This window comes from Thunnus albacares, chromosome 4 (assembly GCF_914725855.1).
Source record: "Thunnus albacares chromosome 4, fThuAlb1.1, whole genome shotgun sequence".
Lineage (NCBI taxonomy): Eukaryota > Metazoa > Chordata > Actinopteri > Scombriformes > Scombridae > Thunnus > Thunnus albacares.
Window position 1 is genome coordinate 29386057 of NC_058109.1, and position 282852 is coordinate 29668908.

The window sequence follows — 282852 nt, forward strand, 5'->3', positions numbered from 1 at the left end:
AAACATTTCGCATCCTCAGTTGGGAAACGATGATGGTGTGACTGACTAAACTCATTACAACGTCGAGCATTCCTGTGAAGCGGCGCTCCCTGAGTCTTGCCTTGTGTCCTGCTTAAGGATTTCTTTCCTTAGGCAACATCTGGTAGACCTGCGCCCTTATAAATATAATTTTGCCCACAGCGCACATCCTTCTGTGACTAGAGAAGTTCTGGTCACCACCTGCATACATACCTGAGACTAAAAAAACTCACATTACAGCTTGCAGACAAAATAAATAAGTTATTCTGTGATGGATCGTCTACTACGGAAACAGACTCTTAAATTTTTCCTCCACAATTCAGCACTGAATGTATTGTCAGCTGCTCACCAGCAGGTGATGCTACATACATTTCTCCAATCCCAGTGCATTCATATCATGTTACTTCCACATTCATCACACTGAATAATATAACTGGTATCCATGGAATAATTCATCTTCACTCCTGGTGCAAGGTGTATAATCTGTAGCTGCTGAACAAATAATGAGACGCCTGTGCTTGGTGAGTATTCAGTTTATTCTGTAAAGATTCAGAAGTGTAGAAAGGATGATACAACAGTGCTTTATGATCAGACTATTTCATAAAAGTTTTTTTTTTTTTTAAAGTGATCATAACACCGTAAGTCCAGATTCCATTTATCTCGAACCAAAATAAATTTGTAACATTCGACACAAGTGCATACACTGCTGGTAGGAGATCAACCTCCAATTTCACTTTGGATGGTATAGCACCGTTCTTAGCTATTAGCAGCTTGACAAAGATGCAGCTTAATAGGATTCATGTAGTGACTGTATGTTTATATAAACACAAGAAAATTCAGAGGAGAGCAAAGATCTCCTCATTTGGCTCTCTAGCTAGCACAATATCTCACTCTGTCAGTGTCTAGGGATCAAATTGATAATTTTGCTTTAAACAACATTTTGCCAGTAACAATATTTGATACAATTACAGCTTAAAGTTAAACATCTCCAAGTGTACAGAAAGCAGCACAAGTTTTTTTCACAGATATAGACCAACAGTGACCATCAATGCACTGGCATGTTTTTTTTCTTCTTTTTTAAAATCTTTAGGACAGCACAGTAGCTGGAAAGCAAGGTGATGGACAGACAGGTCATATAAACACATGGACAGAGCTGAGTAAGGCAACGTTAGCGTGACAGGCTTCTCTCTGTTCAGTTTGCAGGGCAGTGTAGTGTATTGATCTTGACAGAGCTGTCAATACCTTTACTGTGGGGCAGTGTGATTTTTAGCATTGCTGTCTTCATTAGTGCATTGTATATAGTCTCTTGCGTGTAGCTGAACTGCAAAGTGATCACCAACATTTATACTGATCTAAATAAAACATGTTTGATTGCATCTGGACTTACAGTGACTACAGAAGAGTAAATAGAATTGAAAAACCAAATAACGGAAAAAGTAAAATTCAAGGCAGTGCTGAAGTACTGGTTGCTAAAAAAGTAAAAAATATCACAAAGCCAACAATAACATTTCCTCGACACATCTTTTGTCTGTCCAGTCAGTACAAACCCTCTTTTATAGTGCAGTTTTCAATCATATATATATATTTCTCCCTCTGACCCAAAAACAATATCTCTCGGCCCTATCCTATCCTATCTTCGCTCATTCAAGTCAGTTTTCCAGTCAGTGTGCGTCTTTTCTCATTCTTTTCTTTGATCCCTCGTACTGACCTCATTGTGCACCCTCCCCACACAACCACAAAGAAGCATGAAAGGCTTAAACATCACAGGACTCAAAGGTGAGAAGTTCTTTCTTTTGACGATGGCAGGAAGTGATGGCAGATGGAAGAGGAGGAGGCGGAGGAGGAGGGGTGGGGGGTATTCACAGTTACAGTCAGAGTCCAACGGTCCAGCTACAATCACATCTGCTGTCATTATGAACACTCTTTTTAGACCACGGCCAGGGAGCAAGCCAGCCTTTTAACATCATGTTCCTCTGGCAAGATTGGGCCTGCTTCGTCACACCTCCAGCAGCTCCATCCTCAGGCGATCCCTAACATCAACACACAAACAGGCAAACACAGCATGCACAAATTGAGAAGATGTGATAAAGTGGTGAAGTTCTTGTTGTATTGTAGGTGAGGCACTTTTTGGGAATGAGCATGGTAAAAAGATGCCCGCGCACGGGTTAACTTGCCTCTTGGAAATCCATCCCACCAAAGACAATTGTCATGATTTATTCACATATATTAGCATGCGCTCTCAATCTATAATTCAACGGGCCAGACTCCTACTTATCTAAAAATAGCTTCTTAAACACAGACCTTTGATTGCCTGAATCAGATACGCAGCATGAGTACCTGTACACAATTCTGCTGCTTCCTTTTTACTGTACATCACGCAGCATTGACTACAAACAACAAGCTGTCATGCTTTCATCACTACACCTGGCTTACAGTGTTTTTGTTTTCTTGATTGAAAAATAGCAAAAAAGTAGCAAAATATCACAAGGCATTGTGAATGAGAAATGCATCTTACTTTAGGAGCTTTTATCACACTTTGTAAATCAAGCATTATGACTGAAGTACCTGGCCTGACTGGCATCAGTCTGTTGTTCAATGAGTGACTGACTGGCCACTGGCTGCTGGTGGTCCTCTGCTCTCTCTGACCAGGGATCCTGCAAGACTTCCGGCTGCGCTGACTCCTCAGCTCTGCCTCGCTCGCCGCTCCCCTCGGACCCAATCAGACCCAGCAGCGGTGAGTATGAATCCTGCCATACGACCCGCTGCCCTGAGTTCAGTCCTGCTTCTCCTTCAAGGTGCTTGTTCATGTCTTGCTCAACAAGTTTCTTTTTGGCTGCTGGAGATTCCTTCAGTGACTCTGCTTCAGCGTCTCCGTGACCCCTCATTTCCTCTGATTCTGCTGGTGGTCGCTGATAGGTCTCCAGCCACTTCAGCTGCCCATTCTTGTGGCTGTACCGGCTGTCGCTGAACCAGCGCACCACCTCTGACTTGGGAAGGCCTGTCTGGACGCTTAACTCCTCGTACTGCTGACTGCTGGGCCAGCGGGTGCTGGAGAAAACCTGTCGGAGGATGTGCAGCTGCTGGGGGTTCTTGTTGCCCCAGGGGGGTGAGAATGATGGCTGACTAGCAGACATCTCAGTTATCTCAGACTTCTGTTCCTGATGTAGAATCTCAGGTGTAGTCTCCCCTTCATTCATCTTCAGCCTTTTGAAGTTGATCTTGATGGGGTCAATTTTCATCTCGGGGCAGCTTCTGTCCCCTGCAAAGGGGTCCTCCTCCTTGATGAGTTGCTGTAAGATTGACATGCCTTTTATGGGAAAGTCCTTGTTGCATTTACCCTCATCTAAAATGGATGAGCTGCTGTTTGTAATGACAGTGGTGCTGGTGCTTACAGTTGGGGATTTGCTGGCATGGTTCAGGTTGGGGACACTGTCATTACAAGTAGTACTGGGGTATTCACTGCTAATACTGCTGTTGTTGGTCTTGTGAATGTAGTTGTTGCGTTCGTCGTCGGCCTTTGCGGCATGGGCCTGCTCTTGTGGACTGATGACGCCGCTGTTATGATTGTTACAGGTGACGTTGGATTTGCTGGTGTTATTGATGATCACTTGACTCTTGGTAATGTTTGAACCTTCCAATCCAATTGATAAACTGTTGTTTTTGACGTTTGACAGTTTGCCGTTGGTGTCAGCAACACAGTGCTCATCATTATTGCTAATGTTGGTAGAGCAAGTGGCGATGCTGTTGATGCGGTTGGTCGGGCTGCTGTTGTTCACCGGTTTCCTGGTGACAGTCTCACCACCATTACTACTGCTGGAATAGCTGCTGATGCTGCTGCTACTACTGCAACTACTGCTGCTACTGCTGCTTCGACTGCTGCTGGTGCTACTGACACAAACGCTGCTTCCAGCCATGTCCAGGCCGTGGCCATTGCTCTTGTCTGGCTCCACAGTGGGCTGAGTATTCTTGGTCAGTACCTGTGTTGTTCTGACTATGGGTTGAAACTTCTGGGGGACAATTGGAGTAGAATACGAGACCCTTGTGACATGGGGATTGGTTGACATGCTGGCCTGTGTGGCTATGACTCCACTGGGCCTAGTTTTTATACTGCCATAGGGAACTTTGGCCATCTGAAAGTTTGGTCCTTTTGAGCCTGGATGGGCTGTGACAGTGTGGTGGGTAACAATGTGATTGACGTGCCGTTGTGTAGCAGGTTGCTTTTGAGGTGCTCCACCTTGGAACACGGTATTGAACATCTTCCTCCTGGCCTCTTCGATCTCTTCAGGAGACCAGCTTATGCCCTGCTTGAGCCTTTGGGCAGTAAACCACAGTTTGATCTGCTCTTCAGGGAACTCTGAGACCACCGTTAGGTAGCAGAGTTCTGCTTTGGTCGGGTAAGGAAACTTGCCAAAGGATGTCTTGAGAAAGCTGCTGGTGTCCATGGCAGCATCGTAGGTGGGGATGCTGCTAAGAGGGATCATCACCTTTGGAAGGTCTTTATTGGAATCAGAAGAGGGGGGAGAGTAAAGGGAGGGAGTGTGCTGGTGAAAGACTTGGTTGGACACTGTCGTCGCAATCACATGAGTGACAGTGGTCCTCGGCATAGCTGGGGCGGCAGAAACACCAAGAGCCCCGTTTTGGAGTTCAGGCACATTTTTCAGCATGCTGGGGTCTACATCCTTTCCAGTGTCTTTCTTCCGTACCTCCACGGTGTGAGAAACCACAATCTTTTTGTGTTCTCCCTTGGCTTTCATTATCTTTGCTATTGGTGTTTTGGTGAGGGAGATCCCAGATTCTCTGTAGTCTTCTCTGCTGTCCGTGAAGAGGCTTTGCTCCACAGTTGTGACTCCGTCCCTCTTGTTGACAGTAAGGGAAGCAGTGACCAGGCCCTCCATTATCTTTGGGTGGGCATTAGCATTATGCAGAGCCAGAGCCTCAAAGCGGACGACTGACACCCCACAGTTCAGGCAGTAGAAGGTGGGCTGGGCTCTGAAGTCTAAGTGGCAGTTGTGCATGTGATCCAAAAAGTAGTTTAGATCTCTGGACTCAAAACGGCATGTTGGACAGCTGTATGTACCTCCTTTCTGCATCTCGCTGCCACATTCAGATTTGGAGGAGCTGTGAGAGAAATGGCCAGACTCTTCTCCAGAGATGCTGAGTATGCTATCTTCTGGGATTGTTGGTAGGAGTTCTGGTAGTGAGCCCAGAATGATTTCCTCACGCACATGTTTGGATTTGGATGGTATCATGCAGGGTACAGTGGATTTCCTCTTGCTGGCCATTGTGCAGCTTTGTGTAGATGGGAGAGTGAGTGATTGGTTGTCCGGTATGATGAGAACAGAGGGCGGGTGGATAGTGGAGAGGGTTGAATGGAGTTTAGTGTCATGGACCAGCCACTATGATATCACAGTGTTGCTTCATGCCTTCTGCCACTGTAGGACTCTTGTCACATGGACAACTTTAACAGCTCCCAGGGAACCTGTGAGGAAAAGAGCACAAAAAAAGAGAGAGATTTGTGACTCTTTCAGCACATATTCAATTTAATAATTACAGAAAAAATAAAACGCAGTATGATACAGTAAATAGATAGAAAAAAGGGGGCAAAACATGAGAAAAGAGAGAAATTATTCATCCAACCTGAACATTGTGCAATCGACATAAAACATTTCATGTGTGAATAGTAGATTTATAGTTTATGCTTAAAAAAAATAAAAAAAACATATGAATTATTTATACATTGCATATTACTGTAAGCAGAAGAGATAATAGCCCTGCGCACGGTAATTAGTGTAGGTGGAAATACAGTGTGATAAGTGTAGGTGGTATTTATCAGCAATTACAGCACAGCACTAAAGTAAAAAGTGTAAGGCTTTTCTTTTCAAAAAAAATTAAGGTTTTTTTAAATTAATGTACTGAAAAAGGTAAAGTGGCATCAGAGTTCATTAACAAAATTATTATTTATCTTTTTAAATTACATTCGGCTGATTGCCAAAACACTGAAAAATATTTTCCTTTAAATATATCGAGGGAATCTACAAAGAAAAGGGGCTTTCAATAATGACAGTAATTCACACACACACACACACACACACACACACACCTTCAATCAGTGCAGCCTGTCAGTGTTCTGGTTATTTACTTGGATTTTCAGACTTCTGTCTAGCTGTCACTTTTTATAAATTAAAAAAAAAAGAGACCATGAAAATCAACATAGCCAGAAATGACAGTCTAATCTCAGATATTTGTTGTTTTCTGTGACTGCTGTCATAGGTTTGGCTCTGCTAATTATTGATGGCATGTGTCCACAGAATTATTTTCAGTAAAGCTTCATCATATTAAAATATGTAATTAAACTGTTGGTTTGCACTGAGACCAAAGCTAAGGTGGATACAATGTAAATATGACTTGCTGGGTTTCAAATCAGACCTGGGGTCTTTGTTGCCAGATGCCACCTGCCTCCCTCAAGGAAAGAGTTATTATCAGTAAATAAATATTGTCCACAGACTACCTCGGGGATTTTGCACCTATTGAGTGGGACGTACTTCACTGCTCCGTATGGATAGCGGCACATGTATCTAACCTTACCAGCTGTTTCACATTGTCTGCAACAACCAAAATATGCAAAATTATGCATACAGGTTTGTGTTTGTCTGCAAAAAATATTTAGTACCAATTAACTGTTTTTTTTTTGGGTGGGGTGTCCCTTTTATGTATTTAATATTAAATTTTTTCACATGCACTGGGTTGTACTGTGCTGTCCTTCTTTGGTTTGATATTGTAAAGCAAAAACATAAATTACTTTGCTGTTGAAAGAGAGAATTTTACTGCCACACTTAGCTGTAAGCCTTATGTTTTACATTTGATGGCATTATGTAGTGACAAGAGGAGAAATCAGGTGACTAGTATGAGTGTGTGTATGTGTGTGTGAGTGTGATTGTCTGAAAAGGTTACAACAAACACATCTGAAGCCATTTACAAGCTGCCGACTCAAACCATCTCATCCTACATCTGTTCAACAACAGCATGGCATCGTATGCATGCATACAAACACAATACACAGATCGCTGAGTGCACAAATCCATTAGCAAACCATATCCGCAGGCATCCCCTTCCTATAACGCTCCAGTCCTAAGGATGGATACAGATTGTCTCTGCAATCCTTAACATTTCTGCCCTTTCTTCCCCTTTCGCTCCGGTCAGTGTTTTGTTAGTGATACAGCTGGTTTTTATAATCATTTTAACACTGGAAAGTACAAAACATGAAAAAAAAAAATCAAATCAGATATCAAAGTGGAGATGTAGTTTTGCACCCTCTGCCCTCTGCATGAACTTGTGACACTAACACACACACACACACACACACACACACGCACAAACACGCAGAGCCTCTTGCACATATCTTCCTCTTTGAGACGGGAGAGGTGTTGATGTGTGACATGCTGCTGAAAACTAGTCTCATTCTATCATCATCTATCCTTATCACTCAGTCTTTACCTCTTCCTGCATGCTTATCATCCTGTAAAGAGAACAAATTCACCCACCATACCACCCAAAAACCTTCTTTCTGTTGAAGTCCAGCCTTGCGCAGCATTTTGTTGGTTACAAAGAAAACAATTTCACATACTTTCAACTAATTTTTTTTGGTTGCCACACTGCATTTGTACACACTGAAAAGCTCTTCCGTAGAGTTTCATTTCACTGCATCCACGTGCATGTTCACCATTGCTGGCTGGATGGTAAATAAAAGATGAACCTGTTCCAGAATTAAAAACCTCAAATGACTGCCCAACAGTACACACTGATCCCAGACAGACTATGACGTCCTCCTTGTAACTACCTTTTTTTTTTTTTTTCATTTCTACTGACGGCTGCTGCTTCCTGACAGAAAGAAAAAAAAACTGAAACAAAACAAAACAAAACAAACAGCAAAAAAACTAGGTCACCAGCATCTTATGCAGTAATCCCGGTTCACTGCATCCAGACGTGGGCATGTGCTGTATGTTTTGCCGCCAGAGAGGTCATGATATCCTCTGACGGCACACTCGATTAACCCCTGGTGAGGACACACCGTTCATTCCGTTTGTTCCACTGAAGGAGGGATTTATAAGTCAGCTTTCACACAGCAGGGGGATGTAGTCATGCACATCCGAAACATCTGTGTGAGAGATGCTACTATGCTATAGAACTTTGTGAAAAAGCAGTGTTGGCTCAGTTTAGCTCTGCTGAAGTGATTCATTTTGTTTGTCAGACAGTGGCACTGTTTGCCAGTGTGTTTCACAAAAACTATCAGATGGAAAATAAAATGATGGAGAAGGTAATTTGGTTACGGTGGTGGGCTGTGACTGGTGTAGCAGCCCCCAGAGGGCATGCCGGTCTGTGACGAGATGGCCTAGTACAGAAGCTTCCCTCCCCGAAAGAAACACTCCACTTCCTGCATGAGAAAACCCAAGACAAGCCAAAAGTTGAGAAAGGTTACATAAAGAATCAGGTCACCTATCAAAAGAATGGGCTGCTTTATCTGGCGAGCGAGACGTGCGATCAGACACAAGACAAGGGCTTCCCAGACAGGGAGCCATTGAATGGTTCTCTCTGAAAAGCCAGGCCTTGTGTTTCAGCGGCGAGGTAGACAACGCTCAGACGATCACTGTCCCCTGTGTGTCGTATGTCCTCGCGCTGGCACTGGCTCCGTAGCACAGGGGGGAGGAAACTCTTTTCATCTCCGCAGACCAGGGGAGTCATATCTGAAGTGAGGGAAAGTGGCAGAGCTCTCAGGCGCGCTTTCCGAACACCCACGCTCAGCGTAAGCATGGGGCCTTGTTCGCTGAACTAAAACCGCGATTGAACCATTCAACTTTTCAAAAACAAGCGTTTCAAAACAAATTGGATTAGGCTAGGTTTAAATTCTGATGGGGTTTATACGTTCCGCCTGATTTAATAGCAGCTTTAAGATTTACAGGAGGGCCTCCCTTATGTGCTCTTACGCTGTCATTTCCATGACAATATTATATTTACATCTCATTAATATTTAATTAAATGCTCTATACTTTTACATGGCTGAGTGTGCTGCTCCCATCTCAGCAAACCAATTGAAAAAAAGCAGCATGTATTCCCTTTCATCACCTCATAAACTGCTGCAGTAATTACAATATTACAACACGAAAAACATGCCCAATCTACAGCGAGCTGCTACCAGCGGAAAGGGAGGCGAGGCTGCAAAGTGGTTGCTAGACATTAAAATTTAATTCAAAACAGTCCAATGATTCAGATACTCCCAGATTGTTGGGTCACCTACAGTTGACATTAACAAACAGAGATTGGTGTTTTTGCTGTGCAGCTTGTCACATGAATGAGAGCGTGAAGGCTGGAGAAGGAGGAGGAGGAGGAGGAGGAGGAAGGACAAAGGAAGACAAAACTCAGACATTTGGGAGTGAAGTGAGAGGATGACTGATGATGATGACAGGCTGCGCTGTTTCAATATTCCTCCCCGCTGACACCTCGTAGGCACACATCTACACACACTCCCTCCTCACCTCTGCAACATTTAGCACCTGCATCACTCTGAAATCTTTCTCTTTGAACTGAATAGCTGGCAAGGAGTCTCTTGATGCGACAGTCGCAGAAGAGCTTTAAAAAAAATAAATAAATAATTTTTTTTTTTTAAAAATCTCTCACTTATGACAATATTTGTTTTGCGTATAATTTGCTTTGACAGTGATCCGCGCCTGTCTTGTGAGCCTGCTTCAAAAAATCTGCCAAAAAAATGACCGGGCGTCCGCTGGGAGTTGGGGCAGAGAGGGGAAATCCTGACAGATACATTTGAATGATCAAAAAATCTGTTTAGCTGGAACATTTTCTGCCAAATGTCCATTAAATAGATTAATGTCATGTGAGTGGATCAGCTGGACACCTAAATATAAGCCAGAGACAGAGAGCAATTACTGTCTTGCACAGAGAAGAGATTGGGAACAATGGCGCCTCATTTATAAGGGAAACGTGATCCAGCGCTGGGAGCCTTTAGACGGCTGACTGTCGAATTGCGATTGTTCTGTTTCCTGCGTGTCTGGGTGTCTCCTGTGTCCATCATGCTGCCAGCGTGGACTAGTGTGTTTTTTTTTTTTTTTTTTTTTTTTACAGTAAGAGTGGACAGATTTCAGTTTGGGGGCATCTTTGTGCGTGTGTGTCACTGTACGCCTGCCAGCATGAATAAGTGTTGGGCTCCAGTGTTACGTGTGCTGAAAAACAATTCAGAGTCATCAGGGTCATTAGCACAGTGCTAATACAGCACACGAGTCCACAGCGTCTTCACAGCCTGGTCAGCTGAAGACCCGCCGTGGCTTCAGAGTGCAGTCTCCGTCTCCACTGCGGGATCTTTTTTTTTTTTTTTTTGTTTCTACATGGGTGTGTTTGTGTGCGTATTAGTGTCTGAATGTCTGAGACGCAGGTGTTGTCAGCCATCTCGTCCTCCTCCTTCTCCTCCTCCTCCTCACTCACACACACACACACACACACACACACACACACACACACACACACACACACACCAAACCCCCCTTACCTCCATGACTGCAGCCTCGTCCACTGGGAGACCGGTCGGTGGTGCCACTCATGTGTTAACATCGCCATGGCAACCCCTCTCTTCCCCTTGCCCACCACGCCACACACACAGCGGAGTCACTCGCCCACACCCACCAACCTCAAGACACACACACGCATACACACCGAATTCCTTGGACTGCATCCGGTGCAGGACAAACTTAATCCACATGCCCTGCCAGCCATCTTTGAAAAGTCCATTCATGGTTCAAGTCTCTTTCAGATAACTTTGGGTGAGGTCCATAGCAACGACTTTGCTTTTTCTTCCTCAAGTCATGTAGTAACAACACAAAAATCCCTGCTCCACTGTTCTTATGTTTATGACAGGCGCTGATGAAAGAAATATTGCTGCAGTACAGGCTGGAAATGACCTCCTGTCAGTGTTATTGTCTTGCTAAATCCGTGCAGAGGCCTGCAGACTGAGGCGCTACAGTACACACCTCCTGCACTCTGCCAGTCTGCGCATCTTTGCTTCATGGTCCTGTTTTGTGTTAGGGTGAGCGCTCACTGTTGAAATCGTACATTGTTCTCCAAACCCTTCTATCTGTGGCCCAGATGAATGACAGACAAATAAACCATGGAGCACAGAGAAAAAAATTCTGAGTCATGCATCCTTTTACATCACTTTTGATGAATAACTTTTTCAGTTCTGTAGCCAAGACTACAGGCATTCATTTGGCAACTTAAGAAGAAAAGGAAGAAAGATGGCGGCGTACTGCACATTGTACTGTCCATCCTAAAATGGCTGACATCACAGCCTCCTTTAACTGCCAAAGCCTGGCAAATACCAGCTCCTGCTGACCAAACCTTTCTTACATGGGACAGAGAAAGTGGCAGGGGCTCTTTCCCCAATAGCCCTGAGGTCCACACCCCCCCCCCCCCCCCCCCTCTCCCTCCGTCAGTGCACAGGCGTTTCTTTTGGTTGGAACTGTGCAAACATGCTGTTTTAGTGGGGCTTTTGAGCGGTCTGGGCTTCGATACGGCATTGGTCCGATGACAAAAGATATACCAAAAAGGCTGAAAGACCCAAATAAAACTAAACCTTTATAAGACGCCGTCCTTTTTGGTGGGAAAAATAGGACTTGGGATTGTGTTTCAGAGAATTTTCTGAGAGGATTGTGAGGTATGCCGCTATCATGAATGCTTGTTTGTATAAAAACGGCTGGAAAATAGATCTGGTTGGCATTAGATAGATGATTTTCTTCTCTGAACTCAAGGAATGTTATACACTCCATGTCAGCTAAATCTGCAAATCATGACCATATGACCTTCCTCGGTATTCTCTGGCAGGGGATTCATTTTGAGCAGTGGGAGGCACACACAAACATAATATCTACAGTAAGCGCTGTTAAGAATTCAGAGAACTGGATCCTGAAAAGTACAGTATTCCAGGTATATGAGGGGTGGCATGTGCAGACGCTGCTTTGTGATAGGGGGGAGTGGGCACTCTTGGCCCACTACATTGTGTCTGTGTGTACAAACACTCCGTTGTGGCCATAACGAAAACTGTGAGCTGTGCCTAATTGCAGGGAGTGAGGGATGAAAGGCAATATGCCTGGCCTCATTAAAGCAGTTCCGAGAAGGGAGATGGAAGACCGTTCCCAGGGATCCACAAAGGGAATTGACATTCCCCCAGTGTAAGCGTCCTGCTGGAGTGAAAACCTCCACACACACTGAACTCACTGGGCCAAGCTGAACCCGGTCTGCCGGAGCTCTCGCAGCGAGAGCTCATTTACCTTTGTTTTGCCGGTCATCACACACGCCTGCAAATTAACTATCGGAGTGCAGAAATGTCCACTGGAGACTGGACTGTACTCTACTTAGACCAAACACCCACTCTTACAGGAAAACCTCAATGGCAGAAGTGTTGCGCAGTCATTTCCATGACCTACATTATATGTAACAAGCTTACATGGTTAAATAATTAAAGTACATTCCAAAAATTGCCAATGAATCATGCTTGTCTAGCTGGCCTGGCTGCTATGATTAATTTGGGGTTTCTCTCTTGCGTTATGGACAGTGCACCCAACATATTACACAGAGGCAACATTAGTCAGCACAGAGGTCCCTCCCCTAAGGCAGAGGGAGACACATGGCATTCAAAGCTGGGTCAATATTTATGTACAGATTGAAAATGTGACTGTACAGGAACTGATATTTTCAACAGAATGCCTCACTGATAATCCACAGTTTGCATAATATGCGCGGGTTCTGGAAATAAGCAGCTCTACTTACTGTACTGTATATGTTTCAATGTGTGTGTGTGTGTGTGTGTGTGAGTGAGAGAGAGAGAGAGAGTAGGGCAGCAGCACATGTTGGTAGGAGGAAGAGGAGGAAATGAAAGAAAACGAGTCCTGTGCATAGAGATACAGGCCTACCTTTCTGCTCTGGCAAGAGGAAGAAATTTGTAGAGAGTGAGAGATCAGTAGATGAAAATTGATACTTGGCGTGCAGTTTGGACATCTATGGACTCTATGGGCTTCTTATATCAGTCAATAAGCTTGCTATAGCACTGTGTTCAGAAGTCTTTCACAACTAAAAGCACTCACTCTCACAGCACAGTGGGGAAATACAGCGCGTTGTGCAATAAAATAAGCAGATACGCCACATTGTATAGCGCGAGAAGGAGCGCAAATTCAGCCAGACGGAGGATCCGTTGTTGTAACTGTAACAAACTGACGAGTTAACCCGTTTCGCTCCATTCACAAGACTGTGGGGCAACACACTGCCTCGGAGCCTACAAGGCGATCTGGCACCCTATATAACCTTATGAATATTCCCAAAAATCCTCCACCCCCTCCTCCACCTACTGTCGCCATTTTATACATTGGCGACTTCATATAAACTGCTTTGACTACAGCACCAGATGAAAATTCAATATTCAATAGCGAGACATAATTCCAGTAAACAACTTTGGAGATCGCACCTCGTCAATAATGAGAGGTATTCGCGTTTCGGAAGAGTAGATGTGTCCTTACCTCAACAGTCGGTGGGAAAAAATGGAATCCGACATTAATATATAAATGAATAATATTGGATTAGCTCCGATCGTTGCGCTTTGAGAAGAAGAGGAGGCGAGCAGGGGGTGGGAGCTCTCCTCAAGTGAACCCGGTGAACTGGCGTGAACCCGTCAGTGACCACGGCAAGGTACATTACATTACATTACCTTTCCACCCCTCAGCCACACTGTATGGAGACGGCAAAACAACTATGGTCGGCGGTGCAGGACGAGGCAGCTCCAAAAAAATTATAGCGAGTGTATTTCCTATGAACACGTGATTCGGAGCGTCATCCAAAATCCAAAAGCCCTTTCATCTAAAATTTTGGAGAGGGGCGGGGATGAGATTGGGGATGTGTGTGTGTGTGTGTGTGTGTGTGTGTGTGTGTGTGTGTGTGTGTGAGAGAGAGAGAGAGAGAGAGAGAGAGTGTGCGTGTGTGTGTGTGAGGGGAGAGGGGGGTGGGGGGGTACGTATACTGAGCCCAGTGCACATTTGGGTATGTCGTTATAGGGGTAGTGCTCTAACAGATTGGGTTATACATAGCTACAATGGCGCCGCGAAGCAGGCTGAACAGATGGATTGTATTGTGTAAATTTGGGATTTAACAGGAGTTCAGTGATCTGCAGTTTCAGTGAGCTTCATCACCCAAAAGGTCTTCTTAATTAGGTCACATATTTTTTCAATAGATGCCCGCCGTCTTTAGAAAAAAAAATCTCTTGATGGGCTACTATGAATATTAACACTTGTGGGAATTGTCATTTTAAGCACAGGCCTATTAGCGTGCCGGCTTAAAATAGACTTTTAACGCACACGCGTAATAGTAGCAGACCAATTTACGCAGATGCACAGCAAATCCAGACTTGTTGTTAACGGCTGTTTTTATAGTTTAACAAAAGAGGACATGTTTATTTGAAATATATAACCAATGCTAGTTATGTCTTGTTGTGTAGGATAGTTTTTATACGACCGTGACCCTCATGACCTTGTTGGCCTTCTGTGCGTAAAAGCGCATTAAGAGCGCAGAAGCCCAAAACTGGAACAGACATGTTTAGAATAAGTGTCTAATAGAAAACAGATTAACGGCAAAATAACTATGGTAAACATTTCAGGATAAGAAAACATATCAATTAATATCAACAAGACAAAGTAGCGTACAAATATAACGTTAAGTATGATAAAGTCGTTATTATCTCGTCTCATTATACTTAAGAATACCGAAGTAAAACAGATTTAGTCAGACAGACGTGTACAGTATGTAATGTGTGACAGGAAGGGGGACTATCGCATGAGGCCTACAACATGCAACATATTAACACGTTAAACGTCCGCTGTGATTTACAAACATATAGGACCAATACTATGGAGCCATCCGGCATTTAGGAAACATGGAGGATTGGATTGGCTCTTCCCTCCCAGTTTGTCCTGACTGAGTTCAGACGTTGCCTGTAGCTGTGGCTGTGTACAGTACAGTCAGTTAAAACAAAGATTATCTATCAGGAAGATGAATCACTCAACAGTAAAACAAAAACCCAGACCCTGGTCCCGGTCTGCAGAAGTGAGACGTGTAGTCGTGCATAAGCTGATATAGAAGATGGGGTTAAAAGACATTTGTTTCAAATGTGACCTAATTTAACTTTTGTTGTTACATACTATGTCTATATATAAAGTGTTCGCACTCTGTGTTATCTATTAGACTGAGGGTGTGGTGAGAGCAGTGAGCTGTTGTTAGGTTCCTTTAGTTTGTGGCCATGTCTTCATGCAGGCCCATGCACAAGATATTATGAATGTGCAGTACAAATATAAAGGTCTCAAAACAATACACAGAGCAGACATTATGTTTTGGTTTTTATTTTCTTCTAAATGAAAAACTCAGTGCTTTAACCATGTTGTTTTTAAGGTTCTGGGTTTACAGATTAGTTTCTCTTCTTCTGATATGTTTTTCTGGCAAACTAGATACTACAAGATGTAATACTGCAACATACTGTCAATACAACATACTTTATTTGAGATGAAACTTCAGGTTTTGGAGCTAATTCTAACGCTGAATTTCATGTGACCATCAGTCACCACAGGGTTCACCAAATCTACTTCAAGTCTAGTTGGCATGTAAGTTTTTAAGCATTTTGAGTTGTATTTTGTGTATGAAAGGTGAGTATATATTTTATTATTATTAACTACCCACTTCCAGAATTAATGTGTAAATAGTCTTCACCGGATATGCCCAGCTAGTCAATAAATTATTCTGCACAAGGTAACCTGATACCGAAGAGGAGTTTATTATTATTTATAGGCCTTTTCAGGAAAACTTGTCATAGGAAAACATATATATTGTCTTCAAATCATAATCTACTTTTCACAGTTTGTCTGTCTGTACTGAGTGTGACTCCTAGTTTGATCGGTGAGTTATCGAGCAGCAGGCAGCATCAATCTGTTGCTATGGTTACAAGGTTAGAACAGTAGTTTGATTGTTGAGCACATCCTTGTTTGAGATGTACTAGTATATGAATTTAATGCATACATTTTCTGTAACTATGGCATAACTGTGAATATCCCCAACAGTCTCGTGGCAGTGTGTGTGATAGGCCTTTAAAAACTTGTGTATTAAATTTATAGATTTAAATGTTTTCATGATACATTTGTACACTGATATGCATTGTGCTTTTCTTGCAATCCATGTTTGTTAGACATCCATGGCTGGAAGCATTTTACAATAAAAATCTGAACAGCGGTCTTTATGCAACACTGTTTTTTAGCACTGTAAACAAACAAGACCGCTGATAAGCTACCGGCTTCATGAATTTAAACAGTGTGAGTCAGTGGCTTAAATTTCGAGGGAAATCTGAAGAGGGGAGTGCTCTTCTTCACTTCAAACTGCCTCAAGATTGGAGTTTCTTGTGGTGAAAGATGGTGAACGAGTGAAAGACAGATGGTTGAAAAAAACACTTTATATGTGTTTATCTTGTTCTCTAGTGATAAAGAAACCCCTGCCAGAAAGCCATTGTCTGTGAAGCAAATGCTGAGTTTGTTTTTAGTAAACACACTCAAGTGCTAGTTTGAAGCTACAAGGAATCACAACACCCGTGATATCCGGGAAAAGCAGCAGAGTGAGAGCTCTCTCCTCTCCGCTGCTCTCTGCGGTGTAACCGGATCAGGGCAGAGCAGAGGGACCAAGAGGGACGGGCAGGAGGCTTGTTTGCCTCCAAATGAGCCAATGAGACCGGCTTTACATTAGACTGACAGCCCGATTCGACGAGCCCGGAGACGCCAATCTGGTTTGACTACTATCCGACAGCCAATACCGATCCACGACCGACAGGAACGGAGGGAAACTACAAAATACGAATTTGTCTTCCTGTAGGTCAAAACGTTACCTGCCACCTGTGGGACGGTGGAGGCTGTTAGAGATGGCCCTGTCTCAGTGTCTAGAGGACTCACCTTTGAGGTTGGGTTCAAAACAAGCCGGGGGCAACGACCTGAACCTGCAGGAGGTGTATAACGAGACCCACCGGCTGGCTTTGGAGGAGCTGCTGTCAGGAGGGGTCGACAGCTTCCAGGACTTCCTCAGGAAAGAGAGGGTCCCCAACTTTCTGTCGGACGATGAGGTCCAACGGATCAGGAGCGCCACCGTGGCCCCGCGGTGCGTGTCCTTCTACGGAGAGGACCAGGTGCTGGAGCAGTCGCAGGACTGCTCCTCCGTCACCTATTTCCCCGAGGTATCGGACGTGGAGCCGCCGCTGCTGGAGATGGGCTGGCCCGCCTTCACCACTGGCTCCTACCGGGGAGTCACACGGGCCGTGGCGTACTTCCAGCCCAGCTACGGGGCGTGCATCTACAGCTGCAAGGAGGCTGCGAGGCGCATGATTAAAAGTGCCAGAGAGGTACGAACCAAGAAAATATGGAAAACACATACTGGTTTACCTAATATTTAACTTTTATTATTCTTTATAATTTGGCAACGCCCTTAACAAATGTTTACCATATTGTGTCAGTGTTTTTGACATTCCTAAATGGACATACTGTAAAATATCTACTTGTTATCTATTTCTAATGTCCCATTATTTCATATTGGAATATAGTTCATATGGTATTTTCTGGGCCTAAAGACAACAGTGGTAACAATGACAGCATGGCTTTGTGTATCATCCTAAAACGGGATTATTAGTTTTGGCTCTTTGTCAAATTCAGAGAGATATTTTATCAAATGGTCCCCAACCACAAATAAGTTAGACTGAGTGTGTATGTATGTCAGTTATTTAAAAATATTGGAGGGAAAACTCAAATGCTCTTTGTATACACGCCACATTGTCCCCATGGAATTTCTTTGATCAGTCTTCATTTTAGAAGCTCAGCTTTTTGAAATCCTGATTTAAAAAAAAAATGACCAAAAAGATAAAACAAAGAAAAACAGATCATGAATATTCATGCTGATGTTCCTGACGGGAGCTGTCAGTCCAGCCTCTGGTTTTGAAAAGAAACATTCCAGCTTGAAAGCAGTCTGCGGCTTCAGCAGCACCTCAGGCCTGTGTAGGGCCTGCGTACCAGATGTGCCTCGACTTGCTCTGCTCCCCTCCATGAAAGTTTGCAAGACCTCTTTCATTAGCGAGCTCTAGTTTAAACATTCTCTAGCTTAGAGCTAAAAGGTGGTGGTATATTAGTGTGCTGGCAAGCGATTGAAACCTTAGAAAAATATTCTCATCCAAGTTTAACCGTAAGATTGTCTGTCCTTTTTGTAATGTAAAACCCCTCACTGCACACAGCCTTTATTGTGCGAGGAGGCGACTGACTGTAACGACACACCGGGCTGGTCAGCCTGGTTTCACTCTATTTTTGCACATTTTCTTAAAAACAAGCATCCACACAGTGTCATCCAAATAAGGTGGGGAACTCTGGACAAAGCTGCATGTGGATAACACCAGTTTGAAGCAATAAATCGGAGATATGTAAACATCCGTGTCTAATCCTCCACACACAACCTTTACAACAGCATGTGAAATTCCATTCCTCCTCACATAAAAACAGAGATCTCAGTGCAAAACAAAGCTCGGGGAAAATGGAGGCCTGCCCTACAGTGCACCTACTTGTCTCCTGTATAAAAGTAATTTGTTTGCTGACCAAGCGTTACTGCGGATTGCCATGGTAACAGACCACAGTCAATAGAAAGCTCATCAGCACACGCATTACAGGCAGTGTGTCTGCGAGAGATTCGCAGCTCTGTTTGAATAAGGCCTTGCATTTGATAATAATGAAAACACAATCATGTGCTACATCTGGGCGAGCACAGCTGCAGCCCTAAAAGGAATTCTATTATATTACCTCTGTAATTTTCCACTGCAGGTGATTGCCATAGTTACAGACTCCCTGACAGACCTGGATATCTTTAAAGATCTTCAGGAGGCATGCTCCAGCCGCAAAGTCCCTGTCTACATCCTGCTGGACCAATCAGGTGCTCCCGCGTTCCTCAAGATGTGCAGAAATGTCGGTGTTTGCTTGGATGACCTTCGGGTATGTGGTTGGTTCAGTAAAGCTGGGTGTGGCTCTGTGTGCACAACACAAACATCAGACAGCATCGAATTAAAATATGCCTTCCAAGATTTGGTGTGACTGGGTGAGTCTGAACTGATCTCTCACTCCTGTGCTTTCTCTTTTTTAATCCTTAAAGCAAATGAGAGTGAGAACCATAACTGGTACAACATATTACATGAGATCAGGAGCACGGATTACTGGCGAGGTTCATGAGAGGTTCATGTTGATTGATGGAACCAGAGTGGCTACAGGTTCCTACAGGTAACAGCCTGCTAAACATTTTACCTCAAGTCAAATAAAACATCATGTGCTTTAGATGGCTAATAAATGTCATGCATGTTGTTTAATCTTGTTCCTGTGTGCAGGTTCAACTGGACCGATGGCAAACTGAACAGCAGCAACCTGATCGAGCTTTCCGGTCAGATAACAGAGAAATTTGACGAGGAGTTCCGGATCCTCTATGCCCAGTCTCTACCTATAAACACTCAGGGACCTCCAAGTGTTCGAAACAGCGGCATCTACGAACACCTGCTCATCAAAAACCCAGTCACCTCCTCCCCTCACCCGGCCAGGGAGAGGCCTGTAGAGCCGGTGTGTCTGACCAGCACGCCCAGCCGTAAGCCCCCAACCTCAGCGGTGGAGCTGCCGGGTGAACCCTCAACTGAAGAGGCGGGTCTTAAAGCCACCCCAGCGTCCGACACGTCCACCATAGGTGAGGACTGGGCGGAGGAGCAGCACTTAAAGGAGGAGATCCTGGCTGGTAGCACCGCTCTGAGCTTCCCTGCAGACAAGGTAGCAGAAAGAGAGCTAATGACCCCCAGCACTGTGTCCTGCCACGTCTCAACTCAGACCAGTTGGTCGGTGGCAGACGGAGACATCCAGACTGACCTTCAGCTCACACAACAACCCAACCTCATCCTATCCGACACCTCCACCACCACCACCCAGAGCCAGAGCCAGAGCCAGAACCAGAGCCAGGACACCTCTTCCTCCTCCGCTTATCCCAAACAGACCTCACCCACCCCGGCAGCTCCAGACGACACCTTGAAGGGCTGCTTCGACAAGCTGTCCAAAGAACGCCAACACTACTACTCAACCATCCGCTTCAAGCTGGAGCACATGGTGACCTCCCTGTCCCAAAGGCGAGAGCTCGCGGACGTCACCAACATGACTCAGTGGCCTGGCACTTCCAGCAGGCAGAAGGTACACAAAGACTGTGGGCAGGGACCGAACCCCAGCCTGCGTGTTGAAAGTGTGGGCACAGGCACGGGCACATGGCCAAGAGCCAGATGTGTATACTAGTTTGTCTCTGGCTTCAGGGATTTCGTTGACAGAGGGTTTTTAGGGAAAGAGCTGTTGCAAAGTTTCTTGTGGGTCTTCTGTTTCAAATAAACGGTTTTAGCTTATGCAGTAGAATTTCAGCTTTATTCTATTTGTTATTATTTTCTGCAGTGCCTGCTTTTGTCCTTTTTAGTTGCTGTGTTCTGTCCATGTCGAAGCAATTTTTGGTGTAATGGTAATGCAGAATTGTAATTGACATTAACATCTTGCAGAAATCATAGACACCGTGCAATAATCACTTTTTGACCATGTCAGTTTAATGAATATCATTTGCTGAGGCGGTTAAGACTGGATAATATCTGCTGTTGTGTGAGTGAAAATGCATCAAAGTGCTCATGTGTTTATGTGATGACTGTTTTGGTTATTTAAATCAAAATTGACTACTGTAACTGCATCTGAGCATCATTCCAAAGAGCTCTCACTGTGCCTTAATAATAAATAAGGTTGTATTTTGCTAGATGAGTGTGTATTTTTTGTCCCTCTGCCTTCGTGTTCACTTTGAGCTCAATTGCAATCAAATTCTTGTGAAGAATAGCTTAAAAAATATTTGCACAGAAGTTCCAGGATACACATGGAAGCGAAACAGGCCAAAGCGACTTCACAAAGAGAATGAGCACCTGCGCCTTATGCACTGCAGTTCCTACATGCAATTAGTTAAGAGACAGCATCTGTGATACTGGCACCTCTGCTGATTACGTTGCCAATCACAGTTGCTGTCCAGGGTGAATTTGGAGAGAAGGAGCTCTGTCATAGATCACAAGCATAGATTAGGATGAATGCTAAATGAACGCTTCTTTACACACACACAGATGGGACTTTACAACTGCTGACTCCTTGCTATTATATTAAGTTTTATATTCATTTTCCACAGATTCTTAAAAGCACTTTTTAAGCAGAAGTGAAGAAGGGGGCTGGAATTTGTGCAAAGCTCCATATTAGCAACAATATACTTAAAGTTTTTCTGAATCTCCACATAATTTAAATTATGGCTTTACATGGGCGCCATGTGCTGCTGAGCCTGGCACGAACAGTGTTTTAATCTTTATATCTTGCACTTAAGCACAAAGGTCCTGCTGTGAATGATCAAAACACGTCTTGGCTCTAGTAGTGAGAAGTGTGTTCAGAGTGTACTGAGTTATAAATGTATTACCTGGAGATTTATGTGACTAATGTTTAACTATATTGAGGAAATGAGGTGTAACTATTCCATATCAAGATGTGCAGATGGTTTTATGGGAGAAAACGACCTGTTGGATCTTTTCAGGACATTGATGGACAGCAAGTACCAGCAGGCGATCAAAAGATTGTGCTTACAGATGAAGAACAAAGAGTGGAAGTGCAGTTCAGTATCTTCAAATGTAGGAAAAAATGTACTGAGTCATGTTTTAATGAAAACATCCTGCTATTTACTGTATAATTGAATGTACTGTAGACAGTGCATTGTAGTTATAAGTAAGTTATACATAGAGACATATAGAAACAGCTATATTGAACAAAAGAATTGCATATGACGATGTAAAAAGGCTGCATTTGAAACATTTTTGCTTTTCTAACAGAGTACAGACAGGAACAGTGAGCTGACAGCTCGGCCAATATTTCGAAATACTGTAGATGAACAACCTGATGATGAAACACTTCTTTGTAAAAACATTACTTATAATATGTACTTTTTTATACTATTACATTTAATATTATTCATATATTGTAGAAATTTAACAAATTTTTATATATATACATATATATATCCAAAGGTTTATATATTATATTTTAATAGAGTTCTTCTCAAAATCAAGGCAGATACAGACATGATTTTTTATGATGGCTTTTGTACTTGAGTACAGTTAAGAGGTGTATTATTCTACTTTCTTCTTCAACTTCACTACATTTAAGAGGCAAATATAGTACTTTTTTTTACTCCACTACATTTATGTGACAATTACAGTTACTTTACAGATTAAAATTATATATACCAAATATGATCTAGATTAGGGGTGCAACTAACATTTTTTTTATTGTCCTTTAATGTGACAATCATTTTCTTAATTAGTAATTGGTTAATTGTATTCAACGTCAGAAAATAGCAAAGAAATACCCATTGAATTTACAAAGAGAGTCCAAAGTGGTGTCTTCAAATGTTTTCTTATGTCCAAACCCCCAAAATATTCACATTACAATGATACAGTAAAGTAAAAGAAGAATACAGTAAAGAAGCAAACTCTCACAGTGGAGAGGTTGCAACCAGAGAATTGTTGGCAATTCTGCTTGAAAAACGAAACAAGTATTTGATTATAAATATAGTTATTTATATAGTGCTTTTTGTCATCAACTAATCATTTCAGTTCTACTATAAACAGAGTTGGGTGACTATACCCGACTGTACATAAAGTAGTTAAATTTAGCTCCACCTTGATCAGCTGCAACATTAAAATGCTACATAATGCATCAGTGACAGTGATCCAATGATATATAACAGCATAATGACATATAACAAAATTTAATTTTAATTTTGATATTTTAATGCATTTAGCTGATATTTATACTGATACTTTTATTTGAATAACATCTTGAATGCAAGACTTTTACTTGTATTTTTACATTGTGTTACATCAACTGAAGTAAAGGATCTGCGTAAAAGTCTTCCGCCACTGATGTTCCTATTGATGGTCACAGACCTGGCTTACCCAATATCAATTAATTAAATTATTGGTTAATTGTAGTTTCATTCATATTGTCTGATACTGTGTGTTGTTTTTGAAAGAAATGTACAAAAATGTTGTATATTGTATTATAATATATATAATATATATAATATTATAATAACCTCTGACTATAAAATATTGCAGTGAACTACAACTTTAGCAATGAATTTAAAAACAGTGTGTTATAAATATTTTTCATTTACAACATGCCACCTTATTGCCACTAAGACCTGATACAGCCTACACTTCACACTATTACATGGCAGTAAGGTGAGAACAGCAGGCCCTCCAGCGGCTCCTCCTGTGGTGTGTGCGTCTCCTACCAGGCAAACACATCAAAAGCCTCTGCATTCATTATGTAAAATGGCGCAGCTGAAGGGGATTGATCTACAAGTAAATACAATGGTGGTAATATGTGAGAGAATGGTATTCGATTTTAATTGGCTGCTGCAAAGCAACCACTGGCTGTAATCAAGGAAGCAGTGGGGTATCCACAACACAACAGTCTGCACCTATTAGGTTCGGTTCACTAGTGAACAGAGAAACTCACATACTCCACTTCGCACATGACAATTAAAAAACCATATCTATGATTTACTTTTTAATTGTTTGTTTTTCTTGACAGAAAGTGCCTTTTTTAAAACACATTTACTGGGATCTCACTGGTGTTGACAGTCAGCGGCAACAGTAGCAGGCCTCAGCCACCAGAGAGAGCCCTGTCCTTATCTAAAACTTGCTTCACTCCTCTCACAGAGAAGTGTTGCAACTCTGGAAACACAAAAGATGTATTTCTAGTAGAAAAACAGCACCATATTCTTAAGTCGTAACCTCAAACACTTAATTGAATTACTGCCGTTTAATCCAAAACCAGATTCCTATCTCCACTAATTAAAGATGAGTTAGCTATAGATGCATCCTGCTGGCTCTCTCGTTCTGTCTTAAACTGCTAAATTTTTAAGTTTGTGTGAACATAGAGACGAAGCCACTGTCTGATGTCCTCTTCAGGTCACTTATGATCCCCAGAGAGCGCTAGTAGCAGAACCTCTCCTGCTGCATGCTGGGTAAAATCCTTGTGGATGTCAGCATGTCTGACAGAAGGTGTAACATTATATCCTACCAAATATGCATTAAGCTCTAATCCAGTTGGCCAGCACGCATTTTGTACTGTATTGTAGACACTCACAAATCACAGCCATGCAGGTGTGAAATAACCTTTTTAATTGCAGGTATGCAGAAGCAAGAACAACAATAGTGAACATTTGTTTTCAGGAAGTTGTAGTACGTGCTGGATGCCGGTGAAACAGTTGCTTGTTAATGTGAGTTTCTTTGCATGAACTGTATTTATTTACAGTATTCCATGTGCATGATTATATTTGTATTTTGTGTTTATTTAAAGACAAGGAGAACTGAGGGAATGACAGCAGTATTTTACGCTAAGAGCACCTCCCTCACCTCCTCATAGCCCCTCAGAGTCCCATAGGACAGAATAGATCAGGATGATGCAGACAGACAGCGCTCGTCATACAATTGATTATTGGATTCTTATACATCACCATGTACATTTATGGAGGCTCCCTTGGTGCCTGGGTGTGAATGCACAGACTGGACCTCTAACTGTAGCGCAATGTATTTGTTATGGCATTTTATTTCCCTCTAACTGAATAATCAATCAAAGAAGTTGAATTTGTATAAAATGTTTAAAACTCTCTGGGTCCTGGAAATACTTAACATCAAGTTGGGCCTCTGACACTGACTGACAAGAGTCCAACGGCTCTCCTGACGCTGAACATAAACCTTTTAATTACTGCAAACATGGCTGATGAGTTTGAAGCTTGATTACTTGGCCTTCATTAGTCAGATTGTGAGCTATAGTGACTCCCAGAGGTGCAATTTGGGATCTCTAAACACTGTCAGCCTCTGTGTTTTGCAATTACATTTACCCTACAGTGTACCCAAACAGGTGTGTGCACCCAAATACACACACACACACACACACACACACGCAAGCAGGCCCACGCATGTATACTCACTCTTTTTATTATCGGCCTGAACAAGCAGGGCTGGATGTAGGCATTTCAGTCCGTTCTTTAATTTGGAGAAAGGACCTGACTAAAAGAAAACATTGATAAAATGTGCTTAGTGTGCTGAGTCCTACTTTGTTGAACTCTGCCTGTCATAGTGATTCGTGTTTGCTGTGCCATCTTGGCTTTGTTTTCCATCAGGGCGGCTGGTGGTTGTCACTACACCGGGCAGGGAGCGTTCTGCCTCGGGCCACGAGACACTGATAATGAATGTTCAGCTCATTGGAAAATAAAGTGTGTCTGAATTATGTGGTCAGGATCAGGTCGTTGTTTGGGTGAGTGAGTCAGACACAGTGACATGCGCGGACGTTCAGTTTGCACAGCAGTCAGTCACTTCCTGCGCTCTAATGCTGATGCCGTGGGCCGCAGTTCGGCTAATGCAGGTGGAAGGTATTGTTGGTAGGCTCTTTGTGCTAAACTGCATGTTGAGCTTTAACACGCTGTCCAGCAGCAGCCTTTGCCGCTATTTTTAGACGGGTACAGCTGCTCCTTAGCAGCCACCCCTTAAACCAGCCATTCACCAGAGATTTATGGCACGAGCACATGAGAAACAGGTGTAGCGTCTTGCCACTTGCTTGTCCAAGTAGTGCAAGCTTAGGTCTATCAAGCATTACATTTATTTTGTTTACGATGATGCCTATTCACAGCAGCTGACACAGTCGCTCTGGTATGAGGAGTAGCTATCAGTGAGTGGGATGCCTCATGCTGTTGGACATTTAAACCACAAGTCCTGAGCGTCCGGTGCTGCAGCGATGAGTCAGCCTCTGGTCACAACGCCACCTAAGTCCAACACAAGTTCAACACTTGTGGTGAGCTGCTCCCCCACAGCACCATGTGTCCCGGCACGTTAGCTCAGCAAACTGTCTTACATCAGATAATAACAAGACAGTTTGCTCCTGATGAAAGTGACTCTGTGTTTGCTCGTATTCATGTTCCTGATGAGGACGGAGTAAGATTTGTCCACAGATTTGTCCTTTTGTTCAATTTCTATTTCTCCTGTTCTCTTGATACTGTATCTACAGTCCTGCTCACCACAACCTCAGTCCCACCAGGATTGTCACATGATTACAGTTGTGTAAATTAGCAGGAAATTGCTGTGAAGTGACAGTAGGCAGAGAAATAGGCCTGCTGGTGGCTGCCTTTATGTGTGCCTGTGTGTGTGTGTGTGTGTGTGTGTGTGTGTTGGGGGTGGGCACTAAATACGCAGCTCCTCCAGTCACACTATAGCAGCTCAGCTTAAGTTTAGCTTATCACTGTCATTTTGTTGTCTGCATTATTCAAAAGGACACCTTATCAGCAGGGCCGACTCGTATTAGCCTTCTCCACTGTGTACTCCACACAATGATGTTCTACGCTGTTCCACATTAACTCCGGTGTCTATTTCAGCAGCTCTCTATCCATTTATTGATGCATGTCTTCCATTGATCCGAGCATTGATTTGCCATGCAATCCATTACCCATCTGTCTGTTTCAGCGGGCTTTTAAATGATCCGTCAGATTGAGCTATTAAGGGGAGTAGTGGTGAAGTCCAAAGGTTGGTGATACGTTCAGGGAGAGAGGGGTGCTCTCTGTGTTTTTGTGTGTATGTGTGTGTGTATTCGGGGGTTGGGTGCAGGTGCTGTCAGGTATTTTGAAGTGTACTACACTGTGATATGATATTTACACATATGCAATCATGTTTATTCTGTTGTACTGATTGTGGACCTCATCAGTATACATGATTAGACTAAATATACTAATTTAGATAGACTAATTTAAGTTTGCTGAATTGTGCTCTTGTTTTCTTTGGCTCTATTGTTCTTTTGTTCTGTATTCTTAAAAAAAAAATAGAATAAACAGGTGATCAAAAAATTTACTACTTACTTCTTGATCTGATGGTTTTCTGATTTAAATCAATTTTATATCCAGGAATACACAAAAATGAGTGAAAAAAGGTTTTCCAAACAGGTCAGTGATAATACAAAAATAGGAGGGGAGTTGTCAAATGTGGATGAAGTGGTTAACATTTAATATACAAATATATATCCACTCAATGGCATGAAGAACTCAAAAAAGGCTCAGATTGGCTGCGTCAAGAATTTTACGCTGATGTGTGTCTAAAAATAGAGAAATATCAGGAAGTTAGGTAATAAATACATCATAACATAAAATCATAAATATATAAAACAATTATTGGATGTTTACAAGTCTTTTTATGCTCTTTATGCCACTGAGTACCTGTGCACGTATTTAGCATTTTAAACAATGATCTGACATTTTGGGAAATACGCTTATTTGCCGTCTTGCTGGGTTTCTTGCTCTGTTTTGTATGTTAAGTATGTAGCTGGAGCCCGGAGGTGATTAGCTAAGCTTAGCATAATGATGAGGGGAAGCGTGGCTAAACAGCTAGCCTGGCTCTGTCCAAAGTTCAAAAATACACCTACCAACAACTCTATGGCTCACAAATGAACACGTTGTAGCTATAAAAAAAACGACTATATGTATTTTTATGGTTAGTTACATGCTGGTAGTATTTCTTGGAAGAGTGCAGTGACTTAGCCACAGCTAAGCTAATTGTCTCCTGACTCTTATACTACATATATAACAGACATATGAAAGTGGTATCAATCTTCTCATCTAATTCTCAGCAAGAGAGAGAATAAGCTTATTTCCAAGATATTGAACTATCATTTTGATTTAAACGGTCCTTTATAGTTTGAAAATTTAAAAGAAATTCTGCAGGCCTCACGCTCACGAAAACCTTACAGAATGCAACTGGATAAACTTAAAAATGCTTCGTCATCAAGCTAAAAACCAGATTGCGTTTCTGATATTTTGGAGGTTTTCACCTGACAACAGCGATATTTAGGAAAAACACATCCTTCACACAGCACTCTCCCTTAAAGTTCTATAAAATTATTTTGCGGTGATTTTTTTTTTCTTCTTTTTTTACACTGAGAAAAGTATGCTGATATTTTTGATGTTTCATACTTTTTTGAATTATGGTCTGGTTTTTCAGGGTAACACTTTAATCTTCCTGTAAGAACACACTTTGAGGAAACAAAGAAAATGCCAGCAGCCAAACATGAATGTGGGGGGCTAAGACGGGGGGTTTTCAGATTGAGATGCAAGATGGATTCATATATATTCATGAATTCAGTCAGAAAAGTCAAACGGAAGCAGTATGATAATCTTGCAGTAATTGCATTTTTCCCTCCAACTGTTTTTGGCAGAGCTGAAAGCCACATCCTGAGACATGCGACGGGGAATGTAGTCTCGAGGAGTGTCACAGAGCAGTGAACAGTGGATACACTCTGACCCTGTACCTAAGGCCAGTCAATCCACAGCAGGGTCAAGTGGTGGTTATGCCAAATCCTTTGGATTCATGGGTAATGGGATGGCTATCATTAGTCCTCGGATGGTCAATTATATGTTTAATTAAGCAAGACAGATATCAGATAATTGAACTATTGACTGGCCTCTCTGAGTCACATTTGTCTTCTGATTCAGGAAGGGCACAGCTGAAGTCATATCACATTTGTTTGTGGCGTATGAGATCCTGATGAAAGTGGAAATAAAATCGGGTCCTTTCATTTACTTGACAGATTCATGTGATGTCCTGACCTCTGACTGAGGAACTTTTTTGTTAAATTTTCTGACTGTGCACTCTTTCTCTTCCAGGCCTCGGGAAATAGCATTACGAGCTTACGCACAAAAAACCCCTGAAACATCCAAAGGGCCGTATTTCAAACTATCAAGCTTTTTTTCATACATGTCAGTCTGCTGGATACATGTCAGCAGCCGTCTGAAAAGTGCTGACATCGCTGCCCTCCTGTCCAGCAGCACGCTCCCTCTGTGTGAACTTGGATTTAGCTCAAGGGTATAGCCACCCTGCTAATGTGATGTAGCTCCAAGAAGGAAACAAATTGGCCTGACGTCTCATACGCTGCCTTGTCTTGATTGTGTGATGGCTTCTACTGCTAATGTGTTACGATGGGTAGACCTGCATGGGGAGGGAGACGGGTGTGTGTGCGTGTGAGAGAGGGAGAGGGAGGGAGAGAGAGAAAGAGAGGGAGGTTGGGGGAAGGGCCTCAGTCTGCAAGATCAGCACAAGTGGAATTGCATTGATTCAGTTAACTGCAGAGTTGGAGCGTGATGTGGAATTCTGTTTATCAAGGGTGGAGTTTACACGATAGACTCCATTTTGATCTTATTTTCTACATCGTATTCATAATCAGTCCCTGCTCTCTTACTTTCAGCAATAAAATACTGCATCAGCTTTACAAATATAGCTTAATCCCACCTGGAGTTTCATATGCTGAATAAAATGAACATATGTGTTTCTTACTAATATAACATTTTGATTTAAATAGCCATGTAATGTTTTTCCTCTGTATCTTTAAACCCAAAAACATGAATAGAAATGCTCCCATCGCTGAGACACAACAATGCTGACAGATGCACATTGTAAACAGCATCATAATCTGTATTAATCTACAAGATCGGATGCAAACAACTGACATCATGTTCTGTAAATCACTAGGAAATATGTCGCACATTTCAAGTAAATACTGACTCATGTTTTTTACTCAAACTGAAGCCATCAGCCCACAAACGACATCTGCTGAATCTTAACAAACTGCAAAATAAATCTCTAACACTCTCATAATTAAAGGGAATAAAGCACAGAATTTTAACTATGTAAAAGGCTGCTTCCTATTAACAAGGAGTGTTTTAGTCTTGAAATACATAAACAATACTGTGTACTATTGTCATAAATGAGAAAAAAATAGATTGTATTTATTATAATGAAAGTACAATATAGAAAGTAAAATCTTATCCCTTATAATAAATCTGTATGAAATCAGATCACGGCTGGTGTTTTATGTGTCTAAAATCCCTCTACACACAGTCCGTCCACATTTTGAGGAGGATACACATATTGTAAATTAATGAGGCTCTCTCTTAAACATGCATTTAAAATGGGAATGGGCGATATATATTTTCTCCTTTTCCTCTCTGCCCCTCTTTTTCCTCTCCTCATTTCTCCGTCTAGCTGTAGGGAATTTGTCTCTAAGGGTTTATCATGACTGCCTCATATTTCCCCCCCTAGTTTGTCATTTTGCTGACCCAGACGCTTTTTCATATTTCAGTATTCTTATCATCCACTGGCAGTAAGATGATCCATTTCACTTATTTCTTAGAAGTGTGACTGTAGCCTAAGTCAATATCTACAGAATGAATTCAGCGAACAGAGGGCTAGCTGAGGAGGGGCAGCTAGTTAGCAGAGGTGGTGGTGGTGGTGGTGGTGGTGGTACTGGTGGCGCAGGACACTTTTTTTATCCAGAGTCAGCAAGGGTAAAATGTCAAGCATTTCTTAGGGAAGCGGCTCCATAGGATTCCATTCGAAGCTTTAATCTTAATTGAGAGCATCGCACATTGATATTCCATAGGCCTCTTTGCCCTTCGCCTCTCAGCTACTTTCATTTAGAGGACAGCCGTACTGCACTAGAGCATGGGGATTGCTTTGTCAGACAGCCAAGAGGCCAAAGGCAAGGTCAACCTCTCTTTGTAATGGTGGCTCACTATGGAGTGAAGGCATCACCTCTTTGATGCTGTCACTGCTTTTGTGAAACATTTCTGAGTCTTCCTAAAGTAAAAGTGAAGGAAATGTCCTGATGCTGCCGTGAAATATTATGTTGGTTTATTATATCATAGGAGTAAAGTTAGATAGTTTCACAGCATCCTGACGTACAGATCTAAACAAGCCACTTCTTTCCCCCCACACCTCGAGGCCAAACAGAATGATGATTTAATGCAGGGTGGAGTAAAAGAAGATATTTGCATATCTAGCAGTCAGGCAGAGTTCACCACAGCAGTCACGGGGATGATTCAATGATTATCTGAAATTATCGTTTGACTCTAAATACGGCCTCTTCAAAGAGGAAGAGATCTGTGCCTCGTCGGTGTCGGAAAGCTGCCGATTTTGTGTCCTGTGGCTCACAATGGGTGCAGTAGCATCCCCTAATCCTCAAACAAAGGGGGAGGGACTAACTGGCCCGGCAGATGCAGCGATAAGGCCCATGTCATCAAGTAAGGTGAGGAGAGGAGGAAGGTGCGGGACGGCAACGCTCTCGCCACTCCTGTGGGAAGACTCGTCATGCCACCTTTCCAGAGGTGATGAAAACAGATGGAAATAAAGACTCACTCACTCACACACACACACACACACACACACAGAGAAAGACACACACACACACACACACACACACACAAAGACACACACACATACACACACACACACACACACACACAGAAACTGTTTACAGCTGACTGCACAGCCCTTATCTGTGGGACTGAGGACCGAGCTCGCCTCCATTTCTCATGCTCCTGCCTCAGCCCGCTGCTGACACAGATATACTGTAAAGAGATAGCAGCACAGATAGGTATGCATGTGCATGTCAAAGTAGCCCTGAGGGTGAGCCGCTCTGAACAGACAAAGACGAAGGGATAACATATGATCCATCTGCCACACTTTTCTCATTAATCTTAAACATTTAGGTGACATTTAAAACTGATTGGGGAAGCACCGCTGCAGATAACAAGTTGAAGTCATCGCAGCAAACACAAGTGCTTTTTCTGCTGATGAAACACTGAATCAGGATTAAAGGATTAGTCCTTTAAAGATTTGTTTTACTGGCACATACTATGAATAACAGGTTCTTATTGAGGGACTGCAGCTTCTGACAGATTTATCAGGTGATCAGGGTTTGATAAAGCTTCAGAGAAGCTGCTCCTATTTCAAAGTCTTGTCGTCCTGGTTCTGTGGGAAAGCCCAATGCTCCTGCTTTCCACTCCTTCCAGCAATCAGCCACAGCAGTTTTTACCAAACACCTCAGCTGCCACTGACAAATCAACAATGTTAAGGCTGAAGATCTACCCAGACAACAAAGCGACTGAACTCCTCAGCAGGACGTTGGGAAAGAATCTTTAAAGGAAGGGTTCACACTATCTTAGGGATCAATAAAATCAATTCTAGCCAGGCAGTGATACCAGACACTTGCCAATAATACATAACCTACTTTGTAACTTATCATGAGACATGAGATCATTGTCCAAAAGACAAATTTTATTTCATTTCAAGGTTGCCGTTTGACAATATTTGCAAATTCAGCAATAGATTGCGTAATCAGAGTCTTAAAATAATTGCTGTCATTAAGTCATAAGGATACTGGCATTTTGGAGTTACTTAACCAGAAGAGCTGTTTCATTTTTTTGTGTGGAAAGAGGATGTGTAGGGCCCACATGAGTCAAGGCTGTCCCTCTCCTAAGGATTTAAATATAGCCCCACATTACTGCTGTCACTCACAGGCACAGTGCCCTTTTGACCTCGCCTGTACAAAAGAGACTTGAAGCTGACATACTCACTCCAAATGTTTTTCACCACCAGTGCAGCTAAACTGAGGCACAGGCACATTTAAGATTGTTTTTTTCTTCACTTTTGATGTTATCAGTCTGTGGTCTGTCACGGTATCATTTTCACTCATTTGTCTGATTTGTCTGAGGTTTCATCTGCGCTCCAGCAAGCAGTGTTTAAACGTCCGGGAGGCAGACAGATAGGAGGTTCCCACAACAATTGGACAGTTGAACGCTCCTCAACATCTGATGTGCAGGCTGAGGTCAGAGTTTGTTGGGTTATGAGTCAGAGGCCACCAACTTGTGTTGTTGTACAGCTCGGCCACGTGTGGGCGGTGTGTTCCTTTATACGCTTCGCTTTCTCTTCTCTGACACCAGAGTGCTGCTACATCTCAACAACTGTTGAATAGATTGCCATGAAATCTGATACAGATATTTGTGGTGCCCTGAGAATCCTAATGACTCTTTGTTTAGTGCGATCATCAAGTCAAAATTTTCACTTATCCAGTAAAATATGTCAACATCTACTAGATGAATTGACACATCATTTTATAAAGGCATTCAAGGTTCCCAGATGACATATCCTAATGACACTGGTTATATGACTTTTTCTCTAACACCAGTATGAGGTTGAAACTGGTGGTTGTGAAATGTCTCAACATCTATTGGATGGATTACCAATACATTTGGCTCACACATTCTTGCTCCCCTCAGGATGAATTATAACCATGTTGGTGATCCTCTGATTTTTCATCTAGTCAGGTCAAAATTGTACTTGGTTTATAAGCAAATATCCACGAAACTAATTACATTCCCATCAATCTCAGCTGTACTTCATATTTAGTACTAATTAGCAATTGCTTGCATGCAAACATGCTAAACTAAAATGGTGAACATTAAACAACTAAACAACACAGACTCTAGTATGGCTATGTATAATATGAAAGGAGCTGCTTGTTGTGATGAACTGACAGAGATCTCCACAGCTCCACAGAGCGTTTTAGCATCTTTAAGCTCATTATTTTGGTTTTCCAGTCTGCAACTTTATTGTCTTGGTTCACTCTCACCGCTCTCATCAACATCATTTCCAAACACTGCAGGCAGCTGTTTTTAGCAAAAAAGCTATAAAATCCCACTGTGCACTACCTTCCCAACACCAAACAGCAGAGAAAGCAGACGAAGTTTGCAGCTAGCTGGTAAACATTGTGTATTGTATGTAGGTCTGTTTAGCAGCTAAAGCGCCACATATTTTCCGAACTGCTTGAGACCAAAAACAGAGCATAAAACAAGAGTTAACATTGGACTTACATTCATGAGGAAGACAAAAATGACTCTGTGCGAGTGGTGTTGTACTGTATTTTCTGGATATGTAAATAAGCAACTGTTTGCTAACAAGTTCCCCATATCAAAAGACGCTAGTATGTCAGTGTTGTGTTTACGGCGTTTCTGCTGCCCCAAAAATCTGTTAATGCAGGTTTAACTTCACAAATCATTTTTATTAAAATAAAGATATAGTGATTATTAGTACGTACTGCATTTGTCGACATGCATTTTTTGCCAGTAACTATGAAAGATGAGAATTTCTGTTTGCAGTGTTCAAAACGCACGAAACAGATTTATGTGACTGTTAGTAGTTTCAAACGATAGCGTCTATCTTAAATTCAGTGGGAACTCTTATCACACCCTCAATAAACTTTGTTATTTACTTGTAACCTTTCATTTTAATTTTTTTGAGAAGTTAGGGTTTCTTTTTTTTTTGTCATTAAATCCCAGAACAAAGTACTTCCTGTATCCTGACCGCAAAAAGAGCAAACAAGTACATGGGTTCACTGTAGTATAAAGATCTGCATCCCCTTAAATAGACTCGTTATAAGCTCTGTGTCGGCCAATTGCAAGCTTCTCTCCCTGACAGTCCAACCACAGCACACAGTTGGTTGTTCCTCAGTTGTTTTAGCGGAGGCTTAACATCGAGCATGATGACAAAGATGGCCAAAGAATCAAAGAATGGGCGTGTGAAGACTGTTCTGCCAAATCCTCCAGCTGCATAGAGGACAGAGATGGATATGCTAAAATCAGCTGAAAGGAAAAAAATAATATGGCTTTGACTTCAGCACAGTGCTTCTGAGAAACATGGAGGAAGAGTTATGACACAACGGAGATGTTAACATGACACATTAGTGAGAGAGTGACACACCCAATTCCAAAGAGGCCTGTTAGACTTTACCAGAACGTATGAGACCACTGCCATATTCTCATGTCAGTGACACCCACACAAACTCATGAAGGGTGTTGAATGGCACAATAGCAGTGACAACTTTAGTTTCAATTTCAAAACCAGTCATCTCTTCATATCTACTTTCAAATTCATTTCATGCAATTCAATCTATATTTTATGTACAATATGTCAAAATCACTCAAATATTACATCTGATTTTTTAAGGATGTTCTTATTAAATCTGATCGAATTGATCTCTGCAGGTACATTTCCACACATACACACACACACACACACACACACACACACACACACACACACACACACACACGCACACACACACACACACACGCACACACAGATTCAAAACCACTAAAGAACATGTTTTCTTCTCTTTTCTCTTACTTTCATTTCCTAACAACAGCCATAACTGTATATTTTCTCATCGGCAGCCATCTTCCCAATACCCTAAAGTCCCCTGTAACTTTTCCCGGATGTGAGTATGTTATATACCAGAGACACAATATAGTCCCCAAGGGCTGGATCTGCTTTCCAGGTTGTGTTGAACTCGTCAGGGTGCACATGCTGGTGTCTGAGCAGGAGCTGACCCTTAATCAGTGAAGCTTTGCCAACAGCAACTGAGAGTCACAATTATCTGCCCTACAGATACTGTAGGTAGGCAGTATACTGGGGGGCCAGGGCTATGGAAAGGGAAGAGGCTGTTAGGGGGGGAAGAGCCTGAGTTAACCTCTATGGCTCGTGTTTCTACTGTGCACTAATGGACGCCTGTCATCATTATGGACAGAAACAGGAGGGCGCCTGCCAGCTGCATGACCCCCATAAAACAGAACAGGAAATCCTAGCAGGGAATGAAAGGGAAAGAGATCTCTTCTCTTCTCTTAAATAATCCTCCCTCCATTTATTTGCCCCCAGATTTGTGCTGGAAAACTGCAGTGTCACACTCATTAAGCAGGAGAATATCCCGTGTATCCATCGTAGGAATGAACAGCAAGGTGTTGAGGGTGCGGTTATACATATATAAAACAATTAGCCACTTTCATATCTGTTGCACATTCCATTTACCCTTGTTGTGTACAGCTGTAAAAACCTCTGTTTTTCACCTCTGTTAAAAGGCTCAGGCTGTGTTTTATAGTGTTTCTGTCACGCTGGAAGGAACTTGTATAATTATTACATACAGTGGTTCACCCTTTGCTCTGTAACCAAAGTCCAGGGTCTATAATGTGACAGGACTTTGTCACACGTCTCCCAGTGGTGTCCACTGAAACGTGACAAGCTCTTTATCAGAGGGCCTTCCTATCAGATCCCCAAGAGTTCATGCACACACACGCTGAACACAACGTCCCCAGGAAGCCAGATTCCTTATTGCAGCCAATAAGATAGTAAGACAAGCTTTATTGTAGTACTGGGGCTACACATTAATCCACTCTGTTGGATCCTGTAGAGCCCATCATGTGATAACTTCAGTCATTACCAGTAGTACAATCATAATTACTGTGGAATCTTTCAGGATGTGGCAACTAGTAAAAAAATGCTGTCATAGTCCATGCAGGAGCTAAAGCAATCAAAAAAGAGAGAGACAGCTCTAAGAAAAAAACTGGCACAATCACATGATTTTATTAAAAATATGTGCTTGCGTGGGGCAGAGCAAGAAATTGCATAAACACATGAATCTGTATTTGCACACGCATGTCTGTGTGTGTGTGTATGTGTGCCATGTCCATGGAGACGTCTGTATGCGTGTGTGATCACTGCATGATTCACAGTGTCACAACTGTGCGCAGAAACGACTGGACATCCTGAGCGGAAACCACAGCCGTCGAAGCTGCGTTTTCCTGCGACATACAACCTAACACTCTCACAAAGAGTCACTTGACTGGACCCTCATATAGGAAGTGAAAGAGGAAGCCCCTCGTCCATCCTGTCCTCCATCCCAATCTCTGCTTTGTGCTTCACGTGAAGCCACTCTCTCACAGACGATCACCAGCGCAGGCTTTTACTGTTGCAAAACAACGGTAAAAGAACTGGCTGGAGCTGGAAATCTCTTGTCATTAGGGGTCAAATGTCTGGTCAGTTGACATTTAGCCACAGAAGATTAGTGACAATCATCATTGTGAACGCAGAATTCACTGATTGATCAGCAGTGTGTGTCTGATACAAAAGAATATTTACTCAGCTGATCAACTAACGCTTATTTGATGGACTATTTTGTATCTAATCTCTGACAGTTTTTGTGACAGTCAGTCAGGAGCTCTTTAACAAGATACTCGGTGTTTAGACAGCCGAGCTGGACCAAACCAACACTGTCCAGGGAAGATGGGTATGATATCACAGATGGAAGTGGTGAGTGATGTTTGACTGTGGGGTCTGTTGGCCCGGCCTTCCCTCATGGTTCGAGGCCTCTGGCTGTGTTCATTGGTGTCAGTGTACGTAGCCTGGCAGCCTGCATTCCTCTGCCTCTCCCCACACAATGGTGACTATCTGCAGCATTCCTCTGTCTGTGTCCGCTGTCTGAGATGCAGCCAGGCCTTGGCAAACCCCAGCACGCAGCCAAGAGGCTGGTACCACGTTCAACTGATTCGGATGGACACGTTTGAGTGTTTTCACTGAAAACCAGCCATCCATCGGCGTTATTTCTTGTGTAAAAATGTGTCATCTCCTCTTACTGGACACTATGTAATAAAAAGGCTTGTGCAGAAGAGATTTTGAAATAATTCATGACATGATGATGCTTCCTCTTTAACCTGCTTCATCATTGCGTTTTTTTTCCGTGTGACCGTTCCTTCTCTCCATCTGTTTTTTAAAAAATGCAAGCATGTCTATTCTAAACCGTTTCCACCGCTCTTTATCCTTCTCCAGCTATTTTGCTCTCTCTCTTGTTCTGATGCCACAGCCGTGCAGACACCTTTCCCTCCTGCTGACTCAGTAGCCAGCCTCAGGCGCTGTGGCTCGGGGTGTTGGTGGCGGGGAGGAGGGGGTGGGGGAAGTGCGAGGCTCCCACATCAGGCCCACCAGCCTATCACATGCGAGGGAAAAGAGCTGGCTAATCGTTTCTACAATGGCACCCTGCACACTGTCACACAGAACCACAAACCGCTCTCCTCGCCAACACTTCTACTGTATTATGCCGCCGTTGCTTATAAATCCACATGTGATGTATGCAAGTGCGCAAACACACAAGCCTGCACAAAGAAAAGCACTGTTTGAAGGAATGCACATGCATCAGTGTATGTAATGTAAAATGTATGTGAGTATGCATGCATACCTTGCACTCAGTTTTTTCAAGTATTGTATGTTCAAATATGCACTTACACTTAAGATAGTTCAATCTAAAATACTGTATGGTTTTGGAAATCTTAATTTAATGTTAAGCACTCTTTTCAACTGATTATGTCATTTACAATCATGACATGTAAAATTATACTGATTTGTGATAAAAAGTAAATTAACAAATTGTTTTAACTAAACTAATTTAATAAAATTTATCAATAAAAATTGATGGTGAATTTTACTTTGTGCACAACAGTCATGTGAGTAGTTTTACTGTTAATGAACATATTTACAAGTACACTCTTAAAATAGAGGAAACCTCATTTTAAAATTAAACTGTGCCTATAAACATAGTCTTATTCTATATATGAGAGCCACTGATTAAATAACATTCAAATACAGAGGAGCGTTATTCATCGTCACTACTTTTCTGCTACATCCTCAATGTTCACAAACACACTCATCTACGTCATATACTCCCAACGTAGTGGGCCGACCAACAGTGGTTCGGCCTGTTTTCAGAAATAAAGTGCTTTTGCACCTGTGGTGTGATTTTAGAGCTGATTTCCCTCAACAGAGGGGTGAGGTCAAATCTGTCAGGGGTCACACATGAAAAGAGAACCTGGTTTTCAGGCTAAAGGGTGGTGCCATTAACCGAGCCACCTGCCCGGCTGAACCCTCGCAAAAGGGAGAACAGTGAGAAAGTCTCCTCTGACAGTGAAAACCTAAAACATTTTCTGCACACATGCCATCACAGAGGTTATAAACTCAATTTACAATGTGACCACTTATCACACATTATCACACTGGCCTTGGGACTATTACAGTCATCCAAATATTATTGTAGTCTTGAACTGAGAATGATCTATGTTCAGGAAATTTGCTTGCAGATTACAAAATGGCACCCGGGCTGAAAAACAAGAAAACATATCAAGTGTAAAAATTCCTCCGGAGCGACGAGCAGTGCGCCGTGGTTGTTGTTTCTCTCTTCCTCTGTCAATGAATGCAGAGGTGATGTGTTTGTCTGAGGAAGAGAGCAGAGGGGAAGCCTGATTTCCACTCCATTTTATCTGTGCCCCACAGCCCCTGCCAGTCAGCCCCCCTGTGCTTTCACATGCCGGGGTCCCACAGGAAGCAGCGCTCCATGAAGGGCAAAGGTCAGGGAAGGAGAGAAAGCCACTCATCCTTTCATTCACCACCAAGCCAACAAATAGGCAGTACTGTGATTGTTACTGTGCTCCTTCATTTGGCTGTTTAATACTTATATTTTAGTTAAGAGCATTGAGCATTATGACTAATAAGAAAACTCTGGTGCTCTAAATACTAAATAACATAAGTCATGTAGATTTCTACAAACTAACACCGGATTTATAGAGTATTTTTACATTTTGTAGGATCATGTTATAATTTTAGATTAGCAATTTACAGTAGAGATAATTTTATGTGCTTGTAATTTTTTCATCTACACTGTAGACAAATAATAATTTCATATTTATGTGTCCTGTACACAAACTGATACACATCAATACTCTAATTTCCCATATTGCATGCTGAAATTGTGTTGGATGTATCTGCTTTTATGCATTTATGAATTTTCAAAACAATGTGTTTCTACTGTGAGTATGTTTACTAAAATGTTTGAACAGCTTCCATATGTATAACAAACTACATAATCACAATGAAACTTACATTAAAAAATTGTGCATGTGAAGTTTTTGTAGGATAGTAAATTATGCCATCAGCAGATGAGACAAGATTTTAAAAAGTCACAATAGGTTTATTGATCCATAGTAAATGAAAAACATGGTAAAGAAAAACAATTTGCATAATTGTATATTATCTTAAGAAGAAAAACAAACAAGGAACACCTCTGTCCAGCAGAATCAGCTTCATAAAAATAATAAAAATGTCATTTCTAGCATCATTCCTTTCAGTATGTTTTCTGTTTTAAAGAAGCATGAACACAAACTATAATTTGAACTACAAAAACTAAGCAAAGCAAAATCACTGATATGAAGATTGAGCAGTAACTGGAGCAGAAAGATTAAAAAGAAGTTGTATATTAATAAAAGGGAATATTCTTTGATTTCAAGTATCTCCTTTCAGACAAAATACATATGCCTGTATAAAATAAAAACATCTCATACATGTCCTGCATGCATGCTTCACTGTAATTTTCCATTCATAACTTGTTGCCTAGTTGTATCTATTACAATTATTTGAGTGAGATCCTTATGTCCATTAATTCAAACGTGATGAATCCTCGGGATTGTTTGTTAAAGAGCAAGGCGAGCTGTCAGCATAAATGGCTCCCTATGGAAAAGAATCAGTTCTGCAGGAAATTAACCAAACTCACAGAGAATACTCGGGTGAGGAAGGGTTATCACTGGTGGACCCGGTTTCGTGGTAACAGTTCGCACCGGACAGTTTTTCACATTTAAGTTTGTATGCGTCCCTCTCCCGTATCAGTCTGTTGAGTTCATGTTTCAGATGCTCGACCTGCGACACCAGGCTGGTCTTTTCGTGCTCCAAAATGTGTTTCTGCTGGACCCGCTTGTAGCGACAGGACTGTGCGTAACCTCTGTTTTTCAGGGTCCGGCGCTTCTGCTTGAGACGCATCACTTCGTCCTTGCTGAGGCCTCTGAGGAGCCGATTGAGCTCCCTGACGGACATGGAAACCAGCTGGTCGTCTGAGAAGTGGGCCTCGGCCGCGGATCTCCTGTCTTGGCGGCTGTGCGGCTGCTGGAGATGGTGGTGCGCACCGATGACCTGCTGGGCCTCCGGCGACTGAGGGGACGCGCTACCCATGTCGTCTTTGAGATAGGGGTCTTGGCAGTGACTGCCTGGGATGCCTTGCATGTCTGGGTGACCCGAGAGCCCCGGGTAGTGCTGGATAGGCTCGCTCAGGTGGCCGTACGCATCATATTCTGCTTGGAAAGGTGGCGGGTGGTGGCCGTGGGGCGCAGATGGGTGCCCCTGCTGTGCTGTGGCGCCGATGAGGGCCTCCACTGCGTCCTCGGGTGTCAGACCAAAAGCTTGAGGGTACATTTGCTGAGGGTAACCTCCGTTGTTGGGTATCCAGAACGGGTCGTTCCCGGGGTTATTTCTTTGCTCGTTTGGATGGAGGTTTGGTGATGAGGGTACCGAGTTGCAAGGTGTGCTGCCAGGGGTGGAGGAGACAGAGTCTGGTCTCTGGAGCTGGCTGCACGGCCCGATGAAGGAGCGGTCTATTCCCTGCATCGTCTCCTTCTTTACGCCGAACTTCATCAAGTCAAAGTCGCTGACGAAATCCATGGAGGTTTTCTGCAGTCCCAAATGTGAATGCGCTTCAGTCATATTAAAAATGGTAAGCTCGTTCTTCAAAGAGCTCCAAAATGTTCACAGCTATTTCATGCAGTCAGTGAAATCGCACTCACAGTAATTCCAAACTTTGATTTCAGCTCAGAGGGAAAAAAAAACCCACATGCGTGCGTGAAAAGCTCCCAGATGATCAAACTCTGAACAGCGAAGTGATTCTGCACCGCGCAGCCTGTTTGGCTTCTGGAGCCACAAACTAAAAGTCCGCTGATGCCAGAGGACTAGACGCACCTCTGCCTGATCAGGAGAAGCGCACTTTCTTCATAAAGCTGCATTGGCATTATGTCACGCCTTCCAGACTACACCTCCACGCTCCTCTCCAATCAAAACACGCTCAAGAGGAAGATTTGCATAAAAGCTGCTACGAGTCCGTTTCCACGAGCTGTTCGTGATGATCATTTGACCAAAACCTATAAATGTCGTACACAACAGCACATATTCCTTTCTGCAATATATATATTTTTTATTGTTTGACTTGTCCTCCATTTTATATTTAGGCCTATTGATCCTACAGGGTGTTTGGCTCTGTCACAGTGTGTATACAGTCCAGTCAAATACCTTCACACCCAGACTTGTCTGGACATTACTTTTATTATTTTCAAGGAGATTCAACATGTGGGATCACTTTTGCCTTCAACAAATTCATATAGATATAACTAAACAACAGTTTCTATCAGTCTTTATTTGGTGAATATTAGTTTATATATATTTATGAATTTGTGGTGGTTTATACATGTGTTGACAGCCTGATTTCACTTACACAACAAAAAGGAGGCTGCTATACAATTCATTTGACACTATTGTGGAGTCTGTGTTCTTTACGAAGTACACAGGTAAATACTGACACCTTGTGGTCATTAGTCCGCACTGCAGGAATCCCAATACAAGATCAATATCCACTCAAAGCTCTCTCATGAGTGCAAGAGGGGGCAATAGTCTTCATTATTGTTGGATCAAGTCAGATGAAAACATTTGTAAACTGTCATCATATCATAGCGCAAACGTGCACACAGACGGTGCTCCCTGGTGAACTCTCGCGTCTTCCATGTTTTATGTTTCATGGTTGCTCTTTGGATTTGATTAGTTTGTATTTGAGACACTTTCTGCTACTATGGATTATTGGATATTCCCCTATGCTTGTTGATTTCACAGTAGGTCAGCTACGAGTCCTGACAAGCTCGTCAGAAATGCTCGTCAAAGTCTGTGAGTGAGTGGGCATTCGGATTGGATCATGGACCCAAAACTGTTTGCAAAAATCTGGATGAAGGCTTTAACTAAGAATACCACCAGTAATCACAACCCCCCAACGGCAGCTCATCGACAGCACTGACACAATAAATACCTCTGGCATGTTCAGGATCCTCTGCCTGATTCAGGCTTGTCACCCCCGTGGTGACATGACTGCACAGGATATTAAAGGGTTTAGGGATGTTCTGCCCTGAGGTGACCCTCTCAGGCAGTGCTTACTCCAAAGATACTGAAAGCTTCACCGACAAGATAGAAGACTTGAGCCAAAACCAATAGAAATTGCTGTCTGAGAACGGCGAGTTATTGTTTAAGTCAGTTTTATTTTCTGGGAAAAGAGGAACAGAGGAGACTGTGTGACTGAGCAAGGCTTTCTCAGGGACACAAATTAAAAATGATGCCAGCAGGGCAGGTGATATAACGTATGCTAATCATAGGATGTTAACAGCATCTTCCTTCCTAAACACATTTGAATTTCTATACACCAATATCATCAATATCACTGGTGTTTATGCATCAGTGTAACATCAATAGCGCAATGAAACGTCTGACATCTGAGAACTCATTAGTTTGATGATTTGTACCGTTCCCTGTAAACGCTCCATCAATCAAGTATAGTTTGTAGGAGGTTAGTTTATAGTTTATAGTTGTAGTTTAGGTCTTCTGGTCCTATTGAAGGAGGCAGAATTTTTATGCAGCCTGAGAGGAGGAGCTGCCTTACAGGTTAAACTCAGGGCAGTATTCCCTCACCAACATAACACACCAGACAACAAATACTGTCACTGACACGTCTTTCTGGTTTTCTGTTGCCATATGACAATCTTTAAAATGTGACTTAATTCAGATTCAACTAATGCTAACAAGCCAAAATATTTGTCTTCTTGGAAGCTTAATATCCAAAGATATCCCCAATAATCCTGAATTCTGTCGTTTCATCTTGAAAATGCTTATGAAGTGCTACCATAAGTGCACAATTCTGCACTAAATAGGTCAGACTTTAAAAAACAACAACACAACATCCTTTAACTGACTGGTCAGCACCAAAAATGTAACAAAGGTTTGCATGTGGATTATAGCCCAACTCAAATCAATATTTGAGAATTTACCAATTAGTATTAATTTACCAATGAGTATGTACTCAACAGGACATTTGCCAGTACTCTTCGATGGACAAACTATGTAACAGTGACACAGTCACAGGCCCACAAGGCTATGTGCTGTCACCACTACACAAATGAAATGACTGTTCACAAGCTGTTCAAATATGCTGATGATATGGCCCTAGTTGGTCTTCTCCTGAAAGACAATACCAAACACGAGGAGGCTGACTTCAGACAGGTCACTGTACTGCAGGACTGGTGTAAGGAAAGTAAACTGGAAAACAAAAGAACTTTTAATACAAACAAAACCAAGTGGAGCCAGGAACATCCTCCCTGTCATATTCAATAACTAGCCTGTAGAAGAAGTAGTACATTTTAAGTATTTTGGCACAATCACTGATGAGAACCTAACTTTTAATGAGAACTCAGAGAGCATTTTTAATAGAGCCAGCCAGTGATTGTTTTTAATCAGGAAGCTGGAGAGCTTTGGCGTTAGCCAACACATACTTGAAACGGCATACAGAAGCCTGGTTGAAAGCGTCTTATCATTTAACATAACAGCTTGGTACGGCAACTTGAGTGTAAAGAGCAAAAACAAGCTCTCGAAAATTGTTAATATTGCAGGGAAGGTATTTGGCACGTCATAGAAACAACTTTTCAACATATTTGACAGTGCTGTACACAGGCAGGCTAAACATATAACTGCAGGCACCACAAACCCACTACACTCAGAGTTTGAGCTGCTCCTGTCTGGCCGTCAATTCATGGCCCCAAGGACCAGCTGAAGGAAACACTTGTTATTTTATAAGATCTGCTTTCTGGTATTATTTATATAACCTACCTGCTAGTACCTGCCCATTTAGCACTATTGTACGTTGTATATTTTGTATGTTTTTAATGGTGTGTTGCGCTATGCGTGTAGTGTATGTATTTGTTATACTTTGGGAGAAGTCAAAGACAAATTTCCACTGAGGTGGAGAATAAAGTCAGTCAACGAATGAATGAACAAATGAATAAATGAATGAATGAATCAATCAATCAATCAGTTTCTAAATTAACTCAAATACATCTTTAGCATTCCTGTACAGCAAATTCTTGTCACTCATCAGTCAGCATATAAGCTGATACCAGTAAATCTGCAATAAGACAGTATTGATATATCAGCCTGTGTCTTCTGTCTCTCTCTGGCATCCTGTCAGAAATGCAACATGTCTTCGCTTCTCTCTCTCTGTATACACAACATCTCTCCCACTTGACAATTGGGTCCTGTGTGTTCCAGTGGCTATTTTGTAAACACAAAGGGCCATATCTAACAGTTAGCTGCACTTACTTTCTAGTTCATAGATAACAAACATGGAGCGAACAAATAGCATTAGGAGAAAAGCCATGGCTAGACAACATAAGGCCGAAGTCATGATTGCTGGAGAACAACTCAGGTACGAAGAGACCAATGGTGTGAAAAATTTTAAGGTAAGATGTGTGCCTAATGTAAAGTGGAGGGCTTATGGCTGATCTGAACTTCACTTCAAGGTTGAGGCTTCATGATGGAAAACTGATCAAGGACCGACGGTACCACCTGCGCACGTATCCCAACTGCTTTGTAGCACAGGAGCTCATAGACTGGCTCGTGAGCCACAAGGAAGCTCCAGATCGGGCAACAGCAGTCTGTCTCATGCAGCACCTCATGGATAATGAGATTGTTCACCATGGTAAGAAGCACCAAAGCAAGCCTCAGCAAGGAGATACTAAAGGCCCCATTGTACCGATGAAAAGATGTTATAGTAGCTTCATTTAGAGACACATTAATTTCAAGACTTATTTGAAACTGTATGTTGCCTTTTCTTAGTCTGTGATAAGAGGCCAGTGTTCAAGGATGCCAAACTGCTGTACCGTTTCCGCAAGGATGACGGCACATTTCCCTTCAATACAGAGGTGAAAATCTTCATGAGAGGACAACGACTGTATGAACAGTAAGAGCTGATGTGTTTGTGCTGAAATGATCTTGGATGAGCAGGGACAGCTGAGATTGAAGTGTACTGTCAATCATAGTCATGATCACATATCAACATGATTACTAGGCTGGGCGCCTGTCAGATATACATTGGTAATTTGTCTCTTTAAATGCTCCTTTTAGCCTTTTTAAGTAATTAGCATGTTATGAGACATTCAGATCTGTGCTTTCGTGTCTGTTTCTTCAGTCTCATTGGCGACAAGAACTCTGTTCTGCAGCTGAGAGAGGAGCATGGTGTTGCATATCAGCGCTCCTTTCCCGGCTGCCAGTTGATTGACTGGCTCCTTCAGAATGGAGAGGCAGAGAGTCGCAGTCGGGGACTGGAGCTGTGCCGCGCGTTGCAGGAGCATGGCATCATTCAGCACGGTGAGGCGAGTCCTCATTTGCCCTTTCATATACGATACTAGAAATGAGCTGGCTGTCAGTGGCTGCTAGCAGTGGAGGGCCAGCTGGGACTTTTGCAATGTAAAGCAACTAGACTCATCAACTCTTTGTGAAAAATCCTTTTAATTCGAAAATATTTCCCATTGTTGTTTTTGCGCTCTTTCTCTCTCTCTCTCTCACTCCCACCAACAGTGGTGAAGAAGCATGATTTCTTTGACAGTGGGCTGCTCTATCAGTTCTGCATCAACTTTCGCCGCCGCCGCCGCCTCTCTGAACTGTTACATGAGAGTGAGCAAGACAATGACGAAGGCCTGGCGGTGTCGACGCAAGAAGACAACCACTCTGATAGTCCATTTGTTCTGCGCAGAAACCCACCCCAGGAAGCCAACAACGGTTTCCCGTCAGGTTGGAAAAATCTTTTTGCACTTTTTCTGTGTGTGCTTATATTTGCATATTACTGCATAGTAGATTTACACATAATCTAATTATAGTAAAGTCAAATAAAGACCTGAAACAAGTTACCAGTGGGCGTCGCGGCAGCTTGAATTCCCTTCAGCTTCACTCTGCTGGATTTCCTCCTCTTGTCCAGCTGTCTTCAGCCTCAGTGCTGAGATGCAATCCTGAATCAGGCAAGTGTGAACACATGTCTTGCTATATATATATATCTTCTATATTGAAGCTGGCTTGTGTTTCTTTAACTAAACCTTGACAGCATATAAACAAATTATTCTAATGATCTTGCAGTACTTAGAAGAAATGTTACATGTGAAGAGTTAATGGCGCCCGGTGCACCTTTCATCAAGAAAGTGTTGACGGTGAGTTACTGTACTGATTCCATTCCATTCCTGTCATTCCAAAGATTTCATAGCATTAATTCAATATAAACCTGATCAATAGTCCTGGAAGGCCTGAAAGTTGGTAATGCCATTCACAAAATGTAACTACACCTCAGAATGGAAACTACTTGGGGTGAGCTTTTGCCTACAGGCCTTGTGATACCAACATATCATCTATCATGAATGAAAAAGAAATGATTAACATATTCAGGCCCCTTCATATTTCACTTTAGAAATAAGAAATCAATGTATTTAGAGCTGCAACGACTAGTTGATTAATTGATTAGTCCATCGACAGAAAATTAATTGACAACTATTATGATAATCGAATAATCATTTTAGTTTTTCAAGCAAAAATGCCCCAAAACTGATTGTTCCTCAAATGTGAAGATTTGCTGTTTTTCTTTTTCATATATTACAGTTAATTGAATATCCTAGCATTTTGGATTGTTAGTCAGACAAAACAAGAAATTTGGAAGACATCACCATGGCCTCTGACAAATTAAATGCTGTTTTTTCACTCTTTTTTAACATTTCATAGTCTAAACGATTTATTAAGAAAATAATAATTAGTTGCAGCTCTAAATGTATTCTTGTTTCATATTCCTGCAGAAATTATATTATGTGAATTAATTAAGTTTTATCTGCCCAAGTCGAAACAATATTATTTCATTTGTAGTGAATGAGCAACTTACTGTATTTCACCATGATCCAAGGTGATAGGAGATGCCCTGGGCTGGGGTTTTGTCGTCAGAGGCATGGCTCCCTGTTATGTGCAGGCTGTTGACCCTGGAAGCCCTGCAGCAGCTGCTGGAGTTAAGGTTAGACATATGTTACACACATGGCACTGAAAGAGAATTTAACATTAGGAGTTGATAAACAGCACATGCAGTATTTGTCCCAGAAACAAAAAATAAGATCTATTTCCGTGGCTTCATCTCCTTTAGGTGCGGCAGTTTGTGTGCCAGGTGAATGGACAGTGCGTTCTCTACCTGGACTACAGGACAGTCTCCAGACTGGTGATGACAGGACCTCGCATTGCTGTACTGGAAATTTTGGAGCCACTGAAATGACCAAAAAAAAAAAAAAAAAAACAGAAAAAAAAAACTGTCTTTAAGTCTTACTTGTTTTGACACAACTACATTTTGCTGGAGCTTAAATATTATACTGTGAATTGTATTTTTCCCCCTCTCAAATTATAGATATTAACAGGGGCAGAGCTCATGTGCTCATTTGTGGGAAATGACAAAATAAATAAATCAATGCAGATGTTGGTCTTGGTTGCAGCAAGAGTAAAGGCCTTTGGTCAACTACTGGGTTGCTGTGCCTGCAGTGTTTTTCATTAACATGAATCCCAGAGCAATACATTTTGAGCTTGTTCTGGCTGAAGATAAAACATTGTATTAATACAGTGAATATACAAACTTTTGGCCATACAGCCATGATCGCCTTTTTCTTTGCATTCCGCAAAAGCCCGCCCTACTCTGCCTCTGATTGGCTAGTACTCGTTGCCTTCGTTGGTTAGATTGGTTAGGTTTGGGCATGAGGAGTGAGATGATTGGGTTAGAGTAAGAATATCAGGGTCAGAGCCAATCAGTGGCAGAAAAGGGGCGGGTGTTCGCAGAATGCGGGTGGGGGGAAAAAATAACGCGCCATGATCCAGCTCCCTGCTACGACTTCCGTCTTTTTGTCGACGCCATTTTGGAGTATATAGATAACAGCTAGCAGGCTGGTTTCACCACCGGTGCAAAATTACGCACAGAGCACTGTGTGGTGCTGGCCTGGCAGTCATCATTTCTGGGGTGTAATACTGCTTTCATGAGGTGTGCATGACGCTGTACTGCCTCTCTTTGCTCCGCCACCTCGCTGCAGCAGGAGAGCAGATGTGACAGCTAACTAGCTCGGTACTAGCCGTGCAGCTGAGCATCAGCACCGGCTCTGAGGAGGGAGAACATCAGCATCAGTCTGCACGTCCCGACCAGCCCAATTCAAGTCTTTGTTAGACATTTCATGCAGTGAGACAGCCTGTGTGAAGCTAGTCTTCACATATAACTACCATAACGTGAGTAAAACGCATGGGTTGGTTTTGCCTGTGAATATGAAGAAATGAATAAACGGGTATGCATAAGCTAGCTTTGATGCTAAGTAGGTTGACCAAGCCGAGCTAATGATGGCTAAACACGTTAATGCTGACTTAGTTAGCCCAGCTAACAACATGTACCTGTTTACTCTGATTTCCGGAAAATCATTGGTGATAGTGGAGCAGGGAAGGTCACAGGCTCTGTGTTTCAGTAAGTTAACTTACGTCTGCTCAAACAAGCTCTCAATCAGTCAGTGAAGGCTGACTTGAAGCATGCCCACCATAACAGCAATGGGCCTCTGAAGAAGCTGGACCCCTGAACATAGATAACCTGCCATCATCAGTAAATGTGTTGTGATTTAATGAATGGAGGCAAGAGTTGGAAGGGCGTGTCCCCTGTTTATGAAGTCAGCCTCCTATGACGATGGTGTTCATTTTTAAAACGAGTATATTGAAGAATATTTGCTTGCCGTGATTTTTCTTCAAACGAAGCCATAGTTTATTTTCTCCTTGTCAGGAGAGATGTATCAACTCCCAGTGAACAACCTTACAAGAATCAGGAGAGCCAGGAAACAAGTGAAAAAAGCGCTTCAAGACATTGGACTGGAGTTCTGCAAGGAGGCAGCAGAGGCGAGTGTATTTTAGTTGCATGTGTTGAGTTGTAGAAACTCTTAATTAAATTGAGAAACCATTAAATGTTTATAATAGAGCTTATGGGTGATTATTATTATTCATGTTTCAAAACACAGTATGAAGGTGCTCATTTTTAATCTCTGTGACATTCCTAAAGGTCTATTAAGAAAAAGTTTTATCTCAAATTTGAAGGAAATGGCAACTTAACTCTATGCCAGCTAATAATTACAAAATATCATATGCTGTCAAACATGCCAGATTGTATGTAAGGAAAAACTTATAGTGATTAACAAATATGCCTAATTCTCAGCAATTATTTCCACAGGAATTCAAAGATTTTTGCCCTGATGATCAATTTGTAGAGGAGACACAATGCCTTGATATCTGTGGATGGGATCCATCATACTCTAAAACACAGGTAAATTTTATTCTGTGTCTTTTCAAATGCATATGCACAAATCACTGTATTTATCTTAATGTTGTTATTTTTGCCCTGATGTCTTTTAGGAATACCGATCAAAGCCATTTTGCTGCACAGAGTGCTGCTTTTCTTCCAAATACTACTCAGGCTACAAGAATCACTTCCGCACAGTACACAGAAAAATCTTTGACAGCAAAATTCTGCTCAACTGTCCGTACTGCACATTCACTGCAAGCAAGAGAACTTTGGAGACGCATGTTAAAATATTCCACATACCGAGTTCAGCACGGCAGAATTATGGGAGCTCACAGGGAGCTGTGCTGCACAAGAAGGCCAAAACGTATTTTGATAGAGCCAGACAGGGAGACGGTGTGGAGAAGGCGATGTACTATTGCAAAAAATGCTCATTCCGGGACACACTCTACAATGTTGTGAGAAGACACATCTACAGGGAACATTTTCAGCATATTGTCTCGCCATATCTTGGTATGATTTCTGAATCATCTGTCAAAAATGGTGCTAATTCTGTCAATGGCAACAACATTCTCTGTAAACGCTGCCAGTTTTCCACTCGTAGCTATGAAGCACTAGTGCAGCATGTAATTGAGTACCACGAGCGCATTGGTGCTCAAGTCACTACCATGATTGGACATGCAAATATTATCGTCTCCAGGTCTCAAACCTTACCAACCGCTTCTCAGAAGGCCCCTGTGATCATTAACAGGGGCCACACAATTACAGCTGAGTCAATAGCACAACCAGTAATTGGCTATTTAAAGCCAGTGCCCCCTATTGTCAAAAATCAGTCCACCATCGCAGCCAGTCAGGTGCGTGTCAAAATTCCTGGCAACAACACTGTGGCTGAAAATAATGCTGCTGGGGTAAACACAGCCCAGACACAGAAATGGAAGATATGTACAGTTTGCAATGAGCTTTTTCCTGAAAACCTCTACAGTGCTCATTTTGAGAGTGCGCACAAGGCAAAGAAAGTTTGGGCTCTGGCCAAATATATCATGAAAATCCACAACTTCACCAGCAAGTGTTTGCTTTGCAACCGATATCTGCCCAGTGATACACTGCTTAACCACATGCTAATCCATGGACTCACCTGTCCACAGTGTCACTCTGCTTTCCATAGTGTTGAGAAAATCATTGAGCATGTGGGCCAGGCTCACCCTGATGACTTTGTTGGACCTCCTGGTGCATCACCTCTAACCTTTGATCTCACCATCAAACAAGATAAGACCAATAATGTACAGCTTGTTGTTCTCACCTTTAACATGAAGGAATCTATCAATGGTAAAGATCAATCTGCACCAGCTCAGAATAGTGTCGCACCTCTGGCCAAGTTAACGGCTCCCAAAATGATAGAGAAGAAGATTGGACCACTTGCAAGGAGTTTCCCTTCACTGCCTTCCAATAGTGAAGTTGGGAAAACTCTGTGTCCACTTTGTTTCACCATCCTCAAAGGTCCCATCTCTGATGCTTTGGCCTTGCATCTGAGGGAGCGACACCAAGTGCTCCAAACAATGCATCCTGTTGAAAAAAAGATGACATACAAGTGCATTCATTGCCTGGGAGTGTATACAAGTAACATGGTGGCTTCCACAATCACGCTGCATCTTGTGCAGTGCAGGGCTGTTGGTAGGAACCAGGCGAGCCAAGGTTTCAAGTCTGCCCTGACTCTCAACTCATCCGGGGCTGGCTTCCTCAAGCGGCAGCTGCCAACACAGACCATGCCCAACCCCAAGAAGTTAAAACTGGGCAAGGACTCAAAGATTTCTACTACCACCATTGGAAATCAGGCAGAATCGGAAGGCCTTGCTCTGGATCCTAGAAGCTTTGAGCACAAGACATATGAAGCCAGGAAAAATTTCCTGACAGCGTACTTCAACCGGCGACCATACCTTTCACCTCAGGAAGAGGAGAAGCTGTCTGCTAGTCTGTGGCTTTGGAAATCTGACATTTCTAGCCACTTTGCAACCAAACGAAGGACATGTGAGAGACATTGTGAGACCACAAAGGTATGTGTGCTGCTCGGCTTTGACATGCACGCTCTCAAGAAAGTTAAACATGACTTGATCTTTCAGGAGAGCAAGTCTGGTGGCACCACAGTGAGGAGACCTGGTGGTCTCAAGTCTGGTACTCCAAACACAGACCAAAACAAGCAATGTGCAACACTAAACTGTACCTTAAAACTCAGTACATGCACTGAGACCATATCCATTGACTCAGACAGTGAACCAGAAACAGAAGATAGACCTACTGAGAATGAAAATGTTGACACGAACCAGCATGAGAATGTAAAATCCCAAGAACCAGCAGACCTGAAAGAAAAAACAGAACCTGTGAACACTGATGATCCCTCTAGAGAAAAGGAGAGTTCTTTGCCAGATGGGAAAGCAAATGCTTGGATGACTTTCTGTTAAGTGTCCCTGATTAGCAGTGTGCCTTGGTTGAGAAACAGTTGAGTTTTTAAAGAGCATTTGAAAGATCCAGATCATTTGCATATGGAATAGCCTCAGAAAGAAAGAAGCTGGTGTATTGAAGTTGCAAATCACAAACATTTAGACTAATGGCATGGTCACAAAAATATTTCAATTCCAGATGTTGATCTCATTACCAGTGTTGGAAAGGAGAAAAAAGTTACATTATAGTATACATGTGTATGACATATGTAAGTGACATTGTATATACTTTATCCATCGTTCTTTGTTAGTTTTCCCATGCAATCTGTATTCACTGGTTAACTCACAAGATTTATGAACTTCCCTACTTCCATAGTTGTTTTTTTTTGTCTCCAAGTGTGACAATAAACTGTATCATATTGTCATTTCACATTTAGAAAGTGTATGATATGGTACTTGCTTATGTACACGTTTTAATAAATACAGTTGTTTAATAAAAACATTGTTTTTTCCCCCCCTACATTAGTAACGCTGTCAAAATGACCTTCTGTAACAGGTTGGTATGAAAACACTAAGCATCTTTCAACTTTTAATAAGCTGTAGTTAGAGGGACAGAAAAATGTATCAAAGGTTTGCAGACACATGATTTTGTGTATGTATGTATGTAAAGTGGATTTTATGATCAGCCAGAGGTTAGTTTACACTTTATATTTACTATTGACTGTCCCAAGTCACTGTAATGTATATATTTTTTTTAAAAATGTATGCATTTAAAAAGAAAAAAACAACATGTATACAATATATGATATTAAAAATAGTGAAAACTATAGGCTGAGGAAGTCCATTAAAGTCTTTAAATTCAAGCTGAATTAATTAAAATATTGAAAGTATTCTCAGCTTTTTTGCTCTTTACACCTTTAATTAAGATAGAGTACATTATTAATCCCAAAGGGAAATTAAAATTACAGCAGCCATTTGACAGAAATCGAGGTAGGTAAAATAAAAATACAATTAAGGGCTAAAATATATACAATAACTAAATTAACTCAAACAAAACTATAAAAATAGAATTGAGACTAGACACATAACTACAATATTCTATTTTCTGAGTACACAATGATTATTAAGGTGCCTTACTGTTACAGTTCATAAATAAACTACATGCTTTTCTCCAAATGTTTTGTTGTCATTCCGTGGGCCCATATTTCCGGTCCCTTTAGATGTTGATTGGTGCAGAAGCAGACAGAGGCGGGACTTCCGGCTTTTACAATAGCACAATTGGCCAACCAACAGCGTGCATCACTGTCCAGGCCGCAGAGTCTGTAGCTGCAAAAATGTCCATATTGTGTTTGCATCCACAACTCCAACCTTTAGTAACTCCATAGCTGCACCCTTCAAAGGGAAAACAACATTTCAGCAGTTGTAAGTATAACTGTCAATGATGATTACCTCATATCTCTCCAATGGATGTAGTTTGTGGTTGTTTTTCACGCGTTTCCCATGGACTGTTTATAAACAGCTAGTTAGCGCATGTAGCTAAAACTGGTGGCATATAACGTTATACTTGACTCGTAGCCAGAGCTGTGATATAGATCCAGCTGTGATCAGGCTGGCATCTAGACACACACATCTGGCTCCATATAACTCGTAATAATTTAATCTTTCCAGATTTCGTAATGCTAAGCTTCCTGGCTGCTGTTTATCTGATGTTAGTTAGCTCACGGTTAACTTGTGTGTGGGGCAGTGCTGCTGCTGCTCAAACTGACGCTAATTAACCCAAACAACATCCACCGTTAAACATGACGTTTAACAGTGAATTACTCATTGAACTGTTTACACTGATGGACCAACTATAAACACAAATTCTTCTATTATCAGACAATTTATATGTGACAGCTGCTAAACTGAGACCAATTTAACATAAATAACTTTCTTCAAGAGCTTGTTGTAAAATATGATAAAAGTTTGAACTAATCACTCACGCTGGTCATTTAAAGGACCACACCAGTGTTTCTGCGATTTTTTTTTGTGTGTGTGTTCCTTCGAGATTAAGTCTGGTAATATTCTGTATCTTTCCGACTGCCAACAAATCACATGAAAAGACCAAAACAACATTGAGATGACCTCACTAACAAGTATTGCACAAGTATTGCAGCTGTGCCACAAACAGCTTCAACGTTCAAAAACGATATAAAACACAGTAATGAGCCACGTGGGCATAATAGTTTATTTTGAGTCAATCCTACATACACTATCCATCTGCTGTAAATACTCACTAGTGCATAAAATCCTCAGCTGAAAATAGTCCCAAACAAATGTATGATTTACTCCTATTTGAGTAGTGTTTGCTACAAACTACAATTCCCAGTAGTTTTGGAAAATCATTATTATGATTATTTAAGGAAATATAAATATTTGTAAGTCGATATTTAAGACTGAAATCTTCATGTTTTTGGGGCTGAGTGCCACAGACATGGTAGGTAAGTTGGAAAGGTACTGACATGGATTATAAGAGTCATCAAGTACATTTTACATTTTCAAATTCATGCTACACAGTTTTGGATTTTTTTATGCATTTTAGTTACCTATCTAGGGATTCATTGGTTTCTATTTATGACAGTACAGTATAAAAACTATTAGCAGCAACTTGAAACTTGCTTTTTTGTAGTGTGGTCCATCACAGTGAACATCAGATATGCATTCATTTTTGCCATTGTGTAGTAATGCAGTCCAGACACTTCAAATCAATCTGCACTTAAAGGGCACCTATCAGTGGGCTGACAGACAGATTTGATGTCCCCTGTGATTGAACACACAACTCAAGCAAGTTTTAAGAGTCTGCTGATAGAGTCTCACACTGTATTGAAATGAGCTAAAACCAGTGGATGCTAAAATACAGCAGCACGGCTTGCAAAATATTTTATGACAGGAGTTCATGTGACTTTTTCTCATCCCTGTATGCTTCAAGGCTGCTGTTGCTAGCTTCAACATAAGGAGAAGAAGCTCTGATGTGACAGCTGCAGGCTGTGAGGATGGCAGCAGAAACGATGGGGTCTGAGTAGACTGGCTGTGTGTTGGAGGTCCACAGTTTGGAAATAATGCCGTACAGTAACAGAGAGCTGGTGGAGTTCTTTATAAGCTACAAGCTGTCTCAGAAGAACTACCCAACCTCTATGCTGAGGCCAGAGGATGCCAGTGGAAGGACTGAGAGAGACAAGGCCACCACAGCTGCCAGTAACGGCTTGCTGGTCACCAGCAGGAACGGCAGTGGGCGGCTGGGGGCGTCGTCATCCCCTTGTGGCGACATAGAGGCCGTGAAGGAAGCACTTCAGAACTCAGCCGACAAGTTTGAACTGCTCTTCTCAGAAGCGTTTAGTGACCTCTCCTCACAAATTGACATCACTCCTGAAACAGCCTACCACAGCTTTAAGAGCGTGATGGACGAGGTGTTCAAGGACGGAGTCAACTGGGGACGTATAGTGGGCCTGTTTACCTTTGGCGGTGCCATTTGTGTGAAATGCGTTGAGAGGGATATGAGCGACCTGGTTTCCCGCATCGTTGACTGGATGACTATTTACCTGGATGAGCACATCAGCCCATGGATCCAGAGCCAAGGAGGTTGGGTGAGTAGGCAGAGGGATGGACTCAAGACACACCTTCATTTATGGTACCTCAAAGAAATAGTTTTTAGTGTCAGATACTCATCATCTGTAGGTTTGAAAGTTGGTCCTGAAAAGTTTGTAGCCTGCTTCTTCATGGAGGACGGCAGCAGCAGTCATCTTAGATTTATAGCAGTTATGATGGATTCCAGTAGGGACCCAGAAACTCAAACTACTCCTGCATCATAATACACTATTCTGCTGTTCTTCTTCAAAACTTCTAAAAGATACAGTTGTAACAGTTTCCAGTACATTGTAGGATTTCTGTGAAGCAAAGGATCAGATTTCTTTATTAATTTTTTTGTCATCTCTTTTGTTTTGTGTCACTGTAAAGCAAAGAATACATACTTTTGATTTCAATGATTTTCTGGAAGAAATGTTGCATTTTTTTTGTGTGTGTGTATAGTGTAAAGATGGCAGTATTTTTAGCCACGACTGTAGATTTTCAGTGGCATATTCCTTTAAAACAGATTAGTTCTGACACAATTAATCCATTCATCATCATTCCAAAGAGAGTTAATCTGCCTCAATTTTGATTTATAGATTAACAGTCATTTATCAAGCAAAAATGCCACATGATTGAATCTTTCTTTTTTCTTTTTCTTTTTTTTTTTTTTTTACTGTTTTTCTGATGAAAGACGTTTAAAGCTGTTACCTTACTGCATATTTGTCTCTATTTTATATTCTACACATAAAATTATGAATCAAAAATATAATTGATGATGGAAAATGCTGCAGGATGTAGAGACACCAAGGCATTATCTAGTAACAAAACTCCTCTCCCTCTTGTCTGAATCTAAATTTCCATTACAGGACTGCTTTGTGGAGCTTTTTGGGCGAGACGCAGCTGCAGCAGCGACAGCGTCTCGGGAGACTCTGAGGAGATGTCTGCTAGTTGGAGTTGCGCTGCTAACGGGAGTGCTGGTCGGCGTGCTCATCGCTAAGAAACAGTGAAGGCGCTGCATCCTGTTCACCGCCGCACACACCCCTCGTGTAATGCTACGCCAACAAAAAACAAAACAAAACTAAATAGTTAATGTTTACAAAAAAGCCCAGTCTGCTTGTGCACTGACAGAATGTGGATTTGGCTGAAGCAGTTTGTGGGAGTGTCCATGATATGTAGCTTGGTGAGCTGTTATACTTCTCACCCCGCTTTGTCCTGTGTCTTTTATTTCACACAGCAGATTTTCAGTTGTTAAAGAGTGTTACTCAAGACTGAAAGTGCTTTAAATGAACCTGATAAGCTAAGAGACAGTGAAACAGATTCAGCTGGTTTGATGAGACTGCTTATTTTTTTTCCCTTTGTGTGTTATCCAAGGACCAATTTTTATCACTTAGAATACCAACTGACAGCTGACAGAGAGTATAAGTTATATTTCCTTTTCCACTGTGTAATGCTCAGCTCCTTTTGTTGGCTGTACTGGAGTTTTAGGCATGCTTCAAAAAAATAAATATATTTATGTTACTCCTGTGTCCTTGATTTGTTTGTTGTATAGATTGTCTGAAAAAGTCTATATCGTCCACATTACAAAAATCTGTAACTGTGCAATATATACTTTATCTCCCAAAGAACTCTTATTTATTAAATGAAGAAAAGTACATTTCAAGCCCAAATTCTCTCTTCATCAGATACAGAGGAATCAGATTTACAACAGGAAGTTTTTACAGGAGCAGACGATCATGTTTGGGAGATATAATGTATTATATAGATTGTTTAAAAAAAAGATCAGTTCAATACCATCATAATGGGCCTCAACAATGTACATGACAGTACGAACTACACACACATGAGTGTTATCTCTAAACTGCAGGGTTCAGGGTTTTACATCCTGTGCACAGTGTCCGTTGGGGAAAATGTTGAGCTGCAGTGTTCTGTTTTTTCCATGAGGGGGTGCATGTGTACCACGTGTTTCAAAAGGAGCATAATACACATCAAGTTATAGTTATGTTAATAATAACAATGTGTTACTAGATGTAACTGTACTGTGCTGACATGCAGTTCAGATAGTCATCCTTTAGAAAATCTGCTGTTAAAAAAAAAAAAACACCATAAAAACACACATTTGCTCAGAGATGAGTGTAATATATCTTATAGAGTCTCCCAGACTGACAGAGAGAAAACATATTATCAAATGACTTGCGCCCATGGTATAAAAGCTTCTACTACAACCAAGGATGTCCTACAACAGTCTGAATGGGAAAAGAGACAAGTGAGCAGGAGAGAGAGAGAAGGCCACTAACGGATGGCCTTGAGAGTGAACTGGAGTAGGCCTGTGGTTGCTAATCTATCCCTGTCATTTGTTGCCATTTCCCCAGAGCATAGCTGGCGGCAGCAGCAGATAAACAGCAGATAGAGACAGTTAAGGAAAAGAGTATAAATTATAGACATGCTTGCCAAATGATTTTTTTTTTTTTTTTTTTTTTTTTACACATTGTTTTACTTTTTTTGCGCTCAATTACGTGTCTCATGAAGGTTCTGGTATCACCTGAGGGGGTAAAAAATTGGATTTTTAAAGGTTTCTCTGCTTAAGCGTGATTTAGAGTAAACATTGAGTAGATGTTGGAAATGGATAATGATAGAAAACCCCAAAAAATCTCACTGTGTGACTTCAAAGGTCATCCTTGTATTAAATTCCCATTATCAAGGTCCTTTGGGAATCAGGGGAGTTAGACATAACATTGGTTGACTGCTAATAAAATTGAAGTGAAGAAATTTTCATCTATTCTTTATTCAGGTATCAGAAAATAATCAGCATTTCTACCTCAGATTTGATCACCAATACTCTCAGTGTGTGTGTGTGTGTGTGTGTGTGTGTGTGTGTGTGTGTGTGTGTGTGTGTATGTGTGTGTGTGTCATGCGGTGTCACGAGTGGGTGGCGTGCCCAGATGTTCACTGGGCTGTGCTCAGCAAGCCGAAACCAAATGCATAAATGAAAGTCTTATTTCTCCCTCAAGTCTGCACTCAAGCATGCACAAATCTATGAGAACAAGCACAGCGATGTATGTGATCGTTTATAGAACTGAAGTGTTCTGCATGTGCCCACAGATTATGAAATCTGAAAAAAGACTGGGTTCAGCTGGCCCAAAGGTGACATACATGACTGATACTGAAACTGAACTCTTTTGAGCAAACAGACGGAAAGAATATAGAGATGTATTGATCTACTGCTTCATATGATACCAATAATACATCTGTTTGTTTGTCTGTCATAACTCTTTTTAGCGTTGTATGTTAAATACTTCAGTGTAAACGGTGCCCCTCGCAGACTAACTGACAGGGAGTGTGAGAGTGGCGATGCCAGCCGCAGGTGGATGGTTTAGGGTCTGTGGCCTCAGTGATAACTTATCAGTCATCCCGCAGTCCTGAGTGAGCAACCCCAGCCCTGCTCCTCAGCATAAAACACACACACACACACACCACTGTACTGTGTTTACAGTGTGGCGTTTTAGATAAAATGCGTCTGCTAATGAAATGGCATTTAGAGGGAGTTTTTCAGTTGATGCAATACTCTGTAAAGCAACCTTTCCCCTAAATAATCTAATCTTGTCTATCAGTTGTGAAGACATGGCCACAAGTTTTGATCAAAATATAACAGTTATCTCTAGTTCATTGAGTGGGATAATACTGTAGTGAGTAATAGTGAGTATAAACAATCACAGTAACCCAACATGACGCAACATGATGATTGCTGATATTTACATAAAACACAGCAAGACGTATTCTGAAAAAGGTCCACTGTGAAGCCACTCTAAACTCTTAGACACTTCAGCTTTTTAGGTTCAACATATCGTCACTTATCATTTCAACATATCGTCACTTATCATTACTAAGCAAGTTCTCGGTAGCTTCTAACATTTGCATTCAAGCATGACATGAGAGTGGAAATTTTATGCTTGAAAAAAAAAATCCCCCTCATGAGCATATAAACAGCACTGAGTAATAAATACAAACATGACCTTGTTTGCATGTGTGTTTGAACAGTCGGTCATTAACCGGCAGAGGTGTACTAAACTTGAAAGCAGTTGCATATAAAAGTGTTGCACTTTAGTTGAATGTTTGTCACTTCTGCGGAATGGTGAATTTGCATAACCCGCTATGTACAATTACACTGTCAAAGTGGAGCGCTGCCTTGCACAAAGAGACTATTATACCTGAGCAGGAGAGTACAATAACTCCACACAGGAGGCTTTGCTGTGGTCAGTTCACTGAACTGAGCAGATGAACTGAGAATTCAAATGACATCAAAGACAACAGCCTTCACAACTCCAACGGAATGAGTCAAACATTTTATTATTTTCCCTGTAGAGCTTCAATTTCATGGTAAATATCAATTCTGGAAATACAAAACAGACCCATACAACACAAAACCAAAATATAATTTCACATTATGAATAATAGAAGAGGGATTAGGACACAGATATGGCAATCAAATCAGGTTTTTTAGTTAATATTTACAGCTGAAACAATTCCTATCAGTGTGTATACATGTGCGGGAACCTCAGTAGAATAATTTCCTCTGAATTAAAACAAGCTCTGGATCAAAATAATATCTACAAACTTGGAGTTTCCCCCTTAAAATACAGTGAAAATAAACAGAAAACTTCATTCACATGACATCCAGTGTAGAAACACATATGTACAAATCCACACAAGTAACTGGCAAGCAAGCAAGCGTGCTGATTTATAATTATATATGCATTGATTGGTAAGAACTGTGTCCCCCTGCAGTAAAGGTTGTCTGGTTCTTTCACACCAGTGTTGGCACCATACCGGTGTTGAGGTGGTGTGTGTAGGGTAAGCTGGCAGAGGGGTGCAGTGGCGACGGTGTTGGGATGAGGTGCGGCGTGTGGCTGTAGGTCAGCAGAGTCCCGGGGCCGAGGGAAAAGGGCCCACAGTTGTCGTCCATGGAGGATGGCTGGTTCACATCCGAGTACGACTCCAACATGGCAGCCTTCTTGCTCTTCTTGTTCTTGTTGGACACTTTTCTGTTGCGTGTTTGAATGCCGTCCTTCTTCATGGTGAGGGGCCGGTTGACCTGTGAGGAAAGAGGAATTGTTTTTTTTTTAATTGTTTACTCCTTAGCATATTTATGTTGGGTAAAATACTCCATATGTCAGACATGGAGCTGTGCAGCAGTTTAGGGATGCTTTCTTTAGCTAACTGACTCACATTGTGCAGTTTAAAGTAGAGCCCACAGGCGTTACACACAGGTTCTCCATTGGCATTGCGTCTCCACAGTGTTGTTGTGCTTGTGTGACAGTTGGCACACAGTGTACCTGCCCGCTTGCTGACAATCTGAAACACAGAGAGGAAATCATCAGGATTTCTTTTTCCAAAAAGTGAAACGGACTGTAGTTTATTGACTGATTTTAAAAAAAAAGCAAATATTTCATTTTCTTCTAATCAGCCACCAAAACAAGTGCAACCTCAGTGTGTCATACCAGTCTCTTCTTGGGCCGGATCAGAGGTCTGTTTTGACCATTCATCTTGTGGTACAGTCCGCAGGCGTTACACAGGTAGTGGCCTGTACCATCCCGGCGCCACAGAGGCGTAGCTGTGGCTCCACAGTTAACACACTCTCTGGCCTCTGTTCAAAATCAAAAGTACACGGTTCTTACTGCACACTTTAGTATATGGAGTACAAGGGTTTATGACAAAATGCCACATACACATTTTAGAGGAAAATACTTTCTGAAAATCAAGGCAATATTTAGAAAAAGAATCTGAAAAAATATCTTACAGTTACTCTCGCTCATGGTCCACTAAACATGAGGCGAATTAATATCTCGTTAGTGGACAAAAATACCACAAGGTCTATTGTTCTAGAGCTTTTGATCAGATCACATGATCCTCCTCAGCAGATGGAGTTTCCCACTTGTCATGCAATTTCTATGACAACTGTTGAAGAAGATCATGTGATACAATTGAAAGCTCCAGAACAGCTTCTCAATGAACCTTGTGGTGAAACTGTTTTGCCTGTTTTCAAGAATCAACTTTCAATTTCAGATGTTTTTTTTATATAAATCGTTGACCCATCTTTCCTGTAATTAAATTACGGACCAAACAACATCCAGTCACAGAATATAACACGTCTCATTGTGTTCTCACCTGGAGTGGATATCCTCATCTTGTTGCGCATTTTAGGTGAGTACGAGGGGCTTATCCAGGCCCCGGGGCCCGAGTAGAGGGCGGCTGAGCTGTACTCCTGAGGCCCGCTCATGTACGAGCTGTAAGGGCTCAGCATGTGGGGGTGGGAGTGGGTTGACGATGTGTACACACTCCCAGCCGCAGGGGTCAGATTCAGAAAACTGCTGCTGGCCCCCGAACCCCCCAGCGGGCTCATGCGCTCAGCCTTGAGGGCCTCTTGAAGCCGGGGGCTCTCCCTGCCGTCTCTGCCCGGAGAAGAGTATCCATCTCTGGAGGTGGTGAAGGAGGAGGTGATGCTGGGGGTGTACAGGGAGGTTGGGGTGTGCGAGTGCAGAGGGGTCTTGGTGAGGGGGCTGCTGCTCCAGGTGGAGGCCGGAGGGTTGTAGGGTGAGCTCAGGGAGTGGCCGCCCGGCGCGTCCAGCAGCTGGAGGTTGCTGATGAGACTTGGTGAGGAGAACACCTGTCGGACTTAGGACCGAGAGACAGAATAGGCAAAGTCATCTACAGCTTTTATCATCATTTTTAAAGCATCATGATTGAGTAGGTGGGTCTGATGGGTGAGAGTGGGTGGGAGCACTGACCCGAGCTATGTCTGTAGGTGGACGGCGCTCGGCCGTGGCTCGGGTTGGAGAAGAAGGAGGGCAGGCTGGTGTAGTCGGAGTCTTGGCCGGAGAAGAAGGGCTCTCCCTCTTCTCCTGGAGGCAGCAGGCTGGGCTCAGAGGAGAAAGCGGCCAGAGGATCTGAGCTGAGCAGAGATGGAGACACCCAGTGGGACTGTTCTGAGGAATCCTCCATGCTGATAACCTGTGGCAGGACAACCAGAAAGTGCACAGACTTGGAGAAATCAACAGTGTATTTGAGATTCGCGTTAAATGCAACATCAGGTTCATTTTTCAAAAACTGAGCACTGAAGTCAGATTGTATGAAGGCACGCAGGAATTAAATGTGTCCAGCATCTCCACTGTGTGATTTACTGTAACTTTGATTGAGGCAGATATTCACCACACTCTTCACCTCACAACAGCCAAGTAAAAATATAAACTATTAATAGTAAAACTATTAATATTACACAGTAAAAATACCGCATTCAAATTTTTACTTGCAGTGAAGAGTGACAGAGAGGAATCATCAGTACAATGTACTTAAATTTACTTAATGTCTGTTTAAGGTGGAGCTTTTAATTCTCACTATTTTATATAAAGCTGGATACTTAATGAATAATAATGCATCATATTTTAATTTTTATATTTTGTGAGTAAAATCTAAATCTGCAACATAACATTTATCTGTCAGGTAAATGTAGTTCCACAATGTTTTCTTCTGAAGTAGAAGTATACAGTTGTTGTAAGTTATTACGGGGTACAATGAGTTAGAATAGTAACAATAGTAATTCAATAATTTTCACATCCAAACATCATAATAAATCTATAGTTCTTTGGGGCCCTTTTCATTGGGGGCCCCAGGCAGTTGCCTAACTTGACTAATAGTAAAGATAAGATAAGATCCTTTATTAATTCCACAGCAGGGAAATTTGCAGTGTTAGCAGCAAAGGGGATAATGCAATAACAAAGAGCATCAGTTAAAAAAAAAAAAAAAAAATCAAAAATAAAGTCCGCCCCTGACAACAACCAGTGTAACTTGAAGTTATCAGAGACAAGATCTCTCGACAGCCGGCTTCTTCAAACTTCCTTTTCTAGGATCCTCATTTGACTGTGGCTGAAAGTAAAAACTAAAAATAAATGGGTCTATAAGTGTGGGGATGTAGCCAGTGACCAAACGGTTACCAGTGGCCTTTCAACTATAGGTGTGCCAGTTAAAAGAATGCAAAAGATATGTCCTCAGGGACGCCCCACAGGGTGGACAAACAGCACAGTGCTCCAACTAAAAAAAACAACTTCAGGTTTTTTTTTTTTTGTCTTAGCAGCAATTTCTGTTCCACTGCTTACAAGATTACGTGAGATTCTCACACCAGTCGTCTACATGTATGTGGTGTGTTTCAATGATACATTTCTTAATCACTGAGATGAAAGACTAGAACATAAAAGGCACATTGTCCTTAAATAATAATATTAAACAAAAACTTAAAGAAAAAGTGACAGTGAAACAAACAAAGCAGTATGTGTGAACTGCGGGGACGGACAAGGCCACATTCGCTTCATATCTTTAGAGGAAAGAGAAGAGGAAAGAGAAGAGGCAGATAGTGTCTGATAAAGTCTGAGAAAATCTGATAGACTGCATTATTATAATGCTAAATATATCCAGCTCCACTGATACAACACCACCATAATCTCATCTGATTAATAGAAATCTGTCAGACTAGAAATGTGACGAATGTAAAAAAGCACAGCGGAGTGAGACGGCACGTTACTGGGAGACGATCAAATGAGATTGCACTGAGGAAACAAGGAATAAAAACTGACGCACATAATCGCATTTAGATGGATTTCATAATTTGGACTGAAACTGCCTCAGATATAAGCTTTACACAGAGATGATTAATCAATCTGGGGCTTAATGGCTGTCCTTATTGAAAGCTTAATGGGCAGTACAGTTATTTATATTAATACGTTTACTTACATACATACAACATTAAGTTAATTGGATATAAATTGATTGAACTAAGTTATCTAAAAGCATACAGTTAGATAAATGCATGGCGATATGTTGGAGAAAAATATAAATCTAAATTAAGAAAGTTAAAAAATATATTAAATGATTAATCTAAATAAAGTTTGAGAGAAACTATCAATGTCATTGAGGGGAAAACAGAATCTCTGTCCTCCTAAAGCAAAGTCCTCACCTCTCATATCTCCACAGGTTACAGTCAATCAAGCAATAAATGTTCTGAAGTGATATTAAATGACCAGCAAAAGTTTCAAATGCATAAATATGCTTTCATAAACCAGTTATTCTTTACCAGATCCATTAAACACCAGTGTCCACTGAAGAATAAGAGCGACAGGAGACAAAGAGCCGAGGGGTCACCTACCTGAGTGGTCTGAGCGAGGTGAGTTTAGGACACAGGGTTAGATTAATGTAGCCAGGTGGATGGTGGCACAGCGCGACTGCCTACCTCAGTATGGACTGATGGCTAGAAGAACAACTTCTCAAACCACCAGCAAAGTTCAGGGCTAAGAGACAGTCTGTGGGAGGGGTTGGGGACAACTTTTTTGAAAGACACACCTCTTTGATCCAGACAGAAAGAGCTTGTATGAGGGCAGATGTAACATGTTTACAGCTCTGACTTTTCAAAATGTGTCTAATTCATCTAGGAATATAAAATAAAAATAGTTTGAATATTGGTCTTAGGAGGGGCTTTTGACATCTGAGGCAAAAGGTGAAGGTGTCAGCTTTAAATCTTGGTCCTCATGGCTGTGTGTGATGGTAATGTAGTAATGATAACATGTTTGTATATTGAATCATTTCCAGAGGAAGCAGCACATGTAAAAAGTGTATCAGCACAAAACCATGGCCATTATCAAACAATTAGATGTAGCTGAACAATATATATATATGTGTGTGTGTGTGTGAGTGTGTGTGTGCGCGTGTGTGTGTGTGAAATATATATATTTCTATGTCTAAGTTTTAATATTTACGCAGATACACACATAAATGAAACATACAGGATGTCATAGAGCTGCTGTCAGCAGTCAGCATGCAGGATGGGTGCTTTTTGTCTGTTGATGAAATGTGCATACAGCCCCTGATAAGACCAGACCCACATGGAAAAGAGTTTGACAGACATTTGAACAAAGCAAATATAAAATGCAAAGACTCAATTTCTTTGTGGTCCAGCAAAGCTTAGAGTGGAACACAGTAATGCAAATTGGCAGTGGAGCTGCAATCATGGAGAGAGATATGGTCAGGACACGGCCTGGCTGTGCACAAGCCCCGCACTGTCCCAGTCATTTGATAGTCAAAGCAGCTCCCCAACTTTCCTCTCTCTTTGTTCATTTACAGTTTTCAGGGAAATCAGGGGAGGAAAACAGTTGGGAAGAATTGAGGCCTTTTTTATTTCAACACTAGGACTTTTTCTACCTTTTAAAAACCGGCGCAGACAATATCTCCTGAAGGTAGTGACGGGCAGATAAACTGCATCCGTTAGGCCAGATGCAAATCAATAAATAGGTCATGGTAACTGTGGCACACATTTGTATTTGAGCCACTCGTTTCCTAAAGGCTTTTCATGCTTTCTACAGTTACTCGGCACGAAATTCTCATCGTCTACCAACAGAAACAAACTGCTGAATATATTATAGTAAAATTCAGCAGGGTCACAGGTTGGTGTCAAGCAAGAACAACTCTCCGCAACCGAAAACATAGAGGTCATGTCCTCAATATGCTTTCTTTACATCTTTGTTTGCATTTTTTTGCTGCATTTTCTTAAAAATAAGGCATTTTAAGATGTGCAAAACAGTATGATTGAAGGGTTAATCATTTTTTCCAACTAAACCAGGTAAGAAAACAACAGCTGTTATCTATAAAAGCCTCAAGAAGGAGCCATGACCTCATGAGTATTTCTAACATCCTTCATCTCCTTTATGGAGACTTCCCAGCGAGGAGGGTTCAGAGCATTTCATTATCTGTGAGGAGAAGGAGACTTGAGCACACAAACCTACTGACTCAGGACCCAAATCCTAGACACCTCTAAATTTGACATTATTTATATGTATTTATATTGTAATCGTTTGTTTTAAATTGTTTAAATGTGTTTAAATTTGCTTTCTTTGTACTTATTTTATGGTTTTATATTTGCATGTTGTGTTCATGTGCTGTGTTACACTGCTGCACAACCAATTGACCCATGGGGGGAAAAATAAATTCTTTGTTTTTTATTTACTGCACGATTGCAAGGAGACTATTGGTAATATCAGTTATTTTTAAAGTATTATTTTGGCTGTTTTCTTGCCATAATTAGGACTGTGACCTTGTGGTTAGGACGGTTGCCTGAGTAAGAAGGCCCTTGGTTCAAAGTTTGAACGTCAGGTGAATTGGAAACCCTAAATTGTTTGTAAGTGTGAATGTGTTTTGAGTCCTGTGCAGAATGTTTCTTACCTCTCTCCCAGTGCATGCTGGGAAGGCTCCAGCTTGCCATGACCCTGAAAACACATAATGAGAAAAGAGAAAGATGGGAGGATAAATGGTCTCTAATGCTAATTTATTGTGTTATGTGTCTACAGCAGGTTTATCTCTTTGTATTTATGCTTCTATCTGCATGGAAACTTTCCTCTGAGGGACAATTATATACAAACTGAACTGAAAAGAGCTGATCTGCTCACAGGAAAGCAGCAGTCTGTGTGAATGAGTAACATTATGACTGAAAGTGTGAGATGAGGTCTGTGTGTGGCAGTGTGGACAGCTGGGCAGGGATGTGGCGGCTGCCGCTGTGTGAGCGGGCTGCTCTGCTCTGATAAGGCGTTATCAAGATGAAAGGAGGAGCCCAGGAATTACAGGCCCGCCGCTCTCTGTCATACAGCACCACAGACGTACACATAGACCTACAGGACATTGCAGCATGTCCGTGGTTGTGCGTGTCCGCTGGAAAAGGGCGCCGTACAACTCTCACACGCAAAGACAGACACACACACACACACACACAGCATGGCCGTTCTGTTGACAGTATCTCAACAGAAGCAGGTTGAGCTGACACTAGAATGTCTTGTTGGACAGTTGGGAGGTTGCAACTGGGAGATGGATGGTGTTGTGTGTCACCAGTGGACTTTGGGGACAGCTTTCTAATTCCCAAGAAGCAGGCTTCTGTGTAGGCGGTGGTCTTATCTCTGCCACACAGGGCCTGCAGCGACAGTGGTATACCCAGGAGAGCTCTCTCTCTCTCTCTCTCTCCCACACACACACACACACATACTCACTCACACACAAATAATAACTAATGTGTGTGTGCTTTTCTTGGCACATGACTGTGATCTGAACATGATGTGCTGTGTAGTAGCAGTGTATTATGAGTGTGCGTCTCTGCAATGAAGTAAGGTGGATGAGTGGCACTTTGCTGCTCATCATTGAGACGTCATAACTTTTATATGGATGATTTTGTGTAATCTCAGTATTCTGCTGGCTACTTCTCCGACAGTCTCAACACAACACACATATGTAGAAGCATCTAAGCATAACTGCATGTATATAATTGTGTTTTTCTCTTTTTTAAACTATCATAATAATGTGTTTTTAGTTTGTTTGTTTTTTTTACTATAGTGCAGCTGCCTGTTTATTATTTTTTGTGGAACGTTAGTGTTTATTGATCATTTTTCATATTCAATTTATCTTTATTTTTTCACCCACCTCATTATTTGTACCTGTTATGAATAATGTACTGTATTATATTACTTTATGTCAATGTCTGTGATTGCCAATAGTAATCTTATTATGTTTTATAGTATTATTCTAACCCTTAACATCAAGTTTTATTATTTATTTCTCCATAAGTAGCTTTAAGGCTTTTAAAATCTTCATATTTCACACTGTCTGACAATATCACATATAATCTGCATCAGTTTGTTGCAGCTCTTAATTGAAAGTATGCAATGTTTACTCTGAGTACAATATTCTGTCCCAATTCTATTTTTTTTTATGGCTGCACCGTTTCTTAAAGTGGAAACATTCACCATAATTGTATACACATTGTCTCATATTCAGCCTGACATATTTAGATCTACACTAGAATTGAAACTAAAGCTCTGTTGATTTGAATAAAGTTGGCCGCACAGCAGCAGTTTGTAATGACTGACCCAGCAGCAGGTCAGTGTTGTATGGTTTTAGGATTTTTTTGTGGCATAATTGTTAATCTGTTAATTTTCATAATATTTTACAGCTTCACTGTGATATTTGCATAGTGTCATACTAAGGATTTAAAAGATCCAAGTAGCTTATTGAATGTAATCAGTTGAAACTTATTTGCTCGCTTCTTACATGTTACTGTGGTTGACAGTTAGAAATGCAAAATGTGAGTGAATATAAGAATCAGAATCTTTAATGTTGTGTAGAAAAAAGTTCACATTTTAAACATTAAATAAGTTGGTTTCACATCCACTTGAACAACAAAATTGTTCAGTGAATCAACAGACATACTGTAGATAAAACCACCTGGTGATGCACCTGAAGTCTCTACTGCCCTCTAGTGGAGAATACAGAAACTATCCAATATGATATAGATTGCAGGTTCATTCTTTTTTAAAATTTGAATTAGTCTCAGGAACTGTTTTACGATGAACTACAGAAGTATATTTATGAATAAAATCTAGAAAGATTTCTAGAAATCAGCTGACCTGGTTTGTGACTCAGGCAGGACAGAGGTCAGAAATGTGCCAATCAGACAAAGCAGCTGTCACATGCTGCCTTCAAATGCTGTTACAACCATAGAGAACATAAACAAAACGCAAAGTAGCACCTGGATAATGTCAGGTAGCTTCGGACACTTTGATTTCTAAAATTAACAATTTTGTTCCTGAGATGAAAGAAAAGCTTCAAAACAGCATTTGACCTTCAAGTTGGGAAAAAAATATTTGAAAAAATATAATTGAAAAGTTGAATAAATAGCATTGATTGCATGAAAAGTCAATGAACCGTTAATATATTTTTTCCATGGACTTTCTTGGTGTCTGGTCAGATGGGTGTGTTGGTGGACTCATGATCTCAGTATCACTAAAATCCTCGGTTACTGTAAAAAAAAAAAAAAAAAAAGAACTTTTGGTGAGTGGCAAAATTCCGAGGAGTACTTGAAGGCAGCTGCAGCTGAAGCTCGGTGGTTGGAAGCAGATTTAAACATGAGCGAAGGAAAAAGCCCAGTTACTCTGAAAATAATCCTCATAGGAAACTCCGGGTAAAGACAACGAGCTTCTTTATCTTAATTATTTTACTTATTGAAAAGTTTTGATTTACTGCTCCGTCGACAGTTCTTTCACTTTCATTTACAGCGCCTGTTTGATTTAGGCTACAAATCAGAGGTGTATCATTTATAATGGACAAAAGTGTAAAAGTTAGCCATTTAACAGCACAGTGAGATAGAGGATGAATGTTAAATGTCATTTGAAGTATGAGATTTGAGTGTGTTATACCTTTATGTGTGTGTGTGTGTGTGTTTACTCAGGGTGGGAAAATCCTCCTTCATGAACAGATATGTGAATCACCGTTTCACCAACATGTACCGGTCCACCATAGGGACTGACTTCCTGTCCAAAACAGTAAACATAGGTGGGGACACAGTCACACTGCAGGTAAGTCACCAAGGACACTGGCACGTGCTCCCTATAACACCTAACCTGGTCTACAGAGCGGATGTAACGTTTGTCTGTTTATGTGTGTCAGATCTGGGACACAGCAGGCACAGAGAGGTTCCAGTCTCTGGGCACACCTCTGTACAGAGGAGCCCACTGCTGCATGCTGGTGTTTGATGTCACATTCAGGACCAGTTTCTCCGCCCTGGAGGAGTGGAGGAAGGAGTTCCTGGTCCAGGGTGAGCCTGAGAACCCATCTGACTTCCCCTTCATCGTACTGGGCAACAAAACTGACCTGAGCAACCGGGAGGTCAGTTAAACACTCAGATCATATGTACTAGTATTCAGTAGGTGTTTTTTTGAAAGCTGATATTAAACCTATAATAGCTTTTTAGATTTTTTTGGCAGTTCATCTCTATGAGCAACTCCTTTCACATCACATACAAGTAGTCATATTAAAATATTGATCATAGCTGCTTTAATAACTATTTCAGACAGAACTATTGTCAGGAAAAATAAAAGGCATTTCTAGTCGGCGCTCCACTGAAATCCAGACTGATAAAACTCTTTAAATCCTCAGTGAACCAGATTTGGCAAATAAATGTGAGTAGAAATGATTTTTCAGGTTTTAGAGGTTTAACATGTAACTGTGACTAACTGACTGTTAATAACACACAGCATGTTTGGCTTCATAACAGCTAAAATAGATAAAATACACATTTGTCTAATTCTGACATAAAGTATAATAATGTGAAACGTTCATGACTCAGTCACACTGGTCATATTATATAATTTAGAAATCAAGGACAGACTGAAGATGTTTTGCTACTGAGTTTGACTCGGTGCTACTTACATGTAGTCATAGCTAGAGCTGAACACAAAGTCAAAAAATGAATTAGCAGCTATTCTGATAATTGATTTAATAAATTCTAATCATTCTCTTCAATGTGAGGCTTTTCTGTGTTTTAACATCATTGTAAACTGGATATCTTTGGGTCTTGGACTGTTGAGTCAGATTAAACAGACATTTGAAGACATTATCTCAGGCTTTAAGAAATTTTAACGGGCATTTTTCACAGTTCTATAGACTAAATGATTAATTGATTAATTGAAAAAAGTAGTTGTCAATAATGAAAACAATGGTTGCAGGTCCAATGTGCTATCCAGGTAATACACCCAAAGAACCAGTCCCACTACCCTTCAGTGTTGCTCTCTCAAAGTGACCTTTTGATTTTAGAGGAAAGCTTTGTCACATTTTTCTAAACAAACCACCAACTGTTCTGAGGTTGTTGCCTTTTAAAAATCTACTTTGGGCAAAGAGGCCTGAATGGATTCAGAGTGTACCCCAAAAAAAGCACATGAAAAAGTTTCTCAGTCACATTAACTGGAATTGTAACTTATAACTTTTCGATCCTTGCAGTGCATTTATGACTTGAGATTGTGGTTACTTTTTCCCCTAATGATGTGCTATCTGCTGTTTGTCTCTCCTTGCAGGTGTCTCGCCAACAGGCTCTGCAGTGGTGTGAAGAAATAGGAGCGGAGTACTTTGAAGGAAGCGCCAAAGCGGATCTAGACGTGGAAAAGCCGTTCCTGAGAGCAGCACAGAGCGGATTGCAACAGGTGATTCAGTCAGTCTTTATATTTTCTAGTGAAGAGAGGAAAGACACAACATCCCTCTATGTTTAACATGTTTATTTTTGATGATAAAAGATACATTACTCCCTACAGTACAAAAAACACACATTGGAAAATACAGGACATTTCCAGATAACCTGCAAACAGCTGAGAGAAACTCGCAACGACTGTCAGTGCTGAGAGCAGCACTCATCCCAGTGTGGGAGGGAAAGTTCAGAGACACCTCGGCACTGCTGATGATGACCTATCTAACGAGGGTGCAAAAAGAGTGACCCAGCAAAGGTACTGTGGAAGGAAAGGACACAATTGTATACCACATGGAGAGAGGAACAAACTCATTAAATGTTTTTTTTTTTGAGAACCTTCAGCTTATGGTCTAACTTAAGGCATCACTACTAAAATACACTGCTTTTGCATGCATGTCTAGTTTTGTTCAACAGACACACTGACACGCACAAAATTATGAATGCATATGAAGAGAAAGTTCATTTCTAGAAAGAAATCGGGAGAGAAAACCACAAACATAAGCCAAGGTGCGAGCCGGAGAAAAAGGCGGCAAGCGAGACCTTTGGCTCTGATCTTCCTGGCCGTTACCATCACAACTGAATCTGCCCTTACAAAGTAGATATACACTCATGTCCAGTCAGACACATCCTCCCTGTACAAGTTTGTGTTGTAATGATTCTAGCAGTGATTCAGACTCCTACAGTGAATCAGCTCGACAGAAGCAAATTAGAACAATCAGGGAGACTATATATATTTATATATATATATTTGTTTCTTTTATAAGTAAAGACACAAAAGGCAATCAAGAGATGACCAACATGTAAAAACAGTTTGTTACAGGTAATTATATAAAAGGCCAAGATGTTTTTTTTTTTTTTTCTTTCTTTTGTTTGTTTTATTCTTGCTCTATGAACGAACTAATTTACAAGTGAGTACACTCCGGCTATGTAAGCTTTCTTTCCCAAGACATCCCCATTCAAAGACATACGGGTTTAACACATCACAGTTAGCTTGCACACCATCTGTAGTCTGAAATACAGAGCCGTGGAAGGAAAAAAATTAAAATTTATTAAATGGATTCACATACATCAATAGGATAGGGAAAATATGTCTACTAATATAATTTGCCATTCTAAAAATTAAAGAAGAGGTGAGATACCACATTCATGAGCATAAAAAGCGTAGGACAACTGGTCGGGATGTTAAGGGGGAAAAGTATGAAAGATCTGATGTTGTTTTCTTCATACACCGTGAAATTCCATGTTTGGCAAGAAACACAAGCATTGAATAAGTTGTAGTAAACAAAAGTAAAAACTCTCCTCTCCCTGGGTCCACTTCAAAGTTCCCTTCAGTCCTATAACCTCTGCGGTTCTACTTGGAACAAATACAAAAGTCTTTCTCTCTTTCATTACCGTCTGTTAACAACAAGAACATACGACCAACTGAATGAAGATTTTTAAAAATATAGTGGCAACCTCAACACAGCCACCCATCTTCCCACGAACACAAACTATGGGGATGAACAACAGTTAAAAAAAGTGATGTTTTTAAAAATGCACAACATACACATACACACAGGAGGAAAAAAAAAAGCTTAAAAAATACAAAAATAAACTACACAAAAGATCTTCTGCGTCATTGCTTGCTAATTTTTTGGGAAGGTTTTGCAAGATTTTTTTGTGTGTGCTGCAAGTCTCAGTCCTAGCAAAGTCTGTCGTTCATTCTCTACAAATCTCTTCCTTTGTCGTTCTTTTTTTTTTGTCCACTTCAAAGTGTCGGCCACCAGTCCTCATCTTGGGGTAAAAAGCGCACAGTGATGACATTACCAGGAGACTGGAGTCCAGTACAACGACAGTACAGACTTGGTTCTTGATGAAGCAAATTTGTTTTGAGCAAAAAAAGAAAGGAAAAAATTATGTCCTCTTTCGTTGAGGACAAGTGCTTTATTTGTTTCCATACCGATTTTTCCTCTCCTCTAGACTAATGCCTCCACAGCCTTTTTTCAACACTGTACATCATTTCATGTAGTCTCTCTCTACATCCCCCCAGGATTCACAAAACAAAAGACAAAAAAAAGGTAACATTGCGCTCAGGCTGGCTCCCAGTTTGTGAAAGATGTAAATGCTTCTTTATACTGCTCAACTACTGAAACAAGCCAAAAATAGATGTTAAAAGGATGGAAGGGGATGTGACTGAAAAAGATAATGTGCTTCTAAGTTTGTGTTGCTCTAAAAATAGTACGACCAACAGAACGAGGAGGAAGGAGGGTTTTATCTACAGAAACATCTCAGATTGACTTTCATCTCGGCTTCATACGGTTGTTCTGCCTCCATTGCTGTCTTGATCTGAGACTTGAGGGTGGAGGATGAGATTAGGATGAGGATGAAGAGGTGGAGGGGTGAAGGTCAGTCTTCCTGATAAAAGGACAGCAAGTGGAAAAAGGACAAAAGACTGGGAGGGGTCTCTGGGCAACCTCACTGGTCCGTCCTTGCTTTCTTTGGACCAGTAGCCTTACTGCAAGAGCACACATAAAACCAGAGTAAGTATTGCATGTTTTATTCATCAGTGCCAAGTTCATCTCTGGCCTGTGTGCAAAGTATGACACATGAATACAGTACTTACGTATCAGGAGAGGTGCCTGGTCTTTTGGGGGCCGGTTTTGCAGAGGCAGCATCTTTGCCGGACTCTACAAAACAGAAACATGGTTAAAAATATATCTTTTATGTATTGATGCCATGCTCACTTACTATTATATTATATTATATTTGCGTAGTAGTACTAATGTATAATAGTTTGCTCACCCTGCAGCCATCGAACTTGGGTGGCAGGACCGTAGCCCTTCTCGTTGCGGGCAGCGATACGGAAAATGATGGCTGGCTTGGTGGTGTAGTCGATGTGGGCGTTCGAGAGGCTGGACGACTGCACCAGGCAAGAGGGGTTGGGTCCACAGTACACGCGCATAAAGGCTAGCTGGGCGGGGGTGGAAGCCTTAGCTTCAGCTGTCTGGTTGCTCTGGATGGCCAGGTACACAGAGTACTCAATGATCTTCCCTGATGTCACAGAGGGTGGCTCCCAGGTCAGGTGGGCACCATCTGGGCTCTGTGGGGGGACAAGAAAACAAATATTACTCAAAGCCTGAAATCATTAATCATGAAAACAGCTGGTGTTATTCTCAGTAGGGGTTACATAACTTGGTGTCAAATCATTAACGGGAAAAAAGGAAAACAGAGTGGAAAAAAAGCTTTACTAATGTGTTTACCTTGCTGATTTTGATGGCACAAGGTGCCCCTGGGAATCCTGGTAGGCAAGTCTTAAACGCAGATATCTCTGAGAAAGCTCCACGACCACAAGCGTTGATTCCAGCAACACGGAACTTGTAAGCTGTTCCAGGCTGCAGCTCCATTTTCTTCATCTGGCTGTAGTCTGGCATGATGCCAGAGTCATCCTAGCAAACAAAAGATAAGAGATTAGATACACTGAGCACATCAACATACAGTCATCTAAGCATGAAAGGAGCCTCATGAGACACTTACATCTCCTTGAGAATCATCTGCTGGCACATAGAAGTGGGTGACAACCATATTTGTCACTTTAACGATTCCAACATCAAACCACTGGTTCTCTTTCTTTACAACAGGCTTCACTGGGGTTGGCTGCGGGGCTTGTTTCTGTACGGACACAAAACAATACACGGTCAGCTTAAAATTCCCCATTTTTGTTTTCTCTTCAACTTGACTGGACCAGCCAGAGATTCAGTAATACTTCAAGTACTTACCTCTCCCTCAATACCATTGGCGACTTCTGCTAGAGCAGCTGCTGCTTGCAGCTTGGCTGGACTTGCCACTGATACAGAGGGTGCAAATGTACTTGATGGAGCTAGTGCTGTGGAGCAGGAGGTGCAAAACAAAAAAAGTCAATATAGGGTTTTTTTCTTTTTACAAGATATCCAAAGTAATTCTCAGAAAAAGCACAAAGTCTTACTCTCAGCTGTGGTACGTGGCAGCAGGGACGCCACAGCACTAGTGACTGCGGCAGCCATCTCGTTGTGACCATTGCTCTCGACAGAGGGATCGTTGAGGCTGTCAGCAGGGGCAAGACCCTCAGTGGGCAAGCTTGTGTCTACGGTGCCCTGCTGGGCAGCAGCCTGAGCCTCCTGCAGCTGCTGCTGCTGCTGGACCAGCGCTGCAAGCTCCTGCTGGGTCAACATAATAGGGATGTTCGTAGGTTGCTGGCTCTCTCCAGCTGAATCACTCTCATCTGTAAACAGAAAGAATTTTAGAGTTTATACATACAACAAATATGTCAACTTCTTTTGAAACTGCAAAACTTTGGATTTGGAAACACTAACGATTGGTAAATTGTCTTCTTGTTCTTCTGAGGACTTTGTTAAATTGTTAATTTTTTGAAAGTAAAAGAATACAATCCTCATCTTGCCATGTCTTTTCTAATTATCTACAGTCAGATCTTACTCAATATTAAAATCAAAGTAAAACAAAATGTGCAGTGAAGTCTGAAGTCTGTACAAAACTATGATTGAACTCACTCATTACAGCTTGCTGAGCGGCCTGGAGGACAGCCTGGATGGCGAGGGCCTGAGCTTCTTCAGTCGCTGCTGCCTGAGCAGCTGCCTCTGCTGCTGCAGTCACAGCCAGCTCTTCGTCCGACAGCCCCGTCACCATCAGTGTGGCTCCCTGACCCTCAGACATAAGCTCTGAGGGCAGGTTCAAGGCTGTTGCTGCTGCTGCTTCTCCCTGATAAACATATTAAAGCGTTTCCATCAAACGAGAGCAAAAACTGCATTTTACATTTATGATTACAAGTACAATCTGAAATAATTGGCCATGATCATTTTTGATCATCTATAAAAAATGTAAAATGATCGAAAAGAATTTCAAAATGCAGAGCTAAGACTGGCTTTGTGTGACACTATACTTTATTTACCTCTGCTTGTGTCTCCATGGCAGCGGGTCCCTCCTCTGCAGGTGCAGCTTCTGCTGATGCTGTCTCATCAGTCTGCATGGGTTCTTCTGTGGAGCTGGCAGCAGTACTCACCCCTTCTGTGATTGATGAGATCGACTGGAGAGAAACAAAGATGAAACATTTTTAAGATGTCATGTTTCTCTTACATTATGCAGTCTGTTTCTGACATGCAGCGCTGAGATTACCACTAATTGGGAACAGTTTAGATGATCTAGTAATTCCGCCAGTGAATGAGTGTGATTCTTACTGGTACAGAGGGTCCGGGGGCTGGTGTGGACTGAGTGACAGTAGTGATGGCCCTGCCCTGGGTGGTGGTAACCAGACTAGATGCTGCAGTGGAGGAGGCCACTTCTGTGCTGCTGGTGCCTTCTGCTCCCTCCTCTGTCTGCTGGGCTGCTGATAGACACAAAATCATCATTTAGGCTTGAGTTCAAACCAATAAATTTGTTTCATGTCCTTGATGCAACACAAGCATCCACCATGTGACAAATCAGCACATCTGGATGTGAAAGTACTTTTGGTGTCTCTGTTAGAAGGGCAAGAACAAATTATGAAATGATAGACCTTGATCTGATTTTGCAGACCGAATTTTGGCAGAATCACTTACTTCATGCTGTATAATGGCTTGTTGTTGATAATAACACAGTACATATGGCTTTACCTGTGCCTTCGCCTGTCTCCATACTGCAGGTGGCAGTGGTGGCTGTGTTGGTGGTCCCAGTCTCGTGTGTTTCACAGGGTGGGTTGGAGCAAACCCTCTGTACCACGCCTGCCGCTGTGCTGGTCTGTTCTCCTCCCATGCTGGAGGTTGCTGTGGACGGGGTGTTGGTGGTCCCTGTCTCGTGGGTTTCACATGGAGGGTTGGAGCACACCCTCTGCACGGTGCCAGTCTGGCCTGCGTTCATGTTAGAAGATGCCTGAGTGGCTGTGTTGGTGGTGCCCGTCACGTGGGTCTCACAGGGTGGGTTGGAGCACACTTGTTGAGTTCCGCCCATGTTAGCCGATGCTGTGGTAGCTGTGTTTGTCGTCCCAGTTTCATGGGTTTCACAAGGCGGGTTGGAACACACGCGTGGCACAGACATGTTCGAAGATGCCGTTGTGGCTGTGTTGGTGGTTCCTGTTTCATGGGTCTCGCAGGGTGGGTTCGAGCACACCTGCCCTGCTCCCATTGTAGCAGAGGAGGTGGTGGCTGTGTTGGTGGTTCCCGTTTCGTGGGTCTCACAGGGCGGGTTAGAGCAGACCAGGGTGACAGTCCCGGAGCCCTCTCCAGCAGCTCCAGCCTCGGTGGAGCTGGGCTGCTCAGAGGTTGGTGACGCCAGGATGGACACTGGTAAATCCTGCACTGGTTGGGCTTCTACACCACTGGGAGTTGTAATCAGAGTCACCTGGGTAGGCTGGTTCTGGGTGAGGAATGCAAAGCAATTTCAGCAATCTATGAATCACACAGCACGTTTCATACTCAAAAAGTCAATAAATTCTTTTACTCTCCCTCTCTTGATGTTATTCAGATTTTCCTAACAGCGGCTCTCCTTGTTCTGTGGTTAGAGAAATGCCCAAACCTTTGCAGTCCTTTTCTCAGGTTGAGACATAATGTAGTAAATGAAAGCTCATGGTGCATACTGATGAAATGATTTCATGTTCTAATGACTACAATAAGCTGCTAGGTCTCACCTGCACTGTGATGGTGGAGGAGGGCAGTGTGGAGGCAGAAGTCAGGCTGGTCTGGGCAGCAGACACAGTTATCGCAGATGGGCTGATGACCTGGCTGGACAGGGTAGCGATGGTTCCCAGTGTGGTGATGGGGGTAACCAGAGATGCGTTGGAGCTATCCACGGTGCCCCCAGCCAGGCTAGTAGAGACTGTACCAGTGACTGTCCCAAGAGTGGTGACACCTAGAAGGGAGAAAAGGAGCATTAAAGTCAAAAAGAAAAAAGCCTCAATACATATGTAACAAAATTTGTGTTAATGTTATCACTCAACAATAAAAACTTGATAAAGATAAGAACATGATTATTCTTACCAGTAGTCCCCTTGACAACCAGGGTGGTGACAGCAGGCTTAACAGCAGACACAGTTACTGGTGTAACAAGTCGAACACCACCTACTGTGCTCATGGGCACGGTGCGCAAAATAGTTCCTGGCTGCCCAGGAGCGCCCTTCAAAACCACCTACAGACACAACTCAGGGTTAGTCTCCTCAGGTGCAACCTAAACAAGGCAGCACAAGTGCTCTATTATCTATATGATATCTACAAAGGCTGGTGCACACATGGAGTTTACCTGTGTCAGTCCCTGCTGGCCAGCTGCAGTGGCAAGTTTGGGTACTGCGGTGATGATTTTACCAGGAGTTCCAGTGGTCATCACCTTTGTGGTAAGGATTGTGATAGGCGTTTTCATGCCTGCACTGCTTGTTACACCTGTGACAACAGCACAAATGCCTTAAAATTAGTTTACATCTCTTATATCAACACAGGACACACTACCATAATACCAGACCTTACTTAATGTGCACCTGCAAATGAACTCACTGTTGTTTTCATCCCTGCTAATTGCCAATGCATAAAACAATTTTAAAATCAAACTTAAGACTATGTCATCACTACTGCCTTTGTGGCATGCAATTACCACTAATCTGAAAGACTAACCAGGTTAACAACAAAACACAGAAAATCATTTGATCCAGATGCTCATCTACAACATCATCACTAATTTTATAGTGCTGATGTCAATCGCAAATATGCAGGCTGTTGGGATATGTAGTTGTAACACAGTAAACTTCAGTGAGTTTGGACCTGTAGCTCCAGGCTGGGTCATGATGGCCGACATGGGGATGGTCTTAATGATTGTGGTGCCCTGCTTAGTAGTGGTAGGAGAGACGCCACTGATGTTGAGGATAGTGGGCTTGTTTCCTGTGCCTCCTGCCTGGGAAGTGGTGATGATGGTTGTGGGCTTTCCATCTGCGGATGTCACCAGCTTCAGAATGGTGCCGGCTGGGAGGGGACCCTTTGTCTGGGGAGAGATGCACACGTTATGCAAACCATCTAGAGAAAGACATCTGGTGCCTGTCTCAGGAGTTTTAAGCAACCTCCTGTTTTTTTCCTGCACTCATGCAGATAGCTGACCTGTATGATCTGTGTGAGAGGGTTAGTGGAAGCCTGGCCTGTGACAGCTGATGTCTGCACTGGCTTGGTTTGTACCACAGACATCATCTTGCCAAGGTTGGAGATCTGCCGACATAGGAGAGAGACTCAAGTTCATGAGTCACCAGAAAACATCGGACAGCACAGGGAGTTCAGCGGAAAGGTGGACCACTAAACTGGTGGCTCTATGAATCATTCCAGCTTAGCTGACTGACAGTCATGCAGATCACTAACATCATGCTCCCTGTTTTCTTAGTAGAGTTCTCCAACAGTCACTGCAGGCCAACCTTTACTCCCTCCCCCAGTGGTTCAAGTTCAGAACATGTTGTCACCGTCTTGTGACAAGCCATAAAAAACAAAATGCACACACCAAGTGTGAAAAAACAATTTACAGAACCCATGATTTACAGCATGCGCGTGAAAGCACCAAAGGGTGCTCTGAATATGGTGTTCCAGTATCATTTTGTGCCACAAAAGTTTTCCTGTTTTCTTACCAGAGTGCCACTGCTGCCCATGGTGAGGGGACTCTTGACCAGAGTGATGGTCTTGGTGACTCCTCCCACCACAGTGGTTACCACCTGGGCCTGCTGGGCCACTGTGACCGCACCAGACTTGTGCACAGTGATGATGGGTCTGGTGGTAGTGGTGGGAGAGGACCCAGTTGCTGTGCCCACCTGGGCTGCAGCAGTCTTCAGCATCCGTGTTGCCGGGTTACTGACCTACAAGCACAAAATTATTTTAACAACTGACTTGTTACAGCTGAATGCACAAAATGTTTTGCAGGCAATGCACACAAATGAGGCCATTTAGTGAGATCTGTACCATGACTGGAGATGCCACTTTCATTGTGGTTGTGCCAGGGGAAACAGCTACGGTTTTGAGAATGGTGGCACCTGCAGGAACATTGAGGACAGTGCCTGCAGAAGAGGGCGGGATCTTCTGTGTTGCTGCTGCTGCAGCAGCTAAAGCTGCCATGCCACTCATCTGAGGGCTACTTCCAATTGGCTGAGAATAGAAAAAGTACACAGTTGTTGAACACATTAGCTAATCAAATATTAAATGTCATAAAATGCTGTGCAGAACTGCTCATACCGATCCTTGGGTGGTCTGGGCAGGGACAACCATTCGGACACCTGGAGGAAGGGATGTCACAGTGACAGGGGATTTCCCAGGCTGGCTGGGGCGGACTGTGACAACAGATGTGCCTGTAGCAGCCTGCTGAGCTGCAACCTTTAACACAGCTGTAAAATAAGGGAAACTAATGATTAGACTTTATGCGCAGTGCTTTTGCAGTTTTTGAGCTTCCTGGTGTAGTTGTAAACAATTGACAAGTGAGTTACTATGGTAATACCTGTCTGTGGTAGGCTCTGAGCAGAGGGTGCTGCAGCAGCCGGTGCGGGGCTCTTTGGAGAGTTCACAGGCTGCGAGGGGGTTGCACTCATGACTGGCGAAGCTGCAGCTGGAGTTGCAGGGATGTCATATTTCTGCAGCTGCAGCAAGTAGGTGTCAGCAGTGGAGACGGCGCCCCAGCTCACCTCCAAAGAGTTTGTGTTGGCACGGACTAACTGCACCCTGGCAGGGGCGTGTGGCCGCTCTGGGGGTGGAGGACAAGAAATTTAACATCAATGAAACTATTTTATAACCTGAGTCACCAAAGTCACTCTTTATGATGAAAAATAAACATGTTACCGTACACCTACCTGTTTCCAGGTACCAGAGGTCTTTACAACAGACCTGGTTGTTCCAAGCTTTACGATAACCGTCACGGCCGCTCCAAACATATAGTCTGGAATTGATGGCCACAGCACAATGGCCAGCACGGGCCCTGGGGATGTTGTCTTCAAGAGTATCCATCAACACTGTCTCCCAACACATGGAGTCTATAGACAAATACATGACGTAAAAATGAACACAACTGCAGTCCAATTTATTAAAAACTTTTTCCAAGTAAAATACAGTATAATAAATACAAAGTCAGACATACCGAGATTTAGGCAGGCAAGAGTGTTTGTGCACTTCCACTCTTTCTCATGTGTGGCCACTTTGACATCATCCATTACCAAAGGAACCCATCCTCCAAAAACATACATCCTGCACAGTGAACAAATTAATCACAGTGAGAGGCTGCTGTGGAGCACAGCCTTTTCTATTGGGAATTCAAACATGATGAAAAGAAACTTTCAATGTTATTGGCAAGGTACAGCAGTTGTCTCACTTGTTTGTGATGGTGGTGGCAGAGTGAAGACTTCTGGGAAGTGGTGCTGTGCCGCTTACTGATGGTTTGTTCCATGTCAGGGTATCTGGAGACAATGACAGTAGGATGTTAAGCAAAGGCATCAATGTATTCTGACATGCAACTAGATAAATTAAGCACCACAGTTTAGGCAAATTTACACACATCATTGTCAAACATCAACTTTTATCCTCTCCTGAGTATGGGATTCCAAAGGTGATTATGTTCAATCTCCTTTGATCTGATTAGGTATAGACCGATTTTGGCCGCTAGCAGGGCCTTGATAAATTAAATGCTAGTGTTTCCACTAGGTTGACTGCTTTGGGGTAGGGGTGGGGGGTGGCTGAGCAAAAACTCAGCAGAGCAGCCAGGCATTTCTACATTCTGTGTTTAAGAGCAGCTGAGATTGACACTAAAACAAGAACAGCTGGTCCACCTTAAGTGAGCCTGGTCAGGTTAGGCAAACCCATTGTTGCTAACTGCCTTCACTTTTCCAGCAGTTGTGGAAACAACAGACAAGACTTTTCTTGGTCTTGAGAAGCTGCAACATTTATTGCCATATTGACAACTAACTGATTATCTTTTCCTCTGCTCTGCTTGCATTCACCATCACTTTTCTGCCACTCATTCAACCACACACTTGCTATGCACACACTTGCCCTATTCCTTAACGGAGCTATGCGCTTATAAAAATACCTTTCACATAGATGTCCTTTGAAGAATGAGGAGAGGGAGAATGACTCAAAACAACTTCGTGGTAACTAAGGTGTTACTGTGCTCACACAATGTGTGAGTGAAAATCATTAGTAGCCCATTGATATTAATGATCTTGTGAAATTTTAGCAGCAGCACTCATAATTTTGCAGCACTGGTGCACTGCTGCAGAATGGATGTAGGGGAAACACTGCTATTAGTTTTCATTTACACTTTAGAAACTTACCAATATCAAGTGTCCACAGATCTCCAAGACGACAACCGCTCATCCCTCCATAGATTATCAGGCGAGATTTCCTGCTCGTCTTTTCTGTGTATACCACAGCAGTGTGGCTTTCACGAGGGGGAGGCAGGACTCCATACGTGATAGGAATATCCCATCCAACCACGCTGGAACCCGCACGAAGCTCGAGTGTGTACAGATCATTCAGGTATCTGAGAATGAAAAACCCACATATTAGTCACACTTATGTTGCTGGTTAAAATATAATCTTAAGCAGTCGTGCGTCAAGAGGGCCCCACTGGCTCCTGATAGAAAAACATCTGTACCTGGGAATGTTGTTTTTTGGGTCTTCGCTGTCATTGGCTAGTCCACCAAACAGGTAGCATTTGTTGCCCACCAGGGAAAAACTGTGACCAAGACGAGGACAAGGAGGCGGCCCATTCTTCGGGTTTTTTGCTTTCAACTTTTTCCATTCCCATCTGCTGGCCTAAAGCAGACACCATGGTTATAATAACATATCAATTGATTAGTCACAAGTTGACCTCATTCCCTATTCTGCTCTTGATAGTTAGGATTTTGTGTCAAAACGGCAGCTAAAACTATATATACTGTTTTTACTACCCCACTACTCCCATTTTGAATGTTGCTTTAATTCATTAATTTTGTCTATTCCGTTTCTAGGGGAACAAAATGTGAGTGGGTCATACCTTCTTTATAACATAAGAGGGCACAAGTGAAGCTTTTGCAAGTAGAATAAAGACATGTTTTTGGTGGAGTACATAGGACACTTGTCAGGATTAGATAATTAAACTTTGTTAAACTAAACATAATTAAGGTGCACAAGAACTTATTCAGTCAATAACTTCATTACATCTCCAGACTCCCCCTTCCTCCAGAAATGTGACGTTATTGTAGTTCTTTAAAGTAGCTGCTGAGCAATTAACTATATAGCTGGTTGCTGTAACTTAGTGAACCCTCTTAATTCTCATTACGGCATTTTGTAAATCAATTCCGAATAATTCAAGAGCAAATCATCTACGAATAAATTACTTCTCTCTCCCCTAACAGTTCCACAATGGGGTGGAGATGGACTGAAACCTTTGGACTACATTGGCCATTTCATTCAACTCTCTCAAGTGCAGAATGAACAAACTCAACAGCACCCCAACAACTATGCAACACACTTCCCACTCTGCATTTGACAAATCAGGATTCATATTTTCATTCAACTGTGCTCATAGACTTATTATAACTGTCTCTAGCTGAACTGACTTGCATGGTGCATAATCACACACTCACTGTTCCTGAGAATATGTAAACAGCTACAAAACATTAAAACTATGAGTTTGTCATGTACTTTATACACCTCTTTTTCTTATATCAACAAGCTCTGATGCAGACAGAGAAGCTCAAATGTGGTCATGCAAATGTGCAGATAATATCTGCCTGGCTCAGATCTTGCAATATGAGCATGACCCCATGTATCTACAATATTTGTTTGTGTTTTAAATATGTTAGTCTTTTGTGTTTGCTTGAACTACAATAAATTATTTCAAATAAAGCTAACATACACATCTGACCAATTCAGGAGTGAGGGTAACTGTATTTAAAAATAGGGGGTTATTTGCCATAGACAGATTACCTGTAGTTCATAGAGATCGTTGCTGTACTTTCCATACTCCACCATACCACCAAACACCAGCAATCTTGTGCCATCACAGACAAAACCATAGGCAGCACAACCAGGGGGAATGTCACCACGGACTGCTGGGATAAACCACTGGTTTGTTGCTGGAAAATTAAAACAATAATAACAGTGAGGAATCAGTATAGGCAAGTTATTGAAATTCTAACACAAGTTTTATGACTAGTATAACCTCTAAGCAACTTTCTAATTCATTATAACATAAGCCAAAAATATGCATTTAAGGATGGGGGCACACACAATCGATGTACTGAATGTCTGTCATATGTGCAGGCAATTGGGGCAGAGGAAATGCTTAAACCAACCAGCATCATCCATTTTATTTTAGCCCGCCTTTTTTAACGTGCATTACAGCCCCTTCTCCAGCAGAGGGGGCCAAATTCAAACAGACAAGGATCTGCTTGGCCTGCTGAGGCCTGTACGCTACTTAATTTTGCACATCACGAATCTATCTTTAGAAATAAAACTGTGCTCTTTGTTAGGCGAAAACTCTGTACAATTATTTAATGATTATTTCACACTGTAAAAGATGCGTTAAGTAACTCATGCTTGCCGCAGGCAACAGTTAGACATGCAAAGTTTATCTTACCGGTGTTGTATACATGTAATTCATCCACTATCCCTTCGTTTCCACCGCCAAAGACAACCATAAGCTCCTTAATAGCCACAGCTCTGTGTCCATGTCTAGGCCGGGGGACAGGACCGGACCATCCGAGGACCCGCTTCCACCGCGGCTGCAGGACCGACACCGCCGAACCAGGAGCAGACATGACTTCTGTCGGAGGATACAACATCAATGATGATACTAATAATAATGACAATACATTTAATTGTTTGTTAATTGTTTGTGCCGTACTTTTCATTCATAGTGAAACTCAGCGCTACAGTATTAATAACATAGAACACACAACATAAATAAAATTAAAAAATAAAATAATAATATTAATAATAACAATCATGATAATAATAAGAGTTAAGATGAAAAGAATGATAAATGATCATGTGTGTCCTGAAGTAATCGGGATATCGTCCCGTTCACGACTGTAGAAGCTGAACAGCTGCAATAACTTCTCTCACAGTTTAAACACTTTGGTTAACGAACACATTCAAAGTCTGACCAACTTATATCTTATAGTCCATTTGTTGCATTTTGGACGCTGAAGTTAAGTGCCGAGGAATGCATGAAATTTCTCTAGCATCCAAGTTTGTGTCTCAGTTGTTTCTAACCATTGAATTCAACCCATGGAAGCAGCCATCTTGCAGCCAAACAAACCCCCGCTAACACCGCTGCCAGTCTGAAAAATGGCGGAAGCGACTGAAAAAGACAAAAACATGACGGCTAGCCAGCTACACGAGCGCAAAAATGCACTAAAATAAAAAACCCTAATCTAACAAATAAGTAGCGGGCCCACACACAGCTTCAGCACAGTCCTTAAACCACAGTTGGAGCCGTTAAGAAGAGTCGGCTGTTTTCATGCTTCTCTGGGAGTCGCCATATTGTAGCTAGCAAGCTAAGCGTTCTCCAGAAGCGCTTTAACGCACTTATTAACATTAAAAACATGTTTTAAGCTCACTTTAACACCTGCAAGTATTGTGAAAAACACGCTTCTTAACACCCATCGAATAATGTACTGAAATATACTGTTATTTAAGCGCAGTCTTAGTGTTCAAACGTATCTTTGCGTTAGGTGCACTCCATTAGCACTAGCGGCTAGTTGCCGAAGCTAACAGCGTTAGCATCTGTCAGCGCGTCGCCGGCTTTTACAATTAAATGCAATGTAATTCCGCGGTGTTTTGACATGCATAAGTTACCTGATACAAACGAAGTTGCAACAGAACTTTTAACTCGCAGCTAAACAGAGTGAAAGTGCATAAACATCAGTGTTATTGTGTTTCATGCCGTCTCTGGCCTGCTTCTACGGCTCCCTAAAGAAAAATGGCCGGGCCACAACAAAACACAACAAACTGACGGAGGGCGCACACATTCACAAGTTTTACCTACTTATTTCGATGCAGTAATTGCAAAAACACGGGTGTGTGGTCTTATCTTGCGGTAATAATCCAAATTCATTCGCTTAGTGAAGAAGTATTTCCTCTCATGCCTGCCTGGAAGCTGCCATCTTCTTGACAACCAGAGGCGGAGGAAGATGGACGAGCTGGCGTCACCCAAAGCAAACATGGCGGCGAACCCGCTCACTAACCGCTTCATACACTAACGCATGAACTGTTCCCGACATTTGACACAGTGAACCGGCGCTGGGTGCTCTGTATTGAGAGGTGCTTCAAGGAACATTTGAAAACTATATGAAGTAAATGTATTACGAGTTTCAGCAAATTACAACAAGTTGTATTACAGCGCTCGGCTTATTGTCCCTTACTAAAGATGGCGACATCCGTGCTGGAGCCCCTTTTTATTTTAATATTGTAGGGGCTGCCGCTTTCTTTCCGCTCTAAACCTACTTAGATATGCACATAAATGCACAATAATAGTGTTGAAGCACTCATTTACAGATTTAGCGCTTACACATATTAAAGTTGCCACGCCCACATTCACCATGAGTGCGCCCTCCACTGATAAAAGTACTGTATTACTGTACATTACTATACAATACTATATATTACTATACATAACTATACTGGTATTATACATTACTATACATTAATATACTGGTACTAATTACTATACATTACTGTACTACTACTATACATTATATTACATTACTAAACATTACTATGCTGGTACTATACATTACTATACTGGTACTATAGTACCATCAACATCCATCCAATCCATACTATATTACCATCAATATCTCCTCTTCTTCCGAACAGCAGGCTGTATATTCAGCCACAGCTCTCTGCTGGAATCCTTTTCATCATTGTAGCCCAAAATGAAATGTACAACATATTCCCCATTTATTTTAAAACTTGCTTCTTCAATATGGATGGGATTATCAAAGGCACAATATCTTTTAGCTAGAGAGAAATAAGAAAACATTATACAATATGGGGATGTGGGTATAGATTTTGCACATTAGCAGGAGCAGCATCACTACTACATCTCACTGAGAAAGCCCTGTGGCTTGTTTCAGATTGCAGGTAAAAGCTGGACTCAATGCTATCCACATAGCCTACCATTACTCCAGTGATCCTGCATACTTGAACCAATATTGGGTGCGTGAAGATCCTACATGCAGAGGAGTAACTACATTTGTACAAAACTCTTTGTGCTAACACAAAACACACATGTAAATAATATTAATGCACTCACAAATATAGGTGACTGAGGTTTGATTCTTGTTTCCATCATCTTTGTGAAATGTTGATGTTTGACTGTGTTATGTGGTGCCCATGTTTAGGCTTTACTAGTTATTACATTATGCACGCGGAAGACCTGTCAGCATCAGCGCCGAACCTGATTTTCCACTAAAAAAAGGGAAAAAAATTGAATTTTACTATTCATATTGAAAATTATGTTATTTATTGGTTCAATGACAAATATGAAAAAGTAGTCTACTTATGACAAATAAAATGAACATGCTTACAGTATGCAGTACTGTCTGTCTCATTCAAATGTTTAACTGTTTGGTTTTTACAGTACAATATTAGTCCATTAGATGGCAGACTTGTTCTGTTTATGTTCTGTATGTGGTCTGTTGCTTAGTGAACAAGCTGTTTGAATCCTACAGGGCAAAAAAGAGAAAGAGAAAGATTTTGGTTCTCATCATTTACATATGTTGTGTCCCCAAATGAAAAATGTACATTTCCATATGAAAGTCATAGTGAATAGCACAAATTTGAACTTGAATTTGGTTGTTTTATTTTGTGTATGAAGCAGTAATAGCACCAAAGTGCCAACACATGACACAATTAATAATGACTGAATGATGAAAAAGTCACAGTGCAAAATTATCACTGACCTCACATAGCCAGGAAAGAAAATGTTCATAAATTTAATTTGCACAATGTATTTATTTGCATTATTTTATATTACACCAACAGATTTTGTGTGGACACAGTTTTTTTATGCATATCTACAACATAACAAATACAATATGTTCTGATCAATCTGTTATCAATAATTTATCAATCAGTGATAAAAGAATATTCTAAAAAAGGCACAGTATGTGTATATTGATTAATATATTGAGAATAACTTTTATTTCCAAAATGTATTAAAAAATCAAAAATGTAGGTTGGCTAAATATGTAGTGACATAGTTCTATATTATTTACTCCATTTTATTAACTAGAAGGAAGAAACCACAAACTTTAGTGCCACTGATCAGTCATTCTCTCACTTAAATGCAATTTGTTTGTTTGTTGCAAAACTGCAGACATGATCAATCTATTTCTGGGTTTTTAATTAAGTTTGAAAATTGATTTCAGTGACACCATGCCATATGCTGTACAGTAACAGTTACTTGTGATTTTCTCAAGTTTCTCTTCTCCTTCTGAGCCGTGCAGCTGATGGTTTAGGTTAGGGTCTCTGATGTGGTTGCTGCAGCCAATGTGTGTTCACCAACAAGAGCCGCTCTTTCCACCATCCACACATGGACTGTAGTATTCAGATACGTGGTGTGATCTTGTGCTGCACCACGCTATATATTTAATGGTGTCCATGCAGACTCTCATATGTAGGTAAAACCTGAAAAACCCTAAGCATTCACGTCTATGAACACAAACAGGTGATGTGTAGTCTACTAGGGGCCACTAGAGGAGGTGATCACAAGAAGAAGCTTTTGCAGCGGGAAACGTATTGGATCTACTCCCTCAACATCCTGTCACCTCATGGCTTAAATGAGGACTTTGATATTAAACCCTTCTTGTAGGTTACTGTGCATGTCTTCCAGTGCCTCTAATACATATAGTATAGTATCTATCTATCTATCTATCTATCTATCTATCTATCTATCTATCTATCTATCTATCTATCTATCTATGTATCTATCTATCTCTGTCTCTCTCTCTCTGTCTTATATATATATATATATATATATATATATATATATATATATATATATACACACACACACACACACACACACACACACACACACACACACATATATATATATATATATATATATATATATATATATATATATATATATATATATATATATGTATATATACATGCGTTTTCTCCTGTCATTTTTCTCCTGTCTTTTTTCCTAGGATCTGTATGCATACATGGCATTTGATATTCCTCTTACTCTATTTCTGTCAATTCTTTATCAGAAACACAACATATGTTTTTTAATTACTCTTGTTGCCCTCGAGTGTCATTAAGCTATGGCACCAACCCTATTACTACTATTCATATGAAATGAGTGTTTGATATTTCTATTTTTCATTGTAAATTTTTGTGACTTATTGACTGTAAATTTGCACACAATTAGCATCAAAACCTTCTATTATATTTGTATGACCTTTTGTGTTGTTGATTTTTATTCTTCTTATGATGATGGTGTCTTGACACATGTGAATGTGATTGGATGATTGTGAAGTCATTTGTCATTGGACTATATATATGCCCCATTTCTTTCCTGTGGGTATTTGCCTGAGGAAGACCTGTAGTTGGTCCAAACATCACAAATAAAGAAAAGGGAGCTGTGATTCAGTGTGCGGGTACTTCTTTTATCTAGTCTAGTTGATGTCCTGGAAATGCATTCAAACAGGTTGGTGACTCATTAGGCATGTCATTAAGATATTGATTGGATAAATGGCTGGAAAAATACCAAGAAACACAGTTGAATCTGTTCACAGAGAGACAGTCTGTTACAGGAACTTCAATTAGTCAATTAGAACAAAAATAGACCATCTGAGCATTTAAAACATTTAACCCCAAATCCTTTTAAGGCTTATAAACAAATGACTCACTGTCATTGTCATTATGACTGATTTGATGTGATGTCAAATGTCTCCTTTGAAGGTACTGATGACTTAAATCAATTTAGGCCATAAAAGCAAGAAATCCCCAATCATTTGTTTTAATAATGCAGCTCATCTGTTGTATATGCTACTAAGAGTACAAGTACATGCTGATACCCTCTCTTACATGCCATAAAGCCTTTTCATGGTCACATAGTCAGTTATACAGTTCATACTGTAATATGTCCACACTCATATGTGTTCAGTGGGAATGTTAAGTAGGGACTTAAACAGGTCAGTGGAGCTCAGACAAACACCTTGACCTTCTGTACTGCGCTGAGCTGCCTGTAAGGGTTTACACACGGTAAGAGCCTTAAGAAACAATAAAGAACTCAACGTTGAAAGCCTAAAGAGATCATGATGTAAAAGCCACATACGTGACATGTATCAAGGATTATGGCAGCAGGAGGTGGAGGATTTTGAGGAGGTGTATGTGGGTTTTCACCCACGATAAGCGTCACAGTGTGTCAACATTTTTAATGAACATCTTCGTGTGGATTAAATTGTGCTATCACATCTATCAGATTTTGTTGATATATAGTCTGATAGTTTTAGGGATTTGTCACACTGAGGCGCAAGATGAAAGCACACAAGATGACTGATGTCTAAAAAGTCTAAAAAATGTAATCATTATTATACAAAAGTCATAACATTACAAATAACTCGTCATATTCAGAGTCTTGTGCACACACCACTTGAACATTAATGAAAGATTAATGTTTTTTTCTTCAAATGCACATATTTGCAGCAAAACTATAAGCCACTTACCTTTCGAGTGGTGACTGCTGTCATAGTGGAGGATGCACATCCTGGCATTGTGATTTTGTGAGAAGAATCACAGTGGCATGTATCACATAATGTTTATGATGAAAGAACAAAGTCACATGCTCATGTAAGCCCAATGTTTTCTCAGTCTCCTACTCTAAATGCCAATTATCCTGTTTGCTTTGCGCCCCTGAGATGGCGTCATATGTAAAGCCTCATTAACCAGCTGAAAGATGTAAACAATGATGTGCAACTATTTTTTATGGTCGCCTGATTTTGATTGTTAATTATGACTATTAGTAATGAAATATAAAAGCTCCCTTAAAGTTTCCTTTTAGGTCCTACAGGAATAGATCGTATAGTGGAAGAGAGATGTTTTAGAAATGGAATCTTTGACAATGATATGTATTGTATTATAATTACCTAAACTGTATACCAACTATTTTTGTTTAATTATATTTTTGGTAATGTTTTTTACCCACGAACAACAACAACAAGATACAATGTTTTATAAACTCAAATTTTCCCAGTCATACTCAAAGAAATAGACATTCATTTTAAATGCCTATTTCATTTTATTCCAATTCGTTTAATTTGTTTTCAACATTATCTCTGCTATGACTGTTAGATTTTAGTTTTATGTTGGCAGCTAACAACCAGTTGATTTGGCCTGAGAGTTTTGTTTGGCATTTTCATTTGAAAGTGTTACATTAATATACAAGACTGTATATAACAACGAAAGAGGAAACACATTCTGCCGAAACCCGAGACTAAAGTTAGAGCTTCAGTCTTACTCTCCTTACTGATCTATTTTGGCTCCACTGGCCTCATGCCTCATGTGAACCTGTTTGCTGGTCACAGCATGTTCCTGAATAACATACTACAATAATATTACAACTAATAATACTTAATACAATACACTCAAATATACAGAATTACATATATTGAGTCATTTGTTAGATTATCAGTTTGTCTACACTTATATTTTCAACTTTGTAACTAATGTTATAGAAGAAAACTTTTCACACCTTTCATTATTGGCCAAGTTCCTTGTTGCACTGGTCAAAAAAAGTTGTTGTTTACTATATAATATTACACTGAGTTGCCAGTTTATAAGGTACACCTAGCTAAAAATAATGCAGTCTACTGTAACAGCCATGCAATAAATCCTTCATCAAGGTTACACAGTACAGTTCAGTATTTGTTGAACTTGTTTTACAGAGGCTGTGGAGCAGCTGAATTTTACTTGTAACCGAGAAGTGTTTTATGTCCAGTTGATGTAAATGTGGTGGCTGAAAGATTAGAAACATTTGTCAGTGTAAAGGAATACAATTCAAAAACAACAGTGTCCAAAATGATCATTAGTTTAATTAACATATTTAGAAAACTATTTCAACAAAAGATGCACATTATAACTTCTATAAGGGTATGATATTATTGCAGGACTGCTGTAATAGACTGTATTACTTTTAGCTAGGTGTACCTAATAAACTGGCAACAAAGTGTATGGTTAGCGTGTAAGATAGGTTTGTGTTCAATAGAAACTGTAAAACCCTTCACATCCTTTAAAACGTGAGGTGTACACTTATGGTCACATATTGGCTTCACTTCCTTAATGGTAAGATTTCCATCCCTAGTTTAAGCAGATGCAAACAGCCTGTCTATTTTCCTGAAACACAACAATGTCAATAATATCTGATTCTGATGTGGAAAAATGGAAATACTCTGCTTTGTGCTGAGATCTACGCTCAACATGGGGTAATCCTTTCTTGATCCTGATACGATAACGAAGATAGAGATCATCCATCCTAATACTAAAAGAAAGCAGGTTACCCAGGGGCTGAATGTGATTAGCAGTCGTAATAGCGCTGATGACTTGATGAGCTAATTCCAAAAACAATGCCCTTCCTCTCTAGATTGGATCCAATCGAACCAGCTTGGGCTGTGAAAGACTGAACGCAAGTTTACTTACTTGTGCATATTTGGTTATATCAGTACATCTACAATGTGTGTTGTGTGTGTGAGCATGTCTCAGTGTACTGTGTATCATTCCTTTTGACCTGAAATAACATCTCAGAGATGAGATAAGAGCAGAAGATTATCTTGAAATGTCATATTGGCATTCATATTTATATCCCACAAATTGAACTAGATAGTTAGTACACATGGTGTTGCTTCCTGTGTTTTTTAAATCTCCTTTAACAATGTTTTTGCAGAGTAAATCAAGCACTTAATTATTCAATAATTTAATTAATCAAATGCTCAGTCAGACAACCCTATAAATTTACTCCGAGTCTTCTGTAATGGATTGTCACAGATGTTATGGAGTATCTGGAGGATTTCTGGATCCCCATCAGTCTGGATACAGACAACATCACGTCTGTCAGCCCCTGTTTTTTATATTTACTGTGGGTACTGCCATCAATATGATTCAATCACATGCATTGTCCAACACAAGAAGCTCTGGTCCCACCTCAACTACACATTTTGCACAGCAAATATAAAAAAGCAAAAAATAAAAAATTGTTCAGATCAAGGTGCTCAGCAATGCCATTTTAAGATTGTTGTTTTATATGTTGATCTTCATGTCTGTATGTATTTCAACAATTTCTTTATTTATTCATTTCAAAATTATCCTCTGCCCTCTGCTGGAATTCTGTATTATCTATAGCCAGCTTCCTCAGACATACTGATGTATAATGTCCTTCACTGCATTAGGTCTGTTGCCTTCTGCCATTACACGGTGTTCTCAACATCTTAAGCACTCCTTAAGCTCAGGAAAGGAGGCAAAATGCCAAAAAGGTAACACAAAGCTTGAGTTAAACCAGCAGAGTGGATTACAAAGAGCTACAAGGCCTTAGATTATCAGATTTAATGTTATTGGAAACCAGATTAGCGGGCAAAGACCTGCTGCGCTCTTCCTTAGGAAATTGGGATTAACCTGTTTAACCAGGTCTTGATGTTTAGAACAAGTCTTCATGCATGTCTATGCGGCTGTACGGTATACACACGTGTGTGTGTGTTCCTTGATCAAAATGTCAATAGGTAATGTTTCTACAAAGGGCCAAATCTTGAAAGTCTTGCCAAATACAATGAGGTTATTAACAGCAGGACGTGGGCCTATTAAGTAGCAATTAGATAGGTATGGGAAGAAACACCAACATCAACATATATTTCTCAAATGTATTCTGTAGGTTCTGATTACAACACCTCGTATTATTAAAGTTGCAGCTGTTTTTTATTAAGAGTGGCAGAGTTTGACCTCAACAAGCCGTACATCAGAGCTGTATGCCAAACATTTTCAATCATTCGTGCTGTAATCTGTTTGGCAGCACAGACATAAGGGAACAAACTAGATTAATTACAATAATGAATGCAAACTCCAATAAATCAATCAATTATACAATCAATTAACTTGTTAATGGGGATAAGTGCTAATTTGGGGCCCTTTATAAAAGTAAATGTCCCACAAGAAACTGAGGAAGACATTAGGTACACTGACATTGCAGCATTCAAGTCTGGTTCTTAAAACTTTTATTCCTTATTTTCATTATATGGTATATGGGACACGTAGGTTGTGTATCAACGTACCCGAGGAAATCACTTGTCAGGTGTAACTGTAGTTTTTGATCAATAATAATATAAATAGAGCAAAATGAGGGTAAATCATGGTACGGAACTGCCAGAAGACTTCTGGATACCTGTCGCTCTGGACACCAACAACATCACATCACTCAGCCCCTTCCTGGTTCCTCAGGACCACTTAGGGGGCACGGGCACCTTCTATAGCATGGCAGGATTCATGTTCTTCATATTTGTGGTTGGCACTGCCATCAACATCCTCACCATTGCATGCACCATCCAATACAAGAAGCTTCGGTCTCACCTCAACTACATCCTCGTGAACTTGGCCATGGCAAACCTTCTTGTGTCCGGTGTGGGTTCCTTTACTGCTTGCTGCTCCTTTGCAGTAAGATATTTCATCTTTGGACCACTGGGATGCAAGATTGAAGGTTTTTTGGCTACACTTGGTGGTAAGATGTAACCTGTAGTTAAGAAATGATACATACTCTTTTATGAATACAGTGTGGCTCTAAAGTATGGAATGATTTGAAAAAGGGTTTAAAATGCCTGTTTGTGTCGTTCCAGGTATGGTGAGCCTGTGGTCTCTTGCTGTGGTTGCTTTTGAAAGATGGCTGGTCATCTGCAAGCCACTGGGAAACTTTGTTTTCAAGCCTGACCACGCTTTAGCTTGCTGTGCGTTCACTTGGGTGTTTGCACTGATTGCCTCAGTTCCCCCACTGTTTGGATGGAGCAGGTCAGTATTACACACTGACTCTCACATTTACATTCTTTCCCCTTGCAAAGCAATTAATTTTTGTAGGGACAGGTGCTAAATTTACAGTATTAAGGATTGTCTGTCTTTCCAGGTATATCCCAGAAGGCCTGCAGTGCTCCTGCGGTCCAGACTGGTACACCACAAACAACAAATACAACAACGAATCCTACGTGATGTTCCTTTTTGGATTTTGCTTTGCTGTTCCCTTTGCCACCATTGTCTTCTGCTATTCCCAGCTGCTCATTACACTGAAAATTGTGAGGAAAAGCATCACAAAATAAGACTTAAACATTAAACATTAAAAGTTTGCTTGTGACACTACAATTGTCCTCTCTAGATTGAACAAGATTTCTACTTGAATGCATATCAGAGCTAAAATCAGTGTATCATGACAAATCTATCATACAAACCGACTTAACAAAAAAGTTAAATATAAAAGTATATGAAAACAAGTTGACCCTTTGCTATTTTTTTTTTGCTCTGTACACATACAATCCCTACAATCAATTATCATGTCCAATGGCTTGGTAAAAACTAATGAGTCTTTAAATATACTAAAATCCTGCTCATCATGACACACATCTCTTCTCTCCCTCCACAGGCAGCGAAGGCCCAGGCTGAGTCAGCCTCCACCCAGAAAGCAGAGAGGGAGGTGACCAGGATGGTGGTCGTCATGGTGCTGGGCTTCCTGGTGTGCTGGATGCCTTACGCCTCCTTTGCTCTTTGGGTTGTCAACAACCGAGGGCAACCGTTTGACCTGAGACTGGCGACCATACCCTCCTGCCTCTCTAAAGCCTCCACAGTCTACAACCCTGTCATCTACATCCTCCTCAATAAACAGGTTGGTTCATTGTCATGGACAGAGGTATTTACTCTGATTTAGAAGCTATTTCCTTTGACCTTTGACCTGAGAATGGCGACCATACCCTTCTGCCTTTCAAAGGGCTCTGCAGTCTACTACCCTGTAATTTATGTTGTCTTCAATAAACAGGTCTGTTCAGTGTTTTGATATACCAGTCATTCAATCACTTTGCTGGCTCTGTGAATCACTATATTAAAGTCACTATGTTATTATGTGATTAGAAAATCTTTTCTGGTTGAATTTGTTTCTTTTTGTAGAAAAATTAGACAATGCCAGTGAAAACTGGTGCAGAGTGCCAGCTACAGTGTCTTTTTTGATGCTTCCACTAAGAGCACCAAAGTTGGAGATTTTCTAATTCTATACACAGTGGCTTTAATGTTACAGTACAAAGGGATTCTTTCTCAGTTCTGCTCATGTCTGATGATGAAGATGTTATTGGGATGATTGATACAGACAACATCACATTGTCCATAGAATCAATGTAAATTTGAACTATTTCAGTTATCGGTTGTCCTCTTTCAGTTCCGTTCATGCATGATGACAATGCTGGGGATGGGTGGAGGAGAGGAAGAAACGTCAACAACACAATCAGTGACTGAAGTCTCCAAAGTTGGGCCTGCCTAGACTGCGCATCAACACTTCTTGATTCCTCTGTCGTTAACTAGTTGTCAATTGTAAATAACTATAAATGTATGTATTTTATCATATCAGCAATATATATATATATATATGCAATGTTGCAATTCAAATAAATTTGCAATTCAAATAAGACATAGCGAATAATCATTCTGCAACATGAAAAATGTAAAAGGTATCTGTGTATTGTCAATACTGGAAAAGAACACATTCACTGGTTTGGACATAGTTCCTTACATAGGTATTGTGTTGTGAGGCATAGATTCACTGCAACACTAAGGGGCCATTACACAAGCTGGTTTGCAGTTTACAGTCAGTGTTTTAAACTACAAAAAGAAAAACAGTCCACTGATTCTAATCAAGATAAGATAATATCTAAGTTAATGGGTCTTTGCAAACACTGCCAGCATATTTTGTAAGTATATAGGAAGCATAAAGAGTGTTCCTTAAGATGTTTCTTCATTACATTATTTGATTTCTGGGATATACTGTAAACCTTTTTGTTCTACTTTCACCATGTCAGACAGTCACATTACGCACATTTTTAAAGGTCCCTTTCAGACATGTTTTAAAGCCATCTACAACCAGTAATTTCTCAGATGCCTACATAGCCTCCTCTCTATTCAGCAGTATTAAGGCCCAACCCCTTCAGCTAAACACACACCAACTGATCACAAAGTTTAATTCAATCTGTGGAGACATCTTGGACTCTGTTGCCCCTTTGAAAGTCAGAAAACCCAGAGCCAAAACTCAGTTGAACAATAACAGCAGTGCTCTCAGGCAACTTTGTAGAAAGGCAGATTGTAGATGCAAAAGAGATAGGCTTCATGTTTCATTTGAGATACTGAAAGGTTGTCTGGCAAATTATCAGCAATCTGTCAAAGCTGCAATAGCAAAATATTTTGCCATCATTATCTCCAGAAATTCCCACAGTCCCAAAGTTCTATTCCACACAATTAATTCAGTCCTCAACCCTGTCGCTACTACCTGTCCTGTGCTGACCACAGCCATTTGTGATGACTTTTTAAACTTTTTCTCAACAAAAATTGATCACATACGACCTGCCTATGATCCCTTTCTGGTGTCTGCTTGCAGTCTCTAACACAAAGTCCACCACCTGCCCCCTGGAGATTGTTCCTACATATTTTTAAAGGAAATATTGGACACTGTAGGTCCCACAATTTCTCTTATTATAAATAGCAGTCTTGCAAATGGAATGGTCCTGTTCTGCTTTGCAATAATTCAACCCCTTATTAAAAAGCCTAACCTTAACAATTCAGAACTAAAGCATTTCTGTCCCATCTCCAAGCTCCCATTTTTGTCCAAAGTACTGGAGAAAATTGTCTACACACAGCTTCTGTCTTTTTTAGACAAAAACAACATCATGGAGAAAATCAAACTTCAGGGCTTGTCACAACACAGAATCTGCTCTTCTCAGAGTCTCAGATGACTCACTGTTATCTTTAGACTGTGGTAAATGTGCCATTTTAATTCTTTTAAACCTTAGCACGGCTTTTGATACGGTTGATCATTATATTCTATTAAACCGTCTCGAGGACCAGATTGGCATCCACGGCCCTGCCATCCTGTGGTTTGCCTCCTACTTAATATACAGGACTTTTTCTGTTAAGATTGGGGGCCTCTCCTCCTCTACTGCCCCAATCACTTTTAGACTACCTCAAGGTTCCATTTTAGGGCCCATTTTGTTTGCTTTCCATATGCTCCCTTTAGGCTTCTGCAATCACAATGTCCCCTTTCACTGTCACATCAATAACACTCAAATATACCTTCCATTGAATATAAGGTATGCCAGCTCTGTTATATCCATCCACAATTGCCTCCAGGATATGAAATGCTGGATGGCAAAAAACCGTCTTCAGTTAAATGATAGCAAGACAGAAGTGATTGTTTTTGGTCCCCCCAACACCACAGGGGATATAGTAAGACACTTAGGACCACTGACATTGAATCTTCATGCCCATGCCAGACATCTTGGTGTCATCTTGGGCTTGGTATTAAAATTTGATAATCAGATCAACTCTGTAGTAAAAGGTTGCTACTTTCAGCTGGGGAACATTGCCAAGCTAAAGTCCATCCTATCTTTCAACGACATGAAGACCATTCCCACTGCGTTACTTCCTCATGGCTGGACTACTGTAACTCACTGCACCTGGGTGTTGGCCAGTCATTTTTGTCTCGCCTGCAGCTGGTGCAGAACACTGTAGTGACACTCCTAACTGGTACCAGAAAGAGAGACAGCATTACACCAGTACTAGTATCCCTGCACTGGCTACCTGTCAAATACAGAACTGAATTCAAGGTTCTTTTTTTTTTTTTTTTCTTAAAATCATACATAGGTTGGCTCCTCTGTACGTCTCAGAACTTCTCTGCCCCTACTCCAACTCTAGGCCTCTTAGATCCTCAGAACAATTGTTTTTAACTGTTCCACAATCGAGGCTAGTGGGTAAGGAAGATCATGCCTTTGTGGTAGCTGCACCAAAGCTTTGGAATTGTCTCCCGTTTTCGATCAAGTGTTCCCCCTCCATTGACACTTTAAAGGCAAAACTCAAGACTTACATGTTTTCAATAGCCTTTGGTTGCTCTTAATCATTTTAGTATTTTTACAATCTTTCACTTATTTATAAATGATTTTTATTCTTCTCTGTTTTACATTTATACATATATTTTGATATTGCCATGTATTTTATCATTGCTTTTCATTGTTGTTATTTGTGCCTTTTACTACTGATGTCACTGTATTTCATTCTCTACTGTTGTGCCTTTCACTGTAATTTGTACAGCACTTTGGTCAACTCTTTGGTTGTTTTTAAATGTGCTACATAAATGAACTTGACTTGACATCTAAAAATACTCTGCTAAGGATAATAATTCATGTCTGCTATGTTTTTTCCACAAAAATGTTCAGTTACCCCGTTAAAATATCTTAAAATTACATCTACTCCTTCCTCTCCATTGAAAAATCCTGAATCTATGAAAATGCAAATATCTGTAGTTTAAATGTTTAACTGCTGGACACAAGACATCTCCTTATTCATTGAAAAGTCCATTCTCAGTATATATGTGCACTGGAGAATTCATGATTCGAAATCACACTTGTGTAAGTTGTATACCATGACTGGTTTAACTAGTTCACAAAATCATGCTTATAGGTACACTCCTTCAACTCCTTAAGGTGAGCACAGAGAAACTTTCTACTTTCAGAAGATTAATGTGAAAAATGTCTTCTAGTGTTTAAGTTTGCACAGGGAACTCAATAATCCAACTGAAACAACAATAAACAAAATATATTTTAGAGTGAAGGGGGATCTCCTCTAATAGGCCAGAATATCTCTGAAGCAAATGGGGTAGCGCTTTGAAAATGTTGGCATTGTGCCAAGAGACATAGCAAAGCTTGAGGTGAACAAGAACAACCCAGATTACTGAGGGCCAAATGCATGCAACTGACCTCCTGAACATCACTGAGGATGAGATTATGTGGTGCACAAACACAGGGCTCTTTATCTTGGGAAATCAGATCATCCTTGCCAGCTCTGGTATTGAGATACTTATCTCTATATTAGCTCAAAGGTAGCGCATCTTGTTATTGGAGTACATGATGTGTGTGCACATACACATACACAAGTCTGTTTACTCACCGTGTGTAAACCAAAGCTTTAAATCCTCTCCTTGAGCCAATTAAGTTGAGCCTAAGTAATATTCAAAGTTCCTATAAATGCGGCTTTAACTCCCCATCAGACAGAGACGTACCTCCATTAGAAGACACTAAAAACATCAAATCTCAGTATAATTTAAGTTTAGATGCAAATAATTTGTTGCCTACAGTAATATAATTTTAATATCTTTTTGAAAAGTTTTTGAATTTTTATTTGACACGCACACACACTTACACAGAAAAATGAGAGGGAATCGTCCTGTGGAGCTCCCAGAGGACTTCTGGATCCCTATCCCTTTGGACACCAACAATATTACATCCCTCAGCCCGTTCCTGGTTCCCCAGGATCACCTAGGTAGCATGGGGATCTTTTATGCCATGTCAGCCTTTATGTTCTTTCTTTTTGTAGCTGGCACAGGCATCAATGTCATCACTATTGCGTGTACTGTTCAATATAAGAAGCTCCGATCTCACCTGAACTACATCTTGGTGAACTTGGCTGTGGCAAACCTCCTCGTCTCCTCCGTGGGCTCCTTCACCTGCTTCTACTGCTTTGCCTTCAGATACATGATTCTTGGACCACTGGGATGCAAGATTGAAGGATTTACAGCAACTCTTGGTGGTAAGGAGCATCAGGATTAACATGTATTCTATTAAGTAAAGAGAAAATGCAATACTAACTTATTGGTAGTAATGTACTGTATGGTATGATAGAGGTAAAACTTTTTACACACACAAATTTTATGCTTATATTTACTGTGATGTGTTGTATTAAAACTGCAATTAAGTTAAAGTTCAACTTTATTGTCATGTTTATTAAAAATACAATGAAATACAATGAAATACTTGTGCTCTGGCTCTCTCTGCCCTAACACCTCCTCTTCTAAACTGGGATCTGTTTTCGCACAGCACATAGTCTCCTAACCTCATTATTAAGATTTTAATCTCAGACAAAACAGCTTCAAAACAACACATAGCTTTCATGTCTTCCCATGACAAGAAAATCTGTTACGGATAACAACATGTCTATTTAATTGTACGCTAGATAAGAGTATTAAAGTGCTAGTTTTCTTATATCAAAGGTATTGGAAGGAACAGCTCTCCACTGGCTAAATTCATGTTATTTTAACTTTGATAGTCTATTAAATAAATATTATTGTGGTTTTAAATCTTTTCCACAGAAACTACACTTTGTCCCACTTAAATAACTAGTAAACAGCCAATGTCTCATTCTGTATAAAAGCTGCAGTTATAATTTTATCTTTTTGGTTTAGCTAATAAATCCTATCAACGTTATTTTCTTGTTGGTTTCTGAACTGAATTATAGATTTTATTTTTTATCAATTTTAAAGATGAGCAAACTTTGCCTGTTTCATGTCTAATTGTTGACCCTTCAGCTGTTTATGAGGACTATTCTAAAATCCTTGGGTAAAAGACTTCACACTATTCCTGCCTAAACTTGTCTAAAACCAAACCTGATGGGCATCAGATCCTTTATTATTTATTATGGATGTCACCAGAAATAAAAGTCTCATTTTTATATGCTTCCTTTGAGATAAATACATTTATCATGTTTTTTTATTCCATGATATTAATTAATATTAATGTCACTTAACACTTTTAAACTGTCTTAATGCCAGTGCAGTCTATTTATTTATTCATTGAAAATAAGCCAGCAAATTTTATTATGTCATTAAAGACACTACAGGTTAAGTATACATCTGGGACAAATACAAAAGAAAAAAAGATTGGCATGCACTGCAGGCTGCTATATTTAAACCCCAGTTTTACAAAAACACAATAATATAAGTTGCAGCTCAGTGGGGGAACTCTAATCAGTCTAAGTTGAATTCTTTTCTCTCTTGTTTTAGGTATGGTGAGCCTGTGGTCTCTTGCTGTGGTTGCTTTTGAAAGGTGGCTGGTTGTCTGCAAGCCACTCGGGAACTTTGCCTTCAAGTCTCACCATGCTATTGCTTGCTGCGCAATGACTTGGGTCTTTGCTTTGTTTGCTGCAGTTCCTCCTCTGGTTGGATGGAGTAGGTCAGTATTATAGAGCAGACACATGACTATACACAATTGAGTAACGATTGCACAGGCACCTACAGTACACACACATACTGATTCATTGTCTGTCTCTCCAGGTATATCCCAGAGGGCATGCAGTGCTCCTGTGGACCAGACTGGTACACAACAGACAACAAGTTTAACAATGAGTCCTATGTAATGTTCCTCTTCTGCTTCTGCTTTGCTGTCCCTTTCGCTACCATCGTCTTCTGCTACTCACAGCTGCTTATCATGTTGAAATCGGTAGGCAATATATCTCAGGTTATCTAATGTTATATATGCATGTACTTTTGAAAAAAACCCCCAAAACTAGACTTTCTACCTCTCCTGTCCCTCCACAGGCAGCGAAGGCCCAGGCTGAGTCAGCCTCCACCCAGAAAGCAGAGAGGGAGGTGACCAGGATGGTGGTCGTCATGGTGCTGGGCTTCCTGGTGTGCTGGATGCCTTACGCCTCCTTTGCTCTTTGGGTTGTCAACAACCGAGGGCAACCGTTTGACCTGAGACTGGCGACCATACCCTCCTGCCTCTCTAAAGCCTCCACAGTCTACAACCCTGTCATCTACATCCTCCTCAATAAACAGGTTGGTTCATTGTCACAGACAGAAGTGTTTACTCTGATTTAGCTGTTATTTCTTGGCATGAGGTTAGCTTTGCATTCATTCAGCTGAACTGAATGTTTGATTGACAAACATAAAGTAACAGGGCCAGTAGAGCCCTCTGTTGGTCACTTTCAAAGCATACAAAAGGCTTGACCCACCTTTGATTAAAAACTCAGATTTTAAATTCTTTATTCTTTGGATTATGTCAACAAAGAAATCAAAGTCATAGTGATATTGTTACAGCATGTTTCACTATGTATGCTGCTATTAAATTACATGCAGAAAGTACAGCAAACAAATGTGCTCATGTTGTTTCTCCCTTTCAGTTCCGCTCATGTATACGGAAGATGCTGGGGATGAGTGGAGGAGATGATGAGGAGTCATCAACAAGTCAATCAGTGACTGAAGTCTCCAAAGTTGGACCTGCTTAGATCATTTGCGGTTATGACTGGAAAATTGTAAATAGCATTGAATGGACAAATAATTTCACAAATTTACTGATATTATTCTTACAAGTGCAGATGAAAAGTTATATGCAAAGAAAAATGTAAAAAAAAAAAAATACAGTAAAAAAATAAAGGTGTTCAGTCCGAAAATATTGCTTTTGAAGATGTGTGCTGTTGAAGCGAGAGGAAAAATGACATGTTAAGACGAATATTTAAGGACTGAGGTCAAGAAACCCATACTGAGTAAATATTTGAAAGCAAATACTTCTAATGCCGTAAACATCTTTGTGAATGACTTTTAAAAGATGTGCTGCATTTGTTGTATGAGGTTTCATGTGTGTATATAAAAACTGCTGTCTAATAGAGAATAAATTAACAGGTGACCAACAAGTTTGAGAAATGATTACTCACAATATGAAAACTGCAACACCCATCAGATAGTAGAGATTAATGGGATATATTTAGGAAAAGTAAAGTACATACAGTGCAGTCGGTGTTTTCCAGATAAACAAAATATTTAATGTCTCACATTCAGTGTGTTACTTTATGTGATCAGTGAAAGTCTTTGTGACACATTGCAAGCTTGCCAAAGTTATAGACTGGAGACACACTCAGCTCTATCATGCTCTAACTAATATGGCAGTTACTGAAAGAAAATGGTCCTTACACCCTTTTGGCAAACTGACCCAAGCCAACCCCACATTTCTTCTTCATTTAGACTCCCCATTTTTTAAATAGTGCTCAATAAAGACCCCAAACAGCAGCATTTTCTTTCAGCTCAGGGTGGATATTCTGAAACTTGATATGTTTCAGAACATCAGTTATAACAAATAACAGAATGGCAGTTTCAGAGTATACAACAAGAGCACAACAGAACACTCCAAAAAAGACCCATACAAAACAAACAAACAAACAAACAAACAAAAACTTGATATACAGGACACAGTGTGTCCAAACATTTGACTGGCACTGTACTGACACTAAGAAATTTGAAAAAGCTACTACCACCAGGTTTTTGGAAGACTGCCAGTCGGTAATTGATTAGAACATTTACACACTGTTGGCTCTGCTGCATCACGCAAACACTTGTAGTAGGAACTTGTAGCAGGTCCAAATCTAGGCTACTTCTTAATTTGTCTTAGATATTAGGTGGTTAATTAAAGGATAAATAAACAAGGAGAGTGGTGTCCAACTCAAATTTTCTCCATCTGACACATCTTCCATTGTCCAGCAGTTCTTCCATTCTTTCATGTCTGAAATAAATCTTCTGAATTATCAAACATAACTTTCAAATGTATACAAAATAACAGATGTCACTGTCAATTAACCCTCACATACTGTTCATATTCTGACCCTTCACCCTCATAATTAGCCTCTATACAAAATTTCTGAACCACAAATCCTTCATAAATACCTTATCACAGATAAATGTGTGATTAATCCTTAATGAAGCTTTGAGAAAGCAGAAGCAGCTTATTCTTTAGTTTTTATGCTTTTTGTTTATGGAGAAAAAAAACAACCATTACAATCACACTATATAATGGTCCTAGTATTAGTAATTTTTTTTGAATAAATATGGGTCATACATTACAAAAATGTGTATCAGCTGCACAAAAATGTTTTTTTAAAAAGTTGAAATATTTCCTATTTTGTATAGCCTGGATCACATTAGGAGAAGTCATACAATTTCAGGCTTAAAGAAAAAAGTGTTTAGGGTATTTTTACTGCTCTCAAATGTAAAATTGGGTCAGATTTGACCCTGAACAGTATGTGAAGGTTAAAAGATGTAGACGTGTCCAGCATTCGGCCAACAGATGGCGCCATACTTCATAATGAGCCTCCTTTACAGCAGCAGCATTGCCATGTGTGCTGAACTGTACTGTACAACTGTTAAAAAATATTGGTACCAGAAAATACTGGTATTAAACAAAGGACTCTCTTTTGTGCCTACTAACCATGTCAAAGACTTTGATGTTAAAGTAGACCTGCTCAAGTTTTGCGGAAACATATGTCTAAAGGAATTTTTCAAACAAAATGGATCCATCTCAGAGCAACTAGAAAACCCACCAAGTTCTACATTACCTAATGGAAACAAGAGTAGCCTACATGTTTAGAGGCAAAAGTGTGTTTGTACCTCCTTCTAACCATAGTACCTCTATTGAGACATATTGTAGACTAGTGGAACAAGAGGTTGACTTTAAAAAAATAAATAGAGTCATATATCTTAAAAAAATCTAACCAGAGAAGAGATGGCTGCCTTTAAGGACTTGGATTCAGATGAATCAACTATCATTAAACAAGCAGACAAAGGGCATGCTACTGTGGTCATGAATAAAGTTGACTATGTTAATGAATGTCTAAGACAACTTTCTGATGAGATTTTTTACAATGAACTTCCAGGGGAACCAACTCAGTCTTTTAAAAATATTGTTCATGAAGCCCCTGATAATCTATTGCAGAATGGTGAAATCTCTAGAAAAGAATATGACTTTCTAAAAGTTGAACACTCTATCATTCCTACTTTTTATACATTACCAGAAATACATAAAAGTCTTGAACATCCTCCAGGCTGACCCATTGTTGCCAGTATTGGCTCTCTCACCTCTAGTTTGTCTACCTTTGTAGATTATTTTATCAAACCATTAGCTGAGAACCTTGCTTCCTTTACAAAGGACACAGGACACATAGTAAGCATTATAGAATCCACTGACGCTCTCTTAGATGAGGAGGAACTTTTTTTTTTTACTGTAGTGACCTTGGTGAGAATGCTATCTGTACATCCATATTGCATGATGGAGGTATTGAGCCCCTGGAATACTTTCTTTCAAAACACAATTCTATCAGAAGTCCCTAAAAGAACCCTCAAAGTCTTTTGGAGTTGGCAAGTTGATTTCAATACACAACTGTTGGATGTTCCAAGATATCTTTTATATTCAGAAACAAGCCCATATATAAGTTGGAAAATGAGGGTGAGAAGGAACTACCCAAAGGTACCCCTACCTATGGGTAGTTCCTTCTCACCCTCATTTTCCAACTTGTATATGGGCTTGTTTGAAGAGATGTTTATTCACTCTAATCATGGCTTCAAGGAGAATATATTTTTATGGAAGAGGTATTTGGATGATATGTTTTGTTTGTTCAAAGAGTCCAAGACCCAGCAAGTGTCATTTTCTACATATCTCAACTCATGTTCTGAATTTCTGTCATTTACTATAGATTATTACTACAAATGCATCAGTTTTTTTTAGATTTATGGATCATTACAAAGAAAAATTACTTGTGTACAGATCTGTTTTGAAAACCTACAGCTAGAAATACTTTACTAAGGGCAGACTCTGATCATCCCTTACCATTAAAAAATAGGCTCCCTTTTAGTCAGTTTTACAGATTTTGCCAGAAAACTGATGATATTGACAGGAATGAATGAAAAACAACTTTCAACAAAGAGGATACAATAAATCTGTCCTAAATGATGCTGCCACTAAAGTAAAAGACAGATCTAGGTCTGATCTCTTAAAAAATAAACCTACAGTGAAATCAAATGACCATATAATGTTTACTACAGAATATTCTAAGTGTACAGAACAGATAAAAGGAATAATAACAAAACATTTGCATACACTTGAATCTGAGTCTCAACTCAATGGTATATTCAAAGAACAACCTTTCATGGTATGTAAAAGAGGTAAAAACCCGAGAGACCACCTGGTACACACATATTTAGCTCATCCTCAATCAATACCAGCCCAAGCTACTTTAGCACCTATCCGTGAGGGCAAGCGCCACTGTGTTGTTGTGGTCAGTGTAAGTATACTTACCGTCGTAACAGTTTTAAACATCCTCACACAGGTAAAGAGATCCCTGTAAAAGGATTTATTTCATATCACATTAAGTCAGTCATTTATCTTATCACTTGCCCTTGGGGTAAGTCATATGTTGGAAAGACGAATAGAGCACTAAAAACTTGCATTGCTGAGCACAGAAGCAATATTAGATGCAAAAACAGAACTAATCATCATTAATCATCCTATTTCTCCTCTAAAATATATTGGTATTGAGAAGGTATCCCTCCCCCCCAAGAGGAGGTAAGGTGAATGTTTTATTTTTGAGGAGGGCACACTATTGGATCCACTGTTTGAGATCCACTGTTCTGTGTATTGGATCTGTGTATTGGATCCACTGTTCCCTGTCACCTCATGGATTGAATATAGATTATGACTTGAAGGGTTTTCTGTAATGTACCTCTACTTATTGGATATTTAGATTAAGTTGTTTATGATGTTCATCTAGAGCTCAGGTTTAACTTTTTCTGTATATCTATTGGAAATTGATTTAAAATAAATGTATTTTTTAACATTTTGAATATACAGTACTTAACCAAAGAATTGTAATGTAACATTTAAATCTCTATATGTGGTATGAGACAAAATGGTTCTTGTCACTTTGTTTAAAGGGATTTGATTGGCTGTAGTTCCTGTCACTGTCTGTTAAGAGTTTTGATTCATTGAAGGCCTCTAGATTATTTTTCTCCCCCTAATGATGGAACAGGATTGTCTATAACCATCAGTTGTGTTACAAGGGTGTGGCCTACATAACATGCCAGTGCCTGTTTCCTACTATTATTGTTGATCTTGAGGAAGGCCCGATGGCTGAAACATCATATAAATAAGACATGCATATGGAGCACATGGAAATAGGAATCACAAGGGCTTAGAAAAACAACAATATCTACTATTAACCCCACCTCTTGCATGATGTGTAAATTTATATTAACATACTGAAAGCAAAATACTCTTCCCAAAGATATTAGTTAACTTAACATGTTTGACTTCTTGTTTAGCTTTTAATCAAAAGGAGCAGTTAAGCTATTTAAAGCAATATAATATATAACTATAGAGGAAGTTCGGCAAAGTTTAATATTAATATGCTTACAGACATATTTGGAAATAGTGGAAAATAGAAGAAAAGTTTACAGATCTCTTCAGTTTCAGGATCCTTCCTCTTCTTGATGTAAAGTCCTTGTCCCATGTGTAGCTCTTGTCAAATCTGCAAGCTGGCTACCTGCTCATGAAGTGGATTTGAGAAAAACACAGAATCAACGGATTAAAATAAACCACCATAGCAGCTTTGGATAACCTCTGTGTTCTCCTGAAGTGAACTGTCATTCCGGAGAGATTAAAATGTTATGGCGTGAGCATGTCAGAGGTAATTACTCTGTGTTAATCTGTTTTGTGGAAGAACCTGAGTTGTCCGCATAATATGCTCTGGTGGGTTGGGGACACCAGAAATCCTCACCTGCATTTCACCGGGTCAGTTTAAAGGTCAACACTTAGAGGGGATAAACTGTTGTGACAACTGCTACTCTACAATACTTTAACGAAGATAAACAGAGATAACATCAAATGTAGCTTAAATTTCAATATATTTTACTATTTCTTAAAGACATATAATATCACTTTTATATATCACTGAGCTGTAAGCGAATTGCTGAGCCTGTCCTCCCAAGAAAAACGACACTATAGGTGATAATGTCAGTCGCCAAAAATGACCTATAGTTACGTTTGAGTGACAGATGCCATCTAGCAGCCGTAGTAACTATGACCTGGGGAAGTGGTGTATTTCTGATGATGTCTATATAAGGTGACAAATTTCCATATTCAGAGGTGGTGGGTTGGGTGGCAGGTTAGAACCTAACTTGCAAAAAGTGGACTTAGTGGACTTTTCTGCAGAATACCGCCATTCGCTTCTCGCTTCCAACCGCGAGTGAAAGGTCAAACGAACTATGCGGTCGTTTAATTTGGAGGACTTGTTAGAATTGCTCCACCTATGATTACATGATATTTCAATCATGTAAAGTTGCCTCTTGAGGCTCTTAACCAGGCAATGCAAGTCATATCTGTTTTGAACAACCTTGAATTGAATGAGAAAGCAGAAGGTAGTAGCCAAAAGATCCTCAATGCCTCAAACCCCTCTCACTGTAGTGTGATCCAGATGAAGACTCTTTTAAAATAACTTACAGCTAGTTTTACAAAACGATATTTGCATGAGAGTAGCAAGTTATGATTTACTCTCAAACATCTAAGTCATTTTAACACATGGTTGTAACAATGATGTACTGACCTAGGACCCAATGCACAACATCGAATAGACATCTAAACAACTAAGTTTACCTGAGCCTATGATTAGCAGATTATAAACAGGTGTGCAGACAGAAAAAACATCAAGCAAGCTCAGTGAAATTGGCTAGCAAACCAAAACATTAATTGTGAAAATTAGATTCAATCTCTTACCTTTTTTCTCATTTCCATTTGACCATTTCACACTTAGATTGTGTGCACCTAGTTTGAAGTGAAAATGAGCACAATCTCCCCATACGCTCTGTTTTTAAAATACCAGTTTATGTGTGGGAAATGGTGCATGCATGTTTTTTCGTTGTTTTTTTACAGATAATTTTTTTGGGAGTACAGACAATAAAGGTCCCTAGTATATGGTATGCACCTTGCATGCATGGCTTTTGTGCACATACTGAACATTGTGTATACACCTGCCCCAGGGACAGGGACCATGAAAATTCAAGACAAAAAGTTTCAGATGAGTTAGGTTACCTAGCCCACCAATGGGTTAGGTAACCCTAACCCATTGGTGGGCTAATCTACTGTATTGGGCATTTAATACAGACCGCAGAGGCAACCTTCTTCTGGAGAGACTAACATCTGATGAGAGGCAGCTGAGCAGGCACATAACGAGGCCAGGTGAACAATATTAACAGAAAACTTAATGAGGGAGACCATTAAGTTGTCAGTGATAGCAGACTCTGCAATAAGTAAACAGTGAACTGATTTTCTACTTTTACAAGTATTGTGCCAAACTCTGAGGTCTACGGCAAGGTCTGTGCCATAGACCTCACTTAAAAACACCTCAGTGGGCCGCACAGTTGCACTTGGTGACATGTACCTTCGCCCCGAATACTATGGTTATGGTAGATTATTTAGAAACAGCTCCAAAGACTAATAATAGCAATAACACTTTCAGTCTCAGGAGAGCAATTCAGACGCCACTGCGCATGCCTGTTTACAGTGCTTTGTTACCTTGTTGTGCTATATATCACAACCTCAAGACTGTACTGAAGTTCTTTGATAAAACTGTAGCACAACGGATGTGTATGGCACAGAGGAATACAATATATCCGGATTTGGATATACACACAACACTTGTAAGTAGGATCAGTTCATTGTTGGCTTGGCTCTGTAAATGAGATTTGTTGACAATAAGAAAGATATAGAAAATCACCTGCCTTATCCTTTCATGATGTTTTGGAGTAATTGCCTAAAGTCTATACTCTTCACTTTCAATCCAGTGAAACTTTCAACCAACAGTCAGAACATTTAAAATGGGATCTTGCTCACCTTTTTAATGTTCTGCATAACTGTGACAAGTATCTTTTATTTCTCTATCAAAAGTATAAGGCTACAAATCACTGCTGCAGTTAGTTTGCTTATATTGACGCTTTTATTTCATTTCATTATTTCATTTAATTTTAATCTCACCACAAAAGTTGTCTTTGATCTCCCCCACTAAATGCCCTTCGGGACCAAATGTCGCAAAATACAACAAATACTGTTATTTAAAATAGTAAATACATGTCAAACAATCGAATGTTTTTTTTTATAAAAACCAAACCAGTAAAATTCATTCATTTTATTTACATCTGTGCTTTTTACCACTGTGAATTGTCCAAATGTCTCCTGTGAGAGAGGTCGGCTATTGTTTTTAGGCCAATTGAAATCTGGTTGACAACAGTTCTGCTGGCCCAGAACACAAAATTTTACCTGCTGGTGAATGCTCAATGTGTCAAATGTGTAAAGATGAATTCTGGTTCTCCCTCATCCTTACTTACATAACTACCACCGAGTTGAATATATATTATGGACCTGCAGCACTTACAGGTTGCAAGTACAATGTCAACTTTGCTTGAGCTTGCTTTACCCCTAGCTTATGCTAGTTTGATAAAGTTAAGTGTACCCTATTTGCTAGTCAGGGTTAGATTTTTTTTGTTCTTTACACAACTATTTACTCAACTTTGTATTTGAACAACTGAGTGCAATAGGGATTTTGAAGAGCAATGAACAAACATCTAACAGCATCTAATGGGACCAAAGTGACATTTGCAGGTATGTTGACATGCTGTTTAATGTGTTGTAGCTAAGAAGCTAATTAGCCACCCAGTCTTCTAACCGATGTGAGCAGTGTGGTTTCCCCAGGGAGTGTTTGTTTGGTGGCTCCTCCAATGAGCTAAGTTGCAGGACAAGATATGTGTTCATGTTCGTAAGCTAGAAAAGCAGGAGACTTAACAGGAAAGCTAATGTGGGTTGTTGTTGAGAGTCTGAGGCTCTTGTGTAGCAAGATGCTATCAGGCTCAGTGAGACCATCTACTCTGCCTATGATTGAACGCCATGTTATTGCTTTATTCAAGATTTGATTTGCTGTATCAAAATAAGTACTTCAGCTATCTAAGTCTATGATGGCACAGTATTTAATCGAAATAATGTTAAACTATGGGGCACCATAATGAAATCACAGAATTTAAAGTATGAATTTCTCACTTTTGGTTTCTGAGGTTTCTCAGGCAGTTAGGCAATTAAATTTCACTTGGACTTTAAATGATAATGCTACTGAAGCTACTGAATTACACTACAAAACAATTAATCCCATGTTTTATCTAAATAAGTTTGAACAAGTTGTAACAGTGCAACTTCTGACCCATCTGGCAGAGCACCAGTTACTTCATCATGACCCCTTTGGTTTTGACCTAAACATTCTACTAAAATAGCAAACTGTGCACTATTAGCTCATTGACATTCGATAAGGGCAAGAGAGTGACACCATCAAATTATACTAATTTCAAAACTAATTTTAATTCAAAATATCAGACAATATCTTATTAGCCCTCACTTTAGGACCTATTATACTGTTGATGTAATGACCGGACCGGAAGTGTATTGGACCGGAAGTCTATCCTGGAGCTGGTTGTTGTTGCTGATGATACTATGACTTACACATGTGGCTGGTCCCACTGCTGTAAAGCAACTAACAAAATGTGTAACTTTTATCGCTCTGTGGCTTTTATTTCGAAGCAGTTATTTAAGCCTTGAATGAAAAAAAACACAATTGTATCAGTCAGTTTTTTTTGACAGAAAAACTGTTCTGTTTTCTATCAAAGGTTGAATTTTATAGGATGGAATTATTTTGGAATCCCATCTGAAATCTGACAAACATGTTAAAAATTTAGCAGGACTCCATTTGCACCTCAACAGCACACTCTGTTGATCTTTCACTCTTTCCGTATTGTATAACATCATGGTCTCATGAGCCTAAAAGAGTACTGGTCTTTATAATTGTGCCTTAAATATTATGTTGAGAGGGAAGGTCAGCCATCATCACAGTCAAATTCTAGAGAAATTTAAATAACTTAGAAAGCAGTTTTTGAAACTGTTTTTAATGACTGAATGCCCTCGCTCCTTTTGTATGTCTGAGTTGCCTTGGCGCAATGAACTCTACAAATGGGGATAATGGCACACTTTTGGACAGTCTCTCCTTGAGGGCATTCATGATGTTGCTATCTGTTGTACACACGAAAAGTAGTTGTGTAAGGAATGAAAAAGAGTGCCTGAGAGAGAAGAGAAACGTTGCCTACTTTCACACACCTTCGCACACCTGGCAGTAAAGGCCATCAGAAAGGGGGTTTTATGACTCTGTTAGTTGATCCAACAAGCACTTTGTTTGAAGTATACTTGAATGAAACGGCTATCGCTATATGACAATGACTGCATAATAATTTGATTTGAGAAAAAAAGCACATGTTTCTAAAATGTTAGCTGGTGAATTACAGGGAGCTTTTTTTTTCTAAAATGGATTCAAAATGTTTGGAATGAATCCTCTCAAATTCAGCCATGCAACTTCAGTTGCATGAGCTACATCAGCTGGTTGGCATTTGCATTTACACGCAACACTTGCTGGCAATTATGACATATCCAAAAGGCAGACTGAGCTAATTAAGAGGGTAGCAGCCAGTAAAGACAGTAATTAAGCCTCAGAGACAGTAACACATTCCCTAATCACCGGTTGCTCTTGTCCCCCGAAGACACACTATCTTGTTTGGAATACCCAGAAATGAAGAGCTTTTGCCAGACCCATATGTCCCTGCATCACTTTGCCAAAATTCTGTGCGCAGCATTTATATGTGAAATTCACTACTAGGAAAAGTATGTAGAGGTCAGATATCCTTAATGTAATCTCACACCTTCAGAAAAATTGTTTGCAACTTAATATAAAATCTCTGACTGTCATGTTCTTACCATAAACAAATGTGGCCTGTGCTTTAGAGTGATTAGATTCTTTTTCCACAACGTCAGGCTGAGTTTACCCCCTCCACTTTGCCCTTCCATGAGGACTATGACGTATGTGGTAGGATCAAAGCGGTGTAGAAAAATCCTATGTTCTGAGGTGAACTATCTTTCCGGAGGGATTACAGATTTCTTACTTACCTCATGTGTGAACAACTGTGAAATGTTACGTGTTTCTCTACTTTTAAGCTGCTTTACGACTTGGCTGTCCTCTCATGCTCACCAGGGTCCACCTGTGCACCTGTCAAGACAACATTATACACAATAGCAACAGCAATAGTTGATACACACAATTCTGTACTGTTAGGTTTGTTTTTATTTCTCAAATGAACATAATATCATGTAACGGATGCAATATCGGACCATGATATTAAGTGTACTAATGTAGAATTGTTTCTTTGCATCAAAAAGTATGAGATAATAAACATTTGATTTGGAGCTTAAATGATTATTTGAGAAACAAATTGAATGTTGCTTATAATACTAATTTCAACATTTCTATAGTTGTAAGAAATAGACAATATTGACTACGGCAGGACTTAATGAAGGCAAAAAATGGCTCAAAATTCTCAATAACATGTCAGTCAAAGGTCTCACAAATAATCCCCATTTTAAGTGGGTGGAAGGAAATCCGCTTTCAAACACAGTTATTCTGGTATTTTGTATCTTAACCTAATTGGCTCATAGTTTTATTACAGTTCAAGTCCATTGCCTTGCTGAGTGTCACTGCAACGCAGCACACTGCACTGTAATTTGATTGTGACCTAATCCTATTGGAGGTCTCTGAAGCATAAGTATAAAAGCTAAGGTCAGATGTGTGGTACCAGTCACCCAGGGAGGGTACGAGTGACAGGAAAGGCCAGCTACTAAAGACGACTTTGAAGGTCAGAATGGCAGAAGAGTGGGGAAAACAGGCATTTGCTGCAAGGCGAAACTATGAAGACTCAACAAGAGGATCTGCCTTTGTTTACACAAACAGCAATCATACCAAGGGTACAGTATTGCCATTTTATTTTATTAATAATGTGATGGGCATGTGCATTATATGAGTGATTGTAACAAAAAGTAAGGACCTACAAGGAATGACAGCAGAACTTCAAACCAGAGCAGATCATAATCTATTCATCTTTTGCCAGTGGTCGTCTGCTTTTTAAAGTTAAGTTTTCAATTAGATCCTGATTCAAATGTAATGATGTACTGCTGTTTTTTGCTCACTATTCAGACACTGAATCTGACATCAGAAAGTTAGTATGGTTGAAATTTGTTGACTTAAACTTATTAAATTTGGTTAATTGAGTGTGTTTGGAGGGACGTAATATGTGATTGAAAGCATAACTTACTGAATTCATTAAATTTGGTGGTTTTTTCAGTTATATTTGACATATTTGAGGATTTAGAGCTCGACAGTTTGAAAAAGTAAATATTGTTGCACAGTATTGTCAAACTTAAATGCAAGCATCAGACAGTCCTATTTTCCTCACTAGAAAGCTTATGCACTGTTTACATGAATTCAAGATTTGTGTTATGTACACAAAAGTTAGTACTGTTGCTTCCTATACTTTACAGAATAAGACAATATGAACCACATTAAATTTTAAATCATGAGACTATATGTGAAATTGGTTTGCTTTTTTCCCTAGATCCCTTTGAAGGTCCGAATTACCACATTGCTCCTCGATGGGTTTACAATGTCGCAACACTCTGGATGTTTATTGTGGTCGTTCTATCAGTCTTCACCAATGGTCTTGTCTTGGTGGCTACAGCAAAGTTCAAAAAACTCCGTCACCCTCTGAACTGGATCTTGGTCAATCTTGCTATTGCTGATCTTGGAGAGACTGTTTTTGCAAGTACCATCAGTGTATGCAACCAGTATTTTGGTTACTTCATTCTGGGACACCCTATGTGCATCTTTGAGGGCTACACTGTCTCAGTTTGTGGTGAGTGGTCATATTTTTTTTCTTTTTCATGGAAAGGTATTTGGAAGCAGTTTGCAAAGAGAGGAATTCTTGGTCTTACATATTTCGTTAATTTCCTTTACTGAGTATTGTGCTTCTTTACACAGGCATTACTGCTCTCTGGTCCCTGACTATCATCTCCTGGGAGAGATGGGTCGTTGTGTGCAAACCTTTTGGAAACATCAAGTTTGATGCCAAATGGGCTACAGGTGGAATTGTGTTCTCCTGGGTCTGGTCAGCTATATGGTGCGCTCCTCCCATCTTTGGATGGAGCAGGTAGCCTGTGTTTTTATCTTACAGATACATACATAATAAAGATCTTGAGTGTTTATCAGTTGACATAAATTAAAAGTTGTCTTGCTTCAGGTACTGGCCTCATGGACTGAAGACTTCCTGTGGACCTGATGTATTCAGTGGAAGTGAAGACCCTGGTGTTCAGTCCTACATGATTGTTCTTATGATTACATGTTGTTTAATTCCCCTGGCTATCATCATTTTGTGCTACCTTGCAGTCTGGTTGGCTATCCGTGCTGTAAGTTATCTTACCTGCAGTTTTATACATCATAGAAAGTACATCACAGCCTGGCAGAATCTTATAATGTGCCAATTTATCTATCACAGGTTGCCTTGCAGCAGAAGGAATCAGAGTCAACCCAGAAAGCGGAGAGAGAAGTATCCAGGATGGTTGTTGTGATGATCCTGGCATATTGTTTATGCTGGGGACCTTACACCATTTTTGCCTGCTTTGCCGCAGCCAACCCTGGATATGCCTTCCATCCTCTGGCTGCTGCCATGCCTGCATACTTTGCCAAGAGCGCCACCATCTACAACCCTATTATCTACGTCTTCATGAACCGTCAGGTTGGCACAACAGTCTCATTGTCACATTGATCAACTGCCTTTGTCTAAATCAAAAGTGTTTTGTTTAACTTATTTATTATTCTCTCCCCATCAGTTCCGCACATGCATCCTGCAGCTCTTTGGCAAAGAAGCCGATGATGGCTCTGAAGTATCCACATCAAAGACAGAGGTGTCCTCTGTGGCCCCTGCATAAACCTGTATGTTTTACATGTTGCATGAAAAAAGACCATTATGACTTGTACAGTAAATATTTATTTTCTCTTTTTTCTTTAGCTAGCTTTCTTGCAAATACAAAAAAAAGCACAAAAAAAGCACATAAAGCAAATAAATGCAAAGTATACTAAAAAAGCTTTCCATGCAGTGTTTTTTGTGTGGGCAACACTTGGTACAGATGGACCAGGCTCACTTCTCACAAAGAAGTTTTGGTGGCTTAGAATGTGCATTTGCGCTCTGTGTCACATTTTCTGTCTCATGTTCAAAATGAGCTCCGCAGCCATGGTAACTCATGCCAGAGACCAAACCTGCCAGGGGTAGTTCTTCTTCAGGCTCACAGATCAAAACATGTAAAAAAAAAATCACCTTCTCACCAATCAGCTGTGAGGAAAGTAGTCATCCTTCATACAGGATGCCAATATAGACAGACATCACATATTCATAATTAAGTGAGAAGGTGCAAAAAGCATGTCTTTACACAACAGTTTATTAGTATTAATATTATATCAGAAATAAAGTAGAGGGCTGCAGTAAAGGTGGGTAGCAGCTAAAAAATACATTGCCATAATGACATGATAGCTGGACATTTCAGCATTTAGAAAGAAACTTTTTGGAAAGGTCATTTGTAAATTGTATGTGGCACATGTCCTCACATATCCAAAACATGTTTTCTACAAGCCACATGTGGATAGACATCTGTTGGCTCCAACTAGGTGACATGACAGATGGACCTCCACCAAAATATGGCAGCTAGTTCCAGTAATAAAACTGACCCAGACTACACAAAGTTAGCTCTTAGAGGTATTGAGAAATGAACTATGTGTATGTCACAAGCCATCAAAGCCCTGATTATGAAACAACATATCCATTTTCAATATATCAAACTTTTCTTTTGGTAAATGCCATGCACTTACACATTTTGACCTCAAAATGTAGTGTTATTTGTGGAACTCATGGATGTATTAAGACCATTGAACACCGTATTCTAAGATAGGACCCAATTCTTTCCAATGAAACTTGCTCACTAGGCGCAAACGCCTGGAAAACTTTTTTCAGCCTTCATCAGGCTTCTGCGTTTTTGGGCCTACAGAACATGAATGGCCATAAATTGTTCATTGAAATGGCTCTTCGAGAATTTTCCATTTATAGTGAACCTTATGGCACAAAGGTATGACTCAAATTCTCTTCCCTCTACATCTACATCTTTCCCCTCTCTTTATTGTTTTTAAGGCAACCTCTTGATGAATTAGCATTTCAGAAGTTTCTCTTCCAAATGCCAACGCTAAATGTAAGTACTTAGAATCCAAGAACCCATTATTCAGAGTGAAATGATCAGTTGGGGCACCTGAGGCTTAATGTTCTGCTGGATTATGAGTCTCACCTTCTTCTCACACACTTCCTTCAGTGTCTTGAGCTTGGTGGTCAATCTCCTCTTATGATTTACAGGTGCTCCGACTCCACATTGAAATATCTATTTAAATGCATTTTTAACAACAAAGTATTTATTCTGGATACAAATATGAATATATTATCAGCTTTATTGTAATATTTGATGACATAAAAGTAGTTTTAGAGTAACGTTATTTACATGTATTGTCGTTTGAGGCATTGCTGCTTCACTTCTGTATCCCCCACAAGCTTGAGGCACGGCCAAGAAAGAAGTGGCAACCGGCAGTGCAGTAGTGCCCCTGCCTTACGAAAGTCAGGACAAACTTTTAATTCAGGTCTTGTAGATCTAATATGAATGAAGATTCAGCAACTGGATTGCTTATTTCTCGCGTCAAATTTGTTGAGAAACTGATATCAGTGGAATGCTAAGGTAAGTGAGTGAAGTTTACGTACTTCATACAGCCCTACTGTTCATGCTCAAACCCCATTGACTCACAGAACTAGGGCCCCCAGGAGGGAGGTCTGCAGTTGGACCCTTCTTAGTGATTTTGCAGTCATTGGTACAGCTAGTTAGGAATAGCACAAGAAAACCAAAATTGTAATTTTTGTATAATGTAATTTTGTGATAAAGTGAGCAAAATAATTTTGATTCGGTTGGGATCAAAACAGTTTGATGTGCAGGTGCAGTCGAGGGCCCGCTGACAGACACCAATTTGGGAACCAGTTGTTGTAGCCAAAATACAAACTCTTTTATTTTGAAATATTCCCGGATGTTATGAGTGACGTCACTGTGTGCGCATGTCCACCCTCTTGCCACACACGTGAAGTCTGAGAGGTGGAAAACTGAAGCTATGTCTAAAGCTAGTACGTACCTTTTCGTTGTGTGATTTAATACTTTCACGTAAAATTAACCGTGAACGATTTAAATTGTGTCGTTTCTTGTATCTTACAGAACAAAAACGAGCAAAACGTCTCGGCTTTCTAGGAAAACTGAAGGTAAGCGCTGCCCGACAAATGTTACCCGAGCTAACTTTTAGTGCTCCTCTGTCGTCACTACTGTGGTGACAGAAATATATTCAACAGTTGCCAAATGTATCGTTAAACTGTACGGTAGCTCAGCTTTTTCTTTCAAGAAACTATTATATGAAAACGGTAATGTTATTATTGATAGATGTCTTTCCAGCTCCAGCTAGGTATCAGTGTTGCTGACTGGTGCACTGCACAGACAGACAGATAAACTACTGGAGTGGAAAATATACTGTCCCAACTCCCTTAATCACGCTGCTTACGTGTAAATTTAGCATTCAGCAGCTTCAATGTCACTGTGTTAATCTATAAACAACGCAAACTACTGTGCAGTGTCGATGGATACTATCAAACATACACTGTATGGCAATGACGTATCATCTAAGACTTAAGCACACACACACAACATAAGGCTAGTAAAGAAAATTTCACGTTTGGACATCTGCTGACCATGAGGTAAAAACACAGATCTGTTGCACTACATTTTACCTGATGTTTTTACTTATTAGTCTGATTTTCAAGAGATTTTCAGAAAACTACTGTTGTTGATGGCTCAAAGCCTCACAGATGTGATGTGTACATAAATCAACTGTTCCCTGTTTGCATTGATTGTCTTTTAATGAACTGAAAGAAAAGATATTATTTTAATATTTGGCATGTTTTCCTGTCTACAGACCAAAGATGGACAAAAGGGAGATGCTTCAAGGCAGGCAAAGAATAAAGAGCAGTCATCTGTGCAGCATGTCAAGGACCACAGAAGACCAGAAGAAATCAGGAGGCAAAGGGTGACTTTTGGAAACTCTTGCCTGCACTCAGATTTGAGTTTGCACTGCAAATTATTATTACACTTCTTATTTTTGGGGGTTAACCAATCTCTCGATTTATATTTTTCCTAATTAGCTTCAGGACCTCCAAGAAAAGCAGAAAATCTCTAGAGAACGAGAGCTGATGAAGAGGAGGAATTTGCTAAGCTTTCAGAATGACATCCTACAGCGGCAGAAAGAATTTGAGCAGAGGGTAAATGTCAGCCTGTTTGCGGGAAACTGACTCTATTTTGAATCACTGCATGTTGTGCATCATAATGATTTCTTTTTTTCTTGTTTGTGTTCACAGGAGACAGAGATGCAGAGTTTGGAGAAACATGTCAACTTTGAAAATGAGAATTCAAGAAAAGCATATTACAGAGAATTTAAAAAGGTATGCAGCTGCTTCATACATGATGAACATTATGATTTTTGATGTGTTTTGTACACACAGAATTATCACTGTAATTTGACATTAGATTTTTTGGAAATGGACATTTTGCTTTTTTATTATTTTCTTAAAGGTAGTGGAGGCATCAGATGTGATTTTAGAGGTTTTGGATGCACGTGACCCTCTTGGCTGCAGATGTCCTCAGGTGGAGCAGGCAGTCATTCAAAGTGGAACGAACAAGAAGATAGTGTTAGTGCTTAATAAAATTGGTAGGTTTTGCAATACAAATTTAGAAAGCATGTCTTTTGGGAATTGTCTATATTTTTATATCTTGACTTACATGGTTTTACATTGATTATAGATTTGGTGTCAAAGGAAATCGTGGAAAAGTGGATCAAGTATCTTCGTAATGAGTTTCCTACTGTGGCTTTCAAAGCATCTACTCAGCAACAGTCCAAGAACTTGGTATGTAGTTAAACTATCATCTGAAAATGCTAATTAAGATTCAAATAATTAAAGCTCTATACTAATATTTATGATATTATTTTGCTAAATATGCATTTCACATAAAAACTAAACATTATTTTCTGTCTCCTGCTGTGGGCAGAAACGCAGTAATGTACCAGTGACACAAGCCACCACAGAGCTTCTTAGTAGCAGTGCTTGTATTGGTGCAGACTGCTTGATGAAGCTACTTGGCAACTACTGTCGCAACCTGGACATAAAGACGGCCATCACCGTAGGTGTTGTAGGTAAGCACCACATCCAGTAATACAGTGTTAACACAGGCTGGGTAGTGAAAGCAGCACATCAGTGTCATTCTTCTGTCAGTGTCTACACAGGGTATGTTCATATGTAAAATGTAAGAAAATAGATTTTAAGCTTAAAATTACTTGTATAAAGTGCAAGTTAAGCGTGACCCGTAGTACAGCCTGTGTAGACAGCTGTATTGATTAAAATAGAAAAGTATTTGTTGCTTCAGACTAAAAAATGCAGCTGAAATGTCTCCTGTGAAGACAAACCATACTACATTAGGTTTTCTTGTTTATGACGTAAGATGTCTAAGTGAAATAATTTTTTGCTACTTCTGTTTTGTAGGTTTTCCTAACGTGGGAAAGAGCAGTTTGATCAACAGTCTGAAACGCGTACGAGCGTGTAATGTCGGAGCCACTCCTGGTGTCACCAAGTAAGTATACACTAAGTTGTTGATCCTGTAACTGTGAAGTCCTGCTTGTTTCCTACCTGTTTTAATGATGAGTTTGTCGGACTTTAGATGCCTTCAAGAGGTGCATTTGGACAAACACATTAAACTACTAGATTGCCCCGGCATTGTCATGGCAACTTCAACGACTGATGCAGCAATGATTCTTCGTAACTGTGTGAAAATCGAACAACTTGTAGATCCCCTTCCACCTGTTGAAGCCATCCTGCGACGCTGCAACAAGGCACAGGTATGTTGTTTGCTTTCCAGCCATTTGCACATTGATAGATTGTGTAAGTCGCACACTGCCATGACATCAGTTCTGTTGGATGTGCAGATCATGGAGCACTACGGAGTGCCAGACTTCCACACAGCTCTGGAGTTCTTGGCATTGCTTGCTCGACGTCAAGGCAAACTAAGGAAGGGAGGACTGCCCGACACTGACAAAGCAGCTAAGAGTGTATTAATGGACTGGACAGGGTGGGTAAAATTTAGGATTTTTTTATAGCTTTACAAATGACAATCAACCACTAGCACTGTGTTAATTTCAGCATGTTGTATTATTTAGGGGAAGGATCAGCTACTTCACGCACCCTCCAGAGACACACACTCTTCCTACACACGTCAGCGCTGAGATTGTTACGGAGATGGGAAAAGCTTTTGACTGGGACGAGCTTGAGAAAGGAAATCAGGAGGTTCTGGCAGGTAAAAGAAAACAGGCTCATTTCACCCAAATCCCCCTAAACATTTTTCTCATTTACTTGCAGTAAGAACAATGTCCCAGTTACCCAGAACAGACTTCACTGTCTGTTTTCATTCAGTTACTTTAAAGTAACAACTGGAGCAGTTTTTATCTAAATAAAAGGCCATTGAACAATTTTTTCATGTGATAATTGTGTCACAGAAGGACAACTGAAATATAATACTGTAATAATCAAGTGTTAAAAGACCCCAAAGAAGCAGTAGTAGTTTCAAATTTGGATTTGCTTCTGCTGTGTTTCAGAGTCATCTTGTTCTGATGTCCAAATGGGATTCTGCATGGAAACCACTGGAATGACACAAGGTGGTGGTGAACCACTCTCGTACCTGGAAATGGAAGGAGAGTCAGTGGAAGAGCCAGAATTTAAAGATGAAACTGAATCTATGGAGGATGACAAGGACCCAGAGGTGTGAAACAGTTCAGTCCTTACAGCTTCAGTGTTCACTGAAGTATAACTTGTTAAGCCCCTAACTTTTGTAAAATGTGGTTCATTCAACTCTCGTTATGTCTGATGTCCTGTCCTATTTAAAATAGTTTGGACCAATGACAGTGGAGATAAAATCTCAGAAGTCGAAGACTGATTTACCTGAAAGTGATGCTGCATCCAGGGCTCCAGATTTGAAGGATATCTTGAATGTAGATCCTCTACAGCAGGGCCAAGCACTCCTTGCTGCCAGCAAGAAGAGGAAGAAGCAACAGAAAAGAGCTGGTTTGTATAAACATCAGCCTTAGTCAAATACTAAACAAAATCTTGCCTGTGGTGTGTTCTAGATATGAATCTAAAATCTAATTAAAACCTTTGGAGTTTAAAATCTTAGTTTACTGATCACATACACCCACACAGGTAGGCTTATAATATCGTTTTTGCTTTACCTGTTCTGTATTTAACTATGCAAATTAAATTGATACATTTTTCTTCATTTTCTTTCATCTGCAGACAAAATTGCCACCAAACTCTCAGACACCTTGACATCTGCAATGGACTTCTCATTTTCAGATAGCTGATTAAAATAAAAAATCAAGGAATATGTGTTTGTGTTTTTCCTTCACTGAACACTTTTACAGTTTTCTGTTTTAATGTAAGAAAGATTACTATCCTCCTACAGAACTTAAGCTTCTTGGAACCCTGTTGTTTTCTTTGGTGGCTTTTCACTGGGTGGATTATACTCCGTCTCAGTCACTGTCCTGTGCAAATACTGAAAGTTTTGCCTTTAGTACAAATTGCAGATGTCTTTTGTTATGTATTGACCTTCAGAGCTCTTGACACTTCAGTTCTCACAACAGGAGCCATTAGTATCAAATATAAACTCATAGGACTTTTTATGCATCACATTTAATTATTTAATTCCTAAGCTACAGTAATTACACTGTGTAACATAATTTTTGTTCCTGGGTAGTAAGTGTTATTTCCTAATTGCTTGTGCCTAAAACGTATTGAAAGCATTCATAATGAGCTTAATTGAAAGACATAGCATCTTTTCTAAAACAAGCAGTAGAAATAGCTTAATGTATTTGCCAGCGTTTTGCATTTCACATTCAACTTGGTGAGTGGGAGACTCATTAGCACTTGTGGTGTTAAGATGCAGAACATGTAATTGCATAACAGTTGTAAACACAAAATAGCTTATTTATTCCCTCCAAACTATGACCGTGACAATATTTTGATTTTATCTAGTTCAAATGAGAAAACTGGTGAATTTGCACATTTTCATTCATATAAAGTCAGAAAAAACAACATAATTAAAAATTATCATGTATTTGTACTGAAGTTATACAAAAGTGACCACAAAAGATTTAGAAGTGAACAGTTTTTCGAGAATTTTGTAACCCTAACCCTGTAAATCACTTTAACGAATCAGCCCCCATCATCGTATCCGGTGATGTTTTTTCTGACTTTATGTGAATGAAAATGTGTAAAGCCTTGTAGACCGTAATTGAACCTCACAGCTGTCAACAAGTTCCGGGTGACCAGGATGACGTCAGCCCGTTGGCCCGAGGTAAACACAGTTAGCCGCGGCTAGCGACTGTTGAAGAGCGTGTACTCACCGACTTAAAATGGCAAAGAAAACGGAGGATTTCAGGGATTTGTGGATGTGATTACGTTAAACAAACTATAGCCACGGTACGTTTTTATTTGTACTTCTTATGAGTTAATGTAGCCAGGTAGCATTAGCTTGTTGGGAAATTAAAGGTTGCTAACTGGTCAGCTAACGTTAGCTAAGCTACAACTTCCTATTTTTACTTTACCGTGGCTGTGCCGTTCGGCACCTCTGAAACACTGCTGCGTTCTACAAAAATAACCAACCTTCCTCTAGTTGGCTACTGGTAGTCAACATGTAAAGCGTTTACAGGTTAAATGTTAGCTTTAACATGTTGTGTACACTCAGCGGGATGATGCGGGCCCGTTAGCAACACTCAGCTGTCAAGTGAGCTCCGCTAACTCATGACGCGACATTACAGCGCGTCCAAAATAGAGATTACGAAAACAGACATGAGTAAGATAGCTAACCAGCTGAGATACTTGTCTAAACGGCTCCTAAAACGACCCCAGAAATTAACTTGACATGACGTAAATCAGCCTTTTTTATGACATAATAGAACTGTCACTTTACTCTTACACAACTGACCCACTGGAAGAGGCAGCACTGACAGCCAGGTATGCATCTGCAGTAATGTACACATTAGAATAATAGTAGTCACCGTGTGCTTAAGTCTGCACTAAAAAGTCTAAAAAACATGGCAGTGACCCACGTTCATGCACAGTTGAGGATGATTTCAGGTATTGCACATGGATGCAGGCGTGTTCATACAAGATACTGTGTTGTTTGACATTTCAATCAAGCCAAATGCCAAAGATTCTCTAGTTTCAGTCTCTAAACTGAGGATTTGTTGCGTTGTCTTATGTGATAGTAAACTGAAACTTAAGGTTTTGAACGGTTGTTGAACAAAACAAGACATTTATTGTCGTTTTAGGATTTAGAAAATTATGATTAGTACCTTTCACTTCATTCTGACATTTTGTAAACCAAAAGATCAGTTGTTTAAAAGAGAAACATAATTGGCAGATTAACTGCTGTGCATAATATAACAGCACATGGTTAGATCCTGAAGAGGTCTATATGAGCCCACACAATTTCCCAGAGGAAACGTTTCATAATAACAGAAAATAAGAGGATGCACAATTATGGAAGTCTGATAAAGTAATAGCATAAAAAAGTATTTTCCAAACCCAAAGAAGCAAGTAGATCGGAACTCAAAAATATAAGTGTTATTGACTACCTATGAAAGTTTTTCTACTACTTTTTAAAATAATTTTTCAGGTGATGGACAGTTTAGTACTTGGTTGGAAGTGTTAGGTGTTTTTTTTTTTTTTTTTGATCATTGGAATCTAGCCTTTGAGCCATCAGAAGTGGTCTGACACAAGCCATCTTAAATGGCTTAAATGGTGTTACACACATCCAGAAGAAAGAGAGCTTTTATTACAAGGGAGAATGCTAGGACCAACGGCCACTATCATCGGTTTTGTTGGGATAATGTCAAGGGGGCTAGATGAGATAATGGGTGACACGGTATCCATTAGATCGTGCAGTGATATCAGTTGAAGGCAGTTCAACAAATTTAGACCGAGAAAAGAGAAGTTCACTGTAGAAATGGGAGAATTGATGTTGGCCCCGATGTGATCAATCTTACTGACACAGAAGGTAAGAAAGTAAGATTTCTTGACAATCAGCAGCTGATGAAGTTGATTGGTGGCATTGAACACAATTCTGTGATTGTGATGGTTGGCAAAAATGGTGAATTACTGGTCTCTTGCCTATCTAGCGTTACGGTTACACAATATTAACAAAGCTTTACGCACTAAATAATGAACTTACACTTTACTGGACATCCACCTGTGTTCAGTTCTGCTGCGTGTTCTTTTAAGGCAGGAAAATCTGACCAGTAATCTGTGAGAAATAGGAATACTTTGACTTTGTCTGAATGATCAGATGTGTTGCTGTTTCAGTTAAAAGAGGGTAAGCAGCATGTTGTGGGCAGCTGGTTTTGTTAGTGTTTCTACATGAAACCAGCTGCTTTGTAGAGTCAGGCTCATATTTGTTAGCAGCGTTCAGGGCAACAGGTTGAACCATCCCTGTTGGCGATAACACCCACAAGAGGACTGTAGCTAGGTAGCGGTAAGTTAAATAAAGGAAGAGGTGCTTTGGGAAGACTATTTTAAAATGCTGAGCTGATGTTGAGCAGTTGATCTGTGACATGTTATTGTATCAGGCTCTCAGAGGTCTCGCAGTCAGATAACCGCATAGCGTTATAGATTGTAATTCTAAAGCCTGAAGTGAGCCAGTCAATTTATGGTGAAAATAAGAGCCTGTTGTTCACTGAAGAAGTTTCATACCTCATTATGACATAAATCACACCCATTAATATCCATCAATATGTCAGCTGTGAATGGTGAGGCTGCATAGTTTTAGATTTCTCCATCCACTGATCATTTTTCAGGACATTAATCCTGATCCAGGTCCCAGTATATGATTTGTATTTAGTTTAGTTACTGCATGTGTTGTTCAAAAATAGTAAAAAGTGTGTGGGTTTGTGGAGATTTGATTACTGCAGGTCTTATTTTCTGAAATATGTTTAACCCAGTGAAAAATTTCCATTGAAAATCTGCTGATGGAAGTAACATCTGGATTTGCCTGTAAATCACTAGAATACTGTAGTGACTGATTTTAAGGATAGGGTAGTGTAAGAATTTCTAATACTATGTATTATAGTTTGCATGATAGACTCTAATAACTACATACTTTAAAATACTGGTATTACCCATCTATAACGCTCCTTTTTTCTGTGTTGGTTTTCCAGCTCCATCCCTAGATCGTGATCTTTCTCCTCAGCCATGTCGTCACGTGTGTTGCTGCGGCAGCAGCTGATGCGAGAACAAGCCCAGGAGCAGGAGAGACGTGAGGCCCAGCAGCAGGCCTCTGCCTCTCAGCTCCGGGCCTCCGACTCCACTCCAGCCATCTCTGTCACACTGCCCCCAAATGCTGCCCGTCCACCTCCAGCACAGGTGCCTGTGGAGGTGCTGAAGGTAAGAGCATCCTTTGTCTATGGTCATCGCTTGTGTTTGTTATTCAATGCAGTGGGTTTACATCAGAACACAAGCCCTTAACAACTGTTTAAATGATCAGGTGCAGACCCACTTGGAGAACCCCACCAAGTACCACATCCAGCAGGCACAGAGGCAGCAGGTGAAGCAGTACCTCTCCACCACTCTGGGCAACAAGGCGGTTTCTCAGACCATGGGTGTGTCTCCTGTGCCACAATGCAGTTCTGCCCCTGAAGTTGCTCCTACTGCCAGCAGTGCACCTAACAGTCCCATGGCCCTGCTTAACATCGGATCCAACAAGGAGGAAGTACGAGAAATTCCTCATTTTTAAACGTGGTTTAAATTCTTGTGTGTACGGGTTTGATTTGCTGGATCAGCAGATTACACAACTTTGTAAACTTTGCCTTTCTGCAGACTTACAGTACATTTTTGGAGAAGTTAAATGTCTTACCCTCTGCTCACTTCTTAGTTAATTACTTTTTGTTTGTTCTGCAATGATGTACCCGAAGGTCCCACTGTGATGATGCATGCCTTTTGTCATCGTACCCTTGTTGGCCTGATGTCACAATATGATGTTAAATACTGCACCCACAGTTTAACGATGCCAGCAGTTCTCTTGCACACGTCTCTGTCTTTGAAATTAGAAGTGTTACATTGGTTTAGATGTTGAATGCTGGCGTTCAGTCTTTACCGAGGATTTTATTTCAAACTCTTTTAGGCAACAAAGCTATATACATACAGTATAGTACGTGTTGATTACTCTCACACTTTTAACACATAGGGCTTTTTACTTACTTTGTACCACCGGTGTTTTCTCTCATCTACTTTATCTACTTTACTTTAGATTGACGATGTGATCGACGACATCATTAGTCTTGAATCCAGTTTTAATGACGACATCATTACGTTGATTGACTCAGGTCTTCAGTTGCCTAGCACGGTAAGAAGAACAATGCATTTAACCATGGACACTTCCTTTTTAAAGCTTCCTCTAGAATTTACAGGTTCTTCTTTAACTCCACACTGACAGCGTAACAGTGGATTTCAGGCAGCTCCATCGAACAAACTTTTTACACATGAAGTCTTTTTTCTGTGAATGGACTGTCTCTTTTATGTGTGGAATGAAGCAGGAATTCAGTGTTGTCGTAGGAGTAAATATATACTTTTGGCACTCACTTACTATTCGTCACAAAAGTGCGGCTTGGGCGGGGTAAGTTAACAGAGGATACAAGATGGGGAGAAGCGAGACAAAGTGAGTTGTGCTCATAAAAGGTATACTGTAAAGCTAGCAGCTTAACAAGTAATTTGCTAGATAGAAAGCGTTTGCCAAACTTCTGCCACAGAACAAAAAATGAGGATTATGGTGATGCTGCTGGAGGAAAAGAAAAAGAAGAACAGTGAGGTAAAAGCATTTTGTGATTTTTAAATAGTTCCATGTAATGTTCAGCTTTAGCATGTCACAATGTAATATCAATGGTTGGAGTTTGAGAAAACATGGATGTGCTTTATCCTAAAATAAATTAACTTTTCATGCAAAAATAGGAATGTCAATCATAGGACTAGGTTTGTGTTGAAGGCTGGTTTATGGATTCTCGGAATCATTGTTTTCAAAGTGTAATTGAAAACAATGTTGTCAGCTGTTGTGTTCCACTGTATGACATCTAGTAGCCTTTAAGTGATCCCGCAGCAACCAGCTCTGATTCTATTTTGAACTCGGGGAACTGGTTGTTTTCTGCTTTTAAGCCAGAATGGGGAACACATCCTTTTCACATATCTGCTTCGAGGTTCATGTAAATCAGTGAGCATTTATCACATGTATGTAACACATTCTGTGTCTTGTAGCTCCCAGGAAATCTGTTGGATGTATACCATAGCCCTGGAATGGCAGCACCTACTCTCACTGTCAGCAACTCCTGCCCTGCTGATCTTCCAAAAATTAAAAGGGAAATTACTGGTACCGTAAAATACATGCTACTTACTTTGATTGTTTTTTTTTCTATGTTCAGGAGAACTTATTTTAGAGTTGGATAACATTTTTGGAATCATAATATGAAACGCAATAAGAATCTATATCTTTCAGATGCAGACGCCAAAGCACTAATGAAAGAAAGGCAGAAGAAAGACAACCATAACCTCAGTAAGTCAAGCTTTATTTTAGATTATTTCAAGCACTTGTGTTGAATGGTAATGCAGTAAAACCAGAACTACAGTGTGACAAGCAGCTTCCTAACTACAAGGTTATGTACTTTGGCCTCTCTTTTTGTCTGCTCATATCCTTATATCCTGTCATTCTTGCTTTACTACAGTTGAGAGGAGGCGGAGATTCAACATTAATGACCGTATAAAGGAACTTGGTACCCTGATACCCAAGTCAAGTGATCCGTAAGTGTGGTCTGGTTTTTCTGGATAGTTATTTTGCATATCTGAATAACTTAATAAAAATGAAACTACAATACTTGAATTGAATGCCTGCAACCGTTGTGTAGTAAAGAAAAAACCTGATCTTATTTCTGTTGTGTTTCCTTTCCTCACCGCCTCTGCAATATTTACTGATGTTGCACTGATGACAGTGAGATGCGCTGGAATAAAGGCACTATTCTGAAAGCTTCTGTAGACTACATCAGGAAGTTACAGAAGGAGCAACAGAGAGCCAAGGATGTCGAGATGCGTCAGAAAAAGCTGGAGCAAGCAAACCACAGTTTAATGTTACGCATCCAGGTCAGTATTTGTTGTTTAGGTAGAAGGTGACATGCACAATACAATTATTCTAAAACTGACGCATTTTAACAGTCAATGACGGAAACATTGTATCTTTAATAAACTCAGTGGTGACACTGTGATAATTCAACTTTTTCATGTTACACTAAATTTTAATAAGTTTGCAATTCAACACTACAGTTAATTTTTATGTGGTGCTCTTTTTTTGACTGGTTATGATTGTTAAATTCACTGTGTGTAGACATTGAAGGTGCACTGTGGAGTTTATAACCACTAGTGGTGCTGTTGAGCAATATCAGGATGTGTAAGCGTGCCACAGATGATTCACATTACTGCAGAGTTGAGAAAGAGAATTAATGGTGTACAATTATTAATCTGCATTCTGTAAACAATCTGTAAAGATTTATCTTGTGAATTAAGTGGGAAATTGCTGAAGTATGAGCTTACATTTAAGTCTGCCTTCATGAGTTTTTATGTTTGTTTTTATTTTGAATCTAAAATTGATCAGTTCTTGTTTTTAAATCTTTTTAGGACATTTTTAGTCCCAGAATTTTAGTCCCAGAAATGTGCACTTGGTTATCCCACACTCTCAAGCTTTAATCAAATGCAATGTCATGTAGTTGATAAAGCTAAAATTTACTTTTTAAAGTTATGTTTATTGTAGAGACATTACTTTTCACTGGCAAAATGCACAAAGAGATGGCTGGGTTCAGGAAAATAATGACATTTTTCAGTCGTTCCAGGACATGACATTTGAATGCATGTGTGTTCTTTTCAGGAGCTGGAAATGCAGGCACGGCTCCACGGCCTCTCCACTGCCAACAGCATCTCATCTAGTCTGAGCTCCGATACCTCCCTGCTCCAGCAGCAGCCAGTCCCACAGAGCGGCCAGTCCCTGCCTCCCAGTGCAGGAGCAGCCTCCTCCTTTAACCTCCTCAGCATGGGTGCTACAGCCGTTGGACCTCCTCTGCCAGCCTCTTTCCTGTCACCGCCCTCCTCGGACTCTCCAGCAGGAATCACCATCAGCAGCCCTCTGGACATGGGCAGCCTGAGCTTTGCCGAGCTAGACGACCCCTCCGCCTCAGCACTCTATCCTGACGTGGGTTTGGGAGACATTCTCATGGACGAGGGTTGCACCTTGTCTCCAGAGAGGGTGGAGGAGCCCCTGTTTTCTCCTTTGTCACCAGGTGCCTCTAAAACCAGCAGTCGCAGGAGCAGCCTTGAAATGGACGAGGACTTGTGATAAGCTCTGCGTGGAGGTCACGCAGCCAGAGAGACTGTCTGTAGGGATGAGAATGTCAGGAAGTGCAGTCTATCTTCAAATAACGTGAGTCTATTGATAGCACTGTAGAACTGAACTTCGTAAAGCAAAAATAGCTAACATTAAGATCAAAACTAACATCAACTTTGCATCAGGAGAAAGTTCTTGATTTTCTTTGCCATACAGACCTAATTGTTATTGTTCCTGTTTGGAGCTGGTCAAATGATTATGTCTGAGTTTATAAATGCAATCTTATTAAAATGGAATATTGTATAATAGGGACATTAAGAAATTATTACATTAAATAGTTTTTAAGATTTTCTTCAGAGATTTAAGAGGGATATAAAGTTTGCTTGAATTTATTATGTGCTCATTTATAAGAAAGAAAGCTGTGAGGTTTCTTTTTCATGACATTGGCATAACAAACTGGTTGAGAGATGCCAAGATATTTGTTTTGTTTTTTTCAACTGACTGGAATCAGGGTTTGTTAATAGCAGTCGCATGCTCATTCTTGTTGGGTTGTTTCACCAGCAGCTACAGAAGGGATCTTTGTAAAGTGAATTGGCACATTGTTGAAATATTTACTTCATATTGTATATAAGAATATTTTATTTTGAGCAATTTTATTGCACCTTATTTTATGGCAGTCTATGCATTTTATGAAAGCTTTTGTCTTGTTTTATTACCATTACACACAGTCGACAGCTAACGCCCAGGATGCATGTATTTGTAATAAACCTTAAGAGCAGTGGAAAATCACTTGCTGCTGCAGCTAGGTAGCCAAAGCAGGACTTCTTCCAGAGTAGCTACAAATTACAAATCAACATTTTATTTTTTGAATATATTCACTGAGTCACTATGAGAAATGCAGAACAATTTTATCCTTTTACAATAGTACTGTAGTTCATCACATATTTTTTTGATACCTGAATAATCCTTTGATAAGTAGTTTTTCCTGACTAATATACGTGTTGTCAGTGATTGTCTTCATTAACCTTGGTGATCACTGAGTGATTTTACGGTTAGCATGTTCCACCAAGATTGTGGCTTTTTTGTTTTTTCTGACGATCAAAATTGATTAGAACTAACAATACATTATTGCTCATTGTAGAATGAATTCAGAGGGCTTTGACCTTCTTTTACAGCAACCACTATCCTCATGTTTGTAATAATAAGGTATAACTGTTTGCAGTGTGAAATCTGCAACACATTTATTATTCTATGAAATAGCCACAAACTTTAGAAAGGCATTTAATTTGTCAGATGCTTGATGCAACCTTATGTACAGTTAATGAATGTGTGTTTGAAAAAGTACCTGCATATTTGTGTGTTGTTTTTTTTTTTACACTGACGTACTGTATTTGAGAATTGCTTTTTGGTTTCCTTCAACATGTCTTTTCAAAGTTAGTGATATGCTTGAATTTTAAACTATATTTGAGCCGTGGTAACACAAAAACAAATCAATTGATGCAGCCAAAAAACATCTTTTTTTTTTTTATTTTTTTTTTTAGTTCACAGTCTTGAGTGACACTGATTAGTGTTTACCTTTCAGTGAGGGAAAAGTCGCTGATTTAAGGTGTCTCTCCTGTTTATGAGCTAAAAGCAGCTCCACTCCATAGCTCAGTGCTGCAAATTGTGTTGTTCTTAGTCCCATAAGATTAATTACCAGTGGTCAGCTTTTTCTGCTCATACTCAACTGCTCTCCACGATATTAACCATGTCTTACCCCTACATATATTTGAGTGCTAACATGGACTGTTAATCCTCTACGTGCTACAGGTAACATTTGTGTCTTGTCCTTACAAGTTGGCTTTCAGAAGATTGTAATAAATAAATGATTCCCACAGGTTCATGTTTGAATGTGATTATTTGCTTGCAGCCAGATGTTAGTGGTACAGCATTTGAGAGATTTCCATTGCCAGGTCCAGGCACTCTGTAGCCTGGAGGCAGATATCACAGATGGGACAGTCACACAGGCAGCAGCGGACACCCAGACACCTGCAGAAGTCACAGTGGTGGGTGACGTCCAGGAGAGGCTGCAGGGCGTTGGACTCGCAGCCGCACAGTGATGAGCACAGAGACCAAACACATGCATTACAGCCTCTCACCGTAGCCAATAAACAGTCCAGTGGGTGGCAGAACAGGCAGGCCAAAAGGATTGAAGCACAGAGGTCTCATGGAGGGGAAGGTAGTGAGCAAGAAAAGAGAAGAAAGCTTCAGTTGAAGGAAAAAGCTTCAAGAGATAAGCAACAGTGTTATTAGTAACACAATGTGGTGTCCTTACCGTCTCCATGTGTTGGTTCACTGCGGACCGTAGTGGTTTTGAGCCTCTCTTGACTCCTGCTGATAGATGTGAATGACTGACTCACTTCATAGACGGTGCAAGCCTCCATGGAAGGTGGCAGCAGGGCACATAGAGGCTGTGGCTGGTCTTTCTTCACAGAACATGGGCCACAGATGGATACTGCTCGGGTCTCTTTGCCCTTTGGCTTATTATGCAAATTGGATTCAGTGGGGACCCCTGCATCGGACATACAAATAAACAAATAACATCCTCATGAAAAATGTTTTGCAAGGAAATAGCCATTAAAGTCGAGTTAATAGGCTAAAGTACCTATTGTTTTATTTGGGAATGTGTTCTCAGGAAAGTCATGTGAAGATAATTCAGTGTCCTCAGTGGAAATCTGCTCTAAACTAGAGACTTCAGCCAGAGATCCTGTGAGACAAGAAACAAGGTGGTCTATATAAATCACAATGATTTTATTATATAACAAAGTCAAAGTTTCCAATCCATCACTTACAGTTAAAATGTGGATATACCTGTTTGATCAGCAGTGGTGTTGTCAGGCACAATGGATGACTCTGAAGCAGTGATCAGTGAGTCCTGGAGCTTTGATTGGTTGCTGTGTTCATCATCCATCTTTTCATTCTTAACTGTGGAATTGAATTTGGCATCCATCATGGCATCCACTTAAATATGTCATTCAGTCTCTTGGGGAAAAAAAAAAAAAGAAAGACAATCAACTAGGGCTGCAAAGGAGGCCAAAACGAAGGAGGAGTCCTATCAATCTGAGTGCAAATTATAAGAAATAAATTCATCAGAAGAGAATGTGTTTGCTGTAAACTTGCTACTTTTGTTAAACTGGAATAATCCACTTACAAGTATTGTAGTATAAAAACATAACGTTAAACTTCATAATTCTGTGTAGATACCACAAACCCAGAGTCAGATCTATAGCTGAGGTTTCGCTGTAGCTGAGCTGTTAGTGATGAGTCATCTTGGAAAATTACATCTACAGCAAAGTTAATGTATTATTAAAATCCATTTTTGAAATGTTTATGATATAGATGGAAGGTGGCACAGGGATATCCTGACAGCTATATGAGAATGTAAGTGATCTGGATTTCACTATTTGTTAATATTTCATGTAATACCTCAAGTACTTTACCTTATGTGAAAGGTTGAGAGGTTTTAATTCACATATGCAGGTGAAAACACATTGATTTTACCTATTTGAAATATTTTGGCAAATTTCAAAAGTATTTGTATGTAGGTAATTATAGGTAATCAGTAATCAGTCAAAGTGGATAACGGTGTTGAAAATAAATCATAATTATTCATTGTAATCAACAGCAACAGCATGCATTTAGGAGACATTTTATGAGATTCATTACTGTAATATGCAGAAATCCTGCTGTTTATCTCTTCTTATTGCTCTCTGTAGGTTTAAGAAGTATTGTAAGAAACAAATTTTACTTACTTTTCATGAAATATTCTAGAAGTAGACGATCAAGTGTGAAGCTTCAATCAAACAAACCAGACGCATCCTCTTTAAGTACATTCCTCACAATGACCTGTCAGCTGTCAGCAGTGGTGCTGTAGCTGCATCACAAAGGATCTCTCTCCTGTCTCTGCATGATTTCCTCTGGGTTTGAGTGTGAGTGTGTGTGTGTGTTTGTGTGTGTGTGTGTGTGTGCGTGTGTTTGTGTGGTTGTGTGTGTGTGAGAATGAGTCAGAGTGCATGTCCATTAAATGCAAGAACAAGAATGGTTGTATTAATATTGCTTATTAAGATAGACAGGTGTTTGTGTACATCTACTGACTTTAAATGTGAGTAAAGCTGCCACAAATAGTCGATTAATCAATTAGTCAATCGATAGAATATTAATTTGTAACTATTTTTGATAATCGAATAACTGCTTTAGTCATTTGTTAAGCAAAAATGACATTTGCTGGTTGTAGCTTCTCAAATGTGAGGATTTGAGGCTTTTCTGTAACGTGTACACCTGATAGTAAACTGAATATCTTAGCAAATATTAACATAGCTTTTAATTAAACAATATTATTATGTTTATTGTAGTTGAAGTTTACATATTGCTCTACATGAGACTGTGAGAATAAGTTCATCATTTCAGGCCAAGGTTATAATATGTCACTCTGATTTACAGTATGTTGAACCGTGTGCTAAAAAAACCCCCGCGCCATTCGTAACAAATCCAACGGGTGGCGATGTTGCAACATTGGATGTTAATTTTCCACCAGAGAAGAAGAAAACCGACCAATGACTATTTTCCGAGTAGTAACGATTCCGGCCGCTTTTAAGCGATGTTATGTCCGCGGAGACGAATCCGTTTACTTAGCTTAGCTGGCTAATAGGTTCGTTGTCCAATGTGACGTTTGTTGCCTTTCAACTATATTTGCAGAACAACCACAGGCTGTACAGATCTCACATAATGGCAAGTATAAAAAAACTTGTATTTTTTTGTCAAACTTACGATTTGGCTTAGTAGCGTTAAGCTACTTGAAGTCGGTCGGTGAAAACACGGCCTAAGTTATACCCGACAGGAGCATGTCTTCCTCTAAACTGTTGTGATCCAACTCATGTCGTTTAAACATAAGTCCTGTAGATACTGAATGATATAAATGTAAATTTGATTAGACAATTGTGTGAGTAAGTTATGTAACACAGAAAAGATGGGTAGCTGGGAAACGTTAGTCATGACACAGGTTTGTGTGTAAACAAAGTAGCTGGGTTAGCTGTTTGTCTTGAACTGCTAACTTAAGTTGGCTTACCAACTCTTCATATTTTTTCAATAATATCTACATTTCCTTGTCTACATATCAAAGCACTTTCATTGAAATTTCAAGCTAGAAGTAACGATCTTAACTAACGTCGCTAGTTATTAAATCAGCGTGATAGCATCACAAACGTACTACACGCCTACTTTATACTGCAGAATGATCAACATATTCTCCAAGAAATGAAGGAGCAGGTATGAAGAGAAGACATTGGATATAATGACAGTGAGACGAATGTCCTCTTTTATAATATATTGGATTGGGAGAGTGCTACAGCAGAATTACTTTATTTTATTTTATTTAATCTTCATTCAATCAGTCTGTGTCATTGAGATTAAGATCTCTTTTCCCAGAGAGACATGAGAACAAGAACCATTCATGAGACAAAGACACAGTGAGCAAACACAACTACACTATAAACAAGGATTTGATCAAAACAGTTTCAAGAATCATAATAACTTAAGATAATAAAGCTTTAAAATCTCCAAGAGGAGTGAAAGACTCAAGTTTGAGGGCAGTTTGTAGTTCATCCTATTTACAAAGGTGCAAGGTACCTCAAACCAGTTCTGCCAACATTAGTGCAAACATGAGCGATGTCTAAGCTTAAGGTAGTTACTGGATCATGTTTCTGTAATTACTTGATTCAAATGAGAGAAGAGATGTGAAGTAGTTTGGAAGCTTCAACAGTAGAGCTTTATAGATGAATAACATGAGACGGCTATTTCTTCTTGACTGTAAGGATGTCTTTAACACAGAGAGAAGAATAGTCATTACACACTAATGGGCCTGTATGGTGGGAAAATGCAAAATAATGACCAACGTAGGAGAAATTAATGAGCCAGAGCTACTCTGCTCTGTTACTTCAGAAGCAAAAACATTAAAAGCACACCTGAAGCCTTTTGCTCACCTTTGGAATTGAGAAAAATGTCCCGCAGCTCGGCAGTCAGTTATTATTGGTGCTTGGTGTAATGCCATATGTAGTGATGTAGTTTGTGATGCATGTTTTACTGTGTTTTTCAGGACAGTGAAATGTCAGACATTGACCCTATACCAGGGCCTGAAACCAGTAGTATGGAGGGGGAGAACGCTCCTCTTTACTGTATCTGCCGGAAACCAGACATCAACTGCTTCATGATGTAAGGTCACACAATCAGCGATGCTGTTTCAGTCAGTCAGTTACTGGGTAGGGATGCAACCATGCTCATACAATATGTTTCTCCCACTGATAGTGGCTGTGATAACTGCAATGAGTGGTTCCACGGGCACTGTATTAACATCACTGAGAAGATGGCGAAGGCAATCCGGGAATGGTACTGCATGAGATGTAGAGGTGATGATGAATTATTCTCTTATCACAGCATTTAAGAGTGCCATGCTTAGCATTACATATATCATGAAACCAGTCAAATAAACCAGGACATAATTGTTTTATTCTTCTTGTCACCAGATAAAAACCCCTTGTTGGAAATAAAGTATAGAAAAGAAAAGAAAAACCGGGAGAAGGAGGCTGACTCTGACAGAGGTGAAAAACAGTACAGCACCCCAAGTACTCCGGACTATAAGAGTGAAAGGCGGCGTGGATCAAAAGTAAGTTGCATATAAATATCTTAAGCCCCTTTCACACATGCACTGCAACCCTAAAGTTATCCTGACGTTACCTGGAGGAGTTGTATGTGTGAACGCAAATGTCTGAATCAGTCAGACCGGACATTAAATGGACTTTACCCTGCCAGCTCCATGGTACAAAGTCTTTGTAATGTCCGATTGAGCTTATGTGTGAATATTCTCCGGAGAATTCACAGCAAGCGATTGAGCGTGTTGATGATGGTGAGAACATGTCTGACATGTATAATCTCCTGTTGTGTGCTACATGTGTGAAAGGGCAGCTCTGGACAATGTCTGGACCTGATTCTCTTGACATTGTCTGGAGTTCATATGAGAAAACAGCTTTAGTTTGTCTTTCTTGATCATTTTGCACATACGTTTTAAAGTGAAAACCTCATCTTATATTGAAAACTAAAATAACACAAAAAGCTTGCTGTCATAGCAACATTGACTTATTTTTTAACCATGAGGTGAACATGCAGGATGTCAAACACAAGGTTTCATGGGATGTAATGGCTGTTATTGTCCATTATTTATTTATTTTTTCAGGTAAAGCGTTCTGTCCGTATGTGTGGTGAATGTGAGCCCTGCAGAAGGACTGAGGACTGCGCCCAGTGTGACTTCTGCAAGGACATGAAGAAGTTTGGGGGCCCCAACAAAATAAGACAGAAGTGCAGATTTAGGCAATGTGAAGTTCGAGCAAGGGTAAGTGACTTTATCTTTGTCTTGTTTTTAAATTAGATTGTGACATCAGAGTGTAACAGAGTATTAAAAAGTCTGGATTGGGCAACGTCTACAGATGTTGTATGTTTGAAAATCTAAAGGGCCTGAAAAAGACGAGTATTCCTGATGCTATTTTCTATTAATTGGTCCAAGTGTGCAGACTTATGCTGCACAGTTAGAATTTTTGCATTGTGAAAAAGGCAAGCTCATACAGTGACCCTTTACTGAAAATGATCTTATGTAGTAATAATTAATAAATGAATGTATGAATAAATAAATACAGCCGCAAGCAGCAATCATTCCAAGCACTTGTGAAAAATCGCAAAATTTGACATTTTTAGAGCAGAAGACCAGATGCAGATGACTTGAGAGACTACAATGATGAAAGAATTTTGACTCTAGGCCAGGCAGTTTTTGATAAAATGCAAACTTGATTGTTACAGCGCCACCTTGAGGGCAATGAGTGTCATTTTATGTGCCTGAGTAGTGGGTAGAGTTTACAACCCACCTGCCAGTTTTTTTTGGTCTTACAGTTTTTGCTGCACAAACACTTTTAGTAGAGAAAAAGAAAAAAAGAAGTATAATGAGAACAAAAACAATAGGGCTGTAGCTTCACTGATTGGACCCCTAATAATAGTAATAATGCCACATTCATAAATCTTGCATGGTGCCATTTCAAAACTATAAAGTTGTTTTTATATTAGAAACTTAAAAGATCCATCTTTTTTTCAATCCCTGAAGTGATTAGCACTCCCTCATCTCTGATGTACTTGTGCGGTCCCTTGTGGCTACTCCGGAAATGTGCAACTTGTTGCCTCTTGTTTTGTACAGAAAATGCTGCGTGTGAAGGATGAGGAATTCTCTTTGCGAGAAAGGAGGGAGAATTCCTACCACAGGCGCCGACGGTACTCTGAGGACTATGACAGTGAGGCAGATCTCTACCAGCAGTACAAGGCAGCAGGACTCAACCACAACATGGTAGCACAACAGTTCACGTCGTGTTTGTTCACATAAACCTGCTCATTTGTAGATGCATTCAAACAGATGTCATCCATGTGTCAGTAGATGTATGTTTAGCAGTTCTTTGCTCTCTTTTCACCCAGGCATGGGGTAGTGATGATGATGATGAACCGCCTTTCAGTCCCGTCATGCGTAAGAAAGCGGTGAAGGTGAAGCACGTCAAGAGACGAGAAAAGAAGTTTGACAAGAAGGTAAGATTTCTGTTTCCTTGTGAAAAGTACTGCCAGGTGTTAATAAATGGTGGTAACATTTGTTCTGCTACCTTTTTTATTCAAAAAAAAAAAAAATCTGTGCAGAAAGAGTCGCGGCGCCACAAGCAGAAGCAGAAGCACAAGGACAAAAACAGACACAGCGAGAAGGGGGATATCCGGGATAACGGAGGGCAGCATCAGTGTCTGGGGCCAAGCTGTGTAGAGGCAGCAAGACCCAACTCCAAATACTGCTCTGAGGAATGTGGCATGAAGTTAGCTGCCAAGTAAGAACTCTCACTTTCACCTTTCATGCCAGGAACACCAGTTCTGCCACAGGGATAGATACAGGATTTCAGAAACCTGCTTAGAACAAACAAAGCCTAAAGTGAATTTAAATACATTCAATTCATTTGATTTGCTGCTCACTGGAGTTGTCTGAGGAGGGTAAAGTGAAGGGCATGGTCAAATACTGTTTGCTTCTACTGCCTCTAGCACTTGTTCCTATTCAAATGAGTACTATTGCTCCACCTAGTGTTAGAAGGTTTAAATGAACACAAAGAAATATCTGGTAAAATGGCTCAGACCAGTTTTTTGCAGTTTTTTGATTGTTTATTTGTTGTCTGATTTATTGGGATTATTATGTTGGCTTTTGTTGGGAATTTATGATGAATCTGATCAGATTGTGGTTTTAAAAATGTATTCAGGTTCATAAGTATGGCTATTTATTCTCCTGCTTCTGCCTCTGTCATCCTCAATGTACTGTCTCATGGTCTGAATAGTGTTTCTGATACTTTCCCACTGCACAAACTAATTTACAGTTGAAGTGTAAACCTGATTATGTTCAGGGTTTTTTTTTTTTTAACTTTGAAATGCGTTAATCTGTTTCCATGTCGATCCACAGCCGGATCTATGAGATTCTCCCTCAGCGCATCCAGCAGTGGCAGCAGAGTCCCTGCATCGCCGAGGAGCACGGCAAGAAGCAGCTGGAGCGCATCCGCCGGGACCAGCAGAACGCCCGGCTGCGCCTCACCGAGATGGAGCGCCGCTTCCACGAACTGGAGGGCATCATCGCCAAGGCCAAGCAGCAGGCGGTGCAGCAGGACGAGGAGGTGAGTCGGCAGCGATCTGCCTGCTTGTTCATTCAGTTACACTCCTTGTTCTTGTCAATGAAATGCTTTGGTTTATGTTATCAGGTGAATGAAGGTGATAGCGAGGACACGGACCTGCAGATTTTCTGTGTGTCTTGTAGTCATCCCATCAATCCAAAAGTGGCTCTGAGACATATGGAGAGATGTTACGCAAAGGTGATTATTTCCATTAGGGTTTTTTTTTTTTCTTCCAAGCATGAGATGTAAACATAAACAAAAGCACATGGCCTACTTGTAACATTTCTATCCTTAATCTTTATATCTGAACAGTATGAGAGTCAGACCTCCTTTGGTTCCATGTACCCTACAAGAATTGAGGGGTAAGAAAAAGATATCTCAAATTGTAAAGAGTTTTTCCTCAGTGAAGTCACTTTACTGATTCTTTTTTTTTTCCCTCCACAGAGCAACCAGACTCTTCTGTGATGTGTACAATCCCCAAAGCAAGACTTACTGTAAGAGGCTTCAGGTTTTGTGTCCAGAACATTCCAGAGATCCTAAGGTCAGCCAGTTATAAAACTTGCAGTACAATTTCTATCAATCACTAAAAACTGTGAAAACCTGTGAAGGATAAAGCAGTGTTTATGTGGAGTCTGCAATCTTTCATGTTTTTTGTTTTTTTTTCTCCTCTGGTGTCCAGATCCCAGTGGATGAGGTGTGTGGATGTCCTCTGGTGAAGAATGTGTTTGAGCTGACAGGAGAGTACTGCAGAGTCTCTAAAAGGAAATGCAACAAACATTACAACTGGGAAAAGCTCAGGAGGGCTGAGGTAGACCTGGAGCGAGTCAGGGTGGTAAGTTGACTGTGGATTTGGTGTAAAGAGACGTAACTTCTGGTATTTATTGGGAATTCTGCAGCTTTTCTTTTGGAAATGTCAAAGAAAATCCTACATTTTGATGATATTTGCATCCATCCAGTCAAATGTAGGTGTACATTCAGTAGACCTCTTCTTCTTCATTAACCTGTTTTTCTTCTTCCCTACAGTGGTACAAATTGGATGAGCTCTTTGAACAGGAGCGTAATGTCAGGACTGCTATGACCAACAGAGCCGGTCTGCTCGCCCTGATGTTGCACCAGACTATTCAGCACGACCCTTTGACGACTGATCTCCGTAGCAACAAGGATAGGTAGTCAACCTAGTCTGCATCTGTCCTCAGATCTGTAGATCACTGTACATAACAAGAGACATGAGTGTGAGGGTTTTAACTTGTAGATCGGTTACTACCATTTTGATGTGAACTGATTTTGTAACTAAATAATTATTTTAAATCTTTGTATGATAATTCACTCAAAGTGGTAAATGGATATATATTTTTCCTGACTGCGGTTAGATGAATTACTGCTGATTGAAAACTGCTGTTTTTGGTATGAACGCCCTAAATAAAAACCTTTAACTTGCATTTATTTCATCATTTCTGTTGGCCTTTCTACACTTTATGCCTTTGATTTATGAGTATTACAACTTCAGTGGTCCATCCTTCTCCACCATGAAGATGCCATTGATAGCATGAAAACAGTTTGTTTCATATTTGATTCTTCAGTATTATTTTTCTAAAGTCTTAATAAGGTTAGCCTAGGTTTTATAGGATAATATTTAAAGGATTCAGGCAATGACACAAAATGCCCTCAACCGGTCTTGTGAAGTAAGACAAATAAGGTTTTGCATTATTAACACCTCTTTTTTTCTTTTTTGTAAAACATTTACCATACATCATTTGAATAAGAAACGTTCATATGCCTGCTGATTATAGTAAAAGCTGCTTAATGCAATTGGGCATGCATATGATGGAGCCTCGAAATAGACATTTAGTATAAACATGGAGAGGGAAACTATATCATATGACATTCATTTTCATGGTAGTTTCCATGCTGTGCGTCTTATAATGTGACGCACTGACAACCAAGCAGTCCAGGCAACCCAGGATCCAGGAGAAACACCGCACTCCCAGCGGTTAGGTGCGCTTACATGTCTTTCTAATAACCCGTGAATGCAGCACAGTTAAAGGAGAAAGATGAGGCGGGAACAGAGGAATCACCCCTTTACGCCTTCACTTCCATACTCTAATATTACTATGCAGTCCATTAATTCTCTTTTTACCTTTCCCTTCTGACAAAATGTATCATGTTATTATGTTATTAACTACTTCCGCAGTTCGTCAACGTGTAGCGTATGTTAACATCTATCAATGAACAGGATCTATGGGTGTTTAATGTCTGTAGGCGGAGTCAGGCGGATTTGCATCTTTGGTGTAGCCTCGATTCGTAGTTAGCAACGTTAGCCCTACCTTGTAAATGGAAGTGATGTGTATAGTGACTGGAGTGCCGAGCATCTGAGGAATATTACTCTAAAGGTGTGTGCATGTATTTTGTCGGCCCTGCCTAACAGCAAACATTTGTAGAGTGGTGGTGATACACAGCTCTCAACCCAGAGGAGTAAATGTGTAACGTTATAGTAACCATGAAGGAACGCTACAGCTAACGGAAGCTAACGTTACTACCGTTACCGTTTTTAGTCTCAGTGTTTCTACTCCAGCTCACCTTACTTACGGTCCTTATTTAAGTACTGGCATTGCACTGGTGATATTATGCGGCATGTCGCTAAACTGTGTATTAAGAGATAATCAGCACCATATCAGAGAATGTGAGCACTTTCACCAGTTGAGGTTAGCTTAGCTAGTGTAGCTAACAGTTGCTACATCCCAGTGTTAGCTAATCAACCATGGATAAACGGTAGCTACGTCCTTGTGGCAGCTAGATAACATCTTCAAGACTGGGAAATACTCCTCGTCAGCCAAATTAATTCGCGTTGCAAATACTTTGTAATACTGTGCTAACTATAAGGGAATGTCTGCTCGTGAAGTCATAGCTATCAAGTAACGTTGTAAAACCGACAGTAACATATCGAGCTAGGTAAATTGCACTAGACATATGTCGTGTTTAATCTGTGTGTTAACAACATCCTTTTTCTAGGTTCTGCCATGACAACCTGAACAGCTGCCAACTATTCTCACGGTTCACCTGCCCAGACATCACAGGCCGAGGTCAAGCGGCTAAATCCCCGGACTGTGTGGAAAATACACCGCTTTAAATGGGATGCAAGACTGATTGGAAAGGATATCTTGGTTGCCTCCTGGAAAAACGCGTTGGATTGTTTGTAGTTTAAACTGGTGCATCAATGGACAAGGAACCAGTGCAGAGCCCTGGCAGAGAGCCCGTGGAAGAAGATGTGGGACAAAACACAGAGAAGACCCCTAGTGAGGCAGAAAACACCTCAGAGGCAGCATCAGCACAGGATCAATCGACACCTTCAGACACTATCGATGCAGAGGAAACCCCCAAGTCAGATCCTGTCCCAGAAGAGACAAAGGAGGAGGCTAAGGCCATTGGTGGTGAGCCTCCTGTTGACTGGTTTGAGCCCCTTGAGGAGGATGATGATGTCAATAGCACGGGTAACAATGATCCAGAGGTGGAAAGCCTAGCAGGAGAGAGTGAAAGGAGTGAGAGCGTGGCGGGCAGTGAGAAGGCCTTCAAAAAGATTTATCAGTAGGTTGAATAATGTTGTTTTCTGTCATGTATTAATACTGAAACGCTGTCACAGTTTCTCCAACATGTTGCTTGTCTGCAGAGCCCATATATCTTGTAGCAAAATCTGATAATGCGCAGTATATTATATATTAATATATTGTGAATGTTATTTGTTTTACAACATATCTGTCTTAAAGTGTAAACAGTGATATTCACAGGACCTGCCAGTGATAAATCAGAGGGCGTTTAAATGTCTTGCTGTTTGTTTCAATTGTGGCTGAAAGAATCAGCTTATCTTAAACCTCTAGGCAAATTTGCCTCCCTCTTTTGAAAGAAAATAAATATTTACACAAAATAGCTAACCGTTTCTTGAATGTGTCTTGTTTGTGCTATGTGAAATACTTTTGTATGCATTTCTAACATGTCACAGTAACATTATCTCTTCTTATTTCAGGCTTCACATTCCTCGCCGTAAGCGATCACATCCTGATGAGGGATGGGTGGAGTGGCCTGTACTTGGAGAGGGTTGGAAACGCAAAGAAGTTGTCCGGCGCTCAGGTTCAAGCATTGGCCAGAAGGATGTTTATTACCTGAGGTAAGTCCTCTCCTGTTGAAAAATTATCCCACTGTACAGTTGCTTTTAATTCAGGGGGCAGAACATATTTTATCATATACCTACCTGGTGCTCAACAATCTTCTGAATATTAATGGCTGAGATTTTACTGCTTTTTAACCACTTTCTGCCACTCCTTTACTCTTTTATTCCTCTTGCAACTGCTTCTTGTGCACCTTTTTAGTAATTAGTATTCACACAACAGTGTGTAATCTAGGGCTGTGCAATGTGTCAATCAAAAATCACTATCAAAATAACTGTACATTTTAATATTTTTATAAATTGGTAAAACATTTACAAAATGGTAAAATTTTATCTTCTAATCATGATGAGGACTAAGGGACAATGCAACATTGCATTATACTGTGCTAAAAGATAAAAGATTAAATTCTTTTCTGACATCAGTGAAATTAGGTTGAGTGTGGCTAAATTTTGGTTTGTCATTCAGCTCTTTGTAGTTGTAATTGTTTTTTTTTCTCCTTCACAGTCCACGTGGTGATCGACTGAGAAGCAGAGTAGAGCTGGCGTCAGTGCTGGAGGGAGTTCTTGACTTGTCAACATTTGAATATAAAACAGGGAAGTTCTACAATGGCGAAGCACCACCAACAAGAGTTCGAAACAGAGCGAAGGTATTGGCCTCTTTTATCATGATAAAACATCAGAACTTTAACCATTTAAGGTGTCCTACAATTAGTTACACTCATGTTCTTATCTGTTAGAGAAAGATACGAGAGCGTTCTTCCTCGGAGTCCAGCTGGATGGAGAGAGGAGAAGGGGCGGACACTCCAGACTCCCACCACAGGCTCACTCCAAGCCAGAGCCTCAAAACCATCCACTCCAACCAAACAAGTTTCTCCATGCAGAGTACAATGGGAACTCCAAACCATGGTGCTTGCAATAAGGATGCAGTACACGAAGATAAAATTAAACTTCCCCTTCCCTCATCATCCAGATCGATCCCGCTCCCCTCCATAAATGGAGAAATCGGGTCAGAGGACAGCACTCTGTGAGTCATGAACTTCAGTTCATATGTCAATCAATGAGCTTTTTCACTAAAACTTGTCAATGGTAATTTACAACGCATGAGCATTTCCACTCACTCAGAAGGGTTTTATTTGTGAGTCGCTGATACATGCAGATGGACTGAAAATGATCATGTTTCTCCACAGGATCTGTGCCAGATGTGGTATTTCCTTCACAGGGACATGGTACGACAAGCAAAGAAAGAGGCCCTCCTGTCCCACCTGTTGGGGTACGTGAGTGTGCAGTGTCATGATTCTAAAGAAACAGAAAAAAAATCATGGCATTGATTGAGGGTTGGGTTACAGTTTTCCTAATCCCATGTTGTTTATTTCTTTTTAATTCCAACAGCCTCAAAGACAAAAGAACATCCGATGATTCGTTTTAGAAAGGTAAAACATTGTCTGTCAATAGCTGCATTTTAGCTATGTGAACTAGCCAAAGTTTTAGCATGTTGTCCACGTGGCACTTATCAGTAACACGATATTGCACTGGCCTGAATGTAAGACTGCCCGGAATATAAGATGACCCCCTTTCCAACACCTGTTTTTGGAAAAAAAGACTTTTTGAAAATTTCAACACACTTTAACATCTTGTTGGGACAGGTTCACTGAGATACTGTTGATCCAAGGAGAAGAGAGTCCTCCTCAAAGCTTTTCCTCTTGTGAAAGTGAAATAATACCATAAGAGCAGATTTATGCAGCTTGTCTATCAGTCACACAACCACATTCTCTCCTGTCAGGTTGTTGGAAACGGTCAAAATTATTTTCTCCAGCAGTGAACTTTTTTCAGACTTTTTAAAAATCTTTTTGAGCTCCTCATCATCTGTAAAAGTACATTTATTTCTTCTGCAAGATTGCAACATTGTAACATTGTAACATTGCAACATCGCAACATTAAGGTCACAAAAAACCCATAATACATCACTCTCTGTAGGAGCAGGTTGTTACACTGGTGCACTCTCCATTCAACAAGAATGTTGAATGTTAACATGTATTGTCTAGTCCTTGAATAAAAGAGGCCCCCCAGTTTCTTCAAACGTCATTTCCAGAATAAATTATTGTCTTATGTTCGGGCCAGTACCATAATGAATCCATGGGTTCAGACACAGTGTGTGAATATCCTGTTAATATGATGGAGTTTCATTGTTGAAACTGGCAGAACGTTTGATCACTCTGGGCTGTGTGAAAGCGTTATCATGCTGCAAGGATTGTAGTTTGGAAATTAATTGGGGCTTGGGGCAAAATGCCCCTAAAAAAATGTAAAATTGCCCTTGGAATTGGGATGACAGGGGCTTTTAAATGCCCTTGTAAAATAAACAGTTAAACAAATATTTAATGTTTGCAAAGCGCAGTGTTTCCCGTGTATGCTTTCACCAGCGGTGCAGCGCTGCGGCTAACTGCTCAAATTTGACATTGCACATAATAATCACAACTAACGCAAACCACACGCACACACGCTCTCCATCTCTCTCCTCTGCTCTCTGTCTGTGGTCTGTGACTGTTGGCAGGAGGGTGGGGCTGAGCTCCACACACACACACACACACATACACATACAGGGGCCCTGTACACACCTGGCATTAACATGCATCTTGGGTGATCTGATCACAAGTGAACAGCCCTTAGTACATCATTTCACACCTGGCATTAGAGCATTAGAATGCGTCTCCACATGCATCTTAGTGAGCGCTTGTTATCAGATCTCACTTCCCTGTTCTATATGCAAATAAACACATCATTACCTTTTGCATAAACCAAATGTGTTTGTTGTTCCTTTGCCTACTTGGCTGGAAATTAAAAGAAGTGGTAGTTTGCAAAGACCTTGGCGTGTGGGCAAAATCAGAACTCTTCTGCCCAAATGGAAATCAGACAGCGTGTTACGTTAATAAATTACTCTTGGCTTTTTACTCACAGAGCTTTAATTGCACTTACAGTAACGTAACAAGTGTAGTTGTCTGTCTCTCCTCTGCTCCACTCTGTGTGTGTGTGTGTGAAGCCGGAGGGGCTGAGCCCTGCCCTCGGTGAAACACAGAGAGCAGAGGAGAGAAACTAGCGCCACCATAAATTAGCACAAAACACAGTAGAGACTCTCACACTGAGTTGAAATGAAACAAGTGCACATGAATTAGGTAAATAACACAAACACAAACAGTTTGTGCGCAAATGAGTATGTATGTATGAGTATGGCCCAAGACCACATCGCATACACACTGCTAAAAGAATGTGTCCATATGCGGGCTAGATCACCTCTGAATGTGGTCTGAGGCCCTGTCTACGCCTGGCATGTTGAGTGATCCGATCACAGCTCTGGTGGTCAGCTCTAAATGCAGGTCTGAATGCATCCAAGACGTGTTGAGATCCGATCACTCAGACCACATTCGGAGGTGGTCTGGGCCACATGTGGGCACATTCTTTTAGCAGTGTGAACGCAATGTGTCCTGGGCGACACTGAAGGACCGCCTACTCAACTGACGTCCTCTGTTTTCCGGCAGACTAGGCAGGGGAAGTGCGATGCTGCCTCCCGGTCCATGTACCCTCCATCCAAAGCTCTGTTCAACTTGTTTGATAACAGGATAAACAAATGCATGTGAATTAAAAAAAACAAACAAAATCCACCCCCTGTTTTTTCCTGCTCCCCTAACTAGTTTTCCATCTTCAAATCAGCAATTGGAATAGAAATTAATCCAAAACCAGAAAATAACTTGTTTTTCGCTTCTGTCTAAAAAAATATTTCAGAAGCTAAACATTTAATTCTGTTTCCCCTGGATAGTTTCCTCTGTCCTGTCAAGTTGATAACTACAATAATTAGTTTTGCTGTGCTGCTCGACATAATAGAGCTTCAGGATTCGTCAGGATGGCTGCTTTACTTCAAACAATTGCACTGTATGAACCTGGACTGTGTGTGTAACAGCTGACCTTTTTGTATGTGTAGAAGAACACAGGACTTTAATTAACATTAGATCCTGACTGATCCTGACAGCGTGTCTGGAGATGTAAATAATCAATGAAGTTACGCCGCTGTGCTTCGTGGGTTAATGCGCACAGCGTCTCTCAATGGGGAGACGAGGTCTTGTCAATAAGGAGATAAGGTCTGATGTTATTTAGTCTACATATTAAAAAGATAACTGTTTGTTACAAACGAGTTAACAATAAATAAATATTTTATTTAATTATTGTAGGGATGGTGCGTGCTGTAAACCTTGGTGCTATATTAGAAAAGAAAACTTGTCAATCTATATATATATATATATATCTATATCTATATATCTATATCTATCTATCTATCTCTATCTATATATATATATATATATATATATATCAATTGTCATCTTCACATTTAGTAACTTCTGCTACTGTAATGCAGGCCAGCTTTGTTCTTCTTAAGGTCATCATAACCCTTGTTTGATAACAACAAAGAAACATCTGGACAAAGATACATAATGAGGTGATAAAGATTAGTTCATCTGATGTTTTGCTGTTTCTTATCCAACTGAAAAGGGTGATTTTTTTTTTTTTTTTTCTTGTTTATGTCTACTGTAGTGGATTCCTTGTGGGCAGTGTGTTGGATGCCATAATACAGTTAATTGTGGACAATGTGCCAACTGCAAGCATGGACTGCAGAGCCCTGAGACCCGAAAACGAATATGCCGGAAACGCAGGTGTATATGTCCTATTCGCAAGGTAAGCTACAACACTTGTTTATTTTGTTGTTTATTGTTAAATAGAAAAATGTCTTCTAAATTTCTCTTTTGGTTCTGTTTGTTACATTAGGGCCCTGGAAGTGGAGGCTTCCTGCACCAGAGACCTCATAATGACATTCCTGAAACATTTGATGACAGCATGAGTTTCCAGGTGATGAAAACATGTGTAATCAAAGTACGTTTTTTTAAGATGCTTGCTGGGGGGGTCAAAATCTCCATGTACTGATTTCAAAGGCTTCTGTAGATTTTCATTGGTTCTTGTTGAACTTCATGTGTAAAACTGGCTATAATGTGGCAAATTTAAAGTAAAGTTCCACTGCTTAGTTGTTAAGTCAATGGTGATTGCTGGCTGTGATTATAGATGCACAAATCTTTCAAATACACCCACTATAGGCCAAGAATATTCTGTTTTTCTGAAGGTTTACAGTCAGGTTCAGACTTGGTCTCAGTTATACCGAATTGTAGACTTTCAACAATGTATCACACAGTTTGTAATTGCAATGTGGACACAAATCATGAATTATGGCTTTGACATGAAATGATTCATGTGATTGATTCACTGAGTTCTAATAAGTAATTTATTTTGCAGAGTGAAATTACGGACTCACAGGTAATAGTCATCATCAAATAATTTACCAAATTAAAAAAAATCTTTTTTTTTCTCTAAAGAATGTTTTAAATGTTTCCATTGTCACATTATGTTTTTTCACTCCCACAGCACCCGAGTCTCAAAAGCAGTGACACTGAGAACTTCTCAGTTAACGTGGACGTAGATGACGACGAAGACATGTCAACCGATGACGATGATGATGTGAGTGTTTTTCTTCTTCCATAGAGACCGGGTGACATAAAGCAATCCAGAGCAGTCCTTCACAGCTGTTGTCCACTTGAGCTCATGTCAGTTACTGTGCACTAAGAATGCACGATAATATCGGCATGTCATCAGTATCGGCCGATAAAGGCTTAAAAATGAAATATTGGCCCGAAATGAACATTTCTTACCGATATGACAGGTTGATTGGTCGCCTTCTCTCTCACCACCTGGCTGTGCTTCCCTCCGTGAACTGTTTCATCCTGACGGTCCCGGTGCTTCCTCCGCAGGCTCCACTCCCAGCTAGCCCGGCTCTCCGTGGATCCAACCGGAGCACTGAGCCCCAGTTCATTATTCAGGTTAAAATAGGAAGAAGCAGCAGGTCTGTCGGGCAGCTGAGTGAAGAAGAGCTTACAGACGAAGCACCGGGACTGTCAAGGTGAAACAGTCTGTGAATGAGCTGCTGTGTTCGGCTGCATAGATAGGAAACACCTCGGCTGACAAGATGCACCACTCTGTTTGAAAAAAAACTCCTTTTCCTTCTTCTAAGTTTATAACGGCGGTTGGCAACCAGCGTATTAGGTGTATTCACCTTCTGCTCCAAAGTGTGGGCCAGAGATTAAATCCTACACATTAATCCTGTCTGTCTAATAACCTCAAAGAAAACTCTACTGCTCAACCCACTTGGCAGGTTCATTAAAGTTTTAATGCTGAGCTCCTGAACTCCAGTCTTCCTAAGTTCTTCCATCATATATTCTTGATCATACTTAGTAAAATCTATGACTGCGTGTGTAATAGTCTGCTCAGCCAGGTGGAAAAAAATATGTGTATATTTCAGCATCAGCAATCAGCCAAAATGAGTTCGAAAATATCAGTGTGTCGGATATTGGCAAAAAATCCAATATCATGCATCCCCACTGTGCACTCCTGTGGTATCAAGTTTTCACAGTGGGAAAAGCAGAAACAAAATGTCTGTAACCAAATAGAGCTGCAAAGATTAGGCAATTAATCAGTCAGTTAATCGACAGAAAATTAATTGGCAGCTATTTTGATAATCAAATAATCATTTTATTTACTTTGAAAGCAATAATGCCAGATATTTTCTAGTTGTGGCTTCTCAAATGTTAGGATCCTCCTCAAATGTGAAGCTTTTCTGTGTCATACATGATAGTAAAATGAATATGTTTGATTTGATTTGATTTATTGATTGGGACAGTGTGCAGTTTTAAATATTAAAGATGCACTGCACCAGAGTTAGCTCAAAGCTAATTTGCATCCGTAGTCCCCCACAATCAAAACATCCAACAGCACAACAACAAACAGTACAAAGCAAAAAAAAAACCCAAAACAAACAAAAAAACCAAAACAAAACAAACAAAAAACCCCACAAAGAACACACTATACAAAATACAAAGCTACACACAACAGCACATCACATACACCCACAATGTTAATTAGAAATGAATAATGTAAACTAACTCACTTTTGATTCTGGACTGTTGATCAGACAAAATTTTTCTAAGAAAGCCTTTTTTTTCTCAAAACAACAGATAAAACGATTATTTGAGAAAATTATCAGCAGATTAATCGATTAAAAAAAATAAATGTTAGTTGCAGCCCTAAAACCAAATCTGCTCTATGATTGTATGCCCAGTTTGGTCATAGTTTTGCTAAGGTATGGCTGGATACAGTTTCTAGTTGGAACAATGTTGGCCACTCACAGCAGAGGCAGAGTTTTCTCTGGCAAGGTCTATAAAAGGACACCTTTTAGGAAAGGGTGCAGGACAAGTAGTGCATATAATATGGTGTCATGTGGTTATCAAGTCTCTTGAGAGATTATATGTTTTTCTACATGGTTGTGTGTGGTTTGTCAAAAGAGATTTCTTGTTCATCATCTGTTATCCACATAAATGTTTCCACTAGCAGTATTTAAGTAGTTGCATAGCTCCATCTTTCTTTTATAATTGTAATTTGATTCATTTTTTTTCAGGCTTATTTAAAAAGGTTTAGAGTTCATATATATGCCCTTTTCCTCTAATTAATAGTTGACAAAATGGTCTAATTATTGCTGATTTGTTCACTTAATTGTCACATTATGTCTTCATGTTTTTGCTAAATTCTCCTCTTCTTTGTTTTCAGTGGCATAAGAAGCGGAAGCGGCGTTCCTGTGGGGAATGCAAAGCCTGTCTCTGCAGGAAAGACTGCGGCACGTGTGATTTCTGTATAGACAAACCCAAGTTCGGAGGTAGCAACAAAAAGAGACAGAAGTGTCGTCTACGTCAGTGTCAGAGACAGGCAATGGTGGGACACTGCTGGGCCAAATTTTTAATCTATTTGCTGTATCTTGTGGTACTGATGTAATAGCGTCTGTTTGAAATGTGTCAATGCTTGTATTCGGCAGAGACACTTGCTACCCTTCCAGATGGGACAAGGTGACTATGGGGCAGATAATCCACTATTGCCAGGCAGGCCAAGGCCTCACTACACATACAGTCGAAAGTCAGGTTTAAAGAAAAACAAAGGAGCACAACTTGGCATGGACTTCACTGACAATGAAGATGATGACATTAACTTACAAGTGAGTTGCCAGTGCCTTTTGAGTTTAACAAAAAATATGTTTTTAACATCACAGTTGATAATTCTGAAACTTGATTTGTTCTTTTCTTCTTACTTTGCTTATATTTTGTCGTTGCAGATGAATTGGAGCTCCGAACCTGCCGGCGGTAGTAAACTCGCTTATGAGATGAACTTGAGAAACCACCAATCATCTATGCAGGTGTGAAAATAGATTCTTATCTACATGTTCTTGTTCGCCTCAAAACTCATCTCACCAAACTGAACGTCAACTGAACGCTGTGTTTCAACAGTTAAATCATTCAGATTTTGGAGTGCGAAATGGGCTGCCTGACAGAGTCCCTCACATCGGCAACCATAACAACTCCCATCTAGTAAGTTTACGTTCTTCCTGCTTTTCATTTTAGGGATGTTGCAAATTTGCACACGTTGTTTCTGGTGGTTGTCAATCTGTGCTTTGAAAACCAGGATGGAAAGCAACACTCCTCCTGACTTGTTTTTTTTTTTTTTCTTTGACATTAAGCCATGTCACATGAGCCTTTTGCTTGTCTGTTTCCTTATATATCTGTTGTCATGCTGTTATTTGGCCTTTGGCTCTGGCTGTCCTCAGTGAATCCAGGCCTGGATCCAACTCTGTTTGACCAGGTTGACCAGTGTATAGTCTCACACCTGCACCTCCAAGCATTTAATTCGAGGTCGATTACTGAGTTTGTTACGGGTGTGCACGCATGTGATGAGTTGTCAATTTTCTGCTGCTTCTCACCCTATTCTCAAGTAGGAGTAACCCCCCCCCCCCTACTCTTGACTGTCTTGGGGGTGAAGTTAATTTGATCTCCTTATAAAGGAAGCATATCGCTGCCAAGCTGTTTGTGCTCTCTACTTGTCACTCGTCTGTTCTTGGCTGTCCTTCAGTTTGCTCATGTGGTCACTTGAACAGATGAAAATATCTGGACACATCATCAACGCTTTAGCATTCAGTCAGTGTAGTAGGCAGAAGGGCAAATTTTGCACCAGCTTGTTACAATTACACAGCTGCAGTGTCTTACTGGATTACAGTGGAGTGCTGCAGCACAGTTACTACTGTTTAGGTCATTGTGCAAGTACAGACTGTCAGTGAATGAGGCCTCATAATGTCACTTATGTTGCAACTACTAATGGTGCACAAATTTAGCTTCAGTCATACTTGTGTCATGTTCAATGTCTTGAATGCTGTGTTGGATGATACGGGACAGAGTGAACTCAGCAGCCACACATTTCTCCGTTCTCTGTTTCTCTGTTTAGTGTCTTCGGGTCAGGTTAACCCATTGTTGCTATTTTTTTCCAGCACTTGGGGAAATAACAGATGTGACTTTTTCTTGGTCTTGAGAAGCTGCAGCATTTATTAACTGAAACGCTGTAGTCTGTACTGTACATTTACTGCCAGATTGACAACTTACTGCTACTTACTACTCCTTTTTCCTCTGCTCCACTCACATTCACCATCACTTTTCTGCTGCTCGCTCTCTCACTCAACCACTCAATCGCCATGCAGACACATTACGCAATTCCCTATTTCTTAAAAAGAGTTACTTCCAACGGTTTCCTAGGCAACGACACAGAGGTTAACTCATGTTTTGGTACAGCGCTGCACAGACAAAAGCTATTAATTTCCGAATGAATGGATATTTGGCGTTATTTTTGCCATTAAAATTTTTAGGGGGGCCTGGCGGGGGTTCTTGTACTATCATAGGAGAAACGATGATTCAATTTCGTTTTTTTTTTATTTATTTTTTTTCAGATTGGATAATTTTGATTGCATATGAGTTACAGATTGACATTTGACTGACAGTAGTTGCAGTTAATAGTTAAGCTCATGAGTTCAACTTTGTCAATCCAGGACCAGCTAAGCAGATGGGATGGAGACAAATCATTTGTAGGCAGAGATGGTCAAAGGCATGTTGAAGACGAAGAGGAAGATGAAGAAGAGTTGCCTATGGTGAGTAGGGATGGGTACCAAGAACCGTTACTAAATTAGTACTGGTTCCTGACTGGTCAGTACTGAAATATTGATAAGCTCCTGGACAAACAGTGCTGATGAAGCTGCTGGCGTCAGGTGATTACGTTTGACGTTGCGTGACTGCGCCGTGTAAAGGGGGTCACACCAGCAATCTCACGAAACACAAATACAACATTCTATAAAATTGAAGCAGCACAGCATGTTTGATTGTTTTAGCAAAGTGGCTGCTGTACCTACGTCCTCAGTGGTGCAGCCTCCCAGCTAAGATACTGAAACTAAAAATCCAACTGTCTTGACCTCGTCAAGTCAAGGTAACACTCTTTATCGTTATAAAAATAAGTCTGTAGTTATTAACTCAGCATGTTTTACACAACCACCGCTTGCTGGTTAGGCTAATAGTGAATTGTTAAGAACAAGCTAAAACCAAAGCTCTCTGTATGTAGCCTAACTGTTCAGCTTAGTTTTTAACGCATCTTAAAACTAGTCAAATTCTTGTAAACCTAGCTACTGGCTGAGACGACAGCCCCCCCCCCCTCTTCAAACCAGCCCCCATGTATTCTTTTTAAAATAATATGTTTTATATTATTTATAAAAAATTATTAGTTTTTAAAATAATGTATTTTAAAAAAGCAATTTTTGCGTAATGAAAAAGAACCGATAAAAGTATCGATAAAGAACCAGACAGATAAGGAGTATTGATAAGTAGTAGTAGTAGTAGTAATGATAAAATCCTCAGGATATCCATCCCTAATGATGAGTGTGTAGTGTCTTCATTCACAAAATGTATTTATATTAATTGTCTGGATAACCACACACAATGCTAAACTTGTGTGTTTATTTTTTATCTCTGCAGATTACGCAGATCTTCAGTTTAGCTGATAATCCAGCCGGGACTGGTGCGGACATTGAAAACCACCTAATGAAACTGCTTAAGTCTTTACGTTCCTCTGTACTGCCAATCCTATGGTATGCCATAATGGTGGAGGGCCCGCAGCTGCAGCTTATCCAGTGTGCTAAACAGTCCAACATGGCCGACACCATAGTGTTGATCGACCCCGGCTTCTGCTATCAGGTCACCGTCCAAAAGCAGCCGCTGCTCCCCACCCACCCGCTGTACGACGACTACCCGGCACGCTTGACCTCGGTGACTGAAGTGGTGAATCTGCTTTTGGGTCTGGAGAAGTACGTGGTGTGCCAAGGCCTGCCCCCCAAAGAGCCGTTATCTAATAAAGACCCAATCACACTAGAGCGGGCGTCAACATGTGATTTCTTGGTTAAGAAAAACGTGAGTATCTGTTTTAACTGCAGAATGCTGCGAGGATGAGAACTTTTAACTTCTGCAGAAACAGAACAAAAATCTACGACCATATTGGAGACCACCAGTCCTATGGTACAACTCTGTGCCATTTAGTTCATTTTGGTTTCTGATTTTCTTTTGGTGATAACATAAGACACTTTACAGATTTACCTCTGGACTGTATTAGTATGATTTGTTTATCTGAAGAATCACCAAAGGCATTCCAGGAGCTGTGACATTATAATCCAGGTGCGTTTCTTTCTCAGATGTCTTCTGTTTTTTTGTTGTTTTTTTTTCTTGTGTCATGACTGTTATATCAGAGTTTGGACAGTGTGACGGGTAGAGGTCAAATCTGTTATCATGCTGTGTGGTTAATGTGCTGTCGGTTGATCCACACTCTTACTTGAGGAATCGATAACCCTCCCCAAATTGGATCTTTCAGCCCAAAAATAACATTATTAGCAATGAACCTGCTTATCCTTTAATCCCATGTTAACAATGTTATCATGCATCCGTATTCTGTATAAGATAACGAGCTGGCCAGCATGTTTTTGTTGAAGTTCATTTGCATCTTGTCCCCCTTTTCCATTTTATAGAAAATTATTGATTTTATTGATTCATCAAAGGTTTTGATATTTATCTGTGCATTACTGGCTCCGACTTAATGTTTAAAGTTCTAAATGATTGTGTTTTCCAGTATATGCAAAAAGAATTGAAAAAGGAGACTTTGAAATGTACTTTTTTGATATTAGACTCTGATTTCATTACATGGATTTACCTCCACTTTAGATTTTTTTCAATTTAAAAAAAAAAAAAAAAAAATGCTTTTCAATATTGAATCTCACTTCATGTGAAAACTGATAAGGTAAAGATAAATATCTACAAATTGACCAAATTAAGTACAACTGTAAAACACAATAAGTGACTGCCCAAATATTCACCCCATTTATTATGATGCACCTAAATTATTAGTAAATGACACTGTATGTTGAATAGAGATCACCCGTTAACATGTGTACAACAGAGTTAGTGAATAGTACCAACTGAGACGGATACAAGAACACTGAACATCATACGGAGCATGAAGGTCAATCATGATGATCTATGGCTCCATGGTGAGTTATGAGACGGTATTCAGAAAACAACTGTTGCTTCAACAGTTGCAGCTTTATGTCAGTGAGGCAAATCCACTGTTAAAAAAAACTGTAGACGTCTGAGGAAGTGATCGCCAGAAGACGTGGGCGACTAAAACAAAGTGTAAGAATGTAAGTGTTAGTAAGCTCTGTGGTCTGAAGGGAACAAAATTGAGGTTTTTAACCATTATGCTAAAAGCTATGTTTGGTGTAAGACAAACACTACACATAAGCAGAAAGTCACTATACTCAGCATGAAAGTTTATTTTCCAGACAACAACCCCAAACATAAAGTCAAAGCTACAACAACAATGTTGTCTTGCAGTGTACCAGTCAGTCCAAACCGCAGGGCTCTGAAACTCTGACAATACGACAAAACAAAACAGTATAATGTGAAAAGGTTGGGTTCATTTTTACAACCGTTGTGATTAATGTTGTAAATCTGTTGTGCCATTTGAAATCATGAGATTCATTGAACGTTAATCTTGCTAGGACGTTATTTTAGTCTTTAGTATTTTTGTCTTTTCCACATTCATCAAAATTTTTGGGCTGATGCAGACAGGACATGAGCTGGTTTAGATCGGCAGATTGAACATGTGCTGACATTTTACCACGCAGAAACCAGAATACCTTTAGTATGAATGTTTTTTTTTTTTTTTTTTTTTTAGTGATATCCTCAAATAAAACTGGTTTTGTAGCCAAAAGTCATTTTACAGATGACACTATTTATTAAGCTGGTAAAAGTGTGTGAAACCTTCTTAAAACATGTCCCTCCGTTTATCTTCTAGACTAGCATTATTCTCAGTATTTAATGTATTTTAAATCTTTTGATGGATTTTTAAAATTGAACTATGTAAATTTAAAAATAAACTTTTTTGGCCCGTCCCTTCTCCATTGCAATCCTGTGATTTTAACAATGTGAAAGTTTATGTATCCTTAGCATAAATGATTTATTTTTATTATCATGGTTTCCTCAAGTAACTGTGCACATTTTGAAATGTTTGGGGGCAGTTAATTTTTCTTTTAGAACCTGCTGTTATTTAGTCTTTGAATTCAAACATATTTACAGAATTGACATGAAAGGTTTTCCATATTTCCTGTCTGTCTTTTTGAAGGCAGTGTGAAAATAAACTTTTCTTGCTGACTCCTTTATAATATTTGTCAAATACGTCTGATGGACTTAATACATCTCAAAGACTCCTGAGAAGAATGTATGCTTTTATATTCCCTGGTGGGCCAAACATATTAGCATATAGCTGCTACTTCATGGGTTTATCCAGCTATTTCATCCTTTGTTAGGGTGACTAACAAAGAGATGATGAGGCAACAGTACACTGAGTCAGATAATGTTTCAGTCACTGTCAGAGTGAACTAGGTGTTGGATGAATTATAGGTTTTATTATTATGCATTATTTCAATGGGAAACACAATTATGTCTTAATTTGAACCTGATGTGATATGGTCTGTGTTTTTAACGTCAAACATCTCTGATGATGATTCTTACTGCATTTAACAGTATAGCTTGTAATGTAGAATAATACGTTTCCTTCTTAAAAAGAAAACAAATGTCCACTTCAACCTATAACACGTTCAACATAGAGTTGAGCGCTATTAAGACTGTTGTGATTTATTTTATCTAAGTGTTGGCATGCTATACCTGGTTTCATATGTTCAACTACTGTAAGTGTGTATATTGTATATTAGCATGGCTGACAGAAAGAGTTGTATTTTTATAGCTAACAAGTACTGTTTAAAATGGATTTTTTTTAAATATTTGATTTAATAAATGTATTCATATATCTGCTGCAGATTTGTGACAGTTCAAACAGTGTTAGACTATATTTATAACACACACATAGGCTACGATTTATACGTTTAAAATGAATTAACAACTGATGTTATCAATATGTCCTGCATGTAGACTGAAAATATAACTAATTTAAATTGTCTTCAGAGAGTAATTGGATCTGCTCAGGGGGCGGACCGGACTACACACTGGCAACAACTGGATAACATATTTATTACTGGATTAAGTGGCGCACATTGAAGGCATGTAACATCTGGGAGGGGCATCTTTGCTGTGACAGTGTCGAGTCAGTTGGCTGTGTAGAATAGAGGGTTTTCATCCGGTGCAGAAGGGAAACCTTTCTTCTTTCTGAAAACAGGTCTGTAGATGCGCAGGGCTCCGACGCAGCGGAGGTCGAGAGGCTGCTGGTGAATTACAATTGGGATACGAAGCCACCATGAACGAGGGGCTTTTTTTATTTGTTGCGAATTGCCGCACATTTTATTCATTAGAGCATTCTTCTGATGAGGATTTCGTCCTGTAGTCTCACACAGGAATGGTTTTTCTCGGCTTGGCTTTGCTACAGAGGACCATGGAGACCTCCGGTCATGCTCTCTGGTAAGAGGGGATTCTGCTCCAAGATGTCCTTCTCATCCTAACTGGGCATATGAATGAAAAGCAGTCAACACAACCTATATATTCTCTGTAAGAACAGCTTGGCCTATATAGGAGTCTACTAAGCGTTATTGTGAATTTTATTTATTTGGACACGTAGTATCCACATTATCGTAAAAACCGGGTTTGTCATCGTGTCAGTCAGTGACACACCTGCGATATGTTATTGCTTCCATTAAGTAGTCCAGTGTGTTTCTTTATCAGCCGGTGCTGCCGTCTGCAACGGCTATGCAGATGAAGGATGGCTGCTGTTGCAGCCTCGGAAGTCGGGCTTAATGTGGGCACACATGCTCTCCAGACTGAGCTAAACAACACGCCTGTAAAATTAAATGCAAGGACTGTAAGAAAATGGAATGCAATGTGTCTCTCATTTGGGTTCGTATTGTCTTCCAGCGCCTGTAAACAGAGCAACATATTGTTTGTGTGGTACATTCATTAAAAGGCAGGAAATGCCAGGATTGCAACCACATCTGCATGAATTCAAACGGGCAGCTTTAAAAGAGTGAAAATCTGTGTCATGCTTCCTGGGAATACACAACTTCTCCCTGTTGCTGCATTGTTATGGAGCAAAATAGGCAGAAGCATGCTGCTGCTGCTGTCTGCTGGGCCTTATTGATTTCACTGTTCTCATTTATTAATACTGCTTGTTCTCATGCAGCAGTGTAAAGCCCTATTATTAACAGATTCCTGAACAAGGATGTCTGTCTGGTTCTGAAAAAACTCATCTAAATCTGTAGCAAGGTTCAGTCAGTGCCTTGAGGCTGATTCACTGCCAGTCCACCTTTGGTGTATTTGGGAAACACTTCACTGTTTTCAGAGGAGTGTTTTCCACTTTACTGCCGAGCATATTTAAAAGTGCTGATTGTACCTATTTTGGGGTTCTTGTATTTTCCGGGGCTTTGAAATCATCACGGACCATTAGACTGTTTCCAAAGACATATGGTTTTGCTGTTTTATTGCAAGTGAAGGTAGGAGACCATTTATGCTTGCTTTCATCTTGATCCCTTTGGATTTTAACACATGTTGGTGTTTGTTTTCTCCCCTCTGTTCACTGTTCTGTTCAAATCCGTAGCATTGTACTCTACTTGTTTATGAATCACTCCCTGTGGTTTTCACGCTACCTTGAGTGTTACAATTCAATCAAACACCATGGAAGTAGATCTTGACCCAGATTGGTGCAAACACAATAGTATTCTTTTGCCATGTTCTTACATGGAGCACATCAAGGTGACACTGCTCCTTTTATTATGCCCTTAAGACGTGGACTGACATAATTTGAGCATCTGGTTCAGTAGTAGTTTACTGACATGCATGCATGTTTACAAGTGTGTTTACACTCTCACCCCCGATCCAGATCGAACCTTCAGCAAACCCTTTTACCTTTACCTTGTCATGGATTTAAAATTAAATAAAAGATGCCATTGGTTTCATCCAACGTGTCTCAGTGCTTAGTGTGTGAGCTCAGGGAATCAATTCCCAGACCTTATCGTGTTGAAAATACACCAGAGTGGCAGCGCAGAGAGAATTCACCCACATTTCTTCAGTTATAAAGAACATGAAAGCACAAAAGAATCAGATCAGGCTGTTATGCATGTATAGTAATGAATGGATGTGTATGGCTGTGGCTGCACATCCTAAGCAGTTCTGAACTCCCTCCAAAACCAACAAAGCGGATTATAGGCACAGTGGAACATGGAAATGTCTATGGAATACATACAGAAATACCTCCAGGTGTTACAGAGCAAAGGGAAAATGTATATGAATAATCCCCTCGGACGTTAGAGCCACATTCCTTTCTTTATTACTCCTCCCCACCTCAGCTTAGCAGAATCCAGGTGGATAGCAATCACCAAGATTGCTTTGTTTCACCAGTGGTAGTTGTGTCAAACGTGCAAAGGTGAGCGTCAAGGCCAGGGAGGAGAAATAGCTAGCCACACGATTGGTCAGTCCGAGCTAAGCTGCCCTGCTGTGCGCCGATAAGCGTGTTATAAATCAGTATTTCACAGAGCGCAAGAAGAGATCATATTAGTTGGTGGGGGGTTGGGGGCAGGGTCACCTGACCTTCTATAAACCCTCTACAGTTCTTTGGTTGGGGTTAGTCAGGTGGAGGTAGTTCAGTAGTAAATCCTCTGCATTGAGTCAGCTGTATGTTCTAACTGACCACGATCTTCTATTCATACAGTCATAAATGTAGTATGCCTTTTTATCTTTAGGTTATTGACATTTCTACTCTTCATCTTCATCATTACAATTTGCCCATGGGTGTATAATGTCCTTGGAGTTTGATATGAATGGCAGAGAGAGCATGAAGACAAAGGTCACATTACTGTTTTCTAACAAATAAAGAAAGTAAGGTTCAGAGGTTGGACGTGTCAAGAGGAAACACAGGAAGTGTAGTCATGGTGCACCATTGAAGGAATTGTGATAACCAGATTTCCGACATGTTCAATGAAAATGTCAATGATACACAGTCTACAACACTGTTGGCCTAGTTTTAACTCCTCAGCGACAGTTTTGGGACCTTTGTACTTGTCTAACAGGAGCTAAATAGTTGTAACCCTTGTCTGGTTACCATGTGTAAGTTCACAACAGTAGCAGCTGTGTCAACACCAACAGTCAACATGAGGGCTGCCAGCCTCACCTGTCTGTAGTGAGCATGAGGTGGTATTTCAGCTGCTCTTTCTCTCTTGTCAGCTGCTCCAGTTTGCCCATTGACAGGACTAACAAACATATTGTGCATCCAATGCCAGTTGCAACAGATGGAGAAGCATCTACTGTAACATATTAAGACATGTTCTTCTGTAAGTCATGAATATATCTGTTCCATAAATGCTGTTGACAACAGTAGCCTGTTCCTGGGACTCCTGGGCCAGATAAAAGCTGACAGCAGAGATAGTGAATCTCTTTAAAAGCTGGGAGGCATCGTGTTTATCAAGGGATGAGGAAACTGGATATAAAACTGTTGCCGGTAGTAATTTAGCTTTGCTATGAATGTTGAGATCTAATATGTATGACTTCTAAGCAGAAGAGAGAGCATAGCAGTTCCTTGTTTGGACATGGTAGGATTGGACCTACCGTACAGGCTTTAGTGTTTAGCCCGTCGGACTTGAATATTAAACTCCTCGCTGATTTGCATTCGTGTGATGCGAGCTGCACAGGGGCAGCTCACTCATCGCACGGCTCATGTTTTAATCAACATGGCTCCCACAGTGCTATCTATACCGCCATCCAGCCCCTGATACCCCCCCTCACCCCCCCACCATATACACACACGCTAAGTCAACATGTGTTTGACGATCGTATTGCGTTCATATCTCTTGTATTCATATCTCCCTCAATCGTTCCTTTGATCTTTGATGCTGCTTTATCTGATTCTTCATTGTCCCCCATGTCTCCCGCAGGCTTCTCTCTGGAATGTGATGCAGTCCCGTGTTGTTGTACCTGTACCTCCGCACACATCTGCACACCAGATGTTTAAGCAGTTAGTGCTTGACTTCAACCAGTGAGCCCACTGATCCTCTCAGGTGTGTTATTTGTTAGACTCAGTAGTGGTTAGAAGGGCGACCTGTTGCAGTTGATTGATTCTCACTGTTCCTCTAGCTCTTGTCATTCACTGAAGCGATGCTTATGTTTGTGGTAACCCTTGAGTGATGTGCTGTTTGAATGTAGGCTATGTATGTTTTGGTGCTAAGCGGTCACTACCGTGGTGTTTTTGGGATCTTTTACCAGAGATTGTGGCTCCTATTGTGATGCCATTTTCTTTACATTTCCTTTCTGTCATTTTTCACTCTGCTGGTGACACCTTTTCAATTTCAGCTTATCTATTTCAACTACTGCTGCCAGCATGCAAGGGAAATCATCTTCTGTTGATTCCAAACAGCAACAACTGATGTTGGAAAGTTTTCCACAGCAGTATTTAGTTTTAGAAGTAGGGAATGTAAAAGCTTCCATGAACTGGATATGCTCTGGGCTACACTAAAGTGAGACTATAACTTTTGTTGAACAGCTGGCAATAACAGGATAATGACAAATGCTAAAACATTGGCCATGTCATTGAGCGTCATGTCCACTGGTGCCAGCATCACATACTGGAAAGGCATACAGTACCAGTCAAAAGTATGGACACACTTTCTCATTCAAGAGAATGGGAAGGTGTGTCCAAACTTTTGACTGGTACTGTACATACAGAAGAGTGAGAGTGTGTTGCCATATAGAGTAGTACGTTGAGGAGAGTCAGTATGTCAGCGAACTTACCCAGTAATGTCACTTAAACAGCATTATTTATTTGCTAACTTTTTTTTTTATAGATTGCTAACATTAGCTAACATTAGCCACCATCAGCCACTGGTCATACCAGACCATGTGAGGCTGTAGCAGCAAAACTGCAGCGTATTTAATTTAGCAAGAGTATGTTTTAGTTGCTCATAAATGTAACTTTTCATTAGTAAGAGGGAGAATGTGTTGTTTCTTCTTGAAAACTTACATAGTCTTGCTTTAAATCACTGTATTAGCAGTTATAGCGTAACAAATCAAACTTGTATGAAATGGATTGTTATCTTTATGAAGAGATAAAGCCCAGAGTTCAGAGAGTGAAAAGGACAGCACCAACTTTCCAAGCAAATGTTTTGGTTTCTGGACAAAGCCATTTTTAGGAGGCATGGCAGCGTTTTGGCTCCAGCATTCAGCTGCCCAGCAACCATCCAGAGGAATACCAAATGTCTCTTTCTGTCTTCCCTTGACTGCTTCTCTCAGAGGGCTTACTGCTCAACAGAGCACAGCTGTGACACTGCTTTCTACATTCCCAGGTGAAAGTCCTGCTCAGTATATTAGATTAACTTAAAATCTGATCATCATGAACGAGGTTTTGTCTAACAGGATTCATGTGAGCTTTTGTCTGAGCGGCGGTCGTAACTCTGCCACTTGTTTAGTGTGAAAGGCTCCTACTTGTCTGTCAGTGGGAGGTCAAGCATGCTGGGGGTTTTCACACGTACAGGAGCAAACAGCAGTTACTGGTTCAGTTCCAGGACAGGAGCCAACGCAAACTGGGTAGAAGTATTTCAAGTATGTCTTTACACAAAGCGAGCCTCACTTTTTATGTTGTTTGAGTCTGGAAAACAGAACACTGTGTCTTACTGACCCCAAAAAAGCAAAAAGCTGGTCAGTTGTGTGCAGAGCTTTGAGACAGCTGCTCCTTTCAGCAGAATAACTGATAGATAAATGTTTCCTTTTGAAAGATGTGATGCTGCCAGAAGCAGTCTTTGGAAGGGTAATTTTGATTCAGCCCTCGAGGCCTTCCATTTAGATTTTATGATTTACTCGACTGGCAAGGAGACAGCAAGATGCTTGTTTATGGCAGCGATTTGTGAGCAGCGTTGAGTGAGGGGCTTTTGGCAGAAAACGCTAACGCTATTTTTGGATGTCAGGTCTCTATTGGGTATTCGGGAAGAGGCTTTGTTTGTAATGAACCTCTATTATGTGGGGGAAAGTGCACATGAAACATTGCCTGTTCAGGCAAGTGAAGGCAGCATTTCTTGTCTAAGGTTGTAAAAAAAAAAAAAAAAGTGTTTTATTCAGTTTGATTTTTTTCCACGTCAATAGAATTATCCGAGATGATCTGAAACATAGAAGCCATAAAACATAGTAAAGGTAATTCCATTGAAAGTGAGCTCCATGTAAACCTTGATATTTATGACAGCAGCAAAGAGGAAACCCCACTGAACATTGCATTTATTCCTCGCCTGTTATTTATTCCATCACTTTGCTTCTGGCTCTGTTCCTCTGGCTCTCTCTCCCTTTTGTACCAGTAACTATAGAGCTGTTGAGACATAAAACACACAGGGTTTAGGTTTCTCCCCCTCATTTCTCTTTATACATTATTAATGTTACTTTTCTTGTCTCATTTTTCCTCCTCTTTGCAAATTAATTGGTTGCTAATTGCGTCTGAGAGCTAATTTTAGAGTATTACTCACTTTCAGAATGTTTTAAGGTGCAAGTTATTTAAGGCTTTTGCTGAACTTATGTTATTTTCTGAATGTTCGATAAAACTGGCTAAATGCATATTTTAAATATGGCTTTCTGTATTGTCAAATCGAGGTTTGTAGTGCTTTTAACGTAATGTAATGTTGACAGATTCTCTGACCTGCTGAGTTTCTGATGATTTGTGTATATTTTACATAGAAGAAAATATATTATTCCACTATTCTTTTTTTTTTACCAAGTTGAATTTGTAATACTTTTTTAAAAATCTTTTTAAGGATTCAGCTTTAGACACCTGATCAGAGGTGCAGTGGCTCCCCCTGATGGTATCTGGTGTCATCTGAAGTAGGAGACACCCATGTTTATCCACTGCTGACCTACTAGAAATGCAACCATTGACTCTACACCTCAAGAGAACACATGGCTGATACTGCAAGGTTAGAGGGGGAAAGAAGACCAACAAATGTGTGTTGCTGTTGCTGATCTCAGCTGCAGTTAAATCTCAGTTTCTTTTCATCAGGTGAGGGCGTGGCTGGGTGTGTGAATTGTAAAGTCCCCAGAATTACATCACATGGAGGTCAAAGGACATGTGATCACATCCATGGGTTTGGGGGCTCCAGGTGAGTAATGACTTCTTGCGGATCCTGGTGTGAAGACACACTTGAATGTCTGGACAAGCCTGAAATGGCCTGGCAAATCTATCAGCTTGTGTTTTTTCTGACACTTCAACTGAATGAAAACAAAAGTGTTTTTCTCTAGGGAACAGCCAACTAGAAAAACAGCTGTATGTGTGAAGGCCTTTTGTTCACGTACTGTCACCACAGCTGTCAGATAATCTTATCAGATTACTGACTAACTGTGAACAGACATCATATTGTTAGCAACAGACACTTTAAAAGGCAACCATTGTGAAAGTGTAAAACATTTCCAAAAGACTGCATTTCTAATGTAATTAGACTATTTTAAACAGTAAAAGTAGTTTGAGTCTCACATGAATTCCCATGATATGACCTGAAATGTCCAGTCTATTATTCTTAATTCAGATGTTCTGAGGATACCTTATGTGTGCTGTGTTGTGTAGATGTTCAAGGCTGCCAGGACAGCAAGCTGCAGGCTGAGAGGGTCGCAGCTCTGCAAGAGAGGAAGCAGGCCCTGGAGGCTCTCCTCAACAGCAGAGTGGGAGAGCTCAAACAAGTCTGTTTGCAGGAAGCAGTGAGTAGATCAGCTCTGAACCGTACATGACTCTGAATACAGTGTTCTCACTCCACACACCTCAGGTTTAGATGTTAAGTAGTACTCTATTGTGTTTTAACTGATGAGAGTGGTTTCATAATGTTTTTAATATTCTATAGATGTGAAACATTAGAAAAATCAGTACATTTTAATGTTTGAGCTGAGATTTAACTGGCAACTTGTTGAGAATCTGTTTTTTTTTTAGATAAAAAAGGCTGGATATTAATATTTGCTTGATTGCTCCAGAGAACTTGTCGGCACATCTTAATAAAGCCCCAGCTGCCTCAGCTTTTCATTAACAGCTGCTTAACACATCTTGATGTTTTCAGCAGGATGTGTCGTGACTCACTCTCTCATCGCATGCTCTACTCTTGGGTTCACAAGTTGTCTTTTCTGTTGTCAGTGTAGCTAATTTAGAAGTTAGATGCACTACTCATCTGCAGAGTTACGCTGTTTCTGCTTTAGAGGTAAACTATGATGGTAACATTATTTCTTGCGTATCTATTTCAGAGCAGCGAAGCATTTAAAAGATGGTTTTTATTGCGACTTAAAGTTACCTCTTAAGTGGTATCATTTATGCAACACTTTGAACCTCACAGGCCAGTGTGAAGAAGGATTTTAGTTACTGGAGGCTAATGAATGTCCTCTGCAGGAGCTGACTGGGAAGTTGCCACGTGCTTTCCCCCTGGAGACGGGGGAGAAACCACCAGTGGTGCAGCGCAGAGCTGGCCTGTCGCCCAATAGCAAGGCAGAGGTAAGTCAACACCTTGAATATCAATTGTGTTTACGCAGCAGCTGTATTGCCGTGTGTACTGTGGTCTAACACAGCTCGCTGTCCCTGGCTGCAGGATGAGGCTGCCCAGAGAAAGCAGATGAAAGCCATCTTCACCGGTGCTTTGTACAGACATACGGAATCAGACCGAAATGTCCCAAATAGCAAGAGGACAGTCCATCGGGGGTGTCATACAGGTAGAACTAAACAGCAATCTAATGCACACTTGTACCAACATTTGTCAAAAACTGAAAAATCTGGAATAAATTCATAAAAATCATGAAACTTTTTAAGCTTTTCAAAAGCTCATGCAGCCATATGCACATATTTTTATCAAGATTTAAAAATTCATGCTGTATTGTCTGAGCTGAATGTCTTGTTGTCTTTTAGAGGACACTGTCATGTCAGAGAGTACAAGCTCCATGTCAGACTCAACATCCCATGACAATGGTGAGTCAACCATATGCAAACCGTCTCCCTACAGCTGTCTCTTTTTCTCATGTGTATTATACATCCACATTCATGATGAGCTTAACTGAGAGACATGTCAGCATAATTTCTAAAACAAGCAGTAGAAATAGCTTTATGTATTTGCCAGTGTTTTGCATTTCACATTCAACTTGGTGAGTGGGAGACTCATTAGCACTTGTGTTGTTAAGAAGCAGAATACGGAATCACATTACAGTTGTAAACCCAAAATAGCCTAGTTGGATCTTCATGCTTTAAATGAGAGTCATCTGTGAATGGGCTGCATTTCATGTCATTTGTTTGTTTGTCTCCTACCAAAAGAGTCTTCTCCCAGTGTGGCTGCTGACCAGCGCTCTCTGTCGCAGCCCCGGCTCACTGTGGGCAGCCCTGACCACAGGATCAGCAGGAAGCTGTCTCCAGTAGAGATTTACTACGAGATGAGGACACGCCGCAACTCTGTCACGAGCTCTGTTAGGTACTTTTCTTAAATGCCGGCTGCGAGAGTCTTCTTGATCTGTCTGAGAGCATACATACTATACTGTATGTGTGCACAATCATGATTGTTGTCATGTATCGGTGATAATCGGTAAATGCATCCATGTAATCTGGTGTTACTTTTCACAGCCCAACTCACTCTTTACCAAGAAGTGCATCTAACGTTGAAGGGAGAAGTGTTCCAGCTACTCCTCTGTTGGCCAGAACTGCTCCAATCAGCGTTCATGTCAGGTAATCTGTGATACTGGGCTGCTTCAGTCTATGTAGCACAGTTACAGTCCCCCCCCCCCACTGCGATTAGTGTCGATTAGTGTCATATTTAGCTACCAGCAAGGGCATTAGCTCAACATTTGGTCTTTAATCATAAAAATGGTCCCTTCTTAAGTGATTTTCTGTGAAATGCAATTACACAGTTTTGATTAAAACTGCTTTCAGTCACTCGTCTTTATCCATAGCTGTTCTGAGTCTTCTCCTAATGTAAGTTGTTGTTGTGCTCCATCTCTGCCTTAGGTCGGATGCGTCAGGGGGTAATGGGTTGAAGCAGTGGTCTGGCAGCCTGGATGTGCCATATATGATCCCACTGGCCCAGGAGGGATCCTCCTCTGACCATCGAAGCTGCCCTTACAGCTCCAGGGCCAGGCGCAGTAACAGCTCTGAAGCCCTGCTGGATAGATCGAGCCTCCCTGACGATCCAGCGCCCAGAAACGGGATGCACCCCAGAGGAGGGCCCTACAAAAGCTCAGAGACACTGACTGACGGCAAGCTGCGACACATTCACCTGGGCAGCCCTGAGAGACATGTGGACAGCTCTGTGGAACAGGCCAAACTGCGTCTGTCCATGGGAGGCAGGGGAGCCGGGGGAGGCTACAACGAGCTGCTGATGGACTATATCTGGGGGAAGCAGCAGAGGATGCAAGTGCAGCACCACCTGTACCAGTCCACAGGCAGGATCTGGCAGGACCTGCCCTCTCCTCGCTCCTCCACTGCGGCAGTGCCTCCCCATGCCAACGGCTTTTCCCATTCACAGGTGCACCTCCCAAGTGCTGCACCTCCTTACAGCCCCATGGTCCTCCGAGGGTCTCAAGCTGAACTGCGCAGGGTCAAAGTCACTAGAACCAAATCTTGTGGGCCCTTTATTCCTTTGCAGCAACATCCCCAGGACGCCATCCTGCTGTCAGCGTATGAGTCTCCCCTTCCTGCCTCTGGCACCACCACATCCTCCATCCCTAACCTGCACCCTTACCAGACCGAGCTGTCTGGCACCTCCTTTGGCCGCAGACCCCCACAGTTCTCTCTTCCAACCCCAGAGGACTCAACGCGAAGCCTGCATAAAGCCCTGGCTCTGGAGGGACTGAGGGACTGGTACCTGAGGAACGCCCTCGGCTATCCTCCTGCTGCCCCAAAGGGCCACGAGGCAGGCATCTCTCGCCTCTCACACCCCCACCCCCTGGCCCAGTCTGTTCAAGGTGAACCAGCCAACCTCCACAGGCCTCAGATACCCCAGTCAGCCAGCTTCCACGGTCACCCGCTGCATGGAAGGTCAGTATTTTTTTTTTTTTCTTCACCTTCTCTATTTTACACCTATATGTCTATTGGTGAGAATCATCACAGTGTTGTGAGCTATACGATGTTCATTTACACATCATAAAAACATGTAAAAGAAATAAACCTAACCTAGTAGAAGAAATTTTGGATGGAAGATTTTAGCTGTGAGAAGCTATTCCACACAGTTCAGCTTATGATGTGTAGGAGTGTGTACAAAATGGTCTGATAGCTATATATCTAAGAGAACTGAAATACATTAAATAACAATGAGGCATCACAATGGACAGTAAAATTGTAGAAAAAACAGAGGCCTGTCAAGTTTGTCCGTGAGTGCACTTACTAATTATCTTGTAAATTACATAATTGTGGTGCTGACTATGGTTCGTACCACCGTAAGAATTTTGCAAACTATGAATATCAACATGCATGTTTGTACATACAGCCACTCAGTCAGTCTGCACCACTGAGATTTGCTTTAACTTCTGTCTCACTGGAAGCCAGCAGCCAAGGATGGTTCCATTACTCTCACTCTATCCCAAACCAATCCATCTATCATCCTGTGACTTTTACAATCTAGGATGTTTTATTTCTGTTTGTGTTTGGTTTTTTGCGTTGTCAGCATTATCTCCTGCTGCTGCTGGCTGCCTCGTGCCAACATCCAGGCTCTCAATTGTGATTGTTTCCTGATCAAAAACACTCTCACATAGAGCTCATAGGCTTCCATGAATTGCCCAAAAAAGAAAATGAGTCATATTTACACAGTAAAACTTGACAACTTAAGAAATAAATTGTGGAAATGCATGCATGTTTCACATGAATTTTATGAATTTTCAAGGACATTCCTCCCTAAACTGCATTAGGGTGAAATAAAACTTTAATTTCAAGACTTATTCTCACTGTGGTTTTACCCTCCACTGCCTGCTTCTTGTTTGTGGCGTGCTGTATTGATTTGTGTTGCCTCCCCGACAGGTCGATGGAGTTCTCTCTCTATCAGGAGACTCCTCATCCACAGATGCAGGAGGCGACCCCAAAGGAACCCAGTGCAGACCCAGGCACCCTTGTCTGAAGCAGCAGAACACACACACATACACACACAAACACACACACACACCCTCTCTACATTATATGAGCAAAAACACTATAACCTCACATAGTCACACACACTTATACAGACAAGTTGATACAGTGTGACCTCAACTGCAAAGCAAAACATGGCAACCTCAGCAGAAAAAAGACTGTAATAAATGACAAACTGTAGCTGTACAGTGTGAAAAAGCCTTGGCAAGTTCCATGTGTTATAACTGATCCCACCAGTATATAAACTTCAAACCCAGGAGGTGACTTATGGTGCATCTAATAACAATATGGTCATGCTGTACTTCATATATCAATATTTCTGGTCCAACACGAGCAGTAAGATCCTTCCTAATAACCCTGAAAAGTCTCCCATATACTTTTTTACAGAATATATACAACTCTAAATTACTATTTTGTATCTTCTGAGATATAAAGAACAGTTATATTAAAGAGGTAATTTATTGCTCATTAATCGTGTGATATACATAGATGTTATACGAGCTCACGTCATTTGAAAAGTATTAATACATGCCGGTGAATGTGTGTTTGTAAACTATATAAAACGCAAAAAACATGCTTCAGTCTTCATCTGCCGTTAATTTCACAGCCATTTGTATTTTTCATGTTTGATAACTGTAACAGGCCATGAACTGTAGCATATTGGAGTAGTGAACGGGAGTGCCTAAATGTTCTAATGCAGCAACATAAATATTGGTTAGAAAACTTTAAAGTGCTTTCTAATAATCTGTAATGCTAGCATTAAGCCTTTGCGAGCTTAGTCGAATCAAAAACTGAAAGCAGTTCATGATGTCACTAAATTAGGGTATTTGGAATGATGTCATTTCTATTGTGATTTTTTTTGGTTGGTTTTCTAGATTCAGCTGAGTGCTGGCTGACAAATGTAGCTTTCTCTGTGTCGACCTTGACAGAATAATTAGATCAGTTTTAGGAAAAACCTGAGGGCTGTTGTGAGACCTACTGTATGGCAGTAGCACATGACTGTGTGACAACAATGTACTCTGTTCAAATCAGATTTTCTGCACTTAGTTGTGTAGGATTTGTCTGTCATACACAGCACTTTATGAACATCTTAAGCCTTAATTCCCTATGAAATTGTCACCAAGAGAGATGACAGGCTTTAGGAAGGTTTTGACAGGGTTTATAATGGGGACAAATTAAGGAGAGTGAGTTTTGTCATCATCTGCTGAAGGTCTATCTCAGTGTTAGTCTGTATATAGCGTGGATTGGACTGATGAGTTACAAGCTGATATTTTATTCCCGTACTAACAATGTAATTTTTAAACTAACCACATAATACTGTATGTAATCACAAAAGCCTCCCCCACACCTTCTACCCCCAAGTGAGCACTATTTAATTGGTTGTAAAAAGTGAGGTTGATGGTGTGAACAGAATAGGGCTGCTGCAGTATTGAATAGCGGTGTGAGCAGGTCTCACACCAGAGAATATGAGAATTCACGCTGGCTGATTTTTGTATTTGTAATGATTTTACCATTTCAACTCATAACATGTGCTTGGTTTTTGTGTCATTTAAAAAAATTACTTGACTTTTTTTTTTTTTTTAAATCTGAGTAGTTATGCGTCATAATATATTTCTAAGTTTGTACTCAGAGTCTTGATAACACTCTGCAACGTAAACTTCAGAAAAATCAGAGTAAGAAATAAAATCCTATTTGTTGTGGTGTAAACAGAACTCCACATATTTTTTTTAAAATGTTTAAATTTCTTTTCCATTTAATGTACTTGATCTTTGGCCATCTTGGGACTCATTTGAATGTAATTTTTTCTGTGTGTCATAAGTCTCATACTGTGTGATGATGATGTTTTCTACTCTGTTACAAACTGTAGCACACCATTGAATGTTACCTGGTTTCTTCTGCTGTCTGATATGTTCACATCCTCTCAGTATCCAGCTTCACAGAGCTTCTTCCAGCTGGTTAAAACCTGAAATCAAAGACCAAACTGCTGTGCACTGGGGGTCGTAAATGTATTTTTCATATAATGTACTCTGTAAGTTGAAAATAAATGATATAAATTTAGCTCTAAAGCAAATTTATTCAAACTATATTATATTTATGAACCTATAACATTTTGTAGCTATCTACTGTAGCTCTTTCTCATCAGTGCGGGAATTGGTAATGTGTGTTAAAACCATTTCACTCAGCAGTGTGACGTGTTAATATTTGATTCTTCTCTTTTTTTCGTCTTTAAGAGCAGCTGTTTTCTCTTTCCCTCCTCTCTTTATAATCAGGCCTATTAAATAAGGCTAAATAGGCCTGCCCTATACTGTATGTATGAGATTGTGCATTCATTCTACTAAATAAAGTGTCATGTTGAAATCAACACAGAAGGTTTGTTTATTGTAAGACATAAAGTACGTTTTGCTGAAGTAAAGAAGTTGTTCCTTTCTGTTTCTTGTTCTTTATTCACAGCTTATGTTATCATAGCAGAAAAAGCATATGTGTAATTAATACTGTTAACGATGGCTCTGGTCCATTTAGGTGTATCAGACGGCCATGTTAGTGAACCAGCATGCAAAACTGAGTGGAGTGCAGCCCTTATTAATATTATTAATTACACCTGTGTAATCTGCTATATTAAGTCAACATGTCTGCTGCAATGTTCCCCAGCAACCTTTGTCACATCTCTCATTTCCTGTCAGCTCTCTACTGTCAGTAATAAATGCATAAAACTGCCCCCAAAAATAATAAGATAAAAAGAAAAGGGCCTGTTTGGCATATTACATAAAGTCATCAAACTTAATGTACTAATAAAAATGATAATGGTCTTACAGGTAGTAGGGAGATGACAATCAAGCACAGTCTGTATTCACTCATACAGTCCTGAGAAGCGGCCTCATCAGTAAAAGTAAGTGAACACCTGTGTTGGTGGACCTATGGGTGTTAAAGGGCTTTAAACTGTTTCAAGAGGGGTTTTTCTTTTGATACACAGATTTACAAGAGTAATATTGACCTTCTGTGTTCTGGTATTTTTTTTTAATCTGCTGTGGCAAATTTCTTCAAGGTGACCTGTAGTATGTCCACACTATTAAATAATAAGTGACATGTTCTTTAGTACAGCAGATGCTATTAACTTTTTAAAAATCTGCTCTAGTATCACTAGTAGCCTATATACAGTAATATTTTTAATGTGTCCATTAGGACCCAGTGTGATAGGTGTGAGTGTAGCATCCTTCTAAATCCTCTATTTGGATAGGAAAGTCAAAGCTAAATAAATAAATAAGAGAATGATCTCCTCACCGCCTGTGGAAATAGTGCTGGTAGCCACATAGTGATAAATGCAGCAGCAACATGTAGCTGCAGCACCAGCCGGCAGTTACATGTAGCTGCAGCCAGCAGCCGGTAGCAACATGTAGCTGCAACCAGAAGCAGCAGCACCAGCAGCTGGCAGCAGCTATTTCTGGACCTGAATGTTTTTCAGTCACACAGAGCAGAGTTAGGGGCAGAGCATGTGAGCTGAGGGACTCTGCTGTCCTCGTTCCAGGGTGGCTCGTTTTATTTCCCGCGTTACAAATATTAAAACTGGATATAGGCTATCACACACAAGGGGGTAAGTAAGCTCCACCTCTAATATTGAGTATTTATTATGACTGAATAAGGCTCACTGAGTATTTCTTTTACCAAGTCTCATTATTAAAACCTGCAACATGTGCTGCACTTTTTTTTAGTCCTGCACTAGAATAAACTAGACTTCCTGCAAAAACCTTCAAAATAAAATTATTGACTTGGTGTCGCTGTGGGAGCAAAAGGCAACAGAGGTCAATTAAGAAATGGAAAGTATACACAATATACAAAATACAATTTATAAAACAAGACATATAAACATAAGGGCTCAAGCTAACTGTCAACCAATGCAGAGGAATAACCTATACAAAGTTTAGCTACCTGTAAGTGTCATGAATTAACTGGCAAAGTAAAAACAAAGTTTCATGGAGCAATAACTCTACCGTATATGAATATTTGAACCTAAAAATGTAGCAGGTGTGTAAAAAAGAGCTGCTACTAATAGTTTTTTAAAACATTAGTAGCAAGGCCTCCATAGGCCTTCTTTTACCATCCGTGTTGTTAATATAAGTAAAGCCAATAGTTTTGATCCCAACTTGAAATTTTTCATTTACCCAAGGTGACAATAGCAAGGTGACAATAAGCATATTTGAATATTTGTAGCCTCTAAAATATTCAAACAAACAAAAAGCTAAACTGTGTAGTGCATAAACACCAGTTAGGTGTATATTCGTTGTACACTGTATTTTAATTTAACATGTGTCAGGACTCTCAGGTTTTATCAAGTTAATCCAGATGTATCGCTAGTAGAAATTTTAGACTTTAATTTTGAAGTACCAGTAATACATTGTTCTATTTTTTAATTTAATGTCAGATGACTTTTACTACCTCCTGAGAGATCCATTACTGAAAGTATACAACCACCAATAAACCCATTATCAATTACTGAGTACAGTAAGAGCAGTCTTTCTAAAAGAACTGTCCCAGCCAGACGTCCTTCAAGGAACATGAACTAATTTGAATTGCCAGCTTCATGCTTACAACGGAGGCTCCCACACTGCAGCAGTCAATGCAATATCAGGAAGAGTTCAGTTGCAGTTGGGCCAGTGTCAGGAGCTATTTACGTTGACATGCCATTCACCAGCTAAAAATAAACATACACATTCACTGGCTCCTTTGAAATGTCATTTCAAACAGCCTACTGCAATCAGTGTTGAAAAGTGGCACAAACAGACTGTGTAATAGACTGGTTAGCTTGGGTCACACAGCTACATCTACCTGAGCAGAGTGTGTGTGTCACTGAACTGCTGCAGTGTCCACACAGACAGCGTTGCTGCTGCTGCCAGATCTGTCTTTCTACATAGTGTTGAACTTTGATAATGGGCATCAATAATAGAATGTTTCATATCATTTCATTATAAACTTCATTTATATTTAGTTCAGACAGAAAAAGGTTACGAAGCGTGTGCTCAAATAATAATAAGTGTGGCTTTCTTTCTGACGGGCATGGTGGGGTTGGTTGGGGATACTTCAGTCCTCACACAGGACAGGGTTTTTTTTAATCGATTATATTGATTATTTCCGCCAGTTAAACCCCCGCTGTCACCGCTGCAAGTGAAGAAAATCCCTTCAGAGATCACCAAGTTCCCCAAACGAGCCAAACACACTCCGACAAACAAACCTCCAAACTAAATGACAACAGATATGGAAAATAACAACACCTAATCTCCGTCTGCAAGCAGTTAAAACGGCAGGCGGGAGTCCCGGTTTGAACTAATATTACAGAAAGCGAGCAGGAGTCGAGAAAAGAAGCTCCGTGTGTCACCGACCCTCCGCGCTGGAGTTCCCCTCCAGGGAGGCTCCCTGCCCCGGCGTACACCTCGCAGGTTGACCCGCAGTGGTGACACTTCATGTCTGTGACATATTCTACAGATACAGACTTTGAAACTATAGTGAAAGGTGTAATGTTGCTGGTATGATGTAAATATAAACATCAACAGATCATTTTCACTGTCTATTTTCGCTGAGAACCGCGCGTATCACGCGGAAAAAATAGGCGAGAGCGCCCAGCAGCCGCGCGTGATGAGTCGCTCACGCGGGCTGTGTGGTTGTTTTAATCATGGGCGCCGATATGTGTGTCCCGGCCACTGACTGTATATAAATATGGACAACGCGCCGCCACTTCCTACCGCTATGCAAAAGTGAAGCCAAGACATCTCCTTTCCGGGAGCTGCCATCTTGCTTGCGTGACGTCATTTGGAGCCAGAGTCTGCGCTTTAGAGTCGGGCGGCGGGATGACACGCCCCCTCAGCCGTCCCACTGCCTGACGGAGGTTTGAGAGCGGTTTGAACAACTTTCATAGGAATGAACGGGGCCCCGCCTCTGACGCTGTATCCAGATCTCTTTATACATACATGGGTCGTACTCAGACCTATGTCTATATGTCTATATGTCTATGATTCACACCAAATATGGTCCCTCCGCTAACGCTTGTACGCGTGAACCCGAGCATCAGACTCCTTTTCCTGTGTGCATGAATGTCCAACCAGTAAGGTATGACCCTATTGTTTTTCGTGTGTATTTTTTGTCTTTCTCTTTCCTCCTTTCTTTCTTTCTCTCTTTCTTTCTCTCTTTCTTTTTCTTTCGTTCTTTCTTTCTTTTCCTTTTTTTCCCTCCTTTCTTTCTCTCTTTCTTTCTCTCTTTCTTTCTTTCTTTTTCTTTCTTTCTTTCTTTCTTTCTTTCTTTCTTTCTTTCTTTTTCTTTCTTTCTTTCTTTCTTTCTTTTTTCTTTCTTTCTCTCTTTCTTTTTTCTTTCTTTCTTTCTTTCTTTCTTTCTTTCTTTCTTTCTTTCTCTTTCTTTCTTAAGACAGAGGACTACTGTAAAACAGTAGTCTTCGCTTAAGGGTGAGGACCCTATTGTTTTTCATGTGTTTGATTGTTTGTTTGTTTGTTTGTGTCTTTCTTTATTAGGGCCTGAGCACTGAAGGTGCAAATGCACTATTGTATTTGTGTATTTGTTTCTCTATTATTGCGAGATTTGACCCACTAAATATGCTCAAAAACTCACCAAATTAGAAAATAGAGCTGAATATGCTTATTACAGTTTGGTGTGTAGATGGGGCTGTGTGTACTGAGGGGGAGGACGGTCTCTCTCTTTAATGAGGGGATTTCACAAGAAGGGTACTCTAAAATCGTCCTCTCCAACTAGTCCTGGTGATGTCACTCCCTCAGTGCTGTGAAACATTCTGCAATACACACTGATTATAAAATCACAAGAGGAGCAAGAAAAGACTTTAAAACTCAGACTCTAATATCTCAAAAACAGTAAAAGATAGAAAAAACATGTAAATTCAAGATTTGTAGGTCAAAGTCTGTGAAGTCTGTATCTAAAACTATGTGGAAGCAGTAAATGTTCAAAAAGGTGTGGGTTCGCTCACACTCTCTATTCCAATATATGAATATTTTTCTGTGTCCTGCTGCAGTTACTTATTGTCTCTACACACCTGACAGTATACATGTCAATCAAACTTTCAAAATAAAAGCACACCACATTCGTGAGAAATATATTTTTAAAAGGCAAAATGATCTGATCCCGACGGGCCAGAGTGCGAGGTCCCGGCCAACGCTGCTTGCAGCTTGAATTAATACTGTTACTGGTAAATAGACACTGATAGATAAGCCACATCAAGATATCTGATTACATGAATATATTCTCATTACATTATGTTTAGCAACTTTGCCAGCAGTGTGTTAGTGTTCGTAGTTGTGTAATCCTGTCTCTGTTTAGGGATATCTGGTTGTGTAGCTGCTAATTGCAGTAGTTTAAGAAACTCTCTGTTACATCTCCATTACTATACTGCTCTGTTACTGCCAGAGACAAACAGTGAACTCTTGTTTCAGAGATTTAAGCGTGATTCAAGAACTCTATTTTTGAAAGCATGCACATTTATTTCTGTTGCAGCTCTCTCCAGTGCCATCTTCAGCTGTGCTTGAACACACCCGGCTCCAATCGAACATGTCATCATCATATGCTGCTGCTATATCAGCCCTTATTTCAACCGGCTCTCTTGATCCACCCATCAAACCCAGCCGTCCTGCCCCACGCACAGCTGGAGGTCCTAAACCTGCCTCCTCGCCCCTCACTCCCTCCCACCGCCCTCCAGCTGTTGAAGTACACCCTCAGTCACCTGAGCTTCTGGCATCTTATGATGAGCACCAGGAGAATCCTGCAGACTATGGGATAGGTAGGCAGCCCCCCGAATCTAAATCCTGACACGCTGGTTAAGCTCACCTTGATGCAGATGACACATTGTGTTGCAGGTGGTTACTACTCTGTAGAGATTGGAGAGATTTTCGTTGACAGATACCAAGTGGTCAGAAAGTTGGGATGGGGTCACTTCTCTACTGTGTGGCTCTGCTGGGATATGGAGTAAGTACAGGATTGATCTTATGACTTTTCATATATAAAACATCATATAACTTAATTATAGACTGCCATTATAATTTGTGTGCAGGAAGGGGCATTTTGTGGCTCTGAAGGTGGTGAAGAGTGCTGAAATATTTACAGAGACGGCGCTGGATGAGATCAAACTTCTTAAATGTGTCAGTGAGATCTTCACATTGTTAAATTGTTGTTGTTGTTTTTTTTTTTTAGATATGTACTTACATTTTTTTTTTTTGTCATTTTAGAGTATTCATACAATATAAAAGTAGTAGACTTGGCCAGAGTGTTGGCAATGTGTGTGAATGTCAGATCAACACTGTGGTGGTTGTTGTGTTGGAGTGACAAAGCTTTGCATTTTACAAAGCTCAATCTGAATTTTCCCCAGAAAGCAATATTAATGTCTAATGTCATTTCAAAATCTCAGTTCCCAGGTTTGGTAACATCTTATAATGAAAGAAATGTATCATGGGGAAAAGATGTTCATAAGTCCCCCTATTTAGCATTAGCAGTATATAAATAGTTAATAAATGGCTTTACACACTGTAATGTAGTAGTAAGCAGATATAAATGTTGATTAATGTGCGATAACTCCTCCCGTGGGCACCCATGAGTGGAGACTGTTGTATAAACAGATAACAATTGAAATAATATAAAATATGTCTTATATATAGGAGAAGTTATTATTGTTGACAAACACTGTACATTAATAAAAACTTAAAATGTCCTTATATCTGCTTATAACTACAATATATTGTGTTTATTAAATGTGTATACACCAAGCGTTAGCACTTACTCAGCTTCACAGTATCACTCCGTTACATCTTAATCATTTTCATACATTTAATCTTTTGTTGATATTGTGATATATATTGTGAATATTTGACTGTCAGGTAAGGGACAGCGACCCTAAAGATCCTAAACGTGAAAGAGTGGTGCACCTCATTGATGACTTCAGGATCTCAGGAGTGAATGGAGAGCGTATCCTTTACAGAGACGCATAACGTTCCCCTGTAATCACCTTCTCTGTAACCTGTGAGGCAAATTATTTTGTTTACAAGTTTGTCTAGAGACATACAAATGAAACCATGATCTTACCCCACCCACCTAGTGCCATAGCAGCACAGACTGTGTCCATGTGTTTTAGCCTTCTCCAAATACTCAAGCTGTATGGTATGAAACAGTGTCCTTAATTGCTCACCAGATGTGTGCATGGTTCTGGAGGTGCTGGGCCACCAGCTCCTGTGGTGGATCATCAAATCCAACTACACTGGTCTCCCCCTGCCCTGTGTTAAGAGCATCCTCAGACAGGTGCTGTGTAACCCTTCACTCCACCTTTAATCCTCTTCTTTGTCTTTTACAACTGACTGAGCTCTTTGTAGTGAACACATTATCTTCTGTTTTTGTTTCCCATGGGCAGTGACAGTGACTCTATTTTCTTTCCTTATCGCAGGTTCTGCAGGGTTTAGATTACTTGCACACCAAATGCAAGATTATACACACAGACATCAAGCCAGAGAACATCCTCCTGAGAGTTGACGAGGCTTACATTCAGAAACTGGCGGCGAACACCAAGCTGTGGCATCTGCCGATGTCCTCTGCTTTCACCAGATCCTCAGGTTAGTGATGCTGCATTAGCAATCATGTAGGTTTGATACAGATCCTCTGTAAAATCCCAGAGGAATATGTTATGTGAATATGCAGAGTAACACGCTGATGGAAGGATTCTTTTTTTTTAACCGCTGTCGTCTTTCCACTTTTCTTTTACATTTTGTCTCTTGTTTCTCCTGCTTTTGCTTTCACTTTCTGCCAGTGAAAAGAAGCTCCAGAGAAAAACAGGTGTGCAACTATAAAATGTGTTCTTCTGTTCATTATTTCATTCATTTTATTTAGACATTTGTATTTCTTTTACAACTGCATTATGACCTGTACCTATCTGCCATGACCTCCTAAGAGTCTGTCCAACTTATTGGGGAAGCTGACTGGGGTCTTCCATACTCTTGGGGAGTGGGTAAGATGGATTTTCTTTTTGGTTTTGCACTTGAACCTTTTAAATTGCATCTCGACAACACCTAAAACCTGGAACTATCTGGAGTGTATTTGAATTTGTAAAAACATAGGGCATCAAACTTTTTTCAACTCACTTAAGTCAGATTACAGTCCTAGACAAGAGCACTGCATGTACAATTCTGTTGGCATGTTTGATATACTCATAATGGCTGTGATGCTCAAGAAGGAAGATATTTGAATCCTAATCATACACACACCAGCAACACAACATTTTTTTTATAAATAAAAAGAAAGCAGGTGTTACATTGGGATCTGTAAGGACAGCGAACTCTTTAGAAGGTTGGGGTCCAAAGCAGGTATTCACCATACTCATCCTGCTGTACTATTCTGGCTATCACACTTTGACCCTTAAGAGACAGTGGAAATCCCCAAACAATATTAGGAGGTTATTACAGTTTGCAACATAAACTTAATACTATATATTTGAAGAAAACATCTTTATGGCTTCTTTCTGCACTGGTGTCAAGACAAGTGTAGAGCAAATTACCAGGTTAGATAACAAGAAATACATATAAACATCGCACAAAAAGTAAGTAAAGTGATTGAAGTTTGAAGAAACAAGACATATTGGCAATTTAACAATTTATCCATTTAACAAACAGGAGCCTCAGTACCTTGTGGAAGAACCATACACAGCCACAACAGCCTGGCACCTCCTCCTCATGCTGGTCACCAGCCTGGTCACACTCTGCTCTGGGATGGCATCCCATTCTTCAATCAGCATCTGTCGCAAGTCAGCCAACGTGGTTGTGTTGGTCACTCTGGCACCAACAGCATGCCCAAGCTGATCCCACAAGTGTTCAATGGTGTTGAGGTCAGGACTGCTGGCAGGCCATTCCATCCTTTCCACTCCTAAATTCTGGAGGTAGTCTCTGATAAACCCCACAAACCGACAAATGCAGGGAAATAAACAGGCTTTCCAACGGTATAAGATTTATTGCCACAAAGCATTGTTACAACAAAGAAATAATCTACCAAACACAAATTTCCTTACTTTTTGTGCGATGTTTATATTGCAGTATTGGACATCTCCTATATTCAAAATAAAAAAATACTATAATTGCCACAGCTAGAAGCCAGAGATAGAAACAATGAAGTAGTCCATGATTATATTTCGCATGTTTTTTATATTCTCTCTTTATGAATGTTTTTCAACATGCAGAGAAACAGCTTCAAAATTTCAGCTTCAGGATTCACTAATTATTTGCATACCATAAACACCTATGGGGGAAAAAACTATGAAAACAGGGGATAAAATGGGTCCATAAAAGTTCAGAGTGCGTAATGCTTCTTTAATTTATTAATGATAGAATGAAAATGTGGTGCGCTGCTGTCTGCTGCAGTGTAATTTTTGACCACAAGGGGCACTAAAATCATACATTTTCTAATCTCACACATTTTAGCTTTGATTTGCATGACGTGCAAAACATGCAAATCATGATGTTATTGTGATTATTCATTTAGTATTTTTCATGTACATTTCTTACTCCATGCTCGCCTCTGATTGTTAACTTCACCCCGGGTCCAGTCCAGCAGGGTCTCCAGGACCCAGATTAACCGACTGACAAGGAAGGACAGGAGACGACGCGGACAGGAGAGTGCATCTGACCACAATCAAAGAGACAAACCTCATGTGATGTTTGCTGATGTCACTGCTCCCTCTAGCACCCCTAGCTCCCCCTGTCACTCTAAGCTTCAGGGTCCTAACCTCACCTTGAGGAGACACACCCTGCTGTTGGAGGATGGACTGGACTCAGCTCCTCACAGCTACAGACACTCCATCTGCTCATTTCCAGACCTCAACAAAACTGCTCCTGTCTCTGGCCCGAGATCACTGTTGTTACATCAGACTGCAGACAGAGAGCCGCCTCCACCTTCACCTTCCTCTCCACATGGTTAGTGTTATGACATTTGTGTTTTTTATGATGTCAGCATTTATGATGTTCCTCTTCCTGTGGTTAGTAGCAGTTAGAAGAACCTCTGCTTTGTTTGGCGTGTTTATATGAGCTACATGAGATTTTATCCTAGAGTTTATCCTAATCTTCTTATCAGTCTTCTTCTTCTATGTATGTCAGGTATCAGTGACTCTGATGTACTTCTGGACCTACTGAAGCCTCAGAATGCTGATAAAATTCTCATCAAGATTGCTGACCTGGGCAATGCCTGCTGGGTGGTGAGTGATCATTCAACAGGTGATCTAAAAGAGAAAAACTATAAAATCTGCATACTTCATCTATGGCAACATAATCCTCCACAATCCATAATTTATTTTGACAATAGAAACATTTTCAATTGGCATCTGGATCTCCTGCACCTCACACATGCAGGAGCTATGAAGCGAATCATAAGGTGATTTTATAAATGGCCACGAGTCTAGTTTATAAAACACCTCCATCTCATCCAATAAAACAGGTGCTTTCTGTAGACCACAGTCTGACAGCCATATTTACTGTGCGCTCCAGTGAAAAACAGCTGCCATATGTTTCCAGTGAGACAGGACTGTGTGGGCTGACTGAGAGAGATGTACAGTTTAATCTTTTGTGTTACAGTACTACCCAGCACTGGTTGTTATGCTTCTCGTTTTATTTGGCAGAATCAGAGACAGAGACAATGATGTTTTAAAAACATGTTTATTAGGAATATATTTTAATTAGCTTTGTACTGGTTGATGGTATGTTTTATTATGATATTGAGATATTATAATAGAATAATTATTGAGATAGTATCATATGTCATTATGGCACGATAATCATATCAGACTAATTAAGAGGAAAAAGTTTGTAATAACTTGTAAAATAATTTGCAGAAGAAAAATAAAGAGTCGTTCATTCAAGAGTTCATTCATTATGACATAACTGATCCTCATACATTTTTGATTTGGGAGCTACAAACGTATGGACTCTAATTGCCCATCTTAGGAAAATGTCTGATATTTTCTGAGAGACTATAGCTTCTTGTATTCTGCCCACAAGTGCAGCACTCTTAAAGTGAATACATTATTTCAGTGTCTGCAACCACATCAGTTTATTAGATTGCAGACTTGTTGGAGACAGACTGTATCTCCTATCAGCTGACTAAAAGCCACTTTGTGGATAGTAGCCCACAAAGTGGATAAGAGTCATAGTTACAGTTGATTTTATAGTGGAACATTACATTTATCTCTCTTGTCCTTCAGCACAAACACTTTACTGAAGATATCCAGACATGTCAGTACCGTTCTGTGGAGGTCCTGATAGGCGCTGGCTACAGCACACCGGCTGACATTTGGAGCACTGCTTGCATGGTGAGCAGGGTACTTACACACGTGTGTGTAGACGTGTATTTTTATAAAAAAAATGTAATTTCTCCTTTTTTAAATACATTTCACTCCAACAAATGCATTTCTAAATTTGTCACAACTGTCTTTTTGTCCCTTTTTGTATACTGTAGGCTTTTGAGCTGGCCACAGGGGACTATCTGTTCGACCCCCAATCAGGAGGCACATTCTCCCGCGAGGAAGGTTTGTTTTGTTTATTGCATCTTTTTTTGTCCTTGACTGAATGAAATATGCTTATAATGCAGTATCTGCCGCTGTCCCTTCAGATCACATTGCACACATCATTGAGCTGCTGGGACCTCTTCCATCCCAGTTTGTCCTCTCAGGGAAAAATTCCAAACGGTACTTCAACCGTAAAGGTAAAATGTACTATTCCAAATATAATACCTTATTTAAAAAATTACAAAAAAGTTCATTTGTCTGCAGCTCTGATCAGATAGTTAACATCTGTATTGGCAAAATGAATCATTTTTACCCTGTCCAGGAAAACTGCGACAAATCTCAAAGCTGAAGCCGTGGAGCTTGTTTGAAATCCTGCTGGATAAGTACGAGTGGCCTCAGGAAGAAGCTGTCCAGTTCAGCTCGTTCCTCCTGACCATGTTGGAGCTGCTGCCAGAGAAAAGAGCCACAGCTGCCCAGTGTCTGAAACACCCTTGGCTCACCTCATAGACACACAGGCTCTGTCTTGTTCAGACATCAGTGGACTAGCTCTCAGTTCAGGAGCAGCCTTGGACACATTGGATATGACAGTGGACCTGGTCAACTGTGGGATATACAGTAGTGGTGTGGTGCTGGCATCATGAGCACAGCTTTCATGAATATTTACTAGCCTGAGTAAGAGCCTTTACCCAGCCGGGTTGTTTGTTTTTTTAGTATTTTAATGGCAGTCATATCTAATTCAGGCACAGCAATAACCAAGAAGTTTTGTCTTACAGGGAACATGCTTTCTAACATGATCACAAGGTTCTTGAGTTTCAATAAATTGATATAAAATTACTCTTACTCTTCAGTAGTTATTTCTAAGACAAGTAATGAAAAGACCACACCTTGAAGAAACACAGTACAGGTTGCTGCAAAACTGGATTTTTTTCTGACAGCACTCCATCTCAGAAATGTCAATCTGAAGAATTACCTGGATGAATCAACGAGGAAAAGGGCTCGGCAATTTTCGGATTATTTAAGACACTTTTGTCACGTGATGTGTATACACAGATCCGAAGACAGACACTGAGGCAGGACAGGTTGATTTAAGGATTAAATGGGGAAAGTGAGCAGCGGCAGAATGGAGGGACAGAATGAGTAACAAATTATCACACTGAGGCAGCCGTTGTGACATGAGAAGAGGGTGAAAATGTAATCAAAATAAAAAATGAGGTCTTCAGCATTTGCTAAATATCGGTTTTAACATCTAGAAATAATAAATAGTGTTTGTCGCAACAGCACTCAAAATGAGCCCTAGTAAATCATTAATGTCAAGCATGTGAGTTAGATTTGGTCTGTTGTGCATTCCTTGCACTCTCACAGAGTCCAGAGAGAGAGGGGGATGGCAGGAAGCGGAGGGAGGAGTTAGTCTCATGTAAACGCAGGCATATGTCCGGATGTTGGGAAAGTCAGTTTTCCTCTAGCAGCGAGGAGAGAGAGGTGAGAAGAGGACAGGGAGCGCTGCCTGCCTACACATGTAAGTCTGATTTTCTATTAGATTTTAATGAGAGACCCTTTAAAAATGCAGGAGGGTTTTTTGTGCCTAACAAGTGTTTGCCCCTGTGTTGCTCAAGGGAGAACAAGACTCCATCTGGTTTTAATTTCGCTTTGGACTGTAGAGTTTGTGCACTCTTACTACAATGAAATATTGTGGAGACCCACCACATGTTAGATTTAGTAACAACCTGACATTGCTGTGATACTCTTCAGTCATGACATTTTCAAAACTAATGATTTGTTATATCTTCAATAATGAACAAGTTTTGGGGATTTTAAATAACCTGCATATTCTTGTTCTCCTTCCTATTCTTTTATTTGAGAGCCTTTGATGTTATTTGCACAGAGAGTGAATTTGGTTTGTATGCACAGGATGTAACTTTGTATTATGCAATTGTGTATTTCCTTCAAGTGTCCCTACACATCCCTTCAATCATTTCTACATTTGGAGGTGATTAAAGATGTATGTGTGTGTGCCAAGAAGCCCTGCCAGGAATACTCTGCGTTTCTCTTTCTGGGCCTCTTGGTTATGTATATGCTAGGAGGAAGCCAAAGTAAAGGTTAAAGTCCCAGTGCTCTGCCTTTTGTGACACAGCTCTTAACCCCCAGCCAGTTGCCATGCAACTCAAACTCCAAATCAAAAGGAATTACCTCAACTACCATTGGTCTTTCACAGTTGCATTATTACTGCAAGGTGAATCCGTTTCCAGCATCACTGCTTTCCCACAAGAGTCCTTGTTCAGGATTCTGGCTGTGCTGTTCTCCTCCTTTTCGCTCTGTTCTTCTCTAATTCATCTGTGCTCAAGAAACTACACAAAAAGCGCTGTGTTGTGTGCTTATTGCAGTTGATATTAAATGATATCCCACAGTGATATCATCACATTGAGATTGTGTGAGTGTGCAGCTTGGACCTGGCAGCAGCAGCAGCAACAGATAATGAAATCAGAAGTGGTACACTGAATAGTAAACACCCATCTCATTAGTCCAACACAAAGAGAGAGGAAGAGTGAGGGTAGATATGAGAGCTTTCATTCACCTCATGCAGATGTGTTGTTATTGCATTGTGTGTCTGTGTTTTCTGGTTCATTTATCCCAGCCTCTAACCAGAACCATCTAACCATGTTGAGTTAATGTTTATGCCCTCTCTTTCTTGTTTGTAGGATGTGGTTGACTCTTTTTTACAGTTGCACCGGTGGAGCAGCTCTCCTGTATGTTCTGTACAGATGGGTGATCCCCACCGCTGTGCAGTATCATGCTGGACTGGCTCTGATTTGGCATGATGTCATAGTGGAGCGTATGCTGGACACGCTGACCCAGTCTACACGTCCACAGGTATGGGAGTGTCGATTGCATGTGGTCATAAACCAAAATATTGGACAAATTCAAATTTTGACCTGATGATGAGATCACCACTGTTATTACAATTCATCCTGAGGAGCAAAAGGATGGATATTTTATAACAATCCATCCAATAGTTGTGGGGATATTTCATTTAAAACTACAAATGTCAACCTTATGGTGGCGCCAGGGGAAAGGTCAGGGAGACGTAAAAGTCATTTGGATTTATCCTCTGAAGACCATAAATGTCTGTGCAAGAATCATGGCACGCCATCTGATAGTTGTTGAGATATTTCAGTCTGAAACAAAGTGGTGGACCGATGTCGACCGACTGACTGACCAACAGACAGACATTGTCATCTGTAGAACCGCACCGCTAGCGTGGCTAAATCCTGATTAATGATATTTTTTCAACACATGAATGTGATAATGTGACCAAGTAAAATTGCACTTTTATTGGAAAAGGAAAAAAAAAAATTTTCACAGAGTGGTGTAAAAACTCAGACAGACCTTTGTTTTTATCCAGGCTCTCTTGGTGTTTAAGAAAACAAGACAGGTGCAGTTCAGGAGTGGATTTAACATGAAACAAAAGGCCCTTTGCAGGTGTAACTAATACCACAATAACAACTGCATCCCATTTAGATGTCCCACTGCCCTACTTTTGTGCAAGCTGGCTCAGTGGGGCCCTTGACTGGAACAGAACCATCGTTAATGTTATTAGTTGCACCTGCGCTTTTCCTGCTATGACAACAGGTCCTGCCTGCATTTGTTGCATTAATAGTGACTCCCGAAATAGCAAGTTTTACAAGACATAATCGTACCAAAGAAAATTTTTGCATGTGTCAGAAATTGAGCAAATAACAAATAACTAATAAAAAGATCCAATATTACAATCATGAAAAGATAAAAAGTATTTTATAATTACATCAACCCCAGCATGTAACACATGCATACACCCATACACCAAAAAGTAAACAGTGAATAGTACATGGATATACAAACATGTCCATTCATGCTTGTTTATTGTCTACTGAAAAGTGTTTTTTCCTCTGTTTCTTTGTGTTAATTAATCAGGGCTGATTCTTCTTCATCTGTCCCTAATTAAAGCAAAACAAAACAAAACAAACACAAAAAACCTAATAAAAAACCCAAAGCACAGGCCCCATTGCCTTTTGATCATGTCAGAAATGTGCCATCGTCAATTAACAGATAATAACAAAAAATGTATGAACCATAACCTTCTATAGTTATAACATTTCACTTAAATCTGTAGACAGGGCTTCCTACAGTTAGGAACCCAATAATGTACAGTATACTGTGTTCTGTTAACTTTATCCTCTGCTCATGTTGAAGTTTGACAGTATGCTGGACACTTGCTGAGGACAACAAACTCTATGTACACAAACCAATCAGATGCAAGTGTTCCCATCATAACAAGTGTAACAAAACTACTAAGAGAGTGAAGGAGTCAGTCAAGTCTAGTCTGTATGTGCCCATAAAGCCCACAAAGAGAAGAGGTTCAATCAGGCAAAGGTTTGGACACACTTTCTCATTCAAGGGAATGAGAAGGTTTATAACATCATATAATAATGATAAAATGAATAACAGTAAAATAAATAATAATAATGATAGTTTATTGATAGACCATAGACCCTTTTCCAGAGTTAGGAAAGTAAAGACAATAAAAGGTCATAAACGACACTGAAAGCAGGAGAATGAGGCAGAAAAATTCAATTAAAATCCCCCCAAAAATCTAAATATACTGTATGTACATACATAAGAGAGATTTGATACATACAAAAGTCCATCTGATGATAAAAGAGTGAAAAGAAGAACTGTTAAGAGCTGTTAAGAAAGTCCATTCTGTCAGCCATCCTGATGCGTGTTATCTTTATGTCAAAACATTTCAGCTTTGTTGAAAGTTTCATGTATTTGCCTGAGGAAGACTACTCTGGGCTGAAACATTTCCAATGAATCCTGTCCTGTAAGGAACTTCTTTTACCATTTAACCATTTAACTTATGTATCTGGGGCGACAGTTAAGTGACACCTTAATGGCCTTTAATAAAATAACCTTATTGCCAAGTGTTATTTCCCCCCCAACTCCTCTCTTCAGCGGCTCCTGGGTGCAGTACAGAAGAACGCCACTAGAGGAGACCCTCGCAGCGTGGTCCAAGCCATCGATCAGTTCTGCAGACATAAGGAGTGGGCCATGAATGTGGGGGATGAGAAAGGTACTGATTAAGTCTGTGATATGACTGTGTGCATTCAGGTGTAAAATCCTTACCTCACTTGACCCAGTTAGATGTTTTAATATCACCTTTTTCTGTTTTTTTATATCCATGTTGTTTGCCACAGGCTGCATTCTTGACTCAGTGGTGTCTGAGATAAACCCAGCCACTGTGTTGGAGCTGGGAACCTACTGTGGCTACTCCACGGTGCGGATCGCCAGCCTGCTTCCCCCTCATGCCAAGCTCATCACACTTGAATTTAACCCAGACTTTGCTGCTATTGCTCGTCAAGTCATTTCTTGGGCAGGCCTAGAGGACAAGGTAAACCCTGCTGTCTTTAAATGAACTGAAAAGACAAATGAATCAGTGTGCACAGGTCAGAAGACAGTGCATCTCTTTCTTCCAGGTGCAGTTAGTTGAAGGAGCTTCTGGTGACTTGATCCCAAAAATGAAGGAGCAGTTTGGAGTGAAAACATTTGATTTGGTTTTCCTGGATCACTGGAAGGATCGCTACCTTCCCGACACAAAGTTGATAGAGGCAAGTTTTTTATGCTCATGTTATACTTATCAAATATAAACTCTTTTTGACACCCACTTTGCTTTGTCATCAGGAGTGTGGCCTCCTCAGGAAAGGGAGCATCCTGCTGGCTGACAACGTCATCTGCCCTGGAGCTCCTGAGTACCTGGAGTACATCCGTAGCAGCCCGCAATATGAGAGCCAGTACTTCAAATCTCACCTGGAGTACACCAAAGTGGAGGATGGCTTGGAGAAGTCTGTATTCTTAGGGTAGTTTTTAACAAAAAGGTGTCATGTATTACAAAGGTACTAGTAAATCAGTAGACCTTCATTGTCTTGGGTTGACTGTGCAGGCTTGCCTGATGTCATGGGCAAGAGGCAAATCTGTTTTTCTAATATGTCATTGAATGTGTTAACTTGGAATTAAAAGTGAAGGAAAAACAAGTCATTTGGATTTTTTGTGTGTTTTTATTGTAAACAGAACATGGGTCAATAGCATGCCTTCTTTTGGTTCACTAGAGTCACACCAATGATGCATCCTTCCATACATAATGTCCACTTGCAATGTTTGTTCACAACTTGCGAAGGGGAGTAGCAGAACTGCAAATCAATACATGCAAACATATATTTTAGTATACACACAGTACATGGCAGGTGGAAAAAACAAAACAAGAAAAAAAGTACAAAATAAACTTACATTAAGTGTGCACAGTTGGAGATTTTAGCACCATGAATTTTTGCTGCAGAGCCTTCTAGAAATACTACACCCAAAAATGAAAGCAACCACTCCCACTTGGATAATGTGTGGCGGTTTCCATACAGATATCATCTCTTTTGCTGACATGAGGCTGATTAACCACAATTGCTTTTGTGATAGTGATAATTACAAATTGGTGCAATCTAGTAAAAGCGCTTGAGGCAGCTAGTGAATGAAGTCACCATATGTATAAAAGTTCCTGGCATGCCATTAGAGCAAAATGAGCGAATGTATTACTTATTTTGAATTTATAATGGATCATTTGACATCGGAGTTCCTAGATGAAAGAGTGCCATTTGACTGCTAAGGTTTATTTTAAAGGCAGATAAGTCTTGCTACCATAAAGTATTTAAAGGAAGTGCCAATTGCTTATATTCTAACATAAATTTGTAAAGCCCTGAGTTTATTCCTCTAGCAGTTTACTTAAGGATTTTCCATAAGCATGTAGTGCAGTGCGTAATAGTAAGTAGAAAAAAAAGGAGGAATTAAATTGGAAAGTAAGCAGACCATCTTGTCCAACAATATCTTTTAAAGTGAGGACTCCCTCACTAATCAGATGACCACCTACAAGAGGGTCATGGTTATAAGATATTGGAGTATCTACCTGCCATCTATTGTTGATTTTAAGTCCCTGGCATACAAGGCACCAAACAACACCGTTGCTAATAACAGGCCAAACTTATCTTTGGCTAATTTCAAAGGGACGTTGGTCAGGATGAACAATGTCTTCTTCAGCTGAGTGCCACACAGGCCCCAATTATGGGTTGAGCCCAACACAAACGGCACAGAAAATGAAAGACCAATAACATATTTTTTTAAAATTTAGCACACCTTGCCCTCCTGATACTTTTAATCTTTGTAAAGGTGAGAGTTTAACTTGTGGGAAATCATGTGTCGTGTGCTTCATTTCCTCTGTAAAACCAGATGGTGGGGGTCTCAATCCTTGAAGCACTCTTTGAGATGTATGTATTGGTACAGTAGGCGGCAGTAGTGATAATATTTTCAAGCTTGTAATTGACAGGTGATGAACTGCAAAGTGATCTGGGGGCTGCTTTTCCCACAGCATCAACTCAAATCAATAATAAATCTAATCCAGCTGCATTCTGTGGTGCAGAAACCTTTTTTTCTGCACTGATATTCTCTACCATTGTGCCAGTGTTGACAGGTGTGTTAGAGATAGAGAGAGAGAGGGAGTGTGTGTGTGTGTGTGTGTGCGTGCGTGTGTGCGTGTGTGTGTGTGTGTGTGTGTGTGTGTAGGACATGTTAGTATGTGAGAGTATGAATCAAATCGCTGCTCATCTAATCTCTCAAAGTGACAGAGTTCCATCATACTGGTGGGGGGGAGGGTTCTGCATTTGGTTCAGCTGTATGAAAAAAAAAATATATGGGCTAGTCCACCTAGTGCTTTCTTCACAGACGCCTGCATGATAATCCCAATCTGTGGCCATTAGTGCACTGAGAGAGCGAGCGAGGAGAGGGTTCAACAGAGAGAAAGAGAGGGAGAGAGTGAGGAGGGGGGAGTGCCTGGACAGAGATGCACACAGAGGGAAAAGAACGAGAGACAGAGAGAGCTTTTAAGGGATTTGGCAGTGATTTGTAGAATCTCACTGCTGTAATATTGCGCTTTTTTTCCACTTTTCCCTCATTCTGCCATGATACTACACCCTAAAGCCTCAAAAGTCAGTGTTTCATTTTGTTTTTTTAGAAATCACAACTACTTGTTTTTTAGACCATTGTTTTTAGTCTGGTTATAGTTATTTTTGAGAGTGCACACAGGCTGAGATGATAGAGGATTTACTTTTGTTGAGGAGAGGAGAGCCTTGTCTCTAGATATAATCACCATGGATGGAGGCCTGTTTGGAAGAGCTCATGTAATGGATAAAATCAAGACTGTTCAATGAAGAATGGGCAGGTAAGAAGTGCCTTTATATGATTTTTTTTTTCTACTTGCAAGTTGACTGGAATAAGAGGAAAATTGTCAACCTGTAAAAGTTGTGCTGCATTATACAGCTTTGATTCACATTTGGGTCTTATTGATTTTGAGAATCTTTTCAACTGATTTCCATGAACTCAACTTCACAAGTGCGGTACAGAAAAACAGAAAGATGCAGCATCATAAATAATGGATTGCAATTTAAAAGAAAGTAAATCTGTAAGCATGCAAATTGTCAATATGTATGTCTAATTCATGTTATACATTTTGATGTAAGATTTCAACAATTTCAAGTTAGTTCATAAACACTCAAATATTTTTCTAGTGCCCAAATTCTGCTGGGAAACTTTTAAATAAATTTGCGCTTTCAGCAATTTAATTTTTACATTCCATTGGATATGATTCTGCTTTAGTGTGAATGATGACAGTGGATTTTGTCCATGATCCTCATGCAGATATAATTAACCTGCTCCAGCTTTTGGAGCATGAAATGCTGCAATGGTTCAGTTGATGTTTTCTGTTCTGCAAAATTTATAGTGTTTTCCATCATGGGCTCTCAGCTCTGCATGATAAAAGCTTCCAATATTCATTCTGAGTCGTTGTCCGTGCTGTCGAAAATCTTGTCCTTAGACACAGTCTCTTCAAATAATATACACAAATAATTGAAATTTAATATAATATAGAGTATATGATATTTTTATTTTCTTATTTTTTTCTCAACTCTGTTCTAATGCACCAAAACAGATGTTTACGTTTATTTCAGAACTACAGGTGCAGTTTAAGAAAATTGTACAGAGGTAATGCTCAAACCCACAGAACCCTTTAAAAGATAAAAGAAAAACTACAGAAACTTCTACATATTAATTTCTATATATACAAAATCCTACTGAAGATGCCAATGATACAAAATATTTTATGCAGAATCACAGGGAAATTTGTATAAAGACATCTAGAATTTAAAATATCATGTAATGTAAGCATTAAAAAATTGCATTTTTTTTGTAAATATTTCTGATATGGCTTCATTGATGTGATATACCAAACAAAAATACAGCTTATAATGTCATGTGGTCATTGTGGAAATAAAGCTTATATAACTTTAAAGCTCCTACAGTAAGTGGAAACTTAAGGGGAGTACTGGGGACGCCAGCAGTTTGACAGTTTTCTTGATCGCTGTAAAACGATGATGGACATGATACAAAAATACGATGGATGATAATCAGACCTTAAAGCCCCTTTCTGACTTTCTCCAGGTGTCAAAGGTAGAGGGAGTGGCCTGGTGCTGTCAGTACCTCTGTTGGTCATCATCATGACATCAGATGCCCGCTCATCCCATCAGTGCTGCCGGCTCTGTACACCGTCCAGATACAGGATATGGTCTGGGCTGCTGTGGGTGCTGCTGGTGGGCATCATTCCGGGCTCATGGGCCCAGCAGGGCAACCAGCCCCAATCCATCAAAATCGAGGGTGACATCAAACTGGGTGGGCTGTTCCCGGTGCACTCGCGGGGGCCTGCTGGGGTGCCCTGCGGGGAGATCAAGAGAGAAAAGGGGATCCATCGATTGGAGGCCATGCTGTACGCCCTGGACCAGATCAACAGCGACCCAGACCTGCTGCCTAACATCACTCTGGGGGCCCGGATCCTGGACACCTGCTCCAGAGATACCTACGCCCTGGAGCAGTCACTCACCTTTGTCCAGGCCCTGATCCAGAAGGACAACTCAGATGTGCGTTGCTCAAATGGGGAGCCTCCAATCATCCCCAAACCAGAGAGGGTGGTCGGGGTGATCGGGGCATCTGGCAGCTCTGTGTCCATCATGGTGGCCAACGTGCTCAGACTGTTTGCGGTGAGCCTTCTTTTATTAACTCTCTTCATTTAAAAGTGAAAGGGCAAAAAATTTGGGACAGCTCCTCTTTTCAGTAAGTAAGCTGATGAGGTTAAACCAGGTGAAAGCCATTATCCCTTCCTCTTTTAATCTATTCACAAAGGAGTTAGCAGTGGTTCCCAACCTGGGGGGCGGGACCCCCTATGGGTTTCAAAATAAATCTAACGAAGCCCTGGGATGATTAAAGGGATAAGAAAGAAAATCATACAATCCTGTCATATAAAATTATGTTTATTTTTCTGACTTTTCTCTAATCTTGTCTGTTTTTTTTTGACATACTTTCACCTTTTCAGGCCTCTTAAAAGTCCCTCAAATGAAATAATCCTAGAGGTAAAAATCACTCTTTGGTCCAACTCCTGATGACCCATGTCCACACTGTCATTCAAGTGAATGACATGAATCCCATCCCCCCAAACCTGTGATTAGGGGTCACAAGTAGAATTGCTTCATTTTGAGTGGTCATGCCAAAAACAACTGGGAATCATTGAGTTAGAGAATGATTTTCAAACTGTGAGTCAGCTGGGACTGTGCCACGACAGGTGCAACACTCAGGAATATGTCCCCAGTATTTTGTACGTTTAACATCATTTAGTGATATCAGTGACCAGCTTTGCCCAGAAAAAGGAACTGCCTGAACACAAACACAAACACAAACACAAACACAAACACAAACACAAACACAAACACACACACACACACACACACACACACAATTCTGCTTTTGAGATTGATTTGGTGATTAAACTGGCTCAGACTTTTACCTTCTATCTTATTTAACTTTATCTGTGCTTGTTTGTATTCTTCATGTAGCTCACTGCAGATATAGTTGCATGTGTGAATGTTATTCATGAGTCTCCTCTTAGATGATAATGTGGACCTTAATAACATCCTCTCATTGAGATACTTAATAATAGTAATATTGCACTTATCATTGTACTGCTGCTACACAGAGACACACATTCAGCACATATTCAACCTGACATGATTTTGGAACAGGTCATTTTAAATGATGTATAATTCACTGGATTGTAAATCTATTGTCATAGGTGGCCTCTGCAGGCTAATCCGTGTTATGTGTTCAGTTGAGGTTTTTTTTTTTTTGTACAGATGATTGACCTTTGATAATTGATTACACTGCTTATAGCAATGATGGGACATTGAGTCTGTGTAAATCCCACATTATGTCATGTTCTCATCGCCTTACTGACATAGTCTGCCAGAAACCTAGAAATGTCTAAAAATAAATACCAACCTGGGTTGAATTAGCTGAATTTGTGAGATAAAGAAATAAAAAAATCAAATAAAAATCAAAACATTTCCTGGATGCTACTTGTTGCAGCATTCCTTATGATGAGGATGTGAGCTGACAGCCAAGGAGCAGCAGCTTGCATACAGGGCAGATGTTAACTACAGAATTATAGATCCCAACCTCCACTAAGCCCCTCTCAGCAGCTCAGGACCCTGGGCTGAAAATAGAGCATCAGGGCAGCGGGATGACATTGGTTCCAGGATAACAGCAACTTGTGGCCTGGCCGGTGTGGAGTAGATTTAGCTAAATGGTGTGTTTCCTCCCACCGTCCATATGTGCTGCTCTCCGGACTGTGGATGCTTCTAGACTGATGTTCACTATAGTGTACAGTGAACATCTGCTCTTAACCACAGCAGGAGATGTTTCAGCATCTGCAAGACATACTGTTATCATGTCAGTTGGTTTTGAAAGAGGTGAGCACAAACTGTTGGCCCAGATGAAGGCTGTTTTACATTAAAAAAAAAAAAAAACATAGTGTATTTTTAAATCAATTTATGGAGTTTACATCATTACACATCTACAATTGAGCTGGTTCAATTACAACACATACTGTATATTTATTCAGCACCTTTTCTCCACAAAGGTTTTATGAAATTCCCAATTTGTGCTGAAACAATTAATTAATCAGTCAATCAACAGATTATTAATAAAGGTGCTTTTCTCTGTTTTACATTATTGTAAATTGAATATCTTTGGGATTTTGACTGACAGTTAGACAAAATAAGCAAATTTAAGACATAACTGGACTTTTTTTTTTTTTAACTGTTTTTCTTATATTTTATAGATATAACAATCAATCAAAAACAAAAAACTTGATAATGAAAATAATCACTAGTTGCAGCTCTGATCAGAATAATAGCTATTAATTAATGCCATCCAATATTTCAGTGCACTCCATCACTGAAGTCATAGCAACGGCAGACTGTGATGTTAAATTGTAATTTGCAAGGAAATGCAAGGAAAACATTTATCCTGTTATCTAGTTTCCCTGAACATTTCATGATGTGACTGGAGGCACATTTAATACTTGAATACTGAATAAACAGTAAACAATACTATAAACATTTGATCATAATACACCAATCAAGAATCATAAAAGCTCTTGCTTGTCATCATTTCTTTATCTTATACCCTTGCAGTATAATATGTTTATGCTTATGACTTAATGTTTAATAGGAACATCAAGTCACAATCAAATCTCTTTGGCTTGGATCCTAGAATACTACGGACAGTTTTAAATCACCTACTGATGTGTGAGATCTCAGCAGGACCGGGCTGTAAGGGGATCCTTGTGTCACTGATACGGCTGATTGATTTTAGAGAGTGAATTGGTACAGATGCTTTCTGTGGGATTAATTTGGAAAGGATTATGTTGTCTTGTTCATTACAAATTTGTACGCAAACACTGATTTGATTGGCCATGGAGATGCTGACACAGACTCCCGTGGTCACTGATGTCATATGTCACTCAGTGGACTTGTCAGTCACACACAGAGGCGGGAGAGTTTACCCCCAGTTGAGGATATGGTCTGTAAAGGGAAGGAAGACCAGAGCTTGATGGGGTTAACGGAGAGCAGCAAATTTAAGCTGCATGCAGCCATCAGAATTAAATATATTGTATGGCTTACAGCTGAGAAATGCTAACCTTTTTCTAGTCTCTTGATCTCTGTCTCTCCCTCTGTGCTTAACGTAATTTGACTAAAACCCCTATAATCCTTCCAGATAATCTGTGAAATGGTTCTCTCGCTCCTCTTTCCTTCTCCCTTCACTACCCCTTGTGTCTACCTTTCTCTCCTCGTCACTCCAGAGGGCCCGACGTTAAGCCACGCATGGGGACCAGCATTAGCAGGGTCAGGGTTGAGACCGTTGACATAAACTGTGTCATTAAAGAAGTAGCACACCAGTAAATTAATCTTCTCATCCATTTTTTCCCTCCCAAACAAATGCTTTTACAGCTGTGGTTCCTACCATCTGTATTTCACAGTGAAGTTGGCCATATCCTCAGTGCACATCAGCTCTGTGCAGATCACAATGCAAATTTGTCTCAGTTCTGAGAATTACTGAGAACACAGGCTGTTCAAGAGATGAACGCTCTCTATGATAGTGCAGTTTTGGGACATTAGTGTCCTGCAACTTGTCAGCTCACAGCATTAATGTGGAACGCCAGACACTCTTAAGGTTTTTGTCTGTGAGTAAGTGGTGCATCATGCTCTGGCATGGTTCACTGCCTCTCCCTGTCATTCTTTTTACCTACATATTCTCATATTGGCCTAATAATCAGTGCTGCTCATATTTTCCACTTGACCTAATCTTTTCGTCACCACTGACCCATCTGTATGTCTCAGATCCCCCAGATCAGCTATGCCTCCACTGCCCCGGAGCTGAGCGACAACAGCCGCTATGAGTTCTTCTCTCGTGTGGTGCCGCCTGACTCCTACCAGGCCCAGGCTATGCTGGACATTGTCAAAGCCATGGGCTGGAACTATGTCTCCACGCTGGCCTCCGAGGGCAACTATGGAGAAAGTGGCGTTGATGCCTTCCAACAGATATCCAGAGAAGCAGGTTGTGTGTCTGTCTGTGATTTGAATTCACTTCTGTGACAATAAGGGATTATTCATTTATCAAGCTGTGTTGTTCTCACTCATTAAAAATCCCTTAATACACAAGGACTAACAGGGCAAACAGAAATAACCATCTCATGTGGGTTTAAAAGCTCAGTTGCTGTTACTAGAGTTCAAATTCCATATCATCAAACATCGTTAATGCTGGACAGCTCATCTCTGTAAGAATGGCAATGCCAATCTTACATCTCACTGCCAATCATCACTTTGTTTCTGGACTCAAATATCTTAACTATTGGATGGATTGCCATGAAATTTTGTAAAGACATCCAGGGTCTTCAGACGATGAATCTTACTGAAGTTTGTAATCATCAGACTTTTTCTATAATACCACAACAGGTCAAAGATTTTCACTTTTCCAGTCAAATATTTCAAAATCTACTAAATGAATCAGCACGAAATCTTGTACAAACAATCACGGTCCCCGGATGATGAACCCTGGTGACTTTGGTGGCCCCTTGCTACAATGAGGTTGACATTTGTGGTTCTGTTAAATGTCAAAAGTCAAATGTCTCAATGACTCAATCATTAGATTAACTGCCTTGAAATTCGGTTGACATGGAGACATAGTTCATAGTTTCAATACTGGCTACGTTGTTGTAGTAGATATTGTTGATATTATATTGTGCACAGAGGGGAGATAACCAGAAAGTATGGCAATGACAACATGTTTCTATATGTGTGACACAGGAGGGCTGTGTATTGCACAGTCCATAAAGATTCCCAGAGAGCCTAGACCAGGGGAGTTTGAAAAGATCATCAAGAGACTGATGGAGACATCGAACGCCCGCGGGGTCATCATCTTTGCCAATGAGGACGACATCAAGTTAGTCAAGCTCTGTTGCACGTCATATCAGTGAAAGGAAATCAGTCTGATGATGAAATGTGCACACAGTTTTATATATAATTGTATTTGACTGCATCCAACCACCTACATTTCCTGTTTGATAAGCACACTTAATTAGAAATGGTGAGATGAAGTGTAATCTGTCTCCTTCCAGGCGAGTGTTGCAGGCTGCCAAAAAGGCCAACCTGACAGGTCACTTCCTGTTTGTTGGCTCTGACAGCTGGGGGGCAAAGAACTCCCCCATTCAAGACCTGGAGGAGGTGGCCGAAGGTGCAGTCACAATCCTGCCCAAAAGAGCCTCTATTGATGGTAGGAAAAATTTATTAAATCAAAGTATCTAACTCTAACCAACTGGATGCAACAGAATATCTACTGGACGTTGATGGATGAGTCCAATATCAAGGCAATAAATAAAGGAAATTAATGATTGATACGTCTGATAGTGATATTTCTGCCTTGTCACTGATGCTTCAAAGGGCTAGTGTGGAATAAATGAAAAAACTGAGACACAGCCATCATTCAAGGCGTAAGAAATAGATATTTTTTGCTGATCTTAGCATAGTATGATTACTGATAGATTGACATGATATGAGTGCTGTGTTTCAACAGATGTGTGCCATTTTCACAATATATTAAATACGACCCTTTTGTGATATGATTCAGGGTTTGACCAGTACTTCACTTCGAGATCTCTGGAAAACAACAGAAGAAACATCTGGTTTGCAGAATTCTGGGAAGACGACTTCAAGTGCAAACTAACTCGCCCTGGTGTCAAATATGAACTTGGTAGAAGAAAATGTACAAGTAAGTATGATACAATGTTACAGGGGATACATGTTCTCTGAGCAGTTGTGTCTCTTCATTGTCACCTATATGACACTTTTGTTGTCCGCCAGGTGAAGAAAGAATCAGTCGAGATTCTCAGTACGAACAGGAGGGCAAGGTGCAGTTTGTGATTGACGCTGTATATGCCATGGCCCACGCCTTGCACAGCATGCATATGGACCTGTGTCCTGGCTACATGGGTGTCTGCGAGAAGATGGACCCTGTGGAAGGACGGATGCTCCTCCAATACATTCGTTCTGTCAACTTCAATGGTGAGCTGTTAACATTTAATCTGTGTGGTTATTTTTCTTTTATCTTGCTCATAACATGTCATGATTCTGATGAATCAAACTTTTAATTTCTCTTGGAGGAAAAACCTTGAAAGATGGTGGACTTATGTTGGAAAAAATGTTGCTTTTCTACTACTGCTCACCATGGCTGCAGCAGATTTGAAAAGAAGAAAAATTTAAAAAGAAAACAGTAGAAGGGAGGTCAGCTTGACGACGGAAGCCTTGAGATGTTTCTGCTAATGTACCTAGCTATGGAACACAGCACATTTCTTCAAAGCACGTCCCCTCCCTAGGGCTGCCTACTCGCTCTTCCCTATACACAACGCTCCTGCTTTTCATCCAAGTCTTTCATAAAAAAGTCAGTTTGGCAAAAGGAAAAAAAAGTGTTCTATGAAAGCACCCTATTTACTGCTCTCCTCTTGCTGGATGACCTTGGCTTGTATGGAAGATTTTTCTGATTGAGCGCCTGCAGGGAGCTGAGAGGAACATTCAATCACGTTAGGGCAACAGAGCAGAGTGCACTGAAAGACCGTATGCGTGGAGGAGAGCCTTCACTAAAGAGCATCTTGCACTCAGTTTTCCCATGACTGCACAAGACTGAAGAAAGCAAACACAAGCTGTATTCAACAGCATGTGGGTGTTTTCTCTGCCACTAAAGATGGAGGTGCATGTTTCCAGCTTAGAGAGTTTGTATTCCTCGTCCCCCCTGACTCACTACTTTGCTGTTTTTGATAGCACACAGGTCATTAAAACTCTGTCTCCAACAAACAGGCAGTGCAGGAACAGGTGTGATGTTCAATGAGAATGGAGACGCTCCTGGTCGATATGACATCTTCCAGTATCAGCTGTCGAATGTCAGCAACCCTGGCTACAGGGTTATTGGCCAATGGACAAACCACCTACGACTCAATGTAAATATTGCTTTTGGTCAACTTGAACTTTAAATAAACAGTTTGACATTTTGAGAAATACGCTTATTCATTTTCTTGCCAAGAGTTAGATGAGAAGAGTGATAAAACCGTAATGTCTGTAGGCTAACTACATGTATGTAGCTAGAGCCAGTAGCCATTTAGCTTAGCTTAGTTTAGCATAAGGACTGGAAACAGAAACGCTTGCCTGACTTTACCCAAAGGTCACTAAATTTTCCCACCTGCACCTCTAAAGCTTACTAATTAACATATTAAATCTCTTTTATTGAATCTGTACAAAATCCAAAGTATACAAAGTGTGAGAATTGTTTTTGTTTTGTTTTTTTTTACGTGTGCCAGACTATTTCTACACTAGGCACAGTAACTTCCTGGAGTTGGCAAGAGACAGCCTAGCTGTTTCCTCCTGTTTCCAGTCTTTATGCTAAGCTAAATGGCTGTTGGCCCTAGCCAGCTACATAGTAGGCGTACAGACATGAGTGTTCTCATCTAACTCTCAAGCAAGAAAACAAATAAGGTTATTTCCCAAAATGTTACATTATTCCTTTACATTCATCAATGTATCATGTTCATTCTTCTCTTAGTTTGTGGTTCCTTCAATAGCACTTTTCTAAAAGTCTTAGTCTGTGCTTACTATATGTCAACTATATTATTACAAATGTGTGTGTGTGTGTGTGTGTGTTTGTAAATCCATCCCAGCCAGAGGAGATGCAGTGGTCAGGCGGTGATCGCAAGGTCCCCGAGTCGGTGTGCAGTTTCCCCTGCGAGTCTGGTGAGAGGAAGAAGATGGTGAAGGGCGTCCCTTGCTGCTGGCACTGCGAGCTCTGTGATGGCTACCAGTACCTGCTGGACGAGTTCAACTGCGACATGTGCCCCTTTGACATGAGACCTCTGAAGAACCGTACAGGCTGCCGGCCCACGCCCATCATCAAACTGGAGTGGAGCTCTCCCTGGGCCATCATCCCTGTCTTCTTGGCAATCCTGGGCATCCTGGCCACCTCTGGGGTCATCGTCACCTTCATCCGCTTCAACGACACGCCCATCGTCCGGGCCTCCGGCAGAGAGCTCAGCTACGTGTTGCTGACGGGCATCTTCCTCATCTACCTCATCACCTTCCTCATGATTGCAGAGCCCAGTGTGGCCGTGTGTGCCTTCCGCAGGCTACTGCTGGGGCTCGGCATGAGCATCAGCTACTCCGCCATGCTTACAAAGACGAACCGGATCTACCGCATCTTTGAACAGGGCAAGAAGTCGGTCACACCTCCGAAGTTCATCAGCCCCACCTCTCAGCTGATTATCACCTTCATACTCATCTCAGTGCAGGTAAGCGTGTGTGTACTTCGTCTACAGAGAACAGTCAGATCCTTTGTAACACTCTAACGAGCGCTCCTCTCTTTACAGTTACTCGGGGTGTTCATCTGGTTTGGTGTGATGCCCCCCCACACCATCATCGACTACGAGGAGCAGAAGCCTCCAAACCCAGAGTTTGCTCGCGGGGTCCTCAAGTGTGACATGTCTGACCTGTCGCTCATCTTGTGTCTGAGCTACAGTATCGTCCTGATGATCACCTGCACGGTGTACGCCATCAAGAGCAGAGGAGTTCCTGAGACCTTCAATGAGGCCAAGCCCATTGGCTTCACCATGTACACCACCTGCATCATCTGGCTGGCCTTTGTACCCATCTTCTTTGGCACTGCACAGTCTACCGAGAAGGTGGGAAATTCAGTATTTTCAAAGGCAATACTGGTCACTTCGTCTGTATTATAATATCCAAGGGCTTTGCAAATGCTCATAAACTGATATTTAATTTTTTGAACAATAAAAATAGGGATGGATACAAGATTTTACAAATGAAAAACTGAAACTGTAACATTAAAACGCTGCTTACACGTTAATGCATCAATAATAATAATAATAATAATAGAATAACATTTTTACAGGAGCCACTTCCTTTTTTATACTTTGTACATTTTGCTTCTAACACTTATTATAAATGCAGGACTTTACTTGTAATGTAGTATTTTTATAATGTAGTATTACTACTTTTACTTCATTAAAATATCTCCATACTTCTTTCACCACTGTTAATATCAAACTTTTTAATTTGACAAAAAAGTGAAAATGATTAATGAATAAATAAATCCATGAAAGAATAGATGAAAATAACATTCATAATAAATAATTAATTCATAAATTACTACGGAAATGAATTGATAATTAGAGCAATTAAAAAATAGATTGCTACATCTGCAATAATTATTTCATTCAATGTTTAATTTGCAGATTATTTTCTCTTTCTCAGAAAAGTTGGAAAAAAAACAAGAGCCCCCATCACCTGAATGTGTAGGCGGCGTTACCACGCGTGCAACTTAATTAATTCTGACAGAAATTAATTCTGCCACCCAGTCTTTTGTTAATCCCTGCGTTTATTGTCCAGTTAATTATCAAGTCATTATTAGTACGATCTATTAATTGATTGGTTAATAAATTAGTTTGTAAAGTTGTTAAGTCCTTCATTTTATGTCACGTTAAATATCATTCCATTTTATTCTTTATGATCAATCGCAAGGATCTTTACTGTACATCCTATATATTAATGTACATGCTAGTGGTTTTGAGGTGAATCACAAATTATGCAACACACGATAACACACTAATAGTAAGAGAGTAACAGAATCCCTCAGATATTTAGAGTGAAATCTGAGTTTGTTGCCTGTCATACCATATTTGCTTCCTGCTGTATTCACAGGACATCCTGCCTCCACTGTACTGAAAGGCAGAGTTTAATTTAGCTTGTGGGCTATTTCTGCCGTCACAAAGTACGAGACTGTTGGGGGAGAATTTGAAAAACAGAGATATGCTTTGACTAATAGAGAGCTGTATTAAGAATCAGTCAGGCTGAAACAATTAAAGCCTGAGGTGCTTTCAAAGTCTTTTCACCTCCTCCGAATGGAAATGAAGTGAATTAAGAAAAAGAGGGAGAGAAAGGAGGTCAGATGAGCTGAGGGACGGTAGGGACTCCTCCTAGACCAATTCAGCCATCCCATTCAATTAATCATCACTCAGAAAAAATATCTAAATATAGAGCCCAACTTTTGTCTGGCTCATGAAAATAGCGGCTGTTATGCTGCCATCATGTGCAGGACCATGTGCAGGCGAGCACATCTACCTTCTACCACCTGCTTCATGTCTGTATTTGCATATGGAAGAACCATTCACTGTGTCTCTCAGCTCGCCTCGGGCCATAACCACAGAAATACAATGCACTTTGCTCATAAAACACCACAGCTCCTTATAGACATGGAGAGATCACTGAGAGGGAAGGATAAAAAGCAGACAAGGATGGTAAAAGAAACTGTATGGACATTAGACTCAGACACCAGGATGTGCTGCTGCTGCTGATATATATGTGATATGTGCTGGGTAGTATACAATTTATGACTTATTTAAGGCACAAATACTGTATATCTTATTTATGGCATATATGGGTTGATTTATTTATGACACATACAGTTTCCTTGAATAATGAGTTCATAATTTATTAGAGGCGGATCTCATGAGAAGTCGCTTCTCATTATTACTGTTGGATTTGCAATAGAGGAAGAGCAACAGAGAGTAGACGTGGTCAAAGGCCATAAATAGAGTCTCCTTTCCTGACTACATATACCAAGTCATAAATCATTCATCAGGGGAAAAACACTGTCTCCTGTGCTTTAGAATGAAAATTGTAAAGACTGCATTGTGACAACTGAGATCACATATAGTCTCTTTTCTTGAACCTGTGCATAATGATATGAATTATTTAATGACACACACTGATGGATCATGAATGATACTCAGCAGTCAACGTGCAGAAATCTATCAATTATTTTCTCAGGAACTGTAACCAGGTCTTTCTGACCTGCCATGTTTCTGTTACAGATGTTCATCCAGACCACCACCCTGACAGTGTCCATGAGCCTGAGCGCCACCGTGTCACTGGGCATGCTCTACATCCCCAAGGTCTACGTCATCATCTTCCACCCGGAGCAGAACGTCCAGAAGAGAAAGCGCAGCTTCAAAGCCGTAGTGCAGGCGGCCACCGTGTCCACGCACCTGTCCACCAAGTCCAACGACAAACAGAACGGAGAGTCCAAGATCGAGCCGGACAGATCACAGTGAAGCAACAAAGATGAAACTGGGCTCATGTATTTATCACCTAATGTCACTGATGCCCACATTACCTCACTGATCAGTGAGAAAAAAAAAATCAGCATTTAGTTTTTTTGCTGGATTGTTTGTTTTTCTTCTCCCCTTTAAGTAAGAAACATGGATTGAGAAACCAGCAAAGACGTTCCTGGATGTTGTTTCTTTTTACACCTAGTTAGAGAACTCAGAGCTACAAAATCTGGAAAGAAGCACGAAAGGAAACAGAAAATATGATGGAAAAAAATTGCTTTTCACATAAGGAGGACACTAGGAGGATGTTGAGCCATACTGAATGGACTGCTAGCAACACTGAAGTTTTTTTCTCTTTTGTAACAACATCCACATATACACCTCAACTTGACATGGAGGTATTGTTAGTTGTAATTCTCCCTGGGAAATGCTGTTTAGGAAAAAAAAAAGAAAAAAAAGATGAGCTTAAATGGCGACCTTTGCCCTACAGGAAGATGTACATGTATGTGGAATCCCTCGAGGTCAATGAAACATATTGTTTACTGGCTCCATAAGCACTGCATGGATTGTGTGTTTTACGTGTACATGAATGTTTTGAAATATTGTTTGTACGGGGTGTTGTGACTCTGAACTTTTCTTCTGATTGCACTGGAAGGAAGTCACTTTTAAAAATGCACCACCATGTCCTGTCACTGATTCTGAAAAGTTCCCCTGGGAAGATCCAATAATCACATAACCGTGATCACTCACAGAAAATCATCACTATACAACCACTGATGCAACAAAGCATTTCATTTGAATTAGTGTAATGTATGCAATCATGATGGTACAAACTGGTTTTCATTGTAGTGACTGTTAATTTAAGGGTTCAAACAGGATACAAGTGATTGTGAACAGGATATTTATGTTCTACCTGGTACTTTTCTCCACATTGCAAAACAATGTTTGGCATTTCCCCAAATTGTTTGTGAAAATATCAAGTGATCTGCTCAAGGCCAGTTTGAATGGCAACACGCCAAAATCACACACAGGCTGCTGTGAGGTTCATGCATGGAAACCTTATTAGAAAGCTTCACTTGATAATCTTCACTTCTGCAAACATGAGGCTGAATTAACAACACTCTCGTCTTTGCCAGTATATTATTTGCAGTGCACCTTTTGCTACTTGATCTCAATGTACAACTCAGGTTTTACTGAAGGTGTTTTGAGTAACATTTTTTTCTAGGGGATCTCCTTCTATACAGGCGCAGCCTTTTCAATACAAATGGTTCCAGCAGTTACCCTGTGCAGTGCATGTTTCCTCACAATGCAGGAGATCCATATCCTCATGTGAGAAAACAGTGTTTGTACTGCCCTCTGCAGGAGAGCCCACCTCAGTGAAATGTTTGTGAATAAAAGCACAGTTAAGAGGGAATTGTTTGTAGACCCCACACAAACCTTAATAAAAAAATATTGTTTATTATTTGAGTTGGTATACATCTGGCAGTACCATTAAAACAAAAAAAATACCTCCATTATATACACATGTAGGCGTTAGTGCGAAAAATAACTGATTATTTTTCGAAGTATAGAGTCAAATAACTTTTACTGCAAGATGTATCAGTGATAAACATTCGATGACATAATAGAGCGCTCATATATCTAGTTTGTCTCAAACACATACAGACACCCACATAACTACGACATACTATCAGCAAGAAAAAGCTGGCTGAGGGTTAAACACAGTCACCACATACAAGTTCATGTCAAAACAAATAGAAATGTACAGCAAGTTCGGTGACGTCATCAAAAATTCAGCATCTGTTGTCAAGTGGGAGGTCAGTTACTGCTTCTAAATGCAGTTTGAAAGTTCTGTTTGGCGCCGAGTGGCAGAGCCGCTGCCAGGCTGGTTCTATGTGCCGGAGCGGCATAAACATGCCTCCTCACACGCGACGTCCTGACCTTTGCCTCGACTTCCGGGGCGAAGGTCTTCAACATTTACTCAAGGAAGCTGTCCAAAGTCAGGCAAGTGGCAATCTTGGGTGGAGGCCTGGTCACCTTTTTCCTTTTAGCTTTCATCAGTGGGCGAATCTCTGCTAAAGGAGACTGAAGTGCAGTGCTTGGTTAAGGAATTATGCAGTTTAGGTTACAGATGTTTTATCTGTCCTGATCATTTTATCATTTTTGGAGGACTTTTCTCTGACACCCAGAATTGTCCAAAACTAATATAATAAATAATTGCATTTTTATTTAAAGCTGTATTAATTGATTGATTTTGCCACTTGATGGCAGTGGAACAAAATCAAAACAAAACAAAACATTGACATCTCATCAAGTTGTTCTGAAACAACTGTCTATTTACCATCTGCATCCAGCAGATACATTAACATTTCTTGGAGTTAACTTGTTGCCACCTGGTGGATGTTAAGTCCAATATGAACTCTCATTTCGTTCTGCTTTTGCTCTCTTTAGTAGCTTGATGCTTCACTGTGTTCACCGGCTTGTTGCTAAATTCTCATTCTTATCATCTGTTTGATGCTGGGCAGATTAATTAGAGCTTTCTTGCTGAAAAAAGCTGCCTGCTGTGACCGGTAACAAGGTTGATGAGAGTGAAGTTGCAGGCCAAAAAAAAATCAGAACAATGTGCTAAAAAAAGACCCTGAAAGCTTGGTCCAGCTAAAAGAAAGTGCAGGGTGGTAATTCTTTGTGTCTTCATTACTACAAGCAACACCTTTCATATCACACAGTCATTTGATCCATTATTTATACAAAAATATTGATTAGTGAAGCTTTAAATATTGTTGAATGTCAGGTTTGAATGTCCTGAAGCTTATTTACAGTGCTATTACATATAACTAGGCAGTTTATATGGATCAATATTCCACAAAATGTAAGTCCTGACACAGCAAAGATGAATATTCAACACAAAAACTGGTAAAAAAGAACAGCTCTGCCGTCAATGATCAAAATTAGAAAGACTTGTTTAAAACATAATCAACAAAACAGAGAAAAAGGATACAGGTTGGATGAATTTAGTTCGTCCTCCTAATCCATCATAACCAGTTCTCACCTGAAATGGGAAACATTTTCATTCATCAAACCACTATATGGACAAATGACATATCAAAACATCAGACATGAAGTGCAGGTTGTGTTGTACATACAGCTCCAGGCTTCCTCTGAGGGTCCAACATGCTACCAAAAGTCTTCTTTCTGAAGAGGAGGGAGTTCCTCAAAAATGGATCCATGGATACATCCTCATCTCGAGCCTGAGGTATGAAAAAAAAAAAAAAAAAAAAAAAAAAAAAAATAATGCTGTTACATGTACACCAGATTTGGAAATGGACCTTGTTGATACCGATTAAAAAACTTACCTTGATTAAAGATGAAGTTTTCTCGTTTTGTTTGGACACAGATGACCTGAAAAATGAGGCATTTTAAATACTATTTTTACTGTTTCTATTTAATTCATTAGTATACAAAGACAATATCTGCTACCATAACCACTTTACAACAGATAGACTCACGCACTCCAACAATGAGCTGCATAAAACTTACACTGGAGGGTCAAGACGCATCTTCTTGGATGGGACCCGCGCCGGTCTTTTAGCCAAATCATCTGGGGTCGTGATGTCATAGGTAATGTTGAGGTCAATGTCCTCGCTGTCTGCAGGCTGGTGGAGGTGAGGCTTTTTCAGCTCCATTGGAGCCGGGCTGACAGGTAGGCAGAGAGACCTCATCAGTAAATCCAAACATGGCTCATGTTTTCATGAAAGATACGTAAAAGTGTTAGAAGAACGGTCCAGCGGCTGACCTTTCAAAGACAAGCCGACTGAGGGCTTCATTTGTCCGTGTTGGCGTGCTCAGAGTCTTCTGAAGAAACTCCACCTTCTTCTTCAGACTCTGTGGACAGATATGCATACAGGCATCACAAAGATGGATTCCTCTGATATTTAAACCAGAAGCAAATTTGTTGGCTCTGCCTTACAGTGATCTCTTTGTCAGCATTGGCCAGATCATTCTGCAGAGACTTCATATCGTCTTTACTTTGATTCACCTCCTTTGTGGCTTTTTGTAACTAAAATGGAAAAGAAAAAAAAATAATTTTTTTTTTTTTTTTTTAGACATTCAGTGTGCATTCATGAATTGATTCCTCAGAGTGTTAATGTGTGCTTTTCTATGATTAGTGACTTATCAAAACAAAGTTACCTTGTTGTTTGATGTGAGCACTTCTCTCTTCAGCTTCTCACACATGTCATTTGAAGACTTAAGGCTTCCCTTTAAATTATCATACTCTCTAAAAAAAAAAGAGAAAGAGAAGAGATAACAGGGAAAATCACATTAATGATGACTGACACTCCGACTTTGAAAATGATGTGTCACTTCTAAGGCCAACAGGACTTGGGCTCCTTACTTTTTGAGGGAGATGCAGTAGATGGAGAGCTGCTCCACAGCGGCCTGACTGACACCCATATCCCTGATCATGGACTCCACATCTGCTCTCTGTCCCTGTAACAACACATCCAGACTGGAGCCAAACAAACAGCATTAGTGAACATTTAGGAAGCAATAAGACAGTGCAAAGTGAAACTGGGTGATATTAATAACAATATTGTCATACTAGCTAAGTAGCTGAGCCCCAACTGCCCCAAAAGTAGCTTTATTCAATCAATATTAAGGTACTCAAGACAATCTAAAACAGTTTTTCTTCCCAGTACACTTGCAGCATATATTGTGATGATCAAAATGTGGCCATACTTAGAAGTGTAAATATGAAAATACTTATTTAATACCTTTCAAAGGTTTTCATTTTGGTCCTGAGTCTGCGGGCCTCCTCCTTGGCAGCCTGAGCATCATTATGTTGTGTCTCCAGGTATGTCATTTGTTTCTGTGAGAGGGCAAATTAAATAAATGAAAAACAAATAAATGCATTGGACCATCTCAGAGATTACATGGGAGATGAGTCAGCACAGAAAATGGGTTTAAACGATGAGGAACAGATGGCTTACTCTGAGAGCAGAACAGAGCATCTCCTTTTCAATTATCTCTTTCCGCACACTGTCCAGGTCTCTCCTCTGCTTGTCCACAGTGTCCTTCAAACTGTCCACCACCTTCTGTCTGTCCCGCCAGTCTCTCTCTACCAATTGATCAGACAGATAATGAACTAGTGCCGTCTACATTTCACGATCAACCAGCATCATCTCACAACAGTTACGAATCTTACCTTTAGAACTTAAGAGGGCCTTCATTCGATCAAGCTCATTCTAAGGAAGGGAGAAACACAATGAGAACCAAAAATATGATATCAGAAATTAATTCAGCTCAAACAGTGTCCCAGTAACAACCTTGAATATCAAATTCATGTATTATTTAGGTGATGTAATTTGTACCTGCAAGCTTTCTGGGTCCGTCGTGCCCTCCTCCTCTCCACCAATGTCAAAGTACAGCTTGCTGATAATGTGTCTGGTGCTGACCTACACACAGAGCACAACAGTGTCTTAAGTTTTTCCTCTTTGTCTAGTCGGTCCAGTCTTTGCACTGTGCAACAGTTAATTTAACATGTGTATGCATACTGTACCTGTTTCCGACATTGTGGGCATGTTTTTGTGGGGGCTGTCTGAAACCACTGAAGAAGACTGATAGCAGGAGAAGATAAAGGGAACAATTAGCCATTTAAAACGTGACAAAAATATGAGTGGTATTGTTGACTTTCTCTAACAAGTTACCATTCATAGTGGAAAGTGTGTCCGCAGTGGATGGCAGCAACATCTCTGGAGTGATCGAAGAAATCGGAGCATATTGTACAATATGCTCGGATAGGCATTTTTGTGCCACAAAAATCACCCTGTTAAGCACACAGAAAAGCGTATTAAGTAAACTTCTTAACGTACAACCTGTGTTATTATTTCAGAGTACCTGTGTTCGTGTGTATAGCTTTAGCTTAAGCTGTAACATTAACATGAGCTAACGCCATGCTAGCTAGCTATGGCTGACGTTAGCTGCCTTATCAACAGTCGTCATACTTACCAAATAAAGACGTTCAGTTACAGCGCGAAATCGAGCATCTTCAATCAGTCTTTTCTGTATATGTATGAATGTATCATTTTAACGGAGTTATGCTGACTCTCTCAGACAGAACTTGGCTTGCTAACACAAACACAATAGTTGCTCCATCGCTGCTGTTTCCCCGCTGTACGTTCAAACACACGGTGCGTTCAGGAGCCCGTGGGAACAAAAATTGATCGTCTGCGGGAGCGCGCGCAGCCTGTTAAAGCTTTATAGTCCAGTTCCGATACACCTACGCTTTTATATGGATCAAACAGTCATAACGTGCAAATACACATAACTTCATGACCGTGGTAATAGCAAAGGTGTGTCCTTGTGAAACTTCAACTTTTCTCATAACTGAATAGTCTCAACTGTGGTTGCCAAAGAAGTGTTTGTAGTTTATAAAGTAAGTAAGCATGCCATTTATGTGATTATAGGCAATATTGTTTCCGATGTGTTTGGTATGTCTAATATCCTTGTTTAGATCTATATTTGGAAACTAGACTGTAATTAACATGAATTATGAATGGGTTATATATACAATAAAGAAATGATCTCTTTTGCATTATACTTATAACTCTGATTTATTTTATCTTCTCTGTGCCACAGATTATAACCAGTGCAGTCCTTTTTACCAGTTTAAATATTGAGTCAAGCAGCAATAGACCAATTACAACTCATAAAAGGCAGTTTTCCATTTGCCAAAAAGTGATTGCAACAAAGGTTATTTATGCCTCAGAATGACTTGGTTTAATTCATGAGTGTTAAATTTTAATGATTATAGCCCACCAAGTCCTTTTTACCAGTTTTCCACTCGCCAAAAAGTGATTGCAGCTCCTACCGTGTGACTGAAAGGTTGTTTGCTTTGATATTACCACGGACATAAAATTATGTGTATTTGCACGTTATGACAGATAAAAGCAGCTGTAGACGTATATAAACTGGGCTACAGCTTTAATAGGTTGCGCGCGCTCCCGCGGACGGCAATCAGTGGCGGACGATCACTTTTTGGCACGACACGTCACCCCGCTGTACGTTCAAACACACGGTGCGTTCAGGGGCTTCTCGTATACGCGGACACATTTCAATAATAATAATAATAATGATAATAATAATAATAATAATAATAATGGTACATTTGATTAGTACCAAACTTTTCATTTATAGTGAAACTCAAAGTGCAACCGTATTCATGACATAGAACATACAACATAAAGAAAATAATAATAGTAAGAGTTCAGATGAAAAATAATGTCAATTTAATAACTCCACGTCCATCTTTCTTGAATTTAAAAATAACTTGCGAGGTGGTTTTTGCGTGATGTCGTGATCTTGCGAATCCAGCTGTCTCGCAAGGTAATTTCAATGCATTAGTGAGTTATTCAAAAGTGGAAACGGTGAATTTATTTAAAACTTATGATGTTTTCATCAAAGAAGCTAAAATTTATCATCACACATTTCCTTGTCGTTTAATTTTGCGACTAGCCAAGTGACTTGGATGCACCATCAAGATTAAATAAATAAATAAATAACAGCACAAATGACCTAATGCAATATGCAACTTTATCGGACGGATTCACAAGTGTTTCGATTAATGCCCTAGTTTACTTTTATTTTAGTCTTATTAAATAGGCATTTTTATTAACCCAAGAGCAGTTCTCCGGAGGAAAACTTCATATCCCACAATTCCTACTTCCGCAACCTTGCAGCGCATGTTGACTAGCAAGAAGACGAAGAAGAAGTACCTCTGTCTGATCTGATCTCTGCTCTGCTAGTTAGCCAGCTGCAGTCACTGTGACAAGCGGGTTGTGGAACACAACAATCAAATGCAGACAGCTCCGGAAATGAAAGGTAACAATTTAGAAATAACTTAAAACGAGTCAAGATAGCAGTTTATCAGGAAGGATGAAGGCAACTAAACCAGACCGAGCTAGCCTGAGCTAACTTACTGTTTATTATCTGCTAAAGTTAGCAGTCAAAGTAACCTTTGAAGTTCTGCATCAGCACATCTGACTTCTCCACTGAGGGCTGTGAAACACGAAGACATATGACTTATATAAAACACAACCGTGTAAACACGAAAGATAAATGTTTTACTGTAAGAGAAGTCTGTTATTCTGTTTTCAAATGTCATTTCACACCAGTCATAGTAACAGGAGTGAAACTAGCTCAAAAGTTCTGAAAATGTAGAAAGTGTAAAAGTCAGACCATAAAATGTTAATGACTCGCGTGCTGGTAGCCATGTCATAATAGTACTTCACGACCAGCTTGATTCAGTCACAGTGTCACGAAGCTGTTGACCTTTGGCCCCATAGCTCTCCTCTGTGTGTCCTACAAGGTGTGTGTCCCTGCCTTCAGTAGCAGTGATGGATGGAGAAGCCCAAAGGGCTGCTGCGTCATGGGAGAATGGTACCCTGGCGCCAGTGGACCGCCTTCGCTGTGAGAGGGCGGACAGCCCCACACCAGGTCTGGTGGAGGGAACTGAACCAGGTGAGGCCGGCTCACATTCGTTCAACACTTTCTGCAGACCGTCAGTCAGACTTACAGCATTTCATAGAAATCATATGAATCTGAACCACTGCAGAATGGTCATCTCTCTGAGAGAGCATGAACTCTTCATAATGCCGTTAGTCACAACATCAAGTAAATCCCAGCAATTAGCCAATGTCATTATTTCAAAGGCTTTAGATTAGATTATATTAGATATACTTTATTCATCCCCAAAGGGGAAACCCTAATAGTCACCACATGCCAACACATATGACAAGAGGAAAAAACATAAAAACATTAAGACAAAGCCAGATTAAAAGAGTCTGAAAGACAGCACTGCACACATGGATAAGTAATGTGTTACCTAAACACTTGTAAGTCTTGAGGCCAGATAAGTGGATGAATGTACTGAATAAATTAGTGTAACTTTATGTAAGTGTCATTGTCTCTTGGCTCCTCCCTCATGACAGTTGAATCTTATGTAATAACTCTCCTGCAACACGCAGTTAAACCTTTTGTTATTTCCTCATTTGACATCCAGCAATATTGAAAAAAAGATTCTGTGTTTGCTGCTTGAATCTTCCACATTTTTGCAAAAGAGACACACAAAATCTATGCCTGCAATAATTTTGATTATCAATGGATACATAATTGTACCGTGACAAAAATGGGAGTATTACTTATTTGTACCTTCCCTCGTGGGAGGAAAGTATTCCATGAGTTGACTTCCTATTGACCAGCTGTTGCTAGGCAACCCCCACAAAACCGGATTAACTTGTGAATCAACTGTTTTTAATTTAAAAGTTCTCCATTTGACATTTGAGAGAGAGAGAAAGAGAGAGAGGGAGAAACACAGCATAGATATGCACATCCTGTTTGTGTTCAGAAATGTTGAACAAATGATCACAGTAACGTGTCTTTTGTAATCTGCATGACTTGCCTGCGTTCCACTTCACACCCAGTATTTTCACTTTGTTGAGTGTTTGAGGGCAATTTTTAACGTCATGAACTGACAAGGAGCACCTGAGTGCATCATTGGTTTTGGACTCTCCACCTTAGTGGCCGGTATCATTTGGAAGATGCAGCATCTGAAAAACATAAAAACATTAACATGAACTCCCTGCCTCACCAACAATATAAGAAAAAAAACTCTCACAAGAATTCTAATAATATCGACCATCTCCTCACTCACATCTGGAAAACAGACATCTGAGTGTGTCACAGTAAAAGCATGTTTACATCCAGCTTGAACAAATCCAAAGCCTCTGATGTCACTTGTCTTGATTTGCTCTACTGGAGATAAACATAACATGTTTGCAGTGTTAGCTAGCTGACTCATTATCAGACTTGCCCTATTTGCCTCCTACTTTGTCTAAATTAAATAAGCTGTGACGAGAGGTTCTTAATTTCCCTTGACTGGGGCTACTCTGGAAAGTTTTAGCCCTAAGTAGTTCTATGCTTCTTTGTTTTTGTTTTGTCACAAAAGGAGTTATTAGTCAGTCTGAATCAAACATCTGTTATTGAGGCTCTGAAAAACATTTTGCGATCATTACTCTCTCATTGACGCAGGGGCTGGCCAGAAGAGTGCTATGTTTGTCCATGCGCAGTCCTTTGAAGATCTGACTGCTGAGGCTGAGGACGGAGCTGGGAGGGAGACTGAACTGGACAAATCAGGCGAGTGTGCAGAGGAGCTCAAAGTGCTGGTGGGAGAGAAAACCATAGAGGAGCAACACAACAACGACGTTTCATCAGAGACTAGGACTAAGGAGGAGGATGTGTCCAGTGAGGCATGGAGGAGCCACAGAAAACATGTGTTTGTGTTGAGTGAGGCTGGAAAGCCGATCTACACCCGCTATGGCACAGAGGAGGCTCTTTCCAGCACCATGGGCGTGATGATGGCCCTCGTATCCTTCGTTGAGGCTGAGAAGAACATCATCCGCTCCATCCATGCAGGTCAGAATATACTTTGATTCTTTTTCATAAGTAAAGATTAATGATTTTATAAAGTATGTCAGAAAGGAAACATGTTGAATCCATGTTAACTCTGTGAATGTTTTTTGTGTCAGATGGATGTAAAGTGGTTTTCCTCACCAAGAGTCCGCTGGTCCTGGTGGGCGTATCTCGCACCTGTCAGTCAGACAAGGAGCTGCTGCGGGAGCTGCAGTACATCTACTACCAGATCGTCAGCCTGCTCACCCTCACTCAGCTCAACCACATCTTCCAGCATAAGCAGAACTATGACCTGCGACGCCTTCTGGCCGGCTCCGAGTATCTCACCGACAACCTGCTGCATCGGTTGGACCGTGACCCCGGCCTGCTGCTCAGCGCCGTCACCTGTCTGCCTCTGCCCAGCTCCGCCAGGGATGTGGTCTCATCGAGCCTGCAGGCTGCCAAAGCCAAAAACCTGGTGTTCTCCATTCTGCTGGCAGGAGACCGCCTGGTTACTCTGGTTAGGAAAAAGGACCAGTTCCTGCACCACATAGACTTGCACTTGGTCTTCAACCTCGTGGGCTCCTCCTCTTCCTTTCGAGAGGGTGAAGGCTGGACGCCCATCTGTCTGCCAAAGTTCAACACTGCAGGATTTTTCCATGCTCACATTTCTTACTTGGAGCCTGCGTCCGAGCTCTGCCTCATCCTGGTCTCAACTGACCGAGAGGACTTTTTTAACATGTCCGACTGCAAGCAAAGGTTTCTAGAGAGGCTGAGTAAGCGCAGTGCCTATCAGGCCCTGAAGGAGGCGCTTAAATGTCCGAGCTATTCTGTGGCGCAGGTCGGCATCCCAGAGCTCAGACACTTCCTGTATAAATCAAAGAGCTCGGGGCTGTACACCAGGTGGGAAGGACGTCTGCTGAAATGTCTTATAAGCATGTGTTGGAATCTATTTCATTGTTTTTTTTACATTAAGGTATATGCTATAATTGCAAAGAGAATGATCTTTCAAATGCTTTCAAGCCCTTTAAGTATATTTTTACACTATTTTCTCTAACTTTTGGTTTTCTTCGGAGAAGAAATCTTTAGTATACTCTGATTTTTCTTCCTCCAGTCCAGAGTTTCCTGATGTGTACCAGTCTGATGAGGAGCAGGAAAGGCTGATGGGTTTGTACCAGGACCTTCACAGCTGCCTGCACCATCCAACCAGACCTCTCCGCTCCTTCTACCGCTGTAGTGAAACTGAGAACCTGCTGGCATGGGTAAGCTTGGCACTGTGAGATGAGACATAGCTCAATTTTCATAACAGAGTTTCAATTTTCAAAATGCTGTATTTTATGTATAGGTATTTTTGGCCTCAATATCTCGCATAGCACACAAAATTAAAAAAAATCAGAATACTACTTCTCATCCAGACAGCCCGCAGTGGTCATTTCCTCAAGACTATACGAATAGTAATGAGAAAAAAATGCAATTCATGTAGAAGACAGTATTTGAAATGATGCAGAGAGAGAGTGGCTTTTGGAAACTTTCATTTTTGATGCAAACCTTTTGATGTGGAAACTTTCAGTTCCCCATCAACCACAAAGTTTTTTTTAAGAGAGTTGTCAGATATTATGTAAATATTTCAATCACTTGTAAGTTTAAATATCTAAAATACTGTATGTTATAGTAATGCTGGAGAGCAGATAACATTAAATCACAGTTTACACTCCTGCTGTAACAGACATTTAATACATTTAGTGCATGTGATTTGCACTTAATGTAAGAAGTGCATTTTGTGTTTAAAGGTAAGAAGAATTCAGCAAGTCAGTTTGTTTCTTTGCATTAAGAGTTTTGCACATTGAATATTGTGAAAAGTGAGCCAAAGCAGTCATAAAATACTGCAACACTCACCACATCCTTGTCATGCTCCCTGCTTCGTTCTACCTTCTTCCTGCAGGTGACAAGTGGCTTTGAGCTCTACCTCTGCTTCAGTCCGCTGGGGACCAAGGCTTTGGCCATATCTGCTGTCAACAAACTGCTGAAGTGGATCAGGAAGGAGGAGGATCGCCTCTTCATCCTGAGCCCTCTCACATACTGAGCCCTCGCTGCTGGCTGACCTCCTGAGACAAAAAGCGTCACCCTGAACACCGACTGGCCTGGTGCTAACAACAGCTGTAGATGATGCAGAAGTCAGTTCAGTGTCTACATACACTTGTCAAAGCTATGCATTTCTTGATACTGGGTTCTCTATGATGTAATTCACAGAGTTGCTATGAAAGCAGATATCACAATGAAGTTAAATTAAAGCTGTATTTTAGCTGTCTAGATTTTTATAACTTTTAATTTGGATAACGAGAGATGGAAGCAGCATCAGCACCATCAGTTACACGATAACGACATACTGTAAACGATTTATGTTTTACTGTAACAGCTTCTCTAAGTATGAAAAATGCTGTCTTTGTCTTTTTAATGTTATGAGATCAGTTCTTAAAAATCAAGAATAAAATTTGACTTTGAAAACTGGAATTTTCTCAAGACCTGCAGTAGAATGTATCCTCTTGTTCGCAGTCATTCTGTCCAGATATGGGTTAACCACATTCCTGTTTTCTCTTTACATGATGATAACTTAAGGAATTATTGTGTCTTTTTATGTCTATGCACTCCCAAGACAAATGTGTTCATGAGTTTACTGCTGTCAGTTGTATTAAAATATGTCATTGTCAGTGTAACGGAATCTTAATTTAAATACATTAATCTTCCAGTGTCCAGTAGCATTTTACTTTAAATATTCTGTATACTTATAACAGGAAAGCTGTTGTGTGAATCTGTCCTGCTTGTGTCTAATCATAACGGTTCGTTGTATTTAACAGAATCCAGCTTTGCTTAAAGAATCCACTGTTGCCTCATCTGCTTCCACTAATCATGCCTTAACTAATGGCCATTGTGCAAAGCCAATATAAAGTTGTAACATTGTAGGTTTACTGCTGCCGCACAATTTCAATACTATATATAAATAAATGATAAGTAATAAAACCGACTCCTTATTTCTCATGCTTTATTGTAATCTCGATGTCTGCTTTTTAAAAGTATTCAGTTGCAATATAATAGTTTGTAGTGATATTACTTGCTCTAGGCAACCTTACTATAGTCGCAGTATGATAATAATTTTATTCCTTACCTTAACTGTCCTCTGATATGTATTACATATATTTTGGCTGTACTTATATAAAATGTATTCTAGGATTAGTTTTCCTGTCAGAGTAATTTCTGAGTACCATCATATATCAGGAGACCAGCATAACACACACCAGCCCACATGCTGTCTTGTTGCCTAAATATTAGGTTACCTATAGATTTCTAGCATCATAAATACAAATAGTGCAAGAGGCTCTTTAATTCCTTTTAGTGCAATGAAACAGGAAAATGACAGTAAGAAAAAAAGCAATATAGAAACAGAAATGAGTGCTAATAATGTATGTCGCCTGCATCAGTTTATGGCATCATGTAGGCCACCAGACAAAGAGGTGTCTAAACCAATACGCGGGTTAGGTTTGTGGTGTGGTCTGTCAGTCTGGAGCTGCGAGGGGAGGAGCCAGCACAAGCGCAACTGAGAGACCGTGTATCCAGCCACACTGAGAGTAAAAGTTGAATCCGAAACCAACAGTTTACACTTTCCGGCGCTTCCTGAAGACGAGTAGGATCTGTGTACCAGCTTATGTATAGAATCCTGACTCTTCACTTAAAGGACGGATCCATCATACTGCGCTATACAACCAAAACAAACATCAAAACTGGCGGCGGTTGCTTCCCTGAAGAGGACAGTAACTAACCTGTACAGGTAAGCTTTTTGAAAATAACATTCGCAACTGCATGTGTCATTGATACTTTTGAACAAAATAGTAGAAGCAGCTATAAAGTCAAATTTGAACAGATATCACGGCAAAACAACACCATGCAGCCACCATAGAGATTAACAATCACTTCACAAATACAGTGATACCATAGCAGGAGAGCCAAAATATATTAAAGTGTGTTTAAGTAACTTAAAGCTTATTGCTGTGCGCCACTCACAGGAAATGAATCAATCTCAGTGTTTGATTTTTTTTGTTTATGATATAGGCTTTGGTGTGAAACTGTAGGTGAAACTGTGATCATAAGTGAGAAATGTGTGCTCAGTATGATATTATTCGGGGGGATTACTAGTGTCATTGATTATTCAATTTATAATGTGAGAGTGATATTATCACTTATTACAATTTGCATAACACAGTGAAGTTGTTTTTCTGCTCAGTACAGCATGTATAATAGACAACAATGCCTGACTATATTTGACTCCCAAAGCTCACTGAGCAAAGGTGTTGCTCTGTCTAACCTTTCAGGTTTTGTGCAGCTGTTGGAATGAAATAACATCATACATGTGAACCGAAGCCAAACAGACTATGCACTGGCAATATTTCACTGAACTGTCAGGTCAGAATGAAAAACAGAAGCATGAGCATGGAGATAAGAAGTACAACCAAAAAGATAAGAAAAGACAAGAACAGAACATAGAAGCACAGGATGAAAATGAATTTTCAGAATTGGTTTAGGTATTGAACCTTGTTGACACAACCACTTAAGTCAGTGCAGACTGATTTTGAATATTAAGTGCAAACAAATCATCCTTATATGAATTTAGACGTTTCAAAATAAAATAAATGCAGACCTAATGTCTCTGAAGGGTTCTGGTGGTTCTTCATTGGTTTGGGTTGCATTTCCTGCCACTGAATCAATACATGTGTCCTTGGGGTACAATATGTTTGGACTATTGATTTTTTGCACAATAGCTTGCCTCTTCAAATCCCTATGGATATCTGTGCATTGACTGATGAAAGAGAGGTGCTCTTCCTTACTCTAATTAAAGGTCACCAGAGTGCCTGTGAGCAAGGCACTGATCCAATAAAGTTGTTGCATACTACAGCCAATAGAACACCTTTTTCCTTCTCACAGTAGCTGCACAGGTCATTTTTTTAAGTAACTGATGGTAAAGTAATGTTGTGTGGTGTGCTTGGAAAATGAGAAATGTAAATTCATGTATTTACCAAGGACAACACACACATGAATTAACATCAACATGATCTAAATGTGTCAGATTTAGTAGGATTTAGAGGGTGCTGGTGTTCAGCCGTGAAGAAATAAACTGATGCAGCCTTCAGTCAGACCTGCATGCTGGCCTCTAAATAGCACAATAGCACAATGAATGGAAACTCAATTTCAACCATTTGCTTTATTAACCATGAACATGAAGAAAGTCAATCAGTGCCATTACTATGTATACGCATGTCCTCTTGGCTTTGAAACTCTAACCGTAACCTCAGTTTCACATGGAGCTGCAAATGTTAAAATGTAACACAACATCAGTGGGATTCTATGAATTATTGATGCAAAGACACCAGACTCTTGGCTTCAAACCTTCCCATATGACTGCCTATAGAATAAAGTGCCATTTCTTGAAAGACGTTTGGTCAAAATGAAGTTTCTCTGCTGCTAAAATAAAACAATCAGAGTTGATGAAATTCTCTGGCACGAGCAGACGACAAGTTGCTTCTTCACCTGGGACTTAAAAAGGCACTGGTCGTCTTATGACCATCAGTCCGTGCACATCTTTCCTCCTGAAAGGCACGTAGCGGTTGTGACTGGAATGCAAAGTAGAGAGGCCAGGGGTCTTGAATACAGCCTTACTGTGATGTGTTTAGTTAATGATCCACCCAACAACGCCTGTTCAGGATGAAGACAAGCCCCTGACTTTAAAGCATGGTTCCATTTGGTGGGTTGTTATCTAGACACTGATGAGGACGGGTGAGGATGAAAATCATTCACTTAAATTTGATAAATTTGGTGCATTAAAGTTGAACTAAGGCCATTAACTTGGTTTGTTACTACCAGTGCTCTTGCAAAAAAGAGTATGACTCATGTTTGAAGAAGGGTGGATGTCAGATTAAGAAGAATAAACATGACCAGACAGTATGAATGACCTTTGCAGGAAGTCACAATAAAAAGTTTTATTCACTGTCTACTCTGCTGAGCGCTACCAAAACAGCTCTCCGTTTGATTATGTAAACATTTCCTCTCACTGTTTGTGGTGAGTCAGACAAGGCTTTTATCTTTATGGCCACATGTACTTATGTCATCACATGGCTCAACCAAGATGATGACGTTTGTCACTTAAGATCTATTAGGATTTCGTGCAGAATATAGTGTAATATTGATTTGAACTTCATTCAGAAAACAGGAAGTAGGTAATTTTCAAATTAAGCAGGTTTCAGACATTACTTTAAATATATTTACTTTTCAGCCTTTTTCTGAGATGCATCTCATTGTCATCCACAGTGGACGGAGTTAGATTCAAAGACCAACCTTTAATAGAGACATGGGCCACATTACCCCCACCCCTCCATACATATTGAACTGTGGGATCATGGTCCCTGTCTGTTCTAAGATGGTCTGTTAAACAAACACTATTCCCTTTGGAAGACCATGAGATGTAGTGAAAAACTCCCAGAAAGTCAGTGGACTTATTATGTAACATTTTAGGAAATATACCTATTTACTTTCTTGGTGAGTTAGGTGAGGCAATCAATTCTACTCTCAAGGCTGTATGCCAAATAGAAGCTTGAGTCAGGAGACAGTTAGCTTAGCTTAGCCTTAAGACTGCAACAAGGAGAAACAGTTAGCCTAGCTCTGTACAAAGGTTAAAAAATACTCTAGTGCCTACTAGCACCACTAAAGTTTACTAATTAGTACAGTATATCTTGTTATTGTATAATCCTTATGAGAACTATAGTGTAAAAATGACACGTTGACTATTTCTTGCCTGGAAGCAGTGACTTCCTGGATTCTCTGCTGGTTGCCTGGCAACCTCATAGTGATGATAAAAATCCAGGAAGTCAACACTTTTTTCTTTCTCCCCTTTGAGTCTTTAAGCTAAGCTATGCTAACCATAAATCTCCTCATCTAATTCTGTTAAACTATTCTTTTCAGAATTTTTTAGTCAAACTACAGTTTTTAAGGCTAAGAAAGAAGAACTTTCACACTGAAGTTTCAGTCATTTGTGTTGTAGATGATAATTTCTTAATGATTTAATGACTTACTCCAATCTTTCATTTCACTTCATTCAGGTATTTGCGGCTGATGTTAAGGATGCATTTGTCCCAACATCAGATCTGGAGGTAACCTGACATTGTCTGTGCTGTCGCTCCCTGTGCAGTGGAGATGGTCCACTGGACCACACAGTGGGGGACATGTGTCTGGCTTCAGACTTTGCTGGCCTTTGCCTTGGCCAACTGTCCCTTGTTGGCCCCCAGCACAGTCAACTACTCAGTGGTTTACACCATGCCCTTCTTCCAGGCCCGGGGCCCCATCCAAAACATTGTCAACAACTCGCTCTACCAGGAGGTGTATGTAGCCTCTCAGAATGTGATCGAAGCTGTCAACAGAAGCTTGGAGAAGGTATGGGAGCTTCACACTGGGCCGGTGGGAAGCCCAGAGTGTCAGATATGCAATTTGTGTGACATTGACAAGGACCCCAACTTCCTTGAGGACACAAACAATCAGGTCTTGCTGTTGGATACTCTCTTTATGTATTTATATTCTTGTGGAAGTTCTCAGTATGGCGCGTGCTATTTCCACCAACTCAACTCAAACAGAGAGCCTTCTCTTTCTAAGTGTTTGTTTAGAAAGGACTCAAACTCTGCTGCCTACTGTCCTGACTGTGTGGCCAGTCCTCTCGGTACCAAAGTGACCATGGTGGAGGAGGGTCAGGCTGTCTACTTCTTTGTTGCCACCACTGTCAATGACAGTGTGACCCAGCGTTACGGTAGGAAGTCAATATCAGTTCGTCGACCACTGGCAACAGAAGATGGTTTCTACAGTGATGTACGTGGCCTGACTGTCCTTCCTGGCCTACGGAGGACGTACCATATTGAATATGTCTACAGCTTTTTCACTCAGGAGTTTGTCTACTTCCTCTCAGTCCAGAGAGAGAGCCCAGATCAGGACTCCTCTCCGTTTCAGACTCGCCTGGGCCGTCTCCCACGGAATGAATGGGAGATGAAGAGATATCGTGAGGTGATCTTGGAGTGTCGATTTGAACCAAAACGCCGCAGGAGGAATGTAGCTAGTGAACCCTATAAGGATGTGGTGTACAATGTGGTCCAGGCAGCCCACTTTGGCAAGGCAGGCAGGGAGCTGGCAGAAGAGTTAGGGGCGGAGGAGGAGGATGACATCCTGTATGGGGTGTTTGCTGTTACTGATGATAACGGGGTCACAGAGCATGACTCGGCCCTGTGCGCCTTCCCTATGGACAATGTGAACAAAGCAATTGCAGATGGGGTGGACGACTGCTGTGAGTCTGGACCAGAGCAGCTCTCCAGAGGGCTCTGCCACTTCCAGCCCTGTGAGAGCTGTCCACATGAGGTCAGTCCACTCAAACACAGACATTATAGGTTGTTACAAATGATTAATATGATCTCAGTTTAATTTATTTAAGATACTGTTTTAATTAGAGGCAGGCAGGAGAAGAACAAAGGTAAGGTCAGCAGTATGTGACTGATTCATGGCAGGCTGGTATGAGGGAAAATATGTAGTATCTACTGGATAATATGATCTATAATTTCAGGCAATAAATCATGACTCACTTTCATAATGAGGAGTCATTTAGAGTAAAAAATATCAAAGGCATTTCCCTGAACTGCACCCATTCATATGGACAATTTGCTGACTCAGTGTGCAGGTATCTTGATAAGGCCTGTTAAAAATCTTATCATGTGCGTGTGGAACAATGAAGTATGTCTGTCTTTGTTCTTCAATTTGCATAAATATGGAATATATAATAAACAAACCCAGGTTACTGAGACCTTATTGTGGCTGGATAAAACCATCTTTTGTTTATTTGAACATGAACGGGAGAAGGTAAATAATAGAAGTGAAGTAAATAAGTACTTATAGGAGTTCCTATAAGTCAAATAGGAGTCAAAAAATGATAATGACAGAACAAGACTTTTTCTCTTTTTTTGGCACAAAAAATACTTAGCACACATTTGTGAATTGTTTTCTTATGATTATATGGGAAATTATCAGTTTATGCAATCATGTAAAGCCCTATAAAAAGTAATACTTTACTCACTGCATTGGCAGGAGCAGCATCATTATGCAGATGTTAACAGAGCCAAACTAAATGAAACACTGAAAAAATATAAAAAGGTTTTTGCAGTCAAGCTGCATGTGATTATTGTTTGACTCACTTTTTGTCAAGATAAATGTCTGTGGATAATTGTGTAAAGTGATACATGAAAAGTGAAAGTGAAACCATTGTCACCACAAATGTAAATTAAGCTTGAAAATGTTTTGCCCTTAACAACATATTCATACCTTACAACAAGAGTGTTCATTAGTGAGCTGCTGTTTTTCTGTATCTGTGCTAAGCTAAGCTAACTATCTCCTGGCTCTAGCTTTATGTTTAGCATGTATTTATGAGATTGGTATCAATCTTCTCAACTCTTGGCAAGAGAGTGGATAAGCGTAATTCTTAAAATGTGAAACTATTTGCTTAAAGGAGAAGTTCATCTGAACTTTTCTCTACATTACATAAATGTCAGTAGTACATCATGGTTAGGAAGTTTTAATGGATGAGTATGGACACACTTATGGGGCACAAATTAAAATCACTTTCTGAATCAAGGTGGTCATCTGATTGAGATGTGCTTAAGTTTATTATTATAAGTTACTTTATGCACATTTATTTTATCACATGAAAAAGAATGTGCAATTGATGATTGTCAAAGTTCACCCACTTTTGGGGATTTCTGTGAAATACCATTGAAATAATGGAATGCAACCTGATGAGCATTCAGTGTGCACTCACACAGATGCAGCTGCTGGAAGGAATATTGGATGGAGGCCAGTTGGGAGTGAGGTTAGTCAGTGTTAAGACATGTTTTCTGCATCAGTTCAATGAATTTTTCAGGTCAGACAGGAAGTTTGATATAATCTCATGTAGGTCAAAGAAAGTTTGCCTCATTCCTTCCTGCTATATTAATCCCTGCATAACTGGCGTGGTGTGAGTATATTCAGTATCCTTGTAAGGCCTGTCTCAGAATATGATAGCAGTGGTTACTTGTATTAATTCTCTGGGGAAAACTTCTCTTTATTTCAAGATCCCATGCATATTTCTCATAATATTCTTTTTTATATTACGTTTGTCACTGGTGACTGCAGTGGTGACTGTTGGGGACTGGGAAGCTTGTGGTAGGACTTCCTATTCCATATTTACTAAAAGTTAATCCTACTTGCCAGTTGGAGAATTACCACATCATGTGGATGGTAACATTCCCAGAATTGAGTCACTATTTTGGATGTTGAGTTTTTGTGGTAAGACTAATAAAATACTGTAAGCTGATGTTAGTTGTTCAACTGAAAGAAAAGCTGAATATTTAACACTGTTTTTCATTTCGTTGCATTCACATTTGATAAAAGTTTGGAAGAATATGCAGTTATGTGGAGTTTGGATGTTCGATTCTGGATGTTCTTCCCTCTACTCGTCTTTGGCAGAACACTTTCTGCTAGGACTAGCGAACCCCCCTCCTAACGCTTCTTCCATTGTGTTGTTTTTGGCTGCCAGTCTGAATGTTGAGTAACCTGCCTGCGGGATTGTCCAACAATCTGAAATCCTGTTTCTTCCACGTCTTAGTTGATAAAAATACCTATGCTGCCAATAACATCTTCTGTGCCTCACAAATACTGCTTTTCTGCTCTATGAGTACGTAATTGAATTATTCAGGCACTGGATCATTGTATTGAATAATGTAGGGTAAACTTTTTTTAATATGGGCTATAAAATTCTGTTGGTCTATATTAAAAATTGTTTTAGTTTAGCATGGGATGAAATATATAATATCATATTTATAATAACATCGCACTGTTTTCTACTGTTTCAGAGGTGTTCCTCTTAATGGCTTTTTATTTGTCTGTTCTAAATTAATATTTTGACCCTTATAAATATGTTATTTTTCCTCACTAGGTTGATAAATCTTTGATTTTTAGCTCAGATGAAGTTAAGGTTTAGGGTTTGGGAAACTGAATTATAACCAAGGTTATGCTCCTCTGGGATTGAGAGGTCACTGACATCAGTCCAAAGCAATGTTGTTTGTTTTTTTACACAAAATTTTACAAGTTCTAGGCTCACTTCATGAAACTAGACAGTGCTTACTTAATTTGCTAACAGCATGTGAAAAGACCACTAATATACACCAAGAAAACAACTATAAGGTGTCATTACTTTGTTTTTTCATATGCTGGCATAAGAGATATAAATTAGCGTTAACAGAAAGAGACCCTTTAACCAAACAGTTATCCGCCCTGCTCTGTGTCCATAGCTACAAGGCAATCTGTCTGTCAGTAATGCAGCACATGATAATTTATCATGGGCTCTTAAATTATGAAATGATCATATTATCATGACAGATTCACCTTGTGCTCCTGGTGTGCAGCCCACACCATGTTCTCATAAGCAAACACCTGGGTTTATCTTACCACATCGGCAAAGTTTAAAGATAAAATATTATTAGTATGATCCAGGAGTAGTCAGGCAATAATTCAAACTACTTTATAAATCAGATTGGATGTTGGAAACTTTGTAGTAGTGACACAAAAGATAAGCTTCTTTACAAAGGTTACTGTTTGCCTTTAAAGCAGTGTAAAGTAAAATATGACACTGAATATGTAATAAATCTGTGTACACACTAATTACTAGTGATGGACTGTGTTCTCAGTAACTCAGATAAAACCTCCATATAAAGATGATGGTTGATCAGTTTTTAAAATGCATCTTTAGGTTGCTTGCTACCCCTTCCACCATGATTATAAATTATTTGACAATCCCAACTCAAGTTCCACTTACTAGGTCTTTCCACAGCTCTTAACAGACGCTTTTAGGCGCTTTTAGGACTTCTCATCTGTGTCGGATTAAAGTTTTAAACTTTAAAGTTTTGATGAAGATCGTGCGATATTGTTGAAAGCTTTGGAAAAAGCTAGTGAATAGGCCTTAGTTGAAATTGTTTTGTCTAACTACTATTTATTTTTTAAAAATTAAGTAGTTAAACATATCAGAATCTTAGATACACTGAGACCGCAGCACTACAGGTCATACTACAGATCCTGTTGTAGAAGCTGTCAACGCTGTTAAAACATGCCTAATAATACTAGTTTAAATAATGTTGAGTGTATTTTCTGTCTCACTGTCTACATCAACGTTTCCTTTTCTTGTCCTCTGCTGCCTGCGGATTTGGTACTAGAGCATGGAGAACAACGCCACATGCAGAGACCATCCTACCATGGTTTCAAAGCCCTACTACAGAGTGGACCTCTTCAACAGGCAGATGACAAACGTCCTGCTCACCTCTCTGCTTGTCACAACCATAGAGAACAAGACCGTAGCCCATATTGGCACCTCTACAGGGCGCCTGCTACAGGTACACAACAAAACACGGGGTTGAGGAGAAATACCTTTGATTGGATCAATAAACATGCCTTTTTTGTATATGATCATCTGCTAATCATCATCTCTTGTGTCTCTGTTTGCAGCTTGTGTTGACAAGATCGAGCCCTATAATCTTTGCCAATTACTCTTTGGTAGAGAATCAGAGGATCTCATCCATTGCTGCTGTGTACTCATCAGAGTATCTGCTCTTCGTGGTTGGAGACAAGGTGCAGTAGCAATCGCATGTCTGTGAAAGAGAAAATAACAATATTTCTGGGCAGATTAGGTAAAGGTGTACAGTGGTTTAGAGGATAATATTGTCATGTAATGGCAGGAAGGACTTGGGGTCAAAGACATGCAGGTCAGGTTACATTACAATTACAAATGAGTTGGGAGTGTGACTGATTGTCTGTCAATGACCATGTGATGCTCAGGAGACTTGTCTCGGGTGTTTCCCTGCCTTCTGCCCAGTGCATGCTGGGATATAGTGAGACCCCTGTGAATCAAGCGGCAAAAGAAAATCGATAAACTTGATATGACTTTGTAGTTTGGGGCAGGGAGTATATTAGAGGCTGACACTGGATCAGTAGGGTCTCGTGGTATTCCTGTGGGACAGTAATTACTGTTTTTATTGAGATTTGGACACAGCAGGAAAATTAAACTCCTCTGAAAACTCAAGAGTTCTGCAATTTTATCATCATTTCAGGTCTCTGGTTTAGCTAGAATACAGGCAAAGCCATTTCCTCCAAGAAAATAACACATCTTTTCTCAAAACAATTCACAACCATGCAAATAAACAGTGGTTAATGAAAAGAGAAGTTTGAATGCCTTGCAGATGTGTCTTGTTTGCAATGATGCTGAAAACAATATAATCTTTTTTGTTAAGGTGATGTTATTGAGTGTGAATTAAAGACATAAGACGTAATTTAATTCAAATTAAATAGTTTTATTATTCATCTCTTAAACAGCACCAGGCTGTTTAACAAGTCACATGGAGAACTTCTAGTGCCGAAATGAAATCAGATGAAATGAAACTCTTCAGATTAATATCAGATGAATAATCAAAATATCTTATCTTTTATTGGGTCATGACCCACATTTGGCTCATAGGCTACTACATGCAAATCAATCAAGGTGATTTAAATACTGTAGTTGGAGGTTTTATGTATATTGGACATTCTGCATGTCATCAACTGTTTGTATTTTCTGCTCAACATTCATGTAATTACATGAAATAAGTTGAATAATATAATCATTTGTTGACACATGATCTGGAGTGAAATGAAATGGGATTGACAATGATAAATGTCTTAGTATAGGAATGAGAAGAACATTTCACTCCCAGTGGTTATACTCATTGCCACATTAATATGAAATATTAAATAATAAATAAGGGCACCTGGGGATCTTTCCCCTAAGATTGAGTATGTGATCTGAAAGTTGCTATCTCTCCGTTTCAGATGATTCAGGTGCCCCAGAGAGGGCCAGGTTGTCAACACTTCCTGACTTGCGCCTCGTGTCTGACGGCCCCTAAGTTCATGGGCTGTGGCTGGTGCTCTGGAGTGTGCTCCTGGGAGAGTGAGTGTCACAGCCACTGGAGGAATGAGTCCTGCCCACCTGGGATCACTGGGGTGAGGTTTGTTCTGTAATCCAGGATACAAATATCACTTTGTGTAACGAATAGAAACATTTAATTTCAAGGTGGTACTATACAGTATATTCTGCTTTATTGACGCAGTTCTCTCCACGGACTGCTCCCCCTGATGGTCAAACAGAGCTAACTGTGTGTGGATGGGAGTTCCAGTCACCCATAAGACCTGTTATTACCTCCAGAACACACCAGGTCCGACTGGGACAAACTGCCTGCACTGTGCTTCCAGTTAAAAGTAACAGCACACAGTGAGTGACCATGCAGGGCTCGTTCTGTTCATACTACAGTCATTTTGTGGAAGATCTACCATTCTTGTGATGTAAAAAGAAAATAAAGAGCTTGTAATTTCTTTCCCAGAAGCCCCCTGAAAAAACGAGAAAACTGAGCATGACTTTGCTATACTGTGATCTGGTCTATTGAGGCTGCTTTTTGAGGAGAAATTAATTAGTATCTGGACCTAAGAGACATTTTACTCAAAGTCACAAATAGCAGCCTCATGGTGGCGCTGGAGGAAAATTATTAGGTCATTAGGACACACCATCATCTGGAACCCATGAATGTCTGTACAAAATTTCATGCAAATCCATCCAGTAGTTATTGAGATATTTCAGTCTGGATAGTGATCGATCATCTCTAAAACCTTGCTACTAGCATGGCTAAAAAGCATTAATATGTTTAAGAGCAGATCTTTTTCTTCAACAGATTTATTAACAAACTTATTTTAGTAATGATGATCTCATCCACAAACAGAGTGGTTTTAACTTGAAAGCTGTATGTCAGCAGCAAAGGTAACCTGCTCAATATAGGAAAATCTCAGTGTCCTCCATCATTGAGTCCAACGGTTTTAATCCACCTTGAAATTCCATTATGGCTGGTGTTGCAGTGACTGACATGCTGACGTGCGTGATTTGTTGTGCTGTTCTTTAGTCTGGTGTGTAAGATTCGCTCTGGGGCCACTGACCTGTCCAAACCAGTGAACATTACAGTGGAAGTGCATGAGGGCAAGGTGGAGGGACGCTACTCTATTGATGGCAAGGCAGAAATGCCAGGGTTTACATTTGTGGTAATCTTTGCTATTATCATCAACTTACATCCTCATAACAACATCACAAGCTTTAAATATTCTTTATAAGCTATTTCATCTATTGAGTTTTACATTTTGACTTTTAACAAATTAATTTTTTTTTTACCAAAATACTATGATAAATTGTCCCTCCAGATTCCCAACATCACAGAAATCCAACCCAACTATGGGCCTCGTGTTGGGGGCACACTCATTACAGTGACTGGACCTCACTTGGATGCTGGAAAGACCAGGAGAGTCACTCTCAATGACGTGCCCTGTCCTATAAAGAGGTCTGGAAACATATCTCCTTCAATGTTTTCATCTTAGCATCAACTTTTGTAAAGTAAAACAAAAATGATTTCATTTCCAGCTTTGTGTAGTTGCCTCACATACTTGGGGGTTAAGAAGACAAGTTGCTGCTCAGAAGTTTTTTATCGCTACGATAACTATAAAACAAACTTGTTCCAACATGTGTGTAGGATGATGACTTTGGAAACTGCAGGCTAACTCCTAGAAATATCTTGGCATCCAAAGACTCACTTAGAAATGAACTACTGTCAGAAGATGTTACCTTATTGAACATACAAAGTGTATTTACTACACTTTAACTGTCATATTACTATCTCAAATGCAATCATACATACGTCATGCCTCTTTGCAGAGTCACAAAGCCTAAAGGCAATGTGTCCTCCATCATCTGTCTGTCCCAGTCCATCTCAGAGGTGAGGGATGTCCCTCTCAGTGTTTTCATCGACAAGTCTCCTGTCCTCACCACAAAGGTGTTTTACTACAAAGAAAACCCAAAGATTACAGACGTCCTGCCTGACTGTAGCTTTGACAGGTAGGCCAGTGAGACATCCAGCAGAAACAGCTCACTCTGTATGCACTCTGTACCATCCGTAGTTCTCTCTGCAGTGATATTTCTGATGAACTTGCTTTGATCTCATCTTTTTTCATCTTCATCACATACTCAGTTCTAAGAGGAAATCATCTCTTTTGCCTGACCATATGAAAATATAATAATTTCTATATTTTTCTTTGTTCACAAACTCTAGGGGGTCGAAAGTTGTGATTAAAGGGGAGAACCTGGATTCAGTTTACCGCACCATCATCCGCTTTAAACCCAATGAGAGTCACCTGAAGCCTGTCACAAGGGTACAGTGTTCATCATAATGTAGAGTTGATTCATTAATTACAGTTTACAGTACATTATATTGAGATATATTGCTTTTTCCAATCAGTCTACTGTTTTTAGATTTATTTCCCTCTGGGGTCATGTGCTCACATTTTACTGTATGTGTTCACTATAGAAGTATGATTACACTGTTATGTTTCAGGAGTGCATAGGCAAGTCCTTGTCCACGAGGATGGAGTGTCTCACTCCTGTGTTTCCCAGGGATGAGACAGAGGAAGGAGAGCTTTCTTTTGACATGGATGGAGCATTGCAACTTTGGAACAAAGAGTTCTCCTACCACCCCTACGGCGAGCCTATACCTTTTGAAACAGAGGGACACGTGCTAAATTTGTACCCTGGTTTTGATGAAGTGTCACTACATGTAAGTTATAACTCTGTGGGTATTTGAATTAACAACAAAATGAATCTGATTTTAAAATAATACATTTTCTCATATCTTGATTTCCTTTTCTGTATGCAGCATCAGAAGCTGAACTTGGTGAGCTCCTGTATGACCATCATTATGACCGTGGCAGGTGTTGATTGTGATGCTAAAGTCCTGGACAATGAGATCACCTGCAGGATCCCCAAAAACATGACCTTCCCCAGCGAGGGGCTGGCGGTGAAGGTGAGTCATGCTGGAAGATTAGATGATGATTAACTCACTGACTTACCTGGATCCAACCTGCACCATGGGCGCCCATGTTGTATGGGCCCCCTGCCTTACCCGTGATCCATTCCTGTAAATGATGCGGCTAAGCCAAGCAGCAATGAGATAGGATAGACAAATTCTGAAAAAAAAAAGCTCAATACATTTCTATTAAAGATCATCAAGATATTTAACAAAATTGTCTTTTTGTAATAAATGACATATTTATCTGGGAAATTCTTACACTAAGAATGTCTGCATGCTGACAGTTAGCTAAATAGTTCATACTAGCCTTCAAATCAGTAAAGCATGTAGGAATAGTTTGATATTTTTCGAAATACACTTCTTGGTAAGAGTTAGATTAGAAGACTGATACCACCGATGATTGTATGGTAAGTATGAGGCCATATTTGGCAGCCAGTTACTTTAGCTCAGCACAAAGACTGGAAAAAAACTAGCCTGCCTCTGTTCAAAGGTAACAAACTCAACCTACATGCACCCAAAGCACACTAAAGCTGAACTACCTCTTGGTTCTTCAGAGTTATGTCATGGAGTGTCCACTGATGCCAGGAGTTCATTGCACATGGCCAAGAAATAGGCTAGCCCAGCACATACAACACCCCTGTAAAACCACACCGTCTCATTTTTACACTTTGGCTTTTGCTCAGATTCAAAGATATAACTACCATGTTAATTAGTGAGCTTAAGAGGTGCTGGTAGGTGGATTTTGCTATCTTTGGACAGAGCAAGGCTAGCTGTTTCCCCCTGTTTCTAGTCTTTGTGCTAACCTAAGCTAACCAGGTTCTGGTGGTAGCTTAGCATTAATTTACAGTATCGACATGAGAGTGGTGTCAATCTCCTCACCTAACTCTCTGCAACTATTTCTTTAGATATTGTAAATGTTTCTCAAGATTTAGGTACCTTTTATGAGATTTATCAGAAGCAATTGCTTCTGTATGTATAGTTAATTATATGTTAAAAACCATTAACTTAATGGTTTAAACCATTAAACCAAAAGAAGCAAACCTCAAGTGATAAAATCTGTCACACTGGTGCATGTTTGATACACTGTATGTGTTGTGTTTAATCTTTTGCTTACACACACAGGAGTCAGAGCTTTACAGTCATCTATGTATGACAGAAAACACAGCCAGTCTAGTGTAAACAGCTTTAACTTATAATCTATATTTTACTAAAGTAAAGGTCACACTAAAACACTCTCTGCAATAACAGATTGATAGATCTGCAATAACAATGGTTCATGCACTGTGTATGATGGACTCCGTTCTCCAGATCTCCATCAACGGGCAGGTCCACAATGTTGGCACAGTGGTGAGGGTCAGCAACCACTACATGGTGGGGATTGTTCTGGGGATCCTGGCGGCTCTGGTAGCCGGGGCGGTGCTGGCCTTCGTTGTCATGAAACACTTGAGGAAGAAAAAAAAAGGTGGGCTCCTCTCTGTTGCGTGGACGTTGATCAGACATGTTTATACAACAGCTACTGGCTGTGGGTGGGGATTTGGGATGAATTATGCGAATCTTTCAACTAGAACATCCCCAGTGTTTCATAGGATGTATGTGTGTTCTTCTTCAGTGGTTGATGATTTAAAGGCTGTTGTGAAATGTTTTTCAGCCTCCATGGCAGAGACCCGTTTGGCTCACAGTGCTAACCGTGCTGGTACAAATAATGTGGAGCTGTCACCTGTTGGAGACTACAGAAGAGGTGACACACTGGCTAAGCACTTATCATACTCCACTAATGCTGCTAATTGACACTGCTAATTTGCCCCTGACACTTAGACCTACATGACCTTCTGTAATAACCCTTCCTCTCTCTCTGGGCTTAATAGTAGTATCCCTGAGTCCTCCCACCCCCCTGGTGGGGCCGGTGGTGTTCCCTAGCATGGCCTACGCTGCAGGCAGCATAGATCCTACCCTCACTCCCCTCATGCCTCCAGAGAAGATCTCAATCTCCAATTTTAGGCCAGAGCTGCTGGAGGAGGTGAAGGATGTTCTAATTCCTGCTGAGATGCTTATCGTGCAGCACCATCGGATCATAGGCAAAGGTATGTTATGCAGCCTGATGCAATCTGTATCACATTTTGAAGGAAACAGCATTAGTCCTGTTATTGTGTTTTTTTCCTGCAGGTCATTTTGGAACAGTCTATCATGGCTACTTCACCGACCACAATAACAGAGAAATCCACTGTGCTGTCAAGTCTTTGAATAGTGAGTAATATTTGCTTCTTGAGTGTTGATTTTTACACCTTAGGAAAGCACTAGAAAGTCCCTCCAGTTCGTCTGCTGTTGGAGAAAATGCCACAGGAAGATGTTCTCTGAAAACTTCAAAAGCAGGCTCTTTGTGCTCTGCTGTGTTTTTAATAATTGTGTCTTACTCTTTTGAAATATTTTGTGTATCTCATCAGGGATAACAGATGTCGAAGAGGTGGAGCAGTTCCTTAAGGAAGGTATCATAATGAAAGGTTTCCATCACAGCAATGTACTGTCTCTACTGGGCATCCTGCTGCCACAGGAAGGTCTCCCTCTAGTGGTGCTGCCATACATGAAACATGGGGACCTGCGGCACTTCATACGCTGTGAGAAGAGGGTGAGACTGCTACATTAAAACAGTGGAAATTAATCATCTGATTCATGTGCAACCATCTGTTTACTACCTAGCAAACTATGTACCATTCCCAACTGTTTTAATTGAGCTTGTTTGTGGGATTTGTTTAGAACCCCACTGTAAAGGATCTGATTGGCTTCGGACTGCAGGTAGCCAAGGGGATGGAGTATTTGGCTCAGAAGAAGTTTGTACACAGAGATCTTGCAGCACGCAACTGCATGTGAGTCACCAAGATATGTTGAGAAATCAGCAATTTATTCACTGCCATTGGGCCTGAGTTGTTCTGAATTAGTATAGGGAGATGTTAAAAGGTACAAAATTAGTTGAGGTTGTTATATCACAGTACTCAGGGACAATGTTTTGCAACAAAAATATCCATGTACTTCTTCTGTCCTTAGGCTGGATGAGTCATACACAGTGAAGGTGGCAGACTTTGGCATGGCCAGAGATGTTTTTGATAAGGAGTATTACAGTGTTCAGGACCACAGGAAGGCTAAACTGCCTGTCAAATGGATGGCCATCGAGAGTCTGCAGACACAGAAATTCACCTCCAAGTCAGATGTGGTGAGCAGACAAACGTCAACCATAATCAAGATTAAACCAAGATAGTGGTTGTTGATGTTTGGGTACTGAAGGACACTTGTACAATGTTGATGTGTTTGTCTTTTAGCATGATCTGAAAAGGGGATGATCATGTTTTAGGTTCACAAAATTTCAACAATGTTTGCGGTGTTATGCTACATGTAGCTTCTCAACATTAATTTATTGCCCCAATAACCAGTATATTAAAATTCAGGTAACACAACTCTTCTCCAGTACACCATGATTTATTCACCAAACATTTGTATACTGGAGAGGAGTTGTGCCACCTGTTTTCATTTTGATTGACTTACATTGAAGCTCACACTGGTCTGCACCCTGCTGTGTGTGCGTTCTCAAAGTAGGTAATTGAATAATCAATATATTACCATCTGCTTACCTCTATACAGTGGTTTGCGTTGTGTGCCACTTGGTTAGATCCTGCAGTAAATTTGCTGGTTTATTCCAGGTCCACCATCCTAACTGCACAGACTCAATGAAACATTAGCCTACTTCAGATTAAGAGCCATATTATCTGTGTTCAAGATTGTACCATTTTTTCTTGCTCATTGTGCAGAATGAGTGAAAGAGTCTTTCTCTCAGGAAGCAGTGGGGTTTTAAGAGGTGTAAATTACTCGCACCTTTATAACACCTTTATACACAATTTTAAACTTGTCTTTACATACTGTATGAACACAATCAAACAAGGACACACTAGTTAACAGCTACTTGATGGGTCTGCATATGTGCTGGTACATGCTGTATAACTTTCATCCCTCCTGATGTAGTGGTCCTTTGGTGTGCTGATGTGGGAGATGCTGACCAGAGGAGCGAGCCCCTATCCAGAGGTGGACCCTTATGACATAACACATTACTTACTGAAGGGCAGGAGGCTTCCCCAGCCTCAGTACTGCCCTGACCCTTTGTAAGTAGCCAGAATAAAAGCATTATATCACTTGCTTTGTTCATTCAGTCTAAGGAATAACTGTAAACTCGATGGTGGGTTTCATACAGCAGTAGAACAGTATACTGTAACTTCACAGAATTAGGGAGTGCTTCAGCAGGAGTACTAATACTACAATAATACTAACACAGATTTACAGCTACAAGACAGAGGAGAAAATGTCCTGGCACAAAGTCCAAGTAGTAATAACAAGATGTTCGAATAGTCACTCAGTAATGTGAAACCCGTAAATTGTCCACTACTTGGTATTCCAACATGGTTAAGCAATGTCATGTAGGAGTTAATGTGTATGTCTAAAACACACTTGCTTCTTTCACACACAACCACACACACACACACACACTGGTGTAAACTGTTATCCCTGGTGTAACTTTACAAGGAAAGGAGCCGACATGTTTTTGCTGTTTGAAAAAAAAACAATGTAATGATATATCCCATGGCCTGCAAGCCTGTAAGCCCAGTGAATTAAAGAGTGATAGAGAATAGATGAACCATTCATACCCCTTGTTCACTAAGACATTATCGCACATCTGGTGTTGGTTCATGGATTATGGAAAATGTCATCTAGGCAACCATGTAGAGCTCCTTGAGTTAAAAAAAGGCCAACACAGGACATATACTTGTTGATAACACTCCTTATCATTAAACTGACCACAGTATAATTTCTGGTGTTGAACTTGAACTTGAATTCTTGTTAATTAGAGCTCAGCTCATGTTGAAGTTGGGTAGTGCTATGCTGCAATTATGTGAGATCACCAAACTACATGAACAAGAATGATCAAGGTGCAAATCTCCCATACCAACAGGTACAACAACTGGTGTGTAGAGACTTAAAGATCCAGTTGCCTTCAGACAGATAAAAAACACAAACTTGAGAGCTCATCAGTGCTGGAAGGGAACAATAATATTTGTCTCTAAAGTGATATAAGTCAGGAATTTGTGAAATGATGACCCAAAGTGGAAGTCATTATAGATTACTAGTGTATAATGTTTAATGAAGAGTGCACAAAATGTGTGCAACCCTATGAATGAGCTGGCCCTTTTCTCTTCACATCCATGTTTTTTCCAGGTATAGCATTATGCTCCAGTGCTGGGACCCTGATCCTGAGTTGAGGCCCAACTTTGCTACATTGGTGTCAGCTGTCTCGACCATCCTGTCAGGCCTGGAGGGAGAGCACTACATCAGTCTGAATGTCACCTACGTCAATCTGGACCAGCCACGGCCTTACCCCGCCCTCACAGAGTCTGCTGATGAATATGACTCCACAGATGTTGAAGACTCGGGCTCAGTATCTTCCTGATCCAACTCCCTCAACTTAAACTGGTATCGGTGCTAACAGCAAGAGCACAATAACCCTCTGCCAGGTCACGACAGTGTGTTTTACTACAAAGCATCTGAAACAGGGATATTGCCTGTTGTATGTGTGCGTGGGAGTGGTTGTTGTAAAATGCACAAAGCTGAAACCCTCAGGCAGCCATATTGGAGGTCCATCACTGTGGCAACAATAGCTGAAACAGCTATTTGACCTTCCAAACTAGGCCGTCTCAGAAGTATTTAATAGACATTTAGTTTCTGTGTGTTTTTCACTGGTAACAGATAATGTCACTGATATGATACATCTTATTAGTTTGTATGAGCTTGTTAGTTGGCAAAACATAGCAAGTCTTGTTAATACTTTTTCATATTGTGTAGAGGCTAACTAGCATCACGCTGTTTCTGTAAAACAACCCACAGGTTAGGTAGCTAGCCAGCAATGCTAAAAACCAACTGTTTGTTCAGATTAAAGGGGCAGGCTGCGGTTAAATAAGGGACAAAATTTTACTCATCGTTGAACTGACTTATTCCAACACTAAAGTCTAGTTTACAGACTAGTCTTTTTCTGATGTCTGCTTTTTTGTGGCACAGCTGTCAGTTTTTTATACCTCTGTATCTAACTGTGTTAGCAACAGTATTGCTGAGAGAGGAGATTGTGGCTCACACAAAGCATAGCTCCAATCAAATCAAATAAACTTCAGTGGCATGTTTGCTTTCTTTTACCACTAACAATGTAAGCCCTGTTTCGACCAAAAGTTTCAGGTTTGGAACCAGAGGAACTAATCTCAGGAACTAAACTTGGAACTAAAAGTCCCTGTTATTCAATCCTGTTTGCATTTCCACCACATCTGAGGAACCAGGTAGATCATGCAAATTAGACCCATGAGGAATTAAAAAATGAGGATGGCACTTGAAATGAAGTATTCATACATGAGGAAAAAGCAACACAGATTTGTCTTGTTCTTTGTATTTACTGTTGCATAGTGTACTGTAGTGGATCCCATGTGTATATTAAATGTTTAGGTATGACATTCCCACATTTGCTTTTAATTCTTTTGCTGTCTAGTGATTGTTCTGTATATTTTGGATCATACTTCTGTAAGGCAAAATGTTGACCACAATGTTCTGAAGAAAATCTGATATCACCCTGTTGCTTGTATTTCTGACACGTCTTTGAGATAGTGTAATAAATTAAAATATTTATTTGTTTATAGATTTGTTCTCATTTCATTTTCATAACCTTTATTTAATCTTGATAGTCATTTAGGTTGCCCTTATTTATAATGACTGTAATAAATCTAAGGGCTAAGTGGTATACAGAGTGCAGGGGCTCAAGTGTGGAAGCAGAGGCATACGTGTAGGTTATGTCACCATAATCCAGAACCAGCATAAAAACTGCTTCATCACCCTCTTCCTACAACACATTGGAAAGGTGTCTCTGTTTCTGTAAAAGAAGCTGACTTTTTGTTGCAGTTTACCAACAAGGTTGTTCACATGATATTTGGATGTAAATTTCTTGTCTAGCCAAATGCCAAGGTATTTATATCCTGTCACTCTATTAATGTTATGTCCATGTGTGGAGGTCCATCACTGTGGCAACAATAGGTGAAACAGCTATTTTACCTTACAAACTAGGCCATCTCAGAAGTATTTAATAGACATTTAGTTTCTGTGTGTTTTTCACTGGTAACAGATAATGTCACTGATGATACATCTTATTAGTTTGTATGAGCTTGTTAGTTGGCAAAACATAGCAAATCTTGTTAATACTTTTTCATATTGTTTAGAGGCTAACTAGCATCACACTGTTTCTATAAAACAACCCACAGGTTAGCTAGCTAGCCAGCAATGCTAAAAACCAATTGTTTGTTCAGATTAAGTAAAATGAGGCTTTTCAAACACCTACTAACTATAGTGCACTGGAGTAGTGCATGGGACACAAAGGGGAAGGCTGCGGTTAAATAAGGGACAAAATTTTACTCATCGTTGAACTGACTTATTCCAACACTTAAGTCTAGTTTTCAGACTACCAACAAGGTTGTGCACAGGATATTTGAATGTAAATTTCTTGTCTAGCCAAATGCCAAGGTATTTATATTTTGTCACTCTATCAATGTTATGTCCATTCATAGTAGATATATGCAAGTCGTTATGAGCAATATTTCTGTCTCTGGAGAACACCATGAATTTTGTTTTGTTTGCATTAAGAACTAGTCTGAGATTAATGAGTGCATCTTGAAGGACATTAAAGGAGAGCTGCAAGTTGCAAGTCAAATCCAGATAATATTTAGCTTTTGCACAGATGTGGTACACCTGTTTCTGATTCTTCTGAAAGCAGACCAATGGGATGTGTCACCTGTTCGCCTAGCAAGGGACCAAGCTGCATTGCTGCATTTCTCTCTGTAAACAAGGTAGATAATTCTGCTAAGAACCATGGACTGGATGTGTCCTTTGTCCTAAACAATATAAAAGGTGCATGCTTGTCAAAAACAGAGTGGAAGGTTTTGATTAAGAAGTTCAGAGCTATATTAGGAATTTCATTTGTGTAATGAATATCACTATGATAAAGATCATCTAATAAAGCATGTTCATCCAGGTGTTTTAAGTTTCTTTTGACAACCATGCGAGAGCCAGTTCCCCTTTTTAGATGAATGCAATTTATACACACTATTGGACAGTGATCACTAATCCCAAGGTCAAATACATCACTATTGACATTTTTATCACTCCTGTTTGTTAAAATTAGGTCAATTAAAGTGGACCATTCAAGACAGTTCAGATTTGGTCTAGTGAGCTCAGCGATAAGCTGGGAGAGCCCAGGATCCCCACATACACCTTTAAAGTATTCTGAGAGATTACCAATCAATATTAAAGTCACCTAAAATAATCAGCCAAAATAATCATACTAGGAAATGACAGCAGCTAGTTCATCAAAAGAGCTAGCATCAGCAGAAGGGGGTCTATAAACACCAACAATAATGAGAGCAAGCAATATTGATTTGCTGTGGACTTTGAGTAAATATGAGAATATATGCAAATTCTTCCATTTGCACTTGAATTATGTTACACAGTGAAACATTTTTCCTCATGGCTGCTGTGTGACTTCACTAAACTCAGTCCTTTGTTGCAGTACTCCACTAGAGGTCAGCACTCTGTTAAAAATATCTGCATTGCCACTGATCTACTGCTGAAGATGTTCCCAGCAACACGGATGCAGCACTCGTAAGAGTAAGAGTGGTGTTTTCATCATTTTTGCAGTAGCATAGCAACATGTATGACCCAGGTCTTTTCCCCATCTCTTTAAACCAACCAATAAGCCCTCTGGATGCCACATAAGATATTAAAAACAGACCAATCAGGTATGTTTTCTTCTTTTCTTCCTCTTTCAGTTGTTCTGCCCTCAGACATTTGGCAGGAGCAAACAATTGCATTTTCAATTAAAGGAGCTAAAGAAACAGCCACCGTAGACAAACAATCTGTCAATCTCACAAATAAACCAAACAAACGTCTCACTAACATACAGTAGCAAGTCCCTGTGCTGTAAACAGACGTCACTCACAACAAGCACACTTCCCCCACAACAAAATCAGAGTCAAATAAAAACCAGAGGGAAATAAACATCATAAAGTTTTCTCTTTTTTCATGCTGCCAAGAACAAAAGTCAATTCCCACGTGGTGGGGCCTTTGATATAGGCATAGAGAGTGAGCCCAGCTTACGTTGTCAAAATGTGTGTGTATGTGTGTGAGGCTGCATTTTGCAGGGCAGAGCCCACAGGATCCACAGTAGAGAAGAATCAAGACATCCATGATACCCCCCTCTTCTCTCCCTCTTTCTCTCTATGTGTCTCTTGTCCCCTGTTGTATTATCTGGGCTATAAAAAGTGCAGAACCCATGAAGACTGCTGCATTCAGCTGTGTGACCATTTCAATCCTCAAAGCTTTTTTCCTGAGCTGGGTTCACCATTAGGTCCCATACTGTAGGCCTTTTGATGTGCATCTCATACACATTAACATTCTTCTTTGCCTTTCCTCCTTTTATTGTGATTCTTTATATGGACTTCAAACCAAATGCAGAGACTGTGAAATAAGACGGTTGAAACTGGTTGATCATGATGCAGAAACAGAGTGCTTTATGTCTGTATACTGTATGTGTTATATGGCAGCCTCATCAGAGGAAACATGAATAACCAGTGCATGAGTGCTTTGTCAAGTTTGGAGAGAGGGAGAGCAATCTGTGAGATTGGCCATCTGAACAAGACTTTTTGAAAGTGGTAGGCTAATTATTTCCATTGCTATGTGATGATGGCAGACCCTCACAAATAAGTGCTGGAGCAGAGCTCGGAGCTCTTGGATTCTGTTCCAGTAGGATTTGGCATGAACAAAGTCCTGTGAAAAACCCTATGGAACCAGTGAAGCAAAACTCGTCATATGTTAGACTGTTCAGCCGGAAACGGTTAAAGTGAAAAGGACAAGGACACATTCAGCAACTGCATTCAAATAAGTTTACTTTTATTACAACAATATTACCCTCACGAACCCTAGGAACCCAGCCTGAATTCTGTTAGTCATTTCTTATCTTTTATAATTCATCCTGAATCCATCTATCCTCTGCAGAAAAGTGTCATAGTGACATTACAGGTAAGCTGGCAGGACAAAACTATTTTAGCACACTGGAATAACATTTCATATGAACATCATAACAGCAGATCTCTCCTTTAATCTGTCCTTTAAACATCCCACAAAATGAGCCTAAACCATTCTTTCAGCCCCAAACAACAGTGGGGGTGAAATTATAAGAGTTCAGAGAGAAATCATTCAACAGTATATTAGGCCGCACATTCTATGGACCTAAATGTGAAGTTATTATAACTAAGGTTCAGGAAGAAAGCCACGCCTCTCTCCCCAATTCAATCACCTGTGCTTACCTATACAGGTGTGTCTAAACCCTTTTTCTCCCGTTTGTCTCAGTTCTCATGAGTCTTTCTCCCCCTCAACCCAACCGGTAAAAGCAGATGGCCGCCCACCAAGAGCCGGGTTCTGCTTGAGGTTTCTACCCGTTAAAGGGGAGTTTTTCCTTACCGCTGTCGCCAAGTGCTTGCTCATGGGGGAATTGTTGGGTCTCTGTAAATTAAAGAGAACGGTCTTGACCTGCTCTATGTGAAAAGTGCCCTGAGATGACTTTTGTTGTGATTTGGCGCTATATAAATAAAAATTGATTGATTGATTGATTGATTGAATGTTCGTTTGATCGTAGACACACTGCTACTAGCTTCATTTCGTTTGTTCGCTTACCTTCCTCATGGACTACAAGCTGGTTCTCGACCCCTCGGACAATGATCAATCAATCAACCACAGCGGCCAACTCGCAGCTCTCGGTCTAAGCTCCTCCCCATGCAATTAGAATCTCTAACTGGACAGTCACCTGTCTGCAGCGTGCCCTCAAGGAATAAATTACATTCCATTCCACTGGAAGGAAAGCCAGGCTTTCCCAACTCTACACCGCCTCCTTTTCCACCACCACTCCAGCCATCTGCTCACTTCCAGGTTCCCTACCCAGTGCTACCTGTGTGGCATGCCAATGGCGTCATCACACCACCTACTACAGCGGAGCCCCAGACTACTTCTGCCCTGGCTGAGGGCTGTCTTATTTCCCCATGTGCCTGCTCCCTCTGTGTCTGAATTGTCTTGTGTTTTTTCCTGATTTATTTCATCCCTGTGTCTGCGGGCTGCACATTCTACCTCACACACATCCCTACATCCCTACATCCTGGCATCCTTTCTTCTTCTCTTCCTTCAGCCATGGCTAATGTAGTTCCCTTGGTTCTGCCCGCTTCCGTCCGTCTTCCTCCTATCTCGCAGCAAACAATACCAACACTGCTGTTCACACTGTCTCAGCTGCAATGGGCCATGGTGCTCTGTCCTCCGAACCTTCTCAATTTCCTTCTCCTATCTCTGTTCCCCTCCCTCCCCATCTCTCCCCCATGCCTGATCCCTGTCCATCCGATTCGATTTGTGCATTTTCTTAATTTCTTCCATCCCTGTGTCTGCAGGCTGCCCTCCACAGAGGCATCCCTCCATCTTAGCATCCCTTTGTCTTTTGTTCCTCCAGCCACAGCTAATATTGCTCCTCCAACTCCATTTTCTTCTCCAGCCCCTTTTTTCGCAGTCACTATCAATGCCACCATTCATACTAATTATGTTACACTTGAGGCAGACTACTGGACACTGAATTGACCTTTTGAAGCAGAAGTATTGTGGCAAGGTGTTTCAATGCCTTGCTTCACCATGTCTAAAAATCACTCGACCATGCCAAACAAGGCCTCATTATGCCATACTGTTGCTGGTTTTGGATAAGGGGTGTGTTTCTCAATCTGCCACAATATCTAAAACAGACCTGTAGACGTTTAATACGTTTTTAGACGTTTTAATAATATATACTTTACACCTCAGACTTAAAGGACCAGTGTACAAGATTAAGTGGCACCTAGCAGTGAGGTTCCAGATCGCAACCAACCAACAATAGCCCTCCCCTCCCCCTCTCCTTCCCTTCCAAGCCTGTAGGAGAACCTACGGTGGCCGTGAAATTCGCGAAAAATGTGAAAGGCCCTCTCTAGAGCCAGTGATTTGTCCATTCTGGGCTACTGTGGAAACATGACAGTGCAACATGGCGGGCTCCGTGGAAGCATATCCCAGTGTATCACAGCTGACACTCACACCACCCTTTTCACAAGTCCTGAGTCACCCCTGCGAGCACAGACCTTGAAAAAGAGCCTGTCATGTCCAAGAGATAGAACCTTATGAATGGACAAGGCATAGACCAAGATGCTGCTGTGCATATGTCCTTGACACTGACCCCATTCAATAAGGCTGTCGATGCAGCTACACCACACAGAGAATGCACTTGGACCACAGTGGGGTGGTCCCTACCCACCTCCCTGTAGGAGATGCACTCACAAAGCCAACTAGCTAGATGCTTCTTGGATAGAGCTTTACCAGTCACTCCCTCTCCATAGCACACGAACAGCAGCGTACGTTCAACATAACATGCCAATGCACGTACTGGGCACAATAGATGCAATTTTGCCTCCCTGTCATCCCCATGGGGTGGAGGACAAAATGCCTCTAGCTGAATAGTTCTCTACCTAAATGAACTCCTTATGTTCTTGGGAACAAAGGAGGGGTTTGGTCTGAGAGAAGCACTGCTGTGGTCACCATGAAGCAGAAAACAGCTGGGGTGAACCAACAGGGTGCATAGGTCACTCACTCTCTTAGCTTAAGTCACTCACTAGGGCCTCGAGCACCAACACTAGTTCCCACTGGGGGCTGGGCAAAGACAGGTCACCAAAACCCTCATGACAGGACGAAATAGCTTCTGCATAAACTTTAACAGTGGCAAGAGACAGCCCTTTTTCCACCAGATACTGTAGAAAGGAGAGAACCTCTGCCACTGCATGTCAGGGGGTTCTAATCTCGTTTCCTCCAGCATTGTAATCTCAACCACTTTGCTTTGTAGAAAGCAATTGTGGATCCTGCTCTCGTCACCTGGATGGTCTGCACCACCTGTGCAGACAGTCCAGCTCACATCAGCCTGTCCTTGCCTGGAGAGGTTGGCCCAACGTGGGCTGACTCTCTTCAGCAGAGGGGTAATAAGAGGAGGAAAGGCGTAAAGCAGCCTCCTTGACCATGATGCGTGTGGAAACACATCCACTGTACAGGTCTTCTCTGTCCTTTCTCTGTAGGGCAGTGAGTTCCAGCCACATGTGACGTGAGCCCACTGTGGCAAGCGACATCACATACCCTGCAGCAGTAGGAACTCCTGAATTTTCGTCCTTTCCCTATTTCAGCTACACGATCCTCTCCCATTCCGTCTCCCCCAATCATCCCACCATACGTGACCCCCATCCAACCCTTCCCGAATCCTCTCGCCAAACCCAAAATACTATTTTTATACTGGACAAATGGTGTGATCTTTGTTAGTGAAGTGGCCATTGGAGGTAGACATGGAGAGGAAAATATTTTTGTAGCAGCTTCAACCATAATGGTGCATCCAACTTCCCCTGCTCTGAGCACTTATTGCTATATTTTAGTTTATTACTTTCTGCATGCTGAGAAGATTTCCTGTGACATACACTACACACAATAAATTACACTGGCTAAATGAGGTTAATGTACAATGTCTCAGTGAATAGACATGGCTGCTCCTTTCTGTTGGAGCCCTGATTTATAGTTAAGAGCACTATTTATGCATTTGATTGTTGCATACCTATTAATAATACAATAAAAATAAACATGATCTTCACAGCACTTTTCATACATATTATACAATGCAGCACAATCAAATTCTACATCAAATTGTACAAACACATATTACACATAAACACAAATTAGGTGACATACAAAACAATACAATACAATACAATAAAATGAAATAAAAATGAAAGCTTTTAATTAAGATCAAATAAAAGCAAGGATACAGAGTACTTACAAGCAAGATTTAAAAGGTGAGTCTAAAGATTTTTCTTTAAGGACTTTACAGAGTCATATCTGATATTAACGGGCAGGTTATTTTACTGTTTTGGTCCTTAATTAGAAAAGGCTTCCTCTCCATACTTCTTTGTCATGACTGATAATGTTTGATGCCCTAAAGCAGTGGCTAGGCGTATAGGGAGAGACAGTCAACTATGAAGGTGCCAAAACATTTAGACCCTTGTAAACTAGTAATAGGATTTTAAAATCTATTCTAAGAGTGTCACATCTTGCCTGGACTTTGGGTGTTTTTTTGGTCTTATGTTGTGTTCTGTGGGGTCTCCTGGTTTTGCACGTCTGTTTAGTCCCTCAGTTCATAGGGTTTTCTTGTATGATTTGGGTGGTGGGTTTTAGAGGATTGAATCATTAGTTTGTTGGGTTTGTGTTTGTGGTTGGTTTTGGATGGGTTAGTATAGATGGCATTGAGTTTGTTTTCTGGGTTTTTGTTCTGTTTCCCTTGTGTGTTCATGTGCTCCTCCACACCTGCCCTGCATTTGGACTCGCTAGCCCTGCCCTGCTGTCTTCCCCACACCTGCCCTGTGTTAGCCTCGTCAGCCCTGCCCCGCTCCCTGTGTGTCCTCAGCCAATCAGCTCCCTGTATGTTCATTCCCCTCTCGAGTTCTCCACCCATCTTCCCACCTGCACCTCATCTCCTTGTTAGTTCAAGTTTCTTTAAGTTTGGGTTTTCTGTTCAGTCTTTGTTGGATCATTTCGTGTTGTTCCTTCTGCTAGTTCTGTTCAGCCCTGTTTACCTGTCTGTGACCATCCACAATTAAAAGAGGGAAGAAAACAATGCAAAGATGCTACAATTGGTTATATGCTCTCTTTTATTTGTTTTGTTCTGGCAACTACATTTTGTATAAGATGGAGTCTATTCACAGATTTTTTGTTTTGCCAGAGTTTTTTAAGTCCACTTAGAATTTTTCTGTTCTTTTAGAATTGGCACCAAAAACTATAATTTTGGTTTGGCCTTCTTCTAATTTTAAACAGTTGTTGTCACATTCAAACGGTAATATTTTTAAGTCAGTCTGTCAAACAATTCAAACTGGTGTGGTCAGCAGGTGCTAACTAACCCTGTGGAACACCATATGTAATGTAAAGGGTATTTGAAACATACTCATCAATATTTACAAAAAACGTGTTCATATTAAATACCCTTATATTAACATAACATGGTTTGATTAGACAGAAGAAGAAGAAGAAGAACTCAGGAATTGCATGTAAGCATTGACCTGGACTGGAATATGTAAGTAACTTTTATCTTTATCTGAAACCTCTTAGCCATTAACAACTCTTCTCGACCTTTAGAGTTGACCTGTTTGTTATGAGCCTGTACAACAACAGCACCGTTTAAGACACTTGCAGTAGATACTGTATGTTGCCTCTAGCCTGTCACTGTAGATATGAACCGTCCATCAGCATCCTCAGCCTCTGAGCAGTCATGCCTGGCTGTGCTGAATGCATCCCTGCAAGCTGCAGCAGATGAGAAGAATACAAACTGTTGTTAGGTTGATGTCAGTTCTGTATTGAGAGGAAAAACTTGACTCCCTTGAGAGATCTGGCCTGCATCTTTAATACAAGACATTAATAATTTACACACCCTTTTCCCCTTTTTTTAAAGAGAGAAGAAAAATCAAACTTTTTTCTCCCCAGCCTATGTTGACAGCAGAGAGGAGATGCGCACTGTCAAGATGATTGGTCCACTACCTGAGCTTGAAATATAGTGATGTTAAAAGCTATTGATTTTACAGCATCATGCCTGACTTATTTCACCCAGGTAGAGTACGAGGTCAAGACATACTGCTGATGTTTTTTATTTGGAGGGATTTTGCATAGATTTGAAGAAGGTGAAAGGAGAAACTAGTGTGAAAAGTGTGAAAGCTCTTCTCATCTCCAAAAAACAAAACAAAATAAACAAATAAACAAACAAAACAAACAAACACAAAGGTGTAATAGAAAAATTTAGACATAAACAAATTCAGTCTGTACCAAATTCCAAGTAAATGATCTCCTCCTTGTGGTCACCAATATATTTTACAAGTGTTTGGAAGTATTCATCATACGTTGGGGAAACATGTATCAAGCTCCTTCAGCAGTTTTCAGCTTATCACTTCTGTCTCATTACAAATCAAAATAACTGAAAATAAGAATGGATCGCCCCCTACTTTTCAACACTTAAGCACTTGGTGTGGGACTTCTAGCAAGGTCCTGATCAAAAATGGAGGAGGGGATTAATGATTTCCTGCCGCCATGAATCTTTATCGAGCTGTGGCAGGCTTCTTAGTTGTCCCTAGACAGTGGTAAATTGTAAACAGGAGAGCAAAGAAGAGAGTCTTCAGGTCCATTCACACCTCTGTATCAGGGTACAGAGTGTATTAAATCACTGAGGTGTGAACTGTGTGTTAAAATGGTCAGCGGTCCTCCTGGAATATAGAAATGATTGATAAATGTATGCTGGCTGGCATCACTCTGGTCATTTTGGTTGCACCAATAATTAAAATATTTGTAAAAATAATTTTATAGTGTATATACCATGCAAGGCAGTCTGACAACATACTATCATAAACTAAAGATGGGAGACAATGATTTGAAATTAATAAATAAATGTGTTACAGATACTTATAGTGCCTAGAGAATGAATCCTAATGACTGTGGTGATAACTTTTCTCACTTTTCATCTCCCGCCACCATCTATGGAGGATATTTTAAAATAAAATATCCTCCATAACCATTAAGGTCAAAATTTCACACCAGCAAAACTAATGATATCCCTATCAGCCTTAGCTAGTGCTTAGTGCTAATTAGCAAATGTTAGCTTGCTAACATGCAAACTAATATGATCGACATTATCTGCTAAACATTAGCATGTTAGCATGCTGACTTAAGCATTTAAAAGCACTGCTGTACAGGCTAACAGAGCTGCTAGAATGGCTGTAGACTCTTGTTTTTTGTCTTGTTTTGTTTGCGTAAAGACCAGAACTAATTGGACAAATTAACATAACCCTCATAAAAGTAATATTATTTAATATTTGGTTGCAAATGATTTGCAGTCGATGACTGAAGTATATGGCCTACAGGCATCTGACTACTTCCGTAGTCATGCTTTGCAGGCCTGTATTGCAACCATCTTCACTTCTGACTGGGGCTTTTTGCCTTCAATCTGGTCTCCATCAAAGTGAAATAACCTTGGCCAGTCAAGAACATTTGGCCATAAATAACCCATTTATTAAAATTTGCATTGACATAGTTCTAGTAATGGAGGATTTACATTATGATGTTGTGTTCCTGGGGTATAAATGCACCAACAGCAGCTGTTTTATTAACCTACTTGGTCAAAACTGCATAAGAAGTAGCTCTATCAATATGGATTTAACATCTCACTGTCCTTCACTCTGCTAAAATAACAAAAGATACAACTGATAATAAGTGTACATACAAGTAAAAATAATAAAATATGACATCAACAACGTACTGATAATATTACCCTGGGAAATTAACATTGGGCACTAATACATAGTTTGTAGAGTGTCTGCAAACCTGAAATGCTCACACTGGGGGTAGAAATGGTTTATTGGTGTTTTTTTCTGATCCAGTCTGATCACTTACTCCTCAAAAATGGCATGAAGGGTACAGCCTGAGTACTTACAGTATCTAGTTCTATAGTATTCCAAAGCAAGCTGTGATATCAAATCTAAAAATGGTTGCTAGTACCAGAGGGTGGAAAACTAGTATCTACGTTTTCTATTCATAAGTCTATGAAAAGGTAAAGTACTAAAGGTAAAGTGCCTTAGTGCCCTCATGATGGCTGGGTTTAGTGAAATTGCATATTATTTGAATCATCCATTGCCCCAAACAAAACATTTATTGGATCTGATCTTGATTAGAAGTCTCCTCCTCTCCATCAGAAGCTTCATGTAATATTCAGAAAGCCATTACAGCTGTCCTTCGAAAAAGAAATTACCTTGAGGAATATTGAAAAGGGAAAGGTTGTGATTTATACGTCTATACTATATACAGATACAGAATCTCGATCTTTCAGGGCCCCTTTGGGAGGAAATAGAACAGGATGTTTGTAGCAGTCAACATGCTATTAAAAAAGAATCTGCAGCAGCTATGTTATTATAATGTCTGAACAGACCGAAAATCCCTGTGGTAGGTTTCCAGCACCTCGTTGAAACCAGGGTTTCAATAATTCAGGGTTTTCTGAGGTTAAAAGTAGCTTCTAGTTAGTACAGCCAAGGTGAACCTAATGAAGCGGGGTTGACTGCAATGTTAGAACACTGAACTATGGTCGGAGGTGAATGTCATGCTGGAGAAATGTGAACACATGTCATTGTCCTGGTTTTACATGATTACACCAAGGAAAATTTATTTCAGTGTTCATATGGTCACCTGACTGTTGTTTTAAGACAGACTTTAAAAATGTAAACCTATTCCTTTAATGTCAGCCACTGGAGCGCACTTGCTCAGTGGCTAAGAAAAAACAGTCTTCTCTGAGCAAATAAATATTGAGAAAAGTTTTAGCATAATACATCACAGCCTTCACAAAATATATTGAATTAATGATACCTTGCCCAAAGCAGAGAACGTTTGGAGAATTCTGTTATCAACAATACTTGGACCATCTCAACTTTGGTTTAAGGCACACTCATCTTTTCATCTCATTTGTTTGTCTTACCCTGGAAGCTGTGCAGTATAAGGAGGGATACTGCTTATGCGTATTTAGAAACAGAATGCACAATAAAACTCAGGTTATCGATGACAGGCAACTTATCATTCTTGGTGAAATGCTCAGTAAAACACAAGACCAAATAGTAATAAATTGATCAACTTACGGAAAATTCAAACCTATAACCTATAATTCTCCGCAGTCTCTGCTTAGCAGTGTTTACCTCATTACATCCATCACCAGGGTCAAGGAAAGTTCAACCTTTCCCCACATGCTAAAATGTATTCCTTCCATTAGTAGTTAGGTCATTGAATTGTGATGCTCTTTGGTTCCAGCTGCAGATATAATGTGATGCAGTGCCTTCTTCAAAATACACTGCCATCAATATTCCTCATATGAAATCTCTGCTTCCTCATTTCTCCAAAGACTCCCAGCTGGTAGCATCTATACCGAACTATAAGAGCTGAGTATCAAGAAGCACAGCCTCATGAAATATTCTCTGTGTTTAACATTTAGCCATTCACCATCTCACCGGTTTTTTGCTAACCTTAATGGCTAAGATGTGCTTTGTTTGGCCATCAATATAGGAATGAGTCACCAAGAATAGCCTCCAGTGGCACAATAGCCCGGGACCAGCAGCCGAAGGCTGAGCTCAATTATAGCAGGCTTTGTGTGAGTCCTATTCCTTGAGCCTTGTATTGTATTTCTTTAGTACATTGCAAAATTAATGATAAACCCATATTTTTGGACATCTGTGTCACTTATTTTCTGCCGAGGGGTGCGCAGGGTGATAACACTGGAACACAATGGAAGGCGAGAGAGCACATATTTGGCTGTATAATTGTCACACTTGGTAATGGAAGTTCTCAGCTATAGTGCCTCCTTACTTTGATGAAATTTTCTTGTCACTCTGCATCTTTTATCTTAAAGGAAGCTGATGATGTGATAGTGCCCAATTTTCTCCAGTAATCATATTATCATAACAGTTCATCAGTGACAACAGGGTGCATGTTTAAAGCTATTAGGCCAGATAAGGTTTGTTGGATAGGATTCAGCCTCTTGGTAATAGCTTATTTAAACTGTCACAAACTGTGTGGCTCAGGAGTCAGGATATGTTATTTGCTGATCATAAATGCATATCACAGTAAATTATCATTGAAATATAGCCAGTAGAATAGATTGTATGGCTTTTGAAGGAGAGTGTTTTAAAGATCTGGCATTATGGTCTTTTTGACTATTTTTTATAAATACCGAGTCTATTTTAAATATATCTGTGACATTTTATTAACCAAAAGTTGTTTAGATTACTCTAAATCCATTTTATCTTGGAGTTCAGATTCCTTTCTCTACTTCAGCAGGCTGTTTTGGAATCCATTTACATAAAAATGGCATTATTAATGACCACCTACTCTGAGTGGCTGGAGGTGTTGCCCCCACTTTCATCCCAAGCCAATCAGAAAACAACCTAATGAATAATGCAAGTTCCCTTACACTACATCTTTACCTGGAGAGTCTAAGTTTCCCAAGAAAGTAAAAGTAATTTTTTCAAACATAGCTGGAGGTTGCTAGCTTAGCTTTAGCACAGACATATTCTGTACTGTGGAGTTCTGAGTCTGGTGAAGCAGACAGTCAGCTGTAAAATGTGTGGAAAACACACACAACCACATGCCGATAATGGAGGAAAGACTGTCTACAGAAATGAATTTCAGCCCTTCTGATGTAAATTTCCATCCTCTGGAAGGCTGTAAAGACTTTTTAGCTTCTGAACAACCAGCAACAGCACACTTCCAGTGTCCTGCTTTGCTCGCCATCCGGCTGAAATGCAAATTCAAGACTACAAAAGTTACAGCAGGGGTGGGCTCATGCTAAAGCTTCTGCAAAACCCACTGCAAGTCACTAGCATAAGAAATGACACTTAAGGGAATAAAGTATAAATATTTTTTATTACAAAAAGTCAGATTGAGAATTTATATTCGCCCATCTTAACTTCCTCACAGTTAACTTCCCAGCTATCACTAACAGGGCAGAGGCTGAGTTTCACTAAGACACATCAGTGCACTCTGCAATCAATAAGTCCTACATGCTAGGTGAGTTAACACACTCCAAAGTGATTATCTTCACTGCAAACGACAAACAACCACAGCACACCTTAAGCCTGCCCTGACTGGCTGACTGGGATTCAACCTGAGTACCTTAGTAAGTGGTGGGGACAGCAAGCAGACTGACATTAAAACAAACAAACAAAAATAAGAAAAAAAGAAAATTAGTCCACCCCGAGGGCAATACCCATATCTTTTTGCCCGCTACCAGCTCACTTGCCAGGGCGGAGTAGACAGAAAAGAAAATCCCCAAAAAACAAACAAACAAATAATATAAATAATCCCATGGCAAGAGCAGCTAATGGACCACTGATGCTCTGCAGGAAAAAAAATATTAACAATCTTTAAAACACTTTATTGCACAAATATTAAAATACATACTGATTAAATGTAAAAAAATGTAAAAACTACATGACTGAACTTTAAAATACCTGGTATATCAATTTATTTTCATACCAACTACCAGCTGCCTTCAACCCAGTAGGGAAGCAGGTCTGAAATACACAAAAACAATAAACGTCACACACACATTCCAACCTGGCAGTATAACACACTATACACAGAAAACAGCGTTAAGCCTACCAGTTGCTCCTGCAGTCTTGCCCTCCCTGCATGCCAGCATGGATTGAGGTGTGCACCTGCCTCAATCTGCCGGCCTCAACCAACAGTTGCAAAAACCTCTGTTCCTCCTTCAGGTAGCCTTGTATCTGCCAAAGCTCAATAATTGGTGCACCTCCCCTTTTTCACTTGGTGCCACCTGCCACACTTCTTAGCATTTTGATTTGACTTTCTGGTGTGACGTACTAACAGGTTCCGCCTCGACACGCTAGCTCTTGAGCTGTGAATTTCAAAATTTCAATTAACTTAAAAAGACAGAGGAGCTAGAACTGAGTAGATCCCAAAGCTCATTTTTCTTTCCACAATACCAGCCCTTTAAATGGTGAAAAATAACTAAGTACATTTATTCAAATACTTCAGTATTTTTATATTATACTCCTTTACTGTCTTGCCTGTTAGACGGTTTTACTCTTTACTCCAACACATGTATTTGACAGCTATAGTTGCTATATTGACTTTGCAAATTGAGATTATAAATGCAAAACATATGATCAGCTTGTAAAATATAATACATTGTTATGACTACCCAACAGTACATAAAGTAATTAAAATTAGCTGCATCTCAAGCTCTGAACACAACACTGACAACTTCTTAGGAAACAGCTGCCTGTTGACACACCCAGCAGTTACAGAGAAACATTGTCATTCATTTGAAGTACTGTTTCTGACAATCTGGCGAAAGTCCACTATGTTCACTGCCAACCGTGTCTGGGTTTTGTTTTGTGCTGGTTAACACACTAGCATACAGTAGGTTTTTAGAGCTTCTTTGCCTTCTGTGGTCAAAAACTACAGGGGTGAGAGTGACCAAAAATAGTGAAGGTGTGGGCTGGAAAACCAGTACAATGAGCTAAAGCATGTTATATTCTCTGTGGGTTCGTCACCATGACCGACCCCTTTCATATTACACATAGTCATTTCATCCATTGTTTTTATGACAGATTATAGCTGATTTAAGTATATTTCTCTTATAATACTTATGTACTTAAACCTGCAATAACTGTTTTTTGGCCACTAGAAGAAGAGGAAACAAGTTGTGAACACAACACTGACATGTCATCAGTGGTAAACTTGCAGTTGCTTATTTTCACATCCAGCAGATACAGAGCAACATGCATTATCGTACATTTGGAGTCGTGCTTCTGTCCGCCTGGTGAATGTAAATCCAATACTCACTCTCTTTGTGCTCTCTACCAACTCTTGAGGGATATATCTGGCTCTTTAGCTGCTACAAGCTCCACTACAGTATGTTCAACAGCTAGACGCTAACTGTGTCTATTTGCCTTTTGATGCTGACAAGGGGGCTTTAAAGTGTTTTTTTTAAATCAAAATAGCTGCCTACTACAGCTGAATACGATGCTGTGGGAGCAGTGAGAGTGAACCAAAACAGTACAGTTGCAGTCTGGACAGCTAAACAATGAGCTGACTCAGTTGGGTGATAATTCTCTGTAGGTTTATGACGACAAGCCACGCCTCTCACATTACACATCGTCATTTGATACATTGTTTCTATAAAAGAATTGATTATATCTGCTTCAACATTTTTTAAAAAACATATTTTTGGGGGGCAAATACATTTTTTTATGCCTTTATATTTATATATATATTGGCTGTAGAGAGATGACAGGAAACGAAAGGAAGATGGGGAAGATAGGGAATGTGACATGGAACAAAAGTCTGCTGCTGCTAACCCTAACTGAACACTAAACATGGCAGTTATATGGCATGTGTCTTCACCAGTAAGCTACCGGGGGGTGTGACAGCTGCTTTAACATTTACCCAACATTTTGAATGTAGGGCTTTTACTTAAATGGAGTGATTTCTATACTGTGCTATTGCTACTTTTATTTAAGCATGGATCTGAATACTTCTTCACCACTGGATATGTGGCACAGTTCTTATGTTTGAGGCCAGTGCTGCAAATATAAAATATCTCTGGAAGTGCTCATAATGCTCGTCTGAGTCAGCATTGCACCACATTTTCTGATGTTTCCCTCTAATCAGAAGAACTTTGTGTGACACAAATAGCCAGAGCCAGCTGTATTTCACACACATGCAAACAAGAGCTGTCATCTCCTCAAACCTCACACATGGAGGAATTTGATAATGAGGGACTATTTCCTATTCCTGCTGCCATATACTGTATGTAGGTCTGCTGGTATTCAATATTTTAGAGATCACATCTCAACAAGTTCCCATTTATCATCAGGTGCAGTATGTGTCTTTTTTTCTGCTGAGCTGACTAGTTGACAAGCACAGGATACGAGCCTCGAAAAGAAAGCATCAATCATGCAAATCTTCCCTGGGGACCAGCCTGTCTCTTAGCACACTCTGCTCACTCACCATAATCAATAACCCACCAATGAGCGCCACATCCAGAGACAGCAATCTGACTGCTTTTTTTTTTTTTTTTATTTAAATAATCCGAGTGTGTTATGGCAGCATCATGCTGACATTCTCTCTCACATCAGCATCCATTTTTAATCATGGTATCTGGCCTCGCTGCTGCTCGTCAAGTGCCTCAGCCTCCTGTCAGAGTGTGGGCTTGCAGAGAGGGATAAGAGCTCTTACTGATGCTATGTGGAAATAGATGTGCTGTTGCAACTGCCTACCTCTCCTGGACCATCTGTGGAGTGGCAGTGCTGGGTGACTATTACATAAGGCATTCACAACAGGCCCTCTCTTTCCCACATTATGTTAACAAGTCCTTCAAATAATTTGAATTTCTGTCTTGAAATGTCTTTAACTGTTTTGTCATTCAATGTCTAGTTCTTCTGGCTGAAACTGTGCTTTTCCCTCTTGGTTAACGTCTTGGTTGTGGCAGATTTGACATACAATAGATTCAGGTTTTACATTGAATCACATCCTCTGTCATACAGTAGACATTTTGTATGTATGTATGCTAAACTAGTCTTGAAGGATAATGTTGAGGATATTCAATATTACCTTACTGTCAACAAAACTCATGAAACACCGACAATGAATTGATCAAGAATTGAAGCCTGATATAGATTATTCCTCTGCGCTATAGAGCTCCATTGTTGTCCAAAAACTAATTAAAGCACATCGGTGAACCACCATATTGAACTAGCATACATGTTCTTTCAGTCAATCCCACATGCACGTCCTGCTGCTGTAAATACTAATTAGAACAACAAGTGTGTGTTCGTCCCCAACAAATGCATTATTTACTCCTGTTTGATTAACATGTTATAAGCTACAGTACCCAGCTGTTTTAGGAAATTACTGAGCCTTAAAAAAAGAAACTATATATTTGTGACCTGTTTTCAAATATTTATGTTTTAAGAAGGAACCAATGGGCTGAGAGCCACAGATAGGCTGGTCAAAGCAAAAAGTATTGAGAGACAGATTGTTGATTCTGGTCTTTTGATGTCATTAAGTTGATAAAAAGAAAGAAATCTCTCACAACAGGTTGTAAAGATTTGGTGCTCATTCAGTCTGCATACAACAGCTCTGCATCTTCACTGCTGCCTGTTTTCAGAAATGTAACTCCCTCCACCTCCCCAGCCTCCTGCTTTATTAGTAGTGACATTATTTGTATGTGAATTTGTGTTAAGCCTGCTCATATTTGTTCCAGAGCATTGCACAAGCACAGCCACACCACCAAACTAAAATTGTTCATTCATTGTTATAATAACCTTGACATGACTGTCCTGACGGAACTGATATTGATGTTCTCATCTGTCACTAAGATAGCAAGCAAGCACATTTCCCAATGTTGCAGTATTTAGTTATGATGTTTATCAGTTAGACACTTTAAAGCTAATACATTAGTCGAAACTTGAGTCCCATATGGTCGCCATCAGCTATCACCGAAGCAATCCTTAATTATTTCAGTACTAAGTAGAACAAAGTGTGTCATTGCAGGGCAGTCATTAAGCGGAATGTCAATTAGTTGTATGTATGTGTGTGTGTGTTGCTACAGTCCGTCTATAAAGTTTTACACTTGGAGGGACATCTCTAACCCATAATGCCTGTTGAAAACTGTTAAATATGGCAGTGGATCTGTAATAATATGGGGAGCCATATAATGACTCATTACATCTGATAATTACTGTGCATAGTTATAGATCAGCCAGGGAATATGAGGCTACTTTACACATCCAGGAGTACCCCAGGGTGCAAACACTGCTCCCTCATAATGGGCCCGTCTTTCAGATAATGTTCTCATACAAACTGCAAAAGTGGTTCCGGGAACACCGCAGAGATGGCTCTGGAGGCTTTTCTTTTTGATGAAAGTTCCAGTACCCACTACACACACTCCAGGATGTTGTGTGACAGCTGCACCAGGCAGACTGACGCACTTCTGAAGGAAAGAGTGGCCCTTCTCCTCATTTGTTATTAGATATTTATAATGTTATTTAATCCTGACCAAAGTCAAAATGATCACAAGTTAATATAGTTGATAATCCTTAATTCTTAGTAATTACTTTAAACTCTGACATTCGGAAGATTTACCTCAATTTATCTTCATCCTATGAATTTTCATACAGTAATTTAGCTGTGCAGTAGAAAAATAAGACCACCACAGTGTAAATGCATTAACTAGGACTGAACACTAATTTTATATCCAGATTAATAGGCCTGTGAAGGCAAAATATAATTTTATCGCTGCTCATACATTAAGGGGATGACTGTAGAGAGCTTTGAACAAAGCTACAGAAATGAAATATGCACGCAATCTATAGCGCCATATAAATCAGCTGATTCTTAGACACATTAAGGCTTGTTTGAAATGCTTTAGCCTGGAGTTGGCTCTCTCTGACAGTTTTCCAACAAGTCCACTGGGAGAGAAGATAGTCACAAAACAGAGAGTAATTAAAAAGAATGTCTTTCAAGCATAGGTGCCAGCCAATGCAGTATGAACAAGAGTGGGAGTCATGGTAACAGCTGATGGATGGAGACAGGAACTGGAGGATACAGATGATGACCTGTCAAAGGGCTCTGGTTTGTTTGTGCTGCCTCTATGTCTCTGGTTATATGGAGATGTCATATAACAGCAGCAATAATGTGCCAAACACTGGCATTACCTTTACCAAATCCATTATATTCCTTAACAATAAAGCTTGTTTTGACCTTTACATTGGGTCACAACAGCCAGCTGCATCATCAAAGCTTAAACAAAGGACCATGTGCATATTATGGATGCTCTTTCTCCTCTTTGGGAGCAACAGGCTGCCCACGTCTGTGTGAAAAGGCAGTTGTGATGAATCTACACACAAGACCAGATATATGTGCCTTCTACGCCTTTAAAAAATTAGCACTCATCTCAAAAACTAATGAAAACCTGAAGCTCTTCAATCCCTGCAATAGCAATTTGCATAATAATTACAACATAGCAAAGACAGTGGGGGAGGACAGCAAAACAAACCCCTGCCAGCTGAATAAGTATAATTCAGCGTACTATAAAAATAGCTGTGGCTTCTTCCTAATAGAGTCAGGCCTCCATATTCTGTCTTGGTGCTTGATTACTACAGCTATCCACAAATGTCTGGAAGGATGTCCATGTCATTATGGAGTTTATTCCAGCAAATTAGTTCAGCACTTTTTTAACATTGGAGGACTCACAAGACACAGATAAAAAAAGATAAGAATCAATTGAATATATGCTGAAATATCCAGACTTTTAGTTTCTTTATTGGGCCAAGCTTTAAAACCATTTTATCTTCCACTTCTCGTAATGCAACATGATCATCATTAGACCCTCCCTGCCGAGTAAAGCCCCATGTCTTTTAATGCCATGCCCCCCGTTTGTAATGCATGCTTTCTGTTAAAAACTGAGCAGTGGTGGATAACAATTTTTGCAGAGTAAATGTACTGTAATTTAAAATGTATTCACTACTTGCAGATACAACTGAGTTTTAATCTTTTTTTCTTCATTTTAAAGTTTCATCCTAAATTCACTGAGTCTGTTTGAAGCATTTTTGTGACAACTTAAGTTGCTTTGTGGCCTTATTCCAGACCTCTGAATCACTGCCAACATCTCATTTAAGAACGGGGACATGTGGGCAGCTAACTAGCTACATTCATAGGAAAATAGCAACATCACAATAGCGTCAAGTTGTTGTAACTCAACTTACAGAAATAACTGTTGTTAAAAAATTTTTTTTGATCAATTTGAATCAATTTGAAAAATGTTTGCTGCTCTTAGCAACTGCTACAGCAACTTCCATGTCAACTAATAATGATATCAGAGGTACTGTTATGCCACTCACTATGGATAGGGTAAAACAAAGCAAAATCCCACCCCCTCCATAAACATGAACAGGCTAACAGTCTGAATGAATGATGTAAAAATGTCAGTTTAGTCTGATTTTCAGGCTCATTAGTTATTGGTGTATTTTTTACTATGCCCCATGGATAGCTGGGAAAATGTAGATAACATGATGTCAGGTCCAGATATTCCTAGCTGAGGTACGATAAAGTCTGACAACAGAAAAAAATAATATCTTAGACATCAGTAGTAAATGTCAGATCTTGTCAGCCCTGAAGATTTAGAGCTGAGCAGTGACATCTTTCTAGATTTCCCATCACCAGCATGGAAAGATTCACTGGTGTAGAGAGAGTTAACCCACCAGAGACTCAGATCAGAATTTCACTTTTAGTGAAGGGCGATTTTTTTTAACAACCAGAAAACCAAAATTCATGATCACTGTACACCTCTTCCACCTTCAAATATAATACAAGCTTATATCTGTTCTGTGGGGGTTGTTCTGGGTAGAAATCACAAACAGAAGCCAAAATAGACCATCTGAAAGAAGGGTCAGCATGCTAATAAACCGTACACCTTTTGTAATGTGCTTTTCTGTATTCAAACTTCCTTGTGTTAGTCTCCAATTACTGACCACAAAAAACAATTATTTCTGGCATTAATTAAAGCTACAGATGACACCAGATGGTTTCACATTAATTGGTGATGGACATCACCTATTTGACTGCACAGCAGGACAGACAGACACTCCAGCTGCATTTTTCCTTTGGGTGCTGTTTTAGCAGCGTTGCCACTGTCATCTGTGTTGGACTTAACGTTCCAGCTCCACCAACACCTTGCTTCACACAGTCTCACCTCTTAAAACCCTGCTGTCGATCATCAAGAAGATGAATAGCAAGGCGCTCAGCAAGCACAGCTACCTAAAAATCCCACATCATTCCCCCTAATCTAGATTTCAGATGCTTCCTCCTTTGTACCAGATTTAAGCTAAGATGACAATAGCCGTTAGCTATTTAGTAGGTTTACCCATGGTTATCCTCATGGTAATTGTGGAGGATTTGTCTAAATGCGTGTGTGTGATCCATGACTCATCTGGTTTTCATCCTTAGTGGAATGCATATTGCTCTGGTTCTTTAAAATGTGCTATTCCTGAGATTTCTTCTTTCTCAACAACAAAGTGACCATAAAATATTTTAGTATTGAAGGTATTAATTTAACAGTAGGAGAGCAAGTAAATTTCCTTCCTAGCATCGGTGAGACTATGCGAATTGGCACAGTTATGAATGACAGGTAAGACAAAAGCACAGTGGGTACAACATCATTACATCTGAGTGAAGCTTATCTCTATATCTCTATATCAACAATGGATCGAATCACTATGTGTAATATGAAAGGGTTTGCAAACCCAGATAATTAACATCTGACTGTGCAGCTCCCTTCAGCATGACAGAGTGGTTTTAGTGTCTTTTAACTAATTGTTTTGGTTTCAGTTCCAGCAGCAGGCAGCTATTTTCAATGAAAATGCTCTGATTAAGCTACTGAACACTACCCGCCCAGCACCAAACAGCATATAGGCAAAGTTAGCAACTAGCTGGTAAACATAGTGGAGCATTTAGCAGCTAAACAGCCATATATTTCCTTTAGGAGCTGGTGGAGACCAAAACAGCACTAAAGGCTGAGTATTTGACATTCATCCTTACATTAGCATTCTTGAATGCTAATGCTGCTTTATGTCTGGTAGATCAAATAGTCAACTGTTTGTCAACATGTTCACTAGTTCACTATGTCCACTTTAAAAGTAGCTTTATAATGTTAAAAAATGAATGCAGCTTGAAACAATTCTTATTTTATTCATTATTATTTATTAGATGAGTGGGCTTTTAAAGCTATAGATAGATAGATTCAGACACTAGGGCTTTAACAATATCAACAGAGATTTCAGCACAGGTCATGCTTTCTGACTAGTTACAGTATGTGAAAATGATGAAATAGTGTGTTAATATTCCCTGTTGCAGAAGCCATTTTTTCATTAACTTCACATTTCTGTTTCATACTTACCTGCACAAATGTCACAAAAACTGAATAATGGAGAGATGAACACTAGTATATTAGGTACACCTTGCTAAAACAAATGCAGTCAAATAGAAGGTGTTTTATAGAGGTGAAAATAGATTTCTAACTCTAAACTTGCCAACTTCACTCAGCTTTGTTCCTTCACCAAACAGTCCTGCCACTGTGTCTGACACGTTCTCAAACGATGCTCCACAGTGAGGTATAAGACAGTAAACAATGATTTTACTGTGTCTAGACGAGTCAACAGGCATCTCCACTTGGCAGTTCAGCCTGTTCCTCTTGTTAATTCAAAGATGCCTCGAGCAATTTGTAAATCTGGCTGCTGATATGTTACTTACAGAGCACTGGGACTTCGTGTTCATCTGCCTGCCTGCTTCTGTCTTGCATTTAAGCCAAAAAAAAAAAAAAAAAAATTAAAAAACAAAAAGGATAACAATAATGCAATGCAGTTCTCTTCCTCTAGCTTATAACAGCCTTGCAGAAAAGAAAATGAAACTACCAGTGAAAACCAGACTTCACAAGGTTGTCTGTCCCCACCAACTTGATTCATTTTGCCTTCTTGGAGCTGTCACAGAAGTGTCTCACTACACTTCAAATTGCTTGGTGGGAAGGGGTGGCATGTAATATAGCTTCACTTTCACAGAAGCTTATCAGCTCTGGGGTATAGCACCAGAAGTGCATAAGAATTCTGCTGTAACACAAACATATAATTCATGAGGCAATGCTTCCAAGAAAGAGATACTGAAGCAGAAGAAAGGCACTGCATGTGTTTGTTTGTGCTGCCGATTGGCGTCATAAAGCTTCACGATTGGTATCACCTATGTGTCAGGAGACGAGCTCTGCTGGACATGGGTTTATCTGAAGTACGCTTCAAATGATGCATGTTTGTCATTGTGCTGCAGCAGTTGGCTGTTTCACTGGGGCCTCGGGATTGTGCTTCTGGCAACCGAGAATCAAAGAGCTGGGAAACATGCATTTTTCAAGGGAGGAAAAACTGTTCTGAGAAGGATTGCCTTCAAAAGGTATCATACTGTAGATGTAGAATATGAAGACTGGCTTGTTATTCTCCGTTTTTTTTAATCTCTCCAAAGGTGGGCTTTCTCTATTAACAATGTGGTAGGTGATAAAGCAAGCACACAAATCAATATTTTTATATTACTGTAAAAATGGGTCAGATGACATATTGTGACAGTTTGTGATGAAGCCACATTAGCACCCGACTCTGCAGCTCCCCTTTGCTCTATGAAGTATTTTAGCGTCTTCATTGTTTTTTCACACATTTAGCGAGACAGATGGTTTTCTCAAGAATTGGTGGAGATCAAAAATACATAAAAGGAGAGCGAAGGTTTCCAGAAACACGACTCCAAATGAATGCAAATGTTGCTCTGTGTTTTAAATAGGCAACTGCTTACACGTCCTTCACAGCAACTTGATGTGATACGCCAATGTTGAGTTCAAAGCTTGTGCTGCAGTAAACTCTTGATGGACCGCTATGACCTGCAAGGTGAAAGTCAAGTGATCAATGGAAATATCAGTACATTCGGCTAATTTTCAGTAGCCTTGCGTTGCTAGCTTGTGTACTTGTAGTGTGGAGGACAAAGAGTGAAGAGAAGAAGCAAAAAATGCACATGTCCTGGAAAAAATTGTAAAACTCTCCACAGCAAAGGGAAAATGCAGTAAAGCTTGTTAATCAGTTTTCTCTTTATGCTTTCTCCTCTATTTAGTTTTGACAAAACTGTGAGTTGAACAAAACAATAATTTTCATATGTAAAAAAATATTTTAAAAGAAACTAACTGAAGACTTATAGCAAGCCAACTATCCTCCAAAGTGTTATATCCATTTATATTATATTCATATCCATTATATCCATTATGAATATTCATGCAAACATAACTTCTAGGTAATCAGATTATGTACATTTATGGATCCCTTCAATATAATTTCCCACTGGCCTACTTTGCCAGCTTTATGTATTACAGGTCTATTATCACAGAATTTTCCCTCAAATTCTGTCGTCAAGGCTTCCACCTGCTTTGTTTACAATGTCTGGAGGAATATGAAATAACATAGTAGGCACAGCTCAATACCATTGTAATACATATACAAAATATGATTTTTTCAACAATTCCTAACTGAAATATATCCATTGTTACATTTTTTCAATTAAGATTCATAAAACAACATTGTCAGTTTGACAGTCTGTGTGGTCGAGTAGATAAAACTGCAGTTTGTAATCTATTACTGTTAACAAGTGACAACAAACATTTTCCCATGAAGAGCATTGGAAATGGGGCACTCCCTTCAAGTTCTTAAACCAAAAGCAAACAGAGAAACACCAACTGTGTTGGCAAAACTTAAGAAGCAAGCAATCTCTTAGTTATTATTATATCTTAGTTATAACTGGTTTAATAGAACAGGTGCTAGTTTAGAGAAAGGGTCCACAATTGCAATAATGTTATCCTATTATTCTTCCCAGGGAAAATGTCTCTGTGTTTGATAATTGTGTGTGGTGCATTATGCATGTTATATAATATAACATGTGAAAAGGTGTCATATTACACACTGTATCTTGAGGCATGGGAGCATATACATATGAGGGACTAATAATAAGGATAAATTAAACTGAACCTTGAACATTTTCAGCACTGATCTGATGCTGATGTGTCATTCTGAATCACACTTTAGCTTTGCCTAACAGTATGTTACAGCTCATCAGGCATGCCATTGCACAATATTGAAATGTGCCCTAAATTTCATAATGATTACTGTAAATGTGGATGCTTGGTGCAGACTAATGCTAGAAAATCCAGTTCATTAACCACAAGAAAGGCTAAGACTTTATTTCCTGACGTTGCTAGACAGACAAAAAGCAAATGAGTTCCACCATGAAATGACATTTCTATGAGAAACTAAATTAAATCAAAAGTCCTGGTGCAGAAAGCCCATGAGAGTCAGTCCTCTGGCTCGTCATTTCTAAATTGCAGGACAGACTGGCAGATCAGATCATTGGAAGGATGAGCTGACTGTCTCCTGTCGCCACAGGACACATCTGTGGAGGAAATCTCCTGAATAGCTTTGGACACTCAGGCATCTCAATACCCATGGGGCTTTGCTCACTGGAAACCATCTGTAAATGTGAGATGTCGTCCCAACATGTTCTTTATCATTTATCCATTGATTTCAGTTTCCACTGGTCTCTATCTATCTGTCCTTGTCTTTGATAATTGTCTATCTATTTAGAATGGCACATTGGAAACATAACAGTTACTTTTATGAAACATATCTTAGTTGTTAGTTTAGATCAGCGATGTGTATAGACTTGTTAAGTGGCAGGGACAAAATTCTCTAAATAATCAACTTTTGGACAGTCCTGTCAAATTAATACAGTCCCTTTGTTAGAAACCCCATTTTAAATATTTTCTCCTTTGAGCTGTTATCTTTTCTATTTTTTTATTGTATTACTCTATCTAATCTTTTTCATATATCATTTGAAAGTTGTATCAAAACAACTTATTTGCCTTTAAAACAGCAGCAGTTTTCCTCGGTACACCTGCACACAGGTTTTCATGGTACTTGAACACGTAAGTTGTTCCTGCATCTTGGAGAAGTTGCCACAATTCTTCTGTGGCGTCTCAGCTGCTTCTGTCTCTTCATGTAATCCCAGACTGACTAAATGATGTTGAGATCAGGGCTCTGTGGGGGCCAAACCATCTGCTGCAGGACGCCTTGTTCTTCTTGTTGCTGAAGATAGTTCTTTATGACTCTGGCTGTATGTTTGGGGTCATTGTCATGCTGCAGAATGAATTTGAGACTGATCAGACAACTTTCAGATGGTATTGCATAATGAATAAGAATTCAAACATCTAAAGTTCCTAAAACTTTTGCACAGTACTATATATCTTTTATCTTTTTTACACCATAACCTTCATGTGGCCTCAGATGCTCACTCCCTGAGTGAGGCGTATGTACCAAATTCTGATAGCCTTCGGATAGTAACAGTATAAATTCTCTCTCTTAGCTTGTAGCTACTCAGGTGATTATTCTGTGTGTATAGATACTTCAGTGCTGCTGTATTGCCTTCAGCAAGAAAGGAAAGTAAAGCACATTCATCAACACCCTGTAGTGGGGCGAATGAATGAATGACCCAATAATGAGCAGCTGGTATGATATTGATAAAGAAAATAGAAAATTTCTCACTGCAAGAACAAATGAAATTAACATTCATGAAATTCATGCTGTTCATTCGGTGATTATTTTTTCCTCATAGTGATTCTTTTCCACATCATAGGAAATGACATAATGTGACCAGATATTTCATTTTCAGCTCCAGCACGCTCAGCACCATGGACAGCTCCACATCTTTTTCCAAGACTGAATGTGATGGTAATAAACAAAACAGCAGAACAGAGGTCTTCTCTGTCTCATTTGTATATGTCAACTCCACCTGCTCACCTGGCTTTCACAAAATGTTGCTGTTCTCCACATGAGCCAATTAAAACCCTGCCTTTATCCCAGCCAATCAATCATTTTTTAATGACCATATGACCAACATTAGTGGAATTTGCTTTTGGTATAGAGTTTTAAGTGTAGGTACATCTGTCAGGGTTAGTGAGAAGTGTTCAGAGTCATTATTGCAGTGTGAAAACAGGATGATTTTGTGGGCAGGGACCTGTAGCGCCTCCCAGAGGGCATCAGTTGAAAGATTTGGTGAGCAGGGTGAGAGGGGTAAGAGAGTTTGTTTCTTTTTGCTCTTTTGATTAGGTGTTTGTGATATATTGATTCAGCTGATGGGAGAGGGGAGCCAATAATCTTGGTTTTTGTGTGTGACTGTCCATGCTGCTGTACCTGTAATGGATGAGGTGAGTATGCTCTCATACTGTCTAAAACTGAAGGAGAAAGCTTTGTTTTACTTTGAATTATTTCGGCTGTCATAGGAAAAAAACAGTCTTTGTTAGGCCTTTTTGGTTATGTGGTCTGTATTGATGTTCCAGTGTGTCATTCCAGTGTGTTGCTGATGTGTGTGCCGAGAAATTTGAATGAGTCAGTGATGGTTATAGGTTCTCCTGAGACGTGTATGGGAGTTTTGGGGAAGGGGCTCTGCCTGAAATCTATAATGAGTTCTTGTGTTTTAGATATGTTGAACTGGAGGTTGTTATCAAGACACCAAGTGCTTGGGCTACCTGCTCACGGCATCTGTCTTCATTGTTGTTGGTTATAAATCCAACTATGGTTGTATCATCTGCATATGAAATGGTTTTTGTAGAGGGAGAAAAGCCAGGGTGAGAGGATGCAACTCTGGGGGCGCCTGCACTGAGGGTCAGAGGTCAAGATGAAAAGCTATTCATCTTTAACCCTTTGTTGCCTTCTCCACAGGATCCTTTGGCATATGCAGGGTCAATATTCATGTCCAGCAGTTTATTGACGAGACTGACCTGGTTTAAGGCCGAGCTGAAGTCAATGAATAGGATGCAGGTGTAAGTGTTGTAGTGTGTTGTGGAGAGTTAACAGCATTCTCATCTGACCTGTCGGCAAACTGGTAAGTATCCATCAGAGCGGTGGTGTTGGATCTCAAATGCTTTCATCACTGCAAATATTAGGGCAATATGTCTGAAGTTGTTGAGGCAGGAGATCTTGGTTGATTTTGGTTGAGTCCTTGAAGCACTGTGGTACTGTACACTGGTGGAGGGAAAGGTGTTGAAAGTGTTGAGTACAACTGGACTGATCCTGTCCGAATCTGCTGCTTTACTCTTGTTTGTTTCCCTGAAGGTGGCCCTCACCTCCTCCTCCTCCTGAATGTAGAATGGAGGGGGGGTGGGAGGAGCGTAAAGGTGGAGCTGGAGACTGTTCAAACCTCCCATAGATCTCATTGAGTTTGTCTGGGAGGTCAGTATCAATGTCAGCTGTGGGGGAGGGACTTTTTTGTAATTGGTCATCACCTTTAGTTTTTTCCAGATGGTTCTTGTGTCATTAGATGCAATCAGTTGTTACACTTTAATGGCGTAGTTTGACTTGGCTTTCCTGATTGCAGATCTTAGCTCTTATTTGGTGATGGTGTATTGTTCTCTGTCTCTGCTAATGAAAACAGACCTCTTTTTCTTACATAAAAGTTGAATGTCTCTGGTGTACCAGGGTTCACTACGGGATTTCACTGTTTTGGTGGGGATGCACAGTTCCACGCAAACATTTACGTCACAGTGTCAGTGAGTTCACCGTGGCTGTCAGCACCTGCTCTGAATATGTCCCAGTCAGTGCATTGGAAACAGCCTCTCAAAGTTTCAATAAAACTCACCATTCCACCAGCTGCCATATTTACTCACATAACAAACTGTCACGTAACACTTCCTCTTACATCTGCTGTATGAGTAGATATTCTCTCATATTCAAACATTCTTATTCTTATATATTCCAACATGAAATATGACTTTATACATGATGGTGTGTTGAGTTAGATTCACCAGGACATTCAGTGGAAAGTGAAAGAATAGATAGCAGTGGGAACAGAATAATACAGACGTGGGGTCACAGAGAGCAAACAGCCATGCAGATTTGTATTCTACTAGAGTCAGCAGCAACACAGACGGATCATGTCAGATTTTCTCTCAAAGTTCATCTTCAAACATTGACATTTAATCTCAGCACTACATTTTTTCAGTTTTATCCTCTCCTCACTGTTACGCTTCCAGATAACTTCAGCTCACTTGAGCAGTAATATTGTGTCTCCACTGCACAAACATGCAGTATTGAGTTGTTTTTTTATATATGTATTTGCATCTTTTTGATTAAAAGAACGCTGAGAATCTTAGAGATTAGAAATGTACTGAATATGTTTGGCTGCCTTACCAGCGTGCTTCCAATGTGCTTCCAGCTGGATCATGTCAGACCAAACTCTGCAAACATGATAGAAAACAACTTGTACTATACATAGTAGCATGGTCAGGGCACATTACACTTATGCAGCACCAAAATGTGATTGTATTAGGTGACAGCTTTATGACAGAGTGATTCTACATGTTGTTGCTGTCATAAAACCAATTTAGTCATGTCTTCAGGGACTGAGGCTTAGACTGTAAATCATTTCACTTCGTCCAACTGAAAGCTTCTGATTACTGAGATACAGTTTGGAATTGTGAAACGCATTCAAGTGTTACAGCCTATTTGTGACAGAAACAAATACATTTCAATTTAATTCCACTCACGTGTTGAAATGCTTTTTTCATAGCTGTGTATTAGATCATATAATGTCTTCTTCCACTTTATTTATGTAATATTAAATCTTCTTTGACTTACTGATGTGTTTCAGAGACATCAACAGGTGCAAATTTTACAGTGGTTTGTAATGGACACATGTATTTCACACACTGACGACACACTAATTACACAAAAGCTAAGAACAGAGATTCAACTGAAATGTCTGGCAAATAGGTAACACTGGATACCAAAAAACTTAAGATATTTATTCAACAATATGGGTTGTTCATTTGTTATGATGGTATTTTTGAGACTGTCCTGCCAAGAAAAACAACAAGGTCAGCAAGTTTCAGTGAGTGCCCCAAAACAACATACATTTACTTTCAAGTGACAGAAATCCTCTAGCAGCCATAGTAATTATGACTGGAGCAAAGATGGGAATGAGGTGATGTTATCAAATAGCGACAAAGTCCATGTAGGGAGGAGGTCATGGTGGATAGATGGATCAACAAACATCAGACTTTAACTTGGGACATTGCAGTTTGTTTCCTGTTTCCATCCCATCGGAGGACATGTTGATATTTTTAGCACATACCAATAGGGGCTTTCATCCTTTAAGTACCAAATGTTTTGATTAAAGACCAAACACTCTAAGGGTTTTGTATTGAAACACCATAATGTGTGGGGCAGTCGTGTTATAAAAAAAGCAAAAATCTGTGCTGTAGGGCCTGAAATATCTTAGTCCCACACACGGGTCAATGTCCAAAAACGCTGGATAATACAATTCTCATAATGCAACTCAAGCCCAAGCTGAAATAACGTCATCCAGGTCAATTTTGTATTTTTTTTATTTGAATGAGCAATAGAAACCATTTTACAACAGTTTTCACAGCTGAGTAGCACTCAAAATGATGAGTAAACTGAAAAATGGGGTAATTAAGAGCCATGTGACAGAGAAAAGTCACACTTTTATTACTATTATTATTTTTGTAATACTTGATCTCTTCCCTCATGTACATGGAAATAAAAAAAGATCCATACACACATTTTGATTAATAATTTACTAAGCAAAAGCCCCATAATGTGCCTGTTTATCCTTGGTGGGCAACATAAAGGATAAACATGAAAACAAAGCTCATGTTCAAAGATGCCACAAACTAAGATGAACAGAATTTGGATAGGTGCTGTCCTTCCAGTCATACACAATGTAGGTTGTCAACATTTGTCTGTGGCTGTTTTTGTGGTGTGAGATATCTGTCTTGGCTCCCTTGTTACTGGGACACATGAACACACACCCACTTAAACCCATAAGGTCAACACTATGTGATGGATCACTAATGAAGCCCACTATACAGTACATGTCTCAGTAGTCCTGGAGATGAAGTCTAAGAAAGAAGGTATGAGAAGAAACCAGAAGAACTGCCTGGCCTGCTACCACTGACAGATCCACACCTAGAAAGACAATTTCAGCTTCTTGAATGTAACAAATGTCACAGGAAGAGAAAGTGTACCAGCACTCACTGTGACAAATGCAACCCACAAATACAGTTCCCCCTTTTTTCACAGCCCATTGCAGCAAGGCAAGACTTTAAAATCTGTGCATAATTTTTCTATTGAGATAGCATCTTTTGGATCTAAAGTCTTCAGACACCAAATAAAGCTAACAGCTGTGACCGTAGAGGAACATCTGTCGGCTTAAGTGAACAAACTCATCCAATTACCCCCATCAAGATTGCTCCAGGCATGCAGGAGGAAAACACTGATGTACTGCTACATTTTTGAGAAAACTTTGTTACTACATATGTTAGAGTAAATGCCTCTAATTTATTATTTTAACTCTGGAAAGGCTCCAGTGAATTAAAGCTGCCCCGATCGGTGAGAATTAAATCTCTATGAGATAGATGGTAAAAGAGATGAGGACGTTTCCCTATAACAGTACAACCTCCATGGGTGTTGCTGTGGAGATGTTCAAGATCACGGTAAGAGTGGCTGTACAGTAAATGTCCTTGATTACGTAAATCTATCACACGGCCCCAGCCTCCACGGCACAGCGCGATTTGTTTGTCTCCTAAGATGCCCTTATTGTGGTGTGCTTGTTACCAAGGTAACTGCTGTTTTCACAATGAGAATGTGTAGGAAGCCAGCAGCAATGCCAGAATTTGGTTCAATATAGATAACCCAGGCTTTACTTGCACATTGCAACAGATTTGTTAAAAAATGGATATGTACTACAAATGGCTCCACTTATAGTAAGAGCATGCAGCCAAGTCAGTTGACTTGTGAAGGAATTTCTTCTCAAAACAGATCAAAAAGCCTGTTCTGATTGCTTCTGTGAGAGGAAGAAATGTTGTGAATAATGGATTAGGATCACTATGAGACATACTGTATATTGTGTGTGCTTGGACAATCTGAACCCCAGGCAAATTATACCTCTTCTGAAATGCCAATGTTATATAAGCTCTAATGGGTCATGCAGTGCATTTTTCCCAACAAATGTAAAATAAATTGGAAAATGACAAAGTAAATGGAATCATTGCAAGCATTTGACTTGTGACAGTTTCTTTCTTGCATTCATAGTGTTGCATTCTTGTATTCAGAGTGTTCATAAATTCCTAAATTATTTCTTATGTAATTTGCCTTTCACTAAGCCCTGCCCCTTTGTTGTTAGCCGCTGCTACTCCGTCAAGCTGTCGGCGCTAGCATGGAGCCCACACTGTCTCTAACTGCACTCCCTGAAGAAATATTATCTAATTGTTGGAAAAATGAAAAAGTGATTTCAGAGAGAAGCAGGCAGAAGGGTCTACAATATGCGTTTGAAGGATATATCCAGGATGTCAAACTGACTCAGCAGCAAAAACAGGTTAAAAAGATAAAGATAGAAGCTAAAGCCTACAGATCACAGTGTAAAAGTGTACCACCACATTACCTGGCTATCAAGACAGAAGACAATGAAATTAAGGAGCAACACTGTTAATTAATTAAAAAGCAAAAGCAGCATGTGTATATATTCAGTATACCTTGAGTAGCTAGCATAGCATAGAAATGATAGTTACTGATTGATGTGCTGTACTCTGCTAATGTTAGGTCCATGGGTTTTTGTGCCCATCTGCTCTGACTTATCCATAAAAAATAATAAAATAATTACTTACCTTGGAGCACACATAGCTGTGCTTGTTGATCTTTGATGGGCTCAACTGGGAATGAGGATGTCCATATAGCTTTATCCAAAGCCTACACATTTCAGGGTTTGATTTTAGTTTTTGAAAAGGGAAGAAACATATATGTCCTTCCAACCTCTCTGGGTAACGAGAATCAGTATTACATGTGCCCCAGGCACAATGTTTAACCATGACTAGCTCAAAATAGTTGTCAGACCCTGGTCGGAGCTGGCCGACGCTATGCTATGACTGGCCAGTCTGCATTCGAGGGACGGGACTTACAGAAGGGAGAATTATCATTAAGCTTACTTATTAACACATCATTTAAAAAAAAAAAAAAGTCTTGTATGTTTAATCTGCACACATAAACTGACAACTTGTTGGCCAGCAACAGTTGGGCACAGCGACTCCCTGTGTCATGAAAAACTGTGCAAGTGTGTTCATTGGTGTGTTGTCCTGCTAGAAACAGCAGATTTGCTACAGGTTAGTACATAATAATAGCCAAACCTAAATCTCAAAATTCCTAACTTTCCCATGAAATATAACACTAGCTTTTAGGTTTGGTTAGGTTGGCTTAGACTAGGTTTTTTTTTACCATTACCTTTTGTTTGTTTTTACCCAACTTTATTGGTAAAATAGCTGACGAGAAAACAAGCCAGATTTACCAATTTTGGTGCATGTACGTAGTCTAGGCTAGTCAGTAACCAACTTCTAAGATAGGTAACTCACTAAACTCCTTCAGTGGTTATTGTTTATGGAGCAGAAAGTCAATTTGACAACTGCAAGAGCATTTCATTATTAACACTATTTTATTTTTTAAATGCCTTTTGGTGAGTGTTCCCACTGTTAGTGTTCAAAATTGTCACCTTTTTAGTAAGGTTAAGAGACAACATTTGGATATGGGTCAATGGTAATTTTAAAGAATGTACTCCTGCTCTTAATATTTCTGACTCTGGCTTTGGTCTTTTACGTGTCAACAGTTTCCCAATTTAAAGTATTCATCTAGGATTACAGTCCCACTGTACACAGCAACTGCTGACTAAACTACAGTTGCTGCATGTAGTCACATAGACTTGGGCCTGAGGACCAAACCAACAAGGAGGTACTTACCCACAGAGGACGAGTGATTCACTGAATAATTCAGCTCAATCAGGCCAGTTTAAACATTAATGGGTGAGTGGGAGTTCCTCTTGGCACCTCCTTGGGGACATACAGTAGTTGAGGAGACACTCTAATTGCTAACTCTTGTCCAGTAGAAGTCTTTAATTAAAGTGAGTGGAGAGTGCTGGAGCTTCCTTGGAGCTCAGCCTGTCGACCTTTGGAGAGTGGCAGAGGGTGACAAGAAAAGTGGTCCCCCTATGGCCTACTCTCTCACAGCCCTGTTAAAATTACATGGAGGGATACTGCCCTTGACTACATTAAGCCATATTAACTGAGTCAGTTCTGATGTTTGAATCCACTCACACCACATGTTATTTTGTGGCATGTGCTACACTGGGTAAACGGCAAATCCTAAGGTCGAGTCCTCTTTCATCTTTGCCTCCCATGACACAAGTCTACCTGAAGTTAAACTGCCTTTTTTGGTGTACTACAGCAATATATCTGCTCTGTAAAACACTTGTCCTGTGTTCTCTTTTAAGAAGAAAATCAGAAACCAAATTAAAATTTATATTTTAAATTCTTTGACAAAAAAAGCATTATATCCTCATAAACTTGATTGTCAATAGTAGATAGTCAGATAATCAATAAATCATTTATGAAATTACATCTTACTGTAAAGCCATGATTTAGTGCTTCTCTTATATTCACATACATATACATATTCACATTAACTGTGGTATGTAGTGCAAGTCTTATTGGAGGGATGGATGATACCACAAAATTTGGTCTTAATTCGACACCCAGTAAACCAGGACCAGAATCACCAAGATCAATTATACCAATATTTTTTATGATTAAAAATAGCTGACATACAATCATGTAGATAAGTGTCATCATTTATGAAATGAATTCATCATTAATATGCCTGTTCTGAATACATTTTCATCACTATTGACTGATTAACCAAACATTAAACCTTTCTTTTTACTATTTTTTCTTTCTTAAGGTTATATCTTTGGGGCATTTTCAACTTACATGGACAGTCAACAGTCAACCAACATCCCCAGCTGGAATCAAACCAAGGATGTTCCAGTCTTTATGTAGCATTCGATGCAACCATTCTGCTGCCGTGGTGCACTGCTTTTTACTGTTTGTTAATACTTGATACTTAATATATTTATATTAAAACGCTGGACAGATTTTAATGGCAAATAGCAAATGTCTATTGTGTCATGTAATTATGTATGTCCAGAACAAGACTTTGTATATGTAGTATTGATACTTTGGGAATCAGTCCTTCCATTAGTACCCACTTTATTGCTTGGTAGTCATCTAATGCTGTGTTTTCAGACTATTACAGTAGATTTAAACACATTTTATATGGAATTTAAACAAATCAGGAAAGATGTTTGACATAGTATCCCATATCAAATGTTTATGGGAATGTACAATTTACCCATGGCACTGGATGCATGAGCGCTAATGTTTAACAAATGTTCAATGCTACCCACAGAGGAACTTGAAATCAATCATTTCTAAAATCTTAGAAATAGTGTGGGAGACAAAGCTCAGAGTTAGGCAGCCAGCAACAGCTGAAACAATCCAGTGTCTCTGATGAAAGGCGAAGGCATTCAGTACATATTTCAAGGCTAAACCAGGTTGCATATTTAAAAAACCCATTAACAGCACAAATAACAACTCATAAATTAGACAGCAATGTTTACTGTGAAAAAAAATCTCATCTGGATAATGGCAAATCAATATACAATCCATTACCAATGTACCTGGCCAAAATGATATCCGTGGTTGCAGGATGTAACTAAAGATGGGTGGGAGTTACATTAATCAAACATTAGAATAATCATGCACAGAATGCTGCAACAACACATCACAAAAATCGGCTAGTTTGCTAATAAGTGAAAGCTGTGTTTGAGGCGTTAAATAAAACATACAAGGTCACAGTAGGGAATATACATTATTAGGCAAGTGTTGGGAGCATATAACTCCCTGTTCAATCATACTGGTCTTAGTTCTAGATAGATTTTATGCAGAATAGAGTGAAAAAAGATACATGTTTCATGTTTTTTTGCATATTACATTAGCATAGTCCTATGACCAAATCAAACCTTATCAATCTTAATTCCAGAGTAATCACTGGTTGTGTGACTTGACAAAAAAAATATTCAGATTTGGTCTAAATAATTACATGCATTTGCTATTGTTGCATTGCTGTTTATGACTCATGTCCCATCATCTGGATACATTCACATTTTTGTCATGTCAACTCCAAGAATAGATAATTTTAGGTTAAGTCTTATTCAGGTTACTGTTTTCCACAGTCATGCAGTCCAGCTATAGTATCAGCTATACTATACTATTCTTATCTGCTGTATGTCACCACCTGAACTTCACAGCAACAGGACGACTGCATTTAGCATACTAGCCCAAGTGGTGGTTTATGTAACTGTGTGGACTAACCCGAGTAATCACGCTGTGGAGTCATTAAACTGACAGAAGTGCAATGAAGAGCCCTCACATCAACCCTTCCCCCTCCTGAAAAACCATTAGCACCACAATCACCACCTCCGCGCCACAGGTCTGCCTACCATCAGATCTGCTACCCACCCACCCAACACCTCCTTGCACTTTTGACCTTGCTGACGTCAGCTGTTTGGCAGTGGCAGTGTAAAATAAATTTCATGCAACCCGAATCCATTGTTGAGGTATTGGTTGATCCTCATCATCTTCATCCTCATGATCATCACTATCACCATCACCATCATCATCCTCTTCTCTTATTCTATATGTGGGCTTAAGAAGACACTCATCTCTTGTTGTTTCTGAGTGGCCACTTTATTATATGGGCTGATCTGAGAGCCTCTTGTGAACTGAGAAAATCATCACTGGATATTGATGCTTGGGAGAAGCTTTAGAGCACTTGATTACAGATGCCTCTTCAATGTACAGCAGAGGTCATTGAGAAGAGTTGTGACGTCCCTAGTTGGTCCAGTGTGTGAAAATGGGTGAGTCATCCAAAATAAATGATCATTCAAAAATAAGAAATCCACTGATGCTTCAAACTCATCAGTGATTGTTAATGAGATTACTAGCTGCTGTATAGTCAGATGTTTGTTTGTAAAAACAACAACATATCAACATATGAACAATCAGCCATGACTATCACTTACTTTTTGTTAAGAATGTGGTTTACTGTGATAAACCTTCAATGAATTCAACCTTTAATTTCCCCAATCTCTCAATTTAAGAAGGCAAACCATATTGCTTTATTTTGGATCTCACCTTATTGTTTGTATATTGTGTGGCAAGTTTGTGTCATAAGACGCAATCTGTCATAGATTTTCAAGTCTATTCAGTTTGTCTCAAAGGAATAGTTTGATGTTTTGGGAAATACACTTATTTGCTTTCTTTCCAAGAGTGAGTTGAGAAGATTGATACTGCTGGTATGTGTATTTTTTACCTTTGAACAGAGCCAGGCTAGCTGTTGTCTCCCTGGTTGCAGTCTTTATGTTAAGATAAGCTAATTGACTCCTCGCTCTAGCTCCAAACTTAACATACAGACATGAGAGTGGTTTCAATCCTCTCATCTAAGTCTGGGAGAGGAAGTTAACTAGTGTATTTCCTAAAATCTCAAACCATTGCTTCAAGCAATTTTTTTTTACAGTTATTATCATTCATTGAATTCTGACTCCCATGCATCAGTAATCCCTAATTTTCTCATAAATTTAAAGCATCAGTGTGGATTAGTAATTTACTACACACAGAAAAAAATAATCCACATTTTAAAAAAATAAGTAAAAGTGTATTCATGTTGACCACCTCCAGTTTAATAGATCTTTGTTGCCTTATCAAACAATGCTGTATCTGTGTCAGGAGGATTGGGTGACAGATTACTGTTATTTCAGTTCACACGCAGGACAATGGGTTCTCATTGAGGCATGGTTATCAGTTTTAAACATAAACCTGAAATAAAAAGAAGCATTGGGCACTGTTTGATGAATCATACTATTGTGAATCTTGGATTAAGGACACAGTTAAAAATGTCGCCAAAATATTTCAGTGGAAGGAGGGTATTCAGAGTTCCTTTTTTTCAGCAAATGCACCATCCATGTGGCCAAAAATACACTAATCTGTTAATGAAACACTAAATGGACAGCGTCCAAAACAACAAATCAAGTGACGTATTTATTCAGCTGTGTAATTTTTGCATCCACCATCTATTGTCTTTTTTTAGGCAGGATGTTATTAGCATACTCTGCTGTGCATGTGCGCAGGCGAGCTCTACGCAGGAGACTTGTTTTGTTCATTTATTAATAATTTCATCATTCAGTTGTGTTTTTCCACTGCCTCCCATAACTATGGCAACCAGCCGCAAAGTCTTGAGGAGAGTCTGGGTCTATTGTAAGGGAGGAAGGAGGAGAAAAAAACCCCAAAGATTTTTTTTTACAGCTGATGTTCACTTGTGACCCGTTCTTCTTGTCTCTCAGTTCATGTGAGCATCCCACAACTCCCATTGTGTTGTTGCAGGGCTTTATTTGTCTTTTTCAGTGATAATTGGTATGTTTTACTGTGGCAAGTTAGAGCTTGAGCTTCCACCCCAAGACTTGCAGGTGTGATTTTGCTGCACCTGTTTCACTTAAATCAGCATGCATCCTCACAGCTTAGAGGGGTCTGGTAAACTTTCAGCCACTGATGCACATCAGAGCACTCACAGGTAGCAGGGGGCTCCACTTGTCAAAAACAGAATCTCCCGGTGGTGTTTGTATGTCGGCATTTGTGCCCCCATTTCCCACCACACAAATATCCTCTGAGGATCAACAGAGGGAGGCTCGCCATAGGATCAAAATTCATACCTTGAAGACAGCACCCCCTGTGGTTGCCATTTGTGTGTTTGCTCATCTTGGTAGGTCACTGGCATTTCACCTGCAGGGTTGAAAGTGACAGCGCTGAAGTCAACAATGGCTATGCAACGCAGATTTGGAGATTAATGTTGTTTAATTTACTTGCAACGGGAAGAGTGGCCGTGCAAGAGACATAAAAATATGCTGTGCTGAAATTATACATTATATTCAAAGGTCAAAGCAGAGTGGGTGGCAGTATGCAGTGATGCAAGTTAGCTTGGTGCTGTATGACTCAGATATAATCATTGCTGTTGTTTTACCCTGGTTTACTCAGCCTCTACCTGTCTCATCAATATTCATTTTATGGTAAATATTTTACTATTTCTTTCCCAACAAATCTGGGTTTGTTTTTTTTTTTTGTGCTGGAATGTTGCTGCAACAGCGCAACAAATGCTCAAATCCTTATCTTCTGCCCACAAGTCTGGCACTGCCTCATGAAAACAATTTGCCCATTAGTCTTAGATATTAAAAAGGCAGGGTGCTTTTTTTTCGACCTCAGATCTGGAGCTGCTTGTGTTTACCTCATTATAAATGCTTGCGGTTTACATTTTAACAGCTTTAAGCTTATTATTTCAGAGAGTTGGATAAAGGATAAAGGAGTTAAGATGCTCCTTTATGGTTCGATGAGTCTGCTCTGTATGTCTCCAGCTCAAATGAATTATGTTTATGTACTAGTAAAACATGCTTTGAAGAGAGGATTGAATATTATTCCATTAACACATTTCCAAATGTGATGATTACAGAAAGTACCACACAACATCCCACACTGTACTGAATCCCACTTTAAGTATAACCTTAATCTTTTTCATCAACTCTTTCCCTTTTGCCTCTGTGGTATTCAAAGCAAAGACAGAAATTACACGTGTGCGCTGGCATTAAAATTTCATGGTTAGCATCTGTGGTGGGTTTAATTTGCTGGCTTTATTATAGTCTTGCATTTCTGATGGTCCACACGGTGAAACATTGGCAATCTTTGTCTTCATTTGTTGGTAAATGTTTACGCCAGTATGTTCTCCAGTGTGTTGTCATAATCTGCATCTGTCTGAAGTTGAGCAACATTAGAGAAATGGTGATACAACAGGATAAACAGGATGTGAGCTGTGCTGTAACCAAAGCTATGTTTAGATCTTTTTTCCACCACCACCAGTCACTGAGCGGCTGGACAGCCTGAGGGATAAACAGTATTTGTGGCCAGTGGGCATGAAGCGAGAGAAAGACACAACAAGTCAACTGGGTCATAATATCAGCAGAAGAGTCCTGAATCTTTAAAAACTGTTATTTGTTATGAGGCTTAGTATAGATTCTGCCAGGGAGCCAGGAGTCAGAAAGCCAAATGAGGTGATGTTGTATGTTGGTGTTGCATGTATGGCTTGTGGCAGAAATAGATGAAGAAAAGAGCAGAGCAATAGAGAGATACAAAGGATGAAGGATGATGCTGCCCT

General features: G+C 40.3%; 24 protein-coding genes and 1 long non-coding RNA gene across 39 annotated transcripts; 18 read left to right on the forward strand and 7 right to left on the reverse strand.

Annotated features, from left to right (window-relative positions):
* Positions 1-535: 535 nt before the first annotated feature.
* zhx3a (zinc fingers and homeoboxes 3a) lies at positions 536-47852 on the reverse strand. 3 transcript variants are annotated; one of them, XM_044348708.1, is made up of 3 exons: positions 47781-47852; positions 2584-5497; positions 536-2048 (listed from the first exon to the last, which is right to left on the reverse strand). In XM_044348708.1, exons 2-3 carry the CDS (start codon positions 5298-5300, stop codon positions 2015-2017), a joined length of 2751 nt encoding a protein of 916 aa, XP_044204643.1. In that variant the 5' UTR covers positions 5301-5497; positions 47781-47852; the 3' UTR covers positions 536-2014. The 3 variants fall into 3 exon arrangements, with proteins under 3 accessions (XP_044204643.1, XP_044204644.1, XP_044204641.1); XM_044348709.1 differs by lacking the exon at positions 47781-47852 and adding an exon at positions 13778-13929; XM_044348706.1 differs by lacking the exon at positions 47781-47852 and adding an exon at positions 13590-13928.
* fam83d (family with sequence similarity 83 member D) lies at positions 16632-20931 on the forward strand. Its single transcript, XM_044348711.1, has 4 exons — positions 16632-17488; positions 18945-19112; positions 19270-19394; positions 19499-20931. Exons 1-4 carry the CDS (start codon positions 17015-17017, stop codon positions 20433-20435), a joined length of 1704 nt encoding a protein of 567 aa, XP_044204646.1. The 5' UTR covers positions 16632-17014; the 3' UTR covers positions 20436-20931.
* On the reverse strand, positions 39909-41921 carry mafbb (v-maf avian musculoaponeurotic fibrosarcoma oncogene homolog Bb). The gene has a single exon (XM_044348712.1). It carries the CDS (start codon positions 41486-41488, stop codon positions 40505-40507), a length of 984 nt encoding a protein of 327 aa, XP_044204647.1. The 5' UTR covers positions 41489-41921; the 3' UTR covers positions 39909-40504.
* On the forward strand, positions 44940-48158 carry si:dkeyp-97e7.9 (DEP domain-containing mTOR-interacting protein). The gene is made up of 9 exons (XM_044348714.1): positions 44940-45290; positions 45385-45563; positions 45701-45824; positions 46053-46231; positions 46442-46654; positions 46741-46878; positions 46994-47064; positions 47802-47906; positions 48033-48158. The coding sequence occupies exons 1-9, from the start codon at positions 45208-45210 to the stop codon at positions 48156-48158; spliced, it is 1218 nt and encodes a 405-aa protein (XP_044204649.1). The 5' UTR covers positions 44940-45207.
* Positions 48159-48745: 587 nt separating this feature from the next.
* adnpa (activity-dependent neuroprotector homeobox a) lies at positions 48746-53152 on the forward strand. The gene is made up of 4 exons (XM_044348710.1): positions 48746-49147; positions 49683-49795; positions 50124-50216; positions 50306-53152. The coding sequence occupies exons 2-4, from the start codon at positions 49688-49690 to the stop codon at positions 52646-52648; spliced, it is 2544 nt and encodes an 847-aa protein (XP_044204645.1). The 5' UTR covers positions 48746-49147; positions 49683-49687; the 3' UTR covers positions 52649-53152.
* A 702-nt stretch (positions 53153-53854) lies between these two features.
* Positions 53855-57751, forward strand: LOC122980578 (bcl-2-like protein 1). The gene is made up of 3 exons (XM_044348713.1): positions 53855-54049; positions 55596-56250; positions 57100-57751. The coding sequence occupies exons 2-3, from the start codon at positions 55726-55728 to the stop codon at positions 57238-57240; spliced, it is 666 nt and encodes a 221-aa protein (XP_044204648.1). The 5' UTR covers positions 53855-54049; positions 55596-55725; the 3' UTR covers positions 57241-57751.
* A 2800-nt stretch (positions 57752-60551) lies between these two features.
* On the reverse strand, positions 60552-65526 carry gata1a (GATA binding protein 1a). Its single transcript, XM_044350241.1, has 6 exons — positions 65424-65526; positions 63016-63238; positions 62396-62902; positions 61729-61874; positions 61457-61582; positions 60552-61322 (listed from the first exon to the last, which is right to left on the reverse strand). The coding sequence occupies exons 2-6, from the start codon at positions 63227-63229 to the stop codon at positions 61035-61037; spliced, it is 1281 nt and encodes a 426-aa protein (XP_044206176.1). The 5' UTR covers positions 63230-63238; positions 65424-65526; the 3' UTR covers positions 60552-61034.
* Positions 65527-70160: 4634 nt separating this feature from the next.
* si:dkey-13a21.4 (uncharacterized protein LOC494576 homolog) lies at positions 70161-73346 on the forward strand. The gene is made up of 5 exons (XM_044348731.1): positions 70161-70268; positions 70536-70662; positions 70754-70972; positions 72157-72282; positions 72391-73346. The coding sequence occupies exons 1-5, from the start codon at positions 70213-70215 to the stop codon at positions 72475-72477; spliced, it is 615 nt and encodes a 204-aa protein (XP_044204666.1). The 5' UTR covers positions 70161-70212; the 3' UTR covers positions 72478-73346.
* Positions 73347-73348: 2 nt separating this feature from the next.
* hcfc1a (host cell factor C1a) lies at positions 73349-87470 on the reverse strand. 4 transcript variants are annotated; one of them, XM_044348728.1, is made up of 28 exons: positions 87300-87469; positions 85887-86072; positions 85235-85383; positions 83919-84079; positions 83596-83804; positions 82638-82722; positions 82407-82513; positions 82123-82302; positions 81774-82016; positions 81515-81663; positions 81245-81427; positions 80917-81141; positions 80405-80509; positions 80075-80291; positions 79563-79699; positions 79304-79451; positions 78955-79175; positions 77945-78683; positions 77531-77676; positions 77245-77379; positions 76847-77054; positions 76285-76560; positions 76079-76185; positions 75837-75971; positions 75563-75748; positions 75105-75402; positions 74926-74989; positions 73349-74817 (listed from the first exon to the last, which is right to left on the reverse strand). In XM_044348728.1, the coding sequence occupies exons 2-28, from the start codon at positions 86065-86067 to the stop codon at positions 74778-74780; spliced, it is 5034 nt and encodes a 1677-aa protein (XP_044204663.1). In that variant the 5' UTR covers positions 86068-86072; positions 87300-87469; the 3' UTR covers positions 73349-74777. The 4 variants fall into 4 exon arrangements, with proteins under 4 accessions (XP_044204663.1, XP_044204661.1, XP_044204662.1 ...); XM_044348726.1 differs by having other exon boundaries at positions 77531-77679; XM_044348727.1 differs by lacking the exon at positions 87300-87469 and adding an exon at positions 87110-87213 and having other exon boundaries at positions 77531-77679.
* An 8180-nt stretch (positions 87471-95650) lies between these two features.
* Positions 95651-97880, forward strand: LOC122980594 (blue-sensitive opsin-like). Its single transcript, XM_044348733.1, has 5 exons — positions 95651-96029; positions 96145-96313; positions 96426-96591; positions 96936-97175; positions 97719-97880. Exons 1-5 carry the CDS (start codon positions 95651-95653, stop codon positions 97818-97820), a joined length of 1056 nt encoding a protein of 351 aa, XP_044204668.1. The 3' UTR covers positions 97821-97880.
* Positions 97881-101605: 3725 nt separating this feature from the next.
* LOC122980598 (blue-sensitive opsin) lies at positions 101606-105004 on the forward strand. The gene is made up of 5 exons (XM_044348739.1): positions 101606-102127; positions 103377-103545; positions 103647-103812; positions 103911-104150; positions 104495-105004. Exons 1-5 carry the CDS (start codon positions 101749-101751, stop codon positions 104597-104599), a joined length of 1059 nt encoding a protein of 352 aa, XP_044204674.1. The 5' UTR covers positions 101606-101748; the 3' UTR covers positions 104600-105004.
* Positions 105005-114357: 9353 nt separating this feature from the next.
* Positions 114358-118147, forward strand: opn1lw1 (opsin 1 (cone pigments), long-wave-sensitive, 1). The gene is made up of 6 exons (XM_044348745.1): positions 114358-116010; positions 116658-116954; positions 117080-117248; positions 117339-117504; positions 117594-117833; positions 117928-118147. Exons 1-6 carry the CDS (start codon positions 115908-115910, stop codon positions 118024-118026), a joined length of 1074 nt encoding a protein of 357 aa, XP_044204680.1. The 5' UTR covers positions 114358-115907; the 3' UTR covers positions 118027-118147.
* LOC122980607 lies at positions 118144-120100 on the reverse strand. Of its 2 annotated transcripts, XR_006403061.1 has the most exons (4): positions 119889-120100; positions 119635-119734; positions 119428-119517; positions 118144-118379 (listed from the first exon to the last, which is right to left on the reverse strand). It is a non-coding gene; the product is annotated as an uncharacterized LOC122980607 (long non-coding RNA). The 2 variants fall into 2 exon arrangements; XR_006403060.1 differs by having other exon boundaries at positions 119635-120100.
* A 93-nt stretch (positions 120101-120193) lies between these two features.
* gnl3l (guanine nucleotide binding protein-like 3 (nucleolar)-like) lies at positions 120194-124644 on the forward strand. Its single transcript, XM_044348743.1, has 15 exons — positions 120194-120299; positions 120388-120431; positions 121136-121246; positions 121362-121478; positions 121575-121658; positions 121789-121924; positions 122017-122120; positions 122263-122407; positions 122754-122841; positions 122929-123106; positions 123194-123336; positions 123425-123561; positions 123860-124023; positions 124151-124325; positions 124554-124644. The coding sequence occupies exons 1-15, from the start codon at positions 120287-120289 to the stop codon at positions 124619-124621; spliced, it is 1707 nt and encodes a 568-aa protein (XP_044204678.1). The 5' UTR covers positions 120194-120286; the 3' UTR covers positions 124622-124644.
* Positions 124645-125567: 923 nt separating this feature from the next.
* Positions 125568-134548, forward strand: tfe3b (transcription factor binding to IGHM enhancer 3b). Its single transcript, XM_044348744.1, has 9 exons — positions 125568-125738; positions 128474-128699; positions 128800-129024; positions 129562-129657; positions 130560-130671; positions 130798-130854; positions 131024-131099; positions 131288-131435; positions 132214-134548. Exons 2-9 carry the CDS (start codon positions 128508-128510, stop codon positions 132676-132678), a joined length of 1371 nt encoding a protein of 456 aa, XP_044204679.1. The 5' UTR covers positions 125568-125738; positions 128474-128507; the 3' UTR covers positions 132679-134548.
* On the reverse strand, positions 134049-138378 carry si:dkey-245f22.3 (uncharacterized protein LOC492819 homolog). Of its 2 annotated transcripts, none has more exons than XM_044348747.1 (5): positions 137473-138378; positions 135517-135687; positions 135311-135412; positions 134981-135217; positions 134049-134869 (listed from the first exon to the last, which is right to left on the reverse strand). In XM_044348747.1, exons 2-5 carry the CDS (start codon positions 135656-135658, stop codon positions 134583-134585), a joined length of 768 nt encoding a protein of 255 aa, XP_044204682.1. In that variant the 5' UTR covers positions 135659-135687; positions 137473-138378; the 3' UTR covers positions 134049-134582. The 2 variants fall into 2 exon arrangements, with proteins under 2 accessions (XP_044204682.1, XP_044204681.1); XM_044348746.1 differs by lacking the exon at positions 137473-138378 and adding an exon at positions 136458-137163.
* On the forward strand, positions 137261-143860 carry cxxc1b (CXXC finger protein 1b). The gene is made up of 14 exons (XM_044348742.1): positions 137261-137433; positions 138797-138912; positions 139006-139106; positions 139224-139363; positions 139931-140086; positions 140936-141082; positions 141208-141315; positions 141421-141599; positions 142217-142424; positions 142509-142619; positions 142734-142783; positions 142866-142962; positions 143101-143253; positions 143445-143860. The coding sequence occupies exons 1-14, from the start codon at positions 137431-137433 to the stop codon at positions 143589-143591; spliced, it is 1716 nt and encodes a 571-aa protein (XP_044204677.1). The 5' UTR covers positions 137261-137430; the 3' UTR covers positions 143592-143860.
* A 648-nt stretch (positions 143861-144508) lies between these two features.
* On the forward strand, positions 144509-160285 carry mbd1b (methyl-CpG binding domain protein 1b). Of its 4 annotated transcripts, none has more exons than XM_044348751.1 (17): positions 144509-144811; positions 145431-146003; positions 146440-146580; positions 147086-147227; positions 147318-147604; positions 147768-147850; positions 147970-148010; positions 151159-151299; positions 151390-151494; positions 151909-151929; positions 152038-152130; positions 154270-154431; positions 154553-154708; positions 154826-154906; positions 154998-155078; positions 156581-156679; positions 157554-160285. In XM_044348751.1, the coding sequence occupies exons 2-17, from the start codon at positions 145636-145638 to the stop codon at positions 158022-158024; spliced, it is 2472 nt and encodes an 823-aa protein (XP_044204686.1). In that variant the 5' UTR covers positions 144509-144811; positions 145431-145635; the 3' UTR covers positions 158025-160285. The 4 variants fall into 4 exon arrangements, with proteins under 4 accessions (XP_044204686.1, XP_044204684.1, XP_044204687.1 ...); XM_044348749.1 differs by having other exon boundaries at positions 144511-144811; positions 154532-154708; XM_044348752.1 differs by having other exon boundaries at positions 144512-144811; positions 151390-151470; positions 154532-154708.
* A 727-nt stretch (positions 160286-161012) lies between these two features.
* On the forward strand, positions 161013-175511 carry ccdc120b (coiled-coil domain containing 120b). Of its 2 annotated transcripts, XM_044348754.1 has the most exons (12): positions 161013-161534; positions 164993-165115; positions 167846-168004; positions 168088-168187; positions 168649-168779; positions 169453-169554; positions 169649-169769; positions 169963-170022; positions 170362-170515; positions 170665-170766; positions 171046-172074; positions 173050-175511. In XM_044348754.1, exons 4-12 carry the CDS (start codon positions 168139-168141, stop codon positions 173144-173146), a joined length of 1845 nt encoding a protein of 614 aa, XP_044204689.1. In that variant the 5' UTR covers positions 161013-161534; positions 164993-165115; positions 167846-168004; positions 168088-168138; the 3' UTR covers positions 173147-175511. The 2 variants fall into 2 exon arrangements, with proteins under 2 accessions (XP_044204689.1, XP_044204688.1); XM_044348753.1 differs by lacking the exon at positions 164993-165115.
* Positions 175512-176582: 1071 nt separating this feature from the next.
* Positions 176583-187522, forward strand: LOC122980610 (SRSF protein kinase 3-like). Of its 3 annotated transcripts, none has more exons than XM_044348755.1 (15): positions 176583-176746; positions 180661-180943; positions 181020-181128; positions 181214-181301; positions 182034-182121; positions 182345-182451; positions 182594-182759; positions 182954-182979; positions 183095-183151; positions 184739-185105; positions 185286-185383; positions 186386-186493; positions 186640-186709; positions 186793-186885; positions 187011-187522. In XM_044348755.1, exons 2-15 carry the CDS (start codon positions 180715-180717, stop codon positions 187193-187195), a joined length of 1791 nt encoding a protein of 596 aa, XP_044204690.1. In that variant the 5' UTR covers positions 176583-176746; positions 180661-180714; the 3' UTR covers positions 187196-187522. The 3 variants fall into 3 exon arrangements, with proteins under 3 accessions (XP_044204690.1, XP_044204692.1, XP_044204691.1); XM_044348757.1 differs by lacking the exon at positions 176583-176746 and adding an exon at positions 176788-178586; XM_044348756.1 differs by lacking the exon at positions 176583-176746 and adding an exon at positions 178927-179253.
* A 95-nt stretch (positions 187523-187617) lies between these two features.
* On the forward strand, positions 187618-192753 carry comtb (catechol-O-methyltransferase b). The gene is made up of 6 exons (XM_044348759.1): positions 187618-188204; positions 189385-189556; positions 191678-191795; positions 191920-192113; positions 192199-192330; positions 192404-192753. Coding segments are annotated over exons 1-6 (798 nt in total). The 5' UTR covers positions 187618-188202; the 3' UTR covers positions 192584-192753.
* Positions 192754-194547: 1794 nt separating this feature from the next.
* On the forward strand, positions 194548-209637 carry grm6b (glutamate receptor, metabotropic 6b). The gene is made up of 11 exons (XM_044348903.1): positions 194548-194978; positions 196253-196845; positions 200539-200755; positions 201505-201640; positions 201816-201970; positions 202325-202465; positions 202558-202758; positions 203548-203687; positions 204402-205025; positions 205104-205415; positions 207624-209637. The coding sequence occupies exons 2-11, from the start codon at positions 196309-196311 to the stop codon at positions 207861-207863; spliced, it is 2703 nt and encodes a 900-aa protein (XP_044204838.1). The 5' UTR covers positions 194548-194978; positions 196253-196308; the 3' UTR covers positions 207864-209637.
* Positions 209299-214082, reverse strand: LOC122980675 (TRAF-interacting protein). The gene is made up of 16 exons (XM_044348905.1): positions 213867-214082; positions 213566-213684; positions 213418-213475; positions 213230-213313; positions 213064-213103; positions 212849-212976; positions 212633-212727; positions 212254-212367; positions 212049-212136; positions 211828-211917; positions 211654-211742; positions 211398-211553; positions 211214-211259; positions 211004-211108; positions 210859-210909; positions 209299-209945 (listed from the first exon to the last, which is right to left on the reverse strand). The coding sequence occupies exons 2-16, from the start codon at positions 213661-213663 to the stop codon at positions 209838-209840; spliced, it is 1350 nt and encodes a 449-aa protein (XP_044204840.1). The 5' UTR covers positions 213664-213684; positions 213867-214082; the 3' UTR covers positions 209299-209837.
* Positions 214083-215588: 1506 nt separating this feature from the next.
* mon1a (MON1 secretory trafficking family member A) lies at positions 215589-221344 on the forward strand. Its single transcript, XM_044348904.1, has 6 exons — positions 215589-215738; positions 216226-216377; positions 217947-218330; positions 218444-219209; positions 219421-219568; positions 220249-221344. Exons 2-6 carry the CDS (start codon positions 216254-216256, stop codon positions 220387-220389), a joined length of 1563 nt encoding a protein of 520 aa, XP_044204839.1. The 5' UTR covers positions 215589-215738; positions 216226-216253; the 3' UTR covers positions 220390-221344.
* Positions 221345-221904: 560 nt separating this feature from the next.
* mst1rb (macrophage stimulating 1 receptor b) lies at positions 221905-242852 on the forward strand. 2 transcript variants are annotated; one of them, XR_006403230.1, is made up of 22 exons: positions 221905-222129; positions 225449-226745; positions 230621-230797; positions 230910-231032; positions 232266-232436; positions 232544-232704; positions 233384-233519; positions 233676-233812; positions 234184-234363; positions 234578-234677; positions 234860-235078; positions 235178-235324; positions 236639-236792; positions 236979-237068; positions 237196-237411; positions 237494-237574; positions 237772-237953; positions 238082-238191; positions 238370-238535; positions 239339-239475; positions 240584-241249; positions 242659-242852. XR_006403230.1 is itself a non-coding variant. In XM_044350125.1 (21 exons), the coding sequence occupies exons 2-21, from the start codon at positions 225543-225545 to the stop codon at positions 240813-240815; spliced, it is 4122 nt and encodes a 1373-aa protein (XP_044206060.1). In that variant the 5' UTR covers positions 221905-222129; positions 225449-225542; the 3' UTR covers positions 240816-241293. The 2 variants fall into 2 exon arrangements, 1 of the variants encoding a protein (XP_044206060.1); XM_044350125.1 differs by lacking the exon at positions 242659-242852 and having other exon boundaries at positions 240584-241293.
* Positions 242853-282852: the final 40000 nt, after the last annotated feature.

Excerpts from the sequence above, each read along its gene's own strand:
- LOC122980675 (XM_044348905.1), bottom strand. The coding sequence starts at position 213,663 with ATGCCTATCCGAGCATATTGTACAATATGCTCCGATTTCTTCGATCAC. Across the intron at positions 213,476-213,565 it reads CACACTTTCCACTATGAATG|TCTTCTTCAGTGGTTTCAGA; the intron begins GTAACTTGTTAG and ends TCCTGCTATCAG. Across the intron at positions 211,918-212,048 it reads TGCTCACATCAAACAACAAG|TTACAAAAAGCCACAAAGGA; the intron begins GTAACTTTGTTT and ends TTTCCATTTTAG.
- opn1lw1 (XM_044348745.1), top strand. The coding sequence starts at position 115,908 with ATGGCAGAAGAGTGGGGAAAACAGGCATTTGCTGCAAGGCGAAACTAT. Across the intron at positions 116,011-116,657 it reads AAACAGCAATCATACCAAGG|ATCCCTTTGAAGGTCCGAAT; the intron begins GTACAGTATTGC and ends TTTTTTCCCTAG. Across the intron at positions 117,249-117,338 it reads CCCATCTTTGGATGGAGCAG|GTACTGGCCTCATGGACTGA; the intron begins GTAGCCTGTGTT and ends GTCTTGCTTCAG.
- gata1a (XM_044350241.1), bottom strand. The coding sequence starts at position 63,229 with ATGGAGGATTCCTCAGAACAGTCCCACTGGGTGTCTCCATCTCTGCTC. Across the intron at positions 61,583-61,728 it reads TCCGGCCCAAGAAGAGACTG|ATTGTCAGCAAGCGGGCAGG; the intron begins GTATGACACACT and ends TCTGTGTTTCAG. Across the intron at positions 61,323-61,456 it reads TCTACTTTAAACTGCACAAT|GTCAACCGGCCCCTCACCAT; the intron begins GTGAGTCAGTTA and ends CTTTCCTCACAG.
- LOC122980578 (XM_044348713.1), top strand. The coding sequence starts at position 55,726 with ATGCCGTACAGTAACAGAGAGCTGGTGGAGTTCTTTATAAGCTACAAG. Across the intron at positions 56,251-57,099 it reads TCCAGAGCCAAGGAGGTTGG|GACTGCTTTGTGGAGCTTTT; the intron begins GTGAGTAGGCAG and ends TTTCCATTACAG.
- si:dkey-245f22.3 (XM_044348747.1), bottom strand. The coding sequence starts at position 135,658 with ATGATGGATGCCAAATTCAATTCCACAGTTAAGAATGAAAAGATGGAT. Across the intron at positions 135,218-135,310 it reads ATTCCCAAATAAAACAATAG|GGGTCCCCACTGAATCCAAT; the intron begins GTACTTTAGCCT and ends TGTCCGATGCAG. Across the intron at positions 134,870-134,980 it reads TGAACCAACACATGGAGACG|ACCTCTGTGCTTCAATCCTT; the intron begins GTAAGGACACCA and ends CCCCTCCATGAG.
- grm6b (XM_044348903.1), top strand. The coding sequence starts at position 196,309 with ATGACATCAGATGCCCGCTCATCCCATCAGTGCTGCCGGCTCTGTACA. Across the intron at positions 202,759-203,547 it reads TCGTTCTGTCAACTTCAATG|GCAGTGCAGGAACAGGTGTG; the intron begins GTGAGCTGTTAA and ends TCCAACAAACAG. Across the intron at positions 203,688-204,401 it reads CAAACCACCTACGACTCAAT|CCAGAGGAGATGCAGTGGTC; the intron begins GTAAATATTGCT and ends AATCCATCCCAG.
- adnpa (XM_044348710.1), top strand. The coding sequence starts at position 49,688 with ATGTATCAACTCCCAGTGAACAACCTTACAAGAATCAGGAGAGCCAGG. Across the intron at positions 49,796-50,123 it reads TCTGCAAGGAGGCAGCAGAG|GAATTCAAAGATTTTTGCCC; the intron begins GCGAGTGTATTT and ends TTATTTCCACAG. Across the intron at positions 50,217-50,305 it reads CATCATACTCTAAAACACAG|GAATACCGATCAAAGCCATT; the intron begins GTAAATTTTATT and ends GATGTCTTTTAG.
- fam83d (XM_044348711.1), top strand. The coding sequence starts at position 17,015 with ATGGCCCTGTCTCAGTGTCTAGAGGACTCACCTTTGAGGTTGGGTTCA. Across the intron at positions 19,113-19,269 it reads TTTGCTTGGATGACCTTCGG|CAAATGAGAGTGAGAACCAT; the intron begins GTATGTGGTTGG and ends TAATCCTTAAAG. Across the intron at positions 19,395-19,498 it reads GTGGCTACAGGTTCCTACAG|GTTCAACTGGACCGATGGCA; the intron begins GTAACAGCCTGC and ends TCCTGTGTGCAG.
- gnl3l (XM_044348743.1), top strand. Across the intron at positions 121,659-121,788 it reads ATTACAGAGAATTTAAAAAG|GTAGTGGAGGCATCAGATGT; the intron begins GTATGCAGCTGC and ends ATTTTCTTAAAG. Across the intron at positions 124,024-124,150 it reads AGGATGACAAGGACCCAGAG|TTTGGACCAATGACAGTGGA; the intron begins GTGTGAAACAGT and ends TATTTAAAATAG.
- hcfc1a (XM_044348726.1), bottom strand. The coding sequence starts at position 86,067 with ATGTCTGCTCCTGGTTCGGCGGTGTCGGTCCTGCAGCCGCGGTGGAAG. Across the intron at positions 85,384-85,886 it reads ATTACATGTATACAACACCG|CAACAAACCAGTGGTTTATC; the intron begins GTAAGATAAACT and ends TTAATTTTCCAG. Across the intron at positions 81,664-81,773 it reads TCAGAGCCTACCACAGACAG|CTGTGTTAAAGGTTGCAGCT; the intron begins GTATTACCATAG and ends CTTATTTTACAG.
- LOC122980598 (XM_044348739.1), top strand. The coding sequence starts at position 101,749 with ATGAGAGGGAATCGTCCTGTGGAGCTCCCAGAGGACTTCTGGATCCCT. Across the intron at positions 102,128-103,376 it reads ATTTACAGCAACTCTTGGTG|GTATGGTGAGCCTGTGGTCT; the intron begins GTAAGGAGCATC and ends CTCTTGTTTTAG. Across the intron at positions 104,151-104,494 it reads ACATCCTCCTCAATAAACAG|TTCCGCTCATGTATACGGAA; the intron begins GTTGGTTCATTG and ends TCTCCCTTTCAG.
- LOC122980594 (XM_044348733.1), top strand. The coding sequence starts at position 95,651 with ATGAGGGTAAATCATGGTACGGAACTGCCAGAAGACTTCTGGATACCT. Across the intron at positions 96,592-96,935 it reads TGCTCATTACACTGAAAATT|GCAGCGAAGGCCCAGGCTGA; the intron begins GTGAGGAAAAGC and ends CTCCCTCCACAG. Across the intron at positions 97,176-97,718 it reads ACATCCTCCTCAATAAACAG|TTCCGTTCATGCATGATGAC; the intron begins GTTGGTTCATTG and ends GTCCTCTTTCAG.
- LOC122980610 (XM_044348755.1), top strand. The coding sequence starts at position 180,715 with ATGTCATCATCATATGCTGCTGCTATATCAGCCCTTATTTCAACCGGC. Across the intron at positions 181,129-181,213 it reads TGGCTCTGCTGGGATATGGA|GAAGGGGCATTTTGTGGCTC; the intron begins GTAAGTACAGGA and ends ATTTGTGTGCAG. Across the intron at positions 183,152-184,738 it reads TCCATACTCTTGGGGAGTGG|TCCAGCAGGGTCTCCAGGAC; the intron begins GTAAGATGGATT and ends CCCCGGGTCCAG.
- tfe3b (XM_044348744.1), top strand. The coding sequence starts at position 128,508 with ATGTCGTCACGTGTGTTGCTGCGGCAGCAGCTGATGCGAGAACAAGCC. Across the intron at positions 128,700-128,799 it reads TGCCTGTGGAGGTGCTGAAG|GTGCAGACCCACTTGGAGAA; the intron begins GTAAGAGCATCC and ends TTAAATGATCAG. Across the intron at positions 129,025-129,561 it reads TCGGATCCAACAAGGAGGAA|ATTGACGATGTGATCGACGA; the intron begins GTACGAGAAATT and ends ACTTTACTTTAG.
- mst1rb (XM_044350125.1), top strand. The coding sequence starts at position 225,543 with ATGGTCCACTGGACCACACAGTGGGGGACATGTGTCTGGCTTCAGACT. Across the intron at positions 234,678-234,859 it reads ACCTGAAGCCTGTCACAAGG|GAGTGCATAGGCAAGTCCTT; the intron begins GTACAGTGTTCA and ends GTTATGTTTCAG. Across the intron at positions 235,325-236,638 it reads GCGAGGGGCTGGCGGTGAAG|ATCTCCATCAACGGGCAGGT; the intron begins GTGAGTCATGCT and ends TCCGTTCTCCAG.
- si:dkey-13a21.4 (XM_044348731.1), top strand. The coding sequence starts at position 70,213 with ATGAGCGAAGGAAAAAGCCCAGTTACTCTGAAAATAATCCTCATAGGA. Across the intron at positions 70,663-70,753 it reads GGGACACAGTCACACTGCAG|ATCTGGGACACAGCAGGCAC; the intron begins GTAAGTCACCAA and ends TATGTGTGTCAG. Across the intron at positions 70,973-72,156 it reads CTGACCTGAGCAACCGGGAG|GTGTCTCGCCAACAGGCTCT; the intron begins GTCAGTTAAACA and ends CTCTCCTTGCAG.
- mbd1b (XM_044348749.1), top strand. The coding sequence starts at position 145,636 with ATGGACAAGGAACCAGTGCAGAGCCCTGGCAGAGAGCCCGTGGAAGAA. Across the intron at positions 151,495-151,908 it reads TGAAAACATGTGTAATCAAA|AGTGAAATTACGGACTCACA; the intron begins GTACGTTTTTTT and ends TTTATTTTGCAG. Across the intron at positions 156,680-157,553 it reads ATGAAGAAGAGTTGCCTATG|ATTACGCAGATCTTCAGTTT; the intron begins GTGAGTAGGGAT and ends TTATCTCTGCAG.
- si:dkeyp-97e7.9 (XM_044348714.1), top strand. The coding sequence starts at position 45,208 with ATGGAGCGAACAAATAGCATTAGGAGAAAAGCCATGGCTAGACAACAT. Across the intron at positions 46,879-46,993 it reads GAGATGCAATCCTGAATCAG|TACTTAGAAGAAATGTTACA; the intron begins GCAAGTGTGAAC and ends ATGATCTTGCAG. Across the intron at positions 47,907-48,032 it reads CAGCAGCTGCTGGAGTTAAG|GTGCGGCAGTTTGTGTGCCA; the intron begins GTTAGACATATG and ends CATCTCCTTTAG.
- zhx3a (XM_044348708.1), bottom strand. The coding sequence starts at position 5,300 with ATGGCCAGCAAGAGGAAATCCACTGTACCCTGCATGATACCATCCAAA. Across the intron at positions 2,049-2,583 it reads ACTGATGCCAGTCAGGCCAG|GGATCGCCTGAGGATGGAGC; the intron begins GTACTTCAGTCA and ends TGTTGATGTTAG.
- cxxc1b (XM_044348742.1), top strand. Across the intron at positions 138,913-139,005 it reads GACATCAACTGCTTCATGAT|TGGCTGTGATAACTGCAATG; the intron begins GTAAGGTCACAC and ends TCCCACTGATAG. Across the intron at positions 142,784-142,865 it reads TACCCTACAAGAATTGAGGG|AGCAACCAGACTCTTCTGTG; the intron begins GTAAGAAAAAGA and ends TTCCCTCCACAG.
- ccdc120b (XM_044348754.1), top strand. The coding sequence starts at position 168,139 with ATGGAGGTCAAAGGACATGTGATCACATCCATGGGTTTGGGGGCTCCA. Across the intron at positions 168,188-168,648 it reads CATGGGTTTGGGGGCTCCAG|ATGTTCAAGGCTGCCAGGAC; the intron begins GTGAGTAATGAC and ends TGTGTTGTGTAG. Across the intron at positions 169,770-169,962 it reads CCATCGGGGGTGTCATACAG|AGGACACTGTCATGTCAGAG; the intron begins GTAGAACTAAAC and ends GTTGTCTTTTAG.
- mon1a (XM_044348904.1), top strand. The coding sequence starts at position 216,254 with ATGGATGGAGAAGCCCAAAGGGCTGCTGCGTCATGGGAGAATGGTACC. Across the intron at positions 216,378-217,946 it reads GGTGGAGGGAACTGAACCAG|GGGCTGGCCAGAAGAGTGCT; the intron begins GTGAGGCCGGCT and ends TCATTGACGCAG. Across the intron at positions 219,210-219,420 it reads AGCTCGGGGCTGTACACCAG|TCCAGAGTTTCCTGATGTGT; the intron begins GTGGGAAGGACG and ends TTCTTCCTCCAG.
- comtb (XM_044348759.1), top strand. Across the intron at positions 191,796-191,919 it reads GAATGTGGGGGATGAGAAAG|GCTGCATTCTTGACTCAGTG; the intron begins GTACTGATTAAG and ends TGTTTGCCACAG. Across the intron at positions 192,114-192,198 it reads GGGCAGGCCTAGAGGACAAG|GTGCAGTTAGTTGAAGGAGC; the intron begins GTAAACCCTGCT and ends TCTTTCTTCCAG.
- mafbb (XM_044348712.1), bottom strand. The coding sequence starts at position 41,488 with ATGACTGAAGCGCATTCACATTTGGGACTGCAGAAAACCTCCATGGAT.